Genomic DNA, 273,352 nt, shown 5'->3' on the forward strand with positions numbered 1-273,352 from the left:
TCAGACCTGAGCAGTTGGCACATGCTGGCTCTCAACTTCATAAACAGATCTTCAACACAAATGCCTCGACTGTGTTTGTTTCTGGGCTAATAGATGAGGGAGGTGGACTATCTGTACAAAACCACACATCACCGGACCAAAGATGGACACGCTCGCATCTGCAGAAGCTCCGTCAAACGTGCAGCTACATGTTACACATTAGTGTGTGCGCACATTTATTAATCTACTCGGACATAAATGCCTTGTATAAATGCATTTAACCCTCTCCTTTCAGTAGAAATGAGTTGAAATGAGTGGAATGACCACATCACTTTACAATTTACATAGTATCTGTAAAGTCTCCTACTGTGCTTGTTGCCATTGTGGAGTTGAACGGGTGATTTCTTTTTTAAATGTGAAAACAAAGCTATTTAAGTAGGTTCTCGAAATAGATTGTTATATTGAGTAGTGACAGGTGCAACTACCCCATTTGTAACAATATAGGAACAAACAAATCATGTGACAAGCTTGTTTCTCCTCTGTTGGTCACAGGTGAACCCAGATGGTGGTGAAAAGAATAGCTGGACATGTTGGGAAACACTCCTATTCGTTGTCTTGCCTAGTTAGATGAGAAGATGAATAAAGTGGTATCAATCGTCTCATCTAACTCTTGGCAACAAAGTGAATAATCAAATTCCCTAAAACATGAATGTGAACATTGATACTGTTACACAAGCCAAAATGAGTTGGTGACCAGCTAAAACATTCTCTACTTGTCAAACCAGCGAGCGGCTTTGTAGATACCCAGCTGATATGGGCTCCTCCGTCACCCCGTTTGACCACGTCCCAGTCGAATATTACAAAGTAATAAACCATATAGCACAGTCAGACATTTGCATACACTGTCAGTAATACCCAAATGCAGGGGGACCTCCACAACGGCAGCCAGAAGGTGTGTTACCTAACCTGAAAGCCCACAACACATGAGAGGTATGACAGTCCACATCTCTGTTCATTCCTCTTCCCTCTCTGAGAGCTGAGCCTGTTAAACAGACTCAGTTGGACTGCAGTGTAATTGGACTTCATGACATTCCTGGAATTTGACAGGAGGCACTGTGGGAATCCGTGATGGGTAGAGGGGGTATTAAATATGTTAGACAGTTTGTGACGTTTTCAAATTCCCGTTGCCATGGTCACTCCTGGCTCGCGAGGTATGACCCGTCTCACTAGATTCTTCCTCGTCATCCACATCAAGCTGTTCGTCTTTCTTCTTGATGTAGCGCTCATAGAGCACCATAATGACGCCCATCACCCAGGCCGACACGGTGCCGGCTGCGAAGATGACAAAGCCGATGACGACAAAGAACAGGTAGTCCCAGGAGCCCAGAGTCTGGTGACATAACGTCCGCAGCTGGATGCCCACCTCACCCAGACGACGGCCCTGCATGTCAGCAGGGGAGCCGCACACCGTCTGGCCCTCATCTGTCACACAGGCACACATCAAGAAGGAATGATTAAGGATGAATCATGGCTCAAAAGAAAACATTAACATATTTCGGAAGGAAATACAATTAAATAATTGTAACACTGAAGTGCATTGGAGATAAATATGTATTTTCTCCCATACATAACAATTCCAGCAATAAATAGGTCAGCTGTCCTGGAGTGGCATCATCAGACTATTGAATCATCTTGATCTGGACTGCATGTGCAGGGTTTGCATTACATCATGACATTAATTCAGAACAGTGGCATTCTTGATACACATGATTGCCCTTTGACGGTATCAAGTAATCTACATCCAGTCTTTGTCTATAAAATTGTTTCGTAAAGCAAGAAAACCACATGCAGACATAATTCATGAAAACAAGCAACAATTAATGTTAACGTCTAATGGTATTATCTATTATTAAGTCATTATTATGTCATGAAATAACTGAAACAGTTTTAAGAATAGTAGGTAGCTGATATATTTTCAGGGCGCCTTTCATTGTACTTACATACAGCAAACATATTCAATATAATGATCATAAATCTTTATTATCATTGAAAAGATTCTTTGATATTGTGAGAACCATATTAATGCACAAATAACTTTGCAAGGAAAATATGGCATTAAACAGCCGTCTGATAAATAATTCATATATTACTTTGCATAACATTTGTAAATGGCAGCAAACTGAGCTAAACATATGACATATTCAGGTTCACACAGCTAAGAGACGTAAATGCAGAAAACTGTACTATTGCATAACAGTCCTGAGTTGGTGCAGGATTGAATTATGAATTATTCAAATTATTTCTTCCCTACAGGATTAGACATTGACTTGGGCCTTTGTGTCTGCCTGAAACGACAGATAATAAGAGTTCTCATATGACGACGACTAAATCCTTACTGAAATCCACAAATCCTAATAAAATGTTGAGTTCCTTCTCTTTCAATTCTAAAAAGGCCTATCAGTCAAATACGTCACATGATGGATGTTGAGCTCTGCAGCCGCTGACGAGAGGCATTTTTCTGAAAACAATCCTGAAAACCTGGCTCAGTGTTTTGTTATCGTCAGCAGAAACAGTGTTCCCATCTCTATACGACCACTGTATTTAATTGGCTTCTGGGTTTTCAAAGTAGTTCAAAGTCCCACTGAGGGAGATCAAGAAACTCTAAAACCAAAAATCTACACTGACAGCCTTCAAATATGCATTCTCAATGTGCTGGCATATTTGTGGGCATACATGAAGAACGGATGAATACATGAACATTTGTAGAATCTGCTTTGACTCTCTGCACCCTGCGAGACATTTGGGGAAAAGTCAGCCATGACAGATTAATTTATTGTATTACATAGTTTGACTCTTTCACAAATAATTCAGCAATAATGTTGTATATGTTTCTTTCTTTCTCAGAGTTTGATGCTAATGGCATATACATGCATTACATGTGACTAATTTCTTGTTTTGTGCTACAACATAATCTCAAAAATAAACACAATCAATGCACAGAATTGCTATTTATCCCAAACAGTCATATTAGCTCACTTTCTATCCATTATTTGCAGGTATTAATTTAATCTGGTTATGTATTAGGTTTTGCTAAATTAACTATTTTAATCATTCATGTATTACTTTTAGCCAACTTCAGCTAAAATGTATCAATTACTAATGTGCATGTGCTGTAACCACACAACTACAAAGGCGCTCCTCTAACAGATACTTTTAACCAACTCCTTTACTTGTCTATCCATTTATTTGATTTATCCTTTTTATTATATTAGTAACTTCCCTGCCACTAGTTTTCATGCCCTCTCAGAAGCAACACGTGGTGTTAAGGTGTTATAACTGACTCAGGCTGGTGGGAGGTGTGATTTGACAGGGTGAGAGTGATCATGCTGTAGCTTTCAATCAAATCACTTGATAAGTTAATTTAATGGGACACCAAAAAATAATTTGATCCTAATATGTTATTCATCCAGTACATGCATAGGCTCTTATCCTCAGACTAGCTCTTCTGTGGCTCGCAGATCTGAAAACCAGTGTGCAGCTGAAAAACACGAGGACAGCCTCTAAGCTCCTTCTACCACAGAGAATTCAAAACGTACTCTGATCCTCTCAAAGGCTGCTTCTGTGCACTGTTCACACAATATACTGTAACAAAGACACACATGCATGCACACATGCACACTCCCTCCTAACGTGTGCGCAAACCCTGCTCCACTTGACTTAACTTTCACATCTTCTATGTCTGCCCTTGCAGAGTCTGCTAATGTGTGTGTGTGTGTGTGTGTGTGTGTGTGTGTGTGTGTGTGTGTGTGTGTGTGTGGGTGGGTGTGTGTGTGTGTGTGTGTGTGTGTGTGTGTGGGTGGGTGTGCGTGTGCCTGACAGCGAGGGAGGAAACCCTTCTGGCTTCACCCCCCTCTCCCTCCCTCCTCCCCCCAAAGAGACTGGCATCAAAGAAGAGGGCTTTCCCTCCCTCCGTCCCCCATCCACACTCTGCTCTATTTCTAGACACCCTCCTTATATAACAACTGAAAGAGTGTTAATCTAGCCAGGAAGGCGAGACAGAGGAGAATATGTTGGTTCCTTCATGAAGCTTTATCTCTCTCACGCTTGCCATGCGTTTCCCTAACCAGAGGAGACAAGTGAGTCGTGTTGCATGAACCAGGTGAGACCCAGACGAGAGCTACCGAGGCATCGGAGACAACGCTCGCAGCGGAAACACAGTCGTCTCCAAAATGTGTTCCTTCTGTTTTCCCCCTCAAGCACTAACAATTTGTATTATTTCGGGCTGTGTGTCTAAATGCACGAGTCGTGAATGTGTATTTCTGAATTGCTGTGTGTGACTTTTCACATTTATTTTTCAGAGACTCGGTTCAAGAGAGAATAAGCTGCCTGTAACGAGATTGACAGACTGTGTGTATATGTAACTGAGGTAGAGAATGTGAGCAGCTATCCTCTCCCTTGCTGGCAGCTGTCACTGGAAGAGGCTCCACTCCAAATTAAACGAGACAAAAGGCAGAGAGCAGCAGGAAAATATAAGACAGCTCTGGCAGGACTTGTTTTGGACTCGGCCTAAGATGCACATGAGGGACCGTGGTGAACTCCAGTATGAGTGTGTGTGGAAGAGCGAAGCAGGGGATGTCTTTTTAGTAAGCGTGGCGGATGTATTATATATATGGTGTTAGAATTGTGACATGCTTCATGCTCAGTAAGACACACTATAAATAGCAACTGTCCTTTTGCATAGTGACACATCCACCAAAGCATGAGCATACATTACATTTCATTATATTTCATTTAGTTGACGCTTTTATCCAAAGCGACTTACAACCATGTTACATTCATACATACACCGTAGAACAGCTACGGGGAACAATTCAGAGTTAAATGTCTTGCTCAAGGACACATCGACTAGCCCCTGATTGAAAGACGGACCTGCTAACCACTGACCCACAGTCACCCAAAGCATAATAACTCAAAGTAAGAAAGATTGTTAAATATCAGTCACATCTATCAGCGTAAAGGTGATAAAACAAATCGATATTTGATGGTGCAACTATGATCCATTAATCACATCTGCAGGATAGCCGGATAAAATAGAGACTTGATTAGTCATTTCAAGATGAAAGACTCTCTTGTTTTCCTCCCAAACTTCAGGATGTAGAGTTGAATTAATGAACACGGTTGCCAGAAGAGAAATCTAATGGCTCCCTGCCTCCGATCTTCTTTCACCCTCTTTGCTATTTGATATGAATGCTGTCACGCTCCCCCGCCGTCACCTGTGCACATTTCATCCCACTGAAAGCTGAGAAAAGGTCGAACTTCAGACTGCAGACTTCTCCACTCTGCATGGTTACACTTACATGTAAATTCTTCTTCTCCACATCCACACATTTTTGTACGACACACTATTTAACGCAGCTAATATCATAGAAGTGTGATGGCATGACGTTATCTGTTGCGTGTGCCCAAAAGGTGCAGACTGGCGTTTTTTAGTATTATGATATGAGGGGAATCCAGCAGTGAGGGATCTATGTGTGCTTGAAAAGATAATCTGCATGGATGCATTCTTTCTTGGGGTCTAAGGGAGACTTTCACTGCTGAGTTATTTTGTACAACTCATCCCTTTTCTCCTTATAAGTTTAATTGGAACCACCATTTAATAAAGCACCCTTTATTAATGGTGTGTATCGGCTTCATAAATGGTCAACACTTATTTTACAATGCTTTATAAATCAGTTTTAAACCATTAGAAAGAACAATATTAAGGTTGGGTTGTGAAAAATCCCTGGCTAATGTTTTTCAATACTGGAGGAGGATAAACTGCACGGCTGTATTACCAGCCACCAAACTGTCACCAAAGGGACTTTGTTTCATTTTGTTATCATATCAAGTCCTAAGCATTTATTGTATGGAAGGTGATAAATAAGTGTTCATCTTTTGACGGGATACAGGCCAGTTATTGAAAGCAGCCACCAGCAAAAGGTCAATAGTTTACATAACCTTATATTAATTATAATCATTAATAAGCAGCTGACCTTATTTGTGATTGGCTCTCTGGTGCCTATCCACTTGATACAAGGAAAGAGCTACAGTAAACCAGGGTCGTGCTGTGATGACTATATGACATTAGAATGGATAACTGATAAAACCTTGGAACTTGAAGCCCTCCAGGTGGACCCACAGACACAGGTCCTCGTTGTCGCACTCGCAGCTCCACGGGTTCCCACTGAGCCCCACCGAGCGCAGCGCGGGCAGCGCGATCAGGGAGGTGATGTTGACGACCGTCAGGTTGTTCCGACTCACATCCAGCACCTGGAGGGCCGCGTTTTCTACAAAAGCGTCCTGGTGCATCTCCGAGAGCCCCGGGTTGTCAGTCATCCTCAGCATCACCAGGCTCACCAAGGGCCCGAACGTCCTGTCCTCGATGTGGATCAAGGTGTTGAAGGAGAGGTCCAGGTAGGCCAGCTTCCTAAGATTCCCAAACGTGGACTCGGATATCTCCGTAAGGGAATTGTTGCTGCAGTCCAGATACACCAGATCGGAAAGGTAGTTGAGCGCAAGTGGCGGCAGCTCCACGATGCGGTTGTTGGAGATGATGAGCTGCCGCGTGGCCAGCGGCAAGTTGACCGGAAAGGTGGTCAGGTGCTGCCCAGCGCATTGAACCACCAGCTGGTCGTCACACACACACCTGTCCGGGCAGCCCGAGGAGAGCATCGGGGATGTGTTCACCCTCGCGGTGAAGAGGAGCAGAACTATGAGCCGCAAGGGTTGCGCGCTTGACTGCGGGGCAAAACGCATGACACCGCCGACGGCTTCATCCACCCCGTTTGGTGAGAGTCAGACGCGGTCACATTCTTCATTGATACATCCTCACCACGCTGTTTGTCTCAGAAATCATTTCCACAGAGGTCAAACCTAACGCTCGCCCGTGGCACAACTCGTGCGCGCAATGTCTCAATTCATCCTGTCGTTGGTTCTGGATCCGGCGCGCATCCACTGGCTGGAACTTGACAACCAGATGCCTTCATGCTGTTTCAAACTTGATCTATTTATCGTGTTTTTCTTCCGTCGAAACGACGCTATTCAGACGCTGAAAACGCGCACACCGTCCCCTCGTGCTGTGCTGCTCGCAACGGTCACGCGGTCACTTGTTCCACTATATGTTTGCCTTCCTCTCGCTCTCCGAAACCGAATCCCAATGGGGAGGGGGGCACTAAACTGCGCGCGGGTGGGGGTGCGTTGTGGAGTGATCTCACGCTTTGGAGTGAGCTGGAGTGAGAGGGGAAGCGTTGGGCAGCAAAGAGTTAATGGAAGTAAAGTCAAAATATATGACATGCATATATTTTGCTTGCCATATAGGGAGCAGTTAAAAAGGTGACCTAATGCTGCAGAAACAGTGATGCATCTACATATGACTGTGTGGTGTATTGTGTGGAAGCATCTGTTTTTGGACATGTATGTGGTATGTATGTGTGTAGTATAGCTTGTGTGTGCGTGCGTGCGTGCGTGCGTGTGTGTGTGTGTGCGTGCGTGCGTGTGTGTGCGTGCGTGTGTTTAGGTGGAACAAAAACTGGTGAACCTGGGAACAAGGCTCTGAAAACAAGAGAGGTGGGCAGTGATAACAATGTGTTGAGAGGGGGGTTCCTTAGCATAGACCTATATGTGCAATAAGGCTTTTTCAATAACGTCTGACGTTTCAGCCATAGCCAACCCCCCCCCCGAACTCAAACCGTACCCACTCCACAGCCATCAGATGGGACGAGATGGGACAGGATGGTCTCAGGCAGCAGTTGTTTTCCTCCTCACTCCGGTCTCAGTATGAGTCCTGAGTCTATTCTTGGTTCTCTGTGTAGGTGTTGAAGTGCTGAATCAGACGCAGCATGGTGGAGGAGGAGGACAGATGTGCCTTTGACAGTCCGTGAAAGAAACTACCCCGAGTCACACTGACCACGTTCACTCTTGTTCTCTCTATCACACAATGAAGTGGAATATTTTCCCTGTATGTATTCCCTGGTGAGTCAAAAATAGAGCAGGAGGCCTTAGGCATGCACAATCTAATGCTTTTTCACACTTGCCATTCTGTGGACTGAACTAATCCACACAGCTGTTTTGTGTCAAAGAAATTTAGTGACTTCATGAGGACATCTAGTGACGAACACGTGGTAATGTTTTACACATGAGGAGCAATCAGCTCATATACTTTCTTTTCTGATGCATGGTTTGCATCATGTCTAAGCACCAATTTATTCTTTAATCTCTGAAGAATGTGGCCCAGAACTTTCATCTTTAACGCTAGGGGAGATCCAAAGTTATCAAATATGTCAAAGTTTTTAGAAAGTGTTGCACAAGACATCTAGATTATTTCCACTCAATGTAATGGTGCCACATATAAAACATGGAGTAGGTTTAAATATTTACAGTTGGAAAAATATGATACTGTCAAACTGCAGAAGAAGATAACAAAAAGCCTCTTCTTGGGAAACAAAAGGGGGAAATTGTATATTATTGGGTCAAAGAATATACCTATTTAAATACATATAATGAACCAACCAGGATGGCCCTGACGGCAACAACAACTTTGCGGGCAGTAAAACCACTTCTGGCTGTTTGACTCTGTTGTCATCACACAATAATATCTTCAATATACAGATTAAATGTTTATTTTCAGTTAAATATAAACTCAGTTTTATCTTAATCTACTCTCATATATAACTACCTCTGTTGGCCAAAGCATGGCCTTCTAATTGTTTGATTCTTGTCCTTCTACATTAGACAGATGGCCAAATGTAGAGACTCAGCATATAATCCCTTGTTTTAGAGCATGTCAGTCCCCTTTTACCTTTGCAATAAATTATCCTATATTTATCTTTATGGTTAATCTGCATTCACAAGACCTGGTTTGTCAAACAAAGGCAAAAAACTAACAAACAAACACTGCAGCACCAAATTGTTGTTTGAGGGACAGAGCAAAATAGAACATAATATAACATATAACATAACAGTGTAGAAGGGACTCTGTCTGCTGATCAAGAGACACCAATGACAGTGCTTTGCATACCTCAACTTGACCTGACATATGATACAGGAAACTTTGTGAGATCCTTGGTCACTTCAAAGCAGGGCAGATTGTTGGCAGCCCTCCATTTAGGTTTACCAAGATAAGGCCTCGGTGTTGTGAGCTTGCTTACTGGCGTGGCTTACTGCCCTTCAAAAAGGATGGAGTCATCAATAATGTCATTACTTGCACCTGTGCCTTTCTTGTAACGCCAAGTCAAAATGTCAGCAGTAAAAAAAAGTCTGTAAAAGTTGACACTGTCAGATGAAGGGGTATAACATATCATTCATCTTCTATAATTACACATATTAAATCATCTACTTTATGAGTCTATTCGAGCAATGCTAAATGTTACAAATAAATGAAATGTGAAACCGATGAAGTCAAACTATTCACAAAAAAAGCAAAGAATTGAGATGAGGTTCATAAAATGAATTTGCAGCAGCAACTTAGATTGTCTTCTTTGCAAGTGAAAGACCTTGTACTGAAAATCTCACTTAAGTAAAAATACACAAGTAGTATTGTTACCATAGGCTGACCTCTTGTGTACTTATAACATACTTATAATGCTGATAAATGCTGTTGTAAGTTTATACTCTTATATATAATATCAGTGTATTATCATTGATGCAGTCATGGGTAAGATTATCATATCAAATGTATGAAATGACAACTATGCCAACAGTATATCATATACTGCTACTTAAAATGTGTTAATTACGTCCCAGCGCTGTAATAATTAGAATACTCTTCAGAGTGGAGTCGCCTTATTTTAGCTGGTTACCAAGGTAACCCTAGTTCTGTACATGATCTAGGGCGCATGTCAGAAAGATTGCACCAATTATTCGAGGAGACGTTTCTGTGGAGCAAACATTAACGACACAAGTTTACGAGATAATCATTTACAAAAAAGACAAGAGTGTGAAGTAGGCGACAGGCGGCCATCGCGACCTCATTGTGTGTGTGTGTGTGTGCGTGTGTGTGTGTGTGCGTGTGTGTGCGTGTGTGTGTGTGTGTGTGTGCGCGTGTGTGTGTGCGCGTGTGTTACGTAATCCTCCACGCAGCACGCACGTCGGGGCGTGGGTGTGTGAAGAGAACGACGCACCCGGAAACACACGCACAGAAGAGCGCGATCGGAGACTTCACTGACGTCGGTTAGTCGCTCTGTTTTCATCTGTCGACCACGAGCACGAGCGATATCTTTCAGGTAAACTTTTTTTTAAATTAATATTTGGGGTTCTGTGAGTTTCATATGCGCCTCCTCGGAAACCTGTTGGTCTGACGTAGATGGCGTCGCTGTGTCCTCGTTTGACCTTTTGCTTTTAATGCTCTCCGGTTTGTCGAATGTATTCATTATTTGTTTGATAGAGTGCTGGAAGCGAGTACGCACCCGAATGTTATACATTTACAAGCAGTAATGTTTACCCTAAATATAACTCCCACCGGTTTCTTACCTCTAACAGAAATACTAAGAGCTAGGCTAAAATCAAAAAGTAATTATTACCTTCAGAATGAGTCAAAAGCTGAAATGATAACACAATATATAATAATAATAATAATAATAATAATACATCGAATTTATATTGCGCTTTTCAAAACACATAAAGACGCTTTAATAGAAAGACAAAGAGCAAACAAACAAACAAACAAACAGAACATTTCAGGTAAAAAAAAATGAAAACTTGAGAAGCTCTGAGGAATTAGTCATATACTGGAGGGTAGAGTGCAGAGGTCAGCAGGGGTCAGCAGGGGTCAGCAGGTGAAGGCGAGTTTGAAGATGTGGGTTTTGAGGGCTTGTTTGAATGATGCTAGGGTGGGATATATAGGCCATATGAACAGACATGCACTTTTTTTTGGAATAACTCAAACTAATTTGTCTTTCTTATTGTTCCTCTCTCAAGATTGCCAAGATGGTTGTGCTATCTAAAGATTATGGATATGTGGTGTTGACTGGTGTTGCTAGTATGGTGATGATTGGACATCTGGCCATGAAAGTTGGCAAAGCCCGCAAGAAGTACAACGTACAGGTGAGCAGATCATTGGTGTTCAAATGGATAGCAGGATATATATATATTTTAATTAATTAATTATAATCCACTCTTGCTCATTCATACTGTTTAAGAGCCACACCCACCCATTCAAACAGCACCTCAACATGTCAGCAGTCTGCAGACCATGGTTTTGCTTCTTTTTGTGGCTCATGTAAAACACTTTGAATTGCCTATACAAATAGACTTGTCTTTACTTGCAGTATCCTCAGATGTACAGTAACGACCCAGAAACTGGAAACATTTTTAACTGCATCCAGCGTTCGCACCAAAACACGTACGTATGAGCTGAAATCTGAGCATTGCAACTTAGAAGTGCACCCTCTAGACTGACGTTGCACCACACTCCCATGATTCATAGTAACAATGAACCCATGTGAAAGGTAACGTGTTGTTGTAACCTTTCACCAGCTTGGAGGTCTACCCCGCCTTTCTTTTCTGCCTCGCAGTCGGTGGGGCCCACAATCCTGTAAGTTTATTCTTGCAATATCATACTTCTTTAGCACCAGCATACTGCTACATACAAATAAAGTATTTAGAAATTAAAGCACACAATTTGAGTAGGCCTAATGCTGTTGTTTTAAGATATGCAAGGTTCATTAAATCATGTCATTAATCAGTGTTACATTTGCCTGTGTGTCTGTCCGTCTGGTTACAACAGCGTCTCGCTAGTGGACTTGGAGCTATATGGATCATAAGCAGAGAGGTGTACGCACATGGGTACTCTTCAGGGGGTAAGAACATCTTGGGCAGTCCATGTTTCATGGCATTCTTTGCTTTTGTAACGTAAATCAGGTTGCAAATGTTCTATAAATAATAATAGTTTTCATCTCAATCAGATCCTAAAAAAAGAATGCGGGGAGCGTTTGGGAACGTGGCTCTGCTCGGCATGATGCTGTCCACAGCGTGCTTCGGCCGCACCCTGCTTGGCTGGACTGGACCACGGATATATCCCTTCCGTCACAGTGAATGTTGCTAATGAGAATGAAGTCTTCAGGACCCAGTCATTCACTTTATGATAACATGCTAACCTCTGACCAATTCAACACGTGAAGCCAGGTGAAGGTTATGTTAAGTGCCCCGACTGGTTCTCCAATGAGGAAAAAAAAACTCATATCGGATCATGGCTGATTTCTGAAGTAGTTGGCCACAAGACCTGAGATATATTTCATACACTAATAAAATGGGAACATTTCATAGGGAATTTGACCTACCATGTGCTGTATTAATTATTACCTGTAAATGGTTAATAAAAAATATTGCTGTTGATGGGTCTTGTGATTCTTTTTATTTTTTTAATCCGTCTCATACTTAAAACAGGGTTTTGACTAGTCATACAAATTATATTAAATATTTTACGTTGGTTATACATTATCTATTTGGTGTTGAAGAGGTATTGATTGAATGTGAGGTTTAGTTAACAGCAACGTTTGTTTAAGGGAGTGGCTTTCTTTTTTTGAAGCTGAGTAATTGCTCAAAGTCCACATTACTTGTCAAGGCAGGTGGATTTATGTCTCTGAAGAGCTGTTGGACTCACAACCGTCTGCTAAACAAAAGGTGCGTCGCACAATGACACAACACAATGCTGAAGAACTCGTCCACATGCTGCTCCAGTAACTTTAGGGGTTATAACCCCTAAAGTTTTAGGACTTCAGTATCATGATTTCTGATTTATTATCAAACAGAAAATCTTAATTTCTTAAAGTCCACATTTCAATGGCATATTAAATCATACATCACTGTTGGCACTTAACAGTAAAGTAACTCAGAACAGACTATCGGTAAAAACTGTGACACAACAGCATAGTTTCCAGCACATTTGCATGACACTCTAGTTAATACAGAAGAATCTAAACTGCGCCTCTTCTCATTGTCGCCACTTCAGCATTTGAACAAACACCTTGTGCAGAAACAAATACATTTCTAAATATTTATTTTACAACTCATTTAACAATAACTGGGTTTTACCTTTACAAATTGCTCCTTTTAAAAGTATTTAGTGTAGCGAGGTCTCTTCTCAGTGTGCAGTGGTGGATTAAACATTCATTGAAAACAGAATAACCAAATTCAAGTTTTAAAGACCATGATGACAAAAAGTTCCATAAAAAGTTGAATCATAAATTTGAGCCACTGAATGAGGTTTGGCTTCTACTGTACGATATTCTGTGTGTCTGTTTTTCCAAAGATATGGCTTTTGAATTGTATAATCGAGACCTCTGCTTTAAGACAACACAATCAACCTGTAGCAGTTTGGTGTGAAAGTGCACTTCACTCATATTTGGTCACCTATGGGATCTTAATTAATATTCTTTAAATATTTTAGGCATGTTGGCAACTTTCCCATGTGTCTCTCACTCTTGTTTCTCGCTGGATAACCTGAGGTTGCCTTACATTGGAGGACATCGCGCAACCCTGATCCACATTACCTCAGATGTCCCCTAGAGGGCACTGGGACTATTCATGCCACATTAAAGTGCTGTGCATACATGTGGAGAAAGTCAAGGGGGTTGAGGCACAAACAAATAGTCTCTACTATGATGAAGATCTCTCGAAATTTAAAGGGAATGTGGAGAAAAAAAGTGCTTCTGAAACCTCCCATTTGAAAGACTTTCTGGATCCTTCTCATGGAACCACAGATAAATATATTTTTTTCCATCACTGACCCAAAACTCATCTGCAGAGATGCAGCTGCATCCAGGCAAAGGCTTTTCTGAGAGCCACACTGGTCTTCCTTTGGTGTCTGCTTTGCTTCTGTTCTCTGAGTAGTGGAAGTGACTGAGGATGCGTTCATCAGTAGGTGTATCTGGAGAGGGGCGTGTCCTCCATCAAATCATCCTGGAGAAGATAATTACAGTACGATTTACACTAGTAAAGTTGTTAAGAATGAGTGTACAAAGGGGAGACTAGGTCAATGCTTATACGCTCAGCTTTACACTTTGTGAACAGTTTATTAAGTGATTTAATATATTACTTTCTAAACAGGGTACTCTGTAGATAAGCATAATAAGTTATGAGAATAAATGTAATATGTAAATATACGAACTGATTTGAATTAAAAAAATATGTGATTTAGGGTTTCAATTCACAGCAAGTTAAAAGTGGAATTCCATAAAGTTTTTGGACGACACAGATGTTACAGCAGCAATCTTGAAGATTTGAATTTCAATAAATGTCAGTTAAGTCCTACCTCTGTATAGGTGTAACCCAATGGCAATTGAGCCCACTGATGAAAGTATTGCAATATTTATATATTTGCAGTATTACAAACTGGTTGTCTGCCTCTGTGGTCCCACACCCCCAGCTCCCAAAATGCAACTGCAGTCTTTCGTTACACCCTCGTTGCCTGGTACACACTTGTTTCAAACTCTGCAGCCCCAGTTCGTAACCAAACTGAGGTTATTTTAAGTAAATTGACCTTCACGTAGAAAAATGCTGTAGTTCCCCTTTAATGACAACCGTACTTGTTATACATGTATTTATCTCACCATGGGTAGATCCTGAAGCCGATGGAACTCTGGGTGATTTGTCCGCTGGCGAAACTTGAGGAAGAGGATGACGAAGACGATAGCGGTGGTGACGATGAACACGGACAGCAGGCCGGCCAGCAGGGGATCCAAAGGGGAGCTTGAGCGGTAGCGGGGCCCCTTGAGGTCTAAATGACACAAATGAAAAATCCTAATAAAACAATCAATCCATTTGTGAGATACAGAATCAATAACAATACTCTCATCACCTTACCTTTATCTCCAACATTGAGCTCAGACGGGACCTCCTGGTATGTTGGCCCAGAAGGACCCCGGTCTGGACCGGAGATCAGAGGATGTCCTGTGGTTGTCGGCTGTGTGGAGGCGGTGGTCCATGATTCAGACTGGGGCTGCATGGTGGAGGCGTGGGCTGTGGAGCTTGTATCATGCACTGTGTGGGCTGCAGGCAGAGATGAAAAGGTGGTGACGGGATCTGTGGTCACAATGGCTCCGCCATCAGTGGTTGAGACGTGCGGTGGAGGGGTGGTGCTCCGGACAGGCGGCGCAGATGAAAGGTTGTCTGCGGCAGCTGAAAGTGGGGATGTGAAGGCAGTGCTGTATCAATTTAAAACAGCACAGAGAATTATTCAAAAGGAAACCCACCGTACACACAGCACACTGGTGTGACTCCACAAAATGCTGGTAATACAAACTGATCACTCCCACTGCCATTAAAACAGTTATACAGTACACTTTTGTCCCACCTTTCCTGCATGACAGTGTCGAGATACCATTGTTAACTTGTCGTTTGTATTTTTATCCATCAAATAACGGCATAATAATGGTGGTGGTGGATGCTCACTACGCCATCTTTTCAGTTGTGCCGTTGCTGATTCAGATAAACCACAGGTGTCTGCAACAATGTACCAAACACTCAGCTTTAAGTCACCAAACAAAGATGAGTAAACCTAATATATTCAGGGTTTGGAGAGAGATAACAAGTCATTTGAAAACATTAAATATAAGTTCAGGGAACATCACATTTTACAGACCAACGGAGAAAATAATCAGTAGATGCATTGACAATGAAAAGAATTATACTGGCAGCCCTGGTAAACACAGAAGTTTCATAAAGCTATTGTTACAACTGTTCTATTGCATCATAATTTACAGCAGTTTATTCATTTATTTTTCAGTCACTGCTTTCATGTTCTCTATAAACGTTGATATACACAGCAAGCTTACTGCCTTTTCCGACTTTCAACACGAGTATATTGTTACTCCACTATATGCACGTGGCTCTTTACATAGTTTCACAGCTCATGCTGACAGCTGGGGAGGGGGCTGGGAAAGGGGTGTGTTCAAGGAACTTTGTATGGTTGGTAATTACAAGTCAACACTTCCTTTCTACTGTTTACATTTAGGATAGAATGAAGAGACCGGCTGTCATTAGTGCTCCTGTGGGCAAAGCACTAAGAATGAGAGGCAGAGTATCCTTGTGCATTTTCTGCAATAAGTCACAAAGCAACTTGTGATGTAATGTTTACCTTTTGAATAGAGGGATAACCTACACATTACTCCACAGGGTCAGACAGATAAGTGACGACAGCAGCTAATAAGGAAGCAATGTGAACAGGATGGCATTATGTAATTTTGTTTGTTATTTCTGTGATGCTCAAAGAGTCAACAGGGCATCAGCGGAGAGAGTTATATTTATCTGATCTATAAAAGGGAATCTCTTAGATGAGGTTGCGACACACGTTCTCAAACTCATAGCAGTCAGTGTCATAGATCAGGAGAGGAATATGTTCCATGGAGCATTCCTGGCAGTAAGCCTGAGAAGAGTGTTTTCAAACAAACGTCTCTAAGTGTGTGGGACTGGACAAAGTGAAAAGACTGGACTTTAAAATGATATATGCACAATTATTGAATTATGGACAAGATGATGACATACATTTCTATGTATTGAAGCTTTTGAAGAGAGGCAGCATTTAAACATGCAGATTTGTGTTGAATACCTGAAGGTGAAAGAGCAGGCATGAAGATGTGTTGAGGTGTAGCCACTGCAGAGTGCGTTGCATATACTGCATTTGTCACAGCCTCTGAATGGATTGTTGCCTTGGCGATGGTCGTGGTGTCAGTGGAGGTTTCATCCCCGCTGTGTGTCCGCTGTGAGTGCTCATTCCTAGGATCTTCTGTCAGGTCAGGAGATGCTGAGCTTCCAGCGTGACTCGGGAAGGCAGCCAGGGTGAGGACAGGAGGCACGGCACTGCTCTGACCTATGACATAAAAAGGATAAGAAACAAATATTATTAATTACATTGTTTTTACTATAAAATTGTGTCTAAACGAATCCCCAGAGCATAATGAAATATATTCACATTTTTTTGTACAACAAATAGTCCAAAACCAAAATATTTGCAGTGTATTTTTCATTGCAAAATGATTCACATGAGAGTTGGAACCGCTGTTTTGTCATTACTCAGTACCCAAAAGATAATAGTTGTAGATTATTGTTCTGCTATTTAACTGCTTGATTAATCATTGCTAAAAGAACTTGTCTGTATACTTTACTAAAATAAAAGTACAAACTTAAACCAGAGATGTTGCCTTTTTTTGCTTGCAAATGCACTGATCCGATTAAACATTAATAGTTGATCAATTGTATGCAATTGACTAATCAATTAATCAGCTAATTGCATTTTGAGAGTGTACTGTCCTGCATTAAATTATAAAACAACACACACACACACACACACACACACACACACACATCAGGATGACACCTACCTCTTGTCTGCGATGAGCCGGTAAGCACCACCAACACGCAACACGCCAAATTCATTTCAAATCGCATCCTGCAGATCGCGATATACAAAACGGAGCAAAGCGGGCTCTTCGCGACGACTCTGCTTCCGAGCTCTGAGGCTGTTTCCGTTACGTGATTTGACAGGGCACATCATCAGCGCTAAAAATATCCGGAGGGAGTCGGGCAGAAGAGAAGTAGGGGTGGGGCCGCGCGGCAGGCTGCATGCGGGCGGCGGCCGGAGGAGAGCAAGCTGCACGCGCCTCACTCCAATGAGCGAAGACGCGGAACCGATCTCACTGCACATTCATGTTTCACTCTCCAGCTCTTTTGCGTCTCCTGCCAGTCACTCATCCATTAATTTATTCCTCCGACATGCATCAGCTTGCAGTCGCCGTTGCGCCCCCTGCTCCAATCAGATGCCCGTGCGTCAGAGGCGCAGTTGTCTGCGTCAGGAGCGCCTGTTGTAGAGCGTTATAGTGGCGTTGGACGCACGCGAGTTTCTCTGTATTCATGATTATTGCAGTCTTGCTGCAATGTTATTTACAGAGATCAAACGGTGATAGGTGAGTTGGCGTCAGTGTCTGCTGCTGGTAATGTGAGACAACAACTTTTCAGCCCCCCACAGAGGTCAGTGTGTCGTCATGCCTGAGTGCACGGCCCACATGTGTACTGTATGGACAGCTGAATGACCCGCTGCGTCCTCAGTGTGAGGACAGTCTCCTGCTTTTAATCACTGCTTTTTGACCACCAGGCTTTCATTTCTGAGGGATTCCCAACCGCAGTAGGGAGACACCTTCACGTTGCGCCAGATGGAGCCTCCAGCCAATCCGGGAGACAGCCCGGTGGACTTGGAGTTAACGGTGGAGAATGTGGAGTCGGTAAGTTTCAATAATAATTCAATAATCTTTACTGGATGATTGTTTATTGAACTATAGATGGAGTTTCTGTAACACCGTTCATAACACAAAAAGCTAATTTGAATTTGTCAAGAAGAAAAAAGTTGCAGCTGCTTTATCTGGTATGTTGGGTGTATGTTTTATTTGATGCAATAACTCAAATAATAGTAAAACAATTTAAAACAGAGGTTGGTTAATCGTAGTTCACCACAGGGAAGATTGGAAACACTGGACATTTTGTAACATGATACCAGCTATAAGCATATGCTGTCCTAAAAATAACTATCACCATGTCCCTTGGATTACTCGCTATGACAACACATGTTTTACTCCATTTAAACAATTGGACATCCAGCATGCATGATCATTCATGTTTGTTGTTAATGCAACTCTGCGATTGTATTAACAACCTGTTACACAAAACACATGTGCATTCATTGTCATTACTGTATCTACTGTGTCAGGAAATATGGTGGTATTAATGAGTATTATGATTATGATTTTTATCCACTCGGACATGGTCGACCTCGTCTGTTATTACCAAATTACTTTCACTTCAAGTGTTTCTTTTGTATCGGTTCTTCTCGGCTCCTCCAGGCTCTCTACCAGCTGTACTTTGACCCGGTCATGGAGCGTAAGAATATGGCCCAAAAGTGGCTGGCCCAGGCCCAGGCCTCTGCACAGGCATGGCAGTTCTGCTGGGCTCTGCTCGGCCCCGACAAGGTGCGTTGCTTCTCCTCAGACATCCTTCTAAATGAACACTGTTTCAAGGAGTAAGCACATAAACTGAGCTGCATTTTGTATACGTCCACAGCAGCTATTCAATCTGTTACAGTGAGTCTGTTTCTTTGCAGATCGCAGAGGTTCAGTTTTTTGGCGCCAGCACCCTCCACACCAAGATCTCCCATCACTGGAGCGATCTCCCCACAGATCAGCATGAGAGCCTGAGGATGCAGCTCCTCTCCCACATCCTGCACTTCTCCTCTGGGCCCAAAATGGTGCTAACCAGGCTGTGTGTCGCCCTGGCTTCTATGGCTCTAAACTTAATTCCACAGGTTTGGTCCCAGCCAGTAGCGGACATGGTGAGGGCCTTCCAACCGCAGAAGCCTGACTCTGAAGGCAGCTCTGAGGCCGCTCAGGACCCTCAAGCGCACTGCCTCGCACTGCTGGAGCTCCTCACCGTACTTCCAGAGGAGTTCCAGAGCGGCCGGCTGGCTCAAGCTCGTCGTACCCAGCTGAGGGGGGCCCTGGCTGGGGAGTGGGCAGTGGTGTGTCCCTTGCTGCGTCAGCTCCTCCAAAGCCAGGACTCCTCCAACCAGGTGAAGGAGAAGGTACTACGCTGCCTGTCCAGCTGGTTGGGGCTGGACGTGCCGTTAGGGGAGAGTCATGAACTGGTCCAGGACTGTTTCAGTACTCTGTCCAACCCAGAGCTGTTCGACTCGGCTGTGGAGACGATCGTCAATGCCATCTCACAGCCTGACAGCCGAAGGTGAGAAACGCACGGCTTCAGACATTAATTAAGGCCACAACCCATTTCCAGGTGTGAGAATCCCAACATGTTCGTGCAGGTACATTGATGCTCTGGTGAACTTGATGCCTCTGGTGCTCGGTCTCCATGACCAGCTGAAGACAGCGGCCCAGGATGGGGACATGGAAACCTCACACGGTATCTGTCGTATTGCCGTTGCTATGGGGGAAACACACTCCAGGTATACACACACACACACACACACACACACATACACATAAACACACACACACACAAACACACACACACCTTCAGCCAATTACCAGGCTTCGGTAAATGGCGTTTTTATCTTTAGTTGGTTCAATGTTTGTTTGTGTACGACAGGGTTTTGTTGGAACAGGTGGAGCACTGGCAAGAGTATCTGGCTTTGGTTAACATGATTCTTTTCTGTACTGGCATCCCTGGGCACTACCCAGTCAGTGAGACCAGCAGCTCCCTCACACTCACCTTTTGGTACACTCTGCAAGTACGGTGAAATAATACATTTGTGAGATAAAAACATGTAAACATATACAATAAATGTTATTTTCTTTTCTGTTTAGTAAGTTACTCATCTATGAATTACATGTGAAAGTGTGTCTTTGTGTAACTGTCTAGCAAAGGATTTGGACACCAAACTCTCCAATTTCTTGCATGTTCAGGATGACATCTTGTCATTTGAGGAGGAGAAGCAGGCAGTTTACCTGCAGGTCTACAGGCCAGTTTACTTCCAACTGGTAGACGTACTACTACATAAATCCCACTACCCCTCCGAGGAGGAGTATGCCACCTGGTCTTCTGATGACAAGGAGCAGTTCCGTATCTATAGGTAAGACCCAAAAGAACATGTCTGTACTAAATGTCATGGCAATTTATCTTATAGCTGTTGAGACATTTCTGCCATTGTGGCTAAAAATGGTAGATTATCTCCAACGAAGTCGCCCACGTCTCTTTTGCATTTCAGAGTGGACATTTCCGACACTCTGATGTACGTGTATGAAATGCTGGGTGCAGAGCTGCTCAGAAACCTCTATGACAGGCTGGGCAGACAGCTGATGGACCCCCAACAGTCAGCAGTCTGGCAGGTAAAGTCATGAATCACTGTCTCCCATTCCATGCACATCTACTACATGCATGATGTAGAACAAAATACTAATATTTACTTCTTTAAATTATATTTTCCATATTCCTTCCCTACTGTGTGCAGCTCTGTACCACCTTGTATTTCCCTTCTCGTGACCTAACGTCACACATTTGTTTCTCTCCATCTTTAGGACACAGAGGCCCTGTTATTTGGCTTCCAGTCCATAGCTGAGACAATAGACGTGAACTACTCTGATGTTATCCCTGGTCTTATTGGTCTCATCCCCAGAATCAACATCAGCAATGTTATGCTGGCTGACACCGTCATGTACACCATAGGTACATAACAGACATGGGACTTTAATGTTTTACATCAAAACTTTATTAAAACCAGGATTATTAATGGCCATGGATGTAAATTGCTGCCGTCTGGTCTCCACTCAACTAAAACATTTACACTCACTATCCATTACATGTGCCTCCTGTTGGCCAGGATCGCTGGCTGAGTGGCTGGCTGATCACCCGGTGATGTTGGGTGGCATATTACCCATGGTGCTTCAGGGCCTTGTGAAGGCCGAGCTGTCCGTGTCCAGTGTATCCACCCTGAAGAGGATCTGCAGGGAGTGTAGACACGACCTCGGCCCCTACGCTCAGGACATCCTGACCACGTCACAGGTCAGACTTGTAAAAGAAAAGAAAACGTTGGCATGATTACGGTCTCTCTATTAACACATGTGTTTCTCTGCAGGAGATACTGGTAAAGAAAATCCATAAGGTGAGTAAACAGCCTTCAACATTCACCAGTTATGTCCTAATCTGTAAACTGAAATGCACCACCAAGCTTCTCTCTGAAGGCATTGTGTATGATGTGTGCCGTGTATGTGTGTGTGCGTGTATGATGTGTGCCGTGTGTGTGTGTGTGTGTTGTGTGTGTGTGTGTGTGTGTGTGTGTGAGTGTGTGTTTCTGCGTGTATGTGTGCAGAGCAGCCAGTGCATGTGGTTGATGCAGGCTCTGGGCTTCCTCCTGTCCGCCCTGCCATTGGAGGAGATTCTGGTCAGACTTCATTCTCTCATCACTCCTCATGTCCAGCAGCTGGACACACTGGCCCAGCAGGAGGTACATCCAAAGCAATTTGTGCAATTTCTACAGAAAGCCACAAATACAAAAAAAATACCTGAAGCAGTAGAGGTGGTGGGGCTCCAAGTACATTTGAAGCACTTCATTATTTTGATGCTAAATTAAGTACAACAAGTGAAACTGTACTTTACTGCACTACTTGTGTATTATCCCTCTAGTAGTACGTACTTCACTGGACTTATAAGCAATACTTAATTTGTAACAGCTTAAATAAAAGGTACAATGAAAGTGGATGTTCATATTCAATTTGAGTTTGTATACCAGATCAATTAGAAGTGAGTGCCCTTTATTTCAGACAACGTAATTTAAAATTGTTAACATCAGATTTTTCGCCTCAATCATCTAAAATGTGAGTACAGTCAAACTGTATGTGACTGTCAGTATTGATAACAACTATAAATGGATGGATTTTCTTAAAAAACTAAATTGTAGACTATTACATTTAAAAAAGTTGAACCTAAAGTAATTGATTGCATTATGTGCAGTAAATGAGCTAATAGACACTCTTATGCAAGGGGAGGTCTGAATCTCCGTTGACAGAGACGTAGATGATACTGGCGTCTTTGTATTGCACCACTCTTGCAGCTTTTGACACAACTTTGACAGTAATGTCAATAAAATTGCTCTTGAATCTCACAAACACCGTCATATTCAATATCTTTCCTTCAATTGTCACGGTCTTCAGCAGGCGACATATCAAACCCATCCACTCTGTCTCCCTTTACAGCCTGATCCTACTAACAAACAGTCTATTATTCACATCCTGGGGATGCTGTCCAGTCTCTTCACTACTCTGGACATCAACAGACAAGCAGACAGCTTAGAGGGAGCACCAAGCCCAAGACTCACTCCCTCACAGAGCACACAGAATCCAGTAAGTTGGGTACATGTGTAGCTCCATGAACATAAATCATACCAGCAACTGTACCTGAATGATATCAAATGGCCGTAGCTGTTTTTTTAACCACCAGTAAAATAGTGGTATTGAATTAACCCTCAGAATGGGCCTTGTGCAGCAATATTTCTGAACATGCAAAATATTGAAATAGGCTGAAATTAAACAATCATATGTATATGTAAAATACACATTCTAGTTCTGTTTTTAGGTTGTTGTTGTGCTACAACAAGTGTTCACGTTGATCCAGAACATCCTCAGCAAGTGGCTTGATGACTCAGAGGTAGTTGAGGTAGGAGGGTTTTTCACTGCTTGCATAAATATGCATGTGTATGCTGGTGGGTGTGTGTGTGTCTGTGTGCATGTATGATTTATCGATGTGCGTTTACTGACTCATGGCTCTCTCTCTCTCCAGGCAGTGTGCGGGGTGTTTGATAAGTCCGTTCGAACCCTCCTACATGATTTCGGGCCCATGGTGGCTCAGCTGAGTGAGATGCTGGTGCAGATCTTTTGCGTCTTCCCACAAGCCTCAGCACTGGATCTGACACGGCAGGTACAGATCAGGGCATGAATAAAAGCATTATCCCATCAAACTGCAATTCAGACTTTTAACATGCTTTTCGGATCATAGGTCATTCTCTCTCCTTTTTTACATTTTTTAGTTGGTTCACATATTTTCCGGAGAGGAACTTCACATCTCTCACATCAAAACCCTTATTGGGGTGTTGACTTCTGCCACACTTACGATATTTGAGCAAGGTAATAAAAAACTGTGATTAATTCCAAATTATGTTGAGACATATGTTTGTCTTGTCTCATCTTATATTTATTGTACAGGTCCACGGGATCATCCTGATATTGCAGAATCGTTCATGCACCTTCATGCTCAGGTGGGTTGCATTATTCTTGTTCAATGTTATGCACGTGTGCAGCTCACAGGAAACTTTTTCCTTTGTGCTTCATTTAGATTCTTAAAAGGAAGCCTGATATGTACCCGTCTGACCAGTTGGATGTTAAAAGGCTGTTTTACTGCGGTGAGTATCATTGCATGGTTGTGCTGTATACACAGGTGGAGAGAGAATATAATAGTGTAAGCCTACTCAAGTAAAAGTACTGTCACTTTAAATGACTCAAATAAAAGTAAAGGTATTTAAAGTAATCTTACTCACCTGTCCGAGCAGACAGTCCTCACACACCTCACTGCAGGTAAAGTTCCTCAGTGAACACAGAAGTCCCAGTTGGGGAATCCACAGGTCACCACTTAGTCGTGGCGCATTAAATCAGTCATTAATTAAGATAGATGCAACATTTATTTGAGTAATATGCCAAGTATGCTAATTACAAGCACACCCCACATGTGGTCCGTGAACACAACCATTCTCAACGTATCAACAACAAGCCTGCAGCTTCTTCACGTAGCTGCTGATTTATCTATTTAGTACACAAAAAGCGATTTTGTTAACGAAAGTAAATGTAATTCGTTACTTACACCCCAACAGGTCATCTGACTCAATATCTAATGGTATGGTATTGAAAAAAAATGATATCAAAACTCATTCAAATTAATTGTATGGCATAATTTGACCCCATATGTTTGATTCGATGCAATCTAAAAGTTTGCTTTTGACAAATTACTGTGTTCAACATCAAGACACAACTGAGACAACCAGGTAACTCAGGAGCTGAAGACATCTTTGTATCCTCTGTATTCTCCAGGGATTCTATCCCTGAAGTTCCCGGAGACACCCACGGTGAAAGCTGCCACACTATTCTTTGTAAGTTGAGGCAGAAATGTGCAACTTTGAAATGTAAGCTATAATAAAAATAAAAAAATCTCATCAGCTCATGTGTTCTCTGTACCCGGCAGACGGAGCTGTTGCCTCGTTGTAAAGACATGCCCTCGCTCGGCGAAGTGTTGCACAGCAATGGAAAGCTTCTGACTGAGACTATACTCCAGGTGATTCAGTCGCGAAACACAAATAGATGTGGACATGTTAATCATTACCCTGTGTACTGTGATTGTGAGAGCACCCACTCACTCTTTCGTAAACTTCATGCATGTTATCCCTGATGTTTGGTCTTCAAATGAGTTTTCTAATGGAAGGCTATGCTTCTATTTCGGCCTCAGGCGGTTGGAGGAGAGTCACCTCGCAGTCTGACGGAGCACTTCTCTGAGGTGTTGTTGAGTCTAAACAGACACTGTCCAGCTCTGTTGTCCCAGTGGCTGAAAGAAACCCTCCAGATCCCAGGATTCCCCTCCGCCCAGGTCTCCACAGAGCAAAAACACACCTTCCGTCAGCAGCTTCTAAGGTGATAATCATATGGTTGTCACAGTTTTTAAACATCAAAACTGTGTTTTTGTTTTTTAAAATAAGGTGTCTTTCATTCAGTCAAAAAGGAATCATGCACGTGTGTGCCTCTAAAAAGAAAATGCTGCAAGAATGACACACAGAATGACACACGACCCTCATCAAATAACAAGTTCAGTGGTGCAGCGGTCGCCTCACAGTGAGAGGATTCTGGGAATCCTCTGAAACCCAGCAGGGTTACATGTTTTAATTGAATTAATCTTTTCTTCTTTTTTTTCCAGGGAGCAAACCCACAAGCGTCACGTTAAGGATATCGTGAAGGAGTTTTCTCTGCTCTGTCGGGGCCTGCAGGGGTCTGGATACTCTGATTACTAGACTGAGCTGGCAGCACGCCATGTTCAGGAGAAAGTAATAAAAGAAAACCCAGAATCTCTTTGTTTCAATGATAAATGGTGCCAAATAGTACTGATCACGTGGGCAGGTGAAACTGGACAACACAAACCATGATGCTTGGACTGAACCAAAGCAAAAACACAGATTAAGTGGACTGTTATTGATGAGTGGACCTCTGTGCAACATGTTTCTAATAAAATACCTCTAGTGCCCAATCAGGATCAAATCAAAGTAAAAAGTGTCACACTGCCCTTTACTTATCTCCAGGAATGGATACAACTCCTCACAAACAGACAAAACACCAATACACAGGTCATTCTTTGCAGCTGCATGATCCACTGTGCGTGTGTTCACTTATTTATTGTTTCTCTTCTCTTGTATATGCTGCTTGTAGATCATATTCACACATTATCAAAATTTAGAAAACCCCTCCCCTCCCTCCCCCCACACCAGGCTTCTTTTTCTTCTCCTCCTCCTCTCTGTTACAAAGAAGGAGAGCATTTTTAAAATGTGACATTACTTTATATAGCTTATAACTCTTGTACATGTATACTGCTGCTAATATATAATAAAAACAATTTTATCACTTACACAACAGGAAAAAAAATAACAAGACCGACTTTTTTTAAGCAGACAATATGTCCTGACAATAGACTGCTAGTTTTTTTGTGTTCGTTTTTTTAATCAGTGACGTCACTGTGAGGGATGGCAGTTGTTGTTGGAAGTTGTGACTGCATCCTCTATAGAAAACGTGGACTTGAGGACCGCCTGACTGGTGGTTGGTGCACTGGGATGAGAGGGCTCTAAGTGCTAGTCTGTAAGTGACTTTGTGCATTTCAACCACAGCTCGGGAGGCTCCTCCAGAAACCAGTCCAGACCCGTTCGTTCACTACCGTATTCTTGTGAAGAGGTTCAGCACTGACTTTGATTCCTGGAAATAGGAGGAAATGTCAAAACATTACAATACGGCTTATTGGCCCTGAATCCACAGTTGCCTCTTGTCAGTCAGGAGGAGGTTCATTTCAGGGACATTCTCTTTTTAATGACTTTTATTTACTTTCATGTTGTAACTTTAAACAACACATCCGACCTGTGTATAACAGTTCTGTTTAGGATTGTTATCAACCCCAAAAAAAAAACTCTTAGTCGACTAACACTCATACGATTTTCTCCACAAAGAAACAGATCTATTAGTTCCACAAAGATTCAAACATTCAGCATGAAAACGCATTTAAGAATTGACTAAAGAAATCCCAGTCGACTGCAGCCAAAAAGACTGATTAGTTGACTAATTGACGAAGAGGTGGCAGCCCGAGCTGCGTGGCGAGCTACTTCACAAAGACACTGTACCTTGGTGCAGCGTGTCTTACTGAAGACGTTCCAGAAACGTAGAGTCTCATCCCCGGCTCCGGTAACGATGGCCTCCCCATCTGGTGACACAGCCTGAGGAGGAAGGACACAAACTGGTGAGAGGGTGAACATTTTGGAGTTAAATTCCTTGTATGTGGACACACACCGTTCTCTCTCCACACCCAACCTCACAGACCTAAAACAATGAGACCATTGCACACATTGCAACCTGAATAGAACAAGACATCACGCACCCACTCAACCACCCCACTGGCCTCTGGATCAGGCTTTGGGAAAAGCCTGATTGTCACGCCACATTATGGAGGAAGAAAAATGTTTGTGCCCCAACAAAATAGTCCACGCTGAATTCTTATTGAAATAACATTATTTTATGACTCCTCCATCTGTGATTTTATAAATAATAGAATAAAGACAATTGCAATGGCTTTCAAGTGAACAAGATTGTATTGGTTTTTGCAATCACTTTGTTAGAACAATGCAATTTTTTTTTTTATATCTGTGCAAAAAATAACTAATATTTAGTTGTACAATAGCTTATTGTGGCCGCAATTAACCTGTTTCTCACTGAATATATTTTAAAGATAATAACAATAAAGTGAAAAACAAAAGTTCAAATATTTGTGAATAAAGAGTTTTACAGAGTTTTACACTGCATATCTTTTTCAAAACAACAATAACATGCAACCTGTGCAAAACAAAATGAGTGTGAGTGTGTATGTGTGAGCCATCAAGTTTTATCAGTATTAGTGGCTGCAATGAGACGGCTTTCCTCTACAAATCTTTTTAAAACGGGGTTGCAGGCTTGATACGGCCACTCTCAATTCATGCTCAATGTTGAGCTAGATCTGTATTTTGTTTTGAGACATAACAGCAGAAAAGGCGATCTCGCGTAGGCAGGATGTGGCGAGTCGCCAAGAATCTTGGCCGTCGCGCATGCGCAAGCGTAACCTGTTAACGGCGTAACGTAAACATTTACACGAAAGTACAGGCATTTCGCCATGTGTTTATTAATTACTTTGTTTTATGTCTGTGTGCATTTCCCCTTGCGCCCCACCTTGGTACACACCCACTCAGTGAGACATGGGTGAGGACACCTGTGTGGGTGGACTACGGGTGTGCGGGCTTTACAATTTCACATTTAAAATATATGATTACTTTATAAAATATAATGCCTTCAACAGTATGATTAGTGGTTGGAATATGCTAGCTTAGAGCAGCTGCAACATTAAAATACAGTTTGTACTTAAATTCATCAATAGTAACAAATCAACAATGTAAATAGATATAACTACTCGGTAAGTACTGCGCATAATGAATACTTTTACTTTGAAGTACATTTTTCTGACACTACTTACTTTTTATAGATTTTTAAATGCAGGATTTACTTGTAAACAAGTATTTTTACACTGTGATATTGCATCTGAATACCTACTGCACTGGATAAATGGATGACAACATTGGACATGTGTACGCTTGGTTGTTAGTCCAGTTACATTGACACTGAACCCTCGCGGCCATTAATTACATCCTGCAGTCTTACCAGGTACAGCACTCTGTAAGAGTGTCCAGTCAACTTGGCCACCTGTGTTAGTGACGGATACTTCCACACCAGGATCTGGTTCTGAGAGTAGCCGTGAGTGCTCACCTGTACACAAAGAGAGAAAAGTCATCTATAAATGTGGACACCTGTACACGTCCACTTAGTGTGCTATTCTAGCATAAAGAAGCAACTAATTCAATAAAACGCAAAACAGACACCAACAACTATACAGTTGAATCAACACTTTCTGTAACAGTAAGCTCCACATACAGTATATTGTTATTGCAGAGATACTGCATGGAATCATATGGGAGTGAGCGTACAGATATATTGGAAACTAAGTCTATATCAATGGGTCAAAATGTTACAAAATGTCCCTCTACTTAAGACTGAAATGCACTAAAATTTGTATTCTACACTTTTGTAACATTTCTCCACTGAAAGTATACTATTAGTTTTACATAACACATTATCCAAACTCATACTGTAGTAATAACAACATTTTACACTCATAGCCAAATAGGCCAAAGATGTGGTTAAACGTGTCTATTACATGAATGAGTTAATAAGGACGCAATTATATTTAAACCAATAATTAAATGACATTTCATTGATTATCAAATTGTTATTGCTCTTGAAGTGTGCGTGCGTGTATCCTCACCAGTTCGTTGGCGTGTTTGGACCACGCCAGGTTGCAGACCTGGGAGCCGGTGTCTGTGCTCTGCAGCGCCTGACCCGTCAGAGTGTTCCAGAAGCGCAGGCAGCGGTCGGCAGTGCCGCCCCCCGACACTAGCAGCCCGTGCTGGTGGGGGGACCAGGCGATGGCCTTCACTGCTGCCAGGTGGTCACTGTACTGCTGCACCGGGAGAAGGCTGGAGCTGTTCCACACCAGCAACTGGGCAGGAGACCACAGGGAATGGAACAAGTTTCAACCTGTTTCCGCTCACAGATGATGGAGCGTACTCCGACGATTAATGCACTCAAAAGTAGAGTTTTAAACTCTCTCACCTTGTTGTCGTTGCCTCCGGATGCGAGATGCTGGTGGTCAGGAGACCATTTGAGACCGCACACTTCTTGTCTGTGACCTTGCAGCCTCCGCTCAGCCGACGGAGGGGTTCTGACATCCCGCTGTAAGATCACTCTGTCCCGACTCCCCGACGACAGCTGTTCCCCGTTCCATGCCAGGGCACCTTGTGCACAAAGGGGGGGGCTCATATTTCACTGTGGCTATCTGGAATAATAGCATGTTTGGTGGTACAATATACAGTAAAATTGAGTTTTGGGCTATTATGTAAAAAAAGAAAAGAAAACAAAGTGGACAAATGCAAAACAAAAATTCTATTAAAAAAAGGAAAGATTCTCCTTTTTTTCCCTTTTAGTTTGCTAAAAGGAGACTCAAACTGATTTTAATCCGCAGTTTGTAATTCCACTTTTCTGCAGCTATGACTGACCTACACGTGCCGAGTGACCCTCCAGGCTGGTAAGCTTCCTCCCTCCTGTGGCGTCCCAGATCTGAACGTAACCCTTATGGGTTCCGACGGCCACAAGACTCCCCTGATGGGACCAGAGCAAAACACACTGTTATTTTACCAATATTTCTTTACTACAAGCAGTTCATTTTCTCTTATACTACTGTCTTAAATAAGCAGTAATAATAATCCATTCTGGCAGCTCACCCTCTCATTCCAACAAACTGACGTAACAGAGTCTCCATCCACAGAAAGGTCACATAACCTCGTCACCTGTCAGGACACAAAGTACATACATGTAACATCGACGCTTTTCTCTCAAGCAGATCAGACTCAGACTTTATTGCTTCCCTTTTAGGCTGAGAAGAAACTCTGCTATAAAACTCTGACTGTAAATGAATGTCTTTTAAGTCCCTCCTCTGACCTGGCTGGTGCAGGCACTCCAAAGGTAGACGCAGGCTCCCAGGCCGACACTGAGCAAGTTGCCCGCTGACCAATCTACGAGGTTGAGGTAGAAGTCATCCTGCAGCTCCGGAGCATCCAGCACTTTGAAGGGGATCTTGGAGATCTTCCGGGCTGGTTTACGAGGGGAGCGGAGCAGCTTGTGGCTACAGAAACATAGTGAAGGAACAGGGAAACCTACGTTAGCTGACAGCATTGTTTCGGCACTCTGTCTGCTCAGCGTGCGCGGGTGAGATATGTCATACCTCTTGTTACTAAGCGGAGAAAGGGAGTAAGGTGAGACTTCATTATCGCTATCGAAAGGCACTCTCTTAGTGTGGACAGTGTACTGCAGGGAATAAACACACAAAGCAGAATTACAACTAGGGACTTCTAGGAGCTATTTAGGAATGAGTGAATTCTTCACGACTCGTACCCTAAAAAGGCTGTGAGAGTCTTGAGTGAGGACAGCGTGACGCCGGTCGTCTGTGAGAGTGTCTGGCACGGTCTCTATCCCTGCCCCCAGTAACTCATTCCTCAAGAGGGCAGCATATGCCACAGCATCTGGAGGGGTGGCAGTAAAAACGATGATGGAACGACATGATGGTGGAGCGATATCGCTCAGGACCAAAAAAAGACAACGTGGATGATTCATACAGAGGACAAATGTCTGACCTTTGCTTGAATCTGTAGTGACATCCTTTGCTTTATGGGTCTGATTTGGGGAGCGGCAGTTCTCCTGCAGGGAGAAAAGGAATGGCAAGTCAATTATCTTTATATAGCTTTGATTTCCAAGTTGTGATTTTGTGGGGCAGTGTAAATGGCTGCTTACGTTGGCGTAGTGGAAGTTGATACTCCAGTTGCTTCCAGCGCGGGTGGGAATGAAGCGGTCACCTGACTTAATGCTGACAGGACTGCAAGTAGCACTTACACACTGGGACGAAAGCATCCAGCAGGGTTATTTCTACTGGGCAATATAGCTTACACCACACTGGGGTTGTGAGAACAAAACTATGCTAAATATGTAAGATTTCACACACACACACACACACACACACACACACACACACACACACACACACACACACACACACACACACACACACACACACAATGCTCAATGACATTTTTAAATAGAATATTCATCTATCCATCTCTCTCACAATTAAATTAAATTAAATCAAATTAAATTCAATGCATTTAGCATGAAAATGAACACAACAAAAACAGAACACTTTAATTAATATAATAAAACAATTCAGAACGCTATAACATGCTTAAATATATAAAAAATAAATATAATTAAATATATTTTGCATAGCCAAAATTCACAAATAATAAACAAAAGTAGTGCAAAAAAAACAAAAACAATACATTATTGATCTCCGTATTAATTTATGTTTACCACTGACATTTGTAAGAAATAAAATATAGACATTTAAATTATTATTATTGCTGCTATTATTATTGTTATTATTATTATGATGATGACAAACACACAGTATGCTGCAATACAGACATGAACCCGCATTCTCAAACATGCACATGTTCCCCATCCTTCTGTGTCTGACCTTTGACAGGCGGGCCTCAGTGGGCAGGTTCTGGTGGTTGATTTGCCTCAGCAGCCGTCTCTCGTACTCTTGGTCCATCGCCTCAGGGCTGACGAGCAGCAAGGGGCCCGTTTGCTGCCCTCCACGCCCCCCTTTAAACCTCCGCTCCCTCCCGTTGAGGAAATCCACCCTGGATTCCCATCTCTGTGGGGGGAAAAAAACAAAACAACAGGTTGACTTTAATCCACAAAGATGCCGAGGAGCAAGCACCTCTTTCTGCTGCATGTCTACGAACCAAATGGCCTGGGTTAGCACGCCGTCTGCAGATGTCGGGTGGTGGGTTGAGGTCGGGACATGGTTTAAAGTCTGCAGCTGCCGTTATCTGGCTCGCGTAAAGGCAGCGAGATGTCGGCAGTTAAATGGCCATTGACAGCCGCGTTGTTGTCATGGCATCGTGCTCGTGCACGCAACAACCCATTTAACGGCAGCTGACGACCTGCTTGCTCGACAGCGAGACTTACCCGACCAGCTCGGTGGCTCAGGGGGACCGAATCAAACCGTCATCTTCGGTCGAAAAGGAGCGCGCTGCAGCGGGGAGGCTGTTGTCGCTTTCTTCCAAACAGCGAGCCATCCAAATGCCAACGCGACTGATGTTGTTTATGTTCGCGACAAAAAAAATGGCGTCCGAATCAGCTGTAGCAAAATGTTTTTGGTTGGTTTCCTCTCTGTCTCTGCAGGCAACGCAGTGCGTGGCTCAGCAGCGACGCCCGCTGGCGATACGCGCTCACTGCAGTTGCAGTCGGACAGCGGTTATTCCTTATGTTGCCACGAGGTGTCGCAAACTTACTGTACACTAATTTACTCAGTATTACGTTACATTACATTTTAGAGGTATTCTTACAGCTTTGCTAAATTGTGTGCAGGCGTTATTCAGAGACCCTAACTCATATTCCCAGAACCACACACAATTATCTTGCAAAATGAAACTGCATTGCGATGTCTTCTCAAAATTGTATTTTGTGTTCTAATAACACACCATCATTTGAACAAACAAAATACACAATATTTATGTATGTCTAATCGGGAAACTAATGCCTTTTGCATGTTCAGTGTTATACTTATTTAATATACAGTATTGTGAAATATGTAGTTAAATATACTGTAATATAATTTCCTAAGAAATATTGTTTGCATCCCAATGATCACAAAACAAATGAACTGTGTACAGTCCTCGGTTTCATATTGATCAAACACAGGGGCCTGAATCTCAGAGATTATGGCTCTCCTTGATCTTAGTCTTGCTCCTCCTCTTCCTCCTTCCTGTCTTCCTCCTGTTACTCTAACTCCTCATCCTATACCTCTCTCTCATATGTTGGCATCCATTGCTCCAAACTAGAGAAGCTCACCTGTGGCTCTTTTGGCTAAAGCTCTAATCGCTAATAATACTGTTCCACGTATTTGCCCATGCAAACGCCATACAAGGAATGCATTTGAATTAACTTTTAAAAGCAACTTCTCACACTGATTTACATACCATCTGTGCTGTCATCAACAGCAGGGAGTGAGAGTATTAATAGCACATGCTTGCCTGCGGGCCCCTGGGTGAGTGTCACTTAAGAATAAATAAAGATCTAACATTTCTCCTCAATGATACTACAAACTTCCACCTCTGCTAATAAATAGCACCAAAGAGCACGCTTTGCAAACAAACAGACAGAAAAAGGTTTGAAAGGATGGCTGTGAAATGTGCTCTGGAGGTGTCTTGAGACGTTTGTGTGGATACCAACTAAAAGATGCTACAGGATGCATTTGTATGTCGTTGTGAATTAAAGTATAATTACTGTGGACAAATAAGAGGGATTGGTAGTTTAAAATATAAATATATTTCATTCATTTCTTTTTTTGGGGGGGCCATTTTGAGGCAGCGGAAGAAAGCTGTAAAGAACATTCTAAAAACACTGAACATTCTAAAAACACTGAAAATCCCCAAAAATTAAACATTCTAAAAACACTGAACATTCTAAAAATATTGAACATTCTAAAAACATTGAACATTCTAAAAACACTGACAATTCTAAAAACACTGAACATTCTAAAAACACTGACAATTCTAAAAACATTAAACATTCTAAAAACATTGAACATTCTAAAAACACTGAAAATTCTAAAAACACTGAACATTCTAAAAACACTGAACATTATAAAAACACTGAACACTATGAAAACATTGAACATTATAAAAACACTAAACATTATAAAAACACTGAACATTCGAAAAACACTGAACATTCGAAAAACACCGAACATTCGAAACACACTGAACATTCGAAAAACACTGACAATTCTAAAAACACTGAACATTCGAAACACACACTGAACATTCAAAAAACATTGAACATTCTAAAAACACTGAACATTCTAAAAATATTGAACATTCTAAAAACATTGAACATTCTAAAAACACTGACAATTCTAAAAACACTGAACATTCTAAAAACATTGAACATTCTAAAAACACTGACAATTCTAAAAACACTGAACATTCTAAAAACACTGACAATTCTAAAAACATTGAACATTCTAAAAACATTGAACATTCTAAAAACACTGACAATTCTAAAAACACTGAACATTCTAAAAACATTGAACATTCTAAAAACACTGAAAATTCTAAAAACACTGAACATTATAAAAACACTGAACACTATAAAAACATTGAACATTATAAAAACACTGAACATTATAAAAACACTGAACATTCGAAAAACACTGAACATTCGAAAAACACTGAACATTCGAAACACACTGAACATTATAAAAACACTGAACATTATAAAAACACTGACAATTCTAAAAACACTGAACATTCTAAACACACACTGAACATTCGAAACACACACTGAACATTCAAAAAACATTGAACATTCTAAAAACACTGAACATTCTAAAAACACCGAACATTCTAAAAACACTGAACATTCTAAAAACACTGACAATTCTAAAAACATTGAACATTCTAAACACACACTGAACATTCGAAACACACACTGAACATTCTAAAAACACTGAACATTCTAAAATCACTGAACATTCTAAAAACACTGAACATTCTAAAATCACTGAACATTCTAAAAACACTGAACATTCTAAAAACACTGAAAATTCTAAAAACATTGAACATTCTAAAAACACTGAACATTCTAAAAACACTGAACATTCTAAAAACACTGAACATTCTAAAAACACTGAAAATTCTAAAAACACTGAACATTCTAAAAACACTGAAAATTCTAAAAACACTGAACATTATAAAAACATTGAACACTATAAAAACATTGAACATTATAAAAACACTGAACATTATAAAAACACTGAACATTCGAAACACACTGAACATTCTAAAAACACTGAACATTCGAAACAGACTGAACATTATAAAAACACTGAACATTATAAAAACACTGAACATTCTAAAAACACTGAAAATTCTAAAAACACTGAACATTATAAAAACATTGAACACTATAAAAACATTGAACATTATAAAAACACTGAACATTATAAAAACACTGAACATTCGAAACACACTGAACATTCTAAAAACACTGAACATTCGAAACAGACTGAACATTCTAAAAACACTGAACATTATAAAAACACTGAACATTATAAAAACACTGAACATTCTAAAAACACTGACAATTCTAAAAACACTGAACATTCTAAAAACACTCACAATTCTAAAAACACTGAACATTCGAAACACACTAAACATTTGAAACACACTGAACATTCGAAACACACTGAACATTCTAAAAACACTGAACATTCTAAAAACACTGAACATTCGAAACACACTGAACATTCTAAAAACACTGACAATTCTAAAAATACTGAACATTCTAAAAACACTGACAATTCTAAAAACACTGAACATTCTAAAAACACTGACAATTCTAAAAACACTGAACATTCTAAAAACATTGAACATTCTAAAAACACTGAAAATTCTAAAAACATTGAACATTCTAAACACACACTGAACATTCGAAACACACACTGAACATTCTAAAAACACTGAAAATTCTAAAAACATTGAACATTCGAAACACACACTGAACATTCGAAACACACACTGAACATTCTAAAAACACTGACAATTCTAAAAACATTGAACATCTGCACGTTTTCATACACCTCCAACACCTGGTGTTCAGGTGTTACAGATATATATTTTTATTCAAATTGCAATATTTATTTTTTCAAAGTAGTTGAGCTAAAGTCTTTCCACGTTACCCCTGGCAACTGCAGAAGCGCCCTCTGCTTGGAGATCACGAGAGGAAAGTCCATGAATACAAATGTGAGTGGCAGAGGGATTTTTGTATTTCCTAATCATTTAATCATTGCATGATTTCCCAGGTTTATCTTGTTGCCCTTTGGAGGGCACCAAAGGGCAACAAGGGTCTACCGTATGTAGTTCAAACTAGCTCCAACTCTAGCAGCTAGGCCGACAACAGATAATGTTAGTAATTAATTAATTAATTGCTAACAATAAAGTAACGGTCCCCACTTTAAGTCGCAGTGCCAATTTTTCTGCAGAATGTTTATTTTTGATAGTTTAAGTCTGATAATTCTGTACTTCTTCTTCAGTGGGATTTTAAATGCAGCCCATTTTCTTGTGAAGGAATAATTTTGGATTGTTGTGTTGGTACTTTTCCTTTAGTATATCCACCCCTGTTCTTTCTAAACATTCCGCACATGCGCACACATGCAGACACGCACTGAGACACAAACACTACGATAACCAACGAGAAAGCTATCTCACCATCGTCCCGTTTTGCATTTAGTCAGCGCAGTCACAACAGACGCCCTTATCTGCATCCTCAATCGGTTCCTCACAGAGGCCCCCGCTGGAGGAGCCTCCTGCCCCCGGGCAGGGCAGCGTCTCGGGGTGTAAAGCCGCTGCCTGCCCTGGTCAGCGTGGAGAGGAACTGTCTGGGGCCTTATCGCTTAGACCGTGACACTCTTAGATCCTTACTGGAATTCACAACAATACAATAGGAGTATGACTAATAATAAGAACAATAATAGTTTTAGTAAGATAAAGAACATGGGGAAACTTCCCTTTGTAAAACTGTGGGTGTTTAACACAGGCTCAGCATTTGTCCAGGCAAACTTAAATAGCTTTATTGTTCATTTCCTCTATCTTACCTGTATCTTTAAATCATCAGCTGTGCCACATGTTGTTTTGAACTGTGTGTGGGTGTGTTTTGGTGAGAATGAATAAGAACAACATGCAACAATGAAGCTCCCATGTAGGATTCAGATCCACGCTTTGGGTCTTGGTGACCTTTGGTGGAATCTCAGGAGTTTACATTGTGCTGCAGCGAGAATGTTTTGTTCCTATAGATGTGGTTTATCTGAAAATGTCATTTTGTGTAGGATCCCCCCCCTCCTCTCTCTCCGTCTCTCTTTCAGTCTCCTCCCACGCACTCACTCACTTTGACACACCGGATAGCGACAGATATACATGCACCCCCACCTGCCCCCCCCCCCCCCCCAGTCACCATTCCATCTTTCTTCCTTTCAGCTTCACGTGTCACATCCGTTCATCTATTATGTCCCACAGTTGTGTCTGTGTGTGTCTGTGAGCATCCATGTGTGTGTGTGTCATGTTTGAGTATGCATGTATGGTCCCAGGGGTGTTTTATTTATTTATCTCTTGAACAAACAAGGATGACAGCGTGCTCTTGTGTGCGCCGCTGCGTCCCCACAGGGATGTTCCCTTCCATGTCCGAACAATTCTTGGGCTCGCTGCACGCCGGGTATCGCCCCGAGGAATCAGCACAAATGTCATGCCGGTGCCGTGTCCTTAAATGCATCACGATAAATGTGAGTTGACACAGACAAGCGCTTTACACATGGGCTAATGTGCTTCTTCTTTTTTCTTCTCAATCATGTACATCCAACGACAACATGCCTTCAACGCAAATGCATTCATCACACAGAATTAACATAATGTGTTGCCCTCCACATGTCTTAACTGTGACATATAATTCAGTTTGCTTTCTCTGATTAAAATGACTCAAAGTTGGAAGTAAACACGGCATGCATCCCCCTTTCTTCTTGTTTTAGATTTTGGGTGTGTTTTGACATTTTTCATTGCTCATTCTGAGGATTATATAACTGCTGCCATACTTATTCTATGTATTTTCAGATAATTGAGACAGTTGCATGGAAAGGCAAATCCACACACTGAGAAGAAACAATGGCGTATCTATGATGACTGCTGCCATGTTTGATAACTAGATGATTTGTGACATTTCCTGTGAAGGATACATCCTGCTATTGTCCGAATACTGCATCTTAGCGTCTGTGAAACACACACACACACACACACGCACACACACACACACACACACACACACACACACACAGAAGCCTGAGAGGAAGGAGGATTCACTTCCTTCCCCCTTTGTAAAATGTCTACATCTTTTAAGTACACTTATTAGATCCAATTTATTATTAGTATTATTATTATTATTATTATTGTTATTATTATTATTATTATTATTGTGAGAGGAAGCTGACTGATTCATCCTTTTCTTTTAGAGCGGCCAGATTGGCCTTTTTAAAAACCTTTGTCATACTGTGGGTGTTGAACGCAAGCTCAGCATTTGTCCAAGCAAACATGAATAGCTTTATTGTTAATTTCCTCTCAGAGAAAGTTTGTTATGGAAAGACCAGTGCTGGAGTAAAACAACACTCTTATCTTTAGATCATCAGCTGTGCCACATGTTGTTTTGAACTGTGTGTGGGTGTGTTTTGGTGAGAATGAATAAGAACAACATGCAACAATAAAGCTCCCATGTAGGATTCAGATCCACGCTTTGGGTCTAGATGACCTTTGGCGGAATCTCAGGAGTTTACATTGTGCTGCAGCGATAATGTTTTGTTCATCTCAGCCCTATGGATTTGGTTTATCTAAAATGTTCATTTTGTGTAGCCCCCCCTCTGTCTTCCTTTCAGTCACCGCACCAGGTGCAACCACTTTTCACTTTTCAGCACACTTCCTTGGCTACGTGTCTGCCCCCTCCCACACATCTGGATCACTATTGAATTATCCTGGAATGCCCCATATGACCCTGTATTCCACCAACTGACTGCATAGTTGATTCAGTCCTGACTGTCAACTCAACTGAAAAACAAACAGCAGCCGGTCAGGAGAAACTCCAGGAAGACATGTGTTTTTATAAAATGGACACGGAGCGAGCCGGTTTGTTTTGCTGGAAGTGGTTCTCTTCCTCTCTTGCCTTGGCCCCGGGCCGCGGGCCCTTTCAGAGGCTGGCTGGCAGACTGGAGAAAAGGAGGTTGACTGTCAACTGGATCTACTCAACCTGAACCCGGGCTGTTCACTGCTGCCGGAGATGGAGCAGTCTGCCTTCACCCTGCTGACGTCAGTCACCAACACACCACAAGACTTGTGTTAGCGTTTCAAACAAACCCGCTGCCCATTGCCATGGCAGTAAGGACCACCATCATGGAAAACGCTCGTCCGCGTCTGCTCCTGTGTTTAGCATAAACAGTTGACTCGTGTTTTTTTTTGTTGCCGAAACCAAAGGAAGAGGAGGATGGTTCCGGTTTCTAGTCGTCATCCAGACGACCTCAAACTCCAAAGTAAACTGAATCTAACATCCTCTTCAAAATGTGACCTGTGATTTATTCATTATTATTATTTGCCATACATTTTAGAGGTCAGTACATTTGACAGTGTCAGAAAGGAGATCTTGTGAGTGCTGCCACTTTTCTTTCCTATACCAGGTAGTTTTCGTAGCCAAGTAATGAGTACCTTTAAACCTTTGTAGGCAGACTAACGCACTAAAACCCGTCCGACGAGCAGCGCTCCGTTCCTCAGGACCCAAGCTCAGAGCTAATGGCAATAGAAGTATTTTGGAATATAATAAGGATTATCAACCCGAAAGTGAAAATCTAAATAGCTGCAAAGACTGAAAACGTGAATCACATTTGTCAGGAGAGCTGCTGCTTTTACATAATATTAACAGTGAAGAAGAGATTACAGCAAGTGTCTTTTATTCCCTCCTGTTTTGTTGAGCTTACTCAGAAAACTAAATCTTTATGCTTCATCTCTGGCCGCGTGCCAATTTGACCCAGCAGGACCTCCTGTTGAGCACGTATTCCAGATGCTTATCTCCTCGGGTCAAGGTGCTCGCTGCCATGGGAGAGCGAATGCCCTGAGGGCCCGGCACATAGCAGCACTATCTCTACCCTTCCTGTTTACATCGCTGGCTGGCTGGCCAGCAGTGACTGAACTCAAATATGAGGAAGGTGGTGTCCCTGTGCTTGTCATTTCCACCTGTTTTTTTCCCTCAGAGTTGCAAAACTGGAACCATGACGTCAACAAAACCACATTAGTCTGTATTTTTGTAATTACTGACAATTAACTTGAATTGGGTTGTCCCGAATGGCAAGGAACTTCAACAAAACCAGGGTAATCACATTTGGCCCTCCCAGCTCTGTCGCCAGTCTAACCAATGCTAATTTGCAAGCTGCGAGACTTTTAACTGGAACGGAGAAAAGGCAAAGCCTGAAATGGTGTCACAACACTTTACTGAGCTGCTAACTCATTATGACTCAGGCCTCAAAACCAAAGGTGTCCAAGCTGTTTATGTTGTTTAGGATCTGGAAGAGCCCTTGTTATTAGTTCTAACTCCTAACTTATATGTTATGCATTATGTATTATTGCATTTGTTTTTAATCAAGTATAGCCGGTATACTATAGATGAGGGATAGACTAACAAGTCGCTGTCGTCTAGTCTTTCTAACCAGGTTTAACTCATGGGGATCTGGTCGTCCCGTCAGTGGTCGTCCCGTAACCACAAGGTACCCGGTTCAATCCCCGCTCTCCCCATAGTTGCATGTTGAAGTGTCCTTGAGCAAGACACTGAACCCCCGGGGGGGGTGCACTGCTGCCCACTGTGCCTTAATAACTAAGGTTGGATTAAATGTAGAGTAAAATGTCCCCACTGTGCAATCAGTACATTATTATAAAAGGTCAAGGATACTTATATATATATTATCCTTGACCTTTTATAATAATATATTATAATTATATATATATATATTTGTTTTGTTTGTTCATGTGATCCAATAATACACAGACGAGAAAATTATGTAATACATGCTCATTTTAATAATCTGATAGAAAACATTGGTTGAGCACAACATATACCATTTTACCATATACAGTATTGTGAGGAAAAACACTGAAAAAATATATTTGAAACAATGCAATATATTTCAGCAAATATTCCTGTAGCCGTACAATGACCAGTCACCGTACAGAATATACTGCAGTAAATATCCAACCTTCATAATCCGCCAGGAACAAAAACAAATGCCAGACTTTTTCTGCACTACACGAGCTGTGGTTGGTTTGGACTGTCCATCATTTTCTGTCTGGAACTTCAAAACAAACATCTCAAATTGTCAAAATGTTGTTGCATAACTTCATGTTACGGTCGTATAGCAAAACAGCTTTCTAAATATAATAAAACAGAACCACCAGTCAAACTGTGATTTGATACCTGGTAGTGCATATAAATAATAACAGATATACAAGGAATATTAACAATCAATATCAATATTATCATAAACAAGGAGAAAGATAATAAATAGTGTTACAAACAGCTGACGGGTCTGAACAACTCAGCTGGGTGCAACGAGATTGTGCAACTGTTTACACACGCACGCGCACGCGCACACACACACACACACACACACACACAAACACACACAAACACACACACACACACACACACACACACACACCGCCAGTCACACCGGAGGTGTCGTGTCATGACACGATATTGGCACCCCCCCCCCCCCCTTATTCTGAAGGTTGTACCTTTAAGGTAGTGTTGGACAGAACAGCAACCAGCTGCAAGCTGTCACATATTCAAAGTGCTGGAATAAAAACTACAAGATACAATTATTCTATTACTAATAGGTGTTTTTTTAAATGTGCACACAGTCGTACAGTCATTCAGAGTCACGGCGTGAAGCCTATTCATAAGAATGCTGTTAACCACAACAGGTGTATGTGTGTGTGTGACGAAACAGGAGGATTACAAGGTAGAAACAGGTTTCTAACAGAAATCTTGAACTTTTATGGAAGATATTTTTGGTGAAATTGACTAAATAATTGCTTTCATTTGCCTGAACTCTTCGTCCAGCTCCATGACAATGTCTGGAATCAATTTCCCTTCTGGTCAGAAGTTTGATTTGTTTCACTACTGCCTCTTCAAGCGTGGGCTCACACTCTACAGCGGTGGCAGTGAAATCATCAAAGTGCTTTTTTTACAGGATCTTTGGAGTTTTCTTTTTTTTTCCGAAATTTTTGGACTCAAAAATACAAAATGTTTTCCCATTTTCAAAGAATGTGATCCACAAGTTATCAAATGACCTTGGCAAAAAACAAACATGTTTTACATGTTTAGGTTAATGTAAATTACTGATGCTTTCCACGGTCTCTTTGTCCTATGCCACAAAGTGCAAATTGTGCTGGGAAGTCGTCTGATTTTAGAAATACATCCACTGAGCAAGCTTATGCTATTGCCAGAACATGAGGAAGACTGTGTGAGAGAAATGTGTCCTTATTGTAGAAAAGTTGACACGTTTTACAGCTACATGAATGTGTTCAATAAATTATAAAAACACTTACAAAAAGGCACACAACCTTGTGTTAGAAAAAAAACTACTTGGGTATAAATAACTTGCTGACCAGTCGTTTTTTGGTTGGACATTTTACCAGGTGGCATCCGACACAATAAAATAATAAAAAATGAACATAAAAAACTTCCTGAAGTGCAAGTTTGGAATTTTTACTAGTCCAAGTACACGGACACATATCGTCCACCTTCTTTGTGTGAGAGATTCAGACATGCCTCTGCAGTCTGACAGTAGTCCTTTCTTTAAAGAACACACGTCTTCCGGCTCCCCTCTAGGGGGCTCAAAACAAACTGCCACAGGGTTTCCAAGCCTTGTTTGCAGGGGTGCCCGACATTCAGCCAGGCCCTCTTTGCCAGGCAGCTCCAAAGAGCGACATTGCAGGATTGCTCTACTGCAATTAAATGAATTCAGCCAAAACAGCTAAACTTGCTGCACTCTGAGAACACTGTCAGTTCAGCTATGTTTCCGCAGGTGAGACGTCACACGGCGCCATTTTAACCCCGTCCCGATCAGAGGCCTGTTGTTGGAGTATCACACTGTCCGTCATCTCCATCATTGCGCTCTTCCCGTCTCCATCCTCTTCATCCTGGTCATCCAGCGTCAGCTCAAACTGAAATTTACTCGCCACAGGTGCCCCCTCCACCTCCTCAAGTGGGCCGCCCTCCCCGTCACTGGTGTAGAACGGAGGGGAGGGACTCTGGGGGATCATGCGTTGGTACCAGTTCCTGTTGTCCTCCAGCGTGTCCAGGATGTCCTGGGCGTCGGGGTGGACCAGGTCGGCCCACGTCTCCCACAGAGGGTGGACAATATAATCGATGAAGCCAACCTAGAAAAGATAAACGGGGGATGATGTCAGTCAAATAAAAGAATAACAACATAAGTCAATTTTGGAAGCTAAATGTGCGTCTTCTCTACCTGTGTTCTCTCCACCGAAGCTGTGTGTTTGTCGCACATCGGGCTGATCTCCATTCCCCTTTCTCTCTCCCTGTCTCCTTGGTGGAAAAACTCATCCATGATCCTGTCTGTCCACTGCCGGTATAGATCCAGAGGCTTGGTCGGGTTGCTCAGGTCCGCACAGTGAACCATGTTACGCAAAACCTGCAAAGACAAAAAAAAAGAAAAGAAAATCAACACATTGCATCTCTTTCTTGTGTGCCTAGCTGTCTGCGTCATGTGGGTGTACTAGCATGCCCCTTACCTGCATCCTGTCCGTGTAGTTGTCCAGCAGCAGAACTCCAGAGCTGGTCACTTTCTTGGTTTCCACCATCGTCTTCAGATTAGCCAGCAGGCTCATGTGTTTAGACATGTCAGTTGCCAGCACCTGGAGGAGAGAAAGACACAAGGAAGGATGTAAGAAATCATTTAGGAGGGAAGCAATAAAGCAGTCAAGACATCTCCCTGAAAGCTAAAAACTGGCATCAGACAGATGTGCAGACGTTTTCCTCACCATGTCGATGACCATCCTCCGGAGGGATTGCCTCTGTTTCTTGGTGAGGTTTTGGAAGATGTCGCAGTTGTCCTCCTGCAGCAGTTTGAAACCCACAGCCAGGTGGTGGTTCTCCAGCACCGACTCATCGTTGTACATGAGAGCTAGCTCGGAGTCTGAAGGCAGAGGAGGGACGGGGAAGTGACGGGAAGAAAGACGTTAAATTGGAGCTCTAGCTTTTTAATCTAAGGTCAGGTAACGATGCACTGTCCCTAAAAAAACAACATTTTTGTCTTTGGAGCCAGATACCATTAAATCATGCAAAATATGTCTGCGTGTTTTGCAAATGTAAACTAAATAATTCACCGTTGTGACTTTTCACAGACGAAGTACTAGTATAGAGAACTCACTGGTGTTGATGAGGAACTGGTTTGACACTCCTGGGTGGTCCACGTCGTGAATGGCTGCAGCAAAAATGGCTGCCAAGATCTCCAAATCTGTGAAGACCGCCTGTGTTGCAAGAGGAGGAAGAAAAATAAAAAGCAATGAGCTTCACATCCAGTAAACGGCGCCAAATAAATGTGAGAAATCAGACAACTGTTTGAGGCCGATCCTTCCATGTGTCATCATTTTTTCAACATGCAGTTTCTGGAGCATGCCAGTATTGGTGACGGCAATGCCAGTCACCTCATTAAAGCACAACAAAGAGCTTGACAAGTAGGTGCAGGTTGACACTTCTTACATATCAATCATATATGTAAAATCAGAAGGTAATTACAGGTCTTTTTGGCAACAACAAAAAGCAAAAATATGCAAAATGCAACCATTTCCAACTTTACTGACATAGTAGGTATGCCACTATCCGAGAGGGTGACTTACATCCAGTGCAGGCGTTGACAGGAGGATGTGTGTGGACTGGGCTACGTCAGCAGCGTGCAGGCTGTTGTGGTAAGCCACGTCGGAGTGATAGTGGTCCTCCAAGGTCAGCATGAACGTCACAAAAGTGTCCGTTGGAATCTTGAACGTCCTCATCAGGTCTCGCTCCTGCATAAGACAGAAGAAGGAAATGAGAAAAGAAACAGTGTAGATTCCTCACTGGAGATGTTACAGTGTGTAAGTTGTATTTTCTTAAGCATCTCCTAGAGTCGTGTTTTTTTTTTTGCCAGCAGACTAGTGATTTGACCTTAAAATATATGCCTCAACCATAACCGGCAAATTGTGAATCATACATTACTGAAGAGGCTGAATATGAAAACAGTTTGCCCTCCCTGCCAGAATGATTCACAGCTAGAAATCAATTTCAAGTGCTAATGTCCCTCTAGCAGATGTCCCTGTAGTGATACCGACAGCTGAACGTAACAGAGAACATACTGTAGTGGGCTGAGCCTCACGCCTTCTATAGCAGCATGTGTTTATGAACGCTTTCATGCTTCTTCTTCTTTTTTTATGAGCTCTCTCTGACTGGACGATGAGGTGTAAGATGAAGAGGATGAAGAGGCAAGGCACTCACCTGAAAGATGGAGTACATGATGCATGTGAGCGGTCGGTTGTGGGAGTGCTCGGTCACTTTGAAGATATTTAGACCCCATTTGTTTATGTCCTCCAGGTCCTGTTAGATAATAGACAAGACAAAGGATTTCAGCCAATCACACAACTTTCATGTCGTACATACGTTTTGCTCTATAACCCGTCACTTGCTTACCTTTGACAGCAGTTCCTCCTGGTCTGTCTTGACCCCAAATCGATTGCTGGTGTTTCCAGAGATGCTGGGTGTGTGGCTGACCTTCCTCACCCCACTGATCTGAGTCATCATCCCACCCTGCTGCTGCTGCTGCTGCTGCTGCTGCTTTTGGCCCTGTCTTCTCTTCCTTTCCCTGGACTTAGGAACTGGACACGGAAGCTCCAACTCATTCTGCTTGTCTGCAGAAGATAGAAAAAGAAGTCACAAATTTAGAACAAAAAAGATTTTAAAAAGGTGCTTTTCAGTTACTCCAAAGACAAGAACAGAACAAGCTAGGAGATGTTGTATCAGCCTCCTGGCTTGTAAACAAAGTTTACACGAGGACAACACATTAAAGCTGCACTGGCAGTTGTTTACTTAGCAAGCAATCCTTAGTTAACTTTCCTCTTTCCTCTTGACAGTGAAAAAGCAAAAGGAACATCATTTCAAGAAGGGTCAAGAAGCGCTACTGAGATGTTATGATATCTAACAAAGCTCCAGTGGCCTGTGCTTTCTGAGAAACAGGGCCCTGATGGAACTATAACAATACACAGAATCATGGAAACCGGACCATATTAGGCCAAAAATGTTTACGCCATACTGTATTTTTGTTAGTATGCATGTCTGTTTGGTTCATGTGATTCAGTCTCTCTGCTGGCTGAATGACATTCTCACGCAGCTGGCAGTGTGTGTGAGTGCCAGACTCCCTCGGTCTGAATATGCGCACCACATAGACCGCAGCGAGAGAAAAATATCTCGGCTGCATCCTCCACAAAGCACAGCTCACTACACCTGCCAGGTGCTTGCAAAACAGACGACAACAAAACCACAAAGCTTCAAAGATGAGATTCTCTCTGCGCTCTTGTGTTTGTTTCTTCTCCCCAAGCAGCTCCATCGTGCAGAGATCTGGTTCACTGCACCACTGATATTGTGAGGAGAGGTACAGTTTCTTCACAATGAAGATGGAGGCGTGTTTACATTAGTCTGCACGCAGCCCAGATAAGCTGGCTGGTCTGGGTGTTTGCTGGTGGTGAGTTGGATGGGGAGGTGGAAAACCTGAGGGGCAGACAGGCTGGCCGTGAGTCATGAAACGCTGCTGGGCTTTCGAGAGACGAGGAAACACGGCTGTCCTCCTGATGAATAATGCATGATGGCACCGTGTGCACACAAACACTCTCCCTCTTCCCCGCTTATTGCCCCTGATCTCTCCAGAGGGAAGTCTTCCCCGAGTTTAACCACCCCTCCCTCTCCACATCTCTCTGCAGTCAGAGCGAGGGGACTCTCTGTCTCCCCCCTCCAGACGAGATCAGACTGGTTTGAGAGCAGCGGAGCAGACTAACTATGATTTTCTCCGCTACTTGGCACATGCTTTGGGTAACCTCACAACCTCTGACGCATATAGACTGTATGTGTCATTTCTGAAGGATGACGGCACATTTAAGTACGTTGCACTTATATATTTGTATTCAGACACAATATTTGTGTCTGAATAAGCGCTGCAGTGCTCACCTAGGAAGGTGTTGGAGATGTACTCTGAAACTTGGTTGCCTGAGCGACTCATCTCAGACAGGTGGCTTAGCTCGCGGTTCAGCATCCTCTTGAACTGAAATAGAGATAGAAAAAGAATACATGAGATTCAATGATCTTTTCAAGAAAGTCCATATGAGATCATATAAAGCACTTCCTGTTATTTCCCACTGTCCCAGGAGAACGTAGGCTCTGTTTTTCAATGCGCCATATAAGGACAGTGTTTATGTCTTGTTGGTCCTGGTTTGAATTAGCCACTAAGACACTTGACTGCCGAGCATTTCAACAAACAAAACACAGTGCATGATATACAAAATAGAGTGTCACAATATTTATGTAGAATCTTTCCAGGGAATCAAACGCATTGAAGTGTGCAATCAAAACATCAATGTAAGAATACTGAGATATTTCACCAGCTGCAGTGTAAACACATGAATATACAGTATATGCACAACCACACCCACACCCACACCCACACACACACACACACCAACACACACATGTCTCATCTATGCCAACTCTACTCTGAGACACACCTTGATGTATCCCCAGGACACAGAGAACAGGTAGTTGGCCTCAGGCATGGTGCTGAGCTGTGCTGAGCCCCTGGCGCTCCCCAGCAGAAGCCCTGTATGCTCCTCTCTGAGTGGACCCCCCAAGGCTGAGCTCAGCCCTACAACCTAAAGCACAAAGCGCCACCAAATCCTTCCAACGGTCGACTACGGTAAAAATGCCCCTGCTGAAGTGTCTAGAGAGGGGCTGTGGTGGACCCCCATGTCCCCATCCAAATGTGCCTCCTCATAGCGTCGCACACTGTTTTCCAGGATTGCAAGCCGTTGGCGAGAGTGATGGAATCCCCCTGGTTGCAATCAATATTTCCGTTGCTATTATACGGTTCCTCACTGCCTCTGTCCGTTTCTCTAAACCTTTCTCCTCCTGCCACCATCCAAATGTCATCCGGTGTCATGCAGGGGGGAAATCCAGCCTTCCCAAGCTCAGATTCAGCCAGGCAGGGAGGAAGGGCAGGCTCTTAGACAGAGGGAGAAAGGAAACGAGAGACAGAGAAAGGCGGAGAGGAGGGGGGTGCGCTCTAGCTGTAGAGTCCCCTGTGGCAGACTGGTGGATTCTCTCTCTCTCTCTCTCTCTCTCTCTTTGCCTCCCACCCTCGCTAAACATTGAGCCATGCACAGCACTGCAGATAATCGGAGTTTGGAGAATCCCCCCACATCTTTCTCTCTGTCTCTAGCTATTTCTCCCTCACTCCTGAGCTCTCTGCAAACCCCCTCCCACGGTCTCCCTCACCCCTCCCCAACTCGGATTCCCTCCCTTCCCGATTGGCTCTCCTTGCTCAGTAATGCAGAACAGATCCAACGCATACTGCGCAATGTGAGGCTTCAAAGCACCAATGTGTTTATCACATGGCCGAGGAGACGCTGGGTATTAATTTACCAGATTGGGGTTAAGTCTTTATTTTTTTACATTGCATGAACTGCTGTACACATTCCAGTTCATATTTATTCCAGTATATTTTAAAGACCTGTTCTTGTTCTCAATTTCCACTATTGTCGACACTAAATGAGGTGATGGGAGACAAACAGATGAGAGTTTTTTAGTCTGCCGCCCACTAGAGTACCACCAATTGCACGTCAACCTGAACGCCATGGCAACAGAGTCACGTGGCCCATGCTATCGTTCTCACGGTGGTCCCCACTCTAAACGCATTGCATCACATCGCACACAACCATGTACAAGCATACAATACACACTCTGTAGCAGAGACGCACTGGATTGACACAACTAGGCTGGACGTTAAAAAAAGCACACAATCAAGGACAGCTTCTGTTAAAGAATGCAGATTCTGATGCAAAATCGCTTTTCTTGTCAAGAAAGAAAAGCACTGATGCAAAATCACACCCTAATCTTCTTGCAAAGAATGCAATGGGATAATGTAATCCACTTTTGTTTTTTTGGCCTGAAATGTGACCATAAGTTCCCGTTTTTATAAAAGAAAAAACTGTTATTATGTCTTTTGCCAGGGCTTTTTTTTCTGTCTTTTCTCTCTTGGTCTCAACAGCTGACGACTAGCTGTGAAGCAGACTGCCAACATCTACTTGACTGTAAAAGTAGAATACCACTTTCAAAGCATGGGCTGCTTTTAAAGCCTCGACTGCCAGAGGCAGTCCATAAAAATCAAAGAGAGCTCTTAAGGACAAAAAATGTGAGCTTGGAATCAGAAGAAGTTATTCCATTCAAAGGGAGCTGGTAATTGATTCTTTAAGCACAGAGACACATTTTCGTCACCCGGGGTCATAAAGTTCAGCTCAGACGCACAGCATACGCTCACGACATGATGAGCAGTCTATGAGTGTGTTCCTTACAAAAGGTTACTCAATGCATGGCAGTAACACATGCATCAGTTATGTTAGCAAACAGTGCTCACATTGAGAACAAACCCCGGTCTTAGCTAACCTCAAGAAGTTTCATTAACTCCAACAAAAAAAAATTGAGGTTAGTTCTCAGAATATGAGAAGCGGATGGATGCCTCAGAAAGTTTGAATATTCAAAATAGGTGCACACTGGAGTCATTGTCTCGCAAAAAGGCAACGCAAAGTATATGTCTGGGTGTAACTTGAAACACCTAAACTAATTTACATTTAAACAAATATGCCACCACACTACTGTTTTATCTCATCGGTCTGAATCCAAACAAGCGAGCCAAGAAATTCACAATGCAATGAGTCCAATAAAGCAGAACTAACTATATTAAACTAAATTCAATATTTAATCATGTTCTCTAATGAAATGACCTCTGATCAAACCAGTTAATTAATACATTTTTATAAAACGAGTTAATGCATGAATCACACTCTCCATATGGCAGACCACACTCTCACAGAACAATGCAAAACTAACTCACCTTTTTTAAACTTGTACGCATGCCAAAGAATTGCATCTGCTTTTTAGAGCATATTCCCATTGTCACTTACAAAAACCAAACACAAGCCGAAAGAAATCCTGTAGAGCTTCACGATGAAATAACTTGTCTGAGACTCTGCCTGCTTCCTCCCTCAATTCTCTTCTCTGAAGTGAAGTCAGGCAGGAAACATATAGCGATAAAGCTGACTTGACTGAGTGGCCGACACAGTCTAACAAAAGGTCGATAGCTCCTCCCTCTGACACAGGCCTGAGCATGTGTCCCCACCTACTTCCCCTAAACTTGGTAGAGTAATTCAGTCCGTTTACTGGAAGACATCCTGCTTCCTAACGTAGCCTCAGGCACCAAAACCACTAACACACATGAGTTCATCACTGAATAGTCCCGGAAAACCTGTTGAGCTCACAATCAGCCATGCGGAAGAAAGTCAAAAGGCATTTCCCAAGGTCAGTTCTTACTGAACACTTTGACCTTGATTGGAAAACAGAACAGAGTGGATTGCAGCATGACTGCATATTGCAATACCTCTGCTGTGCAATTTGACAAAGTCCGGACTGATCCAACGCTGCCACTGTCCCCTGTGTGGGTGTTTACAGTGTCAACACACGGCGGATGATACCCAGCGCGTTTTCAGTTTTTAGACGTTAGAAAGACATATTTCCTAGAAGGTGTTGATAAAAACGACTTAAGAATAGGGTTAGAGTGAAAGCCGGTTTCATATTTACCTTCCTACGTCTGGCTTATTTTCCATAATATCAGCACATTTCAGAAGTAATACTTTTCAATTGCAATTAGGCACCAAAATCACTACTGCAGCGTGTCTGATCTGCTCACCAACCTTTCAGTCAAACGGAATCACAACACTGTAATTTAATGTCCATTACTCCTGCTGCAGCTAGAGACCCACCGCTACATCTGTTTCAATAATTTTGTCATTTTTTCCCCCTCTGAAGACGGCGGCGCTTCAAAGTGGAAGTGACCACACGTGAGTTAAAGTTTCCTACTCGCTCGCGCTCTGCTCGGGGGCCCTCGCACGCACGCACGCACGCTAACCCGCAAAGTGCTAAGCTCCTCTAACTGGATTCAGATGGCAGTGTTTGTCCAAGGCCGTCACCAGCATCGGCATTGGACGTGTGGCGAGGCTAATGATAGTGAGGGGCAGAGGAGCCGCTCCCCGCTCTGAGGTCACAGCGACCGGGCTGGCGGTCAGCAGGGTGTGTGGTCCCCCGTAGCCCCGGATACACCTGTGCCCTTGGACACTGAATTTGGACACACCCTGGGTTTGATCGAGGGGCTCAATTACATCCTCTCTGGTTCTGAAAAGAAACGGGCTCTTTGTCAAACATCACGTCATTTAAATGCTGGAAAGCAGCAAAAGCCTGCATATGCTGCATTAATGGAACCCGTATTTGACACCATATTTGCAATTGGACCAACACATCATTTCTTTCCATCCTTGTACAATTGCACAACGATCTAGAACACGACTGTAACATCATAAACTGTTGACCCCTTTTCATAGCACCATTGGTCAACAATGCTTAGTAGTGGTGCTGGGTCGTACTGGGAGGGCTCCGACTCTGAGCGAACAATGTGCTCGGTCCGCCTGACGAGTGGCTGTGCTAGAGTGCGTCTGCGGGGCCTTGTGCTCATTGTCTCGACAGTCCCAGAAGACTCAACCAGGCTGCATGGCCAAAGCGCAGCTATTGTCGTTGGGTAGCCAGGGAGCTGAGGAGATGGCGCAGGGGGAGGGGGGGGCAGCGGGAAATAAAGAGACAGGAAACTGGAGTCACGGTCACAGTCACCCGTTGCGGTCTGACAACACCCCTCCTCATCCCAATCCGCCTTCAGACCACAGTGTAGAATACAGACGGAAATGGACCACACCACCCTGTGTTTATAATTTGACGCCGCCATACAGTCTCTTCTGGCTGCGGGGGGGGGGGGGGGGGGGGGGGGGGGCGGAGAGGGGGGTTGGTTGAGTAATACTGTGCACTGTATAGTCATTTGGTTGATCTCTGCGCAAATGAAATATGCACAAAAAACGATCATCAAAGCAAAGGGAAGTAATTAGTTCCAAATAGCTGCTTTGTGTTGTCTTGAAACACCACAATGTGGATGTCCCAATGACTTTGGCGATTCCTCCATCGTCATCGTGAGGTTGACATTTCTGTTCTGTAGTGCAATATCTTATAGTATTGAAAAATGCAATAGCTTTAGTGATCCTGTAGCTTTCCATACAGTATTTCAATTTGTCCAAAGTGTTGGTAAAGTATTTAATATCTGCGAGGCTAATGACATTACCAACAGGCTCAGCTGTACTTATTTGCCAATTAGCAAATGTTATTAGGTGAGATGACTATGATACATTTATTGTTTAGACTCACCAAACTGCAAACATGCCTGCAGTTAAATGACATGTATTATAGTGTTACATGCGATACTGTACACATGAGCACATTTGTAAGGAATGCAGAAATGTTGTGCTTGGACACCAACCTGAGCACAGAACATCAGCCAGTATTTCAACCCTACTTCTGTGTACATACACATCATATATGTAGCCCCCGTAATAGCTGGTGGAAGAATATTCATATAAAAACAAATGGAGTGTCTGCCTTCTTTTGACTAAAATAAAAAGATATAAGTGGATCTTTAAAGCTAGTAATTTTCCTAATTTTCTGTTAATCTCAAACAGTAGTCTGGACAAACTAATGTCTGTACCCAACGTCTCACATAGTTTGAATAAATAAAGGACATTGAAGCAGAACAGCACTTTCCATGGAATACGAATATTTTAACAGGAAGTCAGTAGTTATTTATGCAAAAAGAAACCATGTTTTTTAATTTCTTTATGACAGGAGATCCATAAAATGTGGTGCCTGGTCATATACGACCACAGAATGGCTGTTACTTTGCAAGTGCGTCAATGTGGCAAAAAGCAATTTACATTTCGCATTCACTTCGCATATTGACAACCACACTGCAACAAAGGCTAATTGTACAGCTGTGTACAAGTCAGTCAGGTCAACATAACAAGCTCTGTGTCAATAGCGTACTACAGAATACATACTGTGGTAATAATAATTCTGTAACATTGAAGAGGAATCAGATCTGGGATTTAACCTGAATGATCGTCTTTCCTTTTAAATCCTTGTTCATTTTGGTTTAGGAGACACAACGCTGTATAGAGGAGTGGTGCTGTGTGCCTGGCATTGTTGTCTCACTGGATATAGCAGGCAATGACACAGTGACACATATATTAGGAGTTTAAGATGAACTTAAAGATGTGATCAGAATTATCAGTCGTTAAAAGCATATCAGTGTTTATATCTTACAACTTTTAAATGTACAATGTGTAGGTTAAAAGCTTTCTAAGACAGTTGATAAAATCATCTGACCTCTTAGAAGTTTAGGGAGGCGCTACATTGCATCACTCTATACAGGATGCATGATTCTGATCAGCTAATTGTCTAAAATATGACATAAAAGGTGTCTTGCATAACCAGCTACAATTCCATGAATCAAGGTCCCATCCATTACAGGACATACTTGAAATCCCGTCATTGGACATGTGGATGTAAAAACGTCCTTGCAACTTCACAAATGCCCTGTTATGCACGTATATTTGCACATATACATGATATGTAGGATAAATTGTCCTACCTTGTTAGAGGCCATGTCACTGACAGAGCGATAAGTTTGGATGGTCTCCAACTGGTCCAGACACCAGTCCAGCTCCTCCATGGTCTCTATAGCCAGCTTCTGGTAGGACTCATCTGCCAACAGACACATGGACACGTATTCAGGCCCAAGAGGATCCATGTCCATAGCGGAGCCCCCCGACACCATGCATGGAGGTCCAAGGGTCCCAGTGTGGCTTGATCTTACAGAGGAGACGCAGAGGAAGAGGGGGAGGTGTGTACACAGAGCTCCTTCATCCTATTACGCTCCTCCACCACCTCAAGAGAGTTCAGATAAACTGGAGGCTAGAGTTACTGTTTGCAGACTCCCTCTCTGTAGTCTCTTTCTCTCTATAACCCCTCATTCCCTCGCTCTCGCGCACTCCTCAAACCCCCTCCCACTCTGTCTGTCTGGTTCTCCCCGCCCAACCCCTCTCAGACTCTCCCCCCTCTTAGTATCACTCTGACTCTGCTGAACAAGTGGTGTGCAAATTGTCTGCTGCCTCCGGATGTGACACCCCCCATTTAAAAACATAAAAATAATATGCACATACAGGTACAAACCCACTGCCTGCAGAGAGGCTTTTGGTGAAGAGACCCTTTTGGCTTTTTATACTCCCTTTATGATGTTTTTGACTAAAGCAATTGGATCTCTGTATATACTATACTAAAGCTATGGGGGAGAAGAGGAAGAAGAGAAAGGAGTAAAAGAGAAAAACCTACATTAACTTAATGAATGCACTTTGTCACTGCTGCAAAGACAAATGCTCAAACTACGACTTCCTTTCTGAAACATGCAGACCACTTCAAGAGCAGCACACAGCACACCACTATAATCCACATACTGGTTCTCGCCTCTCTGAACCTCTCAGAGGGAGAAAATCAAATCAAATCAAACACCAAACTCTGTGTTTACACAAGCAACACGAGAGGCAAACTTTGACTCCCTGAATTGGGGGGGGGACCAGGCCCGGGGTCTCGCTGTGAGCCAAAGAAACTAAAACACTTCCTCTTTGGCCCTGAAGTCACGCAAAAACATGGAGCGGAATTACTGAATGATGGAGTGACTGCAGAGAACAATCATAGCTGTCATCCGAAGAAAGCGCTCCGTCGTTAGCAGCTATGCCTCACATGTGGTCGGCAAACTTCAGAAGGAATGAAGGCGTTTATGAGAAAAGCATTGAGATGATGAAACACAAGGGAACAAATTAAGAAGGATCATTCCCTGATATGCCAGGGAGAATGTTGATTCGACAAATTTTGGCCCAGAGGGAGTAAACGCAGAGCACATCTGGATCTCCCCACCTTCCTTTCTTGATGGAAAAGACTGATCTCTACTTCATAGGGCTTCACACATGGAAGAGATTTACCCCATATGCTTAGCACAACAGGACAGCCAGCGTGCTGCTCTCCAATTTACGTCAGTATAGTGGATCAAAGCACTTCAAAGCACAGTGATGGCGCACAGACTCTGAACCAGCGGTGTTTCACAAAGAACTTCAATGAAATCTTAGACAAAATATGTGCAGTTGAGGAAATCTCCCACCACAGAACGATATCAGAAAAACATGATGGCAGTGGCCGTTTGAACTCAACTGTGGCTATTAGAAGTCATGCCACCGGTTCCTCGGGTTACAGGAGCGCGACTGCTAGCACTAGCCTCATTCCTCAGGTCCAACCAATTTTCCTTTACTTGAGCTCCAGGTTGGAGAATTCTAAGAAGCCCTGGCTACAATATAATGCTGGACGCCAAGCTTCGTGGTTCAAACTATTCACAGGAACCACTGGAATTAGAGCCATGTAAAAGTCAGAAAGCACAGCATGAAAGCAGCTCATGCACAAGGTGGTGAGCTGTTGAAATGGGGTATACACCAACGTGCGGCCGTCTTGAGCCATAGGGGCAGGTGATGCTGCCAAGAGAGTGCGACCACATCCTACCCCCGTTTCCTCCAATGAGAGCATTTTAGACATTAGACATTTTAACAAGGACGTTATGAATCATCAAAGGCTTGGCTCATCCACACCGCCTGTATGACCGGTACATTTAGAAACTGGCGGCCGATCACACACACACTCAAGAATCTGATGGCAGTAAAAACCCTCAGATGTAGACTGAGGAACAAAGATTTACTGGTTTTGACTTCATGACACTCATTACATTACATTACATTACATTACATGTCATTTAGCTGACACTTTTATCCAAAGCGACTCACAATAAGTGCATTCAACCATGAGTGCAAACTCAGAACAACAAGAATCGAGAAAGTACAATTTCTTCAATAAAGTTAAACTACAAAGTGCTATCAGTAAGAGACATTTAAGTGCTACTACGGCGCTACCTTCCCTAATCAAGGTAGAGTCGAAAAAGATGTGTTTTTAGTTGGCGACGGAAGGTGTCCACTCGCCCACAGCAAGAACACTGAAACAGATCTTCACGTGTTCCTCTGTTGTGTTTCCTAAAAACGACAAAAGCTGGATGCTTCTTTAACATGACATCTTACAATCCGGTTGGAGTTGTAATCAAAACAAAGTTACGTGCACACACACACACACACACACACACACACACACACACACACACACACACACACACACACAGGAGGAGTAGATGGGACTTCTGAATCCATCATTGCCTCATAAATACAGTGCTAAATGGGCTGACAGACATTTCACAATGTCACCAGTCAAAAGGTGGCGTGACGCACATTCAGTCTGAAAAACCTGCTCCCAGACAGAGTGCGAGGTACTTTTCCAGCCTGTTTTTTCAGTGCAAGTCTATTTTTTTTCTTCGATGAGTCCTAATGCTTTGGCCATATGCTGGAGGCTGCTGAGAGGACAACAGAGCTCAGTGTGCAGACAGAACCCGTCTGCCTCCCCTCGCTCCCCCTTTCCCCTCCAACTCCTCTCCCCTATAGGGTCACAAACCGGCCTCTGTGAGAGCCATCAACTGCACCAACGAGCAGGGCTGCGCTCAAACCCCCCACCCCCCCACACCTCCTCCATTCCCGCCTGAAACACCTTCCGCTCCCATCCACCTCACACTGCCCCTCTCTGTGCTCTCAACCTAACCCCGCAAAACCGGCTTCCTTTGCTGTCTGGCAGAGGTTTGGTGTGCAGCTCTGAACTGCCTCATCTATTACACCACCTACTGATAAGTAAAAGGAGTCATAACTAAATGAAAAAGTAATTTATTAAAATTTAAAGTATCATCAGAAAAATGTATCTGAGTATTAAAAATGGATGCACGAACTGTGCAGAAGGGTGTTAAATACTTCAAATGTTGTAATCATTATTATTTTTATTGAGGTAATAACATAAAAGGGACATTATAATGTTGTTGCTGGTCAAAGAGATTGTATAAGCTGTTGGGTACTTCAATCCATGATAATATTAAAACAAGGTATATCATTTCATGTTTCGGATGTAAAATCTTAACCTGCAGAGTAACTCGTTACTGTAGCTGGCAAATACATGTAACAATGAAGTTACTGAAACGAAGTAGAGCAGAAATATAAAGAAAGAAATAAACTTTCATAACTGTTCGTAAGTACTTAAATATCTGCAAATAGTTACTTTCCACCGGAGGAAACAGCAAGCATGTGTGTGTAAGCAGCTTTACAGGATTTACATAAAGTCGTATTTTTGTGTTTTTATGGTGACTTTAACACGGTGACTAATATGGCTCAGTCTTGTTTATTCATACTAATTTGACTTGTCAGGAAATAATGAGGCTAGTGACAACGGAGGGTCAACGAGAAGCACTTGAGTCATCCCTGATAAACCGCTCCGAGCCAACTGCATGTACGCAAACACACATTCCTCATCTTGAACGGACCACATTGTGAAAGACAAAACACACTTTGAAACAGACATGTGCAGTTTGTGTTTGACTTCGCACCTTACATGAAGCTGAGACAGAGAGGGAGCCGACAGTGAATCACCTTTGCATCATCCCCAATGTGCGTCAGCTTAATCAGAAGTTGAGGGGGATGAGAGAGAGAGAGAAAGAAAAGCACCTTCATTCTGTCAAATATTTGTCCAATCAGATAGCAACACAAAGGAGTTGTGTAATACAGGTGAACAGTCAACTACGTACAGACCTGCTGGGAAATTACTCTTGAATTTTATCAGTGACTTCCCTACTTGCCTTTTAAATTTGTATTGTGTACAAAAAGAAATGTGACACAATTAAAGCTTCCTTATTTAAACTTATATGTATACAAAATGTATAATTGATTTATTTATCTTCATCATATCAATGCACGGGGCTATTTGTGTACATATATTCTTAAAAACAAGTTGGATGCAAGGTGTGTTGTTTACATACGTAGACAAAATAAGTGACATTGGATTTACTGTAATACTAATACTAAGGAGAGGGGTATGATGTTTAAAGGAACCTGGGGTGTACATTTACAGTAGGTCCAGCCCCCAAACCACAAGCATCTCTCCTCATTATGTCTCCTCATAGTTTACAACTGGAGTATAATCTCCTCACCCGTCAAAACAAAAGGCGTCAACAGGTACACCACGGCTCATCGGGGCCTGTTTAACAGCTTCTTCACAATACACCTTGGAGCTGTGTTGGCACGGGCCAGCTCGAGGGCTGGGCCGCAGCAAGGTTTATGACTATGCTGACGTCAATGACATAATTCAAATACTTAACCAGGCTGTACGCTTCCAGCGCTTCAGACCCTCTGGTCTGGCTGTGAGCCTGGAAAACCCGACATGGATTCCTGCTGCACAGCAGAGTGACTACTGCAGAGGGGAGTGGAGCGGACTGCCCACACTGAAAATGACAGGTCAAATTTGACTTGTCAGGTCAGCTTGTGGTCAGCTGTCTGTGTGTCTACCCAAATCTGTTTGTAAATTATTCTAAATGTGAAAGAGTGCACTTCATCTTCAGTAATGATATCTAAAAAACTCTCTCAAGCACAAACAATATGGGCCTTCACAGGAAATAATTCAAAACACTCTATTAGGATTAACCAGAACTATTTCATCAGAACCATACAACAATGGTACCAAATAGAAGATATGTCATGCACCTGTAGGCATGCCCACACAGACCTGAACATATACAACTACAGACAAAATCTCTTGCCCTGATTCAAAAGTGAGTTCTTATTTTTATTGGGCATCACTTCCTTCCATGGACTCTATATATGTGCAGCGCTGTCGGAAAAGAGCAGAGAACAGCATCATCACCCATAGAACACGCTTCTTCAACAGCTTCTTCCCAACCACAGTCAGACTGATGGCAACACAAAACCACTGAAATGTTCGATAACCCAGTGGCACTAAACTTATGTGCAATATGTGCCATTTCTATTACTTAAAACTATATAATTTAAAACCATCTAATTCAAAACTGTACCCCAAACTGTACATATTAGCACCTCTCTTGTCCTTGTACATAGTACCACTCCCTCTGTATACACCACCACTCCTGTATAGTGTTCTCTTTTATATTTTGTATTTTTCTTTTCTTTCTTATAATGTTACTTCTGAAACGTTGACTCGGAGAGCCCGGCATAAGAGGTCCAATGTGTCTGGACTGTTGGTCCAGGCACAAATGGCAAATACACAATCTTGAATCATAACACAAATTACCGATGATTGCCACATGTTATTCTTCCTGTTCCAGGTAAGTCTTAATTGCTTCAGGACATGTTTACACAAAGAGACAAAGGATGGATGATGAGTAATGGTAGTATGTGAGGCGCCACACCCTGGAAAGTGTACACACAAAGTCCGGTGTTGGTTCAGTTTCAAGGCAGAGTATGTGCATGTTTGAAAGCAGGTGAATACTGAATTAACCTGCAGTAACTTTCTTTCTGAGCAGCTGGCCTACAACCCACGAACAGATGTGACAAATGTGACAAGAGATCAATAAGGGTGATCATCAGAAATGTTCTGGGGTGCTGCCCAGATGTGGACTCAGCAGAGTGATACAAGCAAAAAATGACGCAAGCATTAGCGCGTACCTGGACCTCCATAGGGGATCCCATATGAACACGCTCCATTTAGATGCTTTTTTAATAAGCACATGTTTTAATCGATGAGCATTTTAATTGTGTACCTCCAAAACAACGGTTTACTTTCCAGATGAATTATGAATCGTGACGTTACTATAAGTTAATAAATAACGTTACGCTCAGCCATTTCTGCATTACTGTAACTTGTGTCACTGAGTGCAGACCACCTGAGTCCTGGAAACACATTGCAATACAATACAATGTTATACTGAAGGATACTGTAAAAGGATGCAAAATGGTGCGTTTAAGCTACCTTAATTCATTCAATATGATTGAAAACAACTAAAATCTCTAGGATTACTAAATCAAATGTAATTCAACTAAAAAAAAAAAAAAAAAAATATATATATATATATATATATATATATATATATATATATATATATATATATATATAGTGGGTCATTTATGGGTTAACTAATTGGACCAACAGGCAGAACTTTAAGCAGCATTGCCATAAACATACATTTCTGAAGGCCATTCAAAGGGAACGTTCCCCCAAGAATATGATGAGAATTCACATCCCCATCTTGGTCAATGAATAATTATGGACTCTGGAGTCCCGACCATCTGTGACAATGTTCATCCAATGCCAGTGATAATAAACATTACAGATTAATCACCGGTCCAAGCATTTTCCTCAAAAGTACTATTTATCCGGTATAACACAGAGCGAAGCCTATTATCTGAATCAGTCAGAGAAGAGAGAGCCCTTTGTTGGCAGCCGGGCTCACTGGACTGCACGTGATGGGACAAATTAAACTGCAAACTCACATGATAAGAACTACACTCCCATCACGTTACTGGAGTAAAATGATTCACAGTGTAAACCACCTGCAGACACACACACTCTCTCTTTCTTGTGCACTTTCACCCAGTGGCTGTGGTCACAGTCAGGCTCTTTTTGTTTATTCCATCCAATCTGACCTTTTTTTCTGCTTCAGTAATATTGCATCTGATTAAAAGTTTCAGAAACTGTGACGTCTCTCTCTGACCTTTGCTGTGTTTTCTTTCCCATCTCACTCCCTGCAACAATCTGGCATATCTCTTACTCTCGTCACTAGAGCGACGTCTGTGTCTCAGCTCACCATCTTCCTGCAGGATGGCACACAACAAACAAGTCTCCTAATTTCTAATGTTTTTCACTCTATTAAACTGTGTCCAACTCAAATCCCTTTATAGGAGATAATCAACATTTCATAGACCTCTTAATCTGCCATCTACACTGAGCTCATGCCCAGAAAAATGCAGGTATTAGATCTTTCCCTCACTTAACAAAGACGCAAAACAGGAAAAATCTGTTCTTCCTTTCCGGCTGGAGAGTTGACGAAAACTAAACAGAAAGCAGCACAAGAGAGGATATGAGGGCATATTTCCTTGTGATATTGTTAATTGTTGTAGACTCCTCCTGAACAATTACTATTATTCACTGGAGTAGCAGGTGTGCTGAATGTGCTTTGTCTGCTTAGGGCGCTCAATTAGAAACACAAGAGTACAGTCTGTAAGAGGTTTCAAACCAATTTAAAGTTGGGTTAATCATACTTGTTTTCATTTTCATCTCCTTATGCCAATAACGAGATGCTTTCCCACGTCAGAGATTACTCTTCAAAGGTCAGGGTTTGTGAGACGTGTGGAGGGGGAAGGACAATAAGACAAGAGTTGTCTTGTATTTTTTCCTGCTGCAGGACACTCCTATCAGCCCATCTGGGTTAATAGGAAGTGGAGAGCATCCGTGTGCAGGCCGCGCTGACGTCAATCAGGCTTGAAGAACAAGTGCAGCAGAAACCAATATATATATATATCCACCTCCCTCCTTTTCTTTCAACCGTCCTGTCTCTCATTCACTTCTACCTCATCTAAATCACAGGCATTACAACTCCTTATATGGTTCTCACCCTTTCGTTCCTTCTGCCCGGCCACACAGTCGGTGCATGGGAAGTTTTGTCAAGTCACAGTTTCTTTTATCATTAACTCAAAAGATTACACCTTGTATTTGTGTGTGAACACGCTCAAAGATGACACAGTTTGTGCTGGCGGTGTAAATGTCTATTACTGTTTACATGAAAATATTCATAAGCAATGACGGCTCTCCCCAAATGAATCTCCACCGAGTCAACATTTGCATGCAGAGGACTAAATATGAAGTGTAAATGTGTGCCGTGTTTGCAAAAGCACATTCTATCACAATCTATTTAGTCTGTAGTAATTTGCTTTATGCTTTATGTCAAGCAACATTTTTATCTCCAGCTTTAATGCATGAAACTGCACTTATGAGGATGCACATGAGTGGACTATCTTTCAGTCTTTTGTAGCTTTCAAATCCTCAAACAGCCAAACTCAAATTTTGATTTCTTAAAATATATACAATATACAACTACCACAATAAAAACAATGCAATGCATTGCTCATGCAAGGCTTATGATAGGACTCACCTGACAGACAGACTTTGGTAAGAGAAGGCTGATTCGCAGCAGGAGACCTCCTGCAACCAGAAAGAAACAAGCCAGAAACTGTTCAAATCAGGTGCCCTGATGTTTGACCAAGGGTTGCATTATTGTCTTCATTGTGTGATTTGGTTAAAGCAGCAGTCATTGTTGTAACAGCACAAACACAAAACAGATGCTCCCTCAGTTCACTGAAGTGGACGCAGGTCAGGTTTTCTTCCACGTGACATTGTTGTGTTTGATACAGCTTTGGCTCATAGTGACCTCTCTGTGAGGTTGCAGAGAAACCTCTCTCTGGGGTTGCATAGTGACCTCTCTGTGAGGTTGCATAGTGACCTCTCTCTGAGGTTGCAGAGAAACCTCTCTCTGAGGTTGCATAGAGACCTCTCTGTGAGGTTGCATAGTGACCTCTCTCTGAGGTTGCAGAGAAACCTCTCTCTGAGGTTGCATAGAGACCTATATGTGAGGTTGCATAGTGACCTCTCTCTGAGGTTGCATAGTGACCTCTCTCTGAGGTTGCAGAGAAACCTCTCTCTGAGGTTGCATAGTGACCTCTCTCTGAGGCTGCAGAGAAACCTCTCTGAGGTTGCATAGAGACCTATCTGTGAGGTTGCATAGTGACCTCTCTGTGAGGTTGCATAGTGACCTCTCTGAGGTTGCATAGTGACCTCTCTGTGTGTTTGCATAGTGACATCTCTGTGAGTTTGAAGAGTGACCTCTCTCTGAGTTTGCAGAGTGACCTCTCTCTGAGGTTGCATAGAGACCTATATGTGAGGTTGCATAGTGACCTCTCTCTGAGGTTGCATAGTGACCTCTCTCTGAGGTTGCATAGTGACCTCTCTCTGAGGTTGCAGAGAAACCTCTCTTTGAGGTTGCATAGTGACCTCTCTCTGAGGCTGCATAGTGACCTCTCTCTGAGGCTGCAGAGAAACCTCTCTGAGGTTGCATAGAAACCTCTCTGAGGTTGCATAGAGACCTATCTGTGATGTTGCATAGTGACCTCTCTGAGGTTGCATAGTGACCTCTCTGAGGTTGCATAGTGACCTCTCTCTGAGGTTGCAGAGAAACCTCTCTCTGAGGTTGCATAGTGACCTCTCTGTGAGGTTGCATAGTGACCTCTCTGAGGTTGCATAGTGACCTCTCTCTGAGGTTGCAGAGAAACCTCTCTCTGGGGTTGCATAGTGACCTCTCTGTGAGGTTGCATAGTGACCTCTCTCTGAGTTTGCATAGTGACCTCTCTGTGAGGTTGCATAGTGACCTCTCTCTGAGGTTGCATAGTGACCTCTCTCTGAGGTTGCAGAGAAACCTCTCTCTGAGGTTGCATAGTGACCTCTCTGTGAGGTTGCATAGTGACCTCTCTCTGAGTTTGCATAGTGACCTCTCTCTGAGGTTGCATAGTGACCTCTCTCTGAGGTTGCATAGTGACCTCTCTCTGAGGTTGCATAGTGACCTCTCTGAGGTTGCATAGTGACCTCTCTCTGAGGTTGCATAGTGACCTCTCTGAGGTTGCATAGTGACCTCTCTGAGGTTGCATAGTGACCTCTCTCTGAGGTTGCATAGTGACCTCTCTCTGAGGTTGCATAGTGACCTCTCTGAGGTTGCATAGTGACCTCTCTCTGAGGTTGCATAGTGACCTCTCTGAGGTTGCATAGTGACCTCTCTCTGAGGTTGCATAGTGACCTCTCTGAGGTTGCATAGTGAGCTCTCTCTGAGGTTGCATAGTGACCTCTCTGAGGTTGCATAGTGAGCTCTCTCTGAGGTTGCATAGTGACCTCTCTGTGTATTTGCATAGTAACATCTCTGTGTGTTTGCAGAGTGACATCTCTGTGAGTTTGAAGAGTGACCTCTCTCTGAGTTTGCAGAGTGACCTCTCCGTGAGGTCGCATGGACCTCTGGCAAACCTGATGCAACTGCAACCTTCATGCGCATATGAAATGAGGTTAACTCCTCTTCCAGCAATAAATAAAATGTCACTCGATGCTGCTTCAAACCAGCTTTTGCATCCACAGCACAAATCTATCTCCACGTGTGAATCTGCACGGGGTTTAACTTTAGTGCTTCCTTCATGAGACAAAGCATTATACTTATTGTTGATGCATTGGCGCCCCCAAGTGAGGCATGTTGGCATCTTGAATTATAACATTTACACATTTTTCTAAAAAGCAAATAATATGCATGAATATTTCCTTTAAAAAAAGCATGTAGTCACTATCACACACACACAAACAGATACTAGAATAAAATTACGAGATGATTTACTTATTGGATGCACACTGTACATTCGTCAAGGTGGTGAAATTGTTCCTGACAGTCCGAAGGCTTGCCAGAACCTAAAAGAAAAAAGAAAAGAAAAAAGGAATGAGAAGAAGCACACAAGTGGCAAAGGCTGGGTTGAAGTATGTGAAACGTCAACATTAAAAAGTAGAAAACGTGTATAGAAATATTAGACTACAATTTGACACTCCAAGGAGGATAAAGAGAATACACTTATTTCACTTATATAACATTTATAGTATTGTGATGTGATGGCTACTCCAAAAACATTATTTGTTATTTTTCTTTTGCATAAAATGGCAGCTGATTATGCAGACTGACTGACTTATTGTTTTATCTGGGTAATTTAAGCAGTGACTGGTGTGCAGTCATTGCAGCTGTCGCTCAATGCTCACTGGTGCTTGTCACTTCCATCCAAATCACTTCTTTAACCTGTAGGCATTACTGATGTGCAATAGGTTAAAGTCAGCATGTTCATAAACCTGGATTCTCTCTTAAATATGTTATAAAAACAACTACTGCATTCATTAGACTGCAATCTGAAATAGTGCACCTTATGATCAGCAGCACAGAGCATGTACTATTTCCAAGAGTTTCAATCATCACATAACATTATGGATGTTTGGAGCGTATTGCAACCACCGGAGAGCAGAATGTAACAGGACCGATTCAACTGCTGTTCAAGTTGTTTCAGTCTAAATGTCCCTGCCATGCTATTTAAGGCCACCAGGGGGGAGAGAGGTTAATCACGTCGAAGTGAGTGTGTTACTTTATGGATTAATTAGGTGCTTCACATCATAAAAGCTCTTGGGGAAAAATGAGTTTACCAAACAATGCTAAAACATCATTAATGACTGATGCTATCTGGAGCAGATGTATTCATCATCAGCTCTTACCTGAGCAAATGGAGTCACAATCAAGTCCTCTCCATGCCTAAAATGGGATATGAACACGATTAAAGGCTGAACAATCACACTGTTGAGAGTCTTTTGTAATTATTATTTTAACTGGGCAATATCAGGATATATGTCATCAAAATTATATTAAACGGTCTAAATATTTATATATAGTTTCTATTGTGATGTCAGAAAAACAGCAGCGAAAATGCACATCATTGGGATGACGCTTATACTAATCCTTACAAAACTTGGGAGAAAAAAAAACAAGAAGAGCCCTAATTATGGTTCTTAATGTCTGCCACCTGTCTTATATATATTCAAATATATTCATCAGCCATTTTTGACTCATATTACATTTACTGTCAGTTAGGCTAGGCCAATAATTAGTAATTTGTCTCTATAATTTCACTACAGTTCTTGATTAAATGAGAAAATACCCAATACTTTAGATTTTCATGTATTTAATTGACACAGGTTTGTACAAAAATAGGTGTTTTATATAGCCAGAAAACCTGCTATATCGTGATATACGCGGTTATAGAGATGACCTACATCGAGAGAGAAGATTTCAGCCATATTGCCTAGCCCGATATCAACTTACAGTTCTCCAACAATGGAAGAGTTTCGAGACAGGGACTTTGGCGATAGCTCGTAGTCGCTGTCAGAGCGGTACAGGAAGGACTCCCGACGCTGACTGTGGCCCGCCAGGTTGGGATGGAGAACCAGACCTGAACCTGGGGATGCCTGCAGGTCTGAAGGGCTGCAGCACAACGATGGACCATTTTCTCCTTCAAAGCTAAAAGAAGACAGAGATAAACCACAGCAATCAGCAATCAAGAGGAGAGTAGCTAAAAGAATATGTCTGATCAATCATCAATCTAATCATTTGTATTGCCTATCAAATCATCATCATCATCATCATGTACTAAGTACTTTCTATAAGCTGGTACTAAGTACTGGCTTGCGCAACATGTTCACAAATCCCATCCAGGAAAGAGATGGTTGCATAAAGCCTACAATGATTACTCACCCATCCATCCACGGCCTAAAAAACTAACTATTGAGCTCATTAAATAAGTATGCTTTACTGGTCAGTGAGAGAAGGGCTTGTATTATTGTAAACTGGTGGCTCTGCTCTGCTTTGTGTCTCACTGGAATACTGTCCATCCACGACAGCTCCACTCATTCACTCCCATTCAGGAGCAACAAGTAAAGACGAAGGATGAGCTCCTTATGGTGTGACGTTGGAAATATTCTAGTGTTTGTGTATTTGTATTGTGTATTTGTATTGTGACAGAAACACTCAGCCAAATCCAAAGGATCCCCTGTATGTTGTAGTGTTTGTATCCACCTGCACAGATGGTAAGTAAGCACAGTAGTTTTCATTGAGATGAATGTTTTTCTACATGGTCCTTGACAAATAAATCAAATCAGAATAAAAAAATAGAAAAAAATAGAAAACATGCAACATATAATCAAATAGTTTCAGGCCTAAGCTAATTTGCAATGCTTGTTCCAGCCTTGCAAAAAAAAACACATCCACAGTTCAATTGAAAAAATGTGCAATTATCGAAGACAAATGGATCAGACAGACAGATAGAAGTCCTATCAGTGAACTTATCAAGACATGACAAAATCCACAGAGCACAAGAAAACTAACAAGCAGTCGGTGGACATGTTTTGTGGAAACATAATGCAAATATCTACTGGCCATCTACCCGGCATGTCTGCTGATGCCACAGAGAAACCACCACAGATGCAGAGGGCATATGATCCGTTTGTCCCCATGGAGTGGGTGCAGGAGGAGAGGACAAGCTATTGTGTAACCAGATGATCAGGTCGGATGTAGTTTAGAGTGAAAGGTCAAAGTAGCAACGCCTCGAGGGTATAGCAGATGCCACAAATCATGAATCCCCCAGTTTGGCTTGGACACTGAATGACACGTTAACATTGTATTCCTCATTTCAGTTGCAGCAGAAAAGTGTCCGCAAGAAAAGAAAACAACAATCACACATTTTATTGCTTTCATAAACACGCTCAGTACTCCGTCAACTTCTCTAAAACCTATTACTGGACCAACTGTCCCAAAGATCACTCAACCATTTGCCCCACATTCATGCAACATGTGGGATTAAACAAGCACACATATCCCACTGAGACGCGCTCGGTCCCACACCTCTGCCAGTGAAGCTCAAATTAATGTGAAATGTGCAAACACCGATTACGCACAGGCAGAGCGATACACGTCATCTGTGCTGCCCTTTGCGTCATCCAAATTCCAACTTCACACAACGTTACCAACATGCTTTATCCACAGAGATGTAGTCTCTTCATGTGCCCGAAACAGTACACCACAGTGTGTGATGCAGATCCTGATCCTAGATAATGTAAACTCACAGCAAGGATCTGGTCCAATGAATTATCATAAAACTTACTTGTCTTATTTTGGCAATCTACTGTAAAGCTCCATTTTCACCGATCTACCAATGATCATCATCATCAATCATTCTCGAACATCTCGACACAATTGGAGAGCAACAAAAGACAAAGAGGCTTAAAACACTCAAAGATAGATTCCAGATGAAACGTTTAGCTTAATAAGATATTTTCCAGAAAGAAGAATAAAAAAAGACAAACAAAGTCACCTGGGAGCCGAGAGGTGGACTCTACTGACCACTTCCTCGCTGAAGTCAAAGTTCCCAACCCTGCACCGAGGAGACCTCCGTGGCATTTCGATCTCTCTTTCACTCCGGTCTCATCAGGCAACAAAAAGCTGTGATGCTGTGGCTGCTCGCTCATACACACACACACACACACACACACACACACACACACACACACTCGCTGACAGAGACGGTTTCTGTGCAGAAACAGGCCACGTGCTGGAATAACGTAGGCTTGGCAGATGCTAACGGGCAGATCTAGGCTGGAGCACTCGCAGCTGCTCTATTTATTTGACTGCCTGTCCTCTTCCCCTCGATATTAAGCCGCTGCAGATTAGTCAGTGCGTTCATCATGCCAATCGCCCTTCGATTGGCTACCTATGATGTCCTATGAATGCACTTAAGTTTACAGTTAAAAGGCACAAATGGAAAACTTGAAATTGTCTTCGGTGTGTATATGATGGTGTAATAATAAGTATCAATAAGTAATATTGACATTTACTCTATTTGCATAACCTGTGGCTTTCAGGTCACATCTACTTCCGATCACAATCATCACAATTTCAGACAACAAAAATGTACCTTTTCAACTTTGAAAATGATCAAGTCAAATCACAAAAGTAGATGTTTCTTCGATTAAGAATTGAAAGAGCATTTTCAGGAACACAAGAGAACGCAGGCTGTAGGGTAGAGGTGTGTGGGACAAGGTTTCCACGATGTTGTCGAGAGATAAAACAGTCCAACATGTTCGCCAAAAATATTCAAAGAGATGCAAGAATGATTCTTGCTAAGGGTGGAAGATTTCAGTGATGAATCTTAATTTACGGACAGGACTGCCATCCTTATAATATTACCTAAATAAGATAAAGTTGTGGTTAATGTGTATAATAATTCAGTGCATATTTAACACCGCGTCAGTGTTTATATATTGTATATCCACATCAGTCAAGTTAATCTCCAGAGGCGGAGAGCAAACCTCACTGATAGTGTGACTGACTGGGTGACCTTTGGAAGAGAAGAACCAGAACCTCTTTTTATCATCTCGGTGCAGACAGAAGAAAAAAGGGACAACAAATAAACAGCCTGGCTTTCTTAACCAAGACCAGTAAATGTTTAAAAACTCCCAACTGCACACACCATAAATCGACAGAGGACTGTGGCTCCACACACACCTCCTGTGTCAGTTAAAGCCGCAGATTGTCATATTATTATTATTAGTTAAAAAGCACACTTCATATTTTTAGGGAAAAAATATCAACAATAGAAACATTTTATGATGAAATAATGTCATCATCTTTCACACGTTTCAACGCATTAAAGAAAAGTACAACTGTGACGGCGTGTGCCCAGAAAGCAGCACAAGATTCTGGATGAGATTTCGTCTTCATTTGTAAAAATTCCAATCTATGATTCATGTACTACTGCTGCTCCTGAGTAAACTCTACATCGTCTATTGTATATCTGTTCCTCCTGGAAAAGGATTCCTCCTCTGCAGTATTTCCTGAGGTTTTTCAAAGATGTTGTCTTTCCTTTTCTTTGTCTTTCGTGGTCGTCGTCTGAAGGTTTTAAAGATTGAGCATGTTGGATATTGTATGAAATATAAATCCCTCTGAGATAAACATCATTCTTGGCTCTATAAATACACTGGACTGGACTTGACTTGAGAAACTCTTCATATGTCATCGGCAACATCTGCTTCCAGTGTTTTAGATGCCAATTAATCTCTTTGATAAATAAAATAAATAAATGACTCTCCTGAACTCGAGCTCAGCCTGGAGCAGGGACATTTTTGGCAGCTTGAAATAAACAACTGCTAAATAAGGGGATGTGCGAGTTAATAAATACGTCTCAATAACCATGCACCTGTGGCTCTCTAAAAATGCAATAAATCAATAGAATTGAAAAACAGAGACCAACAGTGAAACAACATCTTTCTCACACCAACACACCGACCAAATGCTTACCGGGTGTTCCCAACGGTGAAGCGTCTGTATCGAAGGAGAGGCTTGTTTACCACCCGCTTGCGACAGCATCTCGGTGAGCTGTGTGGTGACCATTTCTCACCGGAATGACCAGCACGAGCAGCGCATGAGTCTGCCTGGTCCGACCTGAGCTCCCCGTTCTCTCCATGGACCTCCATTCATGCAGCTGTGTTACAACCAAGTCTGACGCAAGGCTGCTTCCTTCTGTTTAAAAGCCACGGCCTACAATAACAATGAGTTATTGTATTGCAATCAGATGCCAAAAAGGCATATTGAAGAAAAGATTTATCCTGGGAGGTCAAATTCACGATACCCGTGCTTTCAGTTATTCCCTAAAATACTATGAAAAAAAGAATATGGCTGAGATTATAATGAACTTGAATGGAAGAAATCTTTTGGATACTCCCTCCCCTGCATTACTAATGCAAATCAAACCCCAAAACAACATCAACAAGGCTATTGGCTGATCAATAGCAGCTGGAAAATAACACTAAAAGTCGTGGAGAGTCCACATGGACGTGCAATATACAGAGCAAAGGTTTTCCAGCTCCTGACCTTTAATCAAGAGAAATGCAACCCATGCGTCTAAAAAGGCAGTAGAGCGGAGTTTGAGAGTTATAGAGACGAAAGCAACTGATAATACATCTCTGAAGGGAGCCCATAATAACCTGTGGTTTAGAGTCACAGGTTCAAACAAAAGATGGCTTATGTGGCAAAGTAGCTATCATAAAAAACCTTTTGCTTACATTAATTCTACAATGGAAACAGCCCAGTGTATTCTGCCTCAGAGGTAGACACAACAACAACAACAACAGTGTATTCAGTTCAATGACTGTCAAATCATTTTGTACCATCTGATGCCTTAGAAATTAGCAACATTTGTCTTCTTCTCTGGGGCACAGGGAGACAGTTATGACTGTAAGAAAAAAAAACTTAAAATAGGAAAAGGAGGTGTTGAAAACACTGAGATGAACCAGAATTAAGATTAAATTGCCATCGTTGCTGCTCATTTGCAAATCTAATGTTGGAGGCAGATGGGAGAGAAAACACCAGCCTCCCAGTGTAACCAAACATACAACTTATTTTGGAAACATATGAAGAAAAATAGCAAATGACCATGAAATGTTATTATAGCCACCAGAAAACAAATGAATATATAATATGAATGATATGCAACATTGTGACATATATATATGCAAACTGCACCATAAACATCTGTGTGACAATCGCCTTTGTTTGTTTTGCTGAGCATCACCTGTCGGGGTCGGCCTGTGTGATGTCGATGCGGGGCAGAGAACAGATGGGCAGACTGGAGGGTCTGGTCCAGGTCACTGGGTCTTCTTCAGGTGTGAGCGGCCTCACCCTGTCCCTATCCCTTTCCACCTGTCGCCATGACAATGGAGGCAGCTGCAGGTTGCCAGAAAACCGCCTGTGGACTTTGCACACTTCTACCCCAAGTGTGCTGCCAGTGGAAAATTGTCCCACAGAAGACTCCTTCAAAAAAGACAATGTCATGATTAAGATGATGCATATTTCCTCGGATAAGCTTTGTGGTGAATAAACATGTACAAAATACAGGGGACGTTGTTGTGCTAGGGACACATAGGTTTCCATAAAAGAATGTAGAGCAAGAGACAAAAGTTAAAGCAATGAAACGGAAACTATTAAAAATAAATGACGTAATGCATAATATAAAAGGATTTAGTGATGAATAAAAGGAAAGATTTTGGGCATGTTTTTAAAAGGCACTGTACTAGTGTACTAGTGTGCCGTACCGTATATTGCCTACATTTATGTTGTTATGCTCTTCACACAAAGACAAAAATAAACCGTTAGAGCCAGGCTTATTTCAGGCCAAGTGACATATTTATTAGGCAGTGCTGAATATAAATTGTGTGTTTAATGTGTCGGGTCGAGTGTGCAGGTTTGGGTAAGGAGCCCTCGGTGCTTCATTGTAATGACGGGTTGTAAACAAACCAGGGCACTGAGGAAACACAGGCGGCCTGCCAAGCTCATTCTGCACACATCACTTTCCACTTCATGTTGACCGCCCGCGAGTGTAAATGAGACCCGGCGACAGGCTTCAAATGAACAAGGGAGATGGGGAGGCACGATGGTGCCGAGGGGGGAATGGAGGCTCGAGGAATTCCTTGAACATGGCTTTAGGGAACAGGAAAATATTTGTCTAGTTTGTGTACCTGGAAAAGTAGACCAGACAAAGAAGATGAGTGTAGAGGGACAGAAGAAAGAGAAATCATAACTTGTCAAGACCGAGCCCGCACATGGTCAAACTACTAATATGGAAAAAAAAAACAAATCTTGGCAGATTGGCGTTTATTTAAAAAAGAAAAATATTAAATTTGTTTTATTTTTATTTTTTTTCATTTTACATTTCTAAAAAACTGTGCTCTATATAGTAGACACACTATGTTATGATGATGGCATTTCTGTACTGCATTTTCTTATTAATCATTGATCAACATTTACACCAGTAATGATATATCTGTAATAACCTAATATTGGCTGATATATGGATCCTGGCACATCTATTGGTCTAGCTCTAATAGGGACCACGGTTAAAGATTACTTTCACAACACATTAATCTACTTATCAGTTCCTAAAATTACTATTTCCCGCAGCCTGAAGCAACGCCTTCAAATGGAATGATTTTCCAACCAATAGTCCAAGGCCCAAAGGTATTACATTTACTATCATAGAAGAACAGCAAATCCTTACACTGAACCAGTGAATTGAATTCAACTATCACAGTTGTTACATGTCTGTCTATCAAGTAAATAATTTTTTCAGCTAGTAATACTAGTACTAATCAAACAGCAGGACAAGCAGCATCGAACTAAGCTTTGTAAAATGTCAAAAGGTATTTTGTGAAAGTACATCTGTCTTGTTGAGGTGAAGAAACTGTAACTAAGTTGCATCTCTTTAAGGCTGCCAGTACTGTCATCTGCTCCCATTAAAATGTCTTTATTAAAGCAAGAAAAGTACCGCGTTCCATGTCCAAATTGGCTCTTCGCTGAGGACAGAGAGCCTCTATGAGACATGAAAAAGGTCAAAAGGAAAAATGCTCAAATTGAAATTAACGAGGGGGAGATTAAATTGAGACCGAGTGATGTTCCATGGGAGCCTGCAGTGATCTTAGATTTAAAAAGGGAGAGAAGACAACAGACGGAAAGAGGAAGACATCCCACGTCCTCTTTCCAGTGGAGGTGACAAACCGTATTTAGGAAGCAAAGAACCAAAAGTAAGCAGTAAGAGCGAGCAATGTGGAGCCGGGACAGAGAGTGTGTGAATCGGAGAAGGGAAGACAGAGTGAACAGTAGCAAACTGCCTTCCTTTCTGATTGTCTATAAAGCTCTGCTGACTCCTCTGGCCTTTCTAGGAAATGCAATTTGTCTGATTTATTGTTCCCGTCTGTTCAAGACAGAATATTCTTGTCCCAGGGGAAAAAGGGTGAAAATTAAATCTGGCAAAACATGAATCCAACGGCTCTGTTCTGTGACCGCCTCGTCTGACACGATCAGTCGTGTCAAACAAGCAATCAGAGACCTAAATAGTCTCTTGTCAATATGTCACTGTGATATCACTGCAACTTTCACTATCGAATGATTTATCAATTGTGTGTTGATTACACCGTTGACATCCGGACACGCGAGTATTGATCAATGATCACACGCCTGCGGCCCAAATAGGAAGAGGAAATACTGCCGATTCACTTTGAGTGCACGCCCGAATATAAACCAGAACTAGGAGACGGATGTTGATCATTTTAGATTTCAAAACATTACATTTAGAAACCAGGATGCATTAGATGTACCGGAACATGGTCGTAAAAGGACAGGAACTGAGATGAAAGGTAAAAACAATGAGCCTGAAACGGAGGTCGTGTATCTCCAGTGTCAAACACAGGCACTGTGGGTGTTTCTCTCGATGAAGATGAAAGGCCTCTCTCTTGGCAAGCTAAACAACTCCAGTGTTCCCTGGGATACTTCCAAAAAGCCTTTTTGAAGAAGGTGGTGTAAATGAGACTCTAGCCACGACGGTTGTTGAGCAGATATTTTTACAGAATCATGTTTTAACTTTTCTTGAAAACGAGCCTCTATGACCATGATCAAATACAATAATATAATATAATTGAACTACTAATTCATTAATATTTACATCTTGAACTATGTCTTTTTAGCTTGTCTGCTTCCAGATTTCAATTATTTGTTGATACGATTCAGGTTGTATTTTAAAATATATCTTAATGTCAGACATTTGAATGCATATTTATGATGTCAAACTGTGTAAACACCAATAACATTGATAGAAATATGTCCAGGATTTAATTGTTCTATTCCAATGAAGTATACAAAAATATTACAATGCTGTCAATAAACAAAACAAATAATACAATTAAATGAAATGAAATGCTGACATTTGAACAGATACTGTTCTGGTCCTATTACAGTGGCTCACATATATCTTTAGGTTTGGGATGTACTACAATAACTATTGAGTGGCATGTAATGTGCTGAAAATAGTATTACCATCTATTTAAGTCGATTTTAAACATTAAAAAAGCCGGGACAAGTATTCCTGCCAGTAGATTGTAATAAGCATTTGAGGTGCTGTTAGTTAAAGGTTTTCATTTTGAAAAATGTGCCATGATCGAAACTGGTATGCAAGTAAAAGAGTCATTCATGACATTAATAGCAATTATGCTGAATTAAACTATGCATTTCCTCTATTAAAATGAAAAAATAACTCTTATTATATGAGTTTTACTATGTTTTTGCATTATCGTAAATATTCAATAACTAGCCAGTCATGAATTCTAGGGGGTGCAGCTTGGCCTCTGAGCTCCTGTTGGACAACATCAGCGTAAAGGATTTGCCTGTCTGTCCAGTCGTAAACACTGTAGAGGAGAAACAGATGGGCCTCTCGGTCAGATCTCCGTCCTTCCTCATCGTGTCCATCTTTCCACTCAGTCCATGCACAAAGTGTCTCCTGGTGTGAACTGTCTTCTAACACCTTTCCTCCTCTTCCCAGTCTGAGTCCTTCTAAACTCTGCATCACTCCTCAACTCTCTGTCTCTATGATCTTCTATAATTCTCTCTCTCATGCACAGTCACAAAACACGCTGTTATAACACACACACACACACACACACGCCTCGCTCGCTGCAGCGTGTCCTGCTGGATAGCGGTCTGTTGTCTACAGTACAGTCATTTGTTTATGAGTCACCGACATACTGCACCTTGCTGCCTTTGTGTATTCCCACTAGAGCTCACTGTATCTTTATTCGGGTGGAAACAAAGGGAAGGCAAACATGTTAACACAATCTACAGCGACTGTGCAAACTTTACAATTAGGCTGTAAACTTTCGAGGCGAGATGCAGGATGTCAGATAAAAAAAAGGAAATCTGAAGTGGCTGTGTAAGGAATGCATGAGGGGATTCATGGCATGCACAAAAGAGTAGTTGGGGAAATCAGTACTTACATCGCCTGGTGTAACCCCCTGGGCACTCCTGCTTTTCTTCATCCTGAGGGATGTTCAGCCAGACTCTCTCTCTCTCTCTCTCTCTCTCTCTCCCCGTCTCTGATACGTTCTCCGAAATCGCAGCTCTTTCCTGCTTCCCCTGCTTCGGGCTGCTTCACCAGCACGCCTGCACAGAGGAGGGGGAGGGCAATGATAGAGCAACCAGTTCCAAAAGTTATTCTGGCTCCCTCACAAGTGGCCATCATGTCTGCAATTGTTGTGAGACTTGTGTTATTCTTCCGACTTGGTAATGAAGTTCTGAGTCCAGTACTTAGACGAGGTACATGAACTGTGATGAAGTACCTTTTCCCAGCATTTTGTACATGTTTGGACAAGTGGACATTTACACTGTAAAATGCACACAATGAATGCAAACATACTTTAAAAGGCAGATCAAACACAGTAAAGGGTATAAAAACAGAAGTGTAAGGGTTTGACTGTATCAGACATGCCGACATGAGCATTAAGCTCAACGCACTGCTGTCGGAGCCTGAATGCAGTTCATTCATGTTTGACTAGCATGCAAAGATCTAAGCTCAGATATACAACAGCAATTTACCTGGTTCATTGATTTTGATGGTATTGGAAGGAATACTTACAGTATTTACAGGTTGACATAGTTACAGTTCATATGTACAGTAATACAGTTTGTTGTTTAATTCATTGCAGTTAAAATGTGAGTGTATATTAGAAAAGCATAAAATCTCATATATATAAAATTTGAAATATTTGGAAATAGGTGACTGCGATCATTGCGTCCTCATAACTGTACACCTGTAGTTGCCTTCTGATAATCACATGCAGAGAGGTGGTACTCATGGGGCAGTCAGGCAAATGGTAACTTTTTTACCATTGTTCATCTTCAAGCGAAGGCTTAATTTGTTGTAAACCTCTAACCACTGAGCTTTAACATGGCTCTGGAGACTCTGTTCTGTTTCTTCAAAACCTTTTTCTATTTAACAAATGGAAGTACCACCTCCTGGTTGTACCACTTAACTTCTTCATTTTGTCACCTATTGTGTGGGATTATGTCATAATTAGCTAATTCATCCTTGAGTCGAGTGAAAATGTGTTTTGTGAGGTCACAGTGGCCTTGACCTTTGACCACCAACATCTAAATCGGTTCATCCTTGAGTGCAAATGTGTGCCAAATTTGAAGAAATGTGCTGAAGGCGTTCCTGAGATATTGCTTCCACCGCAATGGATGACCGAATACAGACTTCTTAAATGTCACACAAACCAAAAACAGCTGTGCCACAACTTTGACAATGTGGGGTTTTTACCATAAAGATAAAGCCCCGCTAGTTCAATGAACAGACCCACACTCCGATGACCACAGATGACAGACTCGAGCTCTTAGTTTTACTTGCTGCAAGGAGAATGTTGAGCTGTGCCTCTGCACGTCTGCAAAACACTCTGGCTCGCCATTCTCCAGACAGTCCTTTTTATTGAAGCAAGTGGTTATCCCACACAGAATGAGGAAACAGTTTGTCTAGTCCCTTATCAGTCTGAGATGACCCTGAGCCATGTGTGGTGCGCGGGTGTGTGAGGTATGTGGGGAGACACAAAACAAACCTAGTTTTGTGCCTGCACATTAAACCTGTTGACCTCTTGTCCTCAGGGTGAACGGTATAGAGTAAGTAAAACAACAACGTATTACTCTTCTTCTGTTAGCTACAGTAATTACATTCATAGGGCGTACATTCTTTAATGCAAATTGAAAACACATGCTCTAAACTCTAACAGACAACAAAATAAATAAGTAGGTACATCAATCTTACAAATCTGACCAGACATTCGATGCCAGTTTGCAGTACTTAATACTCTGTGCGACAGACACATTTCCCTTGGCTTTGTGGGTAACAATTTAGTTAAATATAGGCAATTAACCAAGCTAGGCTAAAACGTGCAAAAACTCAAATATGCTTTGTATGTACTACTGCATATAAAAAAGAGGGATAGAGTGCATGGTGCATGTGCCTGAAGGTCTGTTCGTTCAGTCCCGTCTGCACCTGATTTGAATGCTGCAGCTGTACACTCATCAATAATAGACCACGGCTGGCGGAAAATCACCAAAAGGCAGAGATGAATGACTAATCTTTGGTTCGAGCCCATCACCCATTTTTACCAGGCACGGCACGACAGCCCTGCTGCTGTCGGTGCTTTCCAGGTGCTGCCAAGTCAAGTGTCATGAAAAGAGAATTCCTTAGTTGCACAAACAACCATGTTTGGCTTGTAGCTTTCCAAACAGCATCTGTACCGAGTGTGCAGCTCCCTGTCCCGTCAGTAGTTGTGAACCAAGAGACACAGAATGTACAATGACAGCAGATCACACAGGGATTAGTGTTTTGAGCATCTGTAATATTCAGCAGCTGGTTCAAATCTCAGCAGGAGAGCAAAGTTCTTAATAATGTATGAGTTTGAATAGATGTGTCCATTATAGGTTTCACAAAAACACCACTTAAATTATTCATACTTCATGATACAGAGGTTTCAAGTGGATGTTTAGGATGAGGTGGTTATTGTGACCATAATGGGAAGAGGAATGTAGATAGAACAATGCACAATTAATTATTTTCGTAGACTTAAGAGTTTTGTATTTCAATGCTATTCATATTTTCTACAAAACTTGAACTGACATAATCTCCCAAAACCAAGGCTCATGTCTCCCCAATAGCATCTTTTCAGTGGAAAGCATTAACATATTAAAATCACTACCGACACCTTTGTCCTGTGTCCTTCCATAAAGGGCAAGCTGATACAAATTACTCAAGAGCTGATAGCTACTTTACCAAACAAGCAGAGATTACAGAAGGTAAAAGGTCACGCAAGTCCAGCATTTATAGGTATGATCCTATCCATGTGTTAAAGCTTTAAGGCTAATAGCACAAACCATCCGAGGGAAGGTCCAGAAACGGTAGTGTGTCCTATAGCACATGCACTATACACAGCATACCTTGTAATGAGGGGAGTGGTCAGCCTCTGACAGACCACTTGTTATCAACTCAGGTGGCATAACCCCATTTAAGTGTCTGTTTCTGGGCTTCAAAGGTTAGTTTTAAAAGATTGTGATATCGCCGAGGACTTCGACAAGTGTGAGTAAGAACATCACACAACACTGTTCCAAAAGTCCGAACTTTTCAATGTTGAATAGAAACAAATCTGGATACATCTTCAAAGGAATATTTGTATCTCACGATGATCGATTCCAAGGATATGAACTCCCCAGTCAATGGAACATTATAAAGCACGGTTGCGGTTCCCTAATGGAAATCGTAATTAGCATCGACTGATGTGCTTAAGCATGAGACTGTGTTTACCCATTCACGGCACTTGAACTTTTTGCATATTTTTACATTTGTTTGTTCTTAGATTTAAATGTGTGCATGTGATGTGTGTTTGCTATCTTGTAGGGCTGCAACTAATGTCTTTCATTATCCATTAATGTGTTGACTCAATAAATTAATTGCTTTGCCTATAAAATGTAAGAAATTGTGAAATGAAATGGCCATTAGGCTTTTTCAGACCCCAAGGTGACATCTGCAACATGCTTGTTTAGCCGATATAAAAAAGGATGATGATGAAAAACAAGAGAAATGATTGTGTTCAAGGAAGCTGGAGCAAGCAAGTTTTGCCAAATTAAACAATTCACATCATCGTCTGTCAATTGACTAATAAATAAAACACCAAATCATTTCAGAGTCTATGTTATCTCTTGCAGCACACTGTTTGGCGATACATATTGTAGCACTGATATGTTGCACTTCGCTTACCATTGGCATTTCATTATGATCTTTTGTCAGTGTTTTGCCTTGTTTTTAATAATCTCCTGTGTTTAGAAAGTACCTTTCAAACACAACATTTTGAATATATTTTTTAGGAAAGACGGCACATGGTTGAGCACTTTGAAATTAGTGATCACTCAGCTCATTATCTACAAAAAACTGTGGCTGTATCCAAGAAAAAAAACAATCTTCCCAGTAAGCCTATTAAAAGTAATACAATTAAATGTTTTTTACAAAACTTACTTTTCCCTTGCTATCAGCACTTCGGTGAAAAGGTCATGGCCCTGTGAATACATCCAGGGATGAAGGAGTTGGAGGCTCTGAAGAGTGTTTAAACCTAAATCTAAGAGACAAGCACTTCTCCACTTCTTAGGGAAACAAGCTTCAAGTAACCTCTCATCTGCGTCCGCCCAGCAATAAGACATCCCCATTGTGGTTGCCTGGACCTCTAGAAATAATTGATTGTTTATGTGAAGCAGGCAATAGAATGCATGGTCATGAGGCAGCACTCGAGATCCAGATTGTAAGGATTTGGCTTGGAGAGCTCTTCAGGGATCACAGTGCTGGGCGTACTTCATTTACAAAGGCCATGGACCAACTTCACTTTGAAGACAATATTTCTTCCATTAAACATGGCTACTTGAAGTTAGAGTTAAGTATGTACGAGTCCATTGTGTTGTCTGTGAGCACACTTAAAGAGGAAACGCAGCGGATTAATTGCATCATCTTCCCCAAGATACATAGCTTGCCAGAAAATGACAGAAAAAGAAGTAACAACTGATTTATCATCAAAGTCATTCATAAATCATAAATGAGTATTTTACATCTTATATTATTGTAAACCAAATTATTGAAGGTGTTATTCCACTTTTTTCAAACATTTTAGAGACTGAATAATGAATTGACAGATCAAAGAAACATTAAAATAGCTACGTGGTTAGTGTGATTAGTGGTTTTGTGTGGTTTCTTGCTACAGTAGTGACTCGTGGCCGGGTCAGATCCTTTTTTGCCCTGTGTGTGCTGGAAGATACATCGTCCCCCACCACCATCCCCACATAGCCTAAACAAGAATAAGTAGGTCTAGAGAATGAATGAATGAATGAATATGGATAATGAAAGTATCTGCTATATATATGACGGTCATGCACCATCCTCCAAGCTTTCAATGTCATGGCAGCATTCACAATGCAACCATGACAACCAATGTTTGCTCTCACATATTTTACATCAGAGGTCACCAGGGCTGCGTTGCTGGTCGCACTGAGAACGTTTGCCCGTCTGTCTTTGTCACACGGCGTCTGTGCACAGTGGAGAGCTGCGGAGGCCGAGTCGCTGTGATAGATTTAAAATCAATGGACAGTCACACAAAGATAGCGTTTGAAACGCCAAAACAAAGAAGACTCAAGAAATCATGCTTGGAACTCCGTTACTATTATGTTCTGTTACTCTGTCGTCAAACAATGAGAGCTTTCAAAAGGCGTTTGTGTGCCACAACCACGATGATCTAACTTTACAGAGGCCACTCAACACCAAAAGAAGTCTGTGTTGTTACTGTTGTAGACAAAAAGGAACATACAGCCTGATGCACGTATTAAGCAAATTGACTTTACATATCCAGTGTTGATGTATTCTGTGTAAGAGTACTAAATGCAGAAGTAAGCAGTACTGATCACAAGACAAGACAGCTGTCGACAACTGCAGCAGACCCCGTTTGTCTGTTGGGCCGGCCCACATCCATTCAATCAAAACACCACAACACCACGCGTTTGATAGAGTGGTGCAGAAAGGAGTCCTCAAAGTTATTATTCATGCACTTCCAGTCCCCTTGTCTTTCAGTCAATGGGGTTTTGAAAGGGTTTTTGGTTAGATGCTTGAAACAAGGTATGTTGTTAACGCAAGCTGAAGAGACTTTAAAGTTTTGTTTTTACGACATAAAATACAGCAGTCCATATCCAACTTGGGAATTTTGAAGCTTTCATGTGTCTTAACAAATGTGATTGCTAGCAAGTGGCTAAAAAGGACAACAGATGTTGTTGGGGACATTAAACGGCATCACACCGATTTTCAGCCTTGTTGTGTTTATACTGAAGGGAGCCGGCGATATAATGCAAACTATTATTATTGGCCGAGGACTACGCACCAGCCACGGACATCACCAGTTTACATATTTATTTAGTTATCTTATTGATTACTTTTACTAGCTATTTATTTAGATATTTATTTCTTTGAGTTCTGTGATCCTCTAGTTGAGACTTGTGTTTGTGGTGTATTAGCTGTTAGCTTTCTACTTCTGGCAATTGCATGTATGCTTCAAAAAGTGTTCATTTGTGATGAATATCACATGCAATAATCCAATTATAATCACAAAAAAACATATTCCCATTTGGATTTTTATTGAGGAAACTAGTACAATACAAACTTCCAGGTTAAGCCAACAAAAAACCATCATCCCTGCAGCGCTCTATTCACACGGGAAGTGTATTTTGAACACTAATGTCCACTGATGGCATCATTTGTCTTTAGCTATTTAAAAAATTGCTTTTCTGGCCCTGATGCTAAGTGTCCAGATATACTTTGTATACGTCTCTTCTCCAAACTCAAATCCTCCACATAATAAAAAGCCTGACCACACAAATACAGCTAAGGTCAAATCGTTTTTTCTTTCTGACCTTGAAAGAAATGCTGTGGTTCTGACTGAAAGGACCGAGTGAGTTCAGCTCCCTGAACTCAGATACAGCTCACATCACACTTTAGTAAAAAGACCAGGCCTCAGTATTTGAACATATTCCTTCTCACTGGAATCATTTTACGTAACATGTTCCATTTTGAAAAAGCATTTATGCATCGTTCTCTATATACGCAATTTCTAATCTTTCAGAAATTTAGCTGAAGGTCAAAAAATCACAGTTGACAACCCCAAGAAGCAAAGAGAAGAAAAAGAAGACATTGTCTCTTCTGCAGAATGAACTGCCTGAACACAAAGTCTTCATAGTCACAGTCTTCTTTTGATGAAACAGTCACAAAGTCTTTACATTATAACAGAAGGTTGTATTGCAGTCATTCATCCAATCCCCGTGAGCAGACTTTCATTTCTTTTGTTTTTGATATATGCTCTATGAAAACAGTTATTTGAGTAAAGCACCTGCAGATAACAGAAAACAAATATTAGATGAATGTCCAAGAGGCTACATTCAAATGTATTATTACTCATAATGCAAATCACACCTACAACCTCACCGAATCACTTACCGACTATTATGTGTCTGAAAATGTATTACAAATTGCAGCTATACATTCCCAAGTAAATTTGATTTAAAGAAAAAATATGTGACTCAAGCATATGAACAGATTTATCATTGACAATGTATCTTTCTCATTTCTGGAATATCTACATGGATTATTGATCTGATATAGACAAAACCATTGTTTATGAACTGCTACTATACTGTATCAGCCCGTGCCATTTGCTCGTTAGGTCAAGTCTCTTTAGTCCTATGTGCAGATTAGATCAAAACGTAGACAAATCCATCTTAATGTAATTCATACATAATATTAATATAACAATCAATATTTAGGCAGCAATGAGTTTTAAGGCAAAAACTATTTTCTAATCTTATCCCTCCTTCCCACACCGTTTGTGTGGGCATGTCCTCCACACAAAGCAGTTGATGCACTTCTTGCAGGTGTCAGACTTGCAATAATAACAACCATAAAAAAATGAATACATTATAGCGTATTAAAAGTATTTTATGTCTACATCTATGACAGAGAGGGACAGACAGAGTTAACATATCAGATCAACAGAGCTCCTCCATTGATGGACAAGAGATGCATTAGCTGAATAGGTGCAGATGAAATTCCTAAATTGAAATAAAGTGTTAACTTATGCAAAATGGTCAATGTAAATATCAACATAATTTCTTCATAATTTTCTTCATATAATTTAAGTAGAAACCTATCAAACATTAAACAGTTTTCAATTGTTTAACACTCACCCCAAAGCCATATGAATTCTATGAAAATGTCAAACAATTGTCAACTTGGATTACTAAAAATCAGCCACAATGGAAACGTAGCATTTTGTATTTGCATTCAGTGCAGTGAAGCAGACTCCAGTAGAAAGGAACGTTTGAGACGGGTGAAGGCTGAGAGGAGTTTGTTGAGGAGGAAGAGAAACAACACACATTTGTGGTAGCTGAAAGATGACGTCAGCGTGGAGGCCACATGCTGGGAACCCACTGCCCTACTGTACAGGCACAAAGAGAGAGAGAGAGAGAGAGAGAGAGAGAGACTGTGAGTCTGCGGTCACCGGGCCCATGTGTCACAAGAGCTTTTTAGGATGGTTCTGCTGCCACACCATTTGTTTGTCATGTTGCCGTGGCAAATATCCTCAATAGTCGAGTCGTGAGTTAGTCACTCTTTCAAACTGAAAGTACAAACTGTCTTAATTGGCTAAAGATGTCGCCAATGGTGTTTTATAACACTTAGTTTGGGAACAAGAACCACGCCCCGAACACAGCTTCCCCCTCAGCACAACACAACCGTTCACTTCCTCTTTCACTCAGTTTCCACATCCCTCCCCCAACCCTGTTATTGTCTTCCTATTTCTCTCTCTCACTGGATTACAGGAACAACGGGGGAAGAGACGACCCCCACTCACAAATCTCCACTCCCCCCATTCCCACCACAACCCAGACGCCAGCAGTCTCTCATCGCAGCCCTCCAACCTTCTTTCCACGACCCCCTCTACCCTCCGCGTTCCTTCTCCCTTATCCTCTTCATCCCTCAACCTCCATCCCTTATCCTACATCTCCTTTATCCCTCGATCCCATCCCTACATCCCTTCACCCCCACGACCCCCCTCCCTTCCTCCCTCAACCCCTTTCCGCTTCCTAAATCGAACCCTCTCGTTCCATCTCGCAATAAACCATCTGAAACCCAGATCACTATCAGCGTCGTCTTTATTAGTGAAACAAATATGAAAATGGCAACAGAGGCACGTGTGCATGCTGCGGCCGGGAGCTCCCATGAATTGTATTTGTTATTTTTTCGTGTTTAATTGCTGTTGCACTTATGTCAAATGACAGAATACACTAATCAACATTAGAAACGGAGCGTGGGGATTGGATTGAGTGCAGCAGATCTTGAGACAATCAGCACCCACGGTGGACCAACGAGCCAAAGAGGAGAGCCGAGATGGGAGGAGCTAGACTAACCCAGCTAAGACCTGAGGCTACTCCACTACTCAGCTTAATCCTGGCTAATGTCCAGTAAAAGGAAAAAAAGATGGATGAAATAGGCCTTCAGGTTTAACCAGCAACGAGAGGTCGGTGACTTGTTGTGCCCACATCTTCACAGAGTACTGGTTCAAGTTGCACTTGATCTGGGATGAACGGATGGACGGACCTCAGGACTCCGCTGGGCGGTCTCTGTTTACATCAAACCTACTTGGTGCTCGAATATAGTCAAAGCTAATGTCTCCCCGACTGTTATGATGTTATGATACCATATTATCTGTCCAGAGACAGTTTGCGTTCCAAAGAATGCACTAAAGGAATGCACCAAGATTGTCTTGTTTTTCTTGTGATGTAAACGGGCTCCAACTGCATTTCGCTATGAATCCGTTTGTTGCATAATGACAATACATCGTCTTTAAATGAAGAATAACTACATCCATTTTGTGTAATAATTATTTGTTAATACTCCTTCAGCATTCATCACAGATATCCTTTAGCCTTTCTTCTAATTAGATTACAGAGATTAGAGGTGAATAAATGCTCAATTCATTATGAGTAGTTAGTGCTGTTTATGCCAGAGACCTATCAAACCATTTAAAAGATAAAGAAAGAGATGAGAAATAATTGGCGGGCCAGGACACATGGCAGCTGTGACTGTGGATGAGTCACTAGATTGGAGTTGCAGTACAGCCCAATAATCATGAGGGAGTGCCATTCTGTCTGATTTAAACACCCACACACACATAAACTAATTACCCCAATGTATTCAAATCACCCAGTGCAACGTCTGTTGGATGTACTGTGATTGAAGTACCTGTCTGAGTCAGCACTGTATCTGTTATCCATTCACAGACCTTGTCAGCTACAATGATTAAAGCTTTTCGGGGGTAATTTTAACAAATGACTTGGAGAGTAAGGAGGCAACAGAAGGCTTGGCAGTGAATGCAGGATTTGGGGCACAGAGGGGGCCTTTGGTGAGTGTCACCAGTTGGCAACCTCCATGTCAACATGGCTGTAAATCTCTTGGATGACAGCTGAAACCGACATGAATCTGTGTGTTGCTTTGACTTTTGCTCCTTTGAGAGACTCTTGAGGTTGAAGGGAATCAATCAGTGAATCTATATCAATATCTATATCAGGGCTGCAAGGGCATGCTCCCAATCGCATGAATACATATACAGTATGCAGCGGTTAAAGTGGGCCATAACAAACAAAGTCAATAAATCTGATTGGAAATTCATACATAATAATGTCAAGCGAGTTCATTTTTCATGTGCTGCAGCCTGGTGTTCCTTCTAGTAAAAGCCATCGAAAAACTCAATCAAGAAATCAGAAAGTAATGTCGCCCCAGTTCTCCTGTTGCACCACCACACCTGATCTTTCCGAGAAGCCACTGAGTGGAAGCGAGACGAAAGCGAGACGTGAGCTTCACCCACCGCAGCGAATGTGAAGCGTGAAAAAACCTTAGGGGTCTCTGTGAGAGTAACGGTGGTTCTAAGGGGGGATGGATAGTGCCCCCAGAATATTAATTCCAGACACTCGATGCCATGTCTCCTGCACTCGATGTCATGTCTCCTGCACTCGATGTCATGTCTCCTGCACTCGATGTCATGTCTCCTACACTCGATGCCATGTCTCCTGCACTCGATGTCATGTCTCCTGCACTCGACGTCATGTCTCCTGCACTCGACGTCATGTCTCCTGCACTCGATGTCTTGTCTCCTGCACTCGATGTCATGTCTCCTACACTCGATGTCTTGTCTCCTGCACTCGATGTCATGTCTCCTACACTCGATGTCTTGTCTCCTGCACTCGATGCCATGTCTCCTGCACTCGATGTCATGTCTCCTGCACTCGATGTCATGTCTCCTGCACTCGATGTCATGTCTCCTACACTCGATGTCTTGTCTCCTGCACTCGATGTCATGTCTCCTACACTCGATGTCTTGTCTCCTGCACTCGATGTCATGTCTCCTACACTCGATGTCTTGTCTCCTGCACTCGATGCCATGTCTCCTGCACTCGATGTCATGTCTCCTGATGTCATGTCTCCTGCACTCGATGTCATGTCTCCTGCACTCGATGTCATGTCTCCTACACTCAATGTCATGTCTCCTGCACTCGATGTCATGTCTCCTACACTCGATGTCTTGTCTCCTGCACTCGATGTCATGTCTCCTACACTCGATGTCTTGTCTCCTGCACTCGATGTCATGTCTCCTACACTCGATGTCTTGTCTCCTGCACTCGATGCCGTGTTTGATCACTTGCTGTGAGTGAGCGTTAGACAGCCCTACCCCCTTGCGTGCAGGCAGCATGACAGGCAGCGGAACAGTGTGTGCACTCTGATCGCGCACTATTTTAATGAAGAATCAATATTAAAAATATGCAAAATCTTATCGTTTTTAACGTACGGGTACCGCGGTACCTTTTTAGTATCGATACACCGTGCAACATTACATGGAATGAGTATTCTTGTGTTTTTTTGTTCTGTATCTATTGTTGAGCTTCTGGAGAACCAATGGTACCCCATAAAATCCCATTTTAAAAATGGTCTACAAACGGTTGATACGTACTAAAATGGATGCGTATCTGTTCCGTGGGACACACGAGTGGCCAACGTCAAAAACTATTTCTTTTGTGGTACAGATGTTCCAAAAAAATATATTTCTATTGTGGTACAGATGTTAAAAATGCTAGAAAGGATCATCTTTAATACCGACCAACATATTGTGCTGCACACTTACTGTGTCTTTTTCAACCAACAGCTCAATAACACTTAGAAAACTAACATCTTCTGCTTGAAAACCAATGAATAGATCATATACACTACTTAGTCAGCAATAAGGCTTTCAGTAAAAAATGTACTCACAGCTGAACCTCTTCTCCTCGAGCTAGTGTTGAGCGGATGGGTGGGAATACACGTCAGCAAACTGTCGACCTGAAAGGACAAACAATATATGGATTACACATTAAACATATCGCAGCAAAAAACAGGCAATAATATCTGCCAGCGGAAATGTGACCGATCAGCAACAAAGACCCCTGACAATATCACAAAAGGGGCAACATGTTTCCCTCTGACAAAGCACATGGATGTATTTGCACATGATTTCCCAACAGTAAATACAATATAATTACTTTTGAGTTCAGAGTTGAAGGGAAAGTGTGGAGCTATAAACGGGGGAAGCACTGAGACGTGGAAATCCCAGTTCAGATTACCATCCAGTGCATACGCACACATGCACACAACACTTTCTGTATTCACAATCAGCTGTTGATATTTATGAATTTTTTTATCACAGTTCCCATGATAACAAACATTCGCCCAGTCTGCAAACCCAACTGCCCAGCGCAGACACGGCGCGTATTCATCATCTGGAAGCGGAACATCAGTGTTCAGCAACAGAAAAAGGCCCTAAAGTAACACCAGTAAAGCCACCAACCAGCCAGTAAGTGAGTCATCGGTCTGGTAGCCCAAGCCCGTTTGACATGAAGCTGGATGTATGTGCTCTGTTGTTTCAGCACTGAGTGAGAATAAAAGCTGAGTTCACGCACCACATGACCGGGGGGGCAGTACAGAAATGCTATGAACTGAGCACCTTTGAAATCTCTTGTCTCACGTCTCAGTGCTTCCCCCGTTTATAGCTCCACACTTTCCCTTCAACTCTGAACTCAAAAGTAATCTCTTGTAGTTTAACTTTATTGAAGAAATTGTACTTGCTTGATTCTTGTTGTTCTGAGTTTGGACTCACGGTTTTATGCACTTATTGTAAGTCGCTTTGGATAAAAGCGTCAGCTAAATGACATGTAATGTAATGTAATGTAATCTCTTCCTCAAACGTAACATTATAGTTACCACGGTGGCATAATAGAAGAGCTTGTGTGTGATGCCAAACTGATTCACAGCTCAAAAACAATACTTTATTTTTTATACTAAATGCTGTTAGAGTAACAAAACTCAAGTCTGAAGATTGTAAGGACCTTTCAGATCTGAGCACCTTTTTGCCGATGTATAGGACCAGTAGAGCTGCAATATAACTGTGGTAGCTGAGATATGCGGGTGGTGATGTCCACGAGACCAGGCAGAGATTAACTGCTGTGGTGTGACCAATATTCATCATTTCGTTTTACTAACCTCAGTGACGAAGCTTCGTGGTTTTGCTCTACTAAATTATGCTGCACACAAACCTACATATGTTGAAACATTTTAGGAAGTTAAACTGAATAATAAATTAGGGTTTGAATGTTAAACATATGACACTGGAAAAAGAATGTGTTTATGTTCATTGACACACTTTCAAGAATGTTTAAAGGCGTTTTTTGACAAGACAAAGACAATGACGAGCTACACATGACAATCCCAGTTATTTCAGATGGATTGATACTTTGGCATGCACATATGTTGGTGTTCATTTTATCTTGTAAAAAACAGAATGCATGTGGCCCTGTGCAGCAAGCAAGGGCGACTTTGGTTTCATCCATACATCATCTCACTTAAAATACAGTGAGACTCTGCTCTAGACGCCAAATGACTTATTGTGGTAGCTTAATTATATATTTTGAAAAGGTTAAGCACAACCAATCTCTAACATGGAGATGATGATAAAGAACTGTTCCAGTTCCCCATAGTCTTCCCTCTAACAGACTATACAAAGGTCACTATTAAATCTATATATATTGACTCAAGTCAGACACATAAAGTCCCAACAGAAATATGATGTTGATTTCTACTCTAACTAGTGCCATTTATTTTCTAAACGTCGATTTGGACCTCATTTAACTCAGACTTCTTTGCTAAATGGACAGTGATTGATTGTATAATGGCATTCAAAACTCTTGGTTACAGACCACTCCAGCAATCCCTCCAATGTCTCCATTTACACAAAACATTCACCTTTTTTTTTTTTTTTTTCACCGCCCCAAAAAACATGAATTGTCCCAAACTCAAATATATTTATATATAATCTCCTCGGGAAAGGCTTTTCCCTTGTCCGACCTCATCCCCATCCAAACATGTGTGTTTCCAGAATAGCACGCCATTCGGTTACAAATGTGTTTCAAACTCGACCCACAATGCAAAGTCCTGAGAGAGATGAGGAGCACAGTACAGGCGAGCAGCCGACGGGATGTGAATCAAAAGACCGTGCAGTGCAACTCAGGACGCCTCCTGCTCCCTCGACTATAGCACAGCTCAAACGACGGAAGAAACATGCCACCTGAGCGTCGTACAATATGTGTTTGTTTTTTTTGCAAACCTTGAGAGCAACACCCCCCCCCCCCCCCCCCCCCCCCCCCATACGCCTTGGAGTAATTTACTTCCGATGCAAATATGACACAACTTTAAAATACCGCGCGAGTTGTGTGGTGTTTATTCACCCAGTTATTAATGAGGTCGATACATTTAAAAAAAAACACCAAAAAAACATGAAATTCCCCCTTTTATTATCTTCGCTAAGCGGAACATGAGGCCAAGTGCTTCTCACTTACCGGGGGGGGGGGGTGTTAGGTTTATCCGCTGTCCCACGCGCTGACGGTCTTGTGGAACACCGTGCTCTCCCGTTCCTCTGCCGCGCTTCCCGAAGCACGCGACCCTTTTTATCCTCTTCCATTTGTGCCATTCGCGCTCGTTCCCATTCGCGACCCCGCGAGCGCATCGATTGGCTTTGACACTGACGACGCAAATCTTTCCGTTTGCCAATGGCTGCCAGTGCGCACGCCCTCTCTGCCTTCCCACTACTGCCCTGCGTCCATTTGAATCGCTGCCAGCTGGGCGCACTGGATGGATGTGTCTGCTTCACCAGTTTAATGGAGCTACACCCCCCCACACCTCCCAGTTCTCGGTATTGTATCGACTCCCTGGTGGGTTTCGGTTGATTGTCTCTCCAAACAGTTGTCCACATCGCCTGCTTTTGATTTAGTGAGACTAAGTTGAAAGTGTTAAACTGTGTTGCGTGCTGGTGTATCTCATTATAGAGCACAGTGGTCCAGAGTGAAGTTGCAATACAATCTTACAATTTAACCTAAGATAGCTATAATTATCAGACGGTTTAAATTATTGGCATATTGCAAATGCCATGGTATATTATTACATCCATGTATTATATATTTATATATCTGAATTTGTTTATTTTCCTCTCCTTTCCCTCAAGAGGTTTCGCCTCTTGTCAGGCCACAGTTGTAAATAAGAATTTGTTCTTAATCTTAAATTTCGCCTGGCTAAATAAATATATATGTTTATTTGTGTGTAGTGCATTAGCCTATATTACAGTATCACACAATATGTGCTGTGTTGCATTGGGTTGTGATGCTCTAAAAACGGTGTTAATCTGTCTCGTGTTTTAAACCAGACTGAGCAGTCTTTTGGAATAATCTTGATGCCTTTGCTGTTGCCAAGCAACAGCTGTCCTGGAACAGAGAAGAACTGTGTCCTTGGGCTTTCTTCATCTACATCCTCACCTTCATATGTTGTTCTTCTCAATGTCTCTCTCTCTCTCACCTAGAATAAAAACACAGTATGACTTCAATCCCTCACTCAACAGACAATTTCTTATTCACATGGTCTCAACGTCAGTGGTGTAGAGACAGTAAGTATTTCTTTAAAGACTTTTCTTTCCTAAGTGACTGAGCAACGGTTGATCAATAACCAGATATTCCTTTTGAAATAAGTAGATGGCTCATCTTGATCCACAGCCAACATGAGGTCCCTCTCTTGCTCTGATGGACCTAAAAGAAAACATGCCATGAAATGTGTAGTAGTTAACTTGTAGCAAATTGACAAGTAACTTAATCTAATCTATTTTTTTTTAATTAAAGTAACAATCATGTAACTGTACAATACAACACAGTACTTTCCAAATAGTGCATTTCTGGTTGTTATTATTATAGTATTACTGCAAAACACCACAAGTAATTTCTATGGTTTCAGGCATTATGAGGCTCCCAAAGGGCCAGGACTGATATCTCCCAGAACAATCCACACCAGTCTTATATGGGTGGAGTTTTAGGGTATCACCTTCAACACCTGATCTTTTAAAAAATATGTCAGCCTGCAGCCATAGCAACCATCTCTTGTGCTCTTGGGCTTTGACAGGCTTAATGGGGCCGGGGCGTGGTGCAATACAACCCATAACACATATGGTTCTCAATCGTGTTTTTGGGGTATTGAGATTTCCTGTCTACTACAGCTTTTACTATGTCTGGTATAGTACATTTCAACTCTGCCAGGACGTTCAGTGGCAGAATGGTAACAGTGTGCAGCGATGGTGGGGGTTCAAGGCCAGACTTCATGCAGCACAACGCCTCTCGGCTTCAAAATGATCATTTCTACGTTTCCAGCAAGGCCTTGAAATGCATTACAGTTGTAAGCATTTTCTTGTTGGTTTTTCTGCAGGACTATAAGTGACTGTGTTTCTACAATAGATTGTTGGTTACTGTGATTTATTTTTCAATTGCGACTTCATTACTGTGATTTTCAGTATTATACTGTGAAATAGAATGCTCTCATCCCTTTCTTTTATCAACCTCCAGAGACCAACTTTAATCCTGTAATCTTCAATATGTCAGCTCATTTCTTAAACTTTACACAACCAAGCATTTCCAAGCAAAATCACTTAGAAATATGTAACTGAGCTGTAGTAAACATTATCTATTGCACATACACAATCTTCTTCTTAAATGCTTTTCACACAGCAGCACTGATACAGCAGCTAACCTCTCTGTGGGATGTTAGTCCATACATGCTTTGTCTTCCCCTTGGGAAATGCAATCAAGGGAGGCGACAACACATTTAATAGAAATAGTCATTCATTTGCAGAGAGTGGTGAGGAAATGCACTCGGCTTAACCCGAACATTGGTGAGGAAGCTCCAGTGCATTGATGACACACATGAACAAAGAATAAACAACTCAAGTTGCATGCAGCTGCAGGGTTGTTCTCTACCACCTCCTATTCAGCCCTGAAAAGAGAATGTTGTTTGTTATGCAGCTCACTCACAACAGCAGTGTTGTGGATCATGTATTCAATATTAATGTTTTTGTGTTCGGAAAGTTTAAAACCGACGGGGAGGCCGTCAGATGCTTATTAGTGAAAGTGATGTGCCGTTAGGCAAAACATGGAGCTGTTTTGCACACCGCTTATTGAATATTGCAAAATATCTAAATGATTTAGCAGATGCTCCCACCAGAATGTCCGCCTGCCTGACGGTCCTGAATATCTATGTCTATGCTCACAAAAGTCTGGCCAGACAGAATTGATCCGAACACACACTCCACCTCTCCTTCTTTCAGTCTGTGTCTCATGGGAGGCCATTACAGAGGTGTGCTGCATTCACCGTTGATGCTGTGCTATACAGTCCATATTAATCCATCACAACGACCCAGACAAGCTTTACATAAATCAGACCTCCATCCACTTCACACAGCAGCAATAAACAGCAAGACATAGTTTGTTTCATTACACAGGGAGTTTTAATCAATGTTAGAAAACAAAATGTAACCCGGAGCTTATAGAATAACCTTTGAGAGCTTCGGAGAACTCGTTAGTGTGTGTATGAGAGTCACAATAGAAAGCTTTCTTTACATGTCAGTTCTGAGACATACAATATAATATTACCCTTTGAAAGCAGTTAAGGTATTGGAAAATCAGAGATTATACAGGACACTAACTAGAATTTGTTGTGATAGTCAAGTGGGCTAATCATACACACTTCATAACCTCAGTAAAAGTCAGTTACTGGTAATGATGAAATAAAACACGATTATGTTATAGTGATTTTACTACTACACATTGTAATGGCCTATGATGAGGATGATGACGAAACCCCACATTCTGACTCAAAACCAAATCACAGTGATTTATCTATTATTAAAAATATACACTGGATGACAGGCACTTGTGAATGAGCTTGCAGGCAAAGTCCTTAAAACATATTTACCATTCAACATGTAATAATCATTCACAGATTAATATCATGCTCTTAGTGGGTCAATTGTATGAATGTTGTCATCTGCAGGAATATAAAATGGATATAAGTGCTTCTTCAGGCCTGTTCACACAATACTTGAACATAGAATCTTAGATGTATGAATTTCACTACACAGCGCTTTCAGATCAAAATCCACAGTTCAAAAAGGTGAATTATGTTCCATTTTTGCACTCAAAATGATCTTTGGTGAGAATGTAAACAATTGCACCAGAACAAAAAGTAAGGCAGTTTTAATAAGTCTGTTTACATTAAGAAACAGACTTACATTAAGTCTTGTAGCAAAATGAAAACAAACAAAAACACACACACACAATCTCTCCATACAAATATATCTTTACCTGATGAGGAGTCAGACAACTAGTTAGCTTGGATTAAGATAACTTGCCCTGCCTTCACACTTCAAAACAGCAGACAGTGCTCATAATAAGCAAACCATAATTCAGTACAGCCAATCCTGCCTTAAACAACGAGGACAGATAATGCAGTGTGCATTACAATAGAGTTACTCTTTAGGATCCCAATATGAAATTGATTAACTGAAGCATAATGGAATAGCAGGCAGCTGCAATAAGAAGGGGGATTTGAGGGTTGAAATAAAGGCAAGACAAGCTAAAATACATAGGCATCGCTGTCTCTATGGTCCTAAACCTAAGGCACTTTATGGGATACATATTGTTGTCTCCAACCCCAACACCCTTTAATAAGAAAATTGGCCTGAAAACATGCCCAGTAAATTGGACACGTGTGCAGCATATAATGTACATGAGCATCATCCCCTATAAAATGCAGGACACATAAGCCCCTCTGTCTGCTGTCTTTCCATTCAACTGTCCACCTACCCATCCATCGATCCATTCATCCATCTGTCCACTGTCTGAAGGCACTCTTCTACTACTCCCAGCTGAAGTCGTCCCCACCTCCAAACACGACAAAAAAACCAAAGATGGTGAGGAAGATGACAGCATTTCCTGTCATCACCAGACCACAGGCACCCCACTGGATCTGTTGGAGGAAAATATTCATCCTGAATAAATCTATAGTCCTTTGATTTTTCACAATGCTCTGCTGGCACAATGCACATCTCTCAAGAAAAATACATTTGAAATATACTAACAATTGATGTGGTGCACAGACCTATGCACACAAACAAACACAAGCCAAGCTAATTATCGTGGCTGTAGAGAGAGAACTCACTGTGGTATTGCGGGCCAGCACAATGGGAAGCCCGAAAGATGATACCACGATGCCAGTTGTTAAGAAGTAGGCCAGCTCTCTGCATGCGTTGCTGGAGGAGTCAGAGTCATCACTAAGGCGTCTGGATATGAAGGTCGGGATGGGGCTTAATATGTAGAAAATCAGGACAAACAGCGGCCAGTATATCCTACAGAAACAAATGTATAACAGTTAAAAGCAGGTATGACATATGAAGGCATGGGTTTGCAGTTTGTTGGAAAAAAACAGGTAAATTCAAGAAAGAAAAGTGCCAAAACAAAATCACTCAGAAATATTTAACCAGTCACAACAGAATTAAACATTTTAAAGAGGCACTGGGAAAACAATGCCCAGTTTACCTTATAAGAAGTATTACTCCGTCTGTAAAAACAATTGTATAATGTCTTATGTGATTATGTGACTAAGTCTGAAAAATAGCCCTAATGACATCAGAGTTATCCCCGCTTGGGCTCGAGGTTTAAAGCCCTTTAACAGAAAGCCTGCATTACAAACTGGGAGTATGGGGAGTGGGCATTTAATGAAAGACACTATTGAGATTCATAATGGATCAGCATTTCTGAATCTCGACCCATACATGGCACAACACGTTTCATTCTCTGCGGCATTGATTTTATTTTGACCATTCTTTTTCAATGTTCCTCTTTTAAAGACACTCAACTTGCAAATGCAATATTAAATTGTTGGAGCACCACTTGTAACATCCAGACATGGTATTTTTGAGAGTTTTGTTGTTTTTGTTATCATCTATTTTTCATATCTCTCTGATTAACTGCCTCTTCACTGGAATACAATACATCTTAAGTTAAGATTCTTAACAATCCCTTTAAGTATCAATATTGCATGTAAGCCAGGTCTATGTGATGCAATAACATGGATACCTAATTATAACAAAGAACTTACCCGTACTGCTCCAATGCACAGCCCAGAAGAAGAAATGTAAGTCCAATGGCGCCACTGAAGGATAAACCAACCAGCGCTGAAACCAGAGAAACATCCCATGAACGTTACATTACATTACACATGTTGCTATGTCCAAAGTTAAAATAAGGTACAAAACAGAAATCGGCTAACGTTACGTCATGTTTGCAACACTTGCTGTGTAATCTGTTTGTATGCCAAGTTAACTTTTAAGATACATTTACTGTGAATAAATAACAACCGAGAACTTAAAACAGGCGGATAACTTAATAACGAAACTAACGTTGTGGATTGTAACACATCCGAGTGTTCTCGGGCAGTGTTGTATTGATAGCTTTCGAAATTAACGAGCAACATTGTTCCAAAAGTATAGACTAGACACACAAAGTTGTCTAGCGTTAAGCATTAACGTCTGCGTAAATAAATGAACGTAAATCTCAGCGGTCGACTGACTCATTACGACTAGAATACAATACCTTTAATTCCGGCCATTGCAATAAATGTGTGGAACTTTCTGTTTGTCTTTTGGTCTTCTTCTTTGTGTTTTGTTTATGTGTCCAGGCTCTCCTTTCTTTCTTGGTAGACGCACTTCCTGCTTCCTCCTACGGGTTTTCCTTCGTTGTCAGGTGTCTTAAAGCGACAGTAGCAGTGAGCCGAGGATTTACACAGCATTACCAACCGTGTCCTGAACATGCATGGACACTATGGAGGACAGAAAATGGCTTAAGTATAAATAAATAAATGCATGAATAAATACAGGAATAAATAAATAAATGCTTAAATAAATGTATAAATAAATAAATACAGGAATAAATAAATATAAGTTGATACCTAAAAAGGACAATATTAAAATCCGAACCTCATTGTTAAACAGGATCGGTGCGATCACACGCCTTTGACCAATCATGCTTTAGACAGAGGTTCAGACCGCCCCCGCTCATTTGCATATAATGACACATAAATACAGACATAAATAAATGAAGAAATACAGAAATGTAGAAATATATTTATTTAATGATGTCCTGTTTAGGTATAACTTATTAGGTATAACTTTTTAGGTATAACTTTATTTATTTATACATTTATTTATTCCTGCATTTATTTATACTTAAGTCATTTTCTGTCCTCCATAAGACACACCTGAACACCACAGGTGCTGCCGACTCCTCATCTCCCATCATTAGCCGCTTGCAGGCACATTAATCAAATGTTCTTGTCAATCAAATATAGTTTTCTCCCATGATTGTTGTAATCCCTTGTGGATGCAGGGGACCGGCAGCACTGTTCATGGGGGCTTGGTTAACACGCACGTGATATCCGTGGTGTAAATGTTCCTGTACTGTACTTACTGTACTTAATGTACATTTTTGAGTAAATTGTACTGAAGGATTTCCGTTGTATGCTCTACACATCTACATTTCTAATGAGAATATACTTTTTACTTCAGTTTTAGGTCTATCTGACAGCGCTATACAAATTCCATACTACATTAAAATTAGCATACAGATCATAGGCTGTATAAGATGTAAACGTGTCTCTCAGCAAACTGCAAATGCTGTAAGTGTAGCAATCCTTCTTATATGCAAGACTGCCTGCCACACTTAAACATATAAACACAAACTCTCGTGAACCGAGACAGATTTGTTTGTGCAATAATAATAATAATAATAATAATCTCTAATATAGATGTTATTTGTACACATTTTATTTGGCTTCTATGATGTAAATAGAATTTGATCTGTGTTGGCAACTATGTCGATTTTTTCCATGGCCTATATCGAACAAAGAAAAGGGAAAAATGGCTTGGACCTCCAAGGGTTTTTAAACCAACAAGAAATGTGGCTCAGCAATCACAGTCTTGCCAGAGATATAAATAAAGGTGTAGCAGTTGAAATGGTGTCTTCAATTCCATAATTCCTCCCTTTTCAGGGCCCTGGTATTGAGCATGCTGGCGCGTTGTCCCACTGGGACACTTGAATCGAACATAATCATCTTTAATGCTATTTGTAAGTCAAAATGTCTGCAGTAAAGAAGACATATCTACATTTTGTAGACAACACGTGTATGGTTCAGATGAACCAGAGTTAAACTCATGTGAGTAGGCCTCTTGTTGGGCTTCAGGTGTACTGTAATATGGAGATGAAACCAGGAGAAAGGTGCACTATACTTCAAAGGGCATGTGTGATCACAGAGCTGGACCAGATGTAAGCGGACTAATGCTGTTGCTCTCCAGATGGATATCGTGTATCCACCGGCGCTGGATACGTCTCTTTTAAATTGTTTCCCAAGACAGCTCAAATGTCTCCCACAGGAAATAGGTCTAAGAGATTAAATTATGAACTACACTCCTCAAGAGATTGAAAGGTAATTCTGTTTATCTCGCATACCACGGTAGTCTAATGTTGCTTGGCTGTTGTTCTTTGTAATTATCAGAATAGTCACTCCGGAAATGGAAAGATGAGTTTGTGGCAATGCTTGAGCGACTCGTCCTCCAGCACCACACACTTGACCGCATATTCAGATTGTTATTTGCTAATAAATTCCTAATTCCTAATTTCCCCGAATGAGAAGGAGTGCAGATGATCCAAATAACAATTTCAGGCTTCATGACATGAAACAACCAGTTCTTTAATTTGTAAATGAGCACTAGGAGCATGTAGAAATGTTATTCATGTGAGAAACAGTATGTTACTCTCTTATTTTCTTCAAAAGCTAGAAGCTCATATCCTGAGCGTGCACAGCCAGAACGATGTGAGAAAAAGCAGTGAGTTTCACAAAGTAAGTAAAACTGCAGTCATGACCACATTCTGTGTTTAATATTATTATGATTACTAAGAATACGGCCGGTTTTGAAACCCTGCTGCTTTTGGCCAGTAACTCATTGAATTTAATTACAATATTAAAAAATGACAGATAACCCAAGTGCAATTTAAATATATATGTAAAAGACACAAAGATCACAAATGGCCCAAAAATAAAAAGCAGTTTAATGTCAAACAGAGAAAAACACTGAATATATTTTAGCCTAAAATGCAAACTGCTGCATGTTGTCCAGCTATACTTGGAATTGAAGCTCAGTTTATACAAAAATCTGGAAAGAAAAACAAAGAGGGCATTAGTTTAGCGATGATGGAGTTACAAATGGGGGGAATCATGTGATGACTGATGGGCCACTTCGACCCGTCCTGTGATGGAGCTGGGAAATCTTCAGAGCGATGGTTGCCAGGGGTGCCAGCATCACCTGTCCCAAACAAGAATGATATGGTTAGAGGCACGTCCACCTGGCTGCCATATGCCACTTATGCATTTCCTCATTAATATTTACCGATAAGCAGGACAGAGTTGCAGATGCTAATTTAAAACCAAAGCTTTAAAAGATACCAATTACTTTAAACTGGAAGAAGTTGAACTACAAGCTACCCAAGGGACAAATCTAGTTTGGTTAACTGGAGCTAGCAAGAACCAAATAGTTAAAACTGCTTTTTAAATAAATTAGCAAATTGAGAAGTTGAAATGAAATCATAACAATGTATATAACAAAAAAGGGGGTTCAATGAGAGTAAAATAAAATAAAAATCGTTCCTTTCCTATTACGGCCATATGTATGTATGAGGCAAACTGAATGCTTTGCACAATTATCTGACTGCCATTTAGGCATGGATGCTCTGATATGTCCACATAGCACTATACACCTCATGAGATATGTTTCAAACAAATCATAACACTCTCTCTCTGCCTGTTAGTATTGTGGACTATTTGGCCAAATTAGTCCTAAAAACCTTTTTAATTAAGATTTATTTACCTGTGTGTCTTCTAAGATTTGCTCCTTTTCATAGCTGTCGATGTAGATTCGAACTGTCGCCACATCACAACCTGTCCCACTGAGTCTGTAGATGATCCGAGAACCATCAGAGAAGATTATCCGAAGACCCTGTAGTGAAAACAGCCCAGTACAGACTATGTGAAGCACCCAGTGACCAATGGTTCCATCCAGTAACTGTACACATAACAATGTTATCATGATAGGAATACAACTCAGTGTGTCGCGTACCTGGTTCCTGGAGATGGTGCTGTCTACCGGGTCTGTGTACTCAAAGTTGTCTGCTTTTTCCACTTGGTAGATTTTGTCCTTCACAGCAAATCTCTGCTTCACGAAGGACTTGTCGACAATCAAAATCTCCAAATCCTCCATCATCTCACAGGCTGCATCTATGTCTACGTTCTCATAGTCATATCTGGACAAAAACACAACATCTATTGGTAAAAGTATAAGTGCTTTATTGTTGCACGTTTGTATCGTAATATGTTGATGAAAGGGGTAAAAACAGTCCAACATTTGAGAGTACATTTCATAATTTCAATCAATCGTTTTTGCCGCAATATACCGTCCAAATGTATATTTAATTATGAATGCAGTGTTTGTCTAATAATGTATAACCATTGTATAAATGCATTCCTTGTAATTCAGCAGTCAATATTTGTAAGACACCATAATGGTTGTAATTTTTTTATTATATCATAAGGCATTAGGTCATGTTCTATGTGGTTACAGTGTATGTCCACAAAGTCAAAATAAGAATTTCGGAAAGTGCTGACAGCATCATGTAATGGCATATATGCTCCACTAGATGGCAGTCATGTTATGTATGTATCTTCTTAACACGTATCTGTATAATCAGTCCGCTCTCCATTCTAATCAAATCAACAATGTGCATTATGTCATAATGTAGAAATAAGAGATTACACATAACAGCTGTATCGACATCTCACCTGGTAAAGTAGTTCCTTCCGTATTTCAGCCAATGGTCCTTAAGGATATCCTCCACACTCTGCTTTCTATTGGCCAGGATGGAGAGCCATGCCAGCACGGCCCAGAGCCCATCCTTCTCACGAATATGGTCTCCACCTTAAAGAGGATATCTGATTAGGTCCACCGACCACCCCAAAAATATTAAAATATTTTGATCTAATAACTTGCTGAAGCGATACAGTACCTGTACCAAAGCTTTCTTCCCCACACAAAGACAGTCTGCCTGCGTCCATTAGGTTTCCAAAGTATTTCCACCCAGTGGGAGTTTCATATAGCTCTATTTTTGTTGCCTTGGCTACTCTGCAGGAAATACATTGAAAGAGTACAGTGAACCTTCGACACAATAAAAAGAAAATACCATTTTTATTATGAATGTGTACTTTTGCATGTTAAATGCAATGATTTGATCTCGTTCAAATCTAGTTGTGCCAAAAGTTGAAAATCACTGTCTCATCAGCTGTGTGCAGTGGTGTGCAACTAGCCAGGCTGTATTTTTACCTGTCTAAGGCTGCACTTGTGGGCATGCTGCGGGCGAAGCCTCTCACCCCTGTATGTTGGAAGTATGGGATGCAGAAGATGTTGTCAGCAATAACAGCCACAGAGTCCGGTGGGGTGACGAAGAAGCCGTGCTTACCAAGGATCATGTTACGGTCCTAGAAAGCCAGCCAGACAGGGTTAAAAAGATTATTTTGATTGTATTTCACAAAATCTATAGAAAGAGACAAGTAACAGGACACGAACCCCATCACCATCAAATGCTGCACCAAAATCATACTGTCCCTCTCTCATGCTGTCAACCAGATCTGCAGCGTAGGTGAGGTTAGGATCTGGGTGTTGACCTCCAAAATCCTCCAAGGGAACACAGTTGATGGCAGAATTGAGGGGGCAGCCCAGCTCCTCACAGAGGATCCTCCTCACATACGGCCCCACCACTGGGAGGACCGCAGGGGGACAGAGACAGGGAAGAAGACAATGAACTACTGGAGTCACATATTGTGTGGCACAAAGTGGCCCTTTCTAAAACAACAACTACAAACATGTCAGCTCTTGTTGCTCTGTTTAAATCAACAGATTAAGATTTTAGGAAATACACTTATTTGCTTTCTTGACAAGAGTTAAATTAGAGGATTGACACCGATTGTCGGTTAAATATTAAGCTGCCGCCATCAGCTGCTTAGCTTAGCTTAGCACAAAGATAGGAGTCACGGCAACGACGAGGCTCTGGCAACACGATCTGACTATCATCACAAATGAGTTATAACTGGTTAATTAAAAGTGTAGCTATGTTTTGAGCGTGAATGAGATGGAAAGAAATTCAGGGGCCACAATGATAGAGGTGTGCTATCATTTCAAAATGTTTACCCTATAAATAACTCTACTCATGACTTCCTCTGAAGGGGTGACAAGGGGGATGTGCGGACTGTTCACCCATTAGTTTTAGTGTTTGGGGAGGCTCCTAAATAGCTTCGGTAACATGATCATTATGAATCATTCCAAAGTCAACAGTTCCCAGAACCCCATTCCACTTGTCCAGCTATATTGCAAAAGCCTGCAAGAGCCCTTGTTTATTTATGTTTTAAAATGATTAAAAAAAGACAATAATATTTATATGTATAGATATACATATGTAGATATGTAAATATATACATACAAATATCCTATATTTATTTAAATTATGTATTTATATAATTGATAAGCACTTGTGTCAATAGAGAAACAATACAATAGCTGTGGAGATGTTGTGACCATGAGCTAACATGTAAGGAACATGAGTTTCATGTTGTTTGTCCTATGACTCTGTAAAGCATGACCTCAAGTACTGCACTTACATTGATTATATATATATATATATATATATATATATATATATATATATATATATATATGTATATATATATATATATATATATATATATATATATATATATATATATATGTATATATATACAACCTAATCATCTTTGTTATAAACTACATAGCATCAGCTAAAACTGCATACACCTCGATCATCCACAACAGTAAAATGATTTTAACACACGATAAAGTTATAAAAATGCAACATAATGTTTATTACCAATCACAATGGTACTTCTACTACAGTACTTTTTAGTACTAAATTGGTATGTTTAAATGTGATAATCTTTCTGTCCTTTTATTTTCAGAGCAACAGAGAATATATGGATGTGATTACATGCTATTGGTAAATATCGTCTCACCTCCGTGCATGGCATCCAGTCTGATCTTGATGTGATTTTCACCGGATAGAAGCTCCTTCAGAGCAGCGAAGTCAAAGATGTTCCTCAACAAGTTAGCGTAGGATTCCACAGAGTCCACAATTTCCACTGGACACCACAGATGACAAACACAGTTGTATTTTGAATACATGAATTCCCATGCCATCCGAAAACATTACAATGAACGATGACTGGAGAATGGCAAAAATAAAAATGTGTCATATGACCGATTCATATAGTGGATCAGATCTCTTTTGTAGCAAGTATCTCCAGGGAAAGTTGTCACTGCTCTAGTATTCATCCACCATCTTTTTTCTCTCTCATTGCCTTCATCCTCTCCTAATTTAAAAATGGATGGCTTACAGACTAACGCTTCACCTGTGAATGGTTTGAACTTGTTTTCCAGATCAAACTTCTGTTTGCCCAGAGTTGTCAAATCCACATGCAGTCCGGGGCAGATGGCAAACTCCTCGATGGTCCTGCTGATGTGAAAGATCTTGTTTGTGACAGCCTCCTTGGCCGGGCCTGGATGCAGTAGAAAATCTATGATATTACATGTATTATTTTGTACTGATGTACAATACACATTCAGTATAGTGGCGATACCATTCAGGGTTGCTTGGGATAGCAATTGGTAAAACCATGCTGAACTTCCAACGTACTTTGTCCCAGATTTTATGCCAATTCTCAAACAATATATCATTACTGTGTCTGTGCCACGTATCTGAATGAGGCCTGCACAGCCTTGTTAACTTCCCTCGGAACACTATTTTTCACTTGGCTGATGCCCCTGCATTCCTCCTCCTCTCCAGTTACCATACCTCCATTTGCAGTATTGAACTTAATGCCAAAGTCTCCATCAGCTCCACCAGGGTTGTGGCTGGCAGTGAGGATGATGCCACCGATGGCTTTGTATTTCCTGATTACACAGGATATGGCCGGTGTGGACATTATCCCGTGGTGTCCAATGATCATACGACCCACCTGAGGAAATGTCACACAGGTGTGTGTGTGTGTGTGAGTTGGTTGGCACGAGTGTGTATCTTCATTTATCTGAGTGGGGCAGGGGAGGGATTAGCACTGAATATCAGGTTTGGCGTGTCATGTTTCTTGCTAAAGTACCTCAAGAGCACATCAAGAGCAAGTTTGTGTGTAAGTGTATTTTAAATCCCTCTAACCATACCGAGAAAGCATCAGAAGCTCAAAGGTTATGAAACTTAAGTCCTGGGACCACAGAGAGCTTATTACTGGTGCTGCTGGCAAGAGAGTAGAAAATAAAACAGGTTGTATGTTTTTCTATTTGAAGACATCAGCCAGGAGCTGCAGTTACAGCAGCGACTAGCAGGCTTTAGTTTGAAAAGGCAGCGTTCATCCATTAATTTTCTCAGAGTTACATTATTCTGCCGTTGTATTACATTATACTGTCTCCTCTCACAATCTTGTTGAATATTTATTATTAGACTACAAAATTAAAGCTATTTTAACATAAAAAGTGTGGTTACATTTGAACACAACCAAAGGTTTTGACAAAAGACACATTCATATTTTTTATTCATCTACACCAAGCATTTAAACGTATTATACAACACAACTATCATCATATTATTATTAATAATATTCAATTAATTATATTTTTCCTATGAACACAGCCATGTCTCCAACCAAGGCTGTAAATTGAATTCTAAGACGACAAGAGGTTGGTACAAGTAATGACAACAAAGGGATATTAAAAAGGTGACACATGCATGCTTACTCACCCACCCTCATACTAACAAACATTTACCAGCATGCACACATAAACAAACACACACACACACACACACGCACACCCACACACACACACACACACGGACACACACACAGTGACACTAACCCCATTGGCTGCTGCCATCTGCACAATGACCTCAATAGCTGTTCTGTTGAAGAAGCGACCGTCTCCCCCCACGACCACCGTTGATCCCTGTCGGTCTCGTAGGTCAATGGAGGAGAAGATACTCTGGATGAAGTTGTGGAGATAGTTCCTCCTGGACTGGAATACATGGACCTTTTTCCTCAGGCCGCCGGTGCCGGGTCTCTGGTCGGGGTAGGGTGCTGTCGGGATAGTCAACACCTGCAGAAGACTGTTGTCCATTGTTTCAAAATGAGAATCCAACCTAACGCAGCAGCAAAGAGAGACACAACCTGTGTTTGGAGGGAGATCCCCTGTCAGTTGACATGGGGCACCGTACACAGGGGAAGAATGGCCGGGTATAATCTTGACTCCTCCTGTTATTTCACGAGAAGTACAGGGTTACAGTGGCACTTCTGATGCCCAAAATAACTGTTCAAACCAATGTGTGTGCAGAGGCAGTGGGAGTAACTGAAGACGCTCCTTCACACATGTGCAGGGAGATCACTGTCAAGGCCGCGGGCCCAGTCACAAAGAAGTGTGTGCATGTGTGTGTGTGTGTGTGTGCGCGCGCAGGCATGTGTGTGTGTGTGTGTGTGTGTGTGTGTGCGTGTTTGGGTGTGTCTGGATGAAAGTACTGAGGTGTTATGGGAGCTATTTGTCCATCTCTGAATGACTGCAGCTGTGCTCAAAGTAACAATGAGAGATGACCTCTTTCATTGGAGAGGCACTTAGCACTAGTTTAGGAGAGGATATTTAGTGTGTGAACGAAGTGTGAGGAGCAATTAGAGTCATTAGAAGCACATACTGAATCTAGATGTAGTTTTTATAAAGTATCTGTTTAAAAAACAAACATAATTTGTCTAAATCTAATTATACAGGCAGCACAATCAAATCAGGGTGAGGGGATCTGAATGAGACAGAACAACACTGCCCTCTAGAGTTTGTTATGGGTTCCAACAAAACAGCACGAAAGTGTTCCCAGACCTCCCAGTGCAATATTCTCATAGTTTTAGTATGTCCCAATAGCACAAATATGGATCAGTGATCCATTTAAAATTGTTTGGCATCAACATAAAGTTGGTGTTTTTAGTTGGGCCAAATCTCAAAAAGACCAATCTGTGCCAGTGCAATGCCAGAAGCCCCATCAATCATCAGCCCATAATGACAAACAGAACATTATAGAAATCATGTAAGAAACTTCTGCAGACTTTAATGAACGCTAGCATTATATTAGGTCACCACCACCTTTGTCGATTCAAATTGATAAAATATCAAACATGGATCAAGAATAGAGTTTCCAAATTATTATCTAACTATGACTCCCAACCTTTTTTGCCTTAAAAATGCCTCAGATTGAAACAATGTCTGATTGGGATGACTTCTCATTGATTACAGATGTCAGTGTCGTCGGTTCCAGAGAAGATGTTCACATTATTTCATTGAAGCGAAACAATTAATTGATTAATCTGACGGAAAATTGTTTAATTAATTATTCTGATAATCAAATATAAATTTTTCTGATAATCAAATATTTATTTTAGTCATTTTCTTATTGACTATTGATGCCAACAGTTCCTTACCTCTCTAGCCTGTCGAAGGTGATTCATTACTGGCTTTCTAATTCTTCATAAATTCTTTTATCGATTTATGAAGAAAATAACCATTAGATGCAATCCTTGGCACATTTAAAGAATTTTAAGATGACAGGGGAGATCTGGACAGTATTTAACCAGATTGTTGTGTAGCACAGCGTTTTGTAGATCTTCGTATACCGTTAATTCTCTCCCGACTCCTGAGATGTATCTTGCGACCCCTTCAAGGGCCTCCGCCATGTTGGAAACCACTGCTGTATATTGAGAGTCAATGTGACTCAATATAAAAACTGCTCACATATGGCTGTATATTTAAATTTCTCTTTATAACTGTTGACCTCTGAGATACAGTGAGTGAAGATATATTGCATGCTAACTGCTAACTCTTTTTCAGATTTCACAATACAGGTGTTCTATTACATTAGAGACTGTCATAGTTCAGGTAATGCATTATTTTGGCTCTCTCACAGCACTCAGAATTGTGAAGCTTGTTTCGTGTCCTCTGTGACCGAATCTACTGGAAATTGACACAAATTGACACAGCATCATCGTCTCTGTCCAAACCGTCTTAAACCATGGCCGCCCACATGACCCACGACTCTCCGGATGATGCAGTATTTTGACGGAGAATGCTGGTGCTGGATCACAGAAAGACACCTGTTTCATAGGAGGCTGAAGTGGAGGGGGTGGTATTGGGGGAAGCCACGGGGTGTACAGAGATTTGGGTAAGCTTGAGGGAGTAAGATGCCTTTTGGACCGACTTCCACTGAATCCCTCTCCTACGATCTGAACGCCACTTAGGTCTCATGTGGAAATATCTCCCATTCAGGTTGGTGTCTCCGCAGGCGTTGAACCACCATCCACCTGGAAGATGACAGAAATGACATGTTGTGCAGCTGCTACTGGATGACAAGCATTTATTAATCCAGCCTGGTGGCATCCCATGAGGATAAACATCCTACATGTGTACCTGTGTAGTAGTGGGCACAGTTGGATTCCTGGTGGTTGTCATTGTCCCTGTCCTTGGTGGAGAACATCATGCCTGTGTGGTTGCTCATGGGGTCCAGCAAATCTCCAAACAGATGCGTGAGGTGAATGGTGTAGTTGCTCTCAGGACCATTAAGGTTGAATCTGTATTCAGTAAAGCGCCTGTTCTGTTTCCAGTCTTCCAGCTGGATGTGAAGGACAGAGTTGCCCTGAGTGGCTAGAGAGTGGATGCTCCTGAGGCCCAGCCAAAACTCCCCTATGAGAGAGATATCATTGAGCCGTCGGAGCTGACAGGATTTATTAAGCACCTTAAGCATTATTAAGTGATGCTGTTATTACATTTCATGACATTTACATTGTAATAATCATGATATACGCTAAGTAATTTAGAATTAGGCACTTGACAACACTTTTTCAAATAAAGTCTCAAGAAGAGAATTGTCTCTCACCATGAAAATCTCCAAAACCATTTTCATATTTCTCCCAGTTTTGATCAAAATTCACTGAACCATCCCTCCTTCGCTGGATGACTGTTGCTCCATGATCTAGAACGATAGAAATAGAAAAAAAAGTGATGATTTTATTTGATACGTTACATTTTTTTTAAGCATAGCTATGTAATGTATTTACATTATGTAATTACTTCTTCTGTGTTAGTTTTCATTGTTAGTGGCGATGTCCGTCCTCCCCGCTCTGTATTCAAATTGCCTTTAAATATATTTGGAGTTCAACGCACAAAATGAATGCATCCGGTATTTTTACTGCTTTACATTAAGGATTACGACTTAATAAGGGTGAACAAGGATTCAAATCTGATCTTTAATAAAAGTGTCGTCCTTTGATGAAGTGAAAGGTTTGTGTGTGACTGTACAGTACCTTTGCTCATGTCACAAAAAGCCATGAAGGGCTCCGTTCCGGTGGGTCGGATGGCGTAGACGCCACTGACTCGCTCCCCTCTCTTGAAAAGGTCACTGCAGTCTGTTGGCAGATCTGTTTAGAAATGGACATGATGTCCGTTGAAGATTAGCTTCAATGTGGAAATCAGGAACAGAGAAATGGAAATGCACTTGTGACCACACGGTCAACTGTTCATATCGAAAATGTGTGCCGGATCATTTATTGCTCAGTAAATTCAGAATGGAGGCAGGTAACAAACTGTATGAAGGTGAAGCAGAAAATTGCTGTAAATTATCAGGACTTATTTGGAAGTAATGAGCACCGACATAGTGATATTGAATATACACTGTTGTGCTTGCTGATATATGTACACAAGTAAAATAATACCAAATCCTGATCACTCTCAACAGTTCCTCATGCATCAATCTTACTCGTCATGCTGGCGGTGTTGGTCGAGCTCGAGGTCAGATAAGGGCTGAGTGTTGGTGCTTCACTGTTGAAGATGTCAGGCATCCTCTCAATGGTCTCCTGTGTCAATGTGTTGACTGTGAACTGGGAACAATAGTTAGGGGAAGACTTCATTTAGCTGACATAATCCACAGACTGAGCACCAGAAAATACTGCGGATTAAATAGCAATTCCACACATAACAAACTTTAGGTTGTCAACCTGCAAAAAGTTGAAAATGTTTTTGATCTATTTCACTGTAACAATATGAATGTGTAATGAAAATGTGAATGTACTATAACACTGAGGCACTGGCCGCGATTATTACAATTATGGACAGCTCTGTCATTATGTCTGCATCCTCTTCCAAAGATTTAAAGTCTAAATTACATAGTACAGTACCATGACTCCAGTTTTATTCTACCAGCACATTCAGAGCAATGTTCTTATGAGGACAGATGGCAAAATAATCTCAGTATTGCGTACTTTTGTACAGCAACAAACGGAAAAGCTCTGTGAGTGGAAATGCCCGTGCACTCTGACTAAAGAAGGGACTGTATGAAAATGATTGGGTGGGAAGGGTGGCTGAAACTTATTTTTTTTAATAAAAGTGTCATTCATATTTTCTAATGACCCTCTCCCTGAAATGCAACACACCCTTTGCACCCTATAATAATACATTTCATATATTAGGGCTGCACCTCACAGCAAGAGAGGCCTGGGTTCAATTCCTCTGTGTGGAGTTTGCACGTTCTCCCCGTGGCAGAGTGGGTTGACCACGGCTTCTCCGACTTCCTCCCACAGTTCAAACACATGCAGCTCAGGTTAATTGGACTCTAAATTGCCCGTATATGTGAGCGTGAATGGTTGTCTGTCTCTATATGTGCCCTGTGATAAACTGCCGACCTGTGGTTTGGATAATGGAATGGAATATAATAAAAACTATTGTGAATATATTACACCCACTATATTTCAAGAGTACAAATTGTAGAGCTGTTACAGCCACTGAATGAGTGAACTGGGAAACCGGTCTCACCCAACTAACCCCAACATCTACTGAGGCTTCTGCGTCTGATACAGAAACGCCACAATTAACTCTTATACAAGCCCACCCTCGACACAATTAGGCGCTTACAGCAACTGGACATAGTATCTAAAGCAAGATAGTACACACAGGGCTCCTGGGAGGGGACGTGCAAACACAGGACTTTGGTCCAGGACATCACTGTTCGCGAAACCAAAAGTAAATGTTGAAATTTAATTTAACATCAACCACGCTCTTCTCCTAAACCTAACTAAATGGTTTTGCTGCCCAAACCTAAGTTCTTGTGAAGATGTAAGTTTATTTTGAAAAGACTATGCATGTAGCAATTGGAAAACGGACAAGCCGTCCCAAACCAGCTCTGGAGGGGGAATATTTGATAAGTTTGGAATAAGATTGTGTTGACCGGGAGCAGGCACCAGATGTGTGACTGCTAATGAATCTGAGCACTGCGATATCATGAAAATATGAACTAGATCAGATGATGCTACATCCTGATATGTAGGCTATGACAGCACGTTCACCTCGGACCGATCAGTAACATGGCACCTGAGATACGCATCTCAGCGTGCTGGAAACATTTCTATTAGAGAGCTTCTTAAGGGTTCAACTTAAAATATAAATGTGATGCAACTATTGGTTTGCAGCGATAAAACAATCTGCTACTTACCCTGAGCAAAAAGAAAAAAGTAAAAAATCTACCTTCTTTAACACTCTTTCGCCAAGACATTTACCTTTTCCTCCAGAATGTTGATCTTAACCCTCTGGTGGTTCAGCTGGTCAGTCTGCTCTCTCACAGCATTGAGCAGCGCTGTAATGCTCCGCTCCTGGCTGTGGATCACTTCCTGACCAGGGACCATGAAAGAATCATGGGAACTGTTAAGGAATGCTGTTATTTAATTGATAATATCGCAGGCAATACTTGGAGTCTGTATTTTATCAGACTAGATTGGGTGAACAATCGCATAACAAAGCATATCGTTTGGGATAACATTGCATACTGCTCATTATTAAGAGTTGTCATTAAGTATTCAAAAAGCATATCCGGTTAAACTCTTTTCTCCCAGCTATTTCCAGAAAACATGTAGGAGATATGTGTTGGCTTCAATAAATAAATACATTTTTTGCTTGTGCAGGAAAGCATAGGCTGCCCAAAGAAAGTTGCCAGCTCACCCAGAAGTAGTTTAAGTTGTTAGTGTTGTATTTAAATGCTCTTTTAGAGGCATTTCTACCTCGGCAACAGGTTTTTACCACAGGTGACTCACCTTGAGGCCACCGATCTCTGCCACTTGATCAATCGTCACCAGGCCATGTGACATGCTGCTCAGCTTCTCCTCCAGCCCTTCCACCTTGTTCTGCAGCCGACTCTTCTCCTGCAAGATGCTGTCCACTTTGGAGCTGATCTCAACAGACAGGCCTTTGATCTCTTCGTTGTTGGCCCTCAGTACCACAGTGGTTTTCTTGAGCTCCTCTTCTTCCTCTTTAATTTCACTGGCAAGCACCGAGAGCTGGTAAAACGAGTGGTCAAAGATGTTTAGCTTATGGACGATGTCGTTTATCTGTCCCTTGGTCTTCTGCACAAACTCCCGCAGGCTCTGGCCAAGCTGGAGGAGGCCATTTGCCAGGAGACGCACATCATCGAGAGCAGCAAAGCGGGAACGGGTTTCAACTGGGGCTTCGAGCTGGAGGACCGGCTGCTCCTCTTTGCCACACAGGGCAGGGACACAGGCAGCAGCCACGACCAACAATAAGGGAATTAGTGTGATTCTCATTTTGTTGTCGTGTTGCTTCTCCAGCTGTGTGTGGGTGATGTTATGGGAACCACTGGCAGCCCTCTCCCTCCAGAGTGACTGGTGAGGAACATGGGTTTTATATACACTGTCTTGAATCAGGTCAATGATTAACCTGTTCATCTGATCAATATCAGCATGGGTGATGTAGTATCCTCTTGCTGAGTGGACCGTTAAAAGCTCAGCTCAATTCAAATATCATTAATTAGTTCAATGTTTCGTCAATAATCAAACTTGATCAACAACAACAACACAGAAATCAGGTTGAATTAATTTACATTGTCATCTGCTTGCCACTGCATTTATTTGCACTCTAACACTTAACTAAATATGTTTTCATTTCAGTCGAGACAGAGAGACAGTCATAAGTGTTTTTGACCTGTAGTTACTTGTGCTGAGGTCACGGCTGGTCTCTGTTATTGTTGCAAGGATGGTTTATTTTTAATCAAACAAGAAGATGACCCGGTTTACATATAGATTGGATTGAGAAACATGACTTACAAGTTCATGGTTTTGGAATGTTTGGTTTCATTTATTTATCTGGCAGTGAGTAAGTGCAGTGCAGAGACAGTGCACGTATGCATGTAATGGCAAATGAAATGAAATGAATTAAATCTAAAGACAAAAAGGCTTCCTGATTCAACACGTTGCATCATATTGTGATAATAATAGTTGTACCTCCTTTAAGTGAAACCTGCATCAAGGTTGCAACTTTACTTTTCAATCTCCACACGCACACACAGACACAATGCAAAAAAATATTTTTTGTGCACGCTCCCTTTCAAAAAGTGGGAGTATGAAGTGAGACATAAGCACCAATCTACACAGAGGGATGACTAATGTTCTACTCTGTTAAATGTTAACTACTAATACGAGCGCAGGATTGCATCAGCCCCCACATTGTGTACACAGTACACACAGTAGACAACCCTGACTTCAGGGTCCTGCTCTCTTGTAAATTATGGGACAGTGGCCCACATTTATGAAACCTCAAACACAGAAGCAGCAGGCTAGCTTCAAAGAGTAAGAGACGCACGATAAAGGGGGCGTGTTTCTCAGATATCACAGATATATTGATATTGATGCCCCCCTTGTAAGGGCTATTTGTATGTGCTATTTAGGTATATTGTATTGTTAACACTTATTATGACTATACATCCCTACTTATATTATTACAACATATTTTATTTAGTACACATTGTAGATGCCAGTATAGCACTATTGGATTTTTGGGTTTATTTTACAAAAATATGTATTATAAAAAATCCCACTTATAGACTAAAGTATTGTAATGTATATATTTTACATAAATGGTAAATGGACACTTGTACTTGCCTTTTCTAGTCTTCCAACTACTCAAAGTGCTTTCACACCTTTTGCCACCTGCCCATCAGGAATAAGTAATCATTCACTCTCAATCACATGCCGATGAGCAATTTAGGGGACGACCAGATCTACTGTATGAGCCACAGTCATGCAGTAGATCTGGTCTACAGTAGATAAATATGGACAAATATGTATACATATTTATACAGTAGATACATATGTCAACTCTTTAATTTAACACCTTAACTTAACTAACGCATATGTATATTCTTTCAGTTTATTACTGTTTCTGAACTGCTTATTTCAATTTTTTGGGGTCGCAAAATTCTCCTAAGCACAAGACCAGACAGTCATCGAGTTGACATGTGAATTTCAGGACTATTTTCAGGACGGGTTATGGAAGGAGCTCCAAATGGATTACACACAAAATATATTTTCCCCATTTTTTCCCCTAAAAAACAGGGTCATGGTACTTGAGCTCGGTCTGGGTCTCGAGACTGATCTCAAGACAACGTTTTGAAGGAGTCAACCACATTTTACTTGGTCTTATCTCGGACAAAGCAGACTGAGGATTTTATTTAAAAACTGGACAAGATACAATCACTAAACTTGTGCATTGTGTGATGTACTGTGTAAGGATGTATGAGACTTCCTGCTTCAAATGCAACCAATAACTTGACTCATTACTAACTAGAATTATTTGATACTACAAACGTCTGTCAAGCATCTCTGCACCCTTCACATGAACTTGGTCTTCGTTCGGTCTCAGCCTGCGATGGTTCGGTCTAGTCTCGGTCTCGATACATTCTGGTCTTGGTTCTGACTTGGTCTCGGTTTAGTGGTCTTAACTGCACAAATTATACTAGATATCAATATATCAGTCTTACGCACACACTGTGACACTGTATGCAATTCCAAACCCCATGGTTGTGTAAAACTCTGCATGGTGAACTGATGCAGCTACAGAGAATCTTCAAAGCTCTCTTCCTCATCCTCGGGGCTAAATGAAAGCACCTTAGGGGCTGTTTATCTGCCAACAGCCATCAGGCTTTACAATGCTTACTGTCTCCTGCAACTTTCAAAAGCTAACTGCAAATGCCTTTGTGCACATTGTGGACTTTTGACTGCTATGCAAGTAATTTGCTTCTAATATGGGAAGAAATATGGCAAAATCTCCATGTAATTTTCCCTCCTCCATCCATTATAACGATATAATGACAGTGACATTTAGAAGAGATGGTAATGCACATGTTCTGCAGGAATTTTTTTCTCAACCTAAATAAGCATATGCAGCAACATGACCAGTTCTTACAGATTGTTGTGTTAAATCCATATTTTCTTGGATTGTAGTCAGTGTACTGGATAAATTGTCCAAAGTTTAAATTCCAAAATGAGATACATGTTATTTTCAAATATGTATGTCAATACTGAATATTATTTTAGACTAATTTAATCCTAGGATGAATACTTATAGAATTGTAACCTTTTAAAATGAACTTGCATTTTTGAACTCACAATAACATATAACATCATCAACTTCATCTGTTACATAAGTAGTCAGTCGGTAAGTAAGTTAGTCAATCTTTTTTTTGGACTTGCAGAAACATTGACTTTATTGACAGATTTGACTGAGCAACGGACCTACCTTTTGTCTTCAATTTGGATTATGATTTGTATTATTAGCTGAAAACTATTTCTATGTATATGTCTTGTAAGACACACACAGCAGGTGCTGTACATTTGTTCTACTTAAACCTCAGCCTTAACGTACACTTTACCTGAGAGACTTATAGCCTGCAGCTGACTCCTAGATTCAAATGAATTCCAGCTGCTATACCTACTATAAGACTTATGTATATTTAGTTGTGAAGGGTCTGTGGCCCTCTGGTCAAAAGAATGTTCTTGATTCATAGGACACTGTTACATGACGACTGCTTCAATTGGCCAATGCAGCTACAGCACAACCAGTAACTCCCCCGACCACAAGCCAGAGTTACATAACATTCATCAAAAGGGGGAGATGTCGGCTGATAGACCTTTAGGTGGACTGAACTTCTTTAAACTTTTTCATCCGTTCTGAGTTTTGTTATATCAGTTGTCCTTTAAATCCTCTACTCCTCAAATACACCATTGAGCAACAATAATAACAATATTAGCTGAACTTCAGCTATACTATACCACATGTAATAAGAAAATGAATACCCTTTAGCAGGCAATCCTCGTGCATTTCACTTTGTGGGCCCTAAATGTCTATTTGTATAAGTTAATAATTAATGACTGCATTTGTAACTATTTTAAGCATGCATGTATACCCCATATGTCCCTTCAAATATGATAAAACTATAAATCATTCCCTGAAACCGAACAGACCAAGGTTTTTGCCTTGAGGCCAGGTTTTCTGCAGTATGTGGTCAGTCCGTCAGCAATCCTTTGGGCCAATAAAGACTGCTTTTTCTCCTTCCCTCCCTCGAGTCAAACCACAAGCCCTCTCGGAGTCAGTTGTCTGCGTGGGTAATGGAAAAGGAGTATTTCTTGCTAATTCTTGCTAATTCCTTTTCCATCCATGGCGGGGCACTAGGGCGGTGGTTGCAGCTCCTCAGGCGGCTCTCTCTCCTCATCATGATTGTTCCATTGCCCAGCTTATTTTAACTTAAAGATAGGCTAGAATTTGATGCTGCCAGTTGGAGACTGTGTTGAACAGTTTTCACTGTATGACCCATACTGCTATACTTGATGAGAAATATATTTCTCTTGGCCAGATGAGACAAACTGAGACAATTGTACCCCAACACAAAAAAAGACTTAACACAAATAGATGAATAGAAAAGACAGAGAAAGAAAGAGTCTACAGCCATCGAGGCTCTGTGGGGACTTTGAAATACATGCTAATTAGCGTGATAACATGCTCACAGTGTCAATCCTATCATGCTGATGCTTAGCAGCTGTAGGGATTACTGAAAAATTAAGGAATCTACAAAGTCCTAAACAAATTATGATTGAACCCTCATAGTGACATGAATGATTGTACCACATTCAATGGCAATCCATCCACTAGTTGTTGAGACATGTCACATCAAACCTCAAATGTGAACCTCACGGTGGAATATCTGTACAACATAGTGTGTCATCCCGGGTGGCAACCTAAGGTTCTGAAAAAGGGAGGTGCTTTAAACTTGCATTCTCTCTCATGGTCCACAGGGGGCGACTCCTCTGGTTGCAAATAAGCTAGATTTTATTGAAGTCTATAAGAAAATGACCCTACTTCTCCTTTGATGTATATCCTCATTAAACATTGTTAACATGAGTTTATGGTCTCAATCTAGCTAGTTTCAAGTCTTCAATACAACATGATGTTCATTCAGTCAATTATGGTCCCATTTACAGATAAAGCAGATTTTGATTTAGGGCTAACTTGTGATTGGCGTCAATTTTGGAGTTGTCAATTTCATCAATTTTTGTTTGTAGTCCACAAACCAATGTCAATCAATCTGGTAAATGTTGAGATACTTCACTGGATAAATAAATACAAAATAATCTCCTAGTGGTGCTTGAGTAAAAGGTGGGAGATCACCAGGGTCTGGAGGCTTTATCCTCTGGGAACAATGTTGTTGTTGAGATATTCCAGTCTGGATCAAAGTAGTGAACAGACCAATACTTTCATGCCTAAAAAACGGTGCTGCTAGCATGACAACAAAAGCAATTTCCTTTGACTTTGGTAATAAAAGACAGGCAACCAGACAGTTGTTTTTTTATTCTCCACTGTTCTTAAAAGGAGCAGAGGAAAGGCTTTCCTGGCATGATGGTGTTGCCCCAAAGGAAGATGCTGGGTGCAGGTTGAAAGAGGAGCCATGAAGAATGAGAGGTATGTACTGAGAGAATTAACCCCCATGGGTGGCACCAAGCCCTCTGCTCCCCGCCTGTTTACTTGAACATAGAGGACAGAGACCCCATAACACTGGGTAGGGTTACACATTCTGAACGAGGGTGGTCTCTGAGGCACTGCGTGGTCACTGATGTTATCTGAGAGGATCATGGACGTTACACAGTAAGGTGACTCTGGCACTTTCTCTTACTTCACGACAGATGCTCCATATTTTGACATGGTGTCACCGGGGACCCAGGAGAGCTGCTGTCTTTCACCGGCCAGTTTCTCCTCTGAACTCCTATTGGCTGCTCTCTGAAGGAATGGGTGCGGTTCTGTGTGCCTATAGCTTCCCACTCGTCAGTGTTGTTGGACAGGAGGTACCGCTCACAAGCCCCTCCCTGCTCAGTACTCTCTTTTACACATAACCAAACCCAGCTTCTGTTATGGCAGGGGCAGCACATTGGCAATTCCCAAACAGCCGCGGCATGCCACTCTTCCTGACAGCACCTCCCTGTCTTCTCAGCAGACGGACGGACAGGCTGAACTGAGCTGAGAGCAGATAGTGGACTGTCTGACAATCACGGCCTCACATCACAAAGTGGAGAAAACTGCTGAACACATGTCATCAGGTAAGATCTGATTTAATGTTAATCTCATATCTCTCAGACAGTGGAGGACTTTTGGGTTGGATTATTAGTCAGAGACTGTGCTAAATATTGACCTTGAAAGTCTTTATATCTGGGACAGACTGATCTAAATTCAAAAGCTTTTGACTATAAAGTGATTGAACAAATTGTGTGGAGTAGAGCTCTGGGCCCTGTGCTGAATACTAATCAGACTTTTATGAGAATACCTTTGCCTTTTAAAGAATAAATATTGAATTCTATTTCCATTTAATTTACTTTTACTGTACAGAAATACACTCGAACCAACACAAACACACATGACAACGTGAACACACACACTTTCTATTTTAACCGTGCCATGTTAACATACCACAGTTGTATTCCTTGCGTGAAGCCCCTGGCAGCTGTTTCATCCTATGAGCTTTAGCTTCACATACCACACAACGAGGCTTAGATGCCACAATGGAACTCTGACCCTGTTGCTGTTGGACAACGACCAGAACTCCAGCGGTCCAAAATCCCAAGACTAAAGACTGTTTTAGTCTTGGGATTTTGCAAAAGAAGATACAGTTAGAGCAGGAGGGAAAGGGGAGCTTGAGTCCAAACTGTTGGCTCTGGCTCCTAAATCAACTCCAAACAGAAGACAAGGCTTATATGCACTGAGGAAAACCGCAGTCTGTACAGCCAAAAAGTGGAGGAGAGGAAGGATTTTTCCAGGAACAGAACATAGAAAGGAAAACACAATTTACATACTGTAAAGACAGATGGACAGAGACGGGCAAAGAGCATGGGGATATCTCTGAAACATCCCTGTAAAGTTTTAAGTTCAGGATTACATTAACTGTCACCATTTTAGTGCAAAAAGTGGTAAACGCAGAGAACGAGTGGGTGAGTGGTTGTGACAATGCAATGCTTATCTAAACTGATAGCTCTGCAAGTTCACCCCAGGTGAACCCATTGAAACAAAAACCTAAAAATACAAATTAATGTATGTTATTCTATAAGTTGTAAAAAAAAAACTTTAGTGGCTCTGTGAGGATGCACTCACATTGGGATTACAATGACAGTGCAAGTTTCTGTTCACAGTCTTATTTGTGTGCTAGCATGTTTGCTAATTGACACCAAACACACAGTAACGCTGAGGCTGATAGCAATGTCATTGGTTTTGCAGGTTTTTAGTCACAAACCATATGGAAGTATTGACAGTTTAATGTTATGATGCAAAGTCAAGGGATCACCAAAGTTATTATAATATATCTTGAGGGGGACATGAATATGTGTCATAATCAAATTTAATGGCAAGCATCCAATATGTTTTGAGACATTTAACTCAAAACAGCACATGTCAACCTCACGGTGGTACTGAATGAAAAGTCACCAAATTCTGTAAGATTCATCCTCTGGGGACCATGCATGTCTATGACCATGACATCTATTGCGTCTGTCCATCCGGGGAGAGGGATCCTCCCCTGTTGCTCTCCTGAAGGTTTCTTCACTTTTTTCCCTGTGAAAGTTTATTTTTGGGGAGTTTTTCCTGATCCGATGTGAGGTCCTAGGACAGGGATGTCGTATGTGTACAGATTGTAAATTTGTGATATTGGGCTATATAACATAAACTGAATTGAAATTGTACACAATTTAATCGCAGTCCCTTAAACGGTTGTTGAGATATTTCAGTCTGCACGAAAGTGGGGGAACAACCAACCGACAGGGCCAAAATGGCTAAAAATAAACACTGCAACATGCTGTTACAATCAGTAACTAAACTGGTTGTTATCTTCTTCTGACTTGAATTTGAAGTCTAACATGATCCCCTCGTATTTATCCGAGGTTCTCTTGCTGTATCATAAGTTCATATTTGATTTGTGGCTTTGGTAAAGAATGCTGTGATAGATATGTTATGATTTCAAGGTTTGTGCTGATGCAGGAAGTTTAAAAGGTTTGTGTGAGAAGTGATACAGTTACCCAGATGAGGAGAGCGGCTGTTGTGGGAGCAGAAAGAGGAAAGGAACACACAAAACTGAGACAAGAGCTTAATCTGGATATAAAGAAACATTTGATTTTGATAACTCACTCTAGATTGAGTTAAATGTGTGCAGGGGCAGCATCGGATGGAGCCTTGTTTGGGTCAAGGCAAATCTTTTTACGTTTCATTTCTTGGGTTTCCTGTGAGGTGGGCGGACTCGCATTCCTCCATGCCCTGGAAATGTGGAGAGAGTTAGGCAATGACTCTACTATAATGTTTCCTCTGTGGTAACTTGGTCAGAAAGTCCATATTAGGTAAGCAACCTGTGGGCTACAGTAGTTGTGATTTTACTTTGTTTGTCTGACAGCAGGCAATAAATTGTCCAAATTATTTTTCTACAACAAGAAGACGGCTAACTTAGCTTAGCATAAAGACTATAAGCAGTTGGAAACAGCTAGCCTGGCTCTTTCCCAAGGCACAGATATCCGCCTTACTCACAAATGATCATTAGCGTGTTGTTTGTGCAAAATCAGTGCAAAGCGAATTGTTGTGATTTTACAGAGGTCGTGGAGCTAGATCTAGGCTAGCTGTGGTCTAGTCTTGATGCTAAGCTAAACTAACAATCTCCAGGCATGGCTCAGCAAGAAAAAAAAAAACTTTGTCTTTTACTGCAAAGCACAAATGTAAAAAAGTTCTTTTGAACTGCAGCCAGTATGTTCTCCACTTGATGACTGGGCCAGCAGTTAGACTGACAGATATGTCAGCAGTAACAGGTGCTCTGCTCTACAGTACTGACAGATTCAAGGCTGAATACATCTCTGCTTGTAGTCAACATTAGGGTCTTCTGTTTCACTTAATGCCTCACTAGCTCTAAATAACAATCGATTTTGTAGTCCTCCAAGTTTGTGTGTCTACCTGCAGGACATTGCATGCCTTTATTACTCTGTAAAATTAAGAGACATGTCTAGGACTTTGGGTGTTGAACTAAAGTCCCAGACATGTCTCTTAATACAAGTGTATAGGCTAAACTTAGACTTGTCAGATGAGTGCTGAAAGATCCCACTCAATCATAAAAGCCCACTGGCATAACAACAAAGTACAGATTTGATGTTTAACACCTGTATTAGGTTTCTGTAAGGGCACAAGTAATTCTACCATGATAAATCCTTTTCAAGTAAAGAAAATATTTGAAATATTATTATTACTTTTTACTTACTCATTACTTACTTGAAAACTGTTGCTGAAAGGTCAAATTTGCCATTTTGTATGTGGTTTTCCAATCAGTTCTCATGGTAAATGTAGTCCACTAGAGAAATAAATTCCCCATAACGTGATATATTGACGGAGAAAGCTAAAAGGATGCATTGCATGCAAGCGGTGAGTTCGCTTTGTTGCACAGGCTCGCTTTAATTCTGATAGATAAAATAAATTAACTTACGGAAATATTATTACACCTAAACAGAAAAATACAACCGTACATCTTCTGAATTTAAATGTATCTTTTAAACCTAACTAAAACAGGCTTAATTAATTGCCTCATTAATTCATTGTAATTCTTCTCAGAATAGTAAATTAGAAAATTACTATGACAAAAATCACCCCGAAATCGCTGTGCTGGTCTTGGTCATCTTTTCTAGTTTATCCTCAGAATCCTGAAGAAGGTCTCCGTCACACCTCTGTCCAGGGGAGGAAGACACCGTTCATGGTTACGCACACACTGCTTGTTCTCTCTGAGTTGTTTTGGACACAGCTTGAAACTAAATTTGAGCAAAGGCACCACCAGTCGGCATTCTCTCTCGGCAGCTCAGGTGCTGGAGGGTCCCCACCGGCCATAACCTCCCCGCTGCAGCTGCAGCCTTGAGCGGCCTCGCTCTGGCTGAATATGGCTAAATATCCGAGTCAGCCAGAATCCTCTGCACCCATATTTTGGAATGCTGTTTTGCTGTTGGAAATGCAACAACTTTGCAATAAGCAAAGAATGGCATTGTCTGTAGTTCTTCATTGCCTCCAATGATGTCACTGGAATCTGGATTTTGCAGCTGCGCCCCAGAGATCAAGAACTACAGGCGTTTTAACACACTGTATCTCGAACTCAGATAGATAGTGATAGGGTTGTAAATTGGCACATTTCCCTTTAAAAGAAAAAAAGTTTACAAAAAAAAGTATAATCTTAAATCAGTACCAACACTCAGGGATCATAGTGGCAATAGTATCAGAAAATGTCAAACGCATGTTATTTTACCTTAAGCTCATGTACTTTCTAGGGAATACCTACATTTTGGTAATATTTGCACATCCAACATTTTAAACTCCACTCATCTTTATGTCGCTCCGTACCAGACATGGTATGCATAGAGTGCATGCAAGAGTCAAATCCTTTCTGCACATTTGCAATTGCATGTACAGTACATAGCTAAGTGTTTTCATCTTAGCTGGTACAAATGTGTGCATTCGTAACTGTTTATTGCAGATTTGTTGCTGTTTACCGCTCGTCATTTTAGACTGTGTGAAAGGCAGAGGTCAAAATTCCCAGCAGGACCCTTTGGCAGTGTTTGTCTGTTGACTGCATAGCTGACATTGTTTGGGGCTGTGGTTGGGTGGCTGCAGGGCCTCAAGTGGACGACCATCTACACAGGCTGGTGGTCAAGAGAGGAAGGGAGGAGGGAAGAGGTGAGGCTGAAAGGGAGAGACACTGTGAGAAGGAGGTATGGGAAGAAATTACTACCTTGAGAGAAGAAGGGAGAGTCAGCAGAATCAGTATAGAACCATGTACTGTAAAAAAGGAGTGGAAAAAGAAAATTACAGTCAGAGACAGTTTAGTAAAAGTAAATCAAGGAGGTGACAGCTGACTGTAGATCTAGTAGGAGAAACAGAGAGAGCAGGAAGGGAGGAAAGTAGTGAGTCACAACAATGGTTGTCTGTATTTATGTCTGTAGGAGTATATTTGCTCCGCTGGCCATAGCTGCTGGGCTAAACAGTCCCGAGCTATTTTCAGCTCTCGCCCTGGATAGCAGAGCTGTAATCAAGTGAACATCAGGCGTGCCACTGTTGAATAATATAGATGCATGGACAACATGAAGCAGTGAGAGCGTGAGAAAAATAAAAAGAAGAGAATGAGAGCGAGAGCGAGGAAGGAAAAGAAAGTACTTATAATTGAATGTTTGTGTTTTGTACTTTGCGCTACATGTGGGAGAATGAATAAGAGGCAGATTATGAATGGAGAACCTAAAAAGTGTTATTGCTGTTCTGAGTAATTCTTCATCTGGTTACTAAATTAAGATGGAGTCTCCAAATAAAAATACCACAGTTAAATCTAGAGTAAAAAGTCAGTGTCAAAATGCATCTGTTTCCCCCCTCAGAAATCATTAATGTGTTCATTATTTTATTAGATCGCCACACAGTAACCACTTCTGCTACTTGTAAAAAGTCCTGATTTGTGTTTTCCATGTGTTGCTGGCTCAAATCATACCCATATTGGATTTGTTTTTGTTTGTCTTGTCAGATACCAAAGGTCCAACCAGATAACCAGAAAATTGTTTGGGCAACTGAAGACAAAAAAGGGATGGAAGGACAAAACGGTAAAAAATGTCCCTAACATGACAGAATTGTTCTAAATTTGTGACAGATACTAAATTACTGATTTAATGATTACAGGAAATATCCGGCCTCATAAAACAACAGGGAATGGGATCAAAGGGAAGCCCCCGTACTCAGTGGAAACACCGTATGGCTTTCGACTTGATCTGGACTTCCTCAAATACGTAGATGACATAGAGAAAGGCAACACAATCAAAAGAGTCCCCATCCAGCGCCGAAGCAAAGGCCCCAGGGCCAGCACTCTTCCCAGGCAACTCAATCCTTCTGGGTGTGGCTACCGCCCGAGTCCCTGGGGATCTACTGGAGCTCTTGGCCCCAGGTCCCGACTGTCAGATGCCCATCACCATGGCTACTCTTCCTGGGCAAATGATCCCAGGTTGCCACTTTCTCCTACAGGGCTCACATCCCTGGCAGAGATGGAGGCCAGAATCAAGGAGTTTGATGAGCAACCTCTTGGTGAGCACATCAGGCCTCATCTCCTGCGTGCCTCCAGTCTTCCACTCACAGTTTTACTGAGACAGGGGACAGAGTCCAGAGACGACCCCAGCAGCCTCAGGAGTTCAAGGGATCCCCTCGGAGTTAGAAACACCTCCTGTGAAGATGTCTTCGACTCCCCGGACAGCCCTCGACCACAGGACTGCTCAGGTCTGTTGAGGCGCCTGAAAGAGGCCCTGGAACGTGTGGCGGAGCTGGAGATGGAGATGAGGGTGGTTCCAGAGCTTAGGGCGCATATCTTCATCCTCCAGGAGGAAAGAGAAAGGCTCCGTCTGGACCTGAATCCACATTCCCCCCCCTCCTCAATGAATGGAACCAGAGACCCTTACACCTCGTCCCAATACGGCACAGTGGACATCAAAAGGCCTCGGCATGAAAGTCACATCATGTTTCCTAGAAATCACAGCGTCAGTCGAGAGGGATCTAATCCCACGCATGAGTGGAGGACTAGTACAGATCTGGATGAGCTGCTGACGGTGACGTCCCTGCAGGCTAAAGTAGCTGTGCTGGAGCAGAAGCTGCATGAGACTAGCCTGGAGCTGCAGAGGGCTTCAGGGCTGCTGAGGGAGCAGCAGGAGGAGAGCAGAAGAAAAGATGAGAAGATGGAGCACCTAATCAGGAATCCTGCAGCTTGGGTCAGTGCAGAGAGGGTGTTAGTAGACCAGGATGGAGATGAGACAGTGGTGGGAGCTATTGAACCATATAATAAAGTGTCAAGAAGTCCAAATGCAAGAACTGTTACTGCAAACGGACAAAGAGGTCGACAACAAGATCCACTAGTGTCTGTGGACCCTAGAGCGGCTTCAGATGAAACAGCAGTGGTTGTCCACCACATGAAAAAGGTCAAGAGGCTCCTGGATCAGCAGTGGGAGTGTCTGTGTGTAGGCCATGAGTTAGGAAAGGAGGGCAAACCTCTACAGCACCCAGACCCCAAAGTCAACTCCCTGCAGCAGGAGATGATGGGACTCGTGGAGATCCTTACTTCCTACTACACCCAACAAGGGCACAGTGATGGAGAGAGGATTCAACAAGGAGGTACTGTAGTGCACCGTTTGTACATTATGTCACTGTAATGATTATGATATTCTAATCATGGTTGCCCTCTGTTTGCATCTAACCCACACTAGTAAATTAAAAACAAATGAGTGACAACTACACATTTGTTCTTCACATCACTGCCTTATAAAACTATTGCTTTAATTGGGAATCTGGTTGATGAATGATTGTATTTTATGGGTTAGGGTTAGGGTTAGAACTTCCAGAGAGGCGGTTTTGAATACTTTGCCAGTTTATAAATATTATATATTGTAAATTGTGAATTTTTGTTTAACGTCATGAAATGTTACAGGTATGTAGTTCAGATCAAAATGAAGTCAGAGTTTAAAGGTGAGTGTGGTAAAAGCAAGGGCGCTGCTGGTGTGATCCCAAGATGGTCATTTGACCTGCTTTTTTTTCAAATTCAGAACTTTTCCCTTATAAAAGTGTCAGAAATCCCACCATGGAAAGCTGAAATATCAGCCGTCAACCTCAGAGAGGTGTATGTATTCACACACTTCTCTCTAAAAGCAAGGGATTCCAATGTTTCGTTGACATAGACAGAAACTGAACCTAAATTCCAGAAACTGTAAACCTTATATGAAATATGTATTCCAGATGATATTATCCCATAGGGTTTTGAATCCAAATATCAGTGTTGTGAGCTGGTGGAGCTCTGTGTAGTGGAGCTTTGCCTGAAATGGAGCTGGAGCTGTTGTCAATGTAAACAGCAGTAGCAACTCAACAGCTGGAGCAACTTAACAGCTGGAGCAACACAGGCATAAGAACAACTTTATGTGCAGACTTTGGCTGTTGTTGAAAACTCACACTCACACTACTGAAGTTGTGTCAAAATAAAAGTTTTCTTTTTCTTTTTACGAGAGTCAATACTCAATTTATTGTAGAAGAGGCTGCATCACAATGTTCCATTGTCTGTTATGTGCAGCTGCAGGTAACTGGACCTAAACGCCATCAACGAGGGAAAGGCAACTTTATTGCACAACAGGCTTCAACGCAAACAAAACAAGCTCACACACACATGATCTTCAATGATCTAGACAAGACGAACCGACCAAGGGGAATGACACGAACAGGACTTAAATACAGAGGGCTGGTGCAGGTGATTGGACACAGGAGGAAACAATCAGGGACAGGGCAGACAATCACAGGGACAGGAAGTGCAGAGAAGGAGGACACGAGAGACAAGGACTTCAAAATAAAACAGGAAACACGACACAACACTACAGATCCACTACAGATCCTGACATTGTCAAATCCAGGCGCACAATTTACCCATTAATGTACTCATTAATTAATCATTGTGAACAATTTTGACTAAATATTTGTTCTGAGAAGCTTTTTGGGAAGAGATGGCTATGTGTAAGCCATAAAGCATAATAAATATGTATTTCTAATGTTGTCGTTCGGCTGTCTTGTGATATTTAATCATATACTCTGCGTTTGTCTTCAATGCAGTTTCTAAATCCATCATGAGGACAGATGGATGCGCCCAGTTGTCAAAAAGTCTACATTCTGTGGGTGTTAATGAAGGGTTAGTAAATAACTCCCTCTGACTTCAGCAACCTTTGGGGTTATGATTATTGCTTAAACCATAGTTTGGTTCAAATACATTCTAACTTATTGATTGGTTATTGAAGCTATAGTTCTGATCAAGACAAACATCATAATTTAAAATTGAAAGATGAATGCCATTCCCTCTAAAGTTGTCAGTAAAAGTGAACATTTGCCATTTCCCTCCAATGAGAGCATATTTATTACTTGTTTATTACTTATTACAAGTTTGAACGGTCAGAAGAAACATTAAATGTGACTGTTTTCAGATGCTGTGGCTCGGGGCATTTTTTTATTTAGTATTACAATATATGAGATTGGCTTGGTTGTAATCTTCTATGTGCCATCTTAATGTGGATTGCTGCTCTGTGTGGCTATAAATTAAAAGGAGTAAACGTACAAGATGTGAACTTGGTCTTCCTACAGGTCTGATCAGTGTAGTTTCAGTTGCCGACATTTACCAGCATTTGGGTGACAGATAGTTCTAAATGTCTGCTCTGCTCTCCTTTCTTTATTTTTTAAAGACGTAAAAGTGGAAATGTGGTTGGGCAGGATTGTGGGAATGAGAGCGGGCAGAAGGAGAGCAGCATCAGCCCTAGGGAGATGGCTGCTGTCCAGGTGGATGGAGTCCCAGAGATGAGACGAATGGAGGGAATGACGCAAACGAGTCCAGACGGACAGATAATATCGGGAGGAGCAGGATCAGGGCGGACAGATGGAAACGTAGTGTCTGTGGAAGCTGAAAAAATGTCCAAGACGAAAGCACAGCCCCCAGGAGAACAGATGGAGGGGAACTCTGGATCAGAAACCACCACTGGGGCCAGGTGAGAGGACCGGAACAAGCACCTCATCAATTGTTTGTGAAATGTAATGGTGCGCTTACTCTTCAGGGAATAACTATATAGCTAATGGGCTACGCTATGAGACAAAATGTCTTTCTATTCTCTCTTTCCTTAAGCCCACATACGCTTTCTTCCAGAGAGACAGTGAGTGCAGATTTTCTGGCTGCCTGTCATCTGCTCAACGATCACATGGACAACATGGATAACCCCAATGATGACATGGTGAGCATTCTCCCACAGACACAGTCAGTCAATCCTAAAGAAACAGATTGATTTAATATTCCCTCAACACTTCTGTTCCCCTCAACTCTACGGAGCATGTATGCATCTTTCAGCTAATTGTTTAGGTTTCATTCACTCTCACAGCTCTCATCAGTGAAAAAGCTCTAATAAACCCATACGGCCAAACGCAACCTTTCCAGAACAAACAGCAGACAGACAAAGTTAGCGGCTAGCTGGTGAACAAAGTGGAGCATTTAGCAGCCAAAGCTTTTGAGCCAGATATTTGCTGGTGGAGACAAAAACAGAGTTTTCAAGGATTTAGGATTTAGTGGCATCTAGTGGTGTGGTTGCGAATTGCATCCAATGGAATACTCATCTGCTCAACCCTCTCTTTCCAAACGTGTTTGAGAATCTAAGATGGCTCTCAGGTAACGTGTATTGCAAGAGGCCCTAGAGCCAGTGGCGATGCACTATCAACTCCATGTAGATATAATAGGCTCTTTCTAAGGTAACGAAAACATAACAAAAATATTCTTAGTTCCATAAAACCTGTATGAAAATATGGTTATGAATATTATATTCAATTTCTGTCAATAAATCTCTCTAAATTTATTTTCACTGTTGCTTTTAGGAGCGTAAATATTTGACTTACAATGAATGGGTGGACAGAAAATCAGTTCGATGTATCAACATTTGACAATAGGACATCTTTTTTCATATTATGTTTTTCCAAAAAAACAAACAACAAAATAGCTTTGAAGTAAATTAAAGACTATTATTGTGTTCTGTGTTGGCCAAATCCTTCAGAAAATTCAATCCCAAATGTGTGTCCTTGCCATAATCCCCTCTTTCCAGAGGAAGGCCCTGGTTGTGTTGTTTCAGCACTGGTTCAGCGCGGCGGCCGAGGAGACTTCGGTGGCCAGCAGGGTGGCCGTGTACCTGAGAGAAGTGAAGAAGGCCACGCCTTCACTGTTGGCCTTCTTGATCAACCTGGCTGATGACAACGGCAACACAGCGCTGCATTACAGCGTGTCTCACTGCAACTACAGCATCGTCAGCCAGATACTGGACACAGGTAATAACAGTGTTTTGCCAGAGCTATTGTACAAAGATTTAGTTATTTTGTACATATTGGGAACGTTACTTTGTTACGTTGTTTTACAGGTGTAAGTGATCTGAGCCTTCAGAACAATGCCGGCTACACAGCAGTGATGCTGGCCTCACTAACAGCGCCTGATGGTCCAGGTGGCATGGAGGTGGTCCGCAAGCTAATGGAGCAGAGCAACATTAACATTCGCTCCAGCCAGGTACAAACTATACAATGCATACACAGCTTCAATATAATATGGGTCATTTTATTTGGGTAAAGAGTGGACTTTAGTGTACTAGTTTGACTCCCAGCACTCTGTGCAGGCTGTTTTAGTCGTAGATGGAAGATATAATTTATAATCAAACAATCACAGACAATACTAAAGGGACATCCTACTGTTTTAACACATGAACATCTGTTTATTTGTGATAAAGACTACTCAGCCTGTGAAAATAATTCTTACATGTTATGTATAATTTGTTAATTTTCTCTGAAGGGAACTTTTAAAAGTCTGAGAAGTCATTCACAAGTACCCACTCCCTAAAGCACACACTGATTTATTGTGTATTTTACTCTAAACGGGACCATCATTTACTAAATGAATCATGCCGTATTGAAGAAGGCGTGAAGTGATTGAGATCATAAACTCATGTTTACAAGGTCTACTGGGGAAATAGATAGAAATGAGAAAACGGGTCATCGCAGAAGAATCGCCACCTGCTGGCCATTAGAAAGAATGCAAGTTTAAGGCACTTCCTCATTGGCTTTACTTTTCAGAACCGGAGGGACACAATTGAGATGCATTATGGGAAATGCAGGACACAGGTTTTTTTTTAAGGTTGTGCCAAATTAGGGACAACAAAATATATATTTGGGCCTCTTCTGCTTCAATTATTTTTAGAAATGTGTCTTGTGACTTGATTAAAGTGCTCCAGTAAGACACTGAACCTCAAAAGGCAACATGTGTGAATCTCTGAATTAAAATCTTCTATCTCTTTCCTGCTTACTCTCCCTCTCCACAGACGGGTCAAACCGCTCTGCACTTGGCAGTGAGACACGGGCGAGTAGTGATGGTTCGCCTGCTTTTGAGCTGTGCGGCAGATGCTAACCTCCAGGACAGCCAGGGAACAACGGCCCTGATGTTCGCATCTGAGAGGGGCCACACACACATCGCAAGGCTGCTGCTGGAGAGGAGCCTTTGTGACCTCACCCTGACTGACAAGGTGATACTGCAAAGAAAAACACAGACAAGTTTCCTCCAATATAATCCTCTCACCCTTTGCTTGCCAAAAGTGTGAGATTTATGGTCATAATACAGAAGGAATCACAGTTAACTGGACACGAAATCCAACGAAAATAAAAGATTGTACAGGCAGCACCCCCATTAAATTAAATTTCAGAGATATCGAGTTTCGGTGATGATTTCAACTCCATTTCTCTTGTGACATCTTGTTATATTACAAAACAGCATATCCACTTTTCTATTCATATAAGTGAACACAAAAAGGAGCTTAGTCGTAGGAAAGCTTGAATGCTTTGACTCGCGCTGTGTGGACGTGGGTGGACTGACGGTCTGCATCAGAATAGAGAATAGGATGAATCAGGGCTACAGTAAAACAAATCTCCCTGGGTTGAGATGAGCTAATCCGCTACCAGTACCTTATCTGCCAGTTTAGCGGGTAGAGGCAGAGAAGGGAGCGGAGGAGAGGATGCAAATGTATCTCCTACGTTGACACAGTCTGCATTTTAAGTAGAGTTTATTAAGGCTTCCCATCTCGACTCTAAACCATGTTTCACCTTGACACAACCCCAGATTAACTAAACTAATTAAAGTCTAATAAAATTACACATTAACACGCTTATCTTAAGGACAGAAAAGGCAACCTCGCACATAGTTTTGTTATTTAATCTCTCTTCTGGGAGCATATTTGCATATACACGTAACATAAACATGTCTTTTTAAATAAGCCTGTGTGCACGCTGTCTAATTTAATATGCGTTCAGAATTTAATATTTGTATTTTTCCTGTTTTTCTCTTTTTGTTGCCCAGCGTGGTCAAACTGCACTCTCCATCGCCATGCAAGGTTCCCACACTGATACCGCCGCCCTCCTGCAAGCCCATGCTAAAGCTCGAGCTTTGTAGTACTGGAAAACAATCTGCAGACATATGATTCTCTCACATTTGTTCATTTCTGTCTGATGCACTATGAAAACCAGGTAAATCCTGAAGCTGTGTGCTGGGGTCGAACTGTTGCTCGCATTTTGTTGCTGAATTCTGTCAATCTGAACGAGCATTAGCTTGAGCTTTGGATGGGATGACATCGTTCTCACTCAACATCGTCAATGAGCGTAAAGCTTAGATCCGTCATGACTGCCGAAGCAGTGTACAATAAATGTGTTGTTTTCTGCTGTATTTGCTGTTGATGTAAATGCATCACGTATGTCTGATCTTTTGCACATCTTAGTAGAAGCTTTGCTTTGCAAACTATGCAATTTAAACATATTTATTATAATATGTGTATTGTATTGGTCACATGTATATGTTGACAATTATCAAAATGTCTGTGTTTTATGTAAAAAATAAAATAAAGATTGCTTTTTTCCATTCTGGTTACACTTCTTTCTTTTTTTAATATGCACATGAAATAAAGTGCCAATAAACCAACCTGTTGATTTGACTTGATGTCTAAAATACGTGTTTTTAATAAAATGATTAAAAAGGCAACCGTTTCTTGGTGGAGCTGCTACGTTTGAAGCAACAAGTTAAATGTGTGTAATGTTTCCCATACATGGCCAATAAAGCTGTTTCTGATTGAGCTGCTGATCTTTGTTCCTGTAATGACGAACCTGACCAGCAGGTGGCATAGCCCCTTTATGTCATTTTCACTCCAGCCAGACAAATCACACACAGAAAGCAACGATATGCATACACCTGGAATTCTAAAATGAGCATGTCCAAGGGATTAGATATAATCCCTTTCAAGTGTGGGGGACAATTATAAACATGACATCTACAGAATTGTATTAATTCCACAATGAGATTCACCTGCAATCCGACTGCAGCTGGTTTATTGAAGCGTGAAAGCAGATGTGTTTGAGGGGCCTTTGTTCTTCTACCCCCTGGGAAACAGTAAGGGACAGAGGTTTTAGTTTTGCTCCAAGGATTTGAGATTATATTCGTTCGAGATAAAACGAGAAGGATTGGGTGTGGAGACAGAGAGGAGGCTGGATGTCTGACTGACAGAGCAAAGCCACCTTATCTCCCCTGAGGATTTTTTTCCAGCTTGGCTGTAATGACTCTGAGAAAAGATATATCCCCAGAAAGCCAATATATATATCCTCAGAAAGAGGGCGATTCAATCTGCTGCTTGTATGGAAATCAGTGTTGGTCTGAGCAGATTATCCGTGTTCATAGATGAACTTTAAAGCATTTGGACAATATGTATTCATGTTTAGGTCACGTGCCTATTCCACAGATGTATAAATGTAAATACACACCATCCCCCATCCCAAACAGGCTTTCCTGCCACGGTGAACAATGGTGTTCATCTTCGCCGTTGTGCTTACATGCTGCAGGAACCCTAAAATACGTATTACACCATATCCTAATGGGAGTGGTACTACAAGGGAGTTTGCATTTACCCCGCTGTAGTTTAATAATGATAATGGACTGGATTTATCTACGACTGATTTTCTGCCAGCTGATGAATCACTTTGTAAGTGGATGAATGTGAAAAGCAGCTCAGGCAGAATGGACTCTAAGCATACAGTGGGAGTAGCTTCTTATCTGCTTTTACACGGAAAGCAAAACATAAAATCATAAGCAATAAAAGCAGACCGTGAGCATTTCAATACATTCAAGGCGTTGCTGCTCCAGCCTTAATGGCCAGTTATCAAACTTAATCAGATACTGCTTAAAAATAAAAAAAATCATTCACATGGCTCTACTTGTAATATATATGTGAGCGAGTCACACAACAAGCTGGAAAATCAAACACATTTGACATATAACAAGTATGGTTAGCTTAAGCGCTTGTACAATTGACTGTTTTAAATCCAGCAGACATTTAGAAATATAAGCATTCATTTAGGGTGCCCAAATGTAAGTGTAATATTCACACACATGTAGCTTTGTTTTTGGTCCTGACAAAGGAAAATACCCGGCTTGTTCACTAGATAGTGGCGAGCTGTGTCGGTCTGCCATTTGATGCTCAGCAGGGTGCTCACATTTTGTTTATCAGAGCTTTTTTGCGCAAATCGGCAAAAGAAAACTAGAACCTGACGTTCGTGACAAATTCCCAGGTGTTCCTGAGATATCACAAGGACGGTTAGACGGGACAACCCAAAAAACGTATACCTCCGGTCACGTCGTTTTTTTTGCACAGGTCTGTGATATGTATACGCGATAGCTGATCATTTGCAGAAGAAAATGAAACGGCACACGTTAAGGAAGTTTTCAGTCAGATTTTATATACCAATATATAGAGATATTTCAAAGTAATCCATTACATTAAAATGAGAAAGTGGAACCAGTTTGGTCTTCATACAGTATATCTTTGCATGTACAGTATAGTTGGCTGATCCCTGTCCTTTTCATGAAAAATACTACAGGAGAATGAAAAAGTAAACAAAAAGGCACCAATAAACAAAAATCACTCTTCTCATTAACACCAGGTTGCAAAGATGTGGGACGTTTTTTGGGGGGAGGGGACACCATGTTTTACGTGTGCTAACAAAGGAAAAAGGGTTGCACACAGAAGGAATGCTAAATGGTGCACAGCAAGAAACAACACAGACCACTTTGGTGGATAATTCATATTTCTTACAATCAGGGAATGCAGTGTTCTGCTTTTATACAAATAAATTAATATACATGTCAACACTTTATCTAAAATCTTATGTACATCTTTTTCTTTTACATAATTGTATAATACATTATCAAAAACCTTATGAAAACATATTTACAAATCAATGAATCAAAAAGCACCCTCAAAGCTTCTCCAGTGTCACACACTGTCAGATATACAACACACACACACACACACACACACACACACACACACACACACACACACACACACACACACACCTGTGTATCCACGCATCCACTGTTTTGTTCCATGCAATACACAATGCAGAAGGCATTCTAAGAGGGTTGTGCAACAAAGAGCATACAAAACGGTTCAAATATGGCTGTGGGATGAAATTTGCACACACATGCATAACAGTGAACACACACACACACACACACACATTTAAGGTTATGAATGGAGTAACAGTGTCTGAATCAGCATGAAGCATGTTCTCCCATAGGAACATTTGGTCTCAATCTCATTACATCAGAGTCAGGTTTTTAGTTTTCTGTAGTTACATCACTTGACAACGTTTTTTTTTTCGTCATGCAGCCACCAGCTGGGCTCTCCCACACGCTTCTATCCCAAACTGTCTGCTCAGATATCGGCCATCTCAGGAGGAGGAGAGGAGCGGGCAATGGAATCCAGCTTGCTTTGGTGAATGTGTGTGTCCTGCCTGGAACAATGAATGGTTGCATTGTCTGCTGGTGAGCAATTATACATGCTGTTTGTGTTTTCGAAGGGCAAGTGCGCATTGCATCTGTCCACTGGAGAACAGCATGAATCTGCTATTGCTGCACGCCGTGCGTACTCATGTACTTTTTTGTCACAGTCAAAAGCGGGTGATCAAATAAAATGTTATAACACTCAAGGATTTTTGTGAACCACGTAACACTGTAGCCTGACTAAAAGCTTGAGTCTATTGCTTTTCTCAAACCATTTAACATCTAACCAAGTCATGATAAGAAAGAACACCTGCATAAAAAATCCCTTTAACCTCGCATCCTCTCTTTCTTCTATCCAATCCACAGACCTGCTGCACTCTCCCACAACTCTGGGGTGTTGGAGGTCAAATAAAAATACTCTGAAACGCAGGACAACTCACTCTTAAATAATTGCCTCTGAATCAGTCAGAATGAAAAATAAATGAAAATCTTACCAAAGGAAACCCATTCAGGAAAACCACAAACAACAGCAGTGACATTTATGACATTTGTGATTGATTCAAACATTAATCTGTACAGATTGTCCCACTAACGCAGTTGCTGTCCCAGTTTCAGAGCTCCTTCCTAAACAGTGTTCCCAGAGTTCCACAGCCAACCAGGAATAAGACAAAGCTCAAATTAATACATCAAGGATGAAACAGAACCTCTCACCAGCCCCATCACAAAATATGAGACACACACACCTCACTCAGGTTTCAATGCAAAAGACTCCAAAAAAGGAAACCGTCTTTTTCCATTTTCCAGTTTAAGTGAATGTTGAGAACACAGTACAACACTTTAAAAAATCAGTAATTAATTCTCAGCATTTACTGAAGAAAGTAGATCTAGTTCCAGCATAGATACGGTATGAAATATATTTTTTAAAGAATCATGTGAGTCTTAATAAATCTGCTGTATTCAAATGGATGTTGGCACAGAATATGGCTGCATGTAACACCGGATGATATGTTGTTCGTACCTTCTGCAAACTCAGTCAAAGTCACCCCTGACCTCTGACCTCACTGTGTGTGTGCGTGTGCCTGAGCGGCCATCTTCCCCTGAATCAGCTCTTGTGGGTCACTTTGCTGTGGACAGCATGGGCTGCTCCGTGTACCAGTGGGTCCCCGGATCGGGCATGCTGCCCCCGAGTGGCAGGGCGATGAACTGCGGGCAGGTGCCACCTCCTGCTCCCACAACTCCCATGTTGACACCCTGCGGGTACGGGTGATGGTGCGCGTGGTGTCCCATATTGTCCGTCCGCCCGATGTGGATCTCGTCCTCCTCGCCCTCGCCGGTGGTCTTGCGGTAGACGGGGTTGTCGAAGTTCATGCTCTTGGTGGAGTTGCGCTGCCAGTTGCGCCACACCAGGTAGACCCCGGTGCACACGAGGCCGAACACCACTGTGGCAACGATAGGAACTGCATGCGTTTAACACACAGCGGCAGGGACACGGGAAGGGGGAGGAGCGTTAACGAGGCTTCACGAGTCCATGGCATGAAATGAGAGGCACGGAGGGAGCAGACCAGGCATGCGGGGGACAGAGAGGGTGGGGGGCCACGACAGAGAGGGTGTTTGTGTGGAGGGGCTCCACTAAACATCGGGTCAAAGTCGGGTCATACACCAACCAACACATGTTTAACACAGTCTATTAGTCAGCTGTGTGTGGCATCATTAGAGGCCTGGCTTTGGAGTACATTAGCTTTAGACTCTCCTTGAGGAGTGCAAATTTTATCTATCACATTATGTCAGAATCTCTTGGCAACTCAGCAAATGTGTCCTTGAATAAGAAATGTGATTTAATGGTGTGCTTTATTGAATTCACCACCATTAAAGCGGCCATTGTCTCTCTTTTCCCGTTCACCATATTAAGTATATAAGGAGAGCAGGCCATCTGAACTAATTGACTGGCTCATTATGTATCACTTTGCTGTTGCATTGGCTTTAATATATCTCAAATATGCACATAAGTAATATTTGCCACATAAACAGCATGTATATATTGTTCTACATACAGCCTTTATATATTTTTTGTAATAAGTGGTGTCAAAGTAAGACCAGCTTTACCCGGGATAAAATATGTCCAGGGAATTAAATCTTCATCTTAAAAGGGCAGTTTCGGGACACATTTTTGGGAAAAAGATGTAGCTCCTTTTTTTTGAGCACCACCAAATTGACAGTGACAATTGACATCTCTTCTATCGGTGTTTACGCTGCTGCAGCCGCAGACAGTTTTACCTGAGTTAACGGTACGTTTGCCAAACACAGTGGTTTCAATATTTCTCTTGAAACGTTCAAAGTTGCAAATATGAACATGTGAGCAAAACGGCAAACACAGTTATGTCAGAACAGCCTGATCTTACATTTGTCCTTAAAATACTTACAAATACTTGGATTAATTAGCGCTGCAATAATTGAACAAATGTGCTACTACTTGTCTTTCACAACTGGTAAAGATTGTTCCTGGGACAAGATGAAGCTTTAGCTATGTAGCCATGAAGTATTTCATGTATAAAGTAAGCCACAGAAGACATTTTTAACCAATTCCCGGAGCTACAGCTGATAAAATGTGTGCGCTACATTTTTTTATTTCAGCCGCCAAACTCGTCACTTAGCGATGCGAAAACCCTGCTTTTGTCAACCTCCGTCTGAAACCAAGAACTCATTTTTTCAAAACTTACGAAGAATTTGAAGTGGTAAATCCGCCAGCGGTAAACAGCTGAAGTGCCACGTGAAAACAGAAAGCTGGACATGTGGAGCAGGTATCTGAGGGTTCCTAAACTAAATACTAAATACCACTATTGACGTGCACAGACCCTTTTTGTGCTTTCTTGCTGCACTGTAGTATGCTAAGCACACAAAGGCAAAAAAAAGGCCAACTGACAAGTCTGGCTGTAGCAGAACCCAACACAACACACAGTGTGAGGTGAATAATGCAGCGTGGCAGCAATGTCAGACGCACAAAGAAATGACTCCCGAGAAACCTCAGCGAGGAAGGCCAGTGGGCCAGCTTCTCTCATCCTGCCACAGCAGGGTCAGTGGGAATGGACTACAAACAGAGCGGCCGCAGGCAGCAGGTAGACAGCAGCTTTATGCAGCCTTGCAGGCCTTAATGAGGACAGACGAGCACAGACAAGAAAGCTTCCGGGGACTTACCGATGGGGATGACCACTCCCAAAACAGCCACTGTCAAGTTCTCGCCCAGGAGGAAATTCTCTCTCCCAGCTGAAGAGAGATTGGAAGAGAAAGAGGTGTTAGAGCGAGGGTAAAAAAAAATAAAAAGACAGTGGAACGAGAGCAGGGAAGCCTACAGGATGAAAAAAAAGAAAAGTGTGCGAATTAGAGTGATAGATAAGGAGGAGAGCAGGTGGAGGAGAAGGGAGATAAAGCAGAGCGGTGGGGAGCGGCTGATCATGCATGCGTGGCTGTGAGTGTTTTACACAGAGGGAAAAAAAGTGGAAAAGAGGTTGGAATAAAAATGAAAAAGGGAGAGGGAAATGATGAGTTGCTTGGCATTTGCTGGAGTGCGACCTTGACATTAACCCTGACCTCATACTCTTCCTTCATCCAGGCGCCATCAGGCTCCAATGTCACCTCACGCTCATTTGCATATCACATGCTTACTAACACACTTATTTATGTGCAGTTACAAAAGTGTCCTGGCAGACAAATACCCTGCGGGTCACACAGAGCACAATTTATTGAGGGAAAGGAGACATTTGCACGGCAACCATCCATTAGTCCTATTAAAGGCAGTTGCATGTGGTTGTCGGGGCTAGTATATACCTTACTTTAATGTCATCATTACATTGAGGGTGAGCTTCTGAGCTACATTATGAGTATGAATAGGATTGTGGAATGTGGTGCTTAGCAGCATAGGAGGACACTCAGGTGAAAGGGCCCCTTTATAAGAGTATTGGACCCCATCTCTCATTAACTCCTGTCTGGGCCACTCTGCCCTTTCAAAACCATACAGACGTCAAACGAAACATCTGCTTATCAGTCTCTAAATGAGACTTATTCAGAGCCCACTTACAGTGTTGAGAGACGCTGCTGTCCCTTGCAGGCGTGGTGGAGACGACCATCGCGGTGGCAGTGGAGCGCGAGCCCAGTACCTTTGACTCTTGTGACGACAAAGGCTTCAGCGTGGAAAGAGGTGTGAAGGGATCGGGGGCCCCAGAGGGAGCTGTGGTCAAGTGAGGGGTGGCGTCCGCCTGTGATACTCTCCCTGAGGGTGGTGGGAAGTCTTCCGCCAAAGTGGCTCTAGTGCCATGGTTAACTCCAGCAGGAGGGGAAGATGTCGCCGTCACGTCGTTTCTTGGTGCTGCTGCGGAGAAAGGAAGAGCACCATAGAAATCACTCGAGAAACTGAATTATTGCTATAAGATCTGTAACAAAGATAATCTAAACATAAATGAGCTGACGAGAAATAAAAAAATCACGGACTTGAACTCAGCAGTGCACTTCAACTCTCAGTCGTTCAATAATTCCTGATCTTGGGTCTGTTCGAAGCAGCTGTCCCCTCCCCAGCATGACGAGTTATCATCAACAACATATATCACAATGCAATGCGATGCAATACAACAAATGTAGTATTTAATCCTGAGATGTAGTGTTAGATTGCATTTCATTGCATATGTGTTTTATCTACCGCTCGTCTGTGTTGCTTAGCAACTATCTTTTTTATTTACAGGTTCAATAAATGTGTTGCTAGAAGGGAGCATATCTAATCTTTTTTGTACTCCAAATAAAATAGGAATTGATCTTGTGTTCTACTTTCAAATGCATTAAGCCCGTTATTGGCAGTTATTTCCAAACAGCAACATATGTTTAAATCATCCTTTGGTTTTAAAATGCAAGCTATTATTTAAACTATTCTTCAATTTATTATTATAACTATTATTTATTTGTCTATTTGTATTTTCTATAAAGGGAACATTTGTCAGCACTAATCCAGTAGACAACTGCCTAAACCCCCTGAGGTTTTCCCTCTGATGACAAAAAAAAGAGCTTCCTTAAGTCAAGCAGAATCTGATTATCTACACAATAAGCATCGTGGCGCTCTCTGCACAATATTGATTACTTAATGTTCTCAATTAACACTCATAAACACGCTCACCTGGCACACAGCCCCTCATGTCGGGCCCCAGGTCCTGCCCGTCGGGGCAGGCGCAGGTGTATTTGGGCGAGTGTTCGGTAATCTGTGGAGCCTTCAGACACAAGTACTCACACCCTCCATTGGCCACGCTGCCCAGATTACAGCTGTCTGGGCCTGGAGACAGTGACAGAGGGAACGAGAGAGAGAGACATGGAGAATTACACAGTTATGGTTATATAAATAAGATTATCACTTATTCAACATGGGGAGATAGCAGAGAGTCAGAGAGAGTTGATGCACTTTATTGTTTCCCACTGTGAACACTGTTGAATTCCCTTTCAAGAAAGCCCATTACAATGCGTGAACACAATCTAAAAGAACACAATCTGGCATCGTACAGAAACTTGCTGTGAATATTAACGAGACCCTGTGCTCTGAGACACGTATTGTGTTCATGTGTTAAGATACAGACGAGGAAACACAGATCTGTATGAAAATCAAATTGGAAAGACACACACGAAAGGAAATACACAGCCTTCACATTCATGATTGAAAACTCTGTTCACTTCCACTCAAATCTAGATTGTCATGTTAAGAGGGAAGCGGGCGGATGCTGGGTTTTCACAGATGTGTGAGTGTACTGCTGCTCCCAATGCTTTGATCACTCCACCGCAGTCACAAGCCTAACCATCATTTATTCATGTTCCTGGGTCGACATGGATCCACTGAGGAAACGTGGTCAAAGAGATGCGACTCGGCTCACAGAATCTCAGGGAGGGGGGGACCACATGCAGGACCCTCACTCCTACTGTGTGAACACACCTTGCGGCTGGCGGAGCTGGTGAAAGACCACGATGTCATGGGGGTCGTTGAGGTTTTCAGCGAGCGCGTGGATGTCTTGACCGGTCAGCCTGTTGGCCATGAAGACCGCCGACCTGTCTCTGTCTGTCCAGTAGATACGATCCTGAGGCACAGAGAGCATCCTAGTTTTAATATGAGCAATACACAGAACAAGTTAGTCAGGGTTATGGTGGGTTTAAATCCAAGAGCACTGTTGCAACTCCAACAGCGGGGGTTGTGACATCAAAAGTCTGAGGCATTTAACTGGAAATCATATCTAATCTCTACAATCCACAATAAAAATCTTGGTCACTTTATGGCTTCTGGGAAACTTGGAAGGATCGAAACGATGAAAGATTTCATTGATGTGTGTATTAATTCTGTTGGGTTTGTTGGCAACATGGTGAACATCTTCTATTTGGATGTAGATCCTTTCATATCTCCAAAACAATATATATCTCAATATAGCATGTTTTTGTGGTAATTCAATAAACATAAAGTCTATGTGAAATAACCACATGTTTTTGTATGTGTCGATTAAATATTTTAAAATGAAAAGAACTGAAGAAACCTTTGTGCAAAAATAATCAAATGTTCTGATAAATTTAAGTTAGTATGTGCTTGTTATTATCAATTTAGACGATGTAATTGTGTATCATGATATCTCAATATATGATTTGATCAAAATATGATTCCATTGAAACATACATTATCACATTAAATTATTGCCTAGCTTATTGGCATTATGCTGTTGACCAGTCACCTGGAATTGTGCATCAAAGTAATTTAAGTCAGACTTCTGACCTGCTCGTGCCTCCATGAGGACATTTACCTCAATGATTACACAGCTTTTCTCTAGAACCATCATCTAGTCCACATTTAAATGTGTCCAATACTTTGTTCATGACCAAACACATGCAACACTAAGTTTGGGAACATATTAAGCCAATAATAGCTAATACCTACTTATCAGCTGTGTGTGTTTATTGTGAGCATGTTAGCATGCAGATGGTAGCAACGAGCTCAAAGCACCTAACATGAGATGCATGAGAATACACAGCGCTAACAGCTGTAAATGCTGGGCTCAGAGTACTCACAAATCTAATTATTTGTGGAAAAAATACTAAATATGCACTGATAAATACTGGCACACATAGTCTAAATCAATTTCTTTTGCAGAAGAGAGTGTGTTTATGTGGCTTTTGCTGCAAATAATATAAAGAGATGAATCTATCAAATGCAAATGCTGAAGTTTAATGGTAACTAAGACGGGTTATTTAATTCAGGCAGGCATGCAATAAACAGGGTTACACCTTATTGTGAAAGATTCAACCTATTTACAGGTTTTATTTTTATAGGCTTCAAGTGTCTGGCACATCCTTTGTGGTTCGTTACAGCATTAGATGCTAAATTATTAAAACACATCCTATTTAGATCAAAAGATTGTAGCTCAAAGGCAAAATTGAACAATGCTTGTTGTTTATTTATTTATTTGTTTGCTTTGTTTTCCCAGTTCACTCTCTCGACAGTTTAAGAAGACATTCAGAAATATTTTTTGTGGTTGCCTTAGAAACTGCAGGCTAATCTCTAGCTACACACTAATCCTTGTGTGTGTGTGTGTGTGTGTGTGTGTGTGTGTGTGTGTGTGTGTGTGTGTGTGTGTGTACATGGTAATGTGATGTAATATACAACAAGCTCCAGTCAATAACAGGTGGCTGGTGAATGTTCGACATCCTGAACAAGAAGGTCACCTTGTTGTCAAAGCAGAGCAGAGAAGCCGCGGATCAATAAGGAATTACATCCAACGGGAATGTGTCTTCATTCTGTGAGTTACGCTGCTGCAACAGCAAGGAACCCCTCAAGGTTATGCTTTGGACAGCTAACCTCTATTGTCATTTTCATTTTAAATGTTAAAACAGTGACATCTGTGAGTAGTTTGTATTCTAAACAGCAACTCTTTGAAACAAGATTATTTTTTTGCAGTGGTGGAAAGTAACTTTAATCCATTTTAATTAAGTATTGACAAGTACTTTCTACTTCTAGGAAATATTGTACTTTTTACTTTATTGATATGACCATTATAGTTACTAGTTACGTTGATTAAGATTTTAGATACAAGACATATGACATTAAATTGTATTAAATACATGTATATCAATTATGTATTTTATATTAAATATTAAATAAATACATGTTACAAAAATGTATACAACAATATAATTGAAAGGCTCCTTAAACGTGAGTACATTATAATAATTCAGTGTTATCATATACAGTATGACAATGCAACACTAAATGGAGTCTTTTGCAAAAAAAAATATTGTGTTACTTTTAAATACATGCCAATAATATCTTTTTTATTATTAAACTTTTACTTTTACAAATGGAGTATTTGTACATGGTGGTATTGTAATAGTAAGGATTTTAATACTCTTTCCATCTCTACAGTTTAGATCAGGTCTGCAGCGCCGAGGCTTCTTTACTCTGTTGCTACTGTTAAAGGACATTTGAATCTAGTGTTGCTGTCACGATTGGAACTTGAACCCAAGTTGGTATTTTTTAACAAATCCAAGCTTGTAAATCTGATCTGTCTGCTGTATAAAATCTGCTTCTTTGATCCCACTTAGACCAGTTCCCCTCCAGAAGAGTCCCAAAGGGTAATAAGCCACTTTGCTGACGTCATTGTCAGTCATCTGAAACTGGCTGGGACTTTGCTGCATAAGCAACAACAGGGACATACCAGGCAAGTTTATTGGCATTTAAAAGCATAATTACACACGTGCACACACACACACAAAAGCTGGCTTATGACCAAAAGCATGTGCGTGGGTTGCTTTAGGCTGCTCTATAGCTGTCTTCTGTTTAGTATTCTCAGACAGTCAATCCCACAAGGGAAAACACACACACACACACACACAGCAAATTTAATTTACCAGTCATTACATTCAGACTCCCAGTCACACTGCAGGCCCCTGCGAGGCTAATGAGAGAGATGTAGATATGATGAGATGTGGGAGACTGGATGATACCACAGAAACAGCGAAAAAAATCACTACAAATCTGTAGCACACAAACCTCAAAGACAGCCAGAGCGTAGGGGTGTCCCAGTTTCTCTGCGGATGACACGTGTGTTCTGCGGTGAGCTCCGTTCAGGTCCACGCTGGCTATAAGGTGCAGTTTTGAATCCACCCAGTACAGACGCCTGTTGGCTACATCTGAGAAACACACACACACACACACACACGCACACAGGTGAGAAGGACTTTCCCAAGCTGAATCCAGATCGATTGTCTTCATGGTATATAATCACTCTTGTACTCTGACCAACAAATCCTTTTAGGTGATATTGATTACGTTTTAAAATGTCAGATTCTCACGATTACACCACCGCAAGTTTTACTGTGTCGATCTATAACTTCTAGAACACTTCAAATGTCATTCAAAGCAACTGTGATGACTTTATTCATATATTTCTTGCCATTATCATTTAGCATTTATCCGTATAATTTGAATTACTTTTGACCTTTACCTGCAATGAGTTGATTAAGTGTTAGCTCTTTTTAAGGACTGTGCTTCAGGCATGTTCAGAAACACACAATACGTGTACGATATAGCAATGTGTAATATATAACATAAGGACAGGAGTTGAAAAACAGTTGATCTCTTCTCACCTAGAGTGATGCCATTGGGCCATTCAATGTTATCAGCCACCAGCACCTGTCGGTCCACTCCATTCATCCCAGCCTTCTCTATCTTGGCTCGCGTGCCCCAGTCGGACCAGTACATGAAGCTGGAATGAACAAAAGAAGCACACTCATTGTGTTATTATGGAGTCTTCATGTTGTGCTGCTGGACTGAGATTGACAGGTGGAAATACCAATATTATACTGCACAAGTATTGTTCTGTTTATCTTAAGATAGCTTTACTCACTTAATGCCATTTTTTTCCCCGATAATAAGTCTGATAACATTCTTCCATATTTCATTTAATTGTTTATTATGTGTACTGCACCAACATTTTTCCATTGGCAAGATGACAGTACATGATGGCAGTGCTAAAAATTGCCATGCACAGCCTATTGTAGATCCTATGTAAGGCTGCAAAAAATAGGGCAATGTCATTTCTCTCCAATTGGCAGCTGAAAATATGATTTATTTTCTATACAGACTGAACACTATTGTAGTGGCAATATTTTCTGATTTGATGTCTGGGAACAGAACCCGTGAAATGTGTGGAACTGTGGTTTTAAAGGGGACACATGAATGGAGAAATGTCTGTTAATAGCAGGCTGGCATATTACAAAATCACATGAGTGACAGAAACAAAGATAAATGCAACAGATCCAAAGAACGGGGTAAAGTGCACTCAATGGGAGTTGTTCGTTCAGCCCCATAAAATCACAACACAAGTCAAAAGAGCAGCAATGCAGGAACAGAATCATCTTTCGTACAAATTTAGTGTTCACTGAAACTTTTGCTTTCCAGATGTGTTCCAGACTAACCTTAAACAGCTCATCATGTCATCATTAGAAGCAATGTGTTCGATGCAACTCTGCAGCTGTGCTAATGTACTGTACATCATCAGTGTTAGTAAAAACTGCAGCCGTGGCAATGATTTGTGGGAGGCTTAATGTGTTTTAAAAGGTAAAAGCTGTTATTGTATGAGTTCTATGTAGTTTTAATGGTTAATGGGCAATATCAGTCAGCAATCACAGCAGCAAAATACAGTGTGAATTGCACATCACGTTTTTTTCTATGTAAATGTTCATCACTGACATAAAGTGAATTTTCCTGCAAAGACATAACTATCATTTCATATCAAGAGAAATACATCTGTGTGTGCTGGATTCCTGTTGGGTCATGATTGGGTCTCTAATGTGCAGAAATGCTCACTGTGTGCCTCAGTCTCGGCTATTTGCCTGTTTATTTTAGTTTATTTTCATCTGGGTTTGGATCAACAGAAGATAAAAATGCAGAAGCACACGCTGGCATGAATTTATAAAGCTTCCCAGATTAGGAGCGCTCATCTGGGACAGACTTTTTACAAAACTATTGAGTCATGATGCTAAATGGGTCACAGGCTTGTTACTCTGGATTCCCACACACAGCAACAAGCGTTCTTTGATATTTACCATTAGACATGGTCTCGGAAGAGGATTATGTTTATTCATTTCCTGGGTCCTGGGCTGAAATCACCTAACAAATCTGTATCTGCATCTTTGATAAAACAAATAGATCAGTTTCGTGTCTGCCAGCATATTCAAAGAGATGTGTGGAGGGTACACGATTTAAATCAGCGTGACACCATTTTATGCTGACCTACTGTATATTTCTATGTGAATTAATAGCATACAGTTAAGTAATTAGCATATAGAAATGAATGGTGTAGGTCAAGTGTTTCGTAATGTGCTCCTTGTCAATGTACACACATCCTCCTTCTTACCCGTGATGGGGATCCAGCGCTATGGCCCGGGGTTCACTCAGGTCAGTGTCGATGAGGACGCGTCTCTTGGTGGCGTCCACTGAGGCCACGGAGATGGATTTGTCTCCGGAGTCGGCCCAGTACAGGTTGTGTTGGAGCCAGTCCAGAGCCAGACCCACGGGGGTCTGCAGAAGAGAATCCAGCAGCGGCACCTGCTGGGAGGGGTCACTGGCCTCATTGATGAAGGCACTGCGGGAGGAGGAGAGAAGGCGATGAAGACGAAGGGTATTTTCAGAGGAGGAGAAGATGTGAGTCATAGCCAACAGAAGAACACCCATAATTACAGAAAGGATGTGTAGTGACGGGGCGTTGACTGTCTGGTGGAGTTCTATTTTGTAATAATGGCTCTTTATGCACTATCGTTATTATTACATCGCACCCTATCAAAAAAAGAGTAATCCTTGTAAAATATTTACTTTTTGTGATTTTTTAGTTAGACTGTAAATCTGTAAATCTAGAAACGCAACTGCAATCACTTCCTCAGTGAAAGTCAATCTAGCAATAACTGTTTCTCCAGGTACTTTTGGCATATGATTTTGATATGATTTTGCGGGCGACTATGGATCAGTGGTTAGCATGCCCGTCTTTCAATCAAGCGGTTGGCAGTTCAATCCCCGCCCTAGTTGATGTGTCCCTGAGCAAGACACTTAACCCTGCATTGCTCCCCGTAGCTGTGTCTACGGTGTATAATGTAAAGTGTCTTTGAGTATTTTGAAAAGCACTATATAAATTAAATGGATTATTATTATAAATAGTAAGTGGATATACAGTACGAGAACATACAGGACAATGAATACCCTACAGATTGAGTATCATCCCGACTGATGTGGCTACTAACTCTCCACCGCGTTGTAGTGGAGAATGGGACAGGTATGCGAGCTGTAGCCTTGGGCCATGCGCTGAGCAGGTTCATCCGGGGGTTGGCATCCTTCTCAGGTGCACCACTTATCAGAATAGACAAGGTCTAACTCAGGGGTCGCCCTGCCCGCTAATGATTTGGCCCCGGCAGAGGTGTGAGGTGAGGGCCGGGCAGCTGTGCTCCCGAACAGGAATTTCAATTTTAGTTTCCCCAGAGATCTTTTCACTTAACATCCATTTCAAGAAGAGAACACATTGCTCCAATTAGGATACACTCTGGGGAGAAATCGTAGTCGGGATAACAATAGGAAGGGTGAAATTAATCTAAAATAGTAGCAGGCCTGAACCATTGACTCAATTAATTACAAGTAGATGCTTAGTAAATAAAATATCCGCCAATCAAATCCCGCCAGGGTGCACCATTATATGGTTTGGCACATCAAATGTGACCTTACCCGGTAAGGTCACATTTATATTATTTTGTCTTGAATCTGAAGTTTTCAAAATGTCAAAGAGGCTTGTTTTTAAAATCCAAGAGTGACACGTTTTTAAAAAAATTTTTTATATGAAATTAGTTTTGTAACTTGTAATTCAGGTTTCGTCTGTAAACATTTACCTGTAGATTTTCCGGTGAAAGCGATCGCACCAGAAGACCCGGTTGTTGGCCACATCCAGGTCCAGAGCTACAGCGTTCTTCTGGGTGGACACCACCTGGCTGTAGTCCCTCTTCACCAGGTCGATGCGTCGGATCTCATGCCGGTTGGTGAACAGCAGGTAGGGGCTCTTTCCTGCACACAAAGTACAACAAGAGGTCATGCCCTTGAAAAAGGGTGTTTTTGCAGCCTAACTATGGGAAAGTTTAATCCAGCTGAAATGTACAACCATTCATAGTGAAAAGCAATTTAGAAGTAAGATGAATACATTACTAAGAAGAATACATTATTGGGAGGTGGAGTTGGGATGAACTTCAATAATGGCCAGTCAAACAAGCTTTGACAATTTGGTAAAGGGCCAGAAGAAGGGTCGATGACATTATCTCATATTAGAAAGAAGCTGCATATGATTCCCATATGGCAAGGAAGTAAAGTATTATAAGGTACATATAACCTTTAGCCAGGGGAAATAACTTCCTAAGGCATTTTGAGCAAACATGATCTAGATTTAGATTGCATTCAAAATAATGGCTTTACATACATGTGTGTCAAAAATGAAACTAAAAACATACAACATCGTTCTGCCGCAAAGGCAGGACAAAAAAGAAGATTCCGATAAGCCTGAAAAAAGTGTTGTTTTTCGCACAGCACCAAAACACTTGTGTGGCGGATAAGACGGTTGAACTTGAAGCGGCGTGTCAGTGAAGGATGTAGACTTTAATAACACAGAGGAATCACCACAGTGTCAAAAGGCATTGCAGCTTAATGTGATGCTGCATGTTTGTAGCACCCAAGTCGATACTCTTAATGTCATCTTTTAACAGAGATAAACAACGCAACAAAGCTTGTGTGATACAGCTCAATATCCTCATCTAATAAGAGTGTGGGGACAATAATCCTTCATTAAAAACTGCTCCATAGTTTCTGTATTGATCAATGTGTCTGGATGCATCATTAAGTCACCTTCTCCTTGCAAATATAGATTAGCAGTACCTTAGCATTCAGCACCTCTTTAAACAGGCAGCAACTAAATAGACATGAACGAGTGTGCACACACAAAAAGACGAGCATGCTGAAGGACTTATTTCCAAGAAACCTATGAACACATCTCTGGTAAACACAAGATCTAAAGTGGTGCTTTTGAGTGATTCTTTGTGGAGGAACTAAGTTTTACAGATTAAATCAACTCGTATGAGTGTTAGTCGACTAAGAAAGTATTTTATAACTGCACGCTGTCAATTAAAAGGGCAACTATGGATTGCAGGTCTCACCTGGAATGCATCTCAAATGCATCCCATGGGATCAATTGGAATTTGATTTCCCATTTCCCACTCCCATTGGATATTATAAGTCGGGAAACTACTAGATACAAGATGCCTGCAGCCATACTAGAGGCTCAGTGAGGCTGCACTGAGGCATAGTGCTGCTTTGAGCTAAATGCTAACATGTAGACGTTGCTATTCCAAGACCTATGCTGCCCGCATGGCTCAAAATGCATAGAGGTATGGAAGATGGCTGCAGTGCATATTTGTCAGATAAAGAAAGAAAAAAACAAAACACAAAATGAGACAGACAAAGCAGGATATTAAACCGTGCTATAACAATATGATATCACAGTCCTCTGACGCCATTTCAACAATACCGCTGTAGGCCTATACGCTTTAGCTCTGATATGGACCAGAGGTTATTGTCTATGTATAGCAAGGTTTTAGACAATACTTAGAAAACACCATTAAATATTCTTAAAAATGCATTAAAAACGTAAATATTAAAGGATACCACTACACACATCTGCGTTCGCAATATAACTGGTTATTTTTTGTTACATTCTGTTTACTCATATCCCAAAATCCAATGTTACGCTGAAACTTTAGAACATCATCTGGAAAGTATTTTAAAATTATTATTTATGCTGACGTCATTCTATCAAAGGAAATTATTGCGCATTTGCTAAATATCCAGTAGAGGCTGAGCTGCTGACCAAGACATTGTTAACCTTGTTCTGCCCCGATGGGGACTTAATTTGGACAGGAGCAATCTATCTAAATGTGGATGTCTATACGTTTATTGTACATTAGCTTTCAATATAATACAACAAAGTCAACAAAATATGTCAACTCAATTATTGTAAATTGTGTACGTCTGGCACGGGTGAGAGGTGACCGCATTAGAACAACTTCTCCCACACATTTTAAGAGAAAACAAGCTCATTAGGATTGCCATCCACTCCAGACTAAATTATAACATTACTTGTTCTTGATAGTTGAAGCTTGTAAAATGTGTTTATGCTCAATTCAGTTGTTTGTAAAATGTACTTTTTCATTGTCATTGGATTGGATGTTTTGAATCACTCCCTTTATTTCTTCATTATTTCTTCATTATTTAAATGATTTTTTTAAATATAATTTAATTCACATTATCAGTGTACATTTACAAATATAAGACATTATGAAGTCTACACTTTAAAAGTCAACTAAATAAGTTAGAGTTTGGTATCGTTGTCATGCTACAGTTCAAGCACACATAGCTAAGTATTCATCATCTACAGCACAGTGTGTCCTTGTTTCATTTTAGGTGCACTCACACCTATTTTTAGAGCTGTCCACTTGTGATAAGGTCACCCAGGATGCATTTTAATTAGCCCTAAATGTGAACAGGGTCCTTAAATGCATTTATACTGTATTATCATGTCATCTTCATGATTGTTTCCTAAAATTCTGGCAAGAAAAAGCCAAGTGGGTAATAGGGGCCACATAGACGGTTTTATCACTTTGGGCTGGCAACTACATCCCACCTTTGTCTTGTAAAATCTATCTTGAGCCTATCTCTTTCTGACACTGCATGGTAATACGATGGCAGCTGCAGCGAGTTATCTCCAGAGGCAGATATGATATTCTCTCATTAATAGCTTGCTCGCCTCAGTTTCCTTTTGACAATGTGTGTCGTAACTTCGTAGGAATATCGCACTCCTGCACGTTTCCCCCTTTCTTCCCTTTCCTCCCTCTCCCACCTCAAAGTATGAATGATGGCAGTTCTGGTCAGGACTAAATGTTCTCAAAATGTGTCCATTACAATGACAACAGTCCCCTGCTCGTTTTATGGGCTGTCACAGCAGCGGTGGAACGGCTGCATTCACTGCTATTCTGCTTCTGACAGGCAGCCAGACACAAAGTTCTCTCCTGGCTACGATGAACGGATAGCAAACACATCGGGCAGTCATGCACAGAGAAATACAGAAGTGCAGACAGAGGCAGGGGGCAGATACAATCCAGACACGTATACAGTGGGTGCAAATGCAAACACAGACATGTGAGTGCTGAGCTTTGATATCAGCTCAGTCTAATTGAGGGAAATGAGATCACAGCATTTGACAGCCACATGAACCAAATTCCCACAATTCATTTGACTCACGGTTTCCTGACGATTACATAATTAACATTTTAGGGGAAATGGATTGTAAACATATAAACTGGCCTCTTTCTGAAAGTATAGCTTTCGGCCATGGTAGGAGGGCAAATACAATTAATTGGCCTCTAAGCAGTTCACTTTGTTCTCCACTAGTCCGACAACTGTTGTCAACAAGCCCAACGGGACACCCGTTTCAATTTGAATGAATTAGCATCCATCGTAACTCAGCCAGGTACCCCTGAAGAGTTGCTTTACCTAATTATAAGTGTTCAGCATGGCTGAACACACCACTCTGTCAATGTCTAATGGGACAGGACACTTGAGGACTGGGAGAAACCAAGCAGTTGCCTTGGTGATGCTGGCTTTATTTATTATTAAGCAATTATGCCAATTGCACAAGCAAGTGCAGAGCCACGATAAGAACACGATATATGTGTGTGATGATGAGATGAGGCGGGTTTTGACACTGCTGCTCAAAAGCTGAGCGTGAAGCTTGAAGCACTAATGAGGCAGTGCAACATTTGAGAGAATGTGTTGTTATCAACAATACAACACACACTTTTGTACTTTCAGTGGAGGAAAATGTGTCTTTACAACAGTAACTATGTAGGTTAAGAACGGCATTATATATTTAAAAAAAAGAACAACATATTTCATTGATTTGTAATGCAAGGACATGAAGTATAAGCACAACACATTCAAAAACTCTAGCATCCCTTTGACTAATCACTGATTCTCATGTTCAACCGAATAGAAAACCCTCACATGAATCCTATTGTCTTGCATTGTGGATCATTGAGCTTCGCTACTCACCTTCTGCCTTGCAGGTCTTAGTAACAGGGTCCATCTCATAGCCTTCATGGCATTCACATTTAAAATCCCCCTTGTAGTTGATGCAGATCTGGCTACAAGCATCAGGGTTCTCACACTCATCAATGTCTGCAGGGAGAAGGAAGAGGGAAGAGAGGCGATCAATCGACTGAGAGACGAACCCAGACAGACAGGAACTCATTCACCCTCATGAGCTGCACTGAATAAGAGTGGAAACTGAATTCCCTAAATGGATATATAGCAATGAATTTCTTAGACTTAAACAGCTGTAACGGATGAGTAAATATTCCCTTTATTAATTGCGAGTGCTGGAGAAATACACAGACATGTTGTCATCCAGTTAATGGGAAGAAATAATAAGACAGTGAGGCAGGGCGTGTCCCTGTTGACTTCTCCGCTCTACTTCCTTCAAGCAGGCTTTTTCCTTGGGTGTTATGGGGAAATAGTGTTAGTGTTAAAAGGTTGGAGAAAGTGTGAAGGACTATATATATATATATATATATATATATATATATATATATATATATATATATATATATATATATATATATATATATATATGTATATATATATGTATATATATATATATATATATTATACACACATCTATACACACGCACACACATACACAGTCTCATAGTAGCTTGGTCAGCAGCTAACATGCCATTACATTTTTTATTGATCTGCCTTCTATCTGAAGTTTCTTTATTTACCACCACATGTCTTCTTGTCCAATAGCTGGTAGCCAGTGGGGCACTGGCATTCAAAGCCAATTGGTCGGTCCATGCAGACATGGGAGCAGCCGCCGTTGTTGATCATACACTCATTCATCCCTGGGAGACAAAGAAAAGAAGCCAGCGGTCAAATGCAGCCAATCATAGAAGATGTAGGGACATTGCGGGATCCCAATAGGTCATTTAAAAGGTCAAAATCTGATTTATAAAAAGGCATCTGGCTCTTTTGTGGTAAAACATTTTTTTGAAAAAAGGGTAACTGCAGTGGCGTGTGATAGTTTATAAATGTGCACGGTGGGAAAAATGGATATCATCTTCAATATCTTTTATCTCAGCTCTCATGCTCAGCAATTTGCCATCCTTTTTGAACCCATATATCAGATGTTCTCAAAAGAAGAAAAAAAAGGAATCAAAGAGACAAGACATCACACGCAATGAGCTCTTAAAACTGAGAATCAGGTCCATCTGCAGGGATATGACATATGCGTCTAGGGGATTAATGCTGTGAACTGGGATTCTGAGATGCCTCATGGGGAGAGAGGGAGAGGGGGAGAGAGAGAGAGAGAGAGAGAGAGAGACAGAGAGAGAGAGACAGAGAGAGAGAGAGATCCTCTATAATCCTTTATTGTGTCCCAAGAAACACAACTGTGTTTTCTTTCACTGTTAGTTATTTCTCTGTCATATTATTATTATTATCCATATGAATTGAATATTTTTTGTGTTGCTATGTCTTGGTGCTTTGGCAATATTGTTGTTGCAACATCCATGCCAATAAAGCATATTGAATTGACAGAGAGACAGTGACAGTTACAGTGAGAGAGAGAGAGAGATAGATAGAGAGAGGGGGAGAGAGAGAGAGAGACAGACAGACAGACAGACAGAGATGTATATATACATAGATAGATAGACAGATAGATAGATAGACAGATAGATAGATAGAGAGAGAGAGAGAGAGAGAGAGAGAGAGAGAGAGAGAGCATCTAAATTAAACAGGCCTGCTGCTTAAATGGAGGCAGAGTGATGTAAAAGCATCTGGAGAATGAAAGAAGCAAAAACAAGATGTAAAAACACAAACACTCTCATTTTAAACTGGGTCACAGCAGCTGGCACAAGGTTGGAGGTTGGCACACAATAAAGAAAGCAGAGGCAAGATCTTGTTAGGCTGCACACAATGACTTTATGAAGTACTTGATAGCAAGAAGGACTCAAATGTGGCTGCAATTTTTAAGGTTTTTTAATCTCCTCCACAAGTTTGTTCAATACAGTTGAGGATCAAGTTTCATCTAGCAAATGCATACGCAAGCTGTTCGATCTAGCAGTATCTTTCTGCAGAAATTACTTGAAAGCTCTTCAGCACACTTTCCTGTCCATGTTTGCTTTTAAAAGAAAAAAAACAATATATTGTTTGAATGAATCATAGAAGGTCCGTTAACTGAGCAAAGGCTGAGATCACCAGAAAAAAATGTCTGTGTAAAAAGTAAAGTCTGTAAGCTGTTGAACGAAACGTCAAACAATTAAGCATGGTTGCACAATGAACAACTGGAAAGGGGCGATCTGGAGAACAATGGTTTAACTATTAACTCACTCCTCAACTCAAGAGAGTGCTTAAATTGGTAACCAGCATCCGGCTCACTCTAGCTTTATATTTACCGTACAAATATAAGAGTTTCTCATCCAACTGTTCGCAAGAAGTCCTTGAAGTATAAACAAGTGAAAATTGAATGTGTTTTTACATTTTAGGGCTAAAGCTTTATTGATTGTATTGCATCAATTTGATAAATAGAAGAGAGGTTTGTCAAAACACATGTCGGGGCGGCCACATCTTGCGATGCTAAATCGTAGTGTTGACTCAGTGTTGTGCTGTTTATGTTGTTACACTCTCCTCAGGCACAAACAGAGTCTCTGAATGCTTTGCTTTTCTACAATCACAGGGAAGTTATGCCGATGCCATTTCTTGAGCATTGCAATAAAATGCTGAAAGTGGTCCTCATTAATTATACAATTACAATACAAGACTTAGCCCCAACACATGCAAAACACTGACTACAGGGATCCAAGATGACCTGTTCAGCTCATCCGCGGAGCTTTGAGCAAAGTTATTTTTTGCTCATAGCTAAAGCACATTACTCTTTATTTATTTTAAAGTTGACTCTCCAAAGATTGACTGAGGGTTACTTTTGTGGGAACATATTCATGTTTGCTTTGTGTCAGTGCCAGCAGGCTTTGAGTGCTGCAACCGCCAGCATTAAATTCCCATCACTAATTCAGCTGGATGGGTGACAGAAACCTGCCACTCAAAGTAGCTTCTGCTAACTCCCTTCGTGTCAGCAGAATTAACTGCAGACAGAAGAAAAACCAAGATGTGTCTGTATTTGAGGACTCACTCATTCCTTCTTCTTTGAGAGGGGCTGGGTGGGTAACACAAATGCCTCAGGGGAGGCCATGTGATAACATTAAGAGCTTTTCCTAGACCACTTCCAAGGACAGACATGATTTAGAGGTCACTTTCCCAACGGGCAAATAAACATGACGTCTCTCCTTCTCCATTCCACCTCCGTCTCTCTCCCCCTCTCTCACCATGGAAACCCGATATGTGCAAGCTATTTTCAGGCATTCCTTTCAGTGAAAGCTGAAAGTGATGGCGCAGTGTTAGGAAATGAATGGTGTGCCCAGTAATGAGTCAGTACTGTGGTAATGTGCCATTATTTCTAATGAGATGGAGAGACACAGAAAATGTTTTACTTGCGCTCTGAGAGAAATGCATCGTCTTTATTTTACCAAATGCAATCTCACCGAACCACTATGTTTAGACGCGTGTTCCGGTGCAGTGGGTAGTAGTACCGTCTCTCTGTGTGTTTTGTGTGTGTGTGTGTGTGTGTGTGTTGTGGTTGGGGAACATCTTGCGAGTAAATGGTTGAGTGAGCAGAGCGAGGAGCTAGGTGTGTGTGTGGACACGCTTTTAATGAGCTGAGAACAAGACCTGAGTTGAAGGAAAGAGGGAGGTAAATATGAGGAGAGGGAGAGAGAGGGTGATAAGGAAGATGAAAGACAAACGGAGGAGAAATACTTTCTGGAATACCATTTTCAGTCTTGTAATTTTCATCCCTGGCAGAGGTCAGTCTACTCTGCCATCTGTCACTTTACCGCCTCAACTGTAAGTTCCTCTGAGATCTAATGTGTCTGTCTGCTCCTAACTCTTTCATATCAGTACTGAGGTCTTCATCCCAGAGTTAAAGGCATAAACAGACAATGTGTTGTTATCTTAACTACGGCTTCACTTTTATTTACTAGTGGTCGTTAAAAAAGGTTTAAGAGATGAAGGTGTGTGCAGACAGGTAAAGGCATGGAGAGTTAAGACATTATAGCAGAGCAGAAGAAGCCCTTTTATACCGTTTGATGATAATTAGCACATGCAGACTCTCTGCTAATTTGCGTGCGGCTCTGAAGCCTTTGAAATGAAAGGTAATAGGAGTCACAGTTTTGTTATGGTAAACACTATTACGCTGCTCCATTAACTGCTTGATTCCATTTACATAGCGTATATGTAATGTGCTCATCGCACTGGGCTTAGCTAAAAGCTCCGCTGACACACACAATCTACTTCATTGAATTGGTAAATGGACTGTACCTATAGCGCTTTTCTAGTCATCCGACCATTCAAAGCGCTTTAACACGACATGCCATCATTCACCCATTCACACCCATTCATACACTGATGGCACGGGTGAGCGACCATGCGAGGTTCCACTTGAGCACCCATCAGGACTCTAACTAACATTCATACTCATTCATACACCGCAGGCACAGCTCGCAGGAGCATTTTGGGGTTAAGTGTCTTGCCCAAGGACACATGGACATGGACTAGCGGAGCCGGGGAGTCGACCCTGACCCTGTAGATGGTTTGTTAACAGCAGAGGTTACATCCAAGTACTCAGACTCAAAAGTCCTCTTACCGCACTCCTTCTTGGGCTCATCTGATCGGTCCTTGCAGTCCTTGACGGAGTCACACACCTTGGAGCTGTCAATGCACTCTCCATTCTTACACAGAAACTTCAGGGGCCCCTCACATCGTGTGGCTGTGAGGGAACAGCAGAAGCTAGATCAGCATCGCTATAAACTGGACTGACATATATGTGTAGAAGCTATTGCAAAGTGATTCAGAAACTGATCCATCAAAAAGTGTGTGATGTCATATTGAATATCTCCGGTGGTTCACCAAATTACTGAAAGTGACAGCAATAAATACTCAGATACTCAGATATTCAAAATCGCCCCACATAAAAAGCTCAGTATATAAAATAGCTGAACTTTAATTTGGTCCAGGTTCTCACTACTAAGGCTACATTTTCATCTTGCAGTATGCTGGTAAATTATTAGTTGGAAGAAGAAGTTATGAAATCAGCTTACAAAAAGTACTGAGTTGGATCCTCACAACAATCAATGGTTACTTTAGCAATTTATTTCACAATCATTTAAACCCAGAACATCTTCTACGGCTTTGATGAAATCAAACCATTTTTCTAATACTATTTATGGCCAGCTTTGTTTCTGCAACGGCCATTGTTCGTATTTACATTCTGTAATTATCTCCAGAAAACAATGCAGCAGGTAATCCAGCTTTATTTTATCTCATTGAAATCAGCCTCACAGTTCACCGTCTTCATCGAGAGCTATATTAAGTTAATGCAAATCCAAATGGAAAGCGTCCAACTGATCCTACTCCACATTAAAATGGTTCAACTGGAAAAATATAACATTAATTTCATGATGTTTTTATCACCACGTTTAGCACTAAACACAATCGTTCATCAAACATGTTTTTTTTCTCATTTTCCGCTTTATGTTTTTGACAGCGGGCGAGTTTTAAATATTGAGGCGAGTAATGAAATGAGAAAGAGTAGCCACAACGAGCTGTCAGCTAAAAGACTGCAGGCTGGGTCAGCAAGGTAGCCCATCTCCGTGCTGTGTGCAGCATGAAATCAGATCATTGTACAATTAGATTTTGATCTGACACCAGTTTAGCCGTACAGTCACAACTGAGAATTAGCTGTACTGATACCACCTGTAACCACGGCCACTGGGGTTTTCTCAAATCTACCAGGATGGAAATCGTAAGGATAAGTGTTACATTTGCTACTCACAAGTTTTCATTACATTTCAATCCACTATTTGACTTTAATTTAAATCACAAGCTGAAACACATCTAAAAGTAGTTGGAGTAAAGATAGAGCTAATCAAAAGGGGGTTGTAATGTGATGTCATCTGCAGGTGTGTTACTTTTATCTGGAATTTCTTTAACTTTTACAACAAATACAGCGGTTCAAAGTCCTCACTATATATTTTAAAGCATTTCACAAAGGCAGACAGACATGTGCACAAGGCGGAGACACACTGAATCATATATTTATATATATATACACACACCGGCAGTCAAACTGTCAAACAGGAAGACTGATTCATACAGAAAAGAAGAAGACAGGTGATGACAGGTGTACCCACCGTTGACGCAGCCAGATTCGTCGCTGTGGTCAGGACAGTCATGGACCTTGTTACACTGCTTGGTGCCGTGGATGCAGGAACCATCACTGCACTGGAACTCATCGGGACGACACGTCAACAGGGCTGTGAGGAGCACGCACGCACAGAAACACACACTTGAAGCTGGACTTGTAAATCCACTTTAATCCCTTCAAGAGGATCACAACATCCTGTGTCCCGAAACCAGACTAAGACCTTTTTTTGAATTTTACTTTTATCAGTTTTTCACGAGACTTTGTACTTTTCCCTTTCTAATCAGGGCAAGACATGTCCAAAAACACCAATTACTCCAATATAGTCCTGTACTTCTATGTATTCACAGCCAGTGTCGAGTGCTGCCTGCGACAGAGACAGTCAAACTGAGGGCTTGTGATGAATGATTTCCAATACAGTAACGCAAATATGGAGGCTGCATGAAGCTGAACACATTTCATTAACATCCCAAGCTTTTCATCAACTTGGCCCAGTGTGCTCGTATAACTCCTTTCTAAATCACACTAAAAAGCAATATACATGACTATGATTTAGTGTTATCACAAGATGAGCAGAACGGAGGGAATGTAATGGAGCCATGGCCGCTGTAGCCTGGACAAACATGTGCACACACGTATGCACATACAAACACGTGACACTAATAGCATACTAGTTATATAGTGTTTCTCCGTATCTGGCAGATGTGATAAGTCAGTTGCCGAGGATTGCATACAGACACATGGATAAATCACAATAGCATTAAATGTATATGGCAAAATAATCCTTTCCTAGACAGTAGAGCATGTGACTATAGCAAAAGTAGTGGGCTTAAATGGACACATATGAGGTTAGGCCTCCAGACCCCTCTCTCTTAGTACATGGATCCAGAGATTGATGTTTTATAACTAAACATCAATCTCTTGGAAGTGTCTCTAATATGACGCCACAGAGAGTGAGAGGTGGGTGTGATATGTGCACCACACATCTAGATAATGAATAGTGGGACTATCTGGGCTTCACACTCTGGCTTAGTGAGACAGGAGCTTCAGGGCTCCCCCATCCATGACCAGCTAATAGGAAAACCTGTTTTATCACAAGGCCCCATCTTCACACTGTGTTTATCGACAGAAACATATTTCTTTACCAGACACATTTCGAAAAGAGAAAACTCTAACTACCAACATAGTTGAAATGTGCTAAATGGCAAAGTAACACCTCAGAAGAGGAATGGCATATTGTTTATTTAGATATCTGTATGCTTTGAGACTGGAGAGAATCTCAACAAACAATGTAAAATAACGCTGACCTTCAGTGTAATCATCTCTAAATGTGTCGACATTTGACTGGTCTGAAGCTTTCTCTAAACAAGATTAGTACAATAAATGTGACATAAACTCAAAAGTAATAGGACTTAATCAAGAATAAAATCCACCAAAATTTTAAAAAAACTGGCTTCTCTATTTTCAGTTTTTATTTTCTCTTTTTTGTATGCATACTGACCTTTTTGAATACACAGGCCTAGAAATAGCGAGTATTATGGAAATGGAACTATTCTCTCATGTACTAAAAACGATACCTGAACCCAGTTACATATTCCATATGTACTGAAACCCTTTCAGGCAGAGAAGCCTTCACACAATAGAGAACGTACAAGCCCCTGCAAGGTAAAAAAAAAAAGGTGCACATATATGAAGGTATATTTGTGTCTTTATTACGCAAACAAAACGAAATGTTTTGAGAGCAAATTTCTTGTTTGTAAGTAAAAATATACTCATACACATAAGAGTACAGTATAAAGGGAGGAAGGCAACGAGATGCCAAGAAAAGAGACTCACGGCAGTCAGACTCATCAGACTTGTCCTTGCAGTCCGGATCTCCGTCACACTTCCAGGTCAGCCTCACACACTCCCCGTTGGCACAGCGAAACTCCCCAGCAGTGCAGTTTGTCCGGCGATTCGTCAGGTAGGGGACCCCGTCGCCGCCGCAGCGCTCCGGCCCTTCATCTGAACTGTCGGAGCAGTCGGGGTCTCCATCGCAGCTCCACATGAGCGGCACACACTCGGAGGTGTTACAGCGCAGATGGTTGGGCCCGCAGGTCAGAGGGGACGCACACTTGAGCTCGTCGCTGCCGTCCCCACAGTCGTCGTCACCGTCGCACACGTAGACGGTGGCCAAGCACTTGCGGTTGCCACACATGAACTCACCGCTGGGGCAGGCTTTGGCATCTAGAGGACGAGCAGAAAGGAACACAACTCAGAGGAGTTTGAAGGGCAAATGAGGGCCTGCATAGTCTGTCATTCTGTGAAATGTTATAAATATATTAAAAAGGCCTGTGGTTTAAAAAGGAACTGAGATGTGACAATCAGCCCAGTGCTTCAGGTTTTGTTTGCGGTACATTAAATAAAAGATGAAGCTTCAACAGTATCTGTAGGTAGAAGAAAGGAAATAACTTAAATTAGCCCAACACAGGGACACAGGGACAGTAATAAGAGTTTATCACGTGGGCTGAAAGTCATCAGAACTGAGGAAGAGACAGAACGAGGGGTGGACAGAAGGAGAAGGGAAGATGGAGAGAAACTTCCTGTCCTGTGTGGCAAAAGAAAATAGAGCTCTCTCTCCCATCAGCTGGTCCCCCTCCTCCCTCTGTGTGGTACTTCCTCCTCTTTCAAAACATCTCTACTAGTGTGTTTGTTTTAACTTGGCTCATCTTTCTCTTGACACTGGTTATCCATAAACTGTATGTTAGCACACAAATATCTCTCTGCAGGAAGGAAAAGTGTGTACTGTAACTACATCTCCCCTTCACAAGGCCAACCCCACGGCTTCTGTAAATGATTTCTCTCTCTCTCTCTCTCCGTCTTCTCCTGTTTTCTCTGACTCTACTCAAGTCTGTCCAAAAGCGCTCAGGCTGCGAAGAGAGTTCGGGTTTCCACTGTGAGCCCATGGCAGCACAGAGGCCGGCACCGGGAGAAGCAGAATTTATACAATCCGGAGGGAGTTGAACTTCAACACCGCTGCCTTTGACTCTTAAGGCTGCATGGTTACAGGAAGGGGATTCCTGTTCTAAAACATTCTCCACAGAATCAGCCCTTTGTAAAGCAAGTGTATATTGTCAGTCAGGATGTTATGTTTGTAATTCTGATCAAAACAGGGATCAGCTTTTCAATAGCTAGAGAATAAATCAGTTTGAAATGCTCTGAACATGAAAGGCATCCACATTTAACCATCAGTTGTGTGCCGAGTTAAACTGGGGGAACAGGTGCAGGATGGTGTCCTAATTCCTATCCTATGAAGTTGTTCCATATGTTAAAGTCCCTTTCTATTTTCTCAGTGTGTAATTAAGTCCCTGGTACCGACATGATTGCCACAGAAGCACGGGGAAAGCAGCTGACACGGATTACAAGTGTCAAGATTCAGTTCAGTAAAAGGGTTTATATATTCATCAATATTAAACAAGCTCCATCTGATTCTGATGTGTTCTATAACTACTGTCCCCGTTATGCCTCTACGCCAACTCCATACTAATGTGGCACTGAATAATTAAGGAGATTCAACAGTCGTGTACATTATTACAAAGTGGGCAGACCATTAGTAAAGTACATGAGTGGCCTGGTTTCACTGGAGAGAGACTTTGTTTTCCAGTGGTGGAGAGACGCTAAACAAATGAATCTGATGTCTTTGGAGCAACTTTAAGCCCACAGATCGCCTTCCTGTAATGTTTTACAAGTCAGCGGGTTTTAAATGATGACATCTGGTATGATTGCTTGAATAAAAAGTGGGAAAATACTATACAAGCTGAACACCAAGTGGATATGTAAATATGGACTGTATGTACTTTGTGTACTATACAGCATATCATATTTATGCACACACAGAAATTAGATCCACTGTAGTTGTTGTAACGCCACACAACCTTTTGTGTTTATGTGTACAATGTACAATTCAAGCTTACCATGCTTAACATCCGCTTACCAGAATGGTTATTGTGAGCGTGATATCATGCTTACGTTAGCGTGATAGCATGCTTATGTTAGCGTGATAGCATGCTTATGTTAGCGTGATAGCATGCTTACGTTAGCGCTTAGAGAGATTGTTCTTGTGACAGCCAGCATGCTGCTAAAAATTATACATTCTTTGAGAGCTTTACATGTAGGTCACGTATGGCCCCTTCCTCAAAGGAAAACCTTTACTATGACTACCATCATGGTAGTCAGCAGCTGGCAGCATAACACACTTTACTTTCACCCGCGGCTTTGATGATTTCTTCCCAGCAGCAACCAGTGGCAAGAGAGATGACTGGTCGTTCTACTCACATTAGCATTTCAGCTGATGATTGAGTGTGTGTGTGTGTGTGTGTGTGTGTGTGTGTGTGTGTGTGTGTGTGTGTGCGTGTATGTGTGTGTGTGTGTGTGTGTGTGCGTGTGCGTGTAGGTGTGTGTGTGTGTATGTGAATAGTTAGTATGCACGAAGAATCTGAGGATAAATATATTATAATATTTTGTGTAGGAGGAAGGACACAGGGATCTGTGAGATGAAAAGAAAGACATCAGTGTTGTGGGCAAGCAAAGTGAAAAATGAGTAATGCATCTTTCATCTGCACACACTTAATACCTCTGAGCATATCAGTCACTGTCTGTGCAGCTTAACATCCTCACAGCTTTCACATCGATATCACAGACTTAAACTGAAGGGACAGTCCACGCCTCACCAGGGAAATAGCTCAGTAGCTGACCTTTTTCCTGTGATGCCACACAAACATTTACAGAGGAAACACTTCTGGAATCGAGAAGAGACAACTCTCTCATCTACAGTAACGACCAAGAGAAGATAATGGAGGACACGGTGGGATGGTTTTAACCTCCTCTCTGACATCCTTACTGACTGAGAAGGTCAGCTAACGGAGGCCCAATGAGGGAGACATAGATTGGGTGAGGAGAAGAGACAAAACACCCACCTGTCTAGATTTCGATTAGCGGAAGGATTTTTTTGTCGGAGGATGCACATTAGTTCTGTGAAACGGTCCCGTGTGAAAGCTTCATCAGTGGGGATGCACAGTATCTGCCAGAGACAGCTGTGAGCGGTGCAGGAAGTAATCGTTTGACTCATACTATCCAAGCAGCATTAAATATGAATCAGGAAACACGCAGAAATACAACTTCACAGAACTATTATATGCACAGACCAGTCAGGCAGCTCAATGTGATACTGAGTGCAAATGCAAACGCACATAAAAACATACAAATCCAGACCGGCTCCTGTGTTTTGCAGTGATCCCAGCAGACAGGCGTGCTCAAGAGAGAAGCCTGGAGAGTAAGTGCACATTAATCTCCACATCGCTGAGGGTTTAGGACAGTTCAACTTTAGCAGTCGCTCTAGAAGTGCTGCTTAATGTAATGTTGATCAAGGAAAGCTTCCTCTGGTGAGGGCTAGATTATACTTAATACATAATTCAACATGTGGAAGACTCAATTAGCAGGATGCCTCTGCTGGATTTACTTTTGCGAATCTGCGCTGGGCAATTCACTCTGTACATTTCTACTAATAGCAGAGCACACCGGGGCTAACTCGGTACGTTCCAGTCTTTTTTGGGGAGTAAAACGTCTCTTCTCAAATTGTGTGTGTAAATGTGAGAATGTGAGTGTGACTTGTGCTTTTGCCTGTTTGGTCCGATTGTGTACAGACAAACTATTTTGTGGTGCGAACGCAAAGAGGACCAACCGAAAGATTTGTGTGGATTCGTGACTCTTGTATGAGTTCAGGTGAGTTCAAAATGATTGCTGATCATCAATCAATCTGCAGTTCAGTAATCCAAGATGTGAAAATGGGTTTAAAAATTGAAGGTGTTGTGTGTTGTTGTTCTGACAGTTCGTAAAACAAAAAGTACTGACTCAACGTTTCACAGCAGCCATTTCCCCCACATTACATTGAGTTACACAATACCTCATTTCTGTGCTCACTTGTTACCTGTTCATCATTATTTATTACCAGTCACAGAGACAACTATTACTTCTTATAACCAACTATTATCTTGTGAACCTCATTGACCCCCAGGGAGGATAAGTTAAGTCGCAAGGTGCAGTCAACTGGAGCATGACTTGATGTGTCACTTCAGGTCACCAAAACGGTCCAAAGGATTTATGTGTCTGTGTCATTTATGTGTCCGTGTCATTTATATGTCGGTCATGTCTATAACTTTTGGTTTGCATAAGTCAGTCTGAAGAGAAAACGGAGCTGCAACTGTGAATTGTGGGAGGTTCACTCAAATGTATTGAGATGAAGGTGGAATCTGTCTAATGCTTTTGAAAGCATGCCTGGCACCTTAAGTGGTGTGTGAGTTTCTGTCGCTTCTGCTTATGATGGGATTGTGATAAAAAGAGATGGTGCAAAGCTTAAAGCTCTGACCACAGTGGCCAGATGAGCAGAGGTTTGAAAATGGCCTGTAGTTCATGCAGAAAGTGAGGATTCCTGGGGGATTTTTTGTTTCATTAAGCACCAAAAATCAGATAATGCAGCTCCTGAAAGAGTTATTTTATCACTTGCAGACCATCTTTCAGCATTATTGAATAAGCATGTGATCACAATTACATGGAAGCTCTTTTAGCTTTATCTGTAACAATGTTGATTCTGCTGTGGAGAGGACAGACATTGCAGCAGCATTTTTTGGTTTCTTCTTTACACTTGGGGAGTGCCTTCAACATCTGATGCTCAATGGTGCTGACACTTTCCATGTATGCTTCAATATTTTAAATTAACTGCACTCAAAGATGATTTGTTACTACATTTGCAGCCTCACTCTCTGAGATTTGCATTCGACACACTGTTCATAAAATTGCAACATTTTGATTTTTTTACAACTTCTTCTGCATTATTTGTCACATCATCTTCATTAATTGTCTCGTTCTAAACCCAAGCCCAACATACAGCTTAGTTAACACTGCTTTAACACTGGCCGTGTGCAAACAGCTAGCACACGGACAAACAGAGACATACTCAAACCAATCGGTCATTTCAACCACTCCTCTCTCACCTCACGACTGTAAATGTGAGAGATCTGAAGCCTCCTGCAGCACTTAAGGGTAAGACAGCAAGCAGCGGTTTTGACGCAATTATCATCCATGTGCAGTTATAATTCTGGAAACAACATCTAAGTTTGCATTAACACAAGACTACATAACACTTTTAACTACACAGAACACTCACCACTGAGAATGCTGATTTGACAAGTTAAATGGATTATGCTAAATGAAGCTACAGCGTAAATTCAGTTGGAAGACCAAACTCTTGCAAGTCTGTCATTTGTTTCTCATATCTGCCAATCACTTCTCACGCATCCTCACTCGCTGTTATTGTTCGGGGCTGTCAATCATGACACCGGCTGGTCTCCTCCATCCAATCAGCACAACGAAAAACAATGACATCGTTAGCCGGTCATCTTGCTGCCATCTCCTTTAAATATGACTGTCTCTCTACCTTCAGTTCGTTCATGTTGCCGTAACACATCCCTCCACCTCCACATCTCCGCTGGTCCATCAGCTTCATTAACTCATCCTTCTATCATCATCATCATCATCATCATCATCATCATCATCATCATCATCAGGTCTGGACTACACGGGGGGATTTATCTAGTTGCTGATCGGAGCAGACCGCCCTAATTACAAATCTCCCTGTAGAGTCCAAGCGCCAAAGACTTTATCATCACATATCATCTGTTATCAATAATGATCCTTTCTTTATCTGACTGGTCTCTCCTAGTTGAAATGGTCTCCGTGAATGTTTTTCTATTGTGTGTTCATATAATAGCCAGGCAATGCAGTATGGGCAAGGGCTGTCTATGTTCATGCATCAATCATTAAAATAAGGTGAACCCCTTGTTATGTGAAGGTGTAGAATTAGATAGAGTTATATGGACATTAGACTAGATCCTGCGTCGGCACTACCATTGGTATTGGACACCAATGCAATGCAGCAATGTAAACATCCTTCCTTACGTCACTGGGCTGGACCACAAACTCAATGCGTGGTACCTTCAGAGTGAGCTGCTGTGAGGAAACAGTTAAAAGCTTCTTGCACTTGATTTAGACGTCGTCTCCAGGGCTGGCGGTGGGATTTATCAGTCTCCAGATAAACTGGACTGAGCAGCACTCAATAAGCCTAACTGGTGATGTTATCTAGCACTGTGCTGCATTAGCGTTGGAGTCAACTTCTCCTTCCTCGTCACGCTGAGTGGCATTTACCTCTGGAGGGATTTTGGCCTTTGCCTGGGTGGGCAGCACTCGTGTCACTACTGAGAAGCTTAAGGCTACTGCATCAATACGGACATTAGAATGAAAAAAGGATTAGCACAGGCAAGACTGGGTCTCAATGAACAGCGCAGTGAAAAGCCATCCAAGCTAAGAAGGTCTTAAGTCAATGGAATCACTACCACTTGGCGTGAGACTGTGAGGCCACTTTAAGGAGGGGAGTCACTGACAGGCCACTTGTGGGCTGATCTGGCAAACAATACCATTATTACATGACACATTTAAAATATTTGTATCGAGTATCATTCAAAAAGGACATGCTAAATATATATTCAAGAGGAGAATTTCTGTTATAATTCTATGCCCAATTGATTTAGTCTTACTCTCTAAATAAATACTCAAACTTGTGTATCCTTGAAAATAAACATGAATTGCTTAAACGCCAGAGAGGCATATTCTCAACACCCACACACAAACAACGACAAGGAGCAAATGCCTGAAAAGATGAACATCATCATTTATATAAGATAATAAGGAGATGGCTTTTTTTTCTTCCTCCCTGCATTTACTGCCACATGCTCTTCATCTTCAAAGTCTAAACACCCCACAGCTCTGTTGCCTCAATCAAATTTTTTTTATGCGAAGAAGCAAGGGAAAGAGAAAAAGGAAGAAGACGATTCTTCACGGCGCCTCAGAAGTAGGGCAAGGATAGTCCCTGCAGGGGGGGGGGGGTTGAGTTGTTTGATTGGCTGGGTAGGAGGTGATGTCATTTTTGATGGTTATGAGCTCCCTGCAGTGGAAAGTCTAAAGACTCAAGGTTCAAGATGTGGTGACAGAAACCTCCAAATATCAACAGAAAGCTGTAAATATCTGATACACCAAAAGTCATTCCACATCAAAGAACACTTTGTTGTTAAGTGCAGCTGGCTTAAAAGTCAAACCGCACTTCAAATCCCTCTAATTATATGAAGTGTTATCCACTGTGCTTTAATGTCTAAAGTTTGAATTCTCCTTATTCTACTGATTGTGTGCCTCATCAAGTCATTCAAAGACACTTTTTTTCCTAAAATGCAGTTGGCAGCGGAAGATAAAGTAAAATAAAACCAGCAGTAACAACAGTTCAAGTCTTTCTTTGAGGTAATTTACATTATAGGGGAGAACTCACAGCAGACTTCATTAAACTCACCAGATGCACAGTCCTCCTCATCCGCTCCGTTCTCACAATCCTTCTCCCCATCACATCTCCATGACAACGAGACACACTTGTTGGTGGATCCCCCACAATCAAATTTCTCTGGCGGGCACGTCTGTTTGCCTGTGGGCAGAAATGAAAGAGATTGGAAGATTACTGCAGTGGTTTCATGGTCCCTCAAAGGCAACAAAGAAGAACTACATACACCGTTGGACTCGATTTCTTTCACCCCCGAGATGCAGTTGAAACTCGTCCAAAACGCCACCACACTGGCCAATTGATATTAATGTCTGGGCCGCCTCGAAAGAGGCATGCTGAAACATCTAGAAATACAGCAAATGCACAGTTGGCTGTAAAGCAAAAGAAAAAACAAGCCCCCCCTCCCTCCTCCTTTTCCTGCCAATCTGCTTTAGTTGGCACAGGGTAGATTTGATCCAGATTACAGAGCGTGTTGTTAATTAAACATCTTTGCTTACAGTGCAGCCGGAGGCCTGATACCAAGGGGTCAGCCTACATGACAAATCATTACACTTTTTGATTGCTTCATATATTTAACAATAATTCCCAACTTGTTTTATTGTCACCTGCAGCCCCCAAAGGCGTGTCATCTGGACTCAAGAATTCTTTCATTATAGTTTCAAAAGTGTTTATTTTAATTTTAAAAGGATTTCAAACTGGATGCCATTATTGTTTCTATAAAAGTGGATATTATCACAATAATGTTTTCATATAAGTGAATGTCGTTTTTAGATGTTACTTGTATTGCTTAACTGTGAACATTGTGTGCATGGAGACAAAGAAAGGTTGCCTCGGTCTGACGTGCTGTAATCTGAGATGGTTGTGAGAACTCATAACCTCCAATTCCCTCACAAAAAAGCCGAACCAGCAGCACCTGCCGAGGCGTTGACATCTTAGCTCCATCTGAAAAGGGAGTCTGTGAAGGGGGGGGGGGGGCAGCTGGAGCAAGCAGTTTGTGTGACGCATATTTACTTGACTTGTTGTTCGACCTCTGAACCATCCGTGAGAAAAGAGCTCTGACCGCGCAGCAGAATTATTAGCGTCTGTTCAATAAAACACTTTGACATCTGAGAGTTTCTTTCTCACCACGTTTATTTCTCACAGGGAAATTAATGAGATTCATTTATCCATTTAATTATTTCAACTATTTATCCATTACTTTTAACTATATATTCCATTATGTTTAACTATATATTTCCACCTTATACATCTATTACTCTATATATCCATTCATTTTGCTATACTCTGGCCATTTATCCATTACTTTAAACAAACATAACCATCTCCATCTCCATCTCCGTGGCATCCAGGCCGAGAAGCGGTATATGCATGCGTGTATTTTTAGCTCACAAAGTTTGCCACACACAAGCAGTTTGCAATACTGCTTTCATCAGTGGTCCATAGACTCAATCATCATTACCTCATTTGGTGATAGACGGTGGTTTAGATATTTATTTATATAAAAATCTTTGAGATTATCACTTTAACATACCAGAAACAAACTTATTTTAAAGGAATTCTTAATGTTAGCTATTAAATATATATATTAAGAAAACCTAGACTTCACAGTGACCTCAAACATGTCTTTATCTCATTTGTTTTCAGGTTATTTTGTTGGTATTGTGCTATAGTGAAAGGGTTTGGCGGACGCTTTTGTCCAAAGTGAATTACAGGAACTAGATGTCATAAAAATTGGAATCGTACCCCTCCAATCTGTTTTTGGAGTACTGCATTGCCTCTTTGATTTGTTCATTTTGACACAAGGTGTCGAGGTGGAGCCTGAAAAGGGGAGTGATTAATAAGACCGACTATGCTGTCCTTCATTTGTGAATTAATTCCACCACTGTGGGACCAGAACAGGAAAGTGCCTTGACCGAGATGAGCGACCACGGGGTCCTCAGAGTGACAGGGAAGCCAATCATGTCCGACCAGAGTGTTGGGTTTGGCCATGGCTTGGAGGTATAGGAGCACTTCCTTTCACTGTAGGCCAGCATCAGACTCTTGAGCTGGATGAGAACTGCAACAGGGAGCTTGTGTTGTGCATGAAGAGGAGGAGTGGTGTATTTTCTTGTTACTCATTGGCCAACATATACGTCCATACAGATAGATCTGCACCAAGCCAATACTGACTTACACGGTATATCGGCCTGTCAGAGATAAGGGAACCGCCATTAGATGACGTCAGTTAAATGACATGTAATGTTTGAAGGGCTGAAAAATGAAGCTTCATACTCAGAGGATGCAATGTTCCCTGCAGACTGGAGGGGTGACAGTACCGAGGTGGGGAGGGAATGCTGGAGAGGCAGCTGGGGAGACCGAGCAGTGAGAATAGCTGATGCCCCCCCCCCACACACACACACACACACACACACACACACACACACCACTGCAGTGCTGTTGCAGCAGAGAACATTGTATCACTGTATATTGAGTAGTGACATCTACCTACAGCCATTACATTCCCTGTCCAAACTGTGTGTAGTAAACTGTGTGTGGACATGTTAGTCCACATGTCCACATGTTAGTGGAAATTCATGATTTGACACTCCGTCTTCTTGATGGTTGTAATAAACTAAAATATATTTGTCCAACAATGTCCTTCAGTGAGTAAAACAGCAGCAGAATAGTAAGAAATGAGTGGCGTGATCAAGCAGTTAGCCTTTTCCACATACCAGCTAAGGCTTAGCCTTTCATTTCCCTCACGGTGAATGTACGAGATTAAGATATAAAAGTGGCATTTCATTTCCTTTGTTTCCGTTTCATGTGTAAGGAAGTTTGTGTGAGAAAAGGGTGTTGCCTGCGTCGTCAGTGCTATATTCTTCATGCACGACAGAGACAACTGTTCCCTGTAAAACGTTTTTCCAGACACAGCTGCCGAGTGTTAAGTGAGCAAACGAGCTTAATGATGACTGAAGAAACTAACCACGGGAAGGAATGATTAGTTGAAATGAATGATTACAGCAGTCAGGGAGGTAGTACGGAGAACATTGCTTTGAAATGTCTGAGATCAAAGAGGCTAAGAGCTAGAATTCTTTGAGAGAGGAAATAACATGTTTTATGAATATAATTCAACCAACTATGTCTCAGGAGGACCTGACAAAAAACAAGAATCAGATCAGCAGATAGAGAGACAGAGAATATAGAAGTACAGTCGACAGCTTCGGAGACATGCCACAAGCAAGATGCCGTATGAATGGAAAAAAAGGAGACAAACTGCGGCGTGACCTTTCAGGTTCTCATCCTCAAGCGAAATCAAAACTATCCACACAAAGTGGAAAGAGAAGAAGGAGGAGAGGCAGGCAGAGCGAAGACTTGAGCAGAATCTCAACTGTAGCGAGCTGTCCAGTCCTTTTAACGTATGACTCTTTAATGAACCGTGATGTCTGTTCCTCCCCGAATCCAGACAAAGAAAAACTAACTTCAAAATGACAACGCAGTGGTAACTCACTGCCCGCCTGGACAGCTATTGATTAGTGACACCTCAGATTTTTATGAAGACGTATAGGTAATGGGTTTTTTTTTGCTTGAGAAAGAGGAAACATAATAAAAGCCAATTAATCACAGACAAACTGACTGCCAGGCTGTTGTTTAGCACCAGAGTAAAACAATAAGGATTCATCTCCACTGTGGCAGGAGATATGTTTAGAGCTCATCACCTTTCACTCACGGCGGTGTTCGCCTCGACAGGTTTAATAGCTTCACTTTTCGTTTGATCATCACGATTGACCTTCTTATTGCCGACAGCCTTTTATTCTAAACTTGGCTTTCAGTGAAGAAGTAGAGAGACTCTTTAATGGGTCCGTTGTCACCGGGCATGTGATATAACACGGTGATAAAGGAACGCCTAATAAATGCTCTGGAACTAAAAAATGTGTGAAACTGATCGGATATAACCAACTGCAGCTTCATGACAAATGTAGCACGACACAATGAGTTCCTAAAGTATGAAATAATGTCTATTTTGCAGCTACTAATTTATAATATATATTGCAAAGGAGTGATTCATCTTACAGCTAGTTCTTGGCAGCTTCTATGTGTGGATTGTGGCAGCCTGATTTATCTATATAGTTACAGTTAGTAACATGTTATTGCTTAAAATGATCATTCAAAAGGACACACGACCTGATGTCTCACAAATCTCATATCTGAGTAATTCTGACCCATTATTCCAACCACCTGAGGTATAAGAGTTAGAGATACAGTCTGTGTGGCTAAGTGAGCATCTATCTGGGTCCGAGTCGGTGAATGTTTGGGTTCTGGTGGTTAATGAGATAACTCGGATTCTCTCTGCCTCATAGCTAAAAAAGGCACAAAGCGCTCCAAAAATATGAGTCATACTCAGATTCACCGCTTCATTAAACCGGGTTAGCGTGGCCATGTCCTCCTCTCTGAATTATAGATCTGCTACAGCGGAGAACACTTGCTGCTTGCAAACTACAAGATGGAAAATTGTTATTTTCAGCAAAGCGCATAAGCAATTAATGCACTGTGGCGTGCATCTTTACTTAATATTAAATGATGTACCTGAGCTCCCCGAGTGTGACAGCTGAATAAAAGCAGATTAATAGTGCCGCTTTTTAAATATTTGTCATGTGTTTGTTTTTTTCAAATTCCAGCAGACATTGGGCAATTAATACGTCCTTGACTGGTTGCCAGTTTATCACAGTGCTAACCATTTAAATACTATTAGAAAAGCCCAATTAGTGGACATAAACACTGTCTTGCTGTTAATTGAAAGTACTGGCACTGAGCCATTCTTCTATTGAATTCATTGTGATTATTTATGATTTAATCGTTACGAAGTTATTGTTCAAACTTCCCCGTCATCCGGAGCTGCAATCGACTGTAAAGTTACAGAAAATGAAACATCAACAGCAGTGTGTATGTTTGGCTATTCTAATTAGTAATGTCGAAATAAACAGCCTACATACAGTCAATTTACTTGCAAACAGTTCATCTCATAACACCGACTTTAATAGCCCACATCTCCACATAAAAGGAAATCCAAACAATGAAACACACATGGATATAACGTTTAGTATGTGCAGTGCAAAATATTTACCAAGAACATCTTTCTATTATAAAGTCAATAAAAAAGCAAAGCTTTATTTTTAGCTCCCCAAGAAAAAGCTCAACGGGGTTGAGGCTCATTATCTACAAAGAGGTTTATAGGAAGAAGTTTCCATTAAAACCCCTTTCAGAAAGAATATCCATAATCCACATTACATATCACTTCAGAAGACCAGATTGAAATTACTATTTGGCAGATTTAAAAAGAAAAACTACACATTTTTCCACATTTCCCAAATATGCACCAGTTTTGGGTTATGTCCTCACATAATAAAAGACTCCTTGAGAAAGATGAAACACTGCAAGTTCCCTGAGGCCTGTCAACTTTTTTTTAAAGCAGAAAGGGCAAACTGACATGCAGAACTGAGCTGAACTCAGCAATTTAGTCAGAAAGTGTCAAGGAGCTAACACCCTCCCTCTCTTGTTAAATCCTTAACAAAGGGACTCGGGCAACCAAGAGCCCAGAGAAATGCCACTGCTCTGGCCAGGAGAAAAGATGCTCCTGCACAGCTGGCTGCAGTGGCCCAGTTCCTATGATCACACATTAATCTAATAGAAAAACTATGAGCTCTGGCACTTCACATCCCTCCAAAGTGTCATTAATTTTTCAGGGCTTGCGAGTAACTCGCTCAGTGTGGCCCGAATTTGAATTCTTAATAAAGCAGTGTAACGCTACTCCAGCGTGTAATTGGGAATCCACTCAGTGAGCCAGAATGATTGTGGCACAGATGTCTACAGCAGAGTCCAAGATGCCTTAGCTTCCTGTGGGAAGTGTGTGTGTGTGTGTGTGTGTGTGTGTGTGTGTACACAAATATGTGTGGGCTGTATGTGTGTGCACATGCGTAACTGGAATAGACAGAAAGTACAGGAGAGTTTGGGGGGGCAAAAAGAATGAAAAACAAGACGAGGGTTGTTTGCATGTGAGAGCACAGGTTGTCTTATCAGGCTTCAGCATTAACTGGAGCATGATGCATTCAGATGTACGCTGTGCTATGTGTAATTAACCCGTGTAAAACGGTTGTGCACTCGCTGGTCTCTTCTATTTACATAATGGCATATTTCATATCTCTAGCACGTTAAAGATTGGATGCAGTCTGTGTGAAATGCCGCCCTTCCCACAACTGTTAAGACGGTAACACAATTATCACTCTAGCAAAGTTTAATTGATAAATATGAAGCTTGGGAGCTTTTGACTATAAAGTGAAGTGTTGCATGGGATTGTTAAGCCAAATGCTGATACTGGTGGAAGTTTAGACTGAAAATGAAGCTTTAGTGTAAGTTCAGTCAGGAAAAATATACCTACGGCCTGTAGTTTATTTCTCATATACTGCCATTCACTCCTCTTATGCATGCTACCTCCTAACTCCCTTGCTCCTGATCAGCTGGCCTCTACCCACAGTAGCACAGCAACATTCTCAGCCTATCATCTTGGTGCTGTCTCTTTTTAAATATGATTTTCTCCCAGCCTTTTAGCACTTTCATGTTGCTGTTCCATGCGCCAGTCCACCATCCAGTCTTCAACTCATCATTTCATCACGTCATCGTTTCATCGTTTCATCGTTTCATCGTTTCATCGTTTCATCGTTTCATCGTTTCATCGTTTCATCATTTCATCATTTCGTCAGCCTAATCAGTCACCAACATCAGGTTCTTTGATTGCAGCTCAGCGCAGACACCCCTCGGTTAGACATCTCCCTGTTTATCATCACACGTCATCTGCGTACAATAAACAATTAGCTCTTCTTCATCTGATTTGGCTCCCCTGATTGGAATGCTAAATGTTCACGTCAGTTATGTTTTTTTTTTTTAGGCTAATATAACAAAAACAGCAAGATGTTTTCCCTGACAGATGCACAGTTCTCATTATATCTTTGTTATCTTACTAAATGGCTGTTACAGACAGGTCGATACCAGTGAAACGAGATGAATGAGATAGATGATAAGAGAGCCATTCACAAGTAGGTTGGTTGCTGTTGCTTAAGATGCTAAATGCATACGTGCACAACATCCATGCTTGAGTCTCTCTTCTCTCCGGTGTACTTATTGCACAGTTGGATCCACTCAAACTGAAAGACATCTGTGATGAAGTTGATCTCATTAGCAACCCCTCTTTTCAGGACACAGCCTCAATTAGACACTTCTCATCTGGAACACATAATAAGGAGGGCTGCAAAGCATTGAAGACTACTTGTATTATAGTCTGACTTTTATACGAGAGGAGGAGGACAATAATGTTTCCATTGTGCCTGCAGCACGATACAAATATATTAAAATATCTCTCTACACCTCAAGATACTTAAACAAAATAGGTGTGTCAAAAAAATAATCTATCCTGATTATAAAAAATTGATAGATAGAAATAAAAACCCAAACAAAAATGTTCAATGTTGGTGTTCAAGAGTTTTACATCACAACATCAAGTCAATACACAAGGGATTTCCATATAACTGGCTTTTTTTTCGGCCCAGATCTACATCTCCTCATTCTGCAGACACAAGTTGAATCCTTCGTTCATTTATCTTTAATTGGCTTTCCAATATAAACTTGTTATCCTTCAGAGGTCCCTTTATGTCTCCTTTCTCGCATTCAACTTTCTGGGGTGGCATCACAAGCTTTGCTCGGCTGCTACATTATTCATTGAACAGACGCACACATCCACAGCCAATAAAATGGACCAAAACAAGAGAGAATATCCTCTGAAAGATTTGTTTGGCTTTCTCTTGATTCATTTCCTGCACTGTATGATGCAATTTAATTCCTTCCCACGATAACGTTAAAAATTGGTTTAAAGAGCATTATAATGATGGGTAGGCCAAAAGTTTCAGTTTCAAACTAGTGAATGATTGGTTGTTTAACCAACCAAGACATTAGTATCTGAGTCATTCTTGGAAAGTTCTCCTCTTGAATACAAACAGTTACCATCTACATGTATCAGCTTAGGGCGGGGGCTCTTGTGAACTTGAGTGGGCAGACAAATGGAGCTCTAGCGCAAGTTCAGACAGGAAGACCATACCCCTCAGTCTGCATCTATTCCTCACATTTCTGCCAATCATTCCTCACGCATGCTCACGCATTGTTTACTTGCTGTCATTGTTCCGCTCCGTCAATCATGACACCAGCTGCGCAGATCAGCTGATCCCCTCTATCCAATAAGCACACGGAAACAATAACACGGCTAGCCAATCATCTTGCTGCTGTCTCGTTTAAATATGACTGTCTCTCTACCTTCAGTTCTTTCATGCTGCTGTTACGCACCCCTCCACCTCCCCATCTCCGCCCAGTCTCCACGGATCCATCCGCTTCATCAACTCATCATTCCATCAGCTCATCACCATCAGGTCTGGACTCCACGGGGGGATCTATCTCGTTGCTGATCGGGGCAGTCGGCCCTCAATTGCAAATCTCCCCGCAGAGTCCAAGCGCCAAAGACGCTGAGACTTCATCATTTCATATCATCTGTTAACATAAACATGCATCCTTTCTTTATCTAACTGGTCTCTCCCTGATTGAAGTCCCGTATCCCAGCATACATTTCACAGCTGCAACACTAAAAACAAGTAGAGGCAGAGTGTTGTTGTTTCATTGAACATAATGTATAACAGTGAAGAAGACCTTGTAGGGTTGAAACGTCTGTTCAGGAGGACAGATTTCTGGAGCAATACTCCAGTGACTGGATGCTCTGTGCTTCTTCCCAGGACATCATTATTCATCAGTTCAGTGCTTTTAGCTCTACCTGCTTCTCTCTTGGGGTTACAGATAGCAAGCAGCCATGGGAGAAAACGAAATGAGCGTTTAAGAAATAAAGAAAACAATTAATAACGGGTTCAAGCCTCCCACACTTGAGACCCTGCTTGGTTGTGGAAGCATCAGCTCACCTACAGTAACCCCCATCAGAGCCTGTGTGTGGGTGTGCTAGACTGGCACAGGCTACCAGTGAGACAGCCAGCGATCCTCGGCTCTAACAGCTTGGCAGAGAGGTAGTCGAGGCCTTTCTATGCACTCTCCATCAGACAGCATTGAGTATTGAAGTGTGTGGGCGAGTGGAGGCAGGGGAGGCAGCTGAATGGCAGCTGGAGCCGAGATAACAAGGTAAATTAGCAACCCGAATACAGGTTGCAGGAGAGTGAAATTAAATCTTTTTTTTAATTATTATTTATCAATAATAACATAATGTTGATTGTGAGCTCTGATAACGCAGGGACATCTCTAAAAAGACCTTGAATAAGAAAGAAGACACACAAGCATTCTTACATATTCGAAAGAAAAAGTAAAGGGGAACTATATGATCTTTTTCCAAACCATCTACCTTAATCCTTGTGCAACTTTAACCTAATGTACATATTACTGAGCATAAATGCACGTTTTTTCGTTATACAAAGAGGGATTATAACTGACATTATGAGTGCACTCAATTCCAGTTTAACCTCCAAATACAGTGGTTTAGATCTTAAACCTGAAGAGTTAAAACCATGCAGCAGATTTCATAACAAAGCAAAAAGACCCAAGTTAAAATAGACTTAAAAATCCTTTAAATATGTCCTTGGTGTGAGCAGCTGAATGGTTTCACTTACTGCAGGTCTCCTCCGCCTCATCAGAGCCATCGGGACACTCTGGTTCCCCGTCGCATCTCCACCGTCCCGGGACACACTGTCCATTTAAGCAGGCGAACTCTGCGGGGGCACATGTCTTCCTGGCTGCTCAGAGACACAGACAGAGAATATCAGTGAGACGAGAACGATATGACTCTGTCATGAAACTGGTCACATTATTTGAATGCCGGTAATCATCCCTCTTGTCAGCGATCAGGCTCACCTTCACTCACACTACTCAGAGACAGCCCTCTCATTAATCATTTCCCTATTTTCTTGACTCTTATTCAACGTGCTGTCTCCAGCTCCCCTCCCATTCATCTGCTCGTCTCCAAATGTCTAACCTCTCTTTCAGGTTTTCCATCACACAGCAGTTAAATGGATGCCGATTGCTGAACACCGCAAGCACAGAGAGCCTTTTAAACCTTTTAACTCCTAAACCTGTTTACCACGGAAAGCTACAACCCAGCAAGGCCACGGGCTGATAAACACGTCAGGCATGCAGAGAATTCGAAATTAAAAAAACTTGCCAGGAGAGAGTCTATCTAAGCATTTTAAGATGGAAACTGAGAATGATCAAAACGTTCACGTCACGGCCCAGAGCTCATGACGGCGGCTACTCAAATCGTACTTACCCACTGTGTTGAAAGAGTAACACACTCAAAAAATACTCTCCACTGTAGCAACGAGGCTGCGAGCTCGGCCAGTGAGCCAGAAGCAGACAGAGGCCTGTTAGTCTAAGAGGACCTGCAGTACAGTCTAATAAATCACTGGCTTAAAGGCCCTAAGCTCAGCTCTCTGGGCTGGTGTTGTTACACGGTCACAGCTGTTCCTAAACTGGCCCCATCTTGGCTCTGATGCTGCAAATTAGATATAGCGTTTAGAGATGTGCAGGGAGCTTAAGCTCAGCTGAGGGGCTGTAAGGACGGAGAGCAGGTAGTGATTCTTCAAGAGCCTTCGCTGACACTAACCTAACTCTGTTCTCACTTCAACTGATGCTCTTTGCTGACGTTGGACCTAAAGAGCATCAAAAGTATCAGTGTTAGTTTAAGGAGTTATACTTCAACTTTAAAAAAGCGGGTTGCACCATACCCGTTAGTTACAACATAGACGTTGTAACTTTTACGTGCAGATCTTTCCTTATTCACTGCTGTCACGGTGGAATGGTTTGAAAGATGGTACGGACTAAATATAGAAGAGCAAAACGTCGTAACGTTTGTGACACTGACATGCACATTGAGTTGTGCAGTTACCATTGAGCTGCCAGTATGCTTCATCAGTACTACTTATTAATGGTTAACTAGAGCCCTCACACCTATCGGATGTCATAATTGCTTTTTAGCTGCATTCCTTTGAGATGGACATTTGTGCTGGCCTAACTTGGTTGCTGTAAATGTTAAAGTGTTGAATTCAATTAAATCTTTTCAGCAAGATGGAGAGTTTCCAGATAAGTTTGTTATGTGTGATCCAGCTATCCTTACCTTAGTAAACATCATCTAAGTACAACAGAAGCAATCAAAGTAATTATTTGATTATTAAGGAGGTAACAGACAAACAGTGGTATCACACAAAATAGCATTTATACTTTGTACAATTGTACATTATCATTATTAGTTTGCAGTGGCTTTCTCTCCCAAAAATCCTGAATGCTGTATTAATGTCCTCTCGTGACTAATTTAACGTAAATATATGTTGATCATGTGTCTGATCAACATATAGCCCGTCTCATCTCAGTTATCACAGCTCATTTCAGTGAGTCAATCAAAGTGTAAACCTGTAAATGTAATAAACCTGTGACAAGAGAACATGTCCAGCTCCCTCACCCTTCTGTCTTACAACGTTCTGGCTTTCAACGTGCATAATATCCCACGGAAATGTAATTCTCATATTTACAGTATGGGTCACCACATTATCTATGATGCGATTGTAATTCTTTCAGGAAAGCCTGCCACCGAGAAGCACTCATTTTAGAAACTGCTGGCCTCCAATTCTAAATCTTGTTTAATTGCCAAAGTCAAACTGATATCGGCTCATCTTGGCTTGTTGACGCTACGAAAATACATTGTGAAATGTCTTCTAGTGTCGCTCTAATAGGATGTGTTTAAAGTGGAAAACGTGTTCGGAGCCTGTAACCACAATGTTTAATTTCACTCTAAAGATGTAAATTAACATTATTTCTCTCCTTTTCAGCAAGACGTAATGAACTGACCCCAATAAACTACTGAGACAAACATTCCCCCTCCGGCCTTCGTCCCTTCAGATCTCTCTCTTCTCTAAACCCCTCGCCTCGACTTTGTCACCACGAAAAAATAAGCACATTTGTTATGTTGTTTTTCTTAGATAACGTGTATATTTTCATTAAGTGCAGCTTAAGTACCACTTGGTTCGTCATTAAAGAGCAGGAACGTAGGCCTTTGTTAAAGGTGAAGAAAGATGATTATGGGGCAAACGAGGATTGTGACATCCTATTAACTAACACCTCTCTCAAGTGTATAAACTCATTAGTGGTGGGCTCAATTTATGTTTCCTGCAACACACACACAATAACACATGTACTCGCATAAGGGATGCGTATTTTCAAAACCTATTTATCACTCCTGTAAGTGGGTGTGGCGTTGTAAGAGAGAGAGAGACAAACAAGATAGACCCTGAGGCATAATACAGAGTTTAAAGTAAGCAGAATAATTAGATTCATATGATTCTAAAAATCCTGGAAGATACAACACATTCAAATTTGTATTCAATTAATGAATTAATCGGACTCCCATGAGATGAAATAAAAAGAGAGATGAGGGAAGTTGAGAACGCAATGCCGAAGACTTCATTAGATGTCATGAGAAAGGCCTTGTAAAGCTCCCATTCATCCGATTCGTGGCCTCTGCAGGTCAGATGTGCACAGTGTGCAGTTTCTCTCAGAGAGTCGGAGCTTCTTCTACCCAATCCAACTGAGCGTTCTACTCATTTCAATGGAGGTCTACAGGGGCCATGGTTCACTTGGCAATAATTACCTAGGCCAGCTCATGCCATCTGCTTGGATTGACTTTCTGTTTTAATTAGCAGAGGTTTTAAAATGTTCGGCTTGTGGGGGGCCGGTGGGGAAACGTGACAGGAGAATGAGAGGAAAGAAAGCTTCTTGTTTTTTTCGATAGAAAGACGAGAAATAGCAGGTGAGTAATAGCAGGAGAGATGGAAAGTGACACACACAGTAACAATGCTTGATTAAATCCTAATGGAAAGTGTGATACTAAATAAAAAACGGGCAATATTACTATTGAGTAAACGCCTAGAGATGGCTGTACAGGTAAACACACTCACACACACTTACACACACAGTAAGCGGTAGGGTTTTTACACAGAGACAGAGCTCCGGTGCATCTCGGAAATATCTAAGAAGAAACCAAAAAGCGATTCTGTGTTGTGTGAGTCACCTATCGTGAGCATTACAAATGGGATGTGACACAGAGAAAATGAGGGCCCTGCACAGGGGAGTGCACACAGCCATGTTATGTCTTCTGAAGGCGATTCTGTGGGAAGGAGCTCCACGCTTCAACAACCCCACCTGGAGCTTTTTCCTCTGGGGCCGATGTTGTCAACATTTCACTGCTTCTAATCCTTTTCACGCAGATCATGAGGGAGTGCATGGTAGATGTACAGGATGGGTTACATTAGGTTGTTGTTGTGCTTGACACGATTATCAGATATGGAGAGGTCAGTTTTGTTCAACACTGACGTGACTTGATGTATAATTTTCCTCAGCAGCTTCAGGGGTGACAGGGTGGAAAAACTGCATTTCTATCTGCATAATCCTGCCTTGAGGAGCTGTTAACCAGAATGTAACTTTCTTAACCAAGCTATCGCTGTGGCTCTACAGGAATGTCAGTCTGTAGGTCGGTTGTTTGGTCAGTATTTTCCCCATTTTGTATTAAAAATGTTCTTCTAGTGATATCCTAGATATTACTTAACACTTAAGGATGAGGGACTCTCCAATTAGTTCACCAGTAGTCACATAGGTTTATGAAATTGCCATCAGCTTTCAATATTTCAGCTTTGTTGCTGAGAAATCAAATCAGTCAGTTTGGCATGGCTTAAAACACCCACAATCCTCGGCCCTTGTTACCATGGAGAGGGAGTCAGACGGAGGTGGCAAAAGCAGCGAGATCGCAAACTCAGAACGTTTCCTGGTTGAATTTGTGAACAAAACACAAAATGAATCCAGTTTTTTTCAATCCGTCATTAGCGGTGTACAAATTTTGAGCTTAGTTATTGAATGTATGTGCCAAAAAGCTCCTTGGGAGTTGTAAATACATTCTCCCCTGTATTTTTCAATGGACACAGATTTGTGCCAATCACTTGTTATCAAAGAATCAGATATATTAACATTTTGAACTGAGGAATTAAAATTTCATATTCTTAAGGCAATCAGATAGACCATACACATTTTGCACAAACATCAACAAGGCTAATATCATTAACAATAAGGCTTCTGTAGAGCGGGTCATCCTTCAATCAGAAGATATACCTTGAATAAAGAAAGTAGCACTTTAGTAGCACTTAAATGGCACTTTGTAGTTTGGCTTTCTTAAGGGAATTGTACTTTCTTGATTCTTTTTGTTCTGAATTTGTACTCATGGTTGATTGCGCTTTGGATAAAAGTGTCAGCTAAATGACATGTAATGTAATGTAAAGATAGGCGAGAGGCACACTACATACACAGTGTCATACCTGCCATCAGTGAAGGAATGCACTCGCTCATGATGTGTATGAAAGGGTGTGAATGGATGAATATCATGTGGTGTCAAAGCTCCACACGGAGCACTTGCCTCTCTCTGACACACATGTGCATACTCAAACATGACACACACACTCACAACATGTGTGATGCTCTACACATTTTCACAATTCTCTACCACAATTCAGTCACAGCAAACTGAGATAGAGATAGAGATATTCTATCTTACCTAAAAGAAAAATGAAAGGAAAGGAGGACAGGCTCAGGGTCACCAACTTCTGGGTCTGTTCTTTTAACCGACTGTCACCAGGATGTCGGAGCAGAAAAGAAATCCACTGCTTTTTAGTTTATACAAGGTATCGTTATGTTTCTCAAACTGAATTGGAGGCTAGAGGAAATACCACGATATGTCTCTGTATTCATATTTGTGAATAGATGTTTTTGCAATTACAATGATGAATACTGCATTTTTAATAACAATTTGACAAATAATGTTTTAGGGATTTTTTTCAGAGACCGTCCCAAAAAAGAATACCAACTAGGAAACATAAAAACTCTGATGGATTGATGAAACCATAGTATCAATATGTATGTGTTGGAATAAGGCTCCTGGATTTACTTTTTAATGTGCCCTGAACTGAGCTCCCTCAATCATTCAGATGTTTAAGAGCAGAGCAGCAGACAGACATTCACTCTCACACACACACACACACACTCTCACACACACACACACACACACACGTGCGCACACACTCACTAACCCCATAAAGAAACCTTTTTTTTTTTTTTACCATGAAGGATATTAATGACAGCTCTTCCCATTTGGAGGCCACAATAAGCTTAATAGGTAATGCAGTGATAAGCACATACTCCTGGGCATGAGAAGACAAATGGCCTCATTAGCTCAGAGTGAAGTAGGGAGTGATGTCAAAGCAGGAAACATAATGTATCCTGTTGGCATAAACCGCCATGCAAATGATTAAACCTTCCCAAATTAATAGGATGCCATGGTAGCATACAAAATACAGCATGGCATCAACAAGACTTGGGACAAGCTGTTCTTGAAATTGCTTTTGCGGACGATTATAGAATCTAATGAGGCTAATTTGAGTGTTGAGGTTTGCCAGAACTGCCCTTTTCAGATTTACATTTAATATATCTCTGTTATGGGCTGCACGGTGGTGTAGTGGCTAGCACTGTCGCCTCACAGCAAGAGGGCCGGGGATTCAATTCCCGGTCGGAGCGGTCCTTCTGTGTGGAGTTTGCATGTTCTCCCCGTGGCAGCGTGGGTTCTCTCCGGGCTCTCCGGCTTCCTCCCACAGTCCAAAGACATGCTGCAGGTTAATTGATCTCTAAATTGCCCATAGGTGTGAATGTGAGAGTGAATGGTTGTATGTCCCTACATGTGCCCTCGATGGACTGGCGGCCTGTCCAGGGTGTCCCCTGCCTTCGCCCTATGTCAGCTGGGATAGGCTCCAGCGCCCCCGCGACCCTAATGAGATAAGCGGTATTGAAAATGGATGGATGGATGGATATCTCTGTTATTGTATAGCCACAGTTAATGTGAATTAGAGTGAGTAAGTCATTTCTCCTGTTGATTCCAACCCCCTTATCTCGAAGCAGGCCTGTGTGGAGAGCAGTGAGCCTCCGGAGCCAACAGGAAGACAAAAAGCCAGCTGGGACTGAGCTCTAATTCAGCACTGATTGATAGAGTATTGATCTAGCAACACAGAGCTCTCTCTCTCTCTCTCTCTCTCTCTCTCTCTCTCTCTGTGGAGAAATTGAGCAAATCAAATGTTAAAGATAAAATTAGGCAGATATGGAATCGGATTGCTTATCCTCTTATGGTAAATCCAATTTGGGGCTGCAAACGTAATTTTCGTTATAACATAGCAAATTATTCCTCATCTACATTGAAAGTTATTTAGAGCTATATACATCCTATTGACTTCATTTGAGTCTCATTGGCTGCCCCTTGATGGATGAACTTAGTGTTTTGAATGGAAGTGAACTAGAAAATGTCTTTTGGAAACCACCTCATACCCTTACTCCACCCATCTGTCATTACTTTTTTTCATATCAGTTTCATTAAATCAGCAACACCGTCTCTGGAAGATGCAATACAAACACAGACGACTTATAACAATTATGATAAAGATTAATATCGGCAGTGTTTAAGTGCCCACAAAGCCCGCTATCAGGTGTGCATCACAATATGTTCAGTCGACCAGCATTTCTTCTCTCCTTGTGTACTGGCCCAAGTAGGCTGAGATCTATAATTAGACTAAAAATACATATTTTCTCTTCCCTTGTGGGTTCACATTGACATAAACAACCCCTGACCAAGGAGGAGACGAGGCAGCGTAAGCTAGCGGAGCTCCTTAGTTCCATAGGCAGCCTGAAAGTGACTTATACTGAAGACAGCTTGGCTAAACCCCAAAAACCTAAAATGTCTGGAGTATGACAGAAAGCAATATCGGAAAGCAGTACAGGTGGTCGTCTGCGAGAGGGCGAACAGGACCCAGCTGAGCCACATTGACATTTATCAAACTGTCTTTAGGCTTCAATGCAATTCTTTTATTCATGCTCATGTGACGGTTTGCTTCTTTTCGCTCTGCGTGCTCACACATATATTCCTGACCTTCACCGCACGACGCCTGCTCCATGTGTCTGACCTTCTGCTACTCTCCTTTTTTCCCCATGTTTGCTGGTTTAGAGAAGCAAAATATGTGTGATGCACAGCCATATGTCAACATCTGGCATCTTCATGGGACACACTGTTCCATAATAAAAACTACAAAAAATTCTGAAAGTGAAACTCACTATTTAAATAAAGTTTGTTTGAGGGTGAAAAGGAAATAAGCACGCAATGTGTTGAATTAATCATCATGTTAAAGAGCGGACATGAACTTCTACCAGCACACTCAGTCACGAATGGACTAATGGACGGACGGACGCGCACACACACGCGACCGTTGCATGATCCTCCCGTCGCGGATAATAGAGGAAGTAAAATACATAGACCGGACATGACCAGTTATTCACTGTATTCAATAGAGGAGGAGGAAATCAAACCCTGTTAAGCTCAAAGACGTGTTGATGTAGGAACTCTGTGGACATCTTTTAGGTCGCTGTGACTGCTGAATGAGATTAGTACAGTCAGATAATGAACTGACCTACATTAGCTTACATTACTTGAATAACTTGACTGCTTATCATTTTTACTACGAGAAATGCTATGTGACATGCATACATTTGCTGTAACTTGGACATTTCCATTTCTGTCATCCTGTAAAATGGTATCCATATCAACAAGGAGGCATCAGGTTCATCAGCCAATAACAAGGCTGTGAACATAGAAAATAGTGCCCATAGGACCCATGCATTGTGTATCTATGAATATATAAGATCATAATGTAAGAATAGAGATGATAACACACAAGGTCTCTAATATATTATACAGTACAATTCAAAGTCTACTGTACCTCCTTTACAGCTGACATGTGGTGTTTCTTCAGCAGCATCAGTGATGCAACCCAGCTGTAATGTAATTATCTCTTCTGCTAGAAAGTCTAACCTAGATTCAGCCAGGAACTATACATCTTATTATGAAGTTAAAACAATTGTTGTACAAGAGGTTATACCGTAATATTTGGCGATAGGCCTACAGGTTCTGCTCTCTGGGGGTTTCCCCTGCATGAATTCCAGCAGCCTGCTAATGATTCAGGAGGGAGCACAATCACACTTCAGGGGTGTCAGAACAGAGCAAAGCAGACACTGGCAGCAGATTTGGAAGACATAGCTTTAAGAGAAAAGCCTCCAGAAACAGAGAGACAGGAGCCTCACAGGAGGGGGGGTGTGATGGAGGGAGTGAACAGCACAACCAGTCTGCAGCAGAGCAGCAGGTAGGAAGAAGGAGCTTCAGGGATACACCTTGTATTAACTGCCATGTTTCATGTGGTGACAGGGATTTTTGTTTCAGCTGAGAATCGCCTGATGTGGCACCAATGACTTCTGTGACTGGGACAACTGGGACAATGTTCCTGTCATTTTTCTCCAAGAACTATTGTGTCTTCAAATATATGAGCGGCTGGGATGAAAAACTAAGCAATAACTGAGCAATTCATGAATACATTTTAAAAAAAGTTAAACATTTTGGCAGAAGAATCTCATTATGACGGGAAGTGGCGGAAGCTGGAAAGTTTTGAACAGCAGGTGTTTGCAGGAACCAGCTTCTGCTGCCGAATCGACAGCAAAGGTCAGATAGTGTGCACTTTGCACAGTTGGAGCTACAGTGCATGCATGAACAGAATGGGAAACATTCCTAAAAAATAATCCTGCTCAACAGATGGATGGGCCTCTTGAGCTGAAATGCTGAAAGCTTCATTTTGATAAAGGTTTATTCTCTAAAAAAAAAAAAAATCACAAGCCTTTGCAAAATGAATTGAAAAGCATTTTTTAAGCTAACTTTGCAGATAATTACACAGTCAAATATATGTCATAAAGTGACGTAGCTGGTAACCTCACAACTGATGTGTCCAAATAAAAGGAAACATGCTGGTTGGTGCAGTCTGTCACCTGCCCGACAGACTTTTTAGTAACAAAGTGGTGTCGAAAACAAGGAGACACATAGTTTAAGGACAGGTCTCTCAGCCAAACAGCTGACACCTTCACTGCAGCTCTTTCCCCTCCAGAGCCTCTCCTGCACGCTCCACTTGAAATAACTCCAAAACAACACAGCAGCCAGATGCTCATTCTGCCTGGCCTGAAACACTATAATCTACAGAGGTTGACCCTTCTGCTTTGCGTTGTGTGTTATTGAGTCTTGAGGTCTTGTATTTCTCATCACAGTCATCAGCGGTCTACCCAGACCTTTTCCCCCAGAGATGTATTGATCAGACTCCCAGACCTCAAACCTGTAGTGATTCAGGGGAGGTTGACATCACAGCATCTCAGCAATGCCTAGTGCTGGGGAGCAAAAGCACTGTCTTTTAAATATCAGCCACTAAGCAGCTCTAATGGTGCAGCTGAGGTTTGGGGAAGAAAGAAAAACATATTTGGGAAGCGATAGAGGGTGTTTAACTTTCCCCAAAGTCTCTAAAGACCACATCTGTAACATGTAGGCTATCACCGTCTGTACATTTCATTAGTTTTGAAGTTGCAAAGAAATCTGGAATGAAAGCTTGCACTACAAACTAGCACTAACTACTAACTTTAAAACCTAAGAGATTAGAAACAGAGAACTTCCAAAGCTTCATAGAAGATCTCAGGGGAAGACCTCAGTGCTGTGAGATTAAACGTTACAGTCCACTGTAAATTCACTGAGAAATGTAGTGCACAATGCACACATATGGGCACCCACAAAATATCTTCTTGTCCTCTCTCTTGGGTTAACAAAAAACATCTGACGTGTGCCTCCACAAAAAGGCCTTTAACCCTTTTTACAGCAATTTGAGAAGAAGTGTGATTTGAAATGAGACAGCGCTTATAGGCGATCAGATGAATGGAAATGAATGAGGAGAATCCCAACGTCACTTCCCCCTTCACTTGGACAACCTCCTCACTTTCAATGTAGATGCACACAGGAGACGCTGTTCTTAACAATTATAATCCATCCGTCAAAAGTAATTACGACTGCAGGACCGAATGCCTTCGCTCCCCATTGAGCCCTGACTGACATAACCCATGAAGCCTGCAACAATGAAAGAGCCAGTGGGTCCATCCATTTAAGATGAACTTCTGATGGGAAAATGTTACCCCATTTAAAATGTTCAAAGAAGGTAGCTACAAATATTAAACGAGACAGTCTACAGCCATGCTAGCAGCTCTGTGAGGTGAAGTACATCGGTGCCTTGAACTTAACACTAATGTCAGTATACTTAATTATTAACTAATGCCAGTAACATGCTCACAATGATAATGCTTATGTTCACAAAAAATGGGGCCATTTACCATATTCACCATCTTAGTTTAGCATAATAAAAAAAAAAGAATCACATCCCAGTGGACCGAATGAGCAGCATTGCCCTCTCTAGTGCCACGGTGCTAAAAAGCAGAGTGGGACAGATGTTGAAAAGGTGTAAATATGTCCAACTCTGCCAGATGCATAAAGATGCATAAAGATGCATACACAACCTTGTTCCTCCCAAGTGTTACTATGTCAGTCAGTGATCTGCAGAAGAATATAAAGATAAAGTGAAACAAATGATCTGTCACTCTGTCACACATAGCAACGGGAAGAAAGGCCCTAAAGCAATTTCAACACTTCATATAGAAGCTGTAACGGGCTGTTTTAGTTTATCAGATTCCAGATCAGTGCAACCTTTTAATAACCTGTACTAGTGAGGGAGTGGCAGAAAATTAATAAAACTGCAGTCTCACTGGAAGTCTATCAATAAAGTCATACATGTGTTTGTGTTCATTTCTGGATAGTCATTAGCTAGTTAGCTAAACTGTTTTTTATTAAATTGCAAACCTCTTCTGGTGTTATTAATCTGTTACCAAACCCCTTAGTTGCAGCACCGGCACCATAGAATGGAAGAGGGACAACCCTGATAATTCCCCTGTGTTTCCTATAGTGCTAATTAATTCAGTATAGTAAGACATATACTGAATTAATGGAGGAAGTCATTACATTCCTGTTTCTGAACAACACACATAAGATAAAATACTTGTTAAAGCCTTGCTGTCTACTCCCATTATCTTTGAGGAGTCTTTCGTGACACATTTTGAGTTTAGGTCTGAATAATTTCAGAAGGCTTCTTGCCACTCTAAGTAACAGGCATCCCAATGCATTAGGAAAGCATGCAGCACCGTCACTCCTGTGTATGGAAATGTGTGCCACAGTGGATTATCGTGTCCGTCTATAATGACGACTGTAATGCTAATAGGGAGATTAGCCTTTACCCTGCAAAGGCAATGAGACACATCTCTCTTCTCTCCTTCTTTCTCTTTCTTGCAAAGACCTGACTCCTATAATACAAAACACAATGCTCCAACTGAAGACTCACTTTTCAAAAAGATGCCAACTGACCTAAAGACTACAGAATTAAAATTGCTGTGAAAAGGCACTGAGAGCTGGATTTTACATTTCCCACTGCAGACGGATAATTAGCATAACTGTAATACTGCCTGAGGTCAAATTTATTTTTCTAGAAAATCTGCCCCCATAGCAAAAAGGCAGGATAATTAAGATTTTAGTCCCAACTGTCGCTTGCCTTTGAACACAACCCGGCGGTTACATTCACCCACGTCTGCACATGTGCGAGTACACCTGGTGTGTCTCTCCGTTTCAGGCTTCATGCTTTGTCTGGGTTTTTTTTGCATTCTTCTTCTCTCCCACAAACATAAACAGCACATTGGAGTCAGTCGGGAGGAGCAAAGTCGCAGACAGCTATTGATGGACTCTGCAAGGGTCGTTATCCTCCAGTGTGAGCCCACCAAATGACCGCTGTCCAATCAAACAGTCCAGCAGCCACCCACCACAGAAGCAGATAGCTCAGACCGTGACTAAAGGCTTCCTTCTCACCACCAGAGCTGCTGAATGTAGCACAATGCAGCTACTGTAGAGGTCATCACATAATCCGTTGGTAGTAATGCCTTAAATTAATATGTATCATTGGACCGTGAATGCACCTTGAAGCCCTGCGCGTCAGAAGCAAGGAACATGACTTAAAGTTGAAAATACTACCAGCACACATTCATGTCTAAACATAGAGATCAATCTCTCTTCTTTTTTGTGATGCGAGACCTAACTTGGCTGCATTAGCTGCATACAGTATCAGTATGAACAAATACATCGAAACTCCAGGTGAAAATGGTGAAGGTGACACAACACCTGTGGTTTCTCTGATGCATGAACAGCTCCGATGGCTCCATTAAAAGCACTGTATAATATTAAACATCGGTTGGACTCACTTAAACTAATAGGAGAGAAGTGAAGTGATTCATTAATCATTTTCATAAAATCTAACTTGAGCCTAAAGGACCGGGGGTCTACATTCCTGAAGACCAAAATGTCATTACTAGTGGATTAAGATGTTGGAGACTCATTTAAAAAGTCATCGGCACCACTTGATTTGGTTAGCACAATTTCTGCATTTACAAAGCCATTTCTACAAGCCCTTGGCATAAAATTAATGCAAGTTTGCACATTAATGTTGAGATCATGACTCTTTTTTTTTTTACAATGCACAGTGTGTGATAGATTGCAGCTTTTCAGTTGCAATAGAAGCTTCCTGTTGCATGAAACAATTTAATGAGGCTTTTTCTGGGGCATTTTCACTACTACTTATACATTGTATAACAAGACATAGTGTTGAGATTCATAGTAGGCCCTGGTACTGTCCTGTATGCAGGAGGTTTCTGCTGTGTGGATGTAAACAAGTTATTTATGGGCCAATACAAGTGAAAGGAAAATTATATTTTGATTTTGGAGCAGGTAGAACAGGTGGATACAACCAAAGCTACAACTGCATATAATGCAATATAATGCAATAATCCTGCAACAAAAAATGCCTTTTTAAGATACTATTTTTTCGAGACTGATTACACAAAGGTAGTGTGCATTCAGTTTATAAAGGACACGCTGATTTGCTACCGTATTGACTAAAAGTTCAATACAGAAAATGTACTTCAAACAGCATCAAACCTCTTAGCGTTCCTGTAAAATTCACGAAAAACGCCTATCCAGACATACCCAAAGTAAATTGAAAGCTGTAGGAGAACCATTTGGAGTAAATGCATGGTGTTGGTCTCTTTTGAAAGGTAACACTCTGAAGTTTCCCCCCCAACAGTCAGAATCACTTTAAGTGCTGATGACATTGAGTAATATAAGTTGGCACACACATAAGTACAAGATTTTCTATTTTCGCCTAAATATTTCTGTGAAATAGATGGCTGCAGATGATTATAGCTGTGACTTATGGTCTGGACAACACAATGGGAGCATAGCATAAAGCCTTACCTAGTCCAAGTAAAAAGTAGATTATAATTTTACAGAAATTAAGATTTTACACATGTTTTACTAAGGGTATGTTTAGGCGTTTTTCCAATAAAGGCCATTTGGAGACTCCATTTTAGGCCCTAATGAAAGGTGAAACAGAGGTATCATACACACATTCACTATTGCAGTATTGCTGACACAAAGGAACTGAAACATAAACCCTTTATTGTGTTTTTTCCACGAATTGAAACCAAAATGAACTAAAATCGACAGATTGTCATTACGCAGTGAAATTGCGGGTTTATTCACTTATCTGGCATCCCAAGAGCACAGTAGCCAAAAGAAGTTGGTCAGCCCTCTTCTTCTTCGCTGACTCTGGTTGGCTAATGTGGGTTTAGAAAAGGATATCTTGCTCCTATTGGCTTACATTTGGTGTCAATTGAAAGGTTAGAGAACGGCTTTTACAGCTACTTTTCTGAAATATTTTGTCATATCTGCCGGCTGATTTGAAATGAAACGGCAGTTTGTGGATATTTATGGATGTAATCACGTGTTTTGGACAAAATCTTTTACTGAATTGGATCGTATGGACCTTTTTACGACGTAACAAGACCGTTTTTATTGGAATGTGATGACCTGTGGCTCAAAACGAAGCGTCATCGGTGAGTCGGCTTGATTTTAAAAACGTTTGTTTGTTTGTTGTTGTCTGGCATAAACGTTGCCTGTAGCTGCTGTGGTGGTCCGATCTTGAAATGGAGTGGATAGTTAGAATCACAAGAATCGTAGGTTTCCAGAAACATACAACACTAGTACCTAACTATAAATAGATGGACGATGAACAGTACGATCTCCAGCGCACAGTTGGTGGGCCCGCCCACGGGCCACCGGAACGTTAAGAGAGCTGGAACGCAGCCCGTTTGCCAGGTGTCTGCTATGACGAGTTGGGGCCTCCCACAAAGATGCTCTGCCTGTCTTCATTCAAACCAAACGGGGACCATTGGTTTCAATTGTGTGCTCTGGAGTAAGAGTTTCACTGGTCTTTCTGTATTGTTTACTTTGCTGCGATAGCGTGTCCTTGTGTTTAAGAGAGAAACAACATCCTCAACTTTGACCTTCCTGAAAGAGAGACCACAGGTGATTGTGTCTTATTTGCTACTCTTTATTTGATCTGCATCACAACAATATTACTGCAAAACAACCACTCTAAAATCAATGACACTGCAGCACTCTTCATCACTGCTCCTATCCCCCTTCCACAACAACACCATCCTCGGCTCGCCTCTATATTGCCTCCTCATCCTCTGCTTTTATTTTTCTCCACCCTCCGTCAATCATGTTCTTCTTTCTCTGGCGATCCTTGTCACGAGCGATTACGTTACTTTTTTGCATGATAGGTGCGCACAAACCAATAACACTTCCCACACTCTGAGTATGAGTGTCTCTTGCACATCAAGCTGTTCCACGAGTATCTCTTAGTGTGAAGCCTGTGTGTGTGAGTGACTGTGCGTGCCTGTGTACGTACATATTTGTGTGTGCATGCGAGTGGCTGATGGCGATGCATTTAAAACATATCTTTCTCCAGGCAGAGCTTAGCTGCTGAGCTTTGATCACAAAATGCCGACCCAGAGCACATGAGGTCAGGTACAACTCACAGAAACCATCTGCCAGCATTGTATGTCCTACTTTCAAGCCGACTTCTACCAAAGTACTGAGCTACAACTCGCACGCAATCAAAAGATACTTGAATAAGCATCCAATTATTATGCCTATGTTTCAAATATAAGCTTCCTAAATAAAAAAAAAGGGGCACGGCTGAGATTTCATGTTATGACATCTGCTTAAAATCTATTAAAAGCTCCACATTACATTCTTATTATTGTGATTACAGGTAAACATTATGAAAAGAGTTATTTGAAATCCCATATCAAAGTTGGGAAGATTCTGCAATTTGAGTTTTTGCACATTTGTATCGAACTCATGATCAAACGAGGAAGGTTTTCAAACCTTTACGAAAGACTGATAATATTAATACCCTTTGGTTCATATGCAACCCATATCTTAAAGCCTGTGCAGAAGTATTTGGCTGAAAATTTCAAAGAAAACTGAAAAAAATAAAATGCTGGCGGCTGTTTTAAAATTCAAACTTTAAGAAAAGTAAATGTGACTGGCTGAAAACATCACACTGAAAAAAAGCTGTGTGTAGAGCGCAGAGCTTTTCTCCAGAGTAGCCATTCAATTATGTTATATTTAATCATTTTATTTACATTCCTTCATAAAGTGCCACATTGTAGAGATCTACATTGAGCTCAAATGTTTGACACGTTTAAACACTCCATGTGAAAGCGCTCTTTCACTAAGTGGAAGGTTGGTTTTGTAAAAACATAATTTAATTGTTCCCATCTGGATTCAAAGCTTCTCACACTTGAAAATCTATTGCTGTGTAAATGAAGGCAGATTCTAATTTGAAAAAGAAAGAAATTTACACTTTTATTGATCCCCGTTGGGAAATTCTTCTCTGCATTTAACCCATCCTTAGTCATTAAGGAGCAGTGGGCTGCAGTGAAGCACCCGGGGAGCCACTGGGGGTTCAGTGTCTTGCTCAAGGACACTTCGACACGCAACTATGGGGATCGAACCCAGTGCCTTGCGGTTATCGGGACGACCACACTCCCCACTGAGCTACAGCCGACCCTCATTTGTTATTATTATTCAGATCACCAGTCTCTAGTGCCTCTGTCTGGCCCTTCAGGAGGAATACATTAGTCTCATATCCAGCCAAGCACAATGGGTCTGAGGGGTACGTCGATGGTGGAGACATGTAGGCCGGTGGAATGATTTCAAGGCAGTGACATGCAAAGCTTTAACATTGTGATGGTGGGGTTTTAATACGTAGCTGTGCAAGAGATCGTTGCTGCATCTGTGAGTGGAAGTGACAGCCATAATTCATCCTGTGACACTGAATCATCAATAAAAGAAAGAGACTGAGGGCTTTGGTTGCTGTGTCACAGCCATTTGCTCATCATTCCAATTCACTACCACGCGCGCTGCTGCCGCTCTCTGTTACCCTGGCTTGGCTTCAGAGTGGCACAGTGTCCTAGGTCTGTGATGAGGGTGTGTACTCATCCACAAACAGATACATCTAAATAAAGTGTAACTCGCGGCCACAGTCCGCCAATCCCGACGAACCCTGGAGCTATCAGCAAAGATTCACAAGCATGCCTATTGAGTCACATGAAGTGACATTTTTCACAAAAATGAATCACACATTGCAAAGAGCCACAGTTTCTGTTTCTGTGCCAACATCCTCCCTTGTGGGTCTGTGTTTTTCTGACAGTGATTCAGGATGAAAGGGGGTGTGTGCCTGGATGCTTGCGGCCCCAGGGCCTAAGTTCACAGAGCAGGCAGCTTCTCTCAAACCTCCAGCATGTGTGTTATCGATGTTCAAGGTCACCTGAGTTACAAAAACTATAGCCTGCATTATTTTATCTGTGACATTTATACGTAACTGAGTGGCAGGATTTTACAACCAGCTGGACTCATTAAGGAAAACATAAATGTCCCCAAAAGCATCACAGGCTGTCCTCATTCTTACAATTTCACAACAACTGTCAGGTGTTGTGAATATTTAAATGAATTAACTGCATGACATCCTCTCTTTTTTAGTTGACATTTACGTGTTTTAAGCACCATTGTGCTGTTGAGAGAACACGATCCGCAGCGTTAGCTGAAAGGGAAGTGCTAAATATTCAAGTAAAGAGCATAAAAGGTGAGTATTGTCGATCCAAACCTCATTGGTTCATGGCAGCTTTTAAACAACACGCTTGAAATAAAGGCACAATGAAGCCAATTGACTCAAAAACAATAAACGTTCAGGACCAGAATCCTGTTTGTAACCACACATAAGAATATTTAGTTTAATAACTAGTATTGCATATATTTACAGTGTATATGCTGTTTTAATACTATGGCAAAATGTCAATGAATCAACTTAACTGAAACAGCATTTTTCAAGAGGCAACACACAATGCTTAGAATGTCCCCAGAGAAATATCAGCATCTTTTCTTTCCAAGCATTCTGGGAGGTGTAATGTTTAAAATTATGTAAATAAAAGCTTTCTATTAGATGTTGAGCAATAAAAATCAAGTGGGATGGGGGATGAATATATAAATGAAAGAGGGCAAGAGGTTGAGGCTGAGTGATGTTTTATATCCCTACATTAATCCCCTGCCCCCCCCCCCCCCCTATTTCTCTCTCTCTCTCATCCTCTTTCGCAGCATCTTTGCACTAATCTGAGATAATAGCTCAATTGCAGCCTTCTTAATGATCACTTTGGGCATGCTGGCTTTGAGACACCCAGACCCAGGGCAGTAGGCCAGCAGAGCGACCAAGCAAACAAATGCAGTTACACACACGCACACACACACATTCACGCACACACACTTGTGTATGGGGACTAGACATCTATATCAGACCAATGGCGTCTGAGCGTTTTAGACACACAAAGCCAACAGATGCACTAAGCACTAAGTTCTTCCAGGGAGAATATGTCTCGTCACTGTCTAGCGGTCAGACCGGTAGATGATTTAAAACCTGATTAATATTAATCAACTATTGGACAAGTACACCATTACACATTTAATTTACCGTTTTATTGGTGAGATCAAAATATCTTAATTGTAGTGCTTTACAAAGGTGTGCTCTGCATCTTGCTTAAAGTTGAACTGAAACAAATGTAAATTAAGCTAAGAAATCTATATTATCTATCTATCGGTCTCTGCAGTATCATTATAAGTTATTTATGCAAAATATGAGAATACAAAGTCAATATGCTCACTATAACCAGACTTCTTTTTATAAAGGTTCAGATAATAGATTAGAGGTTGTTTAGACTTACTCGATTCATAAATTACACAGTTTTTGCCTTAAAAAATGTGCTTTATCTTTAATACACTCATTAAGGCTCCATCATGATCACGTGAACTGCGAGTGAGTGAGTTAATAGAACATAAATTGACCCCAAACCCAATGGAAAACCTGCCTCATTGCATTGCGAGATAAAGGCATAATCCTTTCCACGCTGTGTACAATTGTCAACAGCCGTGGAGATTATGGAGAAAAATTTGATAGGAACACAAACAACCGCCCGGTCTCGCCGTGCAGGGCAGAGTGATTTCTTTGCCCACTTTCTATCACTTCAACTTCACTTGTTTTTTATCCCACTGTCTTTGTTTTTCCACATCATCAACACTGCCTCACTTCTACGCTGTCAAACACAGACAAGCCGCGACAACAACTGTGGGGGGAAATAAAGGAGAGAAAAAAACCAAGACATGTTTTCAACGGCGATAAGTCTAAAACACATCAGGATGATGGGTTTCTCTCTTCTCCCCAAAACATCAATGACACACGGCAGAACATCACCGGTTACTGTATTATTATTCTGCATTTACAAGTAGACCCCTGGCTGGAAGGTGTTCAGTACACAGATTACTTATAAACAACAATAAACACAGAGTTCCTTAATAAGTAGAGCTGCCTGGAAACAGCAAATCCTTTTGGAAAAAGCAGAAGCGATCGAAATAAAGAAATGCAGAGGATAAGCATTGGCGACTGTGGGTCAGTGGTTAGTAGGTCCGTCTTTCAATCAGGGGGTTGGCAGTTCAATTCCCACCCTTGTCGATGTGTCCTTGAGCAAGACACTTAACCCTGCATTGTTCCCTGTAGCTGTGTCTGCAGTGTATGAATATAACATGGTTGTAAGTCGCTTTGGATAAAAAGCATCAGCGTAATGTAATAAGCAACACAAAAACAAACTCCGTAATGTGAGGCCCTCTTTCTTAACACTAAATAAATAGCGTGTTTCTCAGGGTTCTGTCATTGGATCCAATGCAACACCTGTAGCATTTTAAAGAAAATGGTAGGATTTCAAAGTTAAAGCCAGTGAGCAATTGTGAATATCAATTTACGGACTGTGCCAGACAGTAGAGAACATAAAAGACCATGTCATGGGACAACATACATAAGAAAATACCTTCACACTGAATTCACACTTGTGGTTTTACTCAACTGGTGTCAGATATAAGCTGACAAAAAGCAGCTGAGGTTTAAACACTGTTGAATAAAGCATTAAGCAAGGTTTGAGGGACACTTTTGTGCTTTTCTAAAACTTATTGTGTTAGTAGGACTTTGGTTACAAAAACTGCAGCAGAGGAAGCTGCATCCATTAGAATAAAGAAATTAACTATTTCTACAGGAGGTGTGGAGGAGCACCAGCAGTGAGTTTGCATCTGAAGAAGTTGTGCGGATATATTAGGTAAAAGAACACAAAAGGAGGAGGCCCACAGTTTGTTGCTGACTCTGCATCTTCGAATACTGAAAAGAATACTGTGAGCTCTGATGAGAAAATGCTTCCCTGCAGGTATTGATGTTAAATTCATGCACACGGATGTAATGGATTGTTATCACATTCAAGGATGAGAAGAAAGTCAAGGCGGAGGTGCAAGACTTTGAAGGTAACACAGATAAATGGAAACTGGCCGATGTGCTCCTATAATCAGGGTGAGGATTAAAAGGCGGCTCCATGTCAGAGTTTGCACAAATCTGACTTTGAGAATTCTTTTGTTGCCTCCACTGCTGTCAACTCCACACGAGGTGGGAGGCAGGGTGGCTTTGCATCTCATCCTCCCTAGAAATGCAACCAGTAAACAAAATGTACAGCCGCTATTGAGGTTTATCTATGTTGACTTTTTCAATTCTGCTGAAAGGTTCAGAGTTCATTGATGTGCATTCATTTGTGTTTATTTATGCATTAATGCTCAAGTGTGTCTGGTCCATACTTGTGTCCATGCATACTTATGAGTGCAATTATGCATGTATGAATGTATGGGTGCATGCAGCAAGTGACTGATCAGTGGGGAATAGAGTTTGGATGATGGGGGATGGTGATGGGATGCAGTCTGGGGGTGGACTGGTGGGGGATGGGGTTAACAGGAACAGGGTGGAGGAGGATCGTGATGCATGAAGGGGATGAGCAAAAGCAGCGTTTTAATATATTTACACCTGTTCTTTGAGCTTCAACTACAAGCAGCAGGCAGGTTGGATATAAGGTGACAATGGCATGACAAATAAGCAGCTGCAGCAAAGGTTTCCTCCTGCATAATTCATAACCATGGTCTGTTGCACACATTCATTCACTAAATGATTGGGCTTGGCCTTGTGTTATAAAATAATATATTGTGAATACAAGTACAGTAGAGACCCTCCATTCAACAATCAAAACAAATCCATACACCCTTATTAATAGTCAACAAGAAATAATTCCTGCACACAATTTGCTGTGTGTAAGCTAAATCCTGACCGCAATCTCCTCCTGTGCAGCATATGTTGTGCAGGTTTACACTTCACTGCGCACTACCATGTCTGTCCCTCTGTCTTTAAGCCTCTTCAGATGTAGAAAGAGTTTACAGAAGCAACCCCTGAGAATGACTTTAATAGTAACACCGTAATTAGATATATCCAAAGCCGCACATTGTGCCAGAGAACCGCTTCTCAAAATCAAACAGGGTAAAAGTTGAACAACTAGTATGTTGAGCTAATCAGTGGTCCAACACTACAAGGATGCCAGTGCAGAGACCTCGCTCAGCCTCATCCGCCTGCCCACGCAGATACAGCACAAGAAGAAATGAGCACCGTGTGAAGGCCACTCTAACATATAATGGCAAGTAATGCTGCACTGTCAGAATCATCAAATGGTGGGTTGACATTAGTCTCAGCTTAAAAGGCTTTCAGGTTTTCCCTCAAACTCTAAATGTGTCAGAAGCTCTGCCTGATGAAAAACACAGGGAGGAATACAACCGCCCGGACAATTTCCTATTTCATTTATAAAGGAAAAACGGAGGAAATAGAGTAATGATCTGGGGTAGAGTGTGTGTGCGTGCGTATGTGTGCGTGCGTGCGTGTGTGTGTGTGACAGAGAGCAGTGACACATGAATGTTTTAGAAGCAAAGATGCTCCAAAGGACGGGCTTTCTTTGGCATGCCCAAGGACTCGTCCTGCTGGCCTCAGAAAGAGGGTAACACCAGCAACACCTCCAGAATAGCACATAAGGGAACCGTGAGGTGTTGGTATACAACATGTTTACGTGCGTGTTGAGTTTGTGGGAGAAAGACTGAAACAAACAAAGACCGAGAGAGGTATGAGGAAAGATACAGAGTATATATGTATGCATGTGAGGGGAGGTGCAGGAATTCCTCCCGAGCCACAATTAACGCAGACGCACAAAAAAACATCGCTGCGTGGCAAACATGCAGCGCTTGGATTCAGCTTTGGCACAACTTTGCAGTCTTTCAAAATATAGGCCACAGGCTCGCAGTCAGAACTGAAACTGGAATTATATTATATCAGCGCAGAAAAAGACATCCAAGATACCTGTCAGAGCTCTGTGCTGTGCAGTAAACCGATGCACCACGCAATCTGTTTCTCAGCTGGACAGCGTCTATTTGAAGATTGGAAAATGGTTCCACCTAATTAACCGTCATTTAAAAGGCTAAATATACATAATATGATATGATATACATATATATATATATATATATATATATATATATATATATATATATATATAAAATCACCTGCACACATGTCTAATCCTCACTCAAAATGTAATTTTATTTGTGTCTTTCTTTGTTTATTTTGAAAGCTTTTATAGCTCCATAAAAATAAGACACTGCATAATAACAAAATAGAGACAACTCGAGTAGAGCAAATCCATCAGTGAACCATATCCTAACTGGTAATAAAAAAAACTGAAGAAAATCCCAGAAAAACAAACAATATTTGACATGTTGGTTCAAATTAGACTGCAATTCTCGAGTCTGTTCTTCATTTTAAAGTGATTAATTAAAAATACAAATTATGAGCGGGCAGAGACCAATGGGAAATATAGGTACATTTTCAGGTTCATAACATTTAACATTATGGGCTTTGGCTTCAATACACATTCCAGTCATGAACAGACCATTAAGGCATGCTTTAATGGGTAGCTGGAGCAGTTCCAGCTATTGTCTCTTGATTGAATTAATGATATAAAGACATTTTTATTATTATTTTCTTCTTATAGCGGTTTTCATATACAAAAAATACTCAATAGTGTATAATATTTAAATAATACAATAGGATGCTTTGGATTTAGTACATATTTTCACACAGTAAATTGCTCAGTGATTGGCATTGGGAAGGGGGGGTTGCAGTGACCTAATTAAGTTGTTTTGTTTTTTATGTTGTTCTATTTTGATAGTATTGTCACAGGTTATTCCTATGGTGATATTTGCATAACAGTCAGTTCATTGCATTTATTTATTTTTCTCAGCTAACAGAGCTTATTTCTCTCCACTGTTTTTACACTTACGACAGTTTTCTTCATCACTGTTGTCTGAGCAGTCGTCATCGTCGTCGCACCTCCAGATGGTCGGTATGCACCTTTTGTTGTTGCACTGAAACTGTCCATCCTCACACTCATCCGTTGCTGGAAGAAGAGGGGGGGGGGAGCATGAGGGGAGAACAGAATCCAGATGGATCAGCAACAAACGGATACGGGGGAGTAGTAACCGCTTGTAGTTTAACTGTAATTTGCAAATGAATGCCTAATTGAAATTCAGCATTCATTCAGGTCAATTGGCTGAGGCGCTGGGAGCGTCATGCTCCGTGTTTTCTTCTTTCTGTTGTTGATCTACTTTACTATGATAATTAAAAGCTGTCGTGGGAGGAGGAGGACACCGCAGCAGAAGAGGCCCCCGTGTCTGCCGGACATAATTCTCCACAACATAAAGACAAAGATTCAGTCTGGGCTACTCCAGCTATCAGTATGGAGGCTCACAGCCGGGAAACACATGACAGATCCTGGACCCCCAAGCAATTCATTCAAACTATCACACAATACAATTAAACAAGTCATGTCCTTGTGTTTTATCAAAAAGATAAGTATGTTTGTATTTTTCCTCTGTATCAAATGCACACGCGCGTGTGAGTACCGGCAGCGCTTCCAATCTCTCACCTCCAGTCCCATCACTCACACACTCTCACACATACACACACACACACACACGGTTTTATATTTGATTTCAGAAACGTCTCACGCGCACGGGGAAGAAAACAACACTCACCTTCCGAGAAATGAAGCCTTAGGACAAAAGAATGAAAAAGTAGCAACGTCCTTATATCCGTCCACATTTCTGAAGGAGGTGATGGAGCTCATTCACATCCACAAAACAAAGCCCAAGAGCCGCTCTCGTTGTAACGCTGCGACGCTGCTGCCTGCCTCCGCTCTGAAACACCCCTTCCCTCCACCTCACTGGCTACCCGGAGCGTGACGACAGCGCGTGGGGCGGGGACAAGAGTAGAATGGTATAGAATAGAATAGTTGTAGTATTTATGTTTATTGTATTTTGTTCGATTGAACATTCATCCTTGACATTGGAGAGAAAAAAACGGCCCATTCTTATCCAGATTTGAAGCTTTCGATCAGCATGATAAGAGCAACTAAATGGGCCTTGATTTGATCTTTTTCTCAACTACTGTTTAAAGCTCCAAATTAGAATAGAATAGAGTAGAACATAATAGAATAGAAAGAAGAACAAAAAAAAAAGACAGAGCTACAAGTAATTAATGCAGGCCACACATACTACACATCAAAGTGCTGGGCTATGGCCACATCGGATTTAACTCAAGTATTACGATTAATGTAAGTTAAAAAAACTGAATAACAAAAAATGTAACTCAATTCAATTATTTGAATTCATTAGTAAACATGTATGGGTATAATACTACCCTAATATCAATTTGAGTCATGAATTTCATTCCAGACTCAAATGGTATGAGATCTTTACATATTCATATAGACTCAGGCTTAAATTGCAACACATTTTCTGTGTTACACTGCAGTTTAGTGTTTGCAAACTGATATGCAGGTTAAGTGAAAACATTTTTTTAAACTACTTAAAAAAACAAACACCAAAGTGTGCATTTCAGACCTGAAACCACTTGCTGTTTGTTATCTTAAACTCTGAGATGATGCAGCATTAACGTTTAAGCTAATAGCCATTGTCTTATCCCTATCCTCCCAATACATCCATAACATAGTTAAAGACAATAGAACCTTGCAAGACACTCGCACTGCAGTCAACCCTGTGATGGAAATAGTGTGAGTCTAAGACTGAAGAAGCAGTAACAGGAGTCTTTCAACATCGTAGGCTGAAGGTTTATTGAATCCCGACAGTTTGAGCCCTTTATGGACACGTTCTAATGCAGACTTTGCCAAAGGAAACTACCCACAATTCATAGTTTCCTGACGTTAAGGTCAACCCCAGGGATGTTAAAAAAAGGTTAACAACGAGGACAGCACATGTTCAACCTGGAAAATTAAATTTACACAGAAAAATTAAATTTTGCCCAATTAAATTAAATTACACAAAACGTATGAGGGCAGAGTAATGCAAGCATATAGCTTATATTACTACCCTTTGACCAGCAAGCAACCAAAAATTGTGTGGGCTTTTATCTGGTGAATCTGGTGCTTATGCCCAGTTAGAGACACAGCAGGAAAATGAACACGCAGCCCAACTGCTGGGAGGTGGCTCAGCAAAATAAGTATTACATTCCCAATCAATGTAATGCATTTGTATGCAGCATTTATCCAGACAATCAGTATAGCCTCCTAATACGTATCAATGAAGTAGAGCTGTGAGTGAATGTGTAAGCTAGGTTCACATGTGTGTGTGTGTGTGTGTGAGCAAGAGTGAGGAAAAGAGAGTGGGTCCTGGGGTTGTCCACTTCACACCCACTGAGCCAGTGAAATCAATTTTGGATCATGACGAACTGGTAAAAGTGGGACATCGGTGTGGACTAGCAGGAGCAAATATGAAGGGATCGGGAGGTCAAGCAATTTGGTGTCCCTGTGGTGTTTTTGTGTTCACTGTGGGTGGAGTCATTTAGAAAAGTAGTCAGATAAAAGTCTACTCGGGGACTTGGCAGTGGATCCACACACAACACATTCTTAAATTCGTCATGAATGTAAACATGAGACAGACAGAAAGTATCGCTGATGGAGAGCAGAGGGAGGTGAGACTCATGGGACAATATGGCTTCAGTGAGGCAGAAATCAGCGCTCTGGGCTCCACCTGTTCTAGCATCGACACAGCGTTTCTTGTACAGTACCGCATCCTGTTCAACAACCCCATTATTAATATACCCCCCCGCGTGCAATAATATGATGTGATTCTCATCTATATGCAAATTATGCTAAGGTGAACTGCAGGCTATACTGTTTCTCAGTGGAAAAAGCCCGCTGTACCTCTTCTATTAACCAGACTACAGCGTTATTGCTCTTATAAACACAATGAGGTAACACTCGCCTGCAGATAAAAGTGAATTGGTATTTACAAGGTCTACATGCCAGATCAAACAAAGCTGTCTTTCACATCTAGGCTACGACCATTGCTGACAGCATAATCAGTCATTTAAATGATAAGCTGTAGGATAACTTAATCCTCCTCCCAAACTCAACCTATAGTAACACATTTCTTTGTAGCCTATTCACCTCCAATAAAGCCATGACACTGAGGAAAGAAAGAATAGTTGGGGCCTGTTGTCATGGTTGCATGGCAACCACCCAGCAAGAATGAGGCCGTAGGAGCAGACCGAATGAAAAAAACTGTGGTTGTTGAACAGGTATTTAAATCTGTACTTTAGAGATATAATATGTGATATTAGCTTGTTTCCAGACCTGTCTCTCATACATTCTGATTCTAATCTGTGACCAGAAAAATATCCCATCACATATAGCTGCTATGTATATATATATTCCACAGAAGTCTCCAGATAAAACCCTCAGTATTGCAAGTTGTCAGACAATGACATGAGAATCAATAAATAATGAGTTTTTAGTGGGAGTGTCTATCTCCTTAGGGTGTATGATCCCCATCACACAATATAGACTTACAATGAAACATGTAGATGCCTAGTTGTTATAGCTCACCTACTGTAGATTGTGCACCTTAAAAGATAAACAGAAAATGGAAATTACAGTATACGTTATCATTTGTGCACCGCCTTGCTCAGGTGAAAATTAAAGCAATGGATAATTGTTGTAGCACCAGAAATGTATTTGGTTTATTTGCAAATCTGATTATAACCCATCAGAGAAAGCAAGAACTAAATTGAATTTACAGTCAATTGTCTGTGAGGAGTGAGTCATGAGAAATGCTTTTAGAATCCTGGGGATTAAGCAGCAGGCTGTGTAGGCCTACTGTATATGTGAGTTAATCAACGGATATACGCAAATACTAGAAAATATAGTCTCAGTGCCCAGTCCACTAGCACTCACTCTTTTACTGTCAAACATCCTCTGACTTGTGACTGTAAAAGCCACTGTGGCAAATAGTATCTTCACGAAAAAACAAAAAGACCAAAAGGAAGTCAAATGTAAAATGTTTCTCTCGGTAGAAAACTTTTACCCTCTGAAGAAATGCAAGACTCATGAAAACAGAACTATACATTAATTTAATAGTGAAAATGAAACAAGACTATCAACAGTATCACAAGCAGCTGCACTTTGACAAATGCTAACATGCGCACAATGCTAATATATGCTTACGATTAGCGGGTAATGCTTGCTATGCTCATCGTCTTCGTTTAGCATGCTAAACAAGCTAACAAGCATAACCACAAAAGTTTATTTGAGGCTCAAGGGAATGTTGTTAGTTTTGCAGGTATTTTGGTTATAACCAAGGTTTTAATAAATTCCATTTTTTACTTGACGCACTAGATCAAAAGGGATCACCATCGTTGTGTCATTTCATCCAGAGGGGGATATGAATGAGTGGAATCATTTTCATGGCAACCCGCCCGATAGCTGAGCACTCAAAACCAGGTGTCAACCTGGCCCAACAGGTTTGTGTGACATGTAATGCAATAGTTGTTTCCTCACAAATTTGATCCACTGCAGATGAAATATATATTATCTTGCAGGGTACAGCACGCCACTTATAAATCCCTTATCCCTCAAGGTTTCTTGACAGTCTGTTTACAGATCAGTGACGTTAGTGATATAAAGTCACTTCATGACACATCTCAGCCTGAGTGACGTCTGGTAATAAGGCTATAAAAATTCAGGATTGGAAAGGTTTCTCTGTGTGTGCCTACTGTGTCCATCTTGTCAGGGGCCCCATAAATGGGCAGCAGTTCCTTTCCATGTGTCACAGCATCCAGTCTGGATGCTGTGACACATTTCACCATCCTCCTCACATACAGTCACATCAATCATGGAAATCAGCAGTTCCTTTTACACGTGAGCAGCATTTCAGTAAATAGTGTGACTTCTATTCTGGCCACATTCTTATTTAATTAAATTGTAGGGAACATTTGCTGAGCATGCATACCATGCCTGCAGTTACAGAGTAGCTATCACACATGGCCTCTGAGCTCTGAAGCAATTAGGTTGTTGTACCTTGCTCAACAACACCTCAACAGCAGCTTTTGAGAGATGAGGAAGACACTTTGTTTCCTCTAGAGGAAACTGGAACAGCGATGCTCTGGTCACAAGCCCTGTTTGTCTAACCCAGTGGTCCGCAGCCATGAGATTAGTTCATCCTCTCTGGTTGAAATCAGCTGCTGGAGCGTTGGGCCAGAATGAGAAACTGTTCATACAAATCTCTCTATGAGACATTCTTGGACATCCATCTGTCCGAAAGCAAAGAGACAACTTCTGTAGGTTTGTGGAGGCCGCTATTTCTGCTTAACACGCAGCCCCCTTATTCTCGACCAGAACAAATAATCACTTTTTAAGCCTCTTAGCTGAATTTTATCCATCCTCCACACACAAACTAAATGTGTAAAAACGTATAGGACTGCATTTATTTTATTGCTTAATTAAATAAAAGATCTGAGTACTTCTTCTAGCACGGCATACTGTATATTTTGCAGTCTAAACTTAGATGCTGCTGCCCTCTAAAGGCTGATATTTTTACCAACAACACCACCACCACTCATTTTGCCCTTTTTAAAATGAGCAATCCAAATGTTTGGACAGTAGACACATTTACAGTGACACTAAATAAATGAAAAAACATGTCAGTGTCCAAACTGATTTATTCACACATCTGTGTCTTTCATTCGTCCATCAATGTTCTACATCTAGTGAGCCCTTCTGGATTCCCTCCCAGAATGCAACAGGCATCGACAAGGATATCGGCTAAACATACTCATTTACCAACTGTTCACTGCTAGAGTTGCCTAGCAACTGCTGGTGCAGCAAAGGTTAGGGCAAGGATGTGTAACAATAACAAATGATATAATTGTTTTATAATATATAAGTATGTCCTTCCTTGTGTCTTCATTGGAGTGTCTGCACATTATCAATGGCTACAAAATAACATGGTTACTTGTTGCCCCCTTGTGGTTGATTAGAGTCACTGTAACTCCATTGAATTCACTTTTTTAATTTCCAAGTAACCGGTACTCATTTCCTGGATAGATTGATCAGCACTCATTTAAATACTGGTCATTGTAACAAATTATGTCATTGAAAGTTTAAGATCAGGCTCTTACACAGTTATGGCACAAAGTCATTCCAATGAATTTGTCTGTGTGAAATACTGTAGAGGTGCACGCCATTTTCCAATAATATAATGTATTTTAACTCCAATAATCAGATATAAGAAAACAATGTCAGCCCTTTGTTCATGAATGAATTATTCTCAATAAAACAAAGTACAAATTTGGATAAACATAACTTAACTTGTCGAAGAACACATTTGGCTTTGGCTGATATTCAGAGGTTCAAAGATTCAAAGGATGAATTGCACACATATCATCATAAAGTAATCACATCACCATTCATTATGGTATAGACCACAGTCGCAAATCAAAAATTGGCTTCAGAGGGTTTTACATATGACATCCTCTGTCCCAGGACCCTCACATCGGAACAGTAAAAGCCCCCCCTACAAAAAAAAACTTTAACGGGGGAAAAAAACAGGAAGAAACCGTAGGAAAAGCAACATTAGCCTACTGGAAGACAGCGATCAGCAGGCCCTGTGTCAGTGAGTGTCTCATTGAGGACAGACAGCATTCACTGTGGCCTATCTAACTAGCTCCACCTCGTGTGTGTGAATGACGCTATCGTTAGGATCACAGAAACACCATTATCACTACTCACTGACATCACTCAGCCCAACAGCAATGCAACACCCCCTCCCCGGCTCACGGACACCACCGCCCGCCTCCTGCAGCCCCGTCATTGTGTACGCCAGTCAGCCCATTGTCTGTGTGGGGGAATGGTGGACAATGTCGCCAATCTCTGTCCAAACCATGATCCAACACTGCTATTGTGTGACCTGTCTTTTTCCCAGTCAACCAGACAAGCTGGTGTTCCCGTGTGATGAGAGGGTGGGTGGGTGGGTGGGGGTCCTCTGCCTGGCACTGGGGGAGAGAATGTAAAGTGGCACAGATTAGCAATTTGTGACGCTAGTACAGTCACTGTGGTGATCATGAGTAGACACTTGGACAGGCTACTTTCACAATACTCAGCCAGAACGTCAACAACATCATCACTTCTCTACTTACAGTGAGTATTACACAGGATGTTTCTGCTTCTCTGTGGCCGGGATCTTAACTGTTGTTTTGCCTCCAGCAAGAAGTCAAGATAATTATATCATCTGCACTGAGAAGAGTTTCCTACCCGACAACAGCTGAAGCAAATTAAGTTCACTACTTCATCATTGGAAAACTTTCCTTGAAGCCGGATTACTTCTACATGAAACACCATCTCTTCTACAGAATGAAGCAACAAGACCAAATGACTGTTGGATCTTTGAAACCAACTCTTTCTTCGTTGACTAAAATTGTGTGATGGGATGCAGAAGGATGGACAGCAACCTTTGACAGTAATGTAACAAGAAGTACTTTTTTTTACCGAAGATGAGATGAATGCAGTTACATAGTGGTGAATAGAAAATCCTCTTTTTCTGCACATACTTGCAAGGTGTCAGTCTGGTTTTGGGATGCCTGACATGCAGACCTTCTACCAGCCCCGCCGCACTATCCATCACCCCCCAGGTCTCTTCCTGGACCCCACTCTGATGCAGCGACGTATCCTGGAAGATCAAGTGGAGCTGTGGTGGTTCAGAGAGCCCCGCCGCTCCCTGTTGTGCTACTGTGCCTCTGTGGCCCTCATACTGGGGCTTGGCCTCAGCGGCGTGGGCCTCCTCTTCACCACCACCAGCCTGTCCGGGGAGTGGCGCCTCGGAGTCGGCACTACCCTCTGCCTCTTAGCCCTGGCTGTTCTGCTCAAGCAGCTTCTCAGCTCTGCCATCCAGGACATGAACTGTGTACACAGCTGGCGTCGGATCGACCAGCTGAAGAGCGGCGGCAGGGCTGACCCGGCACTGATGTTAGCTGTGGGGCTGGCATTGACGCTCTGTGGGACGGTGCTTCTCTGTGTGGCCACGATCGGCAGCCAAGGTCGTGACGGCAAGGAGATGTTGGTGTCCAGCCTGGTGCTGATGGCTGCTGGGGCAGGCATGTCTCTCGCTGTAGTGGGATACGGCGTGATCATCTACCTTAAAAGAAGAAGGGAGCAGAGGAGGAGGAGGATGCTGAGAATGAGCAGAACGAGGAGGCTGGGGGGTCGAACTGCCAGGGTGTTCAGTGTCTCAGGAGGACAGATGAATCAGGCCCGGAGAGAGACCTCCTCCAGCCGGACCAGCCTTATCTGAATGGACTAAATGAGAAAAATTCCTCAGAGGAAAATGATCAAAGAGTCTGTGAAATGAAAGATTTGTATTAAATGTGTCTAGCAGCTTTAAAAAAAAAAAAAAAAAGTAAAACAAAGAGATAAATTCAGGAGAGCATAAGTAGCCTTAGTCTCGGGCTACTTTCCAGTCGTTTTGTTACCATTTGCATAACAATGAGTAAAAAAAAAAGAAAAAGAGTATTATAGCAAATTTTGTAAATGAAAAGGCATATTGTCAACAATGACTCAATCAATAATTGAATGACACATCTTCTGCGTGTGTTTTACCGTCTGAATACACCATTGTGATACATTGTGAGTAATTAAGGTTGAAAAGAAAGACCTTAGTAAGTGTTCACAAAAGACACTCTTCTGGCAAACAGTTAAAAATCCTTTAATCAGAAAGAGCTGGATATCCACTTTTTTTCATGAAAGCCTCCCACACAGTTTGGGCACTAACTAAATTCACCTTTATTGCTGATTCACAGCCAAATAAAATCAACCGAACAGATAACTTGAATATGAATAGTTTACTTACTCAAGTAATTGGCAGGTGCTATCAAAATGTATCATTAGCAGGCTACAAACAGGGAACACTTTACTTATCTTCTTTGGTAAAATAGACACAACAAAGGACAAACGTGACGTCAAATGATAAAACAGTACAGTCAAAACGTTGCCTGTCCAATACAGGTTTGGGAGATATAATCTAGTGTGCAGATAGTCTCTACTTTCATTCACTGAATCTGACATCCTGCACCCAGCCAAAGTATAGCATGGTACAACTGTACTCAAATAAACTCAAAGACAAGCAGTAACATTTTTCAGAAATTCTATCTACTTCTGTTTATATATTTTTTATATAACTTTCATCAACTTTCATACTATTTAAATTTGCACAAGTCCTATCATTATCGCAACTTCAGACATTCAGTTTTCACTTGCATCATTACTACTTTCAGCGGTTCCCAAGCTGTGGGTCTGGACCCCTCCTTAGGCTCTCAAGGTAATCGTAGAGGCCACAAAATGATTAACAGGAAAAAGGGAAATTCAGATTCACAAAATGATTCCGCCTCTCTCTCTCTCTTATTTATTTTTATTTATTTACCTTTTTTTTCTTCTTTTTTAAATAAAACAATATGGGATATTTTTTATGGGAACTTACTCTTCACAGCTCATAGGTGGAAGGTGTAAAAGGTTGCATGTAGACAGTGATTCATTTTAAGAAGTCATAAACCAGAAATAATATGGAATCACTTTTCTGTTAACTGTCAATCACAATCTCTTTCCTATAGCGTGATTTATTTTATCTTATTTGTAAATCATCTGTTTTTGATGAAGTCACCCCTCTATCTAATCATGCTATAGTGAACTGAAGATCATCGTCGCTGTCCTCCTCCTCCTCCTCCTCCTCCTCCTCCTCCTCTTCGCCTCTCTCTCTCTCTGCCCTTTCTTTCTCACTGGCCTGGATATAGTTATCCTCGATGAAGCCATCGTCATCGTCGATGTCAGCGCCTCCAACCCCTCCCATTCTACCCAACGCATTGGGCGGGTAGGGCAGCTCGTCCTGGCCATACTGGCTGACCCCGTCGGCCTCCAGGAGCAGGGAGTGTCTGTAGCTGGCCAAGAAGCGATGGAAGAGACGAAACTTGAGAGTCATCACGATGAGGAGTGAGATGGTGAGGACGGTGCCCAGTCCTGCTGCCATATAGGACCACTCCAGCGACTTTGGGCTCTCGTCTGAATCGACAGCCCCTGGGTACACGGCAGTAAAAAAGACTTTATAGCATCTACATATAGCTATGAAGACAGAGAGGTCAACACCAGTGCGGTTTCCTGTAAATGAGGTGTCGTAGAGCTCAAAGTTCCTCAAACACACCTGGTTGTAAATAGTTAGATGATGGTAAAGTGTGTAACTTACGTTGAATACCAGAAACGTTTCTGTTGATGTCATTTTCTGATTGCATCAGTCCCTGAGTGTCTTTGTTTCCCTCAACATCTGATGTAGTTGCCTGATGGGCTTCTTTGATAAAAGCTCCACAAAGAATCAACACCACAGAGAGGATGCAGCTCCACCGGCCCATCTCTGCGTCCTGAGGGGAAATCAAAAAACCCTTGTATTACATTGGGAAGAGATGTTTCCATTGTGGAGAGGAGGAACAATCAGAGTAACCAATAACTATTGCAATGTGCATATGGTATTGTTTTAAGAAAGACTTTGAATTAGTGTATTATTGTGGTAATGCATGGCTGATGAGACATCCTGACACCTGCAGTGAGGATAACAAGTTTTTTTATATTTCATGGCCAATAAACTTTTAACCAGTGTCTTGCGACTATCAATACACTTACAACTGTCGGTGGAATATTTGAGGGTTAACATTGTGAGAATCCTCAAAGCACATTTTTTATTATTATTTATTATTTACCTTTCATAAAATGTGATTCCATTTAACCTGCAACAAGACTTTTGTTACCTTCTCCATCAGGGGTGTCCAAACCTTTTTGATTGTGAGCCATATACAAAACAATATGTCACAGCCTAACAACACTGCAAGACCATCTGTGTTTCTAGACCACAGCACCCAAATTAATTAATTATTAATTAAAGATAAATTTTCTATAAAAAATTAACTAGACAACACTACTAAACAGTTCAAAGTTTGATATGACAGCAGTTCTTTTGTGTGCTATTTTTGTATCTGGTGTTCTTAAATTTGATTTAAATTAATGTAATACTTTCAAACTAGTGCATGACCGAAGTGACCATGGTATGACGCTGTTAAAACAAGCAGAAATAGCTAAATACCGATATTGGTTTATGTTCATGGCCTCAGCGCGCACTTAAAAGATTACGATCCAAATGTGAATGTAAGATGTAAATCTATATGTTTAATATTAAGATGTAACAAGCGGAGTTGTTTTCCATGCCGAGGGCTTAAGAAAAGTTCTAGTTTACTTTATAAAAGTAATCTCTAACTATTTAAAAATTGGCAGCAGGCCGCAGTTGGCCAGTTGGTCGTGTTTTGGCCGCCTAGATCTACATAATAATACATCATCAGTGTTGACATTATCATCAATGATCGCCAACCTTTGTTTTAGGTTATCAGAACCCTGAATAATCAGCGATAAGAGTAAGTTTTTTAAAGCTGATGAATCCGTAATCCATGAGTAGGTGCCTTCAACCAGCAAATAAAACAGATTAACTTGAACAAAAACATTAATCTTTGTGTTTAAGTATTCCCCTTTCACACAGAAACTGTCACATGGTTTAAGGGAGCTGATTTTCCAAGTCTGGAGCAATGTCCAAGATTATGAACTGCTTACTAATTAACTTCAGACGTAGCATCAATAGGCCTATGTTGTACAGATGATAATCCTAAATCTAGAGAGCAGAAATACAGTATATCCATACCACATAGTTTGGCTGAATGTATTTAACTTGAGGCAGCAGAACTTTGGTCAAAATAAAATAAATGTATCTGGTGATGCAGGTCAGCACATGGGAGCTGTGTCTCAGTCAATCACTGGTCATATGACAACAACAGACCCAATAATGTCTCACCTACATCACAGACGCACACATACCATCATTTTGCACAATTTATACAATTTACAGCAACAACAACACACACACACACACACACACAAAGTCTACAACTTACCTGTATTAAAATACGACAACTGACAGAGCGGGTGTACTGTGTCACGTCGACTTGACTTTAAACTGCTGCTTTTGTCTTCCTCTTCTGAAAATATAAAGACTTGCTGAGCAAAGGTTGCAGGGCATACCATAATACCACCCTTCCTGTAACATGCCCTTAAGACAGAGATGTTAATGAGTAACTTTATGAGGTTTTCCGGTTCTCCTCCCAGTTCCTTTTTCACGGGAGTGTAAGACTACAAAGTGTTTGATATTTCTACAATTAAGTCATTAATTGCTAGAAATAATTTTTTAAAAATCAGCGACATGGACAAATAAAGCCTTTTGCTAAATTGTCACCATTGTTTCATCTGTGCATCTGTAATGACACGCCCCCTTAAAAACATGTATCTCACCCAAGAAAATAAGGCTAGTAATATAATACAGTAATTTAAGCTGTTTTGTAGTCACTCTCATCCTTTATACCAATCTTCTTACTACTTTACATTTTCAGAAGGATCTGCCTTTCTGCAGAAAAAAAGCCAGAATTAAATTTGACGTTCAGTCTCACTGATCTGTCTAATCTCTTCCTTTTCAACTATTCCCCGTGGCTTTAAAGTGAAGGGACAGAGAGAGAAAAAAGCTTTAATTATCAGAGGTGCTGAGCTGGATGTGTTTGATACAAACTCAACCAACACCAGCTTGGCAGTAGAGAAACCATAAGCTTAGAAAATCATTTTAAAAAAGGTGAATTCTTTGCAGAATAGTGTCAGTATAGACATACTTTACTTTAATAACCATTAGCAGTGTCTATGTGGATAACATGAATGGGAGTCTAGGTGCATCTAGCCTTCACACAGTAAATAATATGAGCTGTCTTTCAGCGAAAAGGCAGCATCGCTGGATAATAATCAGAAAACATCCTTTGATTCAGATTTTATTGATGCTCTTTCAAGCACTGAATCAATAAATCACGTTGTGATCACAGTGTTTTGAGTGATCACAAACTTAATTCCTCCAGTCTTTTGACAAACATGCCAGCGGTCGATATTATAAAATAACAGATGAAAATAAAACATGTTGACAGTCAAAACTGAGGACAGTTAGTGTTTTTCCACAACAATTACACAAGCCAAATGTTTTCACCAATACAAGACAAGACATGGACCTATAAACGCTTAAGCAACAAGTTACAAAAACACTTGAAGTCACTTGAAAGTTTTAAGAAAGAATTGCCTCGATCCACGAGATTCGTAGAATAGTGTGTACACAGAAAGGCAGCTTGGGGGCTCAGCCTCTCACTGAAGGCCACCTCCACCCACTGCTCCTTTGTGAAGCATTTCTCCATTCAAGAGAAGTGCAGCGTTAAGAATGAGGTGAAGACCGAGTCAAGTGTCGGAATACTTACAATTTAACAACTTGTACTTAAATACATGATGGTTGTTGAATGTGCCTTAATATTAAACCAGACAAAAAGCTAAAATGATGGTGTAACATGTGATGACACTGCAAGTTATACAGTGTAATACTGTCATTTACCATGAGATGTGGATAGAGAAGTTAGTCTCCCATTATTTCCTCATTTGAATGTAATTAAAGGCATTTTCGTATTTAAGTCTGTAGTAAAACCGTACTAAACATGTAGACAAGCTTGAAAAGAGAAGAAAGTATCCTTTAGGTTGTTTAGTTTGTAATGATTGAATAAAAGACACTGAATAAGTTCAAAAGGCTTTGTGTTTGTCCAAAAAATAGCATGAATCTTCATCTGCAAATACACACTGAATAACCTCAGATCAAAGTTTAAAATACGTCAAATACATATATCTTTCATCACCATTGGAAAAGCTGAGCCAGGTTTCTTCTTTTTTTTGCCAGACAACCCTGCAATGATTCTCAATGTCACGGCTGCATTACAGTAAAATGATGTAATATGTTGCACCTTAACAGACTGTTCCACATTACTGATGATTATGAAATAAAAATCTTGTTGTGTTCATATTTTGTGAAAGCACCAACAGTAATAACTTTGTAATAACTCAATATCTTAATTTCAAAATGAAGGTGTTTAGTCAGAAATACCGTGATATTTGATTTTCTCCACATCAGTTCTACTATTAGCTTAATAGTGGTCCATTATAACGGGCCACAGCTCACCGCCCCAGCCTCCTCATTATGTGTTATTATGTTGGTATTGTCGATTTCATTAATATTTATTATTCATGTTTGTATTAATCATTATCTGGATCCAACTCCTTGTTGCAACTCAGATTATCCTGAGAGCACAATCAAAGAGAGAATCTAAGTGTAAAACAATTTGTCCTGATAGCTGGAAGGCACAACCTCGATTCCAGCAGGGGAACTTTGTGTCTCGGCTGGTTTCCTGTCTGCCTCTTTAATAGCACTTGCTAATTAAAAGAGAAAATGCCAGAAATAGAAAAAACATGTCCTGTGTCTCTGATTGAAATTGGCCATGGTTAAAAGAAACTAGCTCGGCTTTTGAACAAATAACCAGTATTGGTCTTTTTTGGCTCTCATCACACTGAGGATCTCTTTGGATGTCAAGACCTTGTTGTCCCGGCGTGTCGGGCTCTTTTTCCTGCTATCGGTCACATCTTTGGCATCTTTATCGATACACATGAAACTGAACATCCCAAGTGTAAAAACACTACCCAGTTGTACTAACATATACCTATTCTCTTCCAACATGGTAGATCATTAATTTCCAACCATATGCTCTCGATTACTGCTGCATAGTGCTGTGCTGAGTGTTGAAAATATGCAGTCATGAGGAAGGGAGAATTTAGTGTGGGAAGAAATTCAAGCAAGGCCTTTCAGAGCCTTCGCTGTGCACACACTCAGAGTTAATATACTCAATATCAATGACTCCCATCCACACCACCTTATGTCCGCCAGTATTCCTCTTAATGTCTCAGCTGTCCCCTATCAACACAGTCGGCCTCCAGGTTCTGTTCTGATCTCTGGTCTGACGACCCTATTCTTAACAAGAGGTCTTTCAGCGGCCTATGAAGGATTTTCCACGTTCATGCCGATGGCGGAAGCGGTGAAACACCGCTGGAACAGGATCTCGGGGTCCGGGGACTGGTTATCACAGTCCAACTTTCCTGCTCATGAAGTGTTTTCTGAATCCCTGCGGACCGGAGACACAGGTCGCTCTCCCAGGACGGGAAACCCTCCCTGGGATCTCCTGCTGAAAGAACAAAGACGAATGCACCGAGTTATACACAGCGTCCGTTCTGTGCACTCAGCAGACGCAAACTAAAATGGGTCATTTCATTTCCACTGAATGAAAGGATTTCGTAAAGAGCACATTTGCACACACTTCTCAAGTAAAATCTCAAAGCATCAACCTACAACACACAAATATTCACGTCGTCATCTGGGACAACGTGAGCTTCCACCGGGCTGCTCAAGTGTGTGAGTGGTTCCAGGACCACCCACATTTTTCCATTCTATACCTTTCTTTCCTGAATCTCATTGAGGAGTTATTTTCAGCTTGGAGGTGGAAGGTATATGGTCCCACTGCTCCAGGCCATGGAGGAGGCTTGTGGCGTGACGTGATAATATAAATGCTTATATATTGTTATAATGTTATGCTTTTGTCAGGTTACTCAAGTTCAGAATAACACATAGCAGGTGAAATGTGTGTCTGGGAATGTCCGGGTGTCTGCTTCTCAAGAATAGATACGCGCCTCGTACCACAACACTCACGCATGTTATCGGAATAGTCTCATGAGAAAAGTGGACTGGCCTTGCACAGCTCAGTCCTGTGAGAAGGAGATGGAACTATCCACCTCCTTGATAGTTCAGCGCTCAGAAGTTAGGATGATGCATATGAACCTGTGATGAAATCTGTGTATGTAAGGGCCGGACTTCCTGGTGAGAGAGAGAGTTGTTGGGACTCCACTGTGATTGCAATCGCAGCGCTTGTAATTTGCTTGTGATCAGAGAAATAAATCTACCAGAACGAGAGAAATTGTTGGCTGAATTCTTCCGAAGGCTCTACCAGGCAGACAATTTTGACACACGCTTATAGACGTGAGTGTTGTTCTCTGTGTGTACAGAGATACAACTATTTTTTTTTGCTGCATATTTGTGTGCTGTTTTATGTTTCACTATGAAAAAAGTAGGCCTACACTTAGACATTTTACAAAAGGAGAAATGGCTCATTCTCCAGAGTCATCGTCATTCATATGGTGTGTTCCATTTCTTTGATTGTGTTTTAAATTTTGCACTTCAGTGTGCTGTGAATGCTTGGTAGTGTGTACTCAATGAACCAAATGAAAACACAACTATTGTGAAAAACTGTAATGCTTATTGAACTGAATTGAATGAAATTGTAGGAGAGCCTACACACAGACTAACCTCGCAAGGCTCTGAGGGGTAGGCCGTTGTCAAGATGACTGGGTTTGGTGGCAATAAAGAGGTAGCAGAGGACGCATACGGTGATAAGGAAAGCAAGAAGGACAACTGCTGCAATGGATAGACCAACCAGAGCGCCGATACTGAGAGTAGAGGAAACAAGGAGAAGGGATAGAGGAGAAGAAGGGTGGAGGAAAGGAAAGTAAAGGAAAATAAGAGACAAAAGCAGAGAAGAGAAGAGAATGAGGAGTGGGCAGGAGAAGAGAGCACAATTTGCGAGATTTTAAAAAGCAAGTGAGAGATATTAGAGGAAGAGAGAAGTGGAGAATAAGGGACAAGGAGAGAGAAGACACACATGAATAATTCAGTGGAGGATATTACATTACATGTCATTTAGGTGACGCTTTTATCCAAAGCGACTTACAATTGTGTTACATTCATACACTGTAGAACAGCTACAGGGAACAATGCAGGGTTAAGTGTCTTGCTCAAGGACACATCGACTAGGGCGGGGATTGAACCACCAACCCCCTGATTGAAAGACGGACCTCAGTCGCCCCGGATATATAGACAAAGCATTCACACAACAAATTAAATAGACAACTGTAATCCTTACGGCAACTTTTGTTATGTGCATTTGTATTCACAAATGAAATGAATCAAATGTGTAGAGTAACTGTTTATTAAGATAAGGCTGGGATGGATAACAAATATTTGTTAACGATTTATTGTCAAGCTTAATCACAAGAGAAGGCTATATAAGGAGTCCAGGTTTGAAACAGGTGCTGCTGCTGCCCACTTTATAGTTAACAATGTGAACGACACACACAGTACATGGCTCACCTGTTGAACGTGACGGAATGCGACTGCGTGACATCAATATAAGTAAACAATGACGAACATGAGGGGAAAATACTTTTTTTTTGCCAAATAAAAATTGCCCTCACCTCAGCCACCACATGTACCCGTACTCATAGGGGAAAAAACTGTTGGGATCATCACAGCAATACTTGACATCATTAAATCCGCAACAGAAGAGAGCGGCAATTGCGTTGCCCGGTCTGGGGCACGAGAAGCCGTCGACCAGCACGCCGTCCGCCGCGGAGTAGCTGCTGCACGCCCTGCTCATGCTGCAGCAGCCGGAGAATGAGGGAGAGAATACACACTTCTCATCCGGGGATTAAAGTGAAGAAGAAGATCCCGAAGCTGCCTTCTGGAGCTGTGTGTCCATCAGCTCTGTGTTCCCATGGAGTTGGACAAGCAGGAGGACGGCGGTGGTCATTCATTCATTCAGTCTCTCTCTGTGTCTCTCTGTGTGTCTCTCTCTCTGTGTGTGTCTCTCTGTCTCTCTCTCTCTCTCTCTCTCTCTTACGCACACAGACACGCACCCACGCGTATACGAAGTGCACAAGGTCAACAGAAGCTCTGCCCCGCATGAAAAGGCTTCACCTTATTCGTCCTAGTCCTTCACATCAGCTCTCACTGACAAATGTGAAGCATCCAACAAGCAAGGACAAAACCTGCAAAGTTTGAAAAAGGTTTGCAGCCCATTTAGTTGGTGGGATGAAGATGAAGAAAAACATTCAACAGCAATTGAAAATGGAAAAAAAGACATTTGTTATAAACTCAATCAATCAAACTTAATTTATAAAGCACAGTTCTGGACGCATCAAATGATCTTCAAAATCCTTTACAATTGATTGACAAAACGTAGGATCTCAAAAGGATTACAAAATAAATATATAATTAAATAATTCATAATGATTGACAATAAAAGGTTTATATCATAAAACTGAGTAAAATAGATGTAAAAAATGCAGATGGATGGATGGATAACTATAGTCCAAAGGTTTGTTACTGTGGAGTTCAAAAGGTTTATTGGTTTAAAAAAAATGCTTTGCCCTGGAGCTTAAATCTAGTATTCATTCTCAACTTCAAGCTTCTCTAACTCCTTCATTCTCTCTGCTATCAGGCTACTAGATAGATAGATAGATAGATAGATAGATGTGTGTGTGTGTGTGTGTGTGTGTGTGTGTGTGTGTGTGTGTGTGTGTGTGTGTGTGTGTGTGTGTGTGTGTGTGTGTGTGTGTGTGTGTGTGTGTGTGTGTGTGTGTGTGTGTGTGTGTGTGTGTGTGTGGTGACGTATGGTATGAAATATAAAATCATCTCTGGGATGGAGAGTGGAAGGCACATTTTTAATGAGACCTCGTTGCTCCAGGATCAGGATAACGAGGCAGAAGGGAACATCTTCTAGCTCCATAGATAGTGGGAAGACATTCCTCCACAAATACCATCATATATGAGAAATGTTGCTTGAGGGAAACTCATTTAAGTCGTAAATTAATAATATAATCCTTTGAAATGAGGAAATAGGAGAAAGATATCTTAACAATAAAAACAAAATCATAATCTGAGGAAACAGAAGATTGAAGCTGGTGAAACAAAAGGCTCAAAAAGCAGTGAGTCGAATTTCCAAAAGTGCGACTATTTTATTGGGTTTTTGGAGATTCACTGGGACAAGCCGCTGAAATACAGAGCCACACAATTCAACTAGATTTTTCCATTCTTGCTGTCTGTATGTCTGTTTATGAGCTTTGGTGTCAGATATAAAAGATAGATAACAGGAGTCCAATCAGTCAGACCTTTGCTGGATTTATGAGCAAAAGGACTTGGGTGGAGCAGTTAGTCAATGAGAATAATGTGTCCTGCCATCCAATACAACGTCATCCATCATTTAACACAAAAACTGGAACATTGTTTCAGTGGACAGTCACAGAAGAGAACAAAAAGAACATTTAGCATGAATTAGAAAGACAGAAGCATCAGATCGGTCAGATATATCTGCCAGTATGTCAGGACTTCATTCATTTAGGCTGCTGTGGATGAGATCAAAGCACCACTACAGCCCAACAGGCGGCAACCACACTCATTCTTGCTCTCAGTTTAGCATGCAAAGTGCTCAAATCTGCTCAAATTTTGCCCTGAGATGATATGTAATGGAATATGTTGAGGCCTGCAGCAGATGACCTGTGGATGTTGGCCATGTCTGCGTTTTTTTAAATGAATGAAGAACACAACCAGGCCTGACTGCTCGCTCTAATCCCAGATTATCTCTGCCAGTCCAATCCAGAAAACAGGGAAAAATTGGCAGAAGAAAGGGGATTATTGGACAGTTGTGGGGGATTGTGGAGAGACGCGGCGGTTAGAACACACACCTACTTGTTCATAAACATGACGCACACCCCTCACACACACAGACATACATGCACATATTACAGTCACAAATGCGGTTTCAAATTCGATGTCCATTTTCTCAGCTCATGTTCATTCATGTGTCGCGTCGACGCCACAGGTAAGTGATCACAGCAGTGACGCAACCCCCTGCCTCTGACACCAACCCTCCTCCTCCTCCTCCTCCTCCTCCTCCTCCTCCTCCTCTAGCTTCCCCTGCAGGGAACCGTAAACAAACTCCATCATCGCGCTCTGCCACATGACAACCAGCCCTGTGCTCGCTGCATGCTGCACAGCAAAATATCATCACAACACTACAAACATTACAAAGTGAAATGGCTGATTTACTGCTATCACAGCATCAGGGAGTATAGCGTCACCCCCAAAAAGCACAATGCAGCACCCTGAAATGGAGTCTTTTGTCAGTGAATGTTCTTCACACTCACTCTACATAGATAACCAACGTTTTTATTCTCCACCGTAAGGTAACACGCTGCAAATACTCCATGTTACACCTTTGTATCTAAATATATTGTGTGTAGTAATCTATTCATTGTTGGAGCAATTAGGCCGTTACATAAAATTCTTCATGGTGAATTTGAAACAACATTCCAGTGAACTATTATTGAGAGGAACTCAAAGACCTCATTCTAATACTAAAGTATAGCTCATCTTCAGTTGCCATAGAGGGCTAAATGACAAGATAACACATGGTAAGCAATATCCATCCCAGTATCTATTGTGTTTCAACTCTAGAGGTTTCCTTTACCACAAGGAGCAGCGTTGAATGCAGAGACGTCGAATAGTCTGCTTCTGATCAACATCTCAAGTGGCTTGTGGCAGGGACCAAAAATGGCAGTAGCGATTAGCCAGCATCTGAGCTCACGTCTTTAGCCGCAGACAACATCACATCCTGGAGCTCAGTCAGGGATTACCCAGCAGCCTCGCAGCAGATGTGGCATCTGGGATTACAATTAGAGTAATATCACCCATCATGTGAAAGCTTGTTATCTTAACGTAACAGGAGAGCCTCGGGTTTTTGCCCGTGTGTCACACGCTTGTATTGTATTGTTAATGGAAATGAACTAAGCTGGATGCATTGTGAAGGACGTTGATGTCATCTGCTTTTATTGGAGTATTATGTTGGTCTCTACTGTCTTCACAACTTCATAAATCGATTTTGGGATTATTTTCGCTCTCTTGATCATCTCCTATGGTTTTTCATTTATTTTTTCTCTTTCTAAGTTCATTTAGCTTTTAACTCCTGCTGCATCCTTGTGTGTCTTTGTCACACACAACCCGTCCTTGCTTCCTTTTTTGCCTCAATTACAGGCTGTGATAAGATAAGATAAAATAATCCTTTATTAGTCCCACAGCGGGGGAAATTACAGGATTATAGCAGCAGAGTGGACAGTGCAAACAAACAAACAGTAAAAAGTATAATAAATAAATAAATAAATAATCACAGGGTAAAGGTATAATAAAACCAACAAGAACTCAAATATATTATCGAATGTAATGGTTGTTTATATTGCACATTGGGTTAATAAGATTATTGATAATGCACAGTAGAATTATATTGCACATTCATTAATAAATGAATGAGGAATTTGTCAATTTTTTGGTATCTTGGGAGGAGTGTTGGTTGTGCAGTCTAACAGCGGCAGGAAGGAAGGACCTGTGGGAAGCAGCCTATCACTGAAGGAGCTGCCCAGGGATGAAAGAGTGTCATGCATGGTGGGGGAGATCTCCATCAGGGATGATAGCTGAGCAATCATACTCTTTTCTCGCACTACTTTCCTCCTGTCCGCAGTCGAGATGCTGCTGCCTCAGTGGACCAATCCATTAAAGATGGCTAATGCCACCAGAGTCAAAAAGGTCCATAAGAGTGCTCCCTGCACTCCGAAAGAGACGACTCTCTTCGGCAGATCTGCTCTGTCCCTTTTTGTAGAGTGCGTTTGTGTTGTCTTTCCACTCCACTTTATAGTTCAGGTGAACACCCTATAATGAGGAGAGTAATAAGCAGCTTTCTGACTCCTCTTCTCAATGTCATCCACTCTGACCAACTGCCTCACTGACATTAAATCATGGATGCAGACCAACTTTCTCAAACTCAACTGTGATAAATCGGATATGATCATCATCGGCCCCAAATCTCTCACCAAAACCAGTCACAACTTCTGCCTCACCATTGACAACTCCACTCTGTCTTTCTGGTCTTGCTATCCAGAACTTGTTCAACATTTTACCCAATCAGAAGACAGAACAGACTTCAGTCATTATTGGCCCTAATTAAGCAACCTGCAATGGAACTAAAGAGCTTTTCAATATTTTCATACAAATATTTCTCTATTTTATAAAGGGCTCTAACACCATAAATATGTTTCACCCATTTGTTCACGCAACTGACATTTCTTTATTCTTCTGATGGAAAAGTTCTGAGCTTGCCTCAGCAAAAATCTGAAGAAATGTTCAATATTGGTCTACGAGTTTTTCTTATCTTCTGTTTCTTTTTTTAAACGGTAGAATATGTCCAAGAATACGCATTAAAGATAAAGGGATTTGGATTGTTTTCAGTACACACCAAGGAGGGGCTGCCATCTATATATTCCAGTTAAATTAAAGTCGCACAGAAATATTATTATTCATACAACAGCTGAAAACATTTGCTTGAGGAGCCATCCTCCATTAGATGCAATGCACTTCCAGGAAGTATGTCTGTTTGTTTATTAAACCTCAGAACTATACTCTCAAATACATATAGCAACCTCTCTCTTCCTCACATGCACACACATACACATATACACACACAACGAAGAATAACTTGCACAAGTCAAGAGGTGCCCTGAGAAACTGCATTTACTAAATAGACCTTGAACTGTTAACCTATTGATCTGTTGGGGTCTCACGACTCGGGTCAGAAGACATATGGCGAGACCAAGGCTGACACAAATAAATAAAATGTACAGTAGATATTTTAACTATTTCAATCAGAAGATGTGTTATTATCCTTTCAGAATAAATTGACATTAGTATTATCTCCAGATCCCCTACAGTCACGTGTAGCACTGTGAAGTGGACCGTTATGCTGTGGAAGTGCTTTAAGAAATATGAATGACCTCGGGTGAGGCATATAAAATGCCTGCCGTAAGTGTGTAGAAGTGTTTTTTTCTGTGTACCTTCAATTGCTGTACTTCTGTGAAACAAGTCAGCAAGTCATTGTAAGTCCCGCTTATTATTTTGAGCTGTTATTCACTTCACATCACTCGAGCGATTTTTTCTTCTTTTTTTCCGTGGTCTGGAACAATCCGCTGTCCAATTGTTCAAAGAGCTCTCTAATCCTGCCTTAAATCTGAGTCGTGCAGCACAGCCTAATAGGATCGTAGTATTAACCCTGATGACAATACCACCAGCTGTCGCAGAGCCCCCTGTTGGCCACCAGGAGGAATGTGTGTGTGTGTGTGTGTGTGTGTGTGTGTGTGGGGGGGGGGGGGGGGGGGCAGGGGGGGGGGGGGTGTGTGGGGGGGGGGGGGGGGGGGGGGGGGGGGGGGGGGGGGGGGGGGGGGGGGTTAGTGGACACAGGGGGGAGGTGACTGACAGAGAGAGAGTCAGACACAGATAGACAGAGATAGAAAGTGAGTGGTGCGTTTAGTCTCATGTTGGAATAATCAAGGAAGCTGTTGCGGAGGAGGAACGCAGAAAGTCCTTTGTTTTTGGACGACTACCTCTTGAATTATATTTAGTCTACCCCTCCCTCCTTCCCCTCAGTTGACCATATCCCAACTTTTTTTTTCTTCTTTCTTTAAGTTTTTCTTTCTCATTTGTTTCTTCTCTCAATCCACCTACTCCTTCATCAGTCTGCATCCATCTAACTCGGCCCACCTGCCCCGTTGACACTCTTCTATTTCCTCCGGAGTGGTGGCGTCTGTTGGCCCTCTGCTGGCTCTATATGGCTGAATAAGTGGTAAAAGGGGGGGGGGGGGGGGGGGGGGGGGGCCTTGCTCTAGTGGTTTTTCTCTCCGGGGGGGTTGCGAACTAGCAGTCAGGACCAGGACAAGCAAGGTGGTGGAGGAGGATGGCAGTGGCTCTGGATGAAGTGTGGGGGCGGGTGAAGAATGTCTGCAAGCAGAACGGACTGCTCATCCTTTCTGTGCTGGCCGTGGTCATTGGCTGCCTGCTGGGCTTCTTCCTCAGAGGCAAGCAGCTCTCCGAGCAGGTCAGTTGTATAAAATGCAAGGTGATGTTTGTGGCATCTGGTTCCCTCCCACATACACACTATGCACCTACCCCCCCCCCCCCCGCATGTGTACCCCGTGTCCTTCTTAAAAGCCATGATGTATTTGGACGCCACAACTCCTAATACAAGCAATTCCCTGTTACCTGCATCTGCTTTTTACCTCCTGTGTGCTACACATTAACATTGTCACACAAACACACACACACACAAATGTCGATCCATTAGCAAGTGGAGAACAATGTTCCATGTAGGTTATTTGTGCAAAACACACACACAAGATGTGTATTAGTATCTTTGTTAGAACACTGAGGATTCTTCATAACTGCTATGCCAAACTCCAACCTTTACCCTGACCTAGCGTTAAGGCGGAAATGGAATATTATATTAATACTTGTGTTTTCTTCAGTGTATAATCAACTGAAAATAAGACTTGTGTTTTTGTTAGTTTAGAATGAGCCGTTTATATCTACATACGGTGCAAGTCGCCTTATTTCTAAAGTAGCCCAGAACGGGCAAACCAAACACCAGCTCTAGATAGGGCCATTTCCACGTTGAAGTTTCAGTTGGTTGCTATCTGAAACTTCACTGCTATAATCTGCTAAACCTTCACACTCACTCCATCACGCACAAATTCACATCAAATAATACTTTTTTCATCTCACCTTTATAAAGAAGCTCTTTTTGGCTATTCTAGCCCATCTAATTCTTCCAAAGTATAGGTTTCATCACCATAATAGGACCATTCTATGAAAGTATTTTCCTTGGAATTGCAAAAGAGTGTAAAAAATCCAGCGTTAAGACGTTTTTGGTGAGAGAAGAAGAAAGAAACACTATGTGACAGTACTTAGCTGGCTCCTAGAATGGCATTAAATTGGCTCATCCAAAAGTAAATTAGTCTTCTGCGACAGACACATTGAAGCCAAATGGAAAAAGACAAGAGAATTGGGTTTTTTTTCAATCAGTCGATCAGATTGCCCGTAGCTTCTCAGTTGGACATCGTGCATCCATGGAAAGGGATTGCCAGTGGTGAGATTAGTTGTCAATCACTCGCAGAGACATGAAGCCAACAACATACCATTTGTGTTCACTTATATAATTCACGCATGATTGAATGGAAAGTGGAATTATTTAGAGAATGCTCAGAGGCTGCAGATGAACAGAGACATTATAATTCTGCAGATAACTGGGTGGAAGATTATATAATTTACTAAGAAAGACGTGAGCAAAAATGTTACAATTTTAACAAATGTTTGATTTGTGGTGAAATTAAATGTGACTGAAAAGCTACAAAGGGTGTTTGAAAAGTGCAAAAGGTGGAGGAGGAGGTGGTGGGTGTAGGACTATGTGGGATTATGATGTAACATGCTTGAAGTTATTGCCATTAATGTTTGAGCGTGCCCGTACAGTGAAATTAATTTCTAGTAAGGCTGAGGAAGATTTCCGATGTGTGCCTTCCAGATGATGCTGATCCCTGTGTGTCGAGGGCTAAAGCGCTGCGTCTGTTTGTACTTGGAGCACACAACTCTGTCAATGTGCATTTGGGCAAACTCACACTTATATAAGTGGACAATGTCAGTCTGTAACAATTGCTTATGCAGCTCACAGCTCAAAGTGAGTGAGGTTAACAAAAGGTTAAATCACTGCATCATCAACACAGCTCTGGTTTGCTTGTCTGGCGTAGACACAGTGAGCTGGGACAGCGGTTAGTTAACCAGCTAGACATGTTTTCAGCTGGAAAGAAGATTGGCAGAGATGGACATGCATCCACTGCGTTATATATTAAATGATGCATTGATTAGGCACCACATCCTTACATGAAACTTCTTTAAATACGTAATTATGACAACGGAATAAAGAGTAAAACGGCAGATTGAATGAAAAAAAAAGTGAAATCAGAACAAAGTTAATTAATTTAGCATAGATTATAGCACATATTTTAAAAAGCTCTGTAACTCTGACACTCACAATATTACAAAAGCCTGGATGTATGAATGTAAAGACAAACTGGGATGGAGAATGGAAGATAAATTAATGCACCTCGAGATTTTTAATGAGACCTCGTTGCTCCAGGATAAGGATAACAAGGCCGAAGGGAACATCTTCTAGCTCCATAGATCAGTGGGAAGACATTCCTCCACAAATACCATCATATATTAGAAATGTTGCTTGAGAGACTCAGTAAGTCGTAAATTAATAATATAATCCTTTAAAATGAGGAAATAGGGGAAAGATATCTAAACAATAAAAACAAAATCATAATCAGAACAGAAGATTGAAGCTGGTGAAACGAAAGGCTCAAAAAGCAGTGAGTCGAATTTCCAAAAGTGCGACTGTTTAAAAGCTGTATATCTCCAGAAAAGCTTGCATTGCTCCATCTCCTCATTGTGCAAATGTGCTACTTTTTACCTTCGTTGTGTTTTGTTTGCCTTCATTTCCTCATGACATTATTGGTATTATTCTTACATAACTGTTAAGTTTTAAAATCTTTGCATCCACTCTATGCTCGCTAACTTTACACCTACGTGACAATTTCTTGTTTTGTCACGTTAAAATAAATAAATACCTAAATGTATTTATTTTTTCGACCACTTTATTTGTATTCTTCATTTTATTGGCCTCAACATATTATCACCTTCAAACATGTTCACAAATGGTTGACTATTTACACATCCAGCAACTTTAGCATTATTTTAGATTCAGTTTTTTTGGTCCATTCATTCTCCTTTTAGCTGTTGTTGGTCTCCACCAACTCCTGAGAAGAATGGCTCCGGCATGGAGTCTAAATGCTCCGCTATGTTCACTAGTTGCTAACTGTGCCTCTCTGTCATTTGGTGCTGGACATGTAGCGTACTTCAAAAGGTTTTTGGCTGAAACGCTGTTGATGAGATGAGACGAAACAGTAAAGTTGTAGGCCGGAAAACCAAATCTCAACTCTATAGAGCGGATGGGAGCTGCACAGTCGGGTGATACTTTTCTGTGGGTTTGTCACTTTACCGACACCTTTTATATTACACATAGTTCTCAACATAAACTATTGAACACTGCAGCTTTAAGTGAAGTTGACCTTTGTTCTGTTGGTGAGCCCGACTTTTTACTATCCACATCCAAAGAGCATGTCGATAGGTGAGGGACTGAATGTCAATTGACAGGTAGTTGACATCCTCAGGCTGAGCAGAGACCAAGTGACCTTTTACAGTAACCTCACACTCAACTCTGATTACAGGTATTGGAGTACTGCTGCAAAAAGCCTTTTCTTGAGTCAGTCCCAGAAAGGGTTTAATGGTGCATTCTGGACAGTTCGGAGGTCAGATTTCCCAGTTGAAATGTCCAAATTCCAGCCTTCCAGGTGGATGACACTAAACGTAAACAAAAAGTCTACGACTGAAGTGTTTTGGATAAGGAACTCTCAGCAATGCAGTCTCTAGATTTTTCTGTAATTTTAATGTTTTATCTCGTAACTTTTCTAAAGAGAAGATAACTTTCAGAGATTGTTTTCCTTAACCGGCTACCCAATTACACAGCAACATCTTTTTACATCAATAAACATGCAGGACAGGTAGGAACTTCACAAGTAGGAACTTTTGAGAGGCGTTCCATTGTACTTTTCAGTCAAATGCCCACGGTTGGTCAGTGCCCCTCGGTGCCCGATACCGATGCGCCAGGCTTTCAATTAACTCAATATAAAACACACCTGCATATGTCATTACTAGACAGAGAGTTGTTTTTCACTTGAACCATTTGTCACTCACTTGTAAAATGAGTCGTTCAAGTCAGTCAAGTTAATGTCAACCGAGCTCTTTTCATATAAATAAGAGGTTTTATTGCCTCAACCTATACTGCGTGTGAAGACGGAAGTTTACTTTGAAAATGAACTATGCAACTAACGAATGGAAACGGCCCAAATCTGAGGGGTACCTCGAGCGTCATAGTTAGAAGCTTAGGGCCACCGGCCACCCATCGGTATTGGTCGAATTGGGAGTGAAAATGTGTTTTTTGTTCCGAGTTATCTGTAGTGCAGCATAAGTCTACAAGTTTGTGGCGTTGAGTAATAAAGAAGTGAGCCTACCAGACCTTTAAGAGTTAACGCACAGGTGTTGGATATCAGGTCCCTTAAATCCACCAAAAGAAGAACAATCCCGAACTGCAACTACATTACAGTTCAAGAGTAAAAAGGTAAAGCTACATTATCTAGTTAATTTCAGAATGAGTGAGGGCGCGAGTGGATTATTAGAAGTATTCTAAAGAGGCTAATAGCAGCCGATGAGTGGGATAAAAAAAAAAAAAAGCTACATTTCTAAATACAGTGTTTATTAGACTGAGACTTAATTATTCTTTAATCTTTGATTAAAGTCAGTAATTAGCTACATCAGCTATATGTTGGCCTTTAGTAGTCTAATTGTGTACTGAACAGGAGGTTAAATTAAGTAAAAGACAAGCGCACAAAGCGGCGCAGCACTGTGTTCATTAATGGTCGGAGCGTGAAGTCAGAAACATGTCATTTGCAGTGTGAAAACCGTGCATGTCATGATGAGATTTAGAGTGTGATTTGGTTTGAATAATTTTCAGTATGACATCCAAAATCTCACTCTTGATAAAACACTAATGAATAGGACCGCATGCCATATAACTGCGACGCCCCACTTTGATTTCAGCTTTGGGATCTTTGTTGCATGTCGTACCCCTCTCTCTCTTTTCCATTTCTACACTGTCCTTATCCCAAAAAATAATCATAATAATAATAATAAACACTGGTGAATAATGAACTAAAAGGACTCGTGAAGTAGAAGAAATCTTATAAGCTGCAGTAGTTGGGGTTACCGTGGCCTTAAACCATCATTTATAATACGGTTGAATAATTAGTTGAACAAAGGACTGTTGTTACTTAGCAACCATCGAACAAACTGTTGCAAACTATTTTCAACAACTATTGGATGGTTTGCCATAAAAGTTGTCCAGATATTCATGGTGTTAGTGGAGATTATCAAATGTTAGCATGCTAACACTAAACTAAGATGGTTAACATGGTACCTGCTACACATCAGCACCTTATTGATAATTGTAAGCATGTTGGCATGCTGATATTAGCATTTGTCTTAAAGCACCGCTGTGCACAGTCTTTGTTTTTTTATGTCATTGCTTTGGCAATGGGCCCTAAGTGTGTGTCTTGTATTCTTTTTATATATATATATATATATATATATATATATATATATATATATATATATATATATATATATATATATATATATATATATATATATATACACACACACACACACACACATACATACATACATACATACATACATACATACGTTGTCCATCTTCTGCAGATGAAGAAAATAAATATAAAGTGCTAGTAAGGGTGAACACAGATCGGCTAGCTGCTTTCCCATGTGTCCTTTCTTTGTGCTAAGCTAAGGGGGTGCTGGCTCCAGCTTCATACAGACTTCAAAGACTTCGATCTCCTCATCAAACTATAGGCAATAACGCAAATATGTACATTTTCCAAATTGTCAACAATTACAAGAAATTAAGATCGGTCTTTATTTTGCCTTCTTTTTTGTGAACAGTAAAATCTTGCAGGACAATGATTCATAACGGAATGAATTGGGTTAAGGGTCATCCAGTTCTCCCTCATGAACATAATTATGTTCAATATTTAATAATATCTGAATAAATAAATGAGTGCTCAGGATGGATGCCTGTGGAGCTCTCCCACGCATGAGCTGTTTTGAGAGTTTTCAAATAAGAAACTCAATCATGCAAATAGAACTGGCCAGACAGTCAAACTCATTTCAATGTGTTTAATATTATAATGGTGCAGTGATTGTTAGACAACTGATGAATGAGCACATTGTATTACAGATACCTAACTAATAAAAAACTGGAATAATGTATGACACCATAGTGAGCGATATACATACATACATACATATGTTGCTTGTATAAATTAGTTACAAACAGTGTGTTTTACTCTGGCTCTTGCAGGAGGTGAAGTACTTCCAGTTTCCCGGAGAGCTGCTGATGAGGATGTTGAAAATGTTAATTTTGCCCCTCGTCGTATCCAGGTAAGAATTATACATTTGCTTTGAAATGTTGATCACTATCACATGCAGTGTTCTGCGGTTTTATTGTATCGCCTCTGCTGAATTGGTTTGAACCAAATTAAACTCAAGTGAACTGAACTACAAAGCGGACATATCTGTGGTCACTGGTATCCCTCTCCTCCACCTATAGATATCATGTGGAGTGTGATGCATTATTTGGCAAAATAACTTTGCAGAAAGCTCTCTGTTGCCTCTGGCAGCGATTAGTATTATTTTGAAAATGTACCATCTGAGAAATCCTACATGCCTCACCTTTTATTTTGAATAGATGAAACAAAGCCTGGGAGTGAATTGAATATTCTGCTGAGAGCATTGAGACTGCAGCAGCATGGAGTGTTTTACTTTGTAGAGATGTCAGAAAGAATTGATTATGAATGTTTGACCTTACATATGACGAGCCCTGTACTACACTGAATGGCAGAGAATACATTAGAGTCCATAATAAGACATTTCCTGATATTATTGTGAATTAGTTTAATGCTTTTTATATTGCCTCAGAGACAAACATGGGATGCTGATTGATATAGATGAACAAAATTCTGCACCAAATTACCTTTTTCAATTTCAAGGATTAAAGGGTAATGTGTATATGGAAGTAAACCTGTTGCCCTTGTATAGCTTTGGATGCATTTTTAGAAGCGTAGAGTCTGCCAGATTTTCCCTTTTGGCTATTTTAGTCCCAAAGCTCTTAGTTGCCTGCATGAGGTCAGTGATGTCCACCACACACACAAAAACTCTCAAAACAAATCATGCAAACGCACCGGTTACAAGCTGGGTGCTTTGTGCAATAAGCTACTTACAATCTATGCAACAGCAAAGACTGGATGAGAAGTTAATCCTCCCTCCGTCACTCTGTCCGTCTCTCTCTGTCTGTGCTTCTGTGTCTGTCTCTTGCATGTTGGTCTTTCTGTCTTAATCTATGTTGTTCAAGTAGTCAGACTCATTATTTGTGCATTTATTCATGCTAGTGGTCCACTCTCCTAGTTTCACAGATTCAGTGCAGATCCCTTCAGTGCAGGTTTTCCTGCCAAACATGAGGCACGTGAGGACAAGAGAGGTTAATTACATCTAATCTGAAACATGCATGTAGGCAGGGCGCCCGACCCAGCCAGGTTGAACATCATTTCAGCACACAGGAATGTAAAAGCGATCAGGGCAAAACATTCCACATGCTGCTGGAGCTTCTGTTGAGCCTGAAACAATATTATGTGGGTTCTCTGTGCCGGCCTTGAGTCGTTTGAAGTAAGAATGGACAATGGTGGTTGGCCTTTCTATCCGCTCCAATCCATCCAGAGATGATTTGTTTGCATATCTGCATAACCTCACACGCAGGTCAATCCATCCACAGGCATAAAGTACAGTCTTGGGTAAAATTCTGCTTTTCTCTCTTTGTCTTGCTCTTCTGCCATACCAACAGCAGAGTGTATCTAGATTGGGATGCAAAGACCGGCTGGCTGACATGGTGCATGGTACAGTGGGGCTTATCTAGAGGTGAATATCTGCACTGGCCCTATAGCCTGCCTGTCCCTATTTTTTTCTCCCTCCTAGCACCATCTGCGCACCAGCCAAAGCGGAAACCAGATTATCCCATGTACACGTCATGCAGAATCAATGGCCACTCCACTTACCGCCACCTTATGCTTCAGGTTTCTTTTTTTTTTCACATATTAAATAGAACTAGAATTTGAAAAGAATATATTTTTATAATATATACTTTGTTTTGTGTGGTTTTTGGTTAAAGAAAGAATTAGCATTTTGATAAAGCCCTTTTATTTACCAATGTTTTGACTGAGATCTGAAGGTCAAAATTATCATATTATTATCAACAGAGTTGTGGTAAACCTGATAAAACAATATTACGTGTCATATTACTGAAGCCTTTTAGTTGACATGTACGCAACATTATGTCTGTACCTTTAACTCCCAAACTACTTCAATATTTTTACCATGATACCGTTAACGTAAATGTATCATTCTTGCCCACTAAGATGAAGGTTGTCTCTGGTAAGAAAAGATCTCCTTGGAGAAATGCCCCGCAGGTCAGAATAGAAAGAAGAGAGTGCCGTAAAGCAGAACGCAGGTGGCGAAAAACAAATCTCCAGGTCCATTATGACATCATCAAAGAGAAACTGTGCACGTTTAACTCAGAACTGAGAAATGCAAGGCATTCTTTCTTTTCTGACATCATCACCAAAAACAACAACAATGCACGTGCCCTGTTTGCTACTGTCGACAGGTTAACAAACCCTCCTGTGCCAGTAGCGTCTGAGCATCTTTCCACGAGGGCCTGCAATGAATTTGCCTCCTTCTTTACTGAGAAAATTCACAAAATTAGACAAGCTGTCAATGCATCAGTAACAAATTCAACATATGTGTTCCCTCTTAAAATCAATTCAAATACAATGATAGAATTTTATCTTATAAACCACAAAAACCTGGAGGACATTATACAACACCTGAACTCCTCATCCTGTTGCCTTGACATTCTGCCCACAGGCTTCTTTAAAACTGTTTTTAGCTGTATGGCCTCAGATGTTCTACAAATTGTCAACGTGTCCCTTCAGACAGGTGTATTCCCACAGGCCCTGAAAACAGCAGTCATCAAGCCACTCCTAAAAAAGAACAATCTAGATACATCACTCATGAAAAATTATAGGCCCATATCTAACCTACCATTTTAAGTAAAATCATTGAAAAAGCTGTTTATCAACAGCTAAATAACTACTTAGCAATGAATAACTGCTTTGATGTCTTCCAGTCAGGATTTCGACAACACCACAGTACTGAGACTGCTCTGGTTAAGGTCCTCAATGACATCCATTTAAACACAGACAGTGGCAAAAGTTCTGTCTTAGTTTTACTGGATCTCAGTGCCGCCTTTGACACAGTTGACCACAGCATATTACTAGATCGACTAGCAAACTGGGTTGGACTTTCTGGAACTGTACTAAGCTGGTTTGAATCCTACTTAAAGGATAAGGACTACTATGTGTCAATAGGCAATTTCACATCTGAGCGGACAAATATTGAATGCGGGGTCCCCCAAGGTTCCATTCTTGGCCCTCTTCTATTTAACATCTACATGCTCCCACTAGCTCAGATTATGAATAAGAATAAATTATGCTACCATAATTATGCAGACGACACACAAATTTACATAACCATATCACCAGCAGACTACAGTCCGATACAGGCACTGAGTAAGTGCATTGAACAAATCAATGATTGGATGTGCCAACATTTCCTTCAATTAAACAAAGACAAAACTGAAGTAATTGTCTTTGGTGCCAAAGATGAACAATTAAAAGTCAGCGCACAGCTTACATCCATTATGTTAGAGACTACACCCCAAGCCAGAAATCTTGGTGTTGTTGTAGACTCCGACTTGAATTTCAAGAAACACATAAAATCAATTAATAAATCAGCCTTCTACCACCTAAAAAACATATCAAGAATTAAAGGGCTTATGTCTCAGCAAGATTTAGAAAAACTTGTCCATGCATTTATCTTTAGTAGACTTGACTACTGTAACAGTGTCCTTGCTGGCCTTCCAAAAAAATCTATCAGACAGCTTCAGCTAATTCAGAACGCTGCTGCTCGAGTCCTCACTAGGACCAAAAAAGTAGATCACATTACCCCAGTTCTGAGGTCTTTACACTGGCTTCCAGTAACTCAAAGAATTGATTTCAAAATACTGATGTTGGTTTATAAAGCACTAAATGGTTTAGGGCCAAAATACATTACTGATATGCTGATAAGTTATGAACCGTCCAGAGCCCTTAGGTTGTCTGGGACAGGTCTACTTACAGTCCCTAGAGTTAGGACTAAACAAGGAGAAGCAGCTTTTAGTTATTATGCACCAACAATCTGGAACAAACTCCCAGAGAACTTGAGGTCTGCTACAACTCTCAGTTCTTTTAAATCGAGTCTGAAGACTTTTTTGTTTCCATTTTAACCTGCAATTTGCATTTTATTTGCTTCTTTTATTTGCTTAAATCGAGTTTTCATTTTTTGTTATTCGCTTCTTTTATTCGCTTTAAAATGTTTTATAATGTGTTTTATGTATTCTAATCTTGCCCCTGTAAAGCACTTTGAGTGGCCTTGTGTCTGAATTGTGCTATATAAATAAACTTGCCTTGCCTTGCTGGTGTGTGCCTCTTTCCAGAGTTGTGTATCACTCTATGTAATTATGTGTATGTCCACTTGTCCACTTGTTATTTCTCAGTCAGTAGCGCCTCCAATTTAAGCTGAATGCTCAGTCGCACACAGTGAGGAAGAAACACAGTAATTGGCATGGAAAAAGAGCATTGGGAGACTGATTTGAGTGGGCGTGTCCTGCAGGTTGTGGACAAGGTTTCGAGAGATATAAGTATCATATAGCCTGGAACATGTCTTATTTAAAGTAAAGTTACGGTGTTTTGCTGACATTAAATGTATTGTTACTCTTAAATCATGAGCATTATTTGGCTTTCACATTCTTGGAAACTGACTGAAATTCAAACATTGATTGACATTCTTGGATATGGCATATGGCATTTTTAAAAATGTTGTTTTGTTGGTTGTACTCCGAATGAATTTCATTATAACGCCATTCAGGAACAATGTATATTCAACTGGTTGACAGTCACACTCATATATAAACTGCAATACCGACTATTACACAACATTGAAGAGTATAAAACTACAAGTAGGATCTTGTTAAGAGGACGGTGTTACTAATTAGTTACAAGGAATGTTTAACGAGTTATGTAACAGACTCCATGCAATCCTGATGCCATTATGTGATCTACATAGGCAAACCATCAGCGAGAAGATTGGCCATTTCTATACGGCGATGATGGATAATCGTGATGCCGATTCACTGCAACATCAGAAGAATCGATTTACGGCAAACACGTTCACCAAAAACTCCTTCAGCTAAGACTCCAGCGAGGGATTTATGTTCCTTCTTTAATTGCCTTTTTTCAAACAAAATGGTTCACCATGGTGAACAAGTAATTTACAGCTGGAAGGCCAAAAAGAACAGGCAGGGAACTGGAGACGATCCAAAAATTAATAATAAACCCAGAGGAGACTAAACACTATGAGGACTTGAATGTAGAAATCAACAGACGACCTGAAACCAACCAACGAAATACACAAGAGACAAATCAACTAATGAAACTCAGGTGTGGTACAAATGAGGCAGGCAGAAGACAAAAGCAGGAAGTAAAACCAAACATGACACGAGGAGGGTAACTTTCAAAATAAAACAGATGAAACCAAAATCCAAGACCATGACTATTCTATTCACAGCTGACCAGAGAGTTAGTAAGAAGCCCAGGAGGTCACCAACTAGCCCGGTCATTACCAAGCCCAACCAGAGCACAGCACAGCTCACTATGTAGATTGTATATGTGGACATATACAAATATATAGTTTCATGATCTGAGTTGAATTTACATAAGTTCTTCAATTGACTGCTGGGATTGTTTAATAATAATGTTATTGTTTTTCTCAGCATACAGAGACAGACAACACATACAGTACTGTAGGGCACAAATGATTTTTCTGATCCCTTATGATGGCCATAAAACCACAGTAATATGTATGAGCACAATGCTCAACTGAGAAAGCAATCAATTGTTTATTAATTCCTTAGATCATGTCTGTGTTGTTGCTTCACATTTTACACACTAACTGGTTGCACAAATCTTCACACACACTGACTTGTATTAATTTACTTGCAGTGACAAGTTCAGTCTCTTTGCAGTGCATTGGGCATATGAATGATCAATGAGGTTACAGGTCTATCAACACCTCTTCTCAGGGTTGTTTTAATTAGCAAGGGATTGATTTGGAAAGGGCTAGAATTAAAAAATCCTCATAGAAAAAGAAACAACATGCTATTATAGAGTCAAAATATGCTATTTATCATTCATTCCATATTGTAGCAAGTTTGCCATTAGTTGTCACCATTTGTTATAATGAGCTGCTTCTTCTTTACAACTACTGTATGCTACATTTTAACGATGGTGATATAGTGTGAGATGTAGAGACAATCCATAACCCTGGAGCATCCAATGGTGAAACTCGGCCTTTTAATGATCTGAGCTGCTGAAGCAAAGGCCACTGCCACTGTGGTGATTGTTATGGATAACCCTACTCCAAGGAGCCTCTGCCTTCTTTCTTTTCATCTGGACGAAGGATTACTGTAAATCTTTTGCTCAGCAAAGGTGCAGCAAGGAGGACTGTAAGCCCCTTATAGGCAAACTATTGTTGAGCAGATCTGCTGTAGGTGTGCTTGAAACCTCACAATCGAGGCAGTTATACACATGGCATGTGAACCACTGTAATCCTACTTTACCTCAGATATCAGAGAAGATAGAGCTCTAAATGTATATCGTCTGTGTTCAGTATCAGCAGGCAACGTATTCCATTTTCTGTCAATAAGAAGCAAAAGACAACAGCTCAGTTGTATTTTGACTATCTTCCTGTTGCATCAATTAAAAAAAAACATGTTCTTCGACCTCCAAGCAGTACATACCTTGGTTTCCAAGTCGTGGTTGAGATTACTAGATGATCAAATGGACAGAAAAAATACTATTATTTATCTTTTATTTATTTCACAGGCCATAACCTGTGATGAGGGTTCACAAGTAGACGTGACTTGATTTAAAAGCTACACATCAGGAAAATTCGATGCTTGACTGTGATATCATCATCAGATAAATAATAATAAACACAGTAGGGAGGACGAGGAGGAGGAGGAGGTGGTCATGATGTAAATCCCTGCATAAGCAAATGCAAATTCTTGTTTCCCAAAGAGCTGCAGTAAAACAAACTGCATCAGACATCTGGACAAATTATTCAGTTGAAACAGTTTGTGTGCCATTTCTTAGAAGATGTATGTGTTGTTGTGGCATCAATCCACCTCCGCTTGACTTTCTACTTTCAACGTTCTGATCGTCTAATCACCGACCAGCCCAGGACAAGCCCCTAAATTATCAGTGCTGCAGCTGCACTGGTTGTCTGATATAACTAATGGGACACAGTGTTTTCACACAAGCTGTGTGTCTTTCTGATCAAGCACACTTCCTTCAGATATTATCAAAGGAATGATTGGCTCCACAATAGCTCCATTTATAGACACATACATGTACTGCTAATTGCATTTACTGTATATAATCATCACACATTGCAGTCATATGTAAATGGTCTAAAGCACAGTAACATAATAATGTGTAAGAATACATCATAAATGTAGCAAGAGGGGCAACAGAACTTTTTCGTAAGGGTGTGACAAACTGGAACCCAAAAGTAACGACTCTGAGACAGAGGTAACAAAGATGAACGTCTTTACTCTGTACAGGCAGGGTCAAAACCAGGAGATCAGTCCATAAGGCAAACAAGTCCGAAAAGGGGCGGGCAGAGAATCGACTGTCAGAACAGGCAGATTAGGAATAGAGACTAAAGTAATGCTGGAGCCCTAGGCACAAAAACACAAGACAATCTGGCAGAGGACAAGTGAGGGGACCTAAGTAGTGAGTGACTAACGAGGGAATGGGCTGCAGGTGAGATGGGCGTGAGAACCAGGTGAAGGGAATGAAGGATGATCAGGTGTGAATGACCTGGTCTGAAATGACAAGAGAGTTAATTAAACTAGAAAACTGAATGAAAAACACTAATAAGAATGGGAATTTGTGACATATTTTCATCTTGAAGGGCCATTATTCTTTTGATCTGTGCAAAAGATGGCAAGATGCAAAGAGGAGCAATACAATGACAGACGGGTTTTGAGTGAAGTATTGAAGTGCAATAGTTTGCTTCCTGGAGTGCCGTCAGGAAAGAAAAAAATGAATTCAAAGAAGCCTTGTGATTGGGAGATGTGTGACATTCATCAATAGAGCACTGGTTTTATATAAATAATGATTCTTAACCCCATTGAATTATAGGGAAGAACATTATTGTTCTGGCTCGACTCAACCTGACAAGAAAAGGAACGTACTGTATCAGTGGGGTTGGTGCACTTCTTGTGTGCTTCTGTGCTGGCTAAAGATTTAATATGGCAATCATCATTATTTAAATATTATAATGTTGTACTTCTTGGAGCATGTATTTCCAATTAAAATGTAGGTTCACTTTAACTGTATTTATATTCTTAATTTCATATCATACAGTTTTTATTACACATGTTGAATGGCTTGTTTTAATAATGTTTTAGGCAATCATTTGCTTGATAACTGACAGAATTGTCAACTCAATGGCATGAGCTCATTCAAAGGTATAGGACCCAGGTCAAGCAATCAGCAATCACTGTCCCACTTGAAGCAAAGAAGAAGGAATAACTTGACAACCCAAAAGACATTTTTAAGGTTGCATGAATACATTCATATTTTGAGCCACGGATACATAACAGAGAACATTTTAGCTGGATGAATAATTTGATGAATATAACAGGCTTCTTGGTTAGAAATAAAACATATTTTATTATATTTTAGCAGGCATCATTAGGTCCACATTAGTTTTTTTTCACATGCACAGAAATAGCATGTTGCATGGAAGACAAATCTGGCACAAAACAATTAATAATTGACACCACTCTCACACCGGATTGGTGTCAATCTTCTCATCAAACGCTCAGCAAGAAAGCAATTACTGGCAATCATATCCCACACAATGTGCTATATTTCAATGCTTTAGATTTATTTTTCAAACCTGGTCTAGAATTTGCTTTAATGATGTGGGGAAATGAATCTAGGACTGTTTGGACTCTACGTGCAGAAAGCAACCATTCCTGCTGAAACAAATTGGGGAATCAAATGTTTGCTCATGATTCAGCGTACTGGTTGTGGGTTAAAGGATGGGCTGCTATCACACAGATGTTCGCATCCTGGTGGGCCCACTTTTCTTTTTTTTTTAACATCAATCAAAACTGTGTTAGTAGCAAACGGCTGGCAAATTAGATTTCCCTCTTTTTAAAGATGTAAACATAGAGCAGACTCATCCCCAATGTGACTGTGAAAGCCAGACATTGCAGAGATGAAAAATGGAGGCATTGCAAGATGAGGTGGAGCACAGGCTGTGTCTGCAGGGAAAGACTCAGCAGCCCCATCCAAACACTCGCCAAATGAGATTACCCGTTGAACAGGGAGAAAATCTTGTCACTCCAGCTCAAGAGATGGCGTTAAGATCTCTCTCTCTCTCTTTCTTTCTCTCTCTCTCTCTCTCTCTCTCTCTCTCCCTACTTTCACTGGCTTCAAGTTCCCGCTGGGCCTCTATTTCAACACAAATTTCCCACGAATGACATATGCTACAGTTCTAAGATAATCAGTGTTGTATGAACGTTTCTTCTTTTGTTCTTCTTTTTATTTACAGCAAATGACACCACGTCAGTGCAGCAAAAATGAGAACAAGAAGATTACTCAAAGCAGTCCATTTAAATGCAAATGATTATCGTATGTTGTTATATACAGCACAGGCTTTCTGTGAAAGAAAAGAGAGGGGTACAGATCTGAATGGCTTAATCTCCAATTTCACAAATTACAGAATAGCAGCAAATGACAAAGAGAGAGGTGGATGTGGGGAGTAAGTTTGTTCCATTTGATGCATTCTTCTCTCTCTGTCATTATCTCGGTGTCATAGATGGCCTTGTCTGAGACGGAAGAGCCAGTATCCTATAAAGACATTTGGTTTGAAAATAGGCTTATTTAGTTGTGTTAAGTGGTCCTATCATGTCAAAGCTGTGTGGTCTTGGAAGGCTTGCTTGTACATCCACGCATAAAGTATGTTATTAGGATTGATGTTGAACTTGAATGATATTCTCTAATGTTTCACTATAATAATCACTTTAAGAATCAATCATCAGTCTTTTGAATCTAGGTGGTTTGTTTTTCCTCATAATGCTCTGGGACACCTTTTGTGAAGTCTAAACTTGTTAAACTATAAATCCGTAATATTTTCATTTAACCTAAATAATCGTGCCACTTATTTCTTAGGGCCATATAAACTTTGATTGCACTTGGGCACTAAATGAGTTCGCTGAACATCTGCAACAGCATACCAATGAGCTAACAGTTGTATCCAGTCATTTCAAAATGTCACCCCCTGAAAACTGAAGCAGAAGAAATAAATTCTTTAGCAGTGATTTCCCAAAGTCCTTCTCGATCTCAAACATTAACCTCTACCTCGTTGTCTTTTTGTCTCCCTGCGGTTTCTGTCTGTGCCTTTGTGTGTCTCCGCTCGCTCTCCATACTTCAGTTTGATGTCAGGTCTGGCTGCCTTGGACGCCAAATGCTCCAGCCGCCTGGGCATCATGACCATCTCCTACTACCTCTGGACCACCTTCGTTGCCGTGGTGGTGGGCATCGTCATGGTATACATCATCCACCCAGGTGGAGCCGCTCAAAAGGAGGACTCTGACGAAAGCAAGAAGCCGATGACCAGCTCTGCTGACGCTCTGCTGGATCTCATCCGGTAAGAGACTGACATGTTTCTCCTATTGCATGTTATCTCAGAGGAAATCATCCTCATAGGAAGGTGTGAAATTACATTTTAAAAATGAAGGAGTGCCCGAATTTGGGAATATGATGGTTTCATTTTTTTTAATTTGTTGGTGTTTCTTGTTTATCTTTTATATGTTGGAGGTATAAACAAACTAAATGATATTGATCTCCAACCCAGGGGCCATGATCTCCAAGAGCCCATGAAATAAATCTGTGGGTATTGCAAGATGCAATGTACATGGATCTCGGGAAAATGGATAGTCCTTAGAATGGACCCCAACATTTTTAACTAAATCACATGAAATCGTTATAATGAAAAGAAAAACTTATAAGAATATGGATTTATTAAAGAGCCAATTCAATGAAGATATTTACAGTGTGCTTGCTTCAGCCCATATTAAAGCAGACAATGAAAATGTATTATAAGCACTGAGAGTAAATATAATTGTCTGCTTGTAACCTTCAACCTGCAGAGCACCTTCCTTTAAGGCTGTTTTATAATACGGTGGCGGTGGCATGTCCATTTCCAGATCAGTGCTGTTTCACGTGGACTAAAGTGGGAGTAATGCTTGAGGTCAGAGCGCAAAGCCTGGAGCCTCGTGTGCCAATGGGTTATTGTGCTAAGCTAATTACTGCTCCTGAAGGATGGAGTGAGTGTGTGTGTTTGAGGTGAACCTGGGTCAACAGTACAATGACAAACACGACAGTGAGGCCCCGAGAGCCGCTGTGTCAGTGTGACAGTCGGTCAGTGGGCTAAAGTCAACGGCATTGTAACGCAGAGAGCTACCGAGCTGTTGACTTACAATTCATGGTGCTATATGTCACAAATGCTCAATGAACTACGAACGATTGAAAAATAATTAATGTTTTGTCGTTAAAAATGTTGATCCTCTGTAGATTTCTGTCTTTTTTATTTAAAAAATCCAATCATACTAAGAATAGATTGTATTTCAATGAGTCACTTTCAATCAGAATGTAAAAAGAGGAATTAATAAACTGGCCAAGCCATGAAATCCAACTATGGACTGATCATGTGGCAGAGGTGAACTCTGACGTTCACGAGTTCTAAGTGTGTGTGTGTGTGTGTGTGTGTGTGTAAGGGGGGTGGGGGGGGGTGTATTTTACAGAGCACAGCTGTGCTTTGGATTTATCTCGCAAAGCTTCTTTACAGCCTTTATCTATCATTCAGGCATACTATATCGGTACACTCACAAATGGTCCCAACTGTCTGCAGTCGTGTGTGTGTGTGTGTGTGTGTGTGTGTGTGTGTGTGTGTGTGTGTGTGTGTGTGTGTGTGTGTGTGTGTGTGTGTGTGTGTGTGTGTGTGTGTGTGTGTGTGTGTGTGTGTGTGTGTGTGTGTGTGCGTGTGCGTGTGCATGTGTGTTATAAATATGCATAATGAGCACAATATGCATGAATATGCGTGTATACTTGGATGTATTAGGGGCACTGGGGTCAGAGTGGTTTATTAGTCTGCTCAGACACAGGATAGACTGCTGAGTGGTTAAGTGGTCAAATCCATGCAGCATACTGACTACAGTCCCCTGACAAAAGGTGCCGGCACTCCGTTGAATGCATAACAAAGACGCTGTCTGTTTTGTAGTTCCTTTGTAATTCTAAAATAACTATTGTATTGTTTTAGTAAAAGACTTCGACCAAAGTAATATTTATTATCATCATGTGAGTCAACCTTAATTTAAAAGTTTTCGATTTGCAGCCTGGAGAGGTCGGCATGAAGGGAAACGTCATGCCTTGCACTGTGTTATTGTGTTCTCTGTGTTCTATAGTGTTCCCACTGTTTCCACATTGGTGTTATGCAATGTGTTATTATAACTAAAGGCATTAAGTGTTCATGCTGGCGGGTCATTAGCTGACTTTTCCCAGAGCTCTGAGTCAGGGTACAAAGCCTCAATGTGCAGCTGATGAGCAGGTCAGATCCTGCAAAGCCTGATAATTGGAAAGTACAACAGTGCAGTGTACAACGTGGTCAAGATGCAAAATGAAAGTGTATTCAGTGGTGTATACTCAGATTCTCCAACTGCGATCAAATGGTTTGTCTTTTTCTGTGAATCATCTTCAATTTGAGCCATGGTTAGTTTTTTCTCTGTGTAATGTTTATTCTAAAGAATATTCTGTTGTATTATACGCTTGCTATTTTACTGCAGTATTATGATGGTCTGAGTTTACATTGTAAAACTTTTTTTATTTTAGATATGCAATAAGTTCTTTATTATTACTGAATGGAAACTACAGTCAATAATCAGGCTGATTTACATGTCTTTGCACTGTGGGAGGAAAGCGGACATCCGGCCACAGAGGGACATGGAGGACATGCAAACTTAAAAAAAGAAAAGTCGTGTCACTGTAACCCAATCCAAGTTAATCTCAGCTCTGTCTGTCTGCTAGGCATCCATTTTCCACTCCAGATCCATGTGTATATATATATATATATATATATATATATCCCTTTCACGTTCACTCATCCCATGTTTCTGGAATCCACCTGCGCCTCCATCTTCATGTGTCACTTCTTCCTGCTCATTTATCATTAAGTCTTCTCTGCTGCAGTTCCCCCGAGTCTAGCAGAGCACTCGAGATATGGCTACGAGAGTGGGTTTTTAGGGCAGTTATCAAAGTGCATCACCTTCCTACTATCAAAGGAGCTGTCAGTGTAAAAGATAATGAAGAGTGTGAAGATATTCATTAGCCAAGATCAAAAAGGCAAAACATTTTTGACTGACTGTATGAACTACTTTACTTTCATGTGGAACATTAATGAGTGGACTCCAGGTACATCCCTCATTGATTATTGTTACTCTAAGTGACGTCACAGTGGCAATTAACCTACTGTCTGTCATATGGTTTTATTGAATGTTCATGTTTTTATTCAGAGTGACCTTGCATTTAATTACTTAAAACTATACCTTGAAAATATAAAAATATATATAAAATGAATAGGGACTCTGTGGGACTTTTGAAAAATCTCAAATTGTTCTTCCCCAGAAACATGTTTCCAGCCAATCTGGTTCAAGCTACTTTCCAACAGGTAAGTAAAAAGGTTGAAAGACACGCTTCAAAGAAAAATCCCAAAACATTTAAAAAACCCAAAGAGCAGCCTCAGTCATTTGGAAATGAGGTTAGCTGATGTACTAGTTCCAGTCTTTATGCTAAGCTAAGCTAACTGGTTGCTGGTGGCAGCTTCTTATTTAGACATTTTACTGTCAAGTAAGTGTATTCATGATGTTTAAAGTAATTATTTGTTGTTAGATGAATTGTAAAAATGTATGTTATTTATTACACAGAAAAGTCCCTCTTTATTAGAAAAATACAATAGACACATAGTTAATGAAATAACACAGTGTCTATTGTGTTTATGGTCATTTACAACTGTAATGTTAATTTTTTCTAATTCAAACGTGACCCCATTCTGCTGCTTTCTCTGTTGGTGTCATGAATACTCTGCTGATGTTGGGGCTTGTACTGTGTTTTGGTTTGAAGTATCGAACCCAGAGAGTCCCCGAGCTCATCTTCAAACCAACGGTGGCTCAGCTGCTGGATGAGACCACCACACGCAGGGTCTACATCTACGGCATCCAAGATGACAACGGCACAGATGTCCAGAATTTCTCCCTGGATCTCACGCCGCCACCTGACGTCATAATGAAAACCTCCCCCGGTACCAGCGAAGGCATGAATGTGCTGGGGATTGTGATTTTTTCCGCTACCATGGGTAAGCGGTTGCCATGGATCCTGCACACTCACACACACACACACCTCCACAGAGTAACATGCACAATGCACATACATATGTAAAATTGCATAATTTTCTTGGCAACCAAATATTTGAATAGATTAGTTTAGAAGGAGTTGTGCGCCGACGAGGAAAGCAGGGAACAAAGAAATAATGACGCTCGCCAATTTGCACAGTTAAATGCGTGTATGATTGATGCATTTAAAAATGTTGTATTTTTTATTTTTTTTCAAACCCAGGAATAATGTTAGGGAGAATGGGACCCAATGGAAGCGCTTTGGTTAACTTCTGCCAGAGTGTGAATGAGGCCGTTTTGAAGATAGTTGCCATTGTCATCTGGTAAGAGTTGTATCTTGGAAGTTAACAGCATCAAAATAAATTTGTGAGCAGTTTTGTTGATACAATTTCAGCTGAAACGCCGTTGGTCTGTTAGTCAGTCAGTTAGCTATGAATTTAGTAAAAGCATTCGTGCTCCCCAGAGAATGAATCCTACTGATATTGGGGATCTCCTGACTTTTCCTCAAGAGCCAATTTGAATTTTTCATTTATGGTTTTTAGTGAAATGTCTCAACAACTATTGCATAGATTGTCGTTTCATTTGGTGCAGATGGCTTTGGAGATACCCCACCTTGTCATCTAACAGCACCAGTAGGCCAAAAATCCTTCTGATGGTTTGGCAAAACATTTTGTTCAGATAGTCATGGCTAGATAATGTATCTCTGTGACTTCGGTCATCACGTCCAATGTCTCAAAAAAAAGGATTGTCACACCAAAGGATTCTTTGTAATAGCTTTGGTGATCCCTACATTTTTTATTCTGCACCATCTTAAAGTCAAAACTGTTTAATTTGGGCAAAGTGACCAAACACCTTTAAAAATAGTATTTTGTGTTTATGTTAATTAGCAAAACTTGGCCTGAGAAAACAAAATGCTGAACATGGTGAACACTATACCTGCTACCTGTTAGCACTGTCACTGTGAGCATAATAGCATTTACTTCAAAGTGCAGCCTCACAGGACCACGAGCATGGCTGTCAGAGAAGTCTTGTTGAACAGTAAATAAATGACGTAAAAACATTTGATTAGAAATGGTCTCATTTTGAATTAAAACATTAATTAATTTTAGGAACATGCACTTCACCTCCCTTACAGGTATTTCCCTTTTGGGATTGTGTTTCTGGTTGCCGGTAAGATCTTGGAGATGGATGACCCTTCCGCCATGGGGAAAAAGCTGGGTTTTTACGCCATTACGGTGGTAATGGGTTTGGTGCTGCACGGCCTATTCATCCTACCGGCCATGTACTTCTTCATCACTAAGAAGAGCCCCATCGTTTACATCAGAGGCATTTTGCAGGCCCTGCTCATCTCCTTGGCCACCTCCTCCAGGTAGGCTTGCTTTTTTTTATTTCCCTCTCTGTATAAGATTTAAAAAAAAGTCATGTGAGTTCAGCTGAGGCTCTTGAAGGGATAAATAAATGAAAGCTTTTCAGAAAATGTAAATATTTGTACAATGTTTTTACTTACAATGAGTACAACAATTAAATAAAAATAAGCTTAAATTTAAGGTTCACTGGAAACTGATGAGTATGACGAGGTTAGAGGACAGACATCATAGGCTTTTAAATTATATTACCACTCTAAATGGAGTGGAGGATGGAATTGACCTTGTGATGTTTGTAGGGTTTAACCCGTTTGACTCTCATAAGCCACATAAAGGCTGTCTTTTATGTTGACTATATTGGCAATATATTAGATGTTTACAACAATACTACACTTTGCATCTTTTCAAAGGGGTGAGCAACATTACTAAAAGTGTTCATCCCTGATTACAATCAGTGTTTTTTACACATCCTCTTTGAATCATCTCCTGTTGATGAGAAATATTCAGATGTTTTGTCCAAAGCAGTATTGAGGGTCCCTGCAAGTAATACAACGATATATATATATAAATATATAAATATATATATATATATATATATATAAATATATAAATATATATATATATATATATACATATATATATATATGTGTGTATATATATATGTATATATATATATATATATATATATATATATATATATTTATATATATATATATATATATATATATATATATATTTATATATATATATATATATATATATATATTTATATAGGGCCCCAACAGAGAAAATGTATTAATTATTATTATTATCCTTATTTCCTGCTGCAGCTCTGCCACTCTGCCTATCACCTTTAAGTGCCTCCTTGAGAACAACCACATCGACAGACGCATCATCCGCTTTGTGCTGCCTGTCGGGGCCACCATCAACATGGACGGCACCGCACTCTACGAGGCCGTGGCAGCCATCTTCATCGCTCAAGTGAATAATTATGAGCTCGACTTTGGACAGATCATCACGATCAGGTAAGGCCGGCTAAATTTAGACCTTCATCCAATATCAGAGAGCAAACTGCTAAATCATTTTATTTATTTTTTTAAAGGGCCACTCCACCTAATCGTGGCCCCAGTGTATGTCTCTCAGACATATTCTAGCTGTTGGTAGCATTAGCATTAGCAAGCTTGATAACGCCAGTGGAAAAAAGTTGTTGTTTATGAACAAAATGTATTCCTCCTCTGTGATGAACGTGAACCCACAGATAATTGTGCTATATTCAGTTTAACAAGATTTTTCAGGCTGCCCAACAGTAATAGCTCAATTAGCAGTTACACTAAGGGTTAAAGGAATATTTATAGGAATACATTTGAAAATGTGTTATGATGAGAACATTAACACCACTTAGTTTGTTATTTAACTACTGACCCATAGCCTGGAGGTGATTCTATATATGCTATATGCTGTAACTGTTTCAGAGCAAGCTATTTTTCCAGTTTTTATGTTAAGCAGCTAACCAGTTGCTGCTTGTAAATTCATATCAATATACAGATATGTGAGTATGGTATCCATCCTCTCCGCTAACATGTGGCAAGCTTGTGCCAAACTATTCCTTTAAGATGATAATAACTCTTTGGATAGAGTGTTATCTCCACAGCAATGTTGCTCTCAAAGTGTGACTATAAACTTTATTACTGACTTGTAAATTTCCTCTTGGTCAAAAAGAATGGTACAGGCATACATGTGGTGTTTTGAGTGCAACGTGAATTAATCTGTCGTCACATATTTGGTTTAATTCTGAATTAATAAAAAACATTATGGGATTTACTAGATACACATATATGTAAATGTCACACAGATTACGCCTCATATGAGCTTCTTAGTCTGATCTGATTTCTGCTAAATCAGTCTGGAAGCCCCGGTGACACAGACAGACAGACAGACAGACAGACAGACAGACAGACAGACAGACAGACAGACAGACAGACAGACAGACAGATAGACAGACAGAAACCCCAATGGTCCTCTTCCCACCAATGTCACCACCACATAACTTTTGACCACAGGTAAACAAGCTCACTCAGATCCAGGAAAATGGTCTGTTCCTCCTCTGATTTCATGACATGTCCTACTGTAATAACATTAAGCGGACCTCTCCTCATGCCGGCAGTCTGCCATTCCCTCATAATCCCTTTGGCGGTAAAACCCATATGACCTGTATTACTCATCTCCCTTGTCACGCCAGAATTATAATAATTTTTCCCTCTCTCTGCATCCTGTTCCCGTGCCGTTTGGCTGCTGTCCATGAAGCTGCTCCATCTGCATGCTAACCTAACTCAACCCTGCAATTCAATTCAATTCAGTTTATTTTGTATAGCCCAATATCACAAATTACAAATTTGCCTCAGAGGGCTTTACAATCTGTACACATACGACATCCCTGTCCCAGGACCTCACATCGGATCAGGAAAAACTCCCCAAAAATAACCTTTCACAGGGAAAAAAGTGAAGAAACCTTCAGGAGAGCAACAGAGGAGGATCCCTCTCCCCGGATGGACAGATGCAATAGATGTCATGTGTACAGAATGAACAGCATTACAAAGTTACATAAGCACATTACATGAATATGACAATGTATGAATGGAGCTCCAATCCATGAAACAGCAGAGGGACAGTTTGTCTCAGAGGTCCAGGTCTCGAACAAAATACTGGCTCAATCATTCTCTCCACAAAGTGGTGGAAGAAGTATTTCAATACTTTACTTGATAACAGGTCATACTGCTACGTCGTAAAAATACTGCGTTACAGATAAAAGATGATGTACTTCAAGTAAAATAGTAGGCAACAAAACCATTTAGTAGGTTTAGGAAAACCGCCACTTCACAACAACACTTTCAGACACACGGCCTCCAACCCCGGTCTTCTGGTTGAAAGTCCTGTGTTTGTTTGACCCATCCAATAACCCACCCACAATGACTGGTCTTTCTCAGTATTTAATAGACGTTACTACATCGGTCCATTTCATAGTCACGTGGATGCGTTTAATTTGTGTATCCACCACCTTGACTTTCCATTTACATTGTTTTCATGCTGAGCTACACAAACAAAAAAAGGAAAATTCATGGACATTCAATGGAAATGAATACGAATCACTAGATTTTAATTTCATGACTATTTTACAAACTGCCTTGAGACTGGGCTGTGTATATTATATTGCTGGATTAGCATTTTAGCAGCATTTAAATGTTGTAGCTGGTTGAGGTAAAGCATATTTAAACTACTTTATATGGTGTCAGGTCATCTCATCCTGAAATTATTAGCCAAAGGTTCCCAACCCCAGGACTGTGGACTGGTATCGGACTCGGAACATTTGCTTGACAAAATATATATATATATATTCTTAGTAGTAATCATATAAATTGATAGGCTATTATACGCCCATTAGTGCTCTAATTGTACCTGCACTAAACCCTACTCCTGAGCAGTGGTTGTCCAATTTTAGCTGAGCAGTTGTAAGTAGCCATTATAGGCCTGTCAAGCTTTGTATTTCTCCACATATTGGCACAGTGTAAATGAGACTGAATTTGGACCCTGATGACTCTTACCAAAACCTAAAATATAAGAGCAAAAGTGTAAGAAATGGATTAAAATGTGTTTCTAACTGTTCTAATACAACTTACAATATGCTAGCAAGCACGGCTACGTTACTAGATATTCTTATAAAGGCAAGGGCATTATGTTATTAGTTAAGTGCATTATTTAGTGGGGCCACAGGTTGTTAGAAAACACCCCTTTTCAGTTTAAAGTGAGTCAGCTGGTAACTTTAAAATGACAGCTGGAGATTCGGTGTAAACTGCAAATGTGGCGAACATCTTCATTTTCTATGAGTTCAGAAAGAATCTATCAAACGTTGTTTACAATATTATCTTACTTACCTTATTGCTAATCTATTTTGCACTTGCATTAGTATTCATTCTTTTTCACTTGATAATCATTACTCTATTGTTCATATATGTTTATGTTTTATTTCTTTTGTTATTCTTCTGTTGGAATCTTTGAGCAAACTCTGGCACAATAATTCCCTTTCGGGATTAATAAATTTCATCTTATCTTTGTTGCTGTAGGTTATAAAACTGAATGCACTCTGTTCCTCTGTTATCTCAGCATCACTGCCACTGCAGCCAGTATCGGTGCAGCAGGAATCCCACAGGCTGGACTCGTAACCATGGTGATTGTGCTGACCTCTGTGGGTCTGCCCACCGATGACATCACTCTTATCATTGCTGTTGATTGGGCTTTGTAAGTAACGGTTAATCTTTCCATCATGAAATATTTCACATACCGTCAACCACAAACTCTGGATGTGGTTATGGGGCATTTAAGTGTCTTCTAATGAATTAAATCTTTAGCTTATTAGCTGGAGTTTATACTGTAGCACCAAAATACAGTGCACAGGTGATGTGTTTATAATAGTGTACGCCTACATGGCATAAACCTGAACATCTCATTGAACCAAATGACCACCAACTCTAATTAGCTTTAGATCATAAATAATATCGTGTTTTTCCAATCTTCGTGAACACAGTGGATGACTTTACCATTATATTATCTAGGGATCGATTCAGGACCATGGTCAATGTGATGGGCGACGCCCTGGCCACAGGCATTATGGCTCATATCTGCAGGAAAGATTTTGTCAAAGAAGGGGAGCAGGTGAGACCCTGCAAAGCAAATAAACCATCTGTGTTGTCTTCTTCCGGCTGTATAGACCTGCATGTGGGAATATGTAAAACATAGAAAAGTTGATCATAGTATAACATTGTTTATAATGCACTCAATCAGGCACAGGCGGATTGTGGAAAATAATAATGCAAAAGCTTTAAGTTTTCTCATTCATCAGTTGGAAATCAAACCCCAAATGATTCTGATAATGGTGAATATATTTACAAGTGGCAGAAGACTACGTTTCATCTTCATAGTCATAAACTTGGCATCGTGCCATTTAATCTGTCAGTGTGACAGCAGTGTAATCGCACATGGGAGAAGTTTGTTTTTAGGGCTCTCTGCCAGAACAAACCTACTTGGTTGGGTTTCTGAAAAGATGGTGGTGTGTGTTGAAATAAACCCTTTCTGGCAGAAAGCCCTGAAAAAAGAACTTCTCCTGTGTGCTGTATAATCTATGCATTCACTTTTCTATAAAATCAATGTCCAACCTTTTTGTATGAAAGACATGTCTGCAAACTTAAAATGCATGTCATTCTGATTCCTCCTCTTCTCCTTTGTGATCACTGTTGTGCCCCAGGTGCCTCTGATCTGTGAAACTAAGCCCATGATAAGCATCCAGCAGATGATGACCTACCAGAATCAGAAGAATGGCGGCTACCAGCCGCCTCCAGGCAGTAGGCAGGACCACCGCTCACCAGATGTGGCTCGCCTCATGCGGCTGGAGGAAGGCATCCGGCCACAAGAGAAGAAAAAACACACTCACTCCTCTCACCACAAGAGAGAGCACAGGGATAAGGAACACTGTTCCATCGATATGAACGGGCTGGAGACGAATGTATAAAAGCAGCTGCCCTGCCAACAGCTACTGACACGTCTACAGCTGCAGGACCTGCAGGAGAGGGAGACATATTAAAGATTGAGCTGATTAAGTTCACATGCATTTCCCCTCCGAGAAGCCGAGAGCAGCCCAGGGTGGATGAATACAAATATGACCCTGGAAAAAAAAAGACGATTTTGTTTTTCTACATAACCTAAATAACAACCCACATTTGTGTATGTTTGTGTGTGTACATATTTATCAGATATGTATTGGAACAAGCAGTGACAGCTCATCCTGTTCAAGGTTTGAGGTTTGAGGTTTGTGTGAGTCATCCCAATTTAGAGGAGCGGAGATGGAAAGCACAAAATCAGATATCAAAATCAGCTAAAATCAGATATCATTTTAGGAACCTATCGCCATGTGGACAGAAAATGTCCAGTCATATCTCTTTTTATTAATTCTGATCTGATTTGGTATGTTTTTTGCAGAATATTAGTTTCAAGCATTCCTCACTAAATGAACTGACTTAATAATGCGCACAACCAAGAGTGGGACAATACAAGATAATTGAGCTTTAATAAGAAACTGTTACTTTAACACACACATATGCAACCGTTTGGGTCACATTCAGGGAAAAAAAAAGGTCTCATATTTTGGCAAAGAAATTGTTTATTTCCAATTCATCCCATTTTCCCAGCCACACCTTTCCCTACACTTCTCTTCTCTGCCTTGTTGTCCTGTGTGGGTACTCTGCCTCATACTTGCAGTACTGTACGGTCATTGCCAGAATCAAGACAAAAAGATGATGGCGGTCGCGATGAAATCAAAGACGAGCATTTGCCCTTGTGTTGAAGTCATGTTAAGTTGTCTAGGCCCCCCATTGTATTTCCTCTTTGCCTTAAACGACCAAAGGAGAAGCATGTGGGACCAGTGCACTGAAGACGTACCCCCAAAACAGCTGAGACTAAACAACACAAGTTGACAATCACAGGTCATACTCGGAACTCTGTCCATATGTATGTGATATATGCTGTACATGTATGTATTTTAAAAGTTAAAAAACTTTAGATTTTACTAAAATGTCAAGAGCTGCCATTCTGTATTTGTAAAAAAGAAACTGTAGTCCACAATTTATAAAAAATGTATCAACTCTGTAAAAAAGAAAACATCAAGAAATGACAATTATAAAAAGATTTTCAAATAGTATACTATTGGAGTTATTTTCAATGGTTTGGGTAAATGAGGGTTGAGTTACAAGAACTACAGGTGCAATAAAGGTAGTATATAGTAAAAGTATATGATATTTCAAATATAAATCTGACAAGCTGCATCTTCTCTCTTAAAGGCAAACCGACAAGCAGCTGTTTACTAACTAACCGGAGTAAATGTCACGTTCGCTGAGTCAAGAGAAGAGATTTAAAAGATTACCAGAGTGCCGGTTTATTCCAAACCAAGTTTATTTGGGAGCAAGGATGGTTTATAAAAATTTGGTGCGGCTGATATTTCAATATTGATGTGCACTATGGAACGCTCTAAAGAGGACCATGTCAATAAAGGATTTAAAGGACTTTAATGCACCAAATACTGTATCTATAACATCAATTCCATACACATGGTTTGATTCAAAACAAAAGCTCAGAGCAGGAGCAACAATAGCTGCCTTGGAGCAAGACTGGGTTTAAATATCAGAGAAACACCATTATCAAGGTACCTTGTGCATTGGCTAAATCACTGACTAAATAATGAGACAGATTGAAAGGAGTGTCCCAAACCTTTTCATCTTCTCCAGCATGATTACAATGACATTGCCTTTTTGAGACATCTTAAACAAAAGAAACCAATAACAAATACAAGCCTTTTGAATTCAAGGGAGAACTGTGCATTAAAGTGACTGTAATGCACTGAATATGGCAGCTTCTAAACAGCAGAACATAAGAACATTATGTACAGAAGATGTTCATTATCTTAAAGCAAGGCTATCGTGTTGGATGATGGCACAGTGACTTTCCCTTTATGTTAAATTTATCTTTAAATTCTCCTGTGTCAGATGCTTGAAAAAAACAACGTAATTGAACCTATAAGAGAAAGAGTGTGTTATCAAATATCTACAACATCCCTGGTATTTGCTTTAGAAGAATTGGTGAAAGAAGCAGGCTTTCTTCAGCACCGCTTTGTTGAAAGTTGAAAGGATATCTGTATCGAAATATCATGGGAACTATAGTTATTGAATGCAAATAAAGAAGAAAGAAGTCCAAATAACTGTATTCATTTGGCTTTTAAGAAACATTGATACAAAATAATCTCATTATTTAACCAAAGTATACGTGAGGTAAAGCTTTGTTGAATATACAAAGCCATAACCTTTTGGAGGGGGAAAAAAAGTTGTAATTGCTGTAATGACAACGTAACTCTTAAGAATACATAACTCTTCTTTGGTTGGATATAATATTTATATAATATCTGTGTCCAAAAGGTCAGAAGGCAGAACATGTAATTGTTTGTCTCAATGTATAAATCTAACTATACGTCCCCAATCTGTTCAATGTGCTGCTAGACACAGTCCAGCTCTGTGTGCCGACTGCTGGCTATATTTCTGCAAGACAGATGCCAACGTCCAAACCGGTGTCTGTTATATTTACAGTTGCAGGATTCATTTTTTTCAGACATAGTTATAGTCAGGTGGTGAACTCTAGTGTTTTTTGTATTGTGTATGTACAACACTGTAAGCAGAAGTTTAATCAACAAACAAATGTCAAAGATCAGGCCTTTACCGTATTGATGGGTCTCATTCAAATTAGGTCCAATATATACCTTTAATTTCTAGAAGAACTTGGAGCCAAGGTTATTTATTCGATTGAGGCTGAGCTGAGGTAAAGTGGACTTAAAATCCTCAGCTGACTTTATTGCGGTTCACCTCGTCCCACCCCATCACATTGTGTTGTTACAATATATCTCCTAAAGACCCATTAGCCCACTACTAATGGTCAGTGAGGCAGGCCAGCCGTGCAGCTTGTGCAGCATCTGAGCATCACCATTTGGCCAGCTGGACACTTGGCAAAGGGACAAGATGGGGAGTGGGCTAAAGGGAGTCGGACAGATAGGAGCAATTAGGAACGCAGGCTGGATCTGGCAGAAGGGCCCTGTGGTTGGGCGGAGGGGGGGAGAGAACAAATAAAATCCTTTAGTTTGAATGCTACTCAGTGAGAACTAGTAGAGAAGTGTATAAGCCTGATAGTGGTGATATGGGTAACACAGTTCCACTTTCAAACAGAGCCGATACTGTTATATGAACAAGTATTTTATCATTTGGATGCAGAATTTAAGCATCATGGCCTTATGACAAGCTGTGGTTCTCCGGGGTTGAGCTGTTCTTTGTTTGGCGTATCCTCTGGCGCGGTAGTCCGTGGAAAAGCAAGAGAGGGATCTCTTTTTGGAGAAAACAAAAAGAGATCCAGACTAGAATCTGGATTGGAAATGTTTCTATTGAGAGTGCTAGTGCCAGATCGCTAACGCTTCGGTCCATGTTGGACTTTCCTCCAAGATCAGACAAGCATCCTTTACTGGGCGGCTCCACAGGTGCACCGTGGAGGGCTTGATTGAAGACACAACGCATTAGAGACAAACCAGAACATAACAAATCCATAACATTGACACATTAGGCCCGTTCGAGATGAGCTGCACCTCGCCTGAAATGTGAACGGCAGCAGGCGGCATTGAGAAAAAGGCTGCGATCAAGTCGGAATGTTTTCAGCCGCCTTCAAAGAATAAACAGGACTTCAGATGGAACAGCTACATCTTGTTAGGTCCAGGATTTGTTCACATCATTTGTAAGTATATATTTATGTGGAAACTTGTGTGTAATCTGCATTGTATGCTATACTTTGTCCTTTTGATGTCTGTGAAACACTTTGATGCTCGTTTTGATGTAGGTTATAAGAAATACGTTTTATTATTATTATAATTATCAATCACAGAAGATATGTTTTTAGATTTAACCTCAGACTAGTAAGTATTACAACCACCCAAAATAGGATTTTTCCCATCATGCCCTGGGTCATGCAGTTAGTGGAGAGCCACTGCGGTGTCTGGCACTAAAACCTGCGGCCGCCTCAATCTCACATGCACAACGTCAGAGCAAGTCAGGATCAAGTTAACACAAAATTAACAACCGACATGCGCTGAGCCGAATGTCATACACATACTAAGAAACATACAAATGTTTTATCTTATTCACTGGAAGTGGGACACACTGGTACAGAAAACAGGCCATATCTATTTCTTCATTTAGGCCACTGAGGTGAAGTCTTTTAAGTAAGACGATATATAAACCTTACTTCAAGGAAAACAAAACTTTCAAGGTTGTTATTGTCTGAAATTTTTTTATTTTTTTGTTAAATTAGATAATTGCAATCATGTACAGGCGTATATTAAATACAACATGATCTATCAAAATGGTGGAGACCAAAAATGGCTTTAAACCACAATCTTAATTTCATAGAGAGAAATTAGAGGCACATTGAGTGTTTTGACTACATGATTATTCAAACATGGAGGAGCGTCACATATGTTGCATATCAGCATATTAGAGATTATGAATGTTTCAGAAATGACAGACTTTAAGATGATGTGGGCCAAAAAGATTAACAACATAACAGGATATTTAAAATTATATATATTCTATGCTCCGATTTCAAAGTAGCAGCTGGAACTAAAACGTCATGGGACTTCTCTCGAGATCAAATGAAAGTTTTCCTTGAGCTTGTTCATGAGCAAAATGCAATCGGAGGAATGAACTTTTCCAACAAATGTTTCCTTGAAGTGCTCAGAGGACACAACGCCAGCTTCGGCTCTCACAGCTTGGCCTTCCCCACAGTGACCTGCAGGTTCTGCAGCTTCATCGCCATGCCCATGTTCCCAGTGATCTTCAGTTTCCCTTTGAAGAAGGCCTGCAGACAAGGAGTTAAAAAGGATTAAGATTAAAATGGCTAACTTCATCAGATTGCAATTTCAAACAAATCCAACGACATATTGGAAAATGTGCTTTTAAGTGAGCCACTATAAAAGTGCTAAATTGTGTTTCAAGTGAACACACTTTGTGTCATGATACTGACCAATGAACTGACCAATCAGTGCTCACATCCCTCTGTCTCTTTGGGGTGTTCTGGACTGAACAGTTCATTTCCACGTGTTGACATTGACGCAAAGTATTGGCTAGAATCAACATCGACTTAAAAGGAAATGTGTGCGTACAGAAACCAATCAAGTGGATTAAGTTGTTCACCAGGTGGCAGACCAGGATGTTTCTAGTACATAACAGGCAACTGGCAGCTAAAGGTGAAAATAAATATATATGTTAATGCGAAGAGACAACCGATGAGTTTGGCTGCTCAAAAAATCATTTTAAAGCTTTTTATTACTTTTTTTAATGGATTGATACATTAGTGTGTTAAAAACACAAATCTGGGGCATTCAGGGTGCTTTCACACATAACCTGTTTGGGTTGGTGAAAACAAACGCGGGTACTTTTTTTTTGTTTCGTTTTTTAGTGTGTAGTTTAGTTCCATCACTTGGTTTGGTGTGAAAGCAGTCAACCAAACTAAACAACTGGACTGAACAACTGGACCAAGGACCCTTCCCAACTGGCCTGTGGTGGAGTTTGTTTATGGTGTGAAAGCAAACGAACCAACCACAGAATTAGATGATAGCTGATATCAGCATTTCTTCTTTTTTTTTTTTTAAACTACGATTGAATTTAATGGAGATCGTCAATTGTTTGTAAATCGATCCTGCATATTTGTGAGAACTACATACCGTTTGTGGGTTCAACCTTCCTGTCATCAACTCCAGCAGATCCTCGTCCCTCATGGACAAGGTGCAGTCTGCCTTTTTACCTGAAAGAAAGAAAATGAAGAGGTGTTTTCACCTCGTCTCACTCCAACAATATATCAAATGAATCATAATTAAAAGATGTCCACACAGAAACAAATGCATCATTACTGTTCCTTATACACACACACACACACACACACACACACACACACACACACACACACACACACACACACTCAGGAAAAATAACCCCTAAGTGCTAAGAGGATATACACAAGAGGAGAATGTTAGTAGCCATTATTGCAATGCTCTAAATAGAAAGCACTTAAGAGTACACGTGGCCTTTAGATTTAACTTCCACGCGTGCAATGTTGTGTACATCATACAATGCTGTTTCTTCCACTGAAGCAACAATCTTAAAAGCATAATGAAAATTGGCCCTGCCTTGTTCTGAGGCTTTCTGGAACAAACCGTCTGAACCAACCCCTCAGCCTGTCAAAGAAGCCGCATACAACCACATATGGCACACTTTTCTTTTCTTTTTTTGCTGCAGAACCTTTGTGTAATATGTGTTATGAATGTCTTATTGTCCTGAGCCATCCTCTCAGTCGGACAGTGCAAACAATATTTTACATAAATGCCAACACCAACACAGTGCATTTATGTTGTGGGTCAGAAAGCTAAATCGATCAACAGGAACATGTAGTGTAGCATTAAGATAGAAACAATATTATCTAAGCCACTGGTCAATAACAAGTAAGGCTGTAGCCAGAAAAGCAAATTGAGCAAGAGTGTATTTCATTGTCTTTTCATGTGTAATGATTGTGTTATTTCTTCTTTTAGAAGTCTAGATTATTTCTTACTTGCCAAATACAAATGCAGTACTTTCATACCATACAAACAAAAGTAAAAATAAAATTATGTATCTATTGTGACAGAGCATATTAAGATTCCCCTGAAGTTTCCTTCCATTTCCTGAACAATGAGTTTGGTGATGAGTTAATGGGACTTCAGAAATAGTGTCTCGGAACCAGAGAACATCACAAGATAAGGGAGCCTAATGGAATCAGCCAGCGGGCTATTTCTGTGTGTGTGTGTGTGTGTGTGTGTGTGTGTGTGTGCCTCTGGCATATCAAAAATGCTTTAAACATCAGACACACTTAAAAGATAGTTGTTGTGATGAAGACTGTTGAAAATGACAACTGCTTTAAATGCTTCGCCGGTGAGTTTTACTAGACTGATAAATTACTAGAATTGCAACTACACAGCCAAAGCAATCTCACACATCTCCTCCCAAAGAAAATCAATTAAATCTCAACCTTTTAGTTGTTTTAGCAAGAGACTCCCTAAAACACCCCTACAAAAAGGGAAGAGTTTCTCAATTTAAAAGTTTTTTTTAAACCAGGATTTATCTGAAAGGATTGAACCTATTTCTCTTTTGAGCTTCAAAGACAAAAAAGCTGAACAAAGGAAATGGTTCAACCCTGTTTCTTTTTTTACTTCCACAATACAAACCATGACATATCGTGTGGTCTATGTAAGCCATGCAATTCATCATCATGTTCATATGTCAAAATGACAGAGAAAAGTCTTGAAAATGTATTGTTTTAACAGCAATTTCAGACCTACTGCGAGTCCTGAACAGAATATAAAAATACAACATCCATGAGGCAAAACTTATCAATTTAAAAATGTTATAACATTTTTTTTTTTTAAAACTACTGCTGCAAACAAAATAACGAATAAATATTATACAACAACACCTGCGCTGATATACACACCTGGGTCAGTGGTGACAGACCCTTTGCCATTTTTCACGTCGACCATCCAAGTCGCCTCTTTCCCATCTGGTCCATCCTTCACTTTGAAGGCGAACACTCCACCGATCTTCTTGACAAGCTGCTCTCCTTCCTGCAGGGAATTCAGAATGCGTTTGACACCTAATAGTAGTATACTTCACCACTTAAATCCTTTAAATCACAGTCATATGGTTTTGTAATTAAAGTCATAATCTTTCAGATTCGAGTCTTCTGCAATAAAGGATGCTCGGATTTCTGGCCTCGTTCTAAAAATATTGTCCAACTGAAATAGTTTTTAAAAAAGGGGCGAGGTGGATTTGCTACCTGGGACAAAAAGATCATATCTCTTTCGCATACGATTGAATGAATGAATTTCGACATAAAAAAAAAAGTGCGTCTCGGCCAGAATGCTCAAGGTGTGAGGGGGGCTTTTGTTGGTGACAATGGGCTGTGATACCTTCTCCAGATGTTTTTCCATCTCTTTGAAGACCGGGTATGCTTTAAACCCCTCCAGGCCGCTGGCTGAGCTGGTGGGAACTGCGCCAATGTGGGAACTGTGGAAAGCAGGTAAAAAACATTTTTTTAAATGCATGATGATTCAAATGCATGTGAGGCTGTACACATTTCAATCTTGATGTTAGATTGCAAAATAGGAACAGTGGATAAAGCAACGTAGTGCATCTAGAGAACTGTAATTGTTTTACGGAATATAGATACAGATAGCTCATGCATTATGCCTCTGGCGTATTAAAATCAGCAGCAGCAGATCATCTGTCTTTTTGAGACTGCAAAAATTCGTGACCAATACAAATAAATGCTACATAGAACTGAACTAAAATCAAATCGTTGGAAACTACTTTCTCACCTGGACTCCTGAGGGAATCCCAACTTGTAGAGTGTGACAACGACGGCTCCTCCCAAGCCAATGTTGTGTTGCAAGGCCACTTTGGCCCCCGGGACCTGTCTCCTGTCAGCCTGCCCTCGGAGCTGCCAGCACAGCTCTGCACACTGGGCCAGGCCTAAGAGACGAAAAGAGGGAGATGTGTAGGCTGGCAATGTCATTTATGGTTATCGACGCTGTAAACATAGCTGAACACGTATCATCACATTAGGGAGAAAGACAAAAAATACAGTGCAAGATGTCATTATTGGGAATTGCTTTTTGTTTGTTTTTTACAGTTGGTTTCATTATGTTTTGACTTATGGATTGATTTAGACTCTGAAATGTCGTTATTAGAAAAAGAATATACATGGTGTACTAGGCATAAGTGGAAGTATTGCAATTTTTTTTAAGGTGCATTTTTTTAACAGAATAAAAGAATCTATTTGACTATCTCACTATAAAGCAAGCAAGCTCTGTCCGTCTGTCCATCCTCTGATATACATTTCAAGAATCGTTCATCCGGCATGTGTGTTACTGGGGACCCAAGGGAGTGCCCGATCGAATTTGGTGCAATTTAAAATAAATAAACAAACAGCGCTCTGTGCAGCAGTGGGGGCGCGACTTCAGGGCTCTGGGGACTCAGTCGAGCAGGTCGTCCACGCTGACCTTTACAAGCCACGTCTCATTGACAGCAGTTCACTTTTGCCAATGGATGATGGATATTAACATTACATCGATGCTGGATATGATATCTGAGCAACAAACACAAATGGAAAATCTACAGGAGCAGCACCACTCTGCTATTGCAACTAAAATGTTGTACGTTTCTCATACTAACGTACCACCACATCGGCGACATGTTTCCTTGGTGCTTATTACCGCGAGTAGCTGGACTGAGGTGTGTTTTTGACGCAGCTGTAGGTCATGGCAGGTGTATTGTTCATGTTGTGTGAATGTGCGGTTATTGAGAGCATTCAGTCCATTCCTTACAGCCATGTATAGACACTGCACTAGTGTCATAAAACATATTTATTTTTAGCTGATATTTTGACAACTTGAGGGCAGCAAAAACCAGCTGCAAACACAACACTGATGTATTCTCACACTATAAAAGTTGAAAAGGCAAAAGGTTGCTTTAGCTTCTGAATGCTCCACTTTGCTCAACAGTTAGTTGTTTACATTGTCTTTCTGCCAAAGCTGCCTTTTGCAGCTGTAAACAATGTTAGTGAGAGAAGTGAGAGTGAACAGTACATTTGCTGACTCCAAAACAAACACAATTACATTTTTCGACGGTTCCTGTCAAGAGTCGAACTGCTGATTGTGTCCGACTTTTAACTCTCAACTTTGTCTAAATGCAAATTGGAAAATGTACTGCAGGCGTGGCTATTTATTCAAATAAAGAGCCTCAGGATATGGCCGTACATATTATTTAGACATAATGAAAAGGAACATTTCAGAAATCGTCCTCTAGTAAATTCTTCTAAAGAGAGAAAATCACAAATGCACGTTTGATGAACACAAGCCTTTTCAGCTTGTTCAATTGTTAAATTTACTGCGTACACACTCGTCCCTGGATCTCATTTCAACACAGCCATCTGTATCTGTGCTCACAGTGCTGCTCCCAAGGTGAGAGGTGACATTCAAGATTAGAAGCAACACCATGGATCAGAGCTTAGAGTTGACTGGGGCACTCGCATACTGGGAGAGTGACCCAGTAGATAAAGGGAGTATTGATGAGGTATGAGGAAAGGGGGGCAGAGAGAAAGAAAAATAAACACAATACAGATAATAAATAAAAGAAAGATTTAGACTGGGTCAAATCAAATGCTTTGTTTGAAATTATTGACAAAGGAGAATACAGCAGAGTTTCACTTTGTTGTCAGCAATCAGTGCGTGTATGTGTGAGCGCACACAAACAAACCTATGTATAACATGAAACATGTTGGCCGTGCAGAGTCGGCTGCACCGTTTAGAGTTTGACATGAGAGATTACAGCGGAGGCTTGCCAAAGCCTCAGTCTGCTGCCCTCTCACAGGCAGGCTTACCCAGTTACAAGGTAGCCATCACTATGTGACACACGCCACCTAGTGGCCACTGGGGATTTTTGTCTGGCAAAGTTTGAAGATTTACAACAGCATGCACGTCACAATGAACACAATTCTTTATATCTTGTGTACAGTGAAGCAAATCCCATTCATCCGCTGCTCCAATCAAGTTAGAATTAAACATTAGCGACAAATGCTTTTAGATCCCGATCTGGCATTTTTCCTCCCTTACAGCCTGGATTATGTATTGTGTGCCTTCTCCTCCTATATGACACAAGGTTTTCGTTAAGGAGGCAGAGGCTTGACCTACCTGTGGCACCCAGAGGATGTCCTTTAGAGATTAGACCTCCACTGGGATTGATCACAAACTTTCCTCCATATGTGTTGTCTCCTCTGTCAATCAGCTCTCCTGCTTTACCTTGAGGATCACAAAACAGTGAGAATAATATTACAACAGGTTAATAAGACATCGTAAATGCATGCATTGTAATATCAAAACAAACATTTGTTTATAAATAGTATATTGAAAAATGTGATTCTATTTGTTAGAATATTATAAATTTGAAAACAATCACAAGTGAAGACAAAAGACAAAAGATTAGAGCAAACTATTTCAGAATATTTAATTTGTAAATTTTTTAGATAAGGAAGATGTGAGAATGGGAATCAAATAATAAGTTCCTAAACATATATAAGAAATACTAAAAACACTATAAAGTTGGTGTGACTAATGTCATTACGTAGAATGCAACACTGAAAAGTATTTCTATCTCTAACAGTCAGGAAGGCTCCGTCATGCCTGAGAATAAAATGTATTGAGCTGGACATTACATAGAACACGCCAACACGTCTCTGCAGTCAAAGACATGACCTGTTGAGTGTCAAAGTATCAAAGTGTACCTGTGCATTACAAGTACATCCTTGTACAGTACATGTACATATTCTGCAACATCAGAGATGAAGCTCTGAGTCCCAACTATGGTTCGGTGCTTCCCTGCAGCAGCAACATTTAGAGACCAACTTCCTGCATGTACAATGGTCCTGTCATGCCTGTATGGTTCAGTAATATATGTGGCCTTTCTGAATCATGTCCCTCAGTTCGAAAACAGGCAATCAACAGGTTAATATTTCGGTTTACGTTGTTACTGAATCTCCCACTAGAATGGATCTTGAAGGAGCGCTATATTCTGTATTTTAAATCGCAAGGGGCAAGCCAAGCAACAATAGGGCCAAAAAAACTCAATAAGGATATTCTTAATCATGGCACATTGTTTATGTCTATGTCTTCTCATAAAAGTAGAAACTTAAACTCAGGTGCAAGAAGGACAGGTGATTGTTGCATCCATTCCCGCTCGACATCTTACCCTCTGGACACAGTCCCAGAGCCTCATACGTGATGAGCTCATTGGCTGAGAAGCAGTCGTGCAGCTCAACCACATTGACGTCACTGGGCTTCAGACCTGCAGCTTCATAACACTTTTTGGCAGCCGACCGAGACATGTCATATCCCACCTGAACAGAAAACCCCATAAATAAGGAAGAATAAGGAAGTGAACAAAGGTATCACAACAAAGATACCTTACAGGTCATTTCTGTTCTCCCCATAATGATGAAGACTAATTTATCCATCTCTTGAGGTCTTCCTTTATTGTTTTCAGGAGCTTGGGACTATTTAACTCAAACATGTTGTCAATTGTTATAATAGTGACCTAAATATGTCTTCCTTGTGTTTTTACTACAATAAGGATGGAAGCTAAGTAATCGGTCGTTTCAAGATGGTATCACGGTATTAGGGCTGCACAATTAAATCAAATATTATTCACCATCAAGATGTTGGCTTCCCACAATTAAAATAAACATGAGCAACTGCAATACTGACTTTTAAGTGATAGATCTCCTTAGATCCGCTTCCTAAACCATCAGCCAACCAGGGGGCGTTCAAGATGTCTTGGCTTCCCTTTAGGGGAGCTGCCATGCTGCTGCTGCGTACACACCCTGAAGGTTATATAGCCTTTGAGGATGGTTTCTGAATAGAAGAGTAAGATACTGTCTACAGCAAGTGAAGTGAAGAACAACCGTAGTCTTCTTTTGATGCAAAGATTTGTACATGAGCTGGAATGTAGCACAACATGGAAGAGAAAGCAGTGCTCTGGTTATTAACATTTTTGTAATCATTTGGGTCATAATCATGCTGCCGTACGCGGTAGGGCTTCGCTCTTTGGCCAACTCTCTGGTTACAAGGTTAGTTTATCTCAGTCATAAATGAGCTTTTAAAAAGGTCAGGTAATTGAGTCACCTTGGTTTACGTGCTACCGTAAACCTGAGTGGAGATGGAGGACAACCCTGTCTCGTAGATCTGAAGGTGACAATATAGTGTACATTAGGAAAGGATAAGTAGGACAATAAAGAGCCTGAACTCACTGCATTGTACTAAAGCCCCAAGTATAAAATAAATATAGCCCTTCTATTCTATCGGCGTTGTTGACAGTGAAACATTATTTCAATGGTCATAGAAAATAAAATTTTTACACAAATTGAATTTCACTCATCCAAGCATTTAAGAGAGCCGGGGATCAGACCTGTGTGGTTAAAGGATGACCCACTCTCTCCGCTGAAGGCTAAAGCAGTTCCGCTCTTGAAATTATATGAACAAAATTGTAATTCCACAACAACCGACAAAAAAAATACTATTAAACATAAAATATTTAGCTTAATGTAGATCCAGAGAACGGGAGAAAGAAACAGAGACGGTGTGTGAGACATGATGATAATTTCATACCATCTTGATGCAGCTGTTTTCTTCAAACGTGGAGGCGAGGTCAGTCACCATCTCTTGGGCCACAATCTCCACTGCCTGGTTCTCCAGGCGGTGTTTCCTGACGAAGGCTTCGCTGGCCAGAACTGCTGCTCCGGCACCGTCGGATGTCGGGCTGACGAGAGAAGAAGAGCAGGAAGAGCTGACATGGTGGTGTTAGGAACTGCGGCAATTGTCATCAATAACTCTGCTCTTTCATCAAATGTAACCCCGGTCCTGAGAGTTACACTCGAGCGAGGATGATCAATGTATTTTCAAGAGAAGCTCTTACCAACACTGCAGCAGAGTAAGGAAGTCAAACACCTTCCGGGAGTTCATCACCTGCTCCAAGCTGTACTCATCCTGGAACTGGGAATAACTGCATGAATGCACACACACACACACACACACACACACACACACACACACACACACACACACAAATAAAGTATGAATTCAAGGATATTTTGAAGCAATAATAGTTTGTTTTAAAAGTTCAACTTACGGGTTGTTGGTGGAATGCTTGTGGTTTTTTCCAGGCAATTTGGCAAAGTGTTCCGGTTTTTGTGCCTGGAGGAGATTCAAACATCGACACAAACATTCCTGTATATGATATAGTAAAACCAGATACATCCATCATCACTGTCACTTGTTAGACCTTGAGAGATGTTATTGTAGCGTGTACCATATTTCTCCATGTGCTCCTTGCCAGCGTTACCGAACAACTGTGCTGCTGCTGGAGCTGCCACCATCCCGTAGCGGTTGATCATCACCTCCATGTGCTTGTCCATTGGATTGGTCCTGTCCATAAACTAGAAGCAGGTATTTCTTAAGTAGTGAATTTGCACTTGTACACCAACAAGCTGGAATTTCTAGAAAGTTCAGCAATTCAGAAACAGAAGTATGCCAGAAAACAAATGGGACATAAATATCTGGAATGAGCTAACACATCTATACTGGCATATAACATAGAAAATAGATGCTGTTATATATTTCTATATTTTTTGGTGACAAGTGAAATTCATTTGGACTGCTTAGCCTTTTTGTGTTTGAGGTTTGCTTTTTAAAAATGATTACAGTAGCCCCTCTCCCACTCTATACCCTCTGCCCCCCTGTAATAGGAAATCACTCAATAACAATGAGTTGTTAATGAACACAAAAGGCAGAGACGCTGTATCAATAAAGTGCAGCCACGCTAAGTGTCTGTTGCGATATGTTTTTTATTTACATATCAATGAGCTGTATCCCTCTGAGGACGAGTGTGGAAATCAGCTGATATTCTCTGCTGCTGACAAAAACGACACAATTAAAACACCTGATATGGTGGACTGTAACGTGACGTGTTATTTTGTCTATCTCCTCTACATCTAAAACAACACAAAGCATACATGTTTTTTTATACCTTTGAGGACAAAGAGCCCCTCTCCATCTTCTCAAACCCGAGAGCAAGCACACAGTCAGCAAGACCTGCAAAAGGAGGTTTACAGTTTCAGTTAAAATATAGATAATGGCTTTAATCTGCAGAAGTCGTTTAAGAAGTGTCTGTGGATATTGCAATACTTTTCTCTGTTGTGAAATTGTGTCATCCTTTGTAAAGTATCAAAGTATGGATTTGGGGTGGTTTATCACTTTCAAGGCGTCCTGCTCTCCTCACCTCCCATAACCAGCTGGCGAGCCATGAAGAGTGCAGTGGAGCCTGTGGAGCAGTTATTGTTGACGTTTATGATGGGGATCCCAGTCAGGCCGAGGCTGTGGTAAATGGCCCTCTGCCCACATGTGGAGTCCCCTGAGGGAATAGGAGATGGGAAAGAAGATGGTATTCCTTATTTGTTTTACTGTTTTTTTACAATATGAGAGACAATATAATATAAGAGTTTGATTTTTCTTCCACGAACAAAAACACAGTTGTTTAAAATGTATGTATTTAAAGTACAAAGGATATAGGACGTTACAAGAGTGTAGTGAGAACATATGTAGTATTGTGATATAAAAGTTGGTACTTCAATGCTTCAGTGGAAAACATGCCAAAGGTAAACAATAACAGTCACATTTTACCATAGACATATCCTACACAGGCTTGTTCAATGGCAGAATACGGCACTCCTGCATCTGCTAGAGCCTTTTGACCTAGATGTGGACATAGAGTAATAAAACACAATGTCACATGTTATGCATCAAAATCCATTTCACAGATATTCAGATATGGTATCTTTTGAGTGACTGAACAACGTCCATAATCCGAAAGATAAGCACCTGCTTCCTTGGCCATGTCAGGATAATCATAATCGCCTCGGGCTCCAGGCTTGTCAAACTGCAGCAAAATACAGAAGTGTGACAGACGGTGAGTGTCAATCAACATATGCATTCACATCTGTTTTAGTACAGGATACAGGATAACCTAAACATTCAACATTACTGTCACTATAGAAATTACATTAGATGAAACTTCAGTCAGTCACACTAATATAAAATGGCTGTGATGAACTTGACTCAATATTTAATCATTATCAAAAACATAAAACCAAACATGCTTTAGAGCCTGCCTTTTAAAATGAACACATTTGCTGTTATTCTTTCTCATACATCATTGTGAACATTATTTTCACCATTATTTGTACATTTTTGATCGTCAACAAAACATCTTCAGATTAATTAAAAGATTTTGTGAGGACATGTATTTGTACATAAATGCATTTTACATTGTTCGTCATAATAAATATTTAATTTTAGGGAACTTTTTGACAACATTGTCCTCCAAAAAAAAAAAAAAGAAGTTCTAGCACTACTAAAATATGAACCTCATCGGATGAGAAAAGATACTCCAGTTTAAGCACTACTGTTCACACTCTCAAGAATCCCCATAAAACTAAACTAACATTCACAAAAATATTTGTAAAAACTCGAACAGGAGCAAAAGAGGAAAATCTGGCTCCCTTTAAAGAGCTGTAATTCCCATCACTAAATTGTTAAGAGTTTTCCTAAAGTGGAGAAGTCATGACCCGCCCTTCTCTGCTTCTGATTGGCTGAACCGACAGTACGAGCCAATCAGATGGAGAGGAGGCTGGTCATGACACCGCCATCCGCCGAAAACAATCGATTGGCGCATGGATGTGTCAGAAGATGACCTTTTGCACAGATTGTAACTGGCCATGAACTGTGGACTCAAAATAAGGGCATTAAATCCAGAGCAAAGTACGTTGAGCAGTCAACCCCGAGCTGTTGCTACCTTTCCAACCATTTTAAAATGAGATACTAAATACAAACATATAGTGCAACAATGGTAGCCAGCTAACGCCGGCTCATGTTTACAATGTGAGGTGTTGGTGACTTGTTGAACCAATATGAGCACAACAGTCATGGCCGGTTGGATAGTCGCAACAACAGACGTTTTAAAAAGGAAAATGTCCAATACATGCAACCTGGAGTTAGGCAACTATGCTAGGCTCAAGTCTTACTCAGAGGCTTACAGAGGCTCCTGCATGTCGTCTGGCCGACTGAGACAATAAGAATATTAACTGAATAATGTTAACACTACCTTGGTCATGCCCACGCCGATGACGAACACCCTGTTCATCTTTCTAGGTGACATGGTCGCTTCTTTTCAGCTGGCGCACACAGAGATCTGTGAACAGCAGACAGGAGCAGCACTTACAGGGTCCACCCACAGAGCAAAGATCGTTTGTGTCCAAGCTGATGCCTCACTCGATAAGGAAAGAAAACACCCGTCTCTGGTCATGCTGGTGAGCGATATCCTAAAGACAAAAAGGGTTCTCTTTGTTTTAAATATTATTATATAACTTAATTGCAGTTATTGTCAGCTTTGGATTGTATAGATTTTGTGAAAATAAGTAGGTGTCTGTAGCAGGCCATCTTTCCAAAAACCAACCAGTTGTTGTCATTTTTTTATCGACACTTGACATATTATTATACTACTTGAGGCTGGTGTAGTATAGAAAAAAATTAAAATGTTTAGTCATATTTTATCATTTTATCATGTATCCTTATATTTATTGTGTCAAATCATTTAATGTTAGTATTTAATCTCTTCTAGAACTTGATATAAATACACTTTTCCATTGGTGCAGTGTTGTTGTGCTTAAGAGTTATGTTAAGGTGGCTAACCTGAGGGACGTTGCTGCCTTTGTGGATGAAATAAATGGTTTTACTATACAATGTCTGTTCATTTGATCATTGTATGATTGCCAACTAAGTGTTGCCTCAAGTAGTGTTATCTTATTTGAGGTAAGGTCTACTGTGATACAATCTAGCCCCCACTCCTGTATGTCGTTAGCAATTTCTAGATAGTTTACAATACTAACAGAGTGAGGGATCTTACTTTTCTCCTCATTCATCTGTTGGTTGACAGCAATCAGTTCTTTCCAATCAGCTCTTGTTGCTCCTCATTTAGTTTTTGCTAAAGAGCACATCTTTACTCAGTCCAGCTTCATTGAATAGATGTCGGTCACAGCTGTAATACATTTTCCTGGATTGTTTTTTGGTTATCATCCCATAGGTGAGTTTTGCTATTACAGTGTGGTACTACATGCCTAGAAAAAAAACTCAAAACTCAAAATTGTCAGCTTTTGTTTTTATTGAGACAGTGAAAAAAGGCCTCGAATATGGTGATTAATCCAAGAAGTTTATGGGCAACCTGTGGTTTTAATCCCTGCCTGTTAATGTTCATCATCCAAACCTCACCACATCGGCATCTGATGCATCCTTGAAGGCAACTAAGAGACCTGAGGGTGTTTGGATGTAGTGTTTATTCGTCCACCTCAGGCTCATCACTTGATGACATCAGCACTTGATGAACTGGTGTGTGACCTCATATATTCCCACCGACTCCTTGACTTCCTCGTCGTAGTCTGTCCAGTCCTAAAATTTACAAAATGTGGGTTTGTCAAGTTGCACAGCTGAAACAGGCGCTAGCATATTGATCTCCAGGGAATATGTGAAAACAATACAGAATGCCTGAGAGCATTTTTGTAGCCTATTACATTTATATACTTTTGATTGTCACCTGCCGTCTGAATTTTGTCTTTTCCTTTACATAAATGCATTTCCACCATGCATTTGACGACATCATTTTTCACCAGAATGCAGGAAATTGAGTGTATGACGCTCACTCATTTCTAAACTCCGACTACGGCCTTGACCACTCCACTTACTTTTTCTAGCAGGTTAATTTCAGGAAACTGTGTTCCAGACTCTGCTCCTTGTCCAGCGAAGCCAGCCTGGGGTAGGTTTGAATAGAAATTGAGAGGAGTCACATGATAATATACATTGTCCAGTTTATGGAGTTTTCTACCAAAAGTAAACCGTCTGACTCAGGAGCTTATATACTACTTTCAAAAGGCAAATATCTTGACTTGGCTGGGAGCACAAGAGTATCTAATAACAAGACTCAATTGCATCCTATTAGATATCAATAAGTCAGTATGCTTAATACCCCTAAATAGAATATAGCAATTGTGTTTTTGCAACCGTGTTTGGCAGGACAGATATCAACAGTGAGGTCAAGTTAAAAATGTCGACATTTAATAGGCTGTTTTCCAAGAAGACATTTGGACATCACAGGTGGAAATGGTCAAATGAATGATGGCTGAATTTCATTTAGCCGCTTCAGTTTCAGCTCCTGGTGTTATGCATGGCGTCATCGTTAATGTCATTAGCAACTCATGTGCTTCCTTTACAAGTTAAAATGGCTGCTGTGAAAAAGGCCGATGCCACACGTAATGAAGAGACTCACTTGAGGTTGGAAGTCAATGGGCTCTAGGCCTCGACACTCAAACTGCACCATTGTCTTGAAGCTTTCGCTATCCTCCGCCTTCCACCCAGAAAACATACAGGAAGAGACGCGTTGTTAATGGCAGGAAGAAGTATCCTTTTAAATCTGAGAATTCCCCCCTAATTATCATCGTGTTACCACCGTTCTGCTGTTGCTTAATGCATTTGTCATGCTTCAAGTGACTGCTGTGTGTGTCTCTGTGCATTACAGTTGCACTGGAGGACAAGTATTCAGTGACTTTCTAGTTACATAAAAACAGAGGAACAAGATGTTTGCTTACATTATAAGGTTTGATTGTGTCTCCTAGGATATCTGTAAAAAAAAAAATGTTTTCCATATTATACTTCCACTAGACCTTTTACCTCAGTAAAGGATAAAGTGAGTCAAATGGTATGTTCGCTCGTACCAATTGAATTTTCCCTGGCACAGAGTTTACACTTCTGCACCATGCTGGCACTGCTTCTTCCCCCTTTTAGTGGCACACTCTCCTATGGAATAGACAACAACAACAATGGTTGGATACTGTGTGTGAGTGACAGTGTGGCCAAATATGTCGAACTGTATGGACACACATCTCTTTACCTCTTGGTTTACATACTGCCATTTATCTGGGATCTCTCCACAGTTTCCACACTTCAGCTACGTTGAGGGGAAATAATGAAGAAAGACATTGTTTGTGTAAATGAGACAGAAGGTGAGAGAGGCTGTAACACAGTAATAAAAAACAAACAAATGTGATTAACATGTGCACGTGTTCCCTTATTTAGTTGCATGATAAAATGATGACCATCATATCAGAGTTATAGAGTTAGCATGCTAGCTTTCCTACCTTCAGAAACCAGCGGAAATCATCGCCCAGTGGTCTCACATTAGTAACATTTTCCAGGGTGGCTTTGAACTGGAGCCCAAATTTCTGTCACGATATAAAGAGAGGTTAAAAATCCCCAAAGTTAGCAACACTGCTTCACTGTTTACATCAGAAACATGCTGCAGCGACACATACCACCATCTTGGAGCCTCCCCGCTGACAGCTTTCTTTGCTGCCTTCAAGTACTCCTCGTAAATTCAATACCTCTGAATCGTAAGGAAAGAGTAATTATTGCGTTTTTTTGGAAATCGTTTCAGCAAAGCTTTGCTTTAGTAATAATGTTGCTGGGAAATTAATTTAGGAGCACGTGATTCATGCTTACAATTTGTATTCATATATTGGTATTTTATACAGCATGCATGGTATGTCTACGCATGCTGTTGACAACCATTACACGCATGTGAATAGTCACATATCCGTGAACACTTTAAGGGAGCATAACTCAATTGTACCCCCTAGTGCAGTGATTCTCAATTGGTGGGTCGCGGACCCGTTTTCCGGAAGATTCTATATATATCTAAGCTTAAAAGCACACAAAACGGGGAAATGTGACCAAATCAACAGCAATTCAACGTCGGACAGGTAAAGTAAGCTTTTGTGTGTTTGTTGTTCTCGTTATACATCCGTGGTTGTTAAACAGAGTATCGCTCCGAGGCCGAGATCCTCCTTTTGGCACTGGCGCCGAGGTGTCAGTAGGTGTCAGTCACGTGTCAATCAGGCGTCAAGTCAATGGCAAGCGAGCGGCACTCGTTCAACACCCGTCAAGAAGCTGCCAAGCTGAGTGGAGTCACATTTCCTGGGAACACTTGTTGTTCCACTGACATTTTATCAAAGCACTTTTTGTTATTGATGTGACAAACGTAATTATTTGGAAAGTGTATATTTTGTTTATTTTTGTTTCAAAAACAGCGAAATAAAACAAATGAGAAACAAAAAAGTATTTATACAGAGAACGTGGCTCAGTTGACTCATTATTATAAATATGATTGACGGCACATGCACCTCAGTGTTCCTGTTAATATACTTTATTATGATTATTAACTCGTATATACAGTATCTTTGATCATTTGTGCCCATAATAAATCAGCATAGAGTATAATAACATGAAGTAATGAGCGCATGAAATGGCAATGTTTCTCGTCAGTACAGATTTGTCATTTTCACTTCATTAAAATGAATGAATTAATCCAGTTAATTAAAATGGACAGTGGGAGGCAATATTGAGAGGCAAGTGAAAAAAATAAATAAATTATAATCTAGTGATCATGTTCAAAGTCTGATCTGTGTCACATTTATTTGTTGTTGTTGTAGTACTCATTCTCGCCACGAGGCTGGTTTTCTTCCAGGTGAGATTTAATTTCTCCATTAACTCTAAACACAAACTACATATATTGTGTGTTTGCAAGTTATGTAAAAAACTTATTTTGTATGTATTAGGGTAAATGAGCTAAATCAAAACTAGATCTCGAGTCTGTGTGGTAATTTAAACCTTGCTGTTTTTGTAAAAAGGCTACTGTCTGCTACCATTCACAATATTAACTTTAGAATGTTTATGTTAAAATGTTCCACACTCTGTTTACTGTACACCAAAGTGGTGAAAATAAATTACCGCAGCTCCACACCCCAACTGTTCTACCTGGGACTATTTACCTCTTTCATTAAGAGTATAATGAGAGTAGACACACTGAGGAAAAAAGCTTGTGCTCATATAACCTATTTTTTCCGTTATAGTTGTTGAATACATTTGACATTATGTTTTTGCTCCAATCTTGACAACCCACATATAATAATAATAATAATAATAATAATAATACAAAGTTCCAGATCATATTTTTGGACCTAAAGGCTCCACCTGTAATGAATAGATGGTACAACGCTGACCTCTAGTGGCAGAGGACAAAAGCTGCATGCCTGAAAGTGAGTAAACACTCTGATCCGTTGTATCGTTTGTTTTTGCAGATGTTTATTATGGAGGCCCATAAGATTTTTTGGTCCTCCTTCTCAGACTGATAGTCTGAGAATGGAGGACTTAATAAATCAATATCTCTAGTAGGTCAAAATTCTGACTTCAATTAAGTATGCAACATTATTTAAATTTGGTATAATAACAAGCTGAATATACTATCTCATAAGGTTGACTTCTGAGTATTTTATTAGTGCATTTTTCATTTAAATACTAGCATACTTCCAGTAATAGTATGGTAGTATGTGACAAACCAGCTTATAGGTTTCCACTCCTACTGAGCTGGAGTGTGGAGTAGTTTTCATTTGGATGATGACGTTGGCACCGCAGTGTGCAACTCGATAGGACAATAACTTAACAAATGGTCACTCCTGGGAAATATTGTTATTATTTTAATTCAACACAACATGTGTTGAATTAGTACTAACAGAAGTGTGTATGATTTTAACACACCAGCCGTTTCTCAATACCAAGTACGGACTTGTATACTTTGGAGTGTGGACTTGGACTTGGACCACGTCCCACTTTTGTCAGGGCGGGCAGGAGACAAGCACTGCTGTAAAATGAAATCAGCATCTCCATAAAGCTCGTCAGCACAGGGAAGCATGAAATGCTCTCAAATGTCCTGGTAGACGGCTCCGCTGACTTTGGACTTGATGAAACACAGTGGAACAACAGCTGCAGATGACATGGCTCCCCAAATCACCACCGACTGTGGATACTTCACACTGGACCTCCACTCTTCCTCCAGACTCTGGGACCTTGATTTCCAAATG

At 41.1% G+C, this 273,352-nt stretch overlaps 17 protein-coding genes across 20 annotated transcripts; 5 read left to right on the plus strand and 12 right to left on the minus strand.

The window, feature by feature from the left end:
- Positions 1 to 985: 985 nt before the first annotated feature.
- LOC117746859 (leucine-rich repeat-containing protein 52-like) lies at positions 986 to 6,774 on the minus strand. Its single transcript, XM_034556183.1, has 2 exons — positions 6,126 to 6,774; positions 986 to 1,461 (listed from the first exon to the last, which is right to left on the minus strand). Exons 1-2 carry the CDS (start codon positions 6,772 to 6,774, stop codon positions 1,133 to 1,135), a joined length of 978 nt encoding a protein of 325 aa, XP_034412074.1. The 3' UTR covers positions 986 to 1,132.
- A 3,087-nt stretch (positions 6,775 to 9,861) lies between these two features.
- mgst3a (microsomal glutathione S-transferase 3a) lies at positions 9,862 to 12,229 on the plus strand. The gene is made up of 6 exons (XM_034556435.1): positions 9,862 to 10,238; positions 10,933 to 11,058; positions 11,283 to 11,356; positions 11,491 to 11,548; positions 11,741 to 11,813; positions 11,919 to 12,229. Exons 2-6 carry the CDS (start codon positions 10,942 to 10,944, stop codon positions 12,056 to 12,058), a joined length of 462 nt encoding a protein of 153 aa, XP_034412326.1. The 5' UTR covers positions 9,862 to 10,238; positions 10,933 to 10,941; the 3' UTR covers positions 12,059 to 12,229.
- Positions 12,230 to 12,446: 217 nt separating this feature from the next.
- LOC117747040 (mucin-2-like) lies at positions 12,447 to 17,677 on the minus strand. Its single transcript, XM_034556434.1, has 5 exons — positions 17,334 to 17,677; positions 16,562 to 16,822; positions 14,818 to 15,132; positions 14,565 to 14,731; positions 12,447 to 13,914 (listed from the first exon to the last, which is right to left on the minus strand). Exons 1-5 carry the CDS (start codon positions 17,398 to 17,400, stop codon positions 13,870 to 13,872), a joined length of 855 nt encoding a protein of 284 aa, XP_034412325.1. The 5' UTR covers positions 17,401 to 17,677; the 3' UTR covers positions 12,447 to 13,869.
- A 381-nt stretch (positions 17,678 to 18,058) lies between these two features.
- LOC117746936 (importin-13-like) lies at positions 18,059 to 25,916 on the plus strand. Its single transcript, XM_034556283.1, has 21 exons — positions 18,059 to 18,230; positions 18,846 to 18,971; positions 19,103 to 19,737; positions 19,817 to 19,957; positions 20,101 to 20,242; positions 20,418 to 20,584; positions 20,720 to 20,840; positions 21,030 to 21,177; positions 21,332 to 21,513; positions 21,587 to 21,613; positions 21,821 to 21,955; positions 22,704 to 22,850; positions 23,083 to 23,163; positions 23,287 to 23,424; positions 23,534 to 23,630; positions 23,709 to 23,761; positions 23,839 to 23,905; positions 24,588 to 24,646; positions 24,739 to 24,828; positions 25,000 to 25,181; positions 25,462 to 25,916. Exons 1-21 carry the CDS (start codon positions 18,162 to 18,164, stop codon positions 25,553 to 25,555), a joined length of 2,901 nt encoding a protein of 966 aa, XP_034412174.1. The 5' UTR covers positions 18,059 to 18,161; the 3' UTR covers positions 25,556 to 25,916.
- fzr1b (fizzy/cell division cycle 20 related 1b) lies at positions 25,863 to 32,713 on the minus strand. Of its 3 annotated transcripts, none has more exons than XM_034556281.1 (14): positions 32,240 to 32,440; positions 31,966 to 32,148; positions 31,227 to 31,328; positions 31,070 to 31,133; positions 30,831 to 30,958; positions 30,661 to 30,743; positions 30,378 to 30,561; positions 30,161 to 30,226; positions 29,936 to 30,038; positions 29,493 to 29,674; positions 29,146 to 29,379; positions 28,485 to 28,589; positions 26,924 to 27,016; positions 25,865 to 26,504 (listed from the first exon to the last, which is right to left on the minus strand). In XM_034556281.1, exons 2-14 carry the CDS (start codon positions 32,041 to 32,043, stop codon positions 26,463 to 26,465), a joined length of 1,464 nt encoding a protein of 487 aa, XP_034412172.1. In that variant the 5' UTR covers positions 32,044 to 32,148; positions 32,240 to 32,440; the 3' UTR covers positions 25,865 to 26,462. The 3 variants fall into 3 exon arrangements, with proteins under 3 accessions (XP_034412173.1, XP_034412172.1, XP_034412171.1); XM_034556280.1 differs by lacking the exon at positions 32,240 to 32,440 and adding an exon at positions 32,466 to 32,713 and having other exon boundaries at positions 25,866 to 26,504; XM_034556282.1 differs by lacking the exon at positions 32,240 to 32,440 and having other exon boundaries at positions 25,863 to 26,504; positions 31,227 to 31,410; positions 31,966 to 32,077.
- Positions 32,714 to 41,132: 8,419 nt separating this feature from the next.
- LOC117746141 (cAMP-specific 3',5'-cyclic phosphodiesterase 4B-like) lies at positions 41,133 to 90,523 on the minus strand. Of its 2 annotated transcripts, XM_034555018.1 has the most exons (18): positions 90,340 to 90,523; positions 87,722 to 87,790; positions 75,789 to 75,954; positions 71,543 to 71,781; positions 66,244 to 66,438; positions 65,640 to 65,676; positions 64,729 to 64,799; positions 62,458 to 62,507; positions 53,968 to 54,080; positions 47,349 to 47,442; positions 45,822 to 46,039; positions 45,630 to 45,728; positions 44,999 to 45,163; positions 44,530 to 44,629; positions 44,141 to 44,295; positions 43,892 to 44,014; positions 43,609 to 43,791; positions 41,133 to 43,519 (listed from the first exon to the last, which is right to left on the minus strand). In XM_034555018.1, the coding sequence occupies exons 3-18, from the start codon at positions 75,828 to 75,830 to the stop codon at positions 43,151 to 43,153; spliced, it is 2,253 nt and encodes a 750-aa protein (XP_034410909.1). In that variant the 5' UTR covers positions 75,831 to 75,954; positions 87,722 to 87,790; positions 90,340 to 90,523; the 3' UTR covers positions 41,133 to 43,150. The 2 variants fall into 2 exon arrangements, with proteins under 2 accessions (XP_034410909.1, XP_034410910.1); XM_034555019.1 differs by lacking the exons at positions 53,968 to 54,080; positions 62,458 to 62,507; positions 64,729 to 64,799; ... (4 more) ...; positions 87,722 to 87,790; positions 90,340 to 90,523 and adding an exon at positions 47,903 to 48,636 and having other exon boundaries at positions 41,386 to 43,519.
- A 2,771-nt stretch (positions 90,524 to 93,294) lies between these two features.
- Positions 93,295 to 96,599, minus strand: LOC117747025 (leptin receptor gene-related protein). Its single transcript, XM_034556410.1, has 4 exons — positions 96,463 to 96,599; positions 95,969 to 96,044; positions 95,030 to 95,216; positions 93,295 to 94,837 (listed from the first exon to the last, which is right to left on the minus strand). Exons 1-4 carry the CDS (start codon positions 96,476 to 96,478, stop codon positions 94,727 to 94,729), a joined length of 390 nt encoding a protein of 129 aa, XP_034412301.1. The 5' UTR covers positions 96,479 to 96,599; the 3' UTR covers positions 93,295 to 94,726.
- A 2,538-nt stretch (positions 96,600 to 99,137) lies between these two features.
- On the minus strand, positions 99,138 to 105,161 carry LOC117746617 (phosphoglucomutase-1-like). Its single transcript, XM_034555873.1, has 11 exons — positions 104,904 to 105,161; positions 103,852 to 104,014; positions 103,409 to 103,555; positions 103,013 to 103,138; positions 101,538 to 101,728; positions 101,295 to 101,449; positions 100,981 to 101,096; positions 100,757 to 100,892; positions 100,038 to 100,221; positions 99,789 to 99,917; positions 99,138 to 99,227 (listed from the first exon to the last, which is right to left on the minus strand). Exons 1-11 carry the CDS (start codon positions 105,159 to 105,161, stop codon positions 99,138 to 99,140), a joined length of 1,695 nt encoding a protein of 564 aa, XP_034411764.1.
- Positions 105,162 to 105,725: 564 nt separating this feature from the next.
- On the minus strand, positions 105,726 to 111,723 carry LOC117746813 (angiopoietin-related protein 3-like). Its single transcript, XM_034556124.1, has 7 exons — positions 111,152 to 111,723; positions 110,621 to 110,731; positions 108,829 to 108,949; positions 108,377 to 108,490; positions 107,950 to 108,045; positions 107,484 to 107,756; positions 105,726 to 107,377 (listed from the first exon to the last, which is right to left on the minus strand). Exons 1-7 carry the CDS (start codon positions 111,656 to 111,658, stop codon positions 107,157 to 107,159), a joined length of 1,443 nt encoding a protein of 480 aa, XP_034412015.1. The 5' UTR covers positions 111,659 to 111,723; the 3' UTR covers positions 105,726 to 107,156.
- Positions 111,724 to 123,103: 11,380 nt separating this feature from the next.
- LOC117746363 (KN motif and ankyrin repeat domain-containing protein 4-like) lies at positions 123,104 to 130,483 on the plus strand. The gene is made up of 8 exons (XM_034555442.1): positions 123,104 to 124,586; positions 126,063 to 126,138; positions 126,683 to 126,982; positions 127,138 to 127,222; positions 128,078 to 128,297; positions 128,387 to 128,529; positions 129,335 to 129,535; positions 130,363 to 130,483. The coding sequence occupies exons 1-8, from the start codon at positions 123,104 to 123,106 to the stop codon at positions 130,453 to 130,455; spliced, it is 2,601 nt and encodes an 866-aa protein (XP_034411333.1). The 3' UTR covers positions 130,456 to 130,483.
- A 4,463-nt stretch (positions 130,484 to 134,946) lies between these two features.
- LOC117746262 (low-density lipoprotein receptor-related protein 8-like) lies at positions 134,947 to 200,336 on the minus strand. Its single transcript, XM_034555297.1, has 18 exons — positions 200,228 to 200,336; positions 199,474 to 199,590; positions 176,376 to 176,498; positions 166,711 to 166,839; positions 159,117 to 159,506; positions 157,270 to 157,392; positions 155,724 to 155,846; positions 151,750 to 151,869; positions 151,019 to 151,144; positions 146,761 to 146,932; positions 145,248 to 145,475; positions 143,476 to 143,594; positions 142,880 to 143,019; positions 139,787 to 139,928; positions 138,986 to 139,138; positions 137,903 to 138,193; positions 137,023 to 137,091; positions 134,947 to 135,287 (listed from the first exon to the last, which is right to left on the minus strand). Exons 1-18 carry the CDS (start codon positions 200,292 to 200,294, stop codon positions 134,947 to 134,949), a joined length of 2,973 nt encoding a protein of 990 aa, XP_034411188.1. The 5' UTR covers positions 200,295 to 200,336.
- Positions 200,337 to 207,121: 6,785 nt separating this feature from the next.
- LOC117746745 (transmembrane protein 125-like) lies at positions 207,122 to 207,835 on the plus strand. The gene has a single exon (XM_034556051.1). The coding sequence runs from the start codon at positions 207,122 to 207,124 to the stop codon at positions 207,833 to 207,835; it is 714 nt and encodes a 237-aa protein (XP_034411942.1).
- Positions 207,836 to 208,361: 526 nt separating this feature from the next.
- LOC117746746 (leucine-rich repeat-containing protein 19-like) lies at positions 208,362 to 211,603 on the minus strand. Its single transcript, XM_034556052.1, has 3 exons — positions 211,518 to 211,603; positions 209,774 to 209,945; positions 208,362 to 209,607 (listed from the first exon to the last, which is right to left on the minus strand). The coding sequence occupies exons 2-3, from the start codon at positions 209,934 to 209,936 to the stop codon at positions 209,210 to 209,212; spliced, it is 561 nt and encodes a 186-aa protein (XP_034411943.1). The 5' UTR covers positions 209,937 to 209,945; positions 211,518 to 211,603; the 3' UTR covers positions 208,362 to 209,209.
- A 2,913-nt stretch (positions 211,604 to 214,516) lies between these two features.
- On the minus strand, positions 214,517 to 217,004 carry LOC117746915 (protein shisa-like-2A). Its single transcript, XM_034556254.1, is given in 5 exon segments — positions 214,517 to 214,615; positions 214,617 to 214,683; positions 214,685 to 214,700; positions 215,879 to 216,018; positions 216,823 to 217,004. Coding segments are annotated over 5 exon segments (504 nt in total).
- Positions 217,005 to 223,181: 6,177 nt separating this feature from the next.
- On the plus strand, positions 223,182 to 250,628 carry slc1a7a (solute carrier family 1 member 7a). Its single transcript, XM_034555628.1, has 11 exons — positions 223,182 to 223,322; positions 229,335 to 229,414; positions 239,693 to 239,908; positions 242,941 to 242,983; positions 243,436 to 243,667; positions 243,928 to 244,027; positions 244,840 to 245,073; positions 245,899 to 246,093; positions 249,227 to 249,361; positions 249,676 to 249,775; positions 250,365 to 250,628. Exons 1-11 carry the CDS (start codon positions 223,182 to 223,184, stop codon positions 250,626 to 250,628), a joined length of 1,740 nt encoding a protein of 579 aa, XP_034411519.1.
- A 4,354-nt stretch (positions 250,629 to 254,982) lies between these two features.
- scp2a (sterol carrier protein 2a) lies at positions 254,983 to 267,887 on the minus strand. The gene is made up of 16 exons (XM_034556393.1): positions 267,493 to 267,887; positions 266,211 to 266,268; positions 266,013 to 266,084; positions 265,612 to 265,743; positions 265,360 to 265,424; positions 264,639 to 264,769; positions 264,463 to 264,522; positions 264,250 to 264,336; positions 263,943 to 264,093; positions 262,528 to 262,675; positions 261,474 to 261,581; positions 259,101 to 259,254; positions 258,693 to 258,789; positions 258,218 to 258,347; positions 256,419 to 256,498; positions 254,983 to 255,553 (listed from the first exon to the last, which is right to left on the minus strand). Exons 1-16 carry the CDS (start codon positions 267,544 to 267,546, stop codon positions 255,458 to 255,460), a joined length of 1,623 nt encoding a protein of 540 aa, XP_034412284.1. The 5' UTR covers positions 267,547 to 267,887; the 3' UTR covers positions 254,983 to 255,457.
- Positions 267,888 to 268,530: 643 nt separating this feature from the next.
- On the minus strand, positions 268,531 to 270,781 carry czib (CXXC motif containing zinc binding protein). The gene is made up of 8 exons (XM_034555748.1): positions 270,749 to 270,781; positions 270,575 to 270,658; positions 270,328 to 270,384; positions 270,152 to 270,233; positions 270,026 to 270,057; positions 269,707 to 269,784; positions 269,126 to 269,191; positions 268,531 to 268,832 (listed from the first exon to the last, which is right to left on the minus strand). The coding sequence occupies exons 1-8, from the start codon at positions 270,752 to 270,754 to the stop codon at positions 268,755 to 268,757; spliced, it is 483 nt and encodes a 160-aa protein (XP_034411639.1). The 5' UTR covers positions 270,755 to 270,781; the 3' UTR covers positions 268,531 to 268,754.
- Positions 270,782 to 273,352: the final 2,571 nt, after the last annotated feature.

Source organism: Cyclopterus lumpus, chromosome 17 (genome assembly GCF_009769545.1).
Source record: "Cyclopterus lumpus isolate fCycLum1 chromosome 17, fCycLum1.pri, whole genome shotgun sequence".
Lineage (NCBI taxonomy): Eukaryota > Metazoa > Chordata > Actinopteri > Perciformes > Cyclopteridae > Cyclopterus > Cyclopterus lumpus.

What these genes read in the sequence shown, in the direction of transcription:
- LOC117746859 (XM_034556183.1), bottom strand. Translation starts at nt 6,774, where the DNA reads ATGCGTTTTGCCCCGCAGTCAAGCGCGCAACCCTTGCGGCTCATAGTT. An exon ending in GGAGGGCTTCAAGTTCCAAG is followed by an intron (nt 1,462 to 6,125) that starts GTTTTATCAGTT and finishes CCTGTGTGACAG; the next exon opens with ATGAGGGCCAGACGGTGTGC.
- mgst3a (XM_034556435.1), top strand. Translation starts at nt 10,942, where the DNA reads ATGGTTGTGCTATCTAAAGATTATGGATATGTGGTGTTGACTGGTGTT. An exon ending in CAGCGTTCGCACCAAAACAC is followed by an intron (nt 11,357 to 11,490) that starts GTACGTATGAGC and finishes ACCTTTCACCAG; the next exon opens with CTTGGAGGTCTACCCCGCCT. An exon ending in TCGGTGGGGCCCACAATCCT is followed by an intron (nt 11,549 to 11,740) that starts GTAAGTTTATTC and finishes TGGTTACAACAG; the next exon opens with CGTCTCGCTAGTGGACTTGG.
- LOC117747040 (XM_034556434.1), bottom strand. Translation starts at nt 17,400, where the DNA reads ATGCGATTTGAAATGAATTTGGCGTGTTGCGTGTTGGTGGTGCTTACC. An exon ending in GCTCAATGTTGGAGATAAAG is followed by an intron (nt 14,732 to 14,817) that starts GTAAGGTGATGA and finishes TGTGTCATTTAG; the next exon opens with ACCTCAAGGGGCCCCGCTAC. An exon ending in GGCTTCAGGATCTACCCATG is followed by an intron (nt 13,915 to 14,564) that starts GTGAGATAAATA and finishes TATCTTCTCCAG; the next exon opens with GATGATTTGATGGAGGACAC.
- LOC117746936 (XM_034556283.1), top strand. Translation starts at nt 18,162, where the DNA reads ATGGAGCCTCCAGCCAATCCGGGAGACAGCCCGGTGGACTTGGAGTTA. An exon ending in CCTTTTGGTACACTCTGCAA is followed by an intron (nt 20,243 to 20,417) that starts GTACGGTGAAAT and finishes TTGCATGTTCAG; the next exon opens with GATGACATCTTGTCATTTGA. An exon ending in AAGCTGCCACACTATTCTTT is followed by an intron (nt 24,647 to 24,738) that starts GTAAGTTGAGGC and finishes TGTACCCGGCAG; the next exon opens with ACGGAGCTGTTGCCTCGTTG.
- fzr1b (XM_034556281.1), bottom strand. Translation starts at nt 32,043, where the DNA reads ATGGACCAAGAGTACGAGAGACGGCTGCTGAGGCAAATCAACCACCAG. An exon ending in GGAGTGCCTGCACCAGCCAG is followed by an intron (nt 30,227 to 30,377) that starts GTCAGAGGAGGG and finishes GTGTCCTGACAG; the next exon opens with GTGACGAGGTTATGTGACCT. An exon ending in CCGGAGGCAACGACAACAAG is followed by an intron (nt 29,380 to 29,492) that starts GTGAGAGAGTTT and finishes TCTCCTGCCCAG; the next exon opens with TTGCTGGTGTGGAACAGCTC.
- LOC117746141 (XM_034555018.1), bottom strand. Translation starts at nt 75,830, where the DNA reads ATGAAGAAAAGCAGGAGTGCCCAGGGGGTTACACCAGGCGAT. An exon ending in TCTTCCATTGTTGGAGAACT is followed by an intron (nt 65,677 to 66,243) that starts GTAAGTTGATAT and finishes ATCCCATTTTAG; the next exon opens with GCATGGAGAGGACTTGATTG. An exon ending in ACTACACGGACAGGATGCAG is followed by an intron (nt 43,792 to 43,891) that starts GTAAGGGGCATG and finishes TTGTCTTTGCAG; the next exon opens with GTTTTGCGTAACATGGTTCA.
- LOC117747025 (XM_034556410.1), bottom strand. An exon ending in TGTGCATTGGAGCAGTACGG is followed by an intron (nt 95,217 to 95,968) that starts GTAAGTTCTTTG and finishes TTGTTTCTGTAG; the next exon opens with GATATACTGGCCGCTGTTTG. An exon ending in TGCTGGCCCGCAATACCACA is followed by an intron (nt 94,838 to 95,029) that starts GTGAGTTCTCTC and finishes TTCCTCCAACAG; the next exon opens with ATCCAGTGGGGTGCCTGTGG.
- LOC117746617 (XM_034555873.1), bottom strand. Translation starts at nt 105,161, where the DNA reads ATGGACAACAGTCTTCTGCAGGTGTTGACTATCCCGACAGCACCCTAC. An exon ending in GTTCAATACTGCAAATGGAG is followed by an intron (nt 103,556 to 103,851) that starts GTATGGTAACTG and finishes TACTGCATCCAG; the next exon opens with GCCCGGCCAAGGAGGCTGTC. An exon ending in GGAAGAAAGCTTTGGTACAG is followed by an intron (nt 100,893 to 100,980) that starts GTACTGTATCGC and finishes ATCCTCTTTAAG; the next exon opens with GTGGAGACCATATTCGTGAG.
- LOC117746813 (XM_034556124.1), bottom strand. Translation starts at nt 111,658, where the DNA reads ATGAGAATCACACTAATTCCCTTATTGTTGGTCGTGGCTGCTGCCTGT. An exon ending in CAACACCGCCAGCATGACGA is followed by an intron (nt 108,491 to 108,828) that starts GTAAGATTGATG and finishes ATTTCTAAACAG; the next exon opens with ATCTGCCAACAGACTGCAGT. An exon ending in TGGTTTTGGAGATTTTCATG is followed by an intron (nt 107,757 to 107,949) that starts GTGAGAGACAAT and finishes TCTCTCTCATAG; the next exon opens with GGGAGTTTTGGCTGGGCCTC.
- LOC117746363 (XM_034555442.1), top strand. Translation starts at nt 123,104, where the DNA reads ATGATTACAGGAAATATCCGGCCTCATAAAACAACAGGGAATGGGATC. An exon ending in CAGCCAGATACTGGACACAG is followed by an intron (nt 128,298 to 128,386) that starts GTAATAACAGTG and finishes GTTGTTTTACAG; the next exon opens with GTGTAAGTGATCTGAGCCTT. An exon ending in ACCTCACCCTGACTGACAAG is followed by an intron (nt 129,536 to 130,362) that starts GTGATACTGCAA and finishes TTTGTTGCCCAG; the next exon opens with CGTGGTCAAACTGCACTCTC.
- LOC117746262 (XM_034555297.1), bottom strand. Translation starts at nt 200,294, where the DNA reads ATGTGGACGGATATAAGGACGTTGCTACTTTTTCATTCTTTTGTCCTA. An exon ending in GCGCTGGATCCCCATCACGG is followed by an intron (nt 143,595 to 145,247) that starts GTAAGAAGGAGG and finishes TGTTCATTCCAG; the next exon opens with CTTCATGTACTGGTCCGACT. An exon ending in CCAGCTCCGCCAGCCGCAAG is followed by an intron (nt 139,139 to 139,786) that starts GTGTGTTCACAC and finishes CACTGTCTCCAG; the next exon opens with GCCCAGACAGCTGTAATCTG.
- LOC117746745 (XM_034556051.1), top strand. Translation starts at nt 207,122, where the DNA reads ATGCCTGACATGCAGACCTTCTACCAGCCCCGCCGCACTATCCATCAC.
- LOC117746746 (XM_034556052.1), bottom strand. Translation starts at nt 209,936, where the DNA reads ATGGGCCGGTGGAGCTGCATCCTCTCTGTGGTGTTGATTCTTTGTGGA. An exon ending in AAACGTTTCTGGTATTCAAC is followed by an intron (nt 209,608 to 209,773) that starts GTAAGTTACACA and finishes CCGTGTACCCAG; the next exon opens with GGGCTGTCGATTCAGACGAG.
- slc1a7a (XM_034555628.1), top strand. Translation starts at nt 223,182, where the DNA reads ATGGCAGTGGCTCTGGATGAAGTGTGGGGGCGGGTGAAGAATGTCTGC. An exon ending in GATTTTTTCCGCTACCATGG is followed by an intron (nt 243,668 to 243,927) that starts GTAAGCGGTTGC and finishes TTTCAAACCCAG; the next exon opens with GAATAATGTTAGGGAGAATG. An exon ending in TTGTCAAAGAAGGGGAGCAG is followed by an intron (nt 249,776 to 250,364) that starts GTGAGACCCTGC and finishes GTTGTGCCCCAG; the next exon opens with GTGCCTCTGATCTGTGAAAC.
- scp2a (XM_034556393.1), bottom strand. Translation starts at nt 267,546, where the DNA reads ATGTCACCTAGAAAGATGAACAGGGTGTTCGTCATCGGCGTGGGCATG. An exon ending in TCGCCAGCTGGTTATGGGAG is followed by an intron (nt 265,425 to 265,611) that starts GTGAGGAGAGCA and finishes CTCCTTTTGCAG; the next exon opens with GTCTTGCTGACTGTGTGCTT. An exon ending in AAGCATTCCACCAACAACCC is followed by an intron (nt 264,337 to 264,462) that starts GTAAGTTGAACT and finishes GCATTCATGCAG; the next exon opens with TTATTCCCAGTTCCAGGATG.
- czib (XM_034555748.1), bottom strand. An exon ending in ATTTCCGCTGGTTTCTGAAG is followed by an intron (nt 270,385 to 270,574) that starts GTAGGAAAGCTA and finishes CCCTCAACGTAG; the next exon opens with CTGAAGTGTGGAAACTGTGG. An exon ending in CCATTGACTTCCAACCTCAA is followed by an intron (nt 269,192 to 269,706) that starts GTGAGTCTCTTC and finishes AACCTACCCCAG; the next exon opens with GCTGGCTTCGCTGGACAAGG.